The 281,062-nt window shown below is 48.1% G+C and overlaps 2 protein-coding genes and 1 long non-coding RNA gene across 4 annotated transcripts in view; 2 read left to right on the top strand and 1 right to left on the bottom strand.

Annotated features, from left to right (window-relative positions):
• The window catches only part of Tmem242 (transmembrane protein 242), a 21,826-nt gene extending 14,397 nt beyond the window's left edge, over positions 1-7,429 (bottom strand). The window contains exons 1-3 of the mRNA XM_051206131.1: positions 7,299-7,429; positions 6,829-6,929; positions 3,017-3,154 (exon numbers count right to left, since the gene is read on the bottom strand). Coding sequence (XP_051062088.1) covers positions 3,017-3,154; positions 6,829-6,929; positions 7,299-7,383 — 324 coding nt within the window. The 5' untranslated portion in view covers positions 7,384-7,429. The remainder of the gene's footprint in view (positions 1-3,016; positions 3,155-6,828; positions 6,930-7,298) is intronic.
• A 24,630-nt stretch (positions 7,430-32,059) lies between these two features.
• On the top strand, positions 32,060-35,385 carry LOC127237747 (uncharacterized). Of its 2 annotated transcripts, none has more exons than XR_007835869.1 (3): positions 32,060-32,173; positions 32,341-32,423; positions 33,201-35,385. It is a non-coding gene; the product is annotated as an uncharacterized LOC127237747 (long non-coding RNA). The 2 variants fall into 2 exon arrangements; XR_007835870.1 differs by having other exon boundaries at positions 33,150-35,385.
• Positions 35,386-39,183: 3,798 nt separating this feature from the next.
• Positions 39,184-243,620, top strand: Zdhhc14 (zinc finger DHHC-type palmitoyltransferase 14). Its single transcript, XM_051206135.1, has 9 exons — positions 39,184-40,040; positions 162,177-162,337; positions 193,120-193,278; positions 213,487-213,624; positions 216,824-216,872; positions 221,880-221,982; positions 223,465-223,574; positions 229,518-229,620; positions 242,575-243,620. Exons 1-9 carry the CDS (start codon positions 39,796-39,798, stop codon positions 242,974-242,976), a joined length of 1,470 nt encoding a protein of 489 aa, XP_051062092.1. The 5' UTR covers positions 39,184-39,795; the 3' UTR covers positions 242,977-243,620.
• The last annotated feature ends 37,442 nt before the right edge of the window (positions 243,621-281,062 follow it).

Raw genomic sequence — 281,062 nt, 5'->3', positions numbered from 1 at the left:
CGAGGATGGCTGAACAAGGCACAGATCTGCGAGTATAGCAGAATGTCATTGTATTGCTACGTTTTTGTTTGTTTCGAATTGTGAAGTGTAGTATTTGGTTTTATTCTAGGTCCCTGAGCTATTTGGCGTCAGGTATGGGTTTCTTCTTATGGAGTGAGCCATATGCCAACTCACATATCGGTTGATTACCCTCACAAGCTTTGTTGTCACCACTACCCTAGCGTATCCTGCAGGCAGATCAGCAGTGGAGATCAAGTTTGTGGCTAGGTTGGTGTTTCCGTTTCTCCTTTGGTAGCGTGCAGAGTACGCTGTACCTCAGATGCCGGCATGTAGGTAGGGCGAAGGCTCTGTGCAGGCACCAGCTCAACGTCTCTGTACTCAACGAGCTGGGCGGACGTGTTCAGCGGTGGGGCCTTGTAGGGATGACCCTTCCGATCCCCAGCTCTGCGCTCACCCTGCTGGTGCCCACGGCAACTGTCAGCACGGCATGGCCAATGCAAACCATGGGTGGCTGTCACTTCCACAGGAGCAGAAGTGTCCCCGCACAGACCTCATGCCGGTCGGTTGGGAAGTCTCCTGAGGCCCTGGGCAGCTTTGCTTTGTTTTTGGTACAAAGTAATAAAAATAAAACCTGCATTTGGGTAGTATGAATGTAGACATCCTGTGCAGATTTTTACATAATATCGACACAACCGTAATATTTCTAAGAATATTAGAAAAATATTTACTCATAGTCTATTATTTGTTCACATATTTGTCAGTCTGGAGTTTTTCAGATGGCTGTCCTCTCTTGTAACAGATGTAAATGTTCACTTGCCCCTAAGCATGCTGCTGCTTCAGCCAGTGGCTTGAGATGTCTCCTCGTCTGAGAGAGAGGCCAGTCCTGCGAGAGACTGACGTCCGCCTCGGAAAGCTTGGTGAGCTATCAGGGACCCTGTGGATCGGAGCAGTCAAATCTACTGTCCCTTCCCCTGCGCCTCCTTTATTTCCCCTCTTAGCGGTGGAGGTAAACCTGGAAAACCTGAGTTCCAAGCTAGAGTCTGCTGGCAGAAGGCTATGTGATGCTAGGCAACAGACAACCCCATTGATTCCCAATACTAGCATCTTCTAGATGGCTGTGTCTACATAGTCTAATGTTGAAGTGGCGGAAAATGGAGCACAGGCCATCAACCACCGACAATTCCCAGTTTCCTGACTTTTCTAAGCAGTCCCCTGTGAGTCTGCTGTGAGAAATGCTGAAAGGTAAGGGCGTCAGGGCGACTGCAGTAAAGGCGGGAGGCTAGTGCGACCTGCCATGTCTCCCAGGGTACCGTGAGCAGGGTGCAATGCTCATCTCTAGTTAATGTGACAAACACTCCATGCGTAGAAGGCTGCTCCGGCAAGTCCCACCAATTCCAACATTTCCATCACCACATACACGCGATCAACCCCCCCCCCCCCACCAGTTTAGAAAACAAAAGCACTAAACTTTCCTGCTCGCTCACTCTTTAGGCAGGGTTTCCTCATTCGATTCACAGTAAAACTCAAGGCTTGTCTAGACAAACCGCTTCCAGGTCCTCCCTGCTGTTCCCTTCAGAACCCATTCCACAGAGGCTGTCCACCCCAGTGTGCCTGATGAGGACCACACGCTAAGCTCAGTGAAAAGTCGATGCTCCTCGCGAGAATCTTCCCAAGCACGGAACACGGCGATTTCTCTCTGAAAGGTTTCTCACTGCAGGGTACCACTCGGGGATCCCCAGTCCATGCTGCTCACGGTCTCACCTGAAAACCCCATCCCCAGGCTCTCCCTCCTCAGGTCTCTTTCTTGCTCTTACTAGCCTAGTCCAGCTGCAATCGAGGCTTGTAATTCTACCCACATACGGTGAGTCTCAAATTCACATCTCTGCTGGAACCTCTTCTTGATTCCAAAGTCACCCGTTGACTCTGTGGGGTGGTCTGAGTAAGAGTGGCCCCCAGAGGCTCATATGTGTGAATGCTTGGCCACCAAGGAGTAGAACTCTTTGACAATATTACAAGGATTAGGAGGCGTGGCCATGTTAGAGGAAATGTGTCACTGGGGGCGGGCTCTGAGGTTTCAAAAGCCCAAGCCAGGCCAGTCCCGCCCCTCCTTGCCCCCGCCCCTCCTTGCCCCCGCCCATGGATCCGGATGTAGCTGTCAGCTTCTGCTCTATCACCTGCCTGCAGGCTGCTGTACTCCCCACCAAGATGACAATGCACTCAGCCTCTGGAACTGTAAGCAGGTCCCCAGTTAAATGCTGTCCTTCACAGGCGTTGCCTTGGTCATGGCGTCTCTCCACAGCAACAGAACAGCGACTAAGACAGCATGCCTACCTAACAGACGGTTCCAGCTCACAAGCCCCACACTGAGCCCGATTCTACCCGACACCTGCTCCAGCCACACGGACCCCTTCTGTTTTCCAGTTGCTCAATCCAATGCTTGGAGAAATCCCTGGACCTCGCATGCCATCACACACAGCAACCCCCTGCTGACTCTGATTGTGAGAACGCTCTTTCCATCACCAGTGCCGCCGATGCCACCTACCGCTAACCACTGTGTCCTCCGGTCCGTGTGCACGGCCCGCTGCAGAGCTTCCCATTGATCATTTAAGAAAATGGGAAAGAAGAAAAGCAGTCATTCCTCGAGTATAACTTCTAGTTCAGGGCGCCCATTTGACACGAGCGCACACGCACTTAAGACTTTTCTCTGAAGCATGCGTATGACTAAGATGTTTACGTATACAGATGCCAAACAGTATAGAAAGTCATTTTGAATCACTAACTTTATTAAATAGGTAACACCAATTTATACGGAATGAACATTAGCTCTGAATCAGTCATTAATTGTATTTGAAAAGCTTAAGTTATAGCAACAGGAAGTTGCCTACATATTGGCAAGAATTTTGTCATGTTCCGTGTCACTACAACAGAAGACGGAGACCAAATCACATGCAAATCTGAAAACCAGGAAGTTGGACAACAACAATGTCAACAGCCAGTCACAAGGCTGGTTACTTACACTGTGAACTCCCAGAGCTTTCCAGACTGCGAAGCTGATCATGCCGACCCCGCACCAGGCATAGAGAGATCCCCAGCCCAGGGCTCGCAGAGCGAGGGAAGACCCACTCTCTGGTAAGGCAGCCGTGGCCATAGTGCCCTGCAACGAACACAGAAAGCTTGGGTAAAATACTGAGGAAATGTTCTGGAAGTGTTGGGAGCAGATTACAGTCCTCCTGAGTAACAGCCTGACTGACCTGGGAGGCCAGCCCAGCCCAAGGCCAAATGGCAGGCAGCTCTGCTACCTCTGTAAATGTGTACATTCTCTGACTGATGGAGGCTTGAGTGTGGGGGCACTGTGGTCGTTTATCCTTCCGGAAAAGCCTGGAACATACTATCAAGATTCCCATGTGTCTCTCTGTCCATCTGCCCCCCCCCCCTCCATGCCTTCTCTCGGTATCTCTTTGTGGAGTGTGTGCATTGACAGATAAAAGGGAAATACTTTTTTTGTAACTTTAGTTTGCACTTTGCACTTTCCCCTTAAACATATATTCTTTTTCAACTTTTCAGCTTCCTAGTGTAAGACCAGTTATTCCAAAAATAAAGCACCAAGGGAATGATTATCCCCCTGCAATAGAAAAGGCGTAGGCAGTCCCCAGATGAAAGGTTGGTCATTTGAAAGCCCTTTTGGGTTGCAATTTGATTCTGTTTCCAGGGGAGCACAGCTTATTTTAATACGTGTGCTGCTAAACACGGCACATTTGTCCCTTAGCGTGACAAAGAGGGAGTGCCATGTTGTGCCAATTGCTTAACCCACGCATGTCTCAGTGTCCCGCTGTTGAGTGGGAACAGCATCCAGCGTGTCGGTGGGCTGGGCTGTGTGTTTAATGAGTGTGGCCCTTGGAAGAGCGGCTAACACACAGTGAGCATTCAGGACTAGGGACTGGTACTGGGAATGGGAGAGAAGACCTCCAGTGGTGACTACAGGCCACGGCCTGTGCGACTTTCTCAGATGGGTGCTCAGTATGAGCTCAGCAACCATATGCTGTCAGGCAATCATCTCAGTGGGGACTTGCTAATTTCAATGTTTCCCCTTGTGGGAAACACTGTGCTGTGCAGTGTTTCTGAAGTTCCTTTATACATGGGTCCCAAAGATGTTCAAGTATGTGGGCCTTATCAATACCTGCTATATTAGAAATTAAAGCAGAAATTTGTACTTTATTCATTTAAAATGCCAAATCCATATATTGCTATAAATCCATTTTTATATTAAAAGAACTATCTTTCCAAGCCAAAAATAAAAAAAAGAAAAGAAAAGAAAGAAAAAGCACAGAGGATGGATGTTATCTTTTAAATGTCCAGCCTGAAAAAGTGGCTTTTCATATCTATAATCGATCTTTTATATATGAATAAAACTCTGGCACCACACAGGTGTGTGGTTAGAAAAAGAAGTATTTGATTAGCTTTTCTTCTTTGTAATATACCAGCACTGAACAAAAATAAATAAATAAATAAATAAATAAAAAGCCTTCTGAAGGATGGTTGCCACAGGGAATCCTATTAGTGGAAAATTTGCCGTTTGTAACATTCAAATCACTAGGTAACTGTGCACTTTGAACAGGCACCATTCCATGTAGAGCAACTCTTCCACGCAGAGCGACTATTCAGAAGGTACTAGCTTACTAAATCATACAGATCTCTCAACCGCTGATCTCGTGTTAAACGGTGTTTTCAAATCAGCACTGAAACCATAAAACCTCATCAGCAAAACTGTTAATATTGAGAAGCCGTCAAGTTCATGACGGCAGTTACGAGTCTTAACGTGTTTTCACTTGAAAACTTACAAGCAGTGGCAACCAAGATTGACAGCTGCTCTCCCCAAGAGCCGGCCTTACTTTGTGTGTTTAAGGAAACGCCCCACGTCTGAGGAACCTGCAGCCTGGCAGATGTTCCCTCACAGAAAGCTACTCCAGGGGACGGCTGCTGCTTCAGCTTGTAAGGAGGTTGCTTGTTCTCATTCCACTGTGAAGCACGGGTGCTTCAGCCACCGCTCCCACTGATCATACGGATCTTAAGAGTCAGGCATATGCAAGCCTCATCAGCAACGACAGTTACCCAATGCTGGGTCCTTTGAATTCTGTGGAAAGGACTGGTGAATCGCAACGAAGGACACAATGGTTCCAAGGACGGTTTTGTGCCATCGCTGCCGTGTACGCCTAAGTCCGTAGCGTCCACTTTAGTACTTTCTCCACTGCTCTGTGCAGTGTGTCTCCAAACATGACCATCGGGATTCTGTGGGCCACAGTGTAACACTGTGTTAGACCACAAGCGGCACAAGTGATGATCCAGCCCCAGAACAAAACAAAGCGCCAAGCGTCAACGCGTAGGAAAAGGACAATCCCTAGCCCTCATCGGGTTCTTGAGTAGATCCCTGACCCAAGGGTTAACATGGTAACTGTGGTTTGGAAATCAAACACAGCTCACTGATAAACACCAATATCGGTTGGGTCTTAATGCCATCCGCCACAAGATACATTTCTTCTCTAAACATATTGTAAGATATAGGGAGGAAATGACCCACAAGAGCCACCGAAATGACCTTAGTAGTTCCATAAGGCTTTAGAGTATTGAGAGGGGATTGGAAGGCAATTAAGATACAGTGTCTTGTCATTACAGCAGCCATAAAAGCGTAAATATGGTTACTACAGGTAAGTGGGCAGAGAACTGCTGTATGATTTTTTCATATAACACTCTTTTATAGCACACATCAAACTAATTACATAGTTATTCATGTGAATATCTAATTTTATCTCTTACAGCAGACACAAGTTCCTGAGGGACAGCCATGCTATTGATACCCTTTCCACTTCAGTAGTAGAGTGCCTGAAACATAAAAGATCCCAAGTAAACATTGCTGAAATGACCAGGTAATGAATGAATCAGCCATATGGATGGGAGGGGAAAAGAGTAAACATTATAAGCAACTGCATGTAGCTCTCAGAACCTTCACACAGCCCCCCCCCCCCACGCCAGGGAAAGAAGGCACTAGACATCACACAGCAAACGCACACTCCTGCTAACAGAACACAGATCCTGTCTCAAGTGGGTTACAGCTATTCATCCAATGCTCTCTGAGCAACTATGTGCCAAGGATTTCATAGTGACAGAGGCTGAGCGATGTCTGGTCCTTGTGTTAAAAAATAAAAACAAAAACAAAGTTTTCACTCATCTTAAAGAATGTTAACATTTTAACATCTAGGAGATAGACACACTTCTTGCAGCCAGCATCAATGGTTTAAGTGACAGTGGTTTTCTCTCTAAGTGGAGTCTCTTGTTATCAATAATAAGTTACTAAGTCATGCTCCGAGGAGGAAAGGCAATGGATAAGTTTCCAAAGCTTTGTTCTGTTAATTTTAAGAAACCACAGGAAAAATGTCAAGACTGACTGACAACTAGTATACTTCTTAACTCCATGGGGTTTTGTGGGTGTATTTTTAAAAACAATGCGAAAGGTCACTATTTTTTCCTATGTAAAAAAAACTGTCCTCTGTTAAAAAACAATAGCACTCTTTCACTATTCACTTGTGGGACCTTGACGGTACAGCTGGCCTCTCCAGACTTAGTTTCTTATTCTATCACAGAAAGCTTATGGTAGGGAGGTGAGGAGGATCTAGGAGGAATTGAGGGGGTAGGAAACATAATCAAAATACATTGCATTTTTAAAAATGAAGTTTTTAAAGTTTTAAATAAAAAATAAAACGAATTCTGCAAAAAAAAAAAAAAAAAAAAAAAAAAAAAAAAGCAATGTTATGAATAGATTTTGTAGTCACAAACCTTACTGAACCATTCCGGGCTTTTCTTTTTAGCTAATGATAATGTTGTAAGAAATCCGGCTAGCATTCCCGCTGCTGCTGCAGAACCAAGGAAAATTCCACCTGTCAAGAATTGGAAGAAGGTATTAAAAGTAAAGTTTTAAGCGGAAAAAAAAAAAAAAAAAAAAGATGTTCACAAGTACGTTCATGATTGCATTCAAAATCCGAAACATCAAGGTCAAGTGGCTCTTGGGAAAAGCCGGGTGACCTCGCCATCTCGGGTTCCCGAGCACATTCTTTGAAGATAGCACCGCGGAGTTGCAGTAGTGGCGACCAGAAAGGGCAGGATGAGTAAATACAGCACGGACTGGAAACTAGAGAGACTCCACCTGGTGACTGACGCACGGGCCCAAGGCTGGATTCAGGGGGAAACTCAACAGGAGGGCGGGACGAGCTCGAGAACACCCCCATCCCAGCGCAGGGCAACCATACCTTTAACCAGGAAGAGCCGATCGTCCTGGGACCCCGGGGCCTCTAGAGGAGAAGGTTCCCCGGGACCAGAACCCGCGGCCTCCATGTTTAAAGCCTCCTCTGCCGTGTCCGTTTCCAAACAGGTCCGAGTGGAAGCGCACGGGAGAGAGAAGAAAGGTTCCGCAGAAGCGTTCCCTGTGCACCCGAAGACGGGTCCGGGTCGCCGCGGACTCCGCGAGCTGCTCTGCGTCCCCGGCCAGAGCGGAGGGCGGCGTCCCTGGGAGGATCGCTCGCCCTCTGCAAGGTGACGCTTTGCTGGACTTGAGGAACTCTTTTGTGTCCTTGAAGGTCGCAAATGGGACCGGGAGCCAGGTTTCCGCCCGGCGCGGACCCTGGAGCTCATTTTACCACTCAGCCGTGCGCTATAGCCACGGGTTCACGGCACGCTTCCAAAGGGCAAGCCCCGGCGTCTCCCGCGTTTCTTTCCGAGGGGTTCGGAGTGGTTGTTAAGTTGTTAAGCCCGGTCCTGGAGGAGAACCGGCCTGCCCGCCCCGAGGCACGCGCCTTCCGGACGATCCCACTGGCCGCCAGCAGAGGGCGCGCAGGGCTAGCTAAATGACCGAACGCACCAGCCCAGACAGCGAGGTGCAGAGGTGTGTGGGCTCTACGGCTTGTTAGCACTGGCTCCAAGGCTGCACTCGGGGGTTGCTGCGAGCCTTAGCACCCTGCAGGCAGGCCTGATCCTTACAGTCTGGGAGGGCGATGGATTGAGTCACCTTTGAGGGAAGGCCAGTGGGAAGTAGCAAGTGTTTTCAGCCTCTCAAAGAGACAGGAGACTCGGGACATCATCTCTTTAAATGAAGCCAGCCCACTTGCTGCTGTCTTTTTTTCTACTCGAGGGCGTGGGCTCCTTGAGGGTGGGGGTGGGGATCTATACTTATTTTATATTCCCCTGCTCTCAGCCTATTACCTGGTCTTGTATACGTAACAGATGCGCGTCGGAAGAGTGAGCAAATGAGTGCGTTGGGTTTTGTGGCAGTTAAATGCAGCTCAGACCTGCGTTCAGATCCTAAAGCACTTCCCATCTGTGAGAGCTTGGTGGTACAGTTTCTCATTACCTCATTTCCCTTTTTGGTTAAATATGGAAACAGTACCTCATAGGGTTTCTGTGAAAATTAAATGAAGGCGTGTGTGTGTATGTATGTGTGTGTATTGTGCATTCCTCTCAACCACCTGGAAAGCTGCTACAAGTGGATCGTGATTTCAAATCTAGCCTAGGTAACAAAACAAGATCCAATTCCATGTATTTTGTTTTGTTTTGTTTTGTTTTTGAGGTGGTAATGTGTGTGGTAGAGTCAGCATAGCATCTGGTATAGATAATAAATATTCTAATTGCAATCACCATTGATTCCAGGAATTTCTTCAACATTAACCCGTGAAACTTTGCTCAATTTCTCCCACTGGAGATTCTGTCTCTCAAAGTCTGGGGGTAGCATGCGATTCTGATGCTGGGCTGGGTTGGGGACCGCTGCTGTGTTTCTGTGTGAATGGAATCACATAGAGAGTGCTTGGCCTTTGGGTTCCTTTGAAGCCCAGTTTCAGAGTTAAGGGCAGGTAAATGCTGTGCTAACTTGTTCAAACACGCGTGGGCTTATCCTTCTTTCCTGTCTTATAAGAGTGACTGTCCCTGCTAGCGAACCCGGTGCTAAATGTATGCCCTTGCTGTACCTTCGTGAATCTCTGGTCAGAGGCGGCTGACCCTTTGAACTGTGGGGCCTCCTGGTGTGCCCAACAGATCCAGCTTTGGTTAATCCAGAGGGACCGTGGGATTGCAACCCTTGCTTCTTCCTGTCCTCGATCCTTTCAAGACAGCATGCAGGTGAGTCCCAGAGCAGCCTGGTCTACACAGCAAGTTCCAGGCTAGCCAGGACTATACAGAAAGATAATAAAAGAGGGAGTGATCTTGTTGCGTTACCTGCTCTCAGCATGAGGTGGATGAGAAAGGACCTTTGCCCATAACTGTGTTTCTTGTTCATTTGCAACATGAATGATTATGGGAAAGAATCCACCTTACCTGGGCCAACAGATCATGCCCAGAGCCTTCAAAACTGAGCAAAAATGAACTCTTTCTCCTTATATGTGAATTACCTCAGGTGTTTGGTTGTGGCCATGGAAAACTGTCTAACAAAGTGCCGCACTGGACATAGTGTTTCAAACCATGTTTCATTTAATCCTCTCTGTAAACCCGGAAAGGGTAGCACACTCAAGTGCACGCAGATCTTGAGGGGGCACAGCTGGATTTTCGAAGCAGGTTCTTAAGGATGAACAGGTGCTCTTCACCTGCGTGAAGCCCTGTAGGGCTTGGTGATCACCGGCTGCGGCCCCATCTCAGAGCATCTGAGTCAGTTAAGGCCTAATATCGCGCATGTCTACAAATGGAAGTCCCATGTGAGTCTCTCTCTCCCCCCCCCCTCTCTCTCTCCCTCTCTCTCTCTCTCTCTCTCTCTCTCTCTCTCTCTCTCTCTCTCTGTGTGTGTGTGTGTGTGTGTCCCATGAAAGCACAATGAATTTTAAGGATTGAATTACTGTTTACTATAAGGATTTGAAGGGAGAAGGTTGTGGAACATTACTTTAACTACGTAAAGGTGTGTTACATTTGTTTCTGCTGCATTTGTTTAACAGTGCAAAGATGCGTTGCCTCGCCTGCCTAAGGCACCTGATTGATCTAATAAAAAGTTTAATGGCTCAGCTAAGCAAGTGAGGACTAGGCAGGGCTGTGGGCAGGGAGAATAAGTAGTGGAGGGGGAATCTAGATGGTTAGGAGAGAGAGAGACTGAGAGATACAGAGAGAGAGAGAGAGAGAGAGAGAGAGAGAGAGAGAGAGAAGGATGACAGAGAGGGAAATGCCTAGGGCTACCCAGCCAGGCAGCTGCCAGCTAGCCAGACACGGAGTAGGACAGACAGAATGGAAAAAAGGTAAAAAGCCCCAAGGCAAAATGTAAATGAAGAAAACCAGGTTAAATTAAGTTATGAGTTATTAGGACAAGCATAAGATAAGGCTGAGCATTCATAATTGGTAATAAGTCTCCATGTCTTGAGCTGGTTGGCCTGTGACCTGCCACAGGAGACCACATTTCAATCTAGGGGACTTGCGGAGTCCTGTGCCCCAGAGCCTGCCTCATTGTGTGAGTGACTCCGGTCTGGCTTTATAATGGCGCTGGCACTGTGGCTGGCTCTGTGACAGCTTTCCAGAGCCTCACAGGTCCTTGGAGATCAAGGACAGGAATTCCTGGCTCTGAGACGGGGACTGCATTCCAAGCATCCCAGTGAGAACCCTGAAAAGAAACATTTCTTGAAGATAGTGTTGTCCAAGGTCGTCTGTGTCCCCAGTGTGCTCCATCGGAGACTTCATGTGCAAGCCGATGGGCTGGCTTCATGAACTTTTAAATTTTATTTTTGTTTTCATTTGATGTCTGTATCTGTGTGAGTTTATGGTGTGTGTGTGTGTGTGTGTGTGTGTGTGTGTGTGTAAGGAGGCCGGAAGAAGGTGTGGGGTCTCTTGGAGCTACAGTCACAGGTGGTTGTGAGGTACCTTGCTACCTCGCTTGGGTGCTGAGACTAAACCGGTGCTTTGAAAAGCAGCAACTGCCCTTAACCCCTGAGCCGCTCCAGCCCCTGCCCCCTATGAGCAGCATTCACAGTTCCTGCTTTAAGCAACATCCCATTTGGACTTGTTCCTGTGGGAAAACAAAGAGGCAAGCTCCTAAAGGTGATTTGCAAGCCTCCAGAGCAGTCGCTTGTCAGACAGGAGGCTTTCTCTCCATACAGCAAGACAACACGTCCTCAAGGGGGTTGCAGAGGCGAGACAGGGCCTTTTTTTTTAATATCTTTAAAAAATATTTATTTATTATGTGTATAGTCTTCTGCCAGCATATATATGCATGTACACCAAAAGAGAACACCAGATTTCACTATAGATGGTGGTGCGCCACCACGTGGTTGCTGGGAACTGAACCCAGAACCTCTGGAAGAGCAGCCAGTGCTCTTAACCTCTGAGCCGTCTCTCCAAACTCAAAGGGCTTTGGTGTGCCCTGAAATGCCAACTGTTAACCTCAAGGGATGCCCAGTACCCTTTGAGAAACATGCAGTGAGATGCCGTGCACGAGGAGAATGCTGGGAAAGCGAGTTTATCCAGCAGAGACGTTCTTGTTACTGTGGTATCTGACTGGGTCAGCTAAAAGTCCACACCAGCGGCGAATCTTTAAGCTATTTGTTTGGAGTTTCGGTCGTTCTGTATTTGAAGTCTGGCGCAGGATTATTTTTAAGATCCAGTAAGGGCCAAAACTCTCAACAGTTTTGCCTAATTAAGGGAGAAAGACCTGCGGGATTCGGGTCACTAACGTCGTTGCCTTCGAGAGAAAGGGGAGGTGAGCTTTCTATCTGTAATACCCAACTTCCTACCATAAACAAGTAAAACACCGACCACAGCAACATGTACTTTTTAGAATGTTCTACCTTGTATGAAAGACACATTTTCTGGTTTAAATACAGGTCTCCAGGACGGCTCATCAAACGGGATCCTGGTGACAACATTCTTGGGAAGCAAGGAGCTGGAGGCATTATGCCACGAGGGGAGAGCCAGGGGCCGCCTGGTAAGCCCTGTGGTACTTAACCTCCCTCCATTCACGCTCCTTGGATTCTTTCCAGTATCGGCACCAGCTCCCCAGGGCACCAGCACAATCGCTATGGCACAATAGCAACAGTAAATACAGCCGTAATTCCCCATGGAGTGAGTGAGCTGAAGCGGGGTGGGGGGTGGGGTGGGGGGGGAGACGGGGTGGGCCATGACTCGTTATTCACGTCCGATATCTTTACCTTTCCAAATCCCATTCTGTAACTGTCATGTCTGTCTCCATCACGACCAGTGAAAGTTGCCATTGCAGAGTCTTCCTTTCCGTTTTTCGCTCCTGGCTCTTTCTGTGAGATCAGTTGAGTTGTAGTGAAAAATCCCTCCCAACAACTATTACATTTCATAATTCACCACTCGCCACGTATTTGCCCACAAGTGAGTGATACATACCACCTCCTTTGGCTGCTTTCCTTTGTCTTGTGAGGACCTGTTGTATAGGACTACCTTCCAAGTCAGCTGCCACCATCAACAGAAGTTCTACTCCACCTGATCTCAAAAGATCAGCACAGCTGGACTTGTGGACCATTTTCATCCCCTTATGGGGGGGGGAGGGGAGGCCATAGACTCCTCACCTGAGTAGCCAGGTTCCCCTCCCAGCCAGCTGTTTGTAACTCCGCCCTAGCTAGATGTGGACTTGGGGGAGGAGCTAGAGGATGATGATGGGGAAAGATGAGGGGAGGGGTCCCATCAATCATCCCTGGGGAAGCCATCATCCTTGCTGGGTGTAGACCTTCCAGTGTGGCTATTTTAAGGTAATCTATGTATGCTCCTGCCTGTAACCAGTTACCCATCTCTTTGTAATAAGCCTGCCCAGTAAACTCATTGGTCCCTAGGATGAACTCTGGTGCAGTCAGACATATGTGCTGTTAAAAATCTAAGATATCAAGCACTTGTGTCCACTAAGTGGTTATTAGGTATATTTTTATTTATATTAATGGTTATGTCCTACCATGATATATTAGAGATTATAAACTACATAAGATACCTGGAATTCTAGCACTTGAGATGTAGGAGGCAGGAAGATCAGGAGTTCAAAGTCATCTTTGGCTACACCTTGAGTTCAAAGCCAGCTTGGACTCCATAAGACCTTGTGTCAAAACAGAGCAAAACAAGCTTCAGTCTCATGTATGACAAATGACTACACTGTTGACATTGAAGTTGTTTTTCCTACTCACAGCATGCATTTCCCAAGCATCCTGTATGGTCTTAGGTTCTGAGTTTACTCTGGTGAACCGCAGAAGCAGGACTGTGCTGGTTGGACCTCACGGAGCCAGGCTTTAGCTTTCTAAGTATTAGGACTTCTTAGAAGTGCCTTTGCCATTGATACTTGTTTAACGGAGAGTCTTGTACTCTGGGCCTCCGTAAGAGGTCTGTCTGTTCCTGGGTTACCAGATCTGCGGCGCTTTAACGCTGAATATCAACTAGCACTCGTGGGGCTGTGGAAGTCCAGGAGATGGGTGTCCGTGTGTCCCGAACCTGGGCTGTGCGTGCCTAGAACGTAGAGGGTATAGACGAGAAGAGGTTGGTTCCCAGACGTGCGTGTAGCTGCTGAGATATGTATCAAACACCCAGAAGCAAGTAAGCTTGTCCTGGGGATAAAGTGCTAGAGGGTGAAGGCAATAGAGGCTGTCAATCAAAGTGCTCTCCTTGTGAGATGAAATGGGGTTTCTAAATAGGTAATGTGGTGATTTGAAAGGAAACGGCCCCCAAAGGGAGTGGCACTATTAGAGGGTGTGGCCTTGTTGGAGTGGGTGTTACCTTGTTGGAGAGGGTGTGGCCTTGTTGGAGAGGGTGTGGCCTTGTTGGAGTGGGTGTTGCCTTGTTGGAGAGGGTGTGGCCTTGTTGGAGTGGGTGTGGCCTTGTTGGAAGCAGGCTCTGAGGGTTTGCAGATGCTCAAGCCATGCCCAGTGAGACAGTGCACTTCCTGGAGCCTTCTGCTCAAGATGTAGCCAGCACCATGTCCGCCCGAATGCCGCCATGCTCCCCACCATAATAATGGACTGAACCTCTGAACTTGCAGCTACCTCAATGAAATGTTTTCCTTTATGAGAGTTGCCATGGTCATGGTATCTCTTGACAGCAACAGAAACCCTAAGACAGACGATGTGATGCCACAGGTTCCGCTGCAATGGAGAGAGCTCAGAACCCAAGCAGGACCACTGACATCACATTGATTCTTAGGTAGCAGGTCCCAAACCTAGGCAGAGCTGTTGACCTAGAGACGGCAACTCTAGGCTTTTGCAAGAGTTAAGATAATTGCAAGACACAAATACAGCTAAAATAGCAAAGCAACCACAAAGAGCGTGGAGGGAATAGGGACAGAATCGAACACACTGACACTGGGCGCAAAGGGAAGCCGCACGGGAAGCTCATGCTGAGGAAGGTCAGGATGAAGGCTGGATCCGCCGGACACGAGTGGAGGATACAGGAAACGGAGAGGACAGACAGGGCCCCTTGCTCGGGGGCCTGAGTAGGGACATTCGTGGGCCTGAAATCCGGCTGGCATTCTGTTCACCAAGCCCTGTGCTCTGGAGCTGGGCTGCACGTGGAGAACGGATACCTCTTCCGGTTCATAAGACAGTAACTCTTGGACCACTATTGGCTTTGGGGCAGTGCTAAATGTGTATTCTATGGCTAGAAGCCAATTATAAAGTTGAAGTATATCATTGTTTCTTATACCGCAAGTAGTGTTCTCTCTCTCTCTCTCTCTCTCTCTCTCTCTCTCTCTCTCTCTCTCTCTCTCTCTCTCTCTCGTCCACAGTGTCCATGCTAGAGGCTTAGAAGTAAACACTGAGTTAAAGAATCTACTCACTAGGTTCTAGTGGTTTGTATACAATGTCTCTTCTCAAAATATTTGAATTTTTATTATTTGAGTGAGGGACTTAGTGTAGCTTTTGGTCAGTTTTTTTTTTTTTTTTTTTCAATAACTCTGGCTCACCCATAGACCTCTCCACATCACGAGAGAGAGGTATCTGCAGTTACTCCCCACGGGGGCTGGGTGCTTTCAGTCTAGCAATGCTTTGCTGAATTTGGGCTCCTTTGATTTATTCTTGCTTGTGGAGTGATACCCCCTGAGAATACGATGATACAGCCTCCCAGAATATTTCTGTCCACAGTAAATTACACGCCAGCTAGACACTGGTGTTTTATTTAGGTCAACTGTGCAGGGCCCAATGCCCTTTACAGAAACATTTGAAGCATTTGATGGATTCATTGCCGAGTGCACTATAAATAAATGAAATGCAACCTCAAATTCCAGACAGTGAAAATGATGTGTGAGGGGCTACATCAGAGTCAGCTCTGTGAACAATGACCCTTTCAAGGTGAAAAAAAAAAAAGAAAAAAGAAAAAAAAAAAACCTGGATTGGTTGTTGGGAATCCAAGGTCAACTCCACAGCCCTGCTGGGGACAGAGCTCAGCCTGTCTCCATGTCTCTTAGTATATGCTCCATTTTCTTCCTCTATAATTTGGGGGAAATCACATCGCTGACAACTCTCTCCAAGTATCTGTTGGGGTCATGCCAGTTCCCAAAGCTGCCGTGTGTTACCTGGAAACACACAAGCCCTCACCCACCTCCCTCTCCGCCTCACAATATTTCATAACGAAATAAGTTTGACAAACAAAACCAAACAGATTTCTTACCCAGGCCGTCTCAGAACCTTCAAGAGGAGGGCATAGGAAGCTACAGTTCTCTCTACAATTAGACATAGGAGCCTTTGTTCAGGGGCATCTCATGGGCTCATGTACCCTTGTATGCACTTCCAGAAAATAATAAAACAAAAACAAAAACAAAAAAAACTAGTTGGTGGCTAGGATTCTTCGAAGTCCCCAAGCTCCATGTCAGATTTCTCTTTTAATAGAGAGAGACAGAGAGAGAAAGAGAGCTCACTTCCCTCCATCTTGTAGCTCCTGTCACATCTAATATTCAGAGATGTCGCCATTCTGCAATTTTTTTTCCGGGCCATAAAGGTAGCAGGAATAGCAAAGGCCAGATCTCATGACGGGGATAGAAAATATCCTTCTAGCTTAAAACAAAAACACTGTCTCTTTCTCTCCCATATCAAGTCCCTGAGCTTTTAGTTTAGAGCCACTCAGGTTCTAAGAGAAGATGAAGTTTCATAGGGGGATGGGCAGGCAAAACAATCTACTCCATCCCAGTCAGTTAGGAACAAAAACGCAGTCCCCAAAGCACATCCTAAATAGCGGCCTGGAGAAGCCGAAATAGACTGAGGCACGGTAGAGTTAGACGTCCTATTTCAAGCTGCTGCATGTTTTTCCTTGTTTGGCTGCCTCTTCCGCAGTTGCCTGACGATGGTAATGAGAACGACCTTGTACCCTGCAGCTGGTCATCTCAAATCCGGGGAAGACTGGGCCCCAGTTCCTTTCATCGCAAGTGTAGCCGCAGGCCCACCATGCTTTGGGAGTACCTCCTCCCTTGTACCTCTCCTGAATTCATCAGGCATTCTGCTGTGATGGGAGCAATGCACCATGGGAAACCCAGCCACACCCGTGGCTTCGGAGAAAAACAATCAGAGGCAGCCTCGGTTACTGAGGTCCTCGGGTCTCATCACATGAGACCCACTTGCCCTGGACAAAGCAAGTTGGTAAGAGTCACCCAGACCTAGGAACTTCATCCCAATGGCAACTGTGTGCTTTGGGGAATCCATGACATCGATAATGTTGCCTCTTGGCTTTGCCTTCTGTCCTGCAGGTCTATCTGCTCGTCTCTCTAAGTGCGTCTGCAATTACCCCATGTGGGCGTCTGCTCACATCTGCTTTCTCTGCGGGGGTGGCCTGATAGGAGCGGCCCCCATAGACTCACAATACGCGCCCCATAAGGAGTGGCACTAGGAGGAGGTGTGGCCTCGTTGGAGGAAGTGTGTCACTGTGGGGGCGGGCTTTGAGGTCTCATATGCTCAAGCTGTACTTACCGTGGCTCACAGCCTCCTTCTGCTGCCTTGGATCAAGATGTAGAACTCTCAGCTCGTTCTCCAGCACCCTGTCTGCCTGCATGTTGCCATGTTTCCCTCCATGGACCAAACCACTGAAACTATAGGCCAGCCCCAATTAAATGTTCTAATTTTTAAGATTCGCCAAGGTCATGGTGTCTCTTGATAGCAACAAAACCATGACTAAGACATTTGACTTTTAAAGTTGCTATCTGTCTTTTCCAGGAATCTCACTGGCTCTCGTGGAATCTTTGCTAGATCGGGGAGACAAACCCTTCCTCATGTAAACCATTCCGCGCAATTGTATCCTTGCGCGCCTACACTCAGGGGAAGTGGGCAGCTAGCATACCAGCCATGGTGCCTCTTCCCTCATCACACATCCCGTGGAAGCCGAGGTCCTCACAGTGCCGTTGAATGGTTGGCTCTCGTTTCTCATATTACTTCTCGTTAGTCTGGATGCCTCTGCTCCACACTCCCCCTCCCCCCGAAAGTCCCCAGAGTCAAATCTTCTAAGTCTTTACTTGGCCCTGTACACCCTGCTCTACTCCCGGCATGGCACCCAGGATGGACCATGTGATGGACCGGTTTGGCAATACCCACGTGCAGTGCACTGCAGTGTGAGCCTGTTCTTCATGTAGTAGACCTTCCTTGCCAACTTCCTTAGCATTATTAATAAGGCTGCCTCCGGAGCTAGAAAGCACCTGAGTTCGAAGGTGACACTTGGGGCTGGTACCACAGTCTCTCTCCCCAGTCGTGGCCATTCCAACATGCTGATGGGCAACTGGCGCCTAGCAAACTGACACTGGGTCAGAACTGTAGGTAACCAAGTGGATTCAGGTGTCTTCGATAGCAAGGCACACAGGGGATTTCAAAGCGGCGGAGGAAATTTGAAAAATGAATCGGTCAGTCGGTAGAGAAATTTTTGATTTGTATCTTATGGGACAAAGAAACCATTTAATAAAGGGAAGTGTGTGCATGTGCGTGCGCATTTTGGAATGCACCCTTGACTGGGGAACTTTCTAAGCACGAGGAGAAATAAATGAATAGAGACTAATTTGGTTATATGCAAACCTGGAAAGATCTCTCTGCAGATAGACTTGGAGCCTTTAGCTCCACTCCTACAAGGCCTTTGTGTTGGGAGTGTGGCAAGTTCTGGCCACGGGACACAGCAGGGGTCATCTGGTGTCTCTCCTTCTGTGTTGCTGGGTCACAGACATGATAGCTAACACTGTAGCAGCCATGTGTTGCCTCTAAGCTAACAATCAGGAGATGCCAAGAGAGGGCAGGGCTGGGAGCCTTCATGTTGTCCACTGTTGTTTGGCAGTAGCCTCTGCTTTGGCTATTTGTTATGTGAGATAATAAATCCCTCATTTCAGATAGTAGAATTGGGCTTTCTGTTGCTTGGCATCAGATTCCTTCCCCTCTGATTCCAAACTTGAGGGAAAACACAAATAACATTATAAAAAAAAAAAAAAGCAGAAAAAAATGCTTGCAATGTTCATCGCAAAAATTTCCTGTAAATACAAAAACTTCTATAAATAACAAGATAGAGACAGTCTAACCCTAAAAGAACAGAGAGTAGGAATAGGAACATTAAAAAAATAAGTAACTCAATAAGTTCAGTAACACCCTCTCAGCTTTACTAGTAATTGGAAAAAATACAAGTTAAAGCAACGTTTCAATGGCTTTGCCACCAGCAAACACTGCAAACCCTGGGAAAACCATATTATCTCCCGGAAAGCAATCTGGACAGATGTATTGAAAGTTTGGTAATGGCCACCCCCTTTTTTCAGAACATGGTCCATGTGAAGAGAATTCTGGGTGCTTGTGAGAAAACTCCAAGTAAAGACAAGAGTTCTGGGACCTCAGTTTCCAGAATACAGAATTGTTCTTGGAATGTGTTTTTGTCTCCCCCCCCCCCCGCCCCCAGGTGTAGCTGATACTAGTTTACTTCAGATGATTGATCGGAACTGGCTATTGTTATTGGTTTACATGCCCTGTTGCCGCGTGGGATTTGTCCTTGTGATTGTACTCTGCTCTCTCTCTCTCTCTCTCTCTCTCTCTCTCTCTCTCTCTCTCTCTCTCTCTCTCTCGCTTGTTCTACTTGGGTAAATAAGATTTCTCTTCCCTTTGACCAGTACCTCCTCCAGCCATCTCCGCCCCTGCTCCTGGTCCCCAGAAAGCACTCTCCTCTCTGACTTCAGCTTCCACACATGGGGCCAGTTGGTATTTGTCCTTTTGTGTTTTTATCTTTTGAGGCAAGGTCTCTTCGTGTAACCTTGGCTGGGCCTGGAACTCGCTATGTAGAGTGGAATTAAGGCCTGCGCCTGGCAGCCTTTGTCTTCCTGTGTCTGACTTGTTTTATATGTCACCCAGGGATAGCCAAGTGCTCTGAAGAACTGAATTTCCATCACTTCCAAGGCCAAACAGTGCCCTATTGTGCATATATGCCGCTTTAAAGAACCATTTGTCTTTTGATGGATGTTTAGGTTCATTTTGTGTGTTAGCTATTACTTTTTAGGGCCACGACGAGAGTGAAAGTTCAGATGTCTTTCAACATCTCTTCATTTTCTTTACGTATATTCTTAGCAGCAAGTTTTTATTTTTTCTGAGAAACCTTCATGATGTTTTCCGGTGGCTGTGTTAGCATTAGAATGACCTGGGACAAATGCAGGCTCAGAACTAGAGTCTCACTAAAAATCAGCTGCCTGGCCAATGCTTTGCCTTCTTATAGAAGACAACCCAGGTTGCTGGAGGGTGATGAAGTTGTCCCCTCCAGGCGTGGATAGTATTTCCAGCTCTATAAGAGTTTGGAATTAGAGGCAGGGCTGAGGAAATTTTAAATGTTCATACTTTTATATAAAGTTCAAGAAGACTATTGTGTGGGGCTGGTGAGATGGCTCAGTGGTTAAGAGCACTGACTGCTTTTCCAGAGGACCTGGGTTCAATTCCCAGCACCGACATAACAGCTCACAATTGTCCGTAACTGCAGCTCCAGGGAGTCTGACACCCGTGGCGAAACACGAATGCACATATAAAAAACAAGTAAATTTTTTAAAAAAGACACTTGCAGTTACTGAGACACCCTGAGTGTCCCTGGGTTCTGTAATGAAAGGACTGGGCACAGAACAAGGGCAGGGTCAGGGAGATGGCTCAGCCGGATAAGTGCTTGCCATGTAAGTGTGGGTACCTGACTCCCGTCCTTGGCATCTGTGTAAAAAGCTGGACTCTGGGCCGTGCACCTGGCTGTCATCCCAGTGCTGGGAAGGCACAGACTGGGCGACATGATGGTGGTGGTGATACAAAGACATGTATGTGCAAGGGCTCGTTAGCCAGCCACCCTAGCTAAGTCAGTGAGCTCTGGGTTAGTGAGAGGCTCTGACTCAAAATATAAGGTGGAGGGACTGAGGGAGGCACCACACACACACACACACACACACACACACTTTCACACACACACACTCACACACACACACAAACACACACATACTCTTACACACACATACAAACATATACATCATGCGCAGAGTATTACCAGACACACACACACACACTCTTACACACACAGATATACACATCACACACAGAGTATTACCACACACACTCACACACACACTCACACACACACACACAGAGTGAGAGAGAGAACAAAGCTCACCTTACGATTCTACTTAAAAGGTGTAATTAAGTAATTGATTTTAAATTGTGTAAGATTTGATGGGGATTATAAACACCATTGGAATGTTTAAATGAATGGAGAGTCAGTATTATTTATAGATTCAGTTTATTGGATCTATTACTGTTGAGTCAGAGCTTGAAATGATGTTGCTCCTTTAGGATAGACATTTGCAGTGCTCCAAAGGAAAATGGGTTGTATGAAATTTATAACTGTAGCTTAACATTGACGAGGGGGTTTTAACTAGCAACAACATAAATGGGGATGCCTGCTCAACCCGATATCACCAGCCATTGATGAAAGAAACCTGAAATTAGTTATTCTTGCTTCACTTACAGTTATGATTCAAACTTACTAAAGGAGTCACCTCGGGTTTTAAATACACCACGCTCTAGGCCTCGGTTGTTGGATGGTGGTCAAATGCTTGCCTAACATGTATTAACTCTTCTGTTTGGTCCCCAACACTGCAGAAGTATCACGAAAAAAAAATTAAATAAATAAAAATAAAATTTGGTAGCATGCTTGCTTGGCATGGGGTTCATCCCCAGCTGGCACAGACAGGGCACTATGGAACACATCTGTAACCAAGTTCTGGAGAGCTTAAGACAGGAAGATCTCAGAAGTTAGAGGCCATCCTGGTCTTTACATAGAAGTATGAACATTTAGGACTTCCCCAGCCCCACCTCTAATTCTAAACTCTCACAGAGCTAGAAATACTGTCCATCCCTGGAGGGAGCCACTTTGTTACCCTCCAACAACCTGGGTTGTCTTCTCCAAGAAGTAAAGGGAGTGCAAAGACAGTCTAACGTACTCCAGTCCCTGTCAATCAAAATCACTGTGCATTTCCTCCTCTACACATTCCTTCAGCCTGTCCCCAAGAGGGCACTGTTCTTTCTTTCTTAGATTAGCTGTGGGGAGCCACTCTTCAAAAAAAGCTGAGGACAGGCTGTGGGAAGTCACTGCCTCATCCCTGAAGACACTTAAAGTCTTGGTTTTGCATCTGGGTGCTGTTTGCAACAAGAAATACACACACACACACACACACACACACACACATACACACGGAGGGGGTAATCTCCTCAGCCACAGGGGTTGGCAGAAAGCTGACCACAATTGACAGGGTCTGAAATGCATCTCCAATGTCTCCTGCTCTGCAATTTTGTTCACTTCAACGCCTGGTCCTAGAGGAGACTACCTATTGCTGCACAGACACCGTTACCATTTCTTGTCAACATCACACAAAAAGCCTGTAAGAACTATGGCTGTCATCTAAAGGGCTGAGTATCATTCAGTTTTTAATATTGTATCAGTTGGAAGCCTAATGGGATGTCAGAGTAGACACAGTTATCTGACTGGAGTAATTAGAAATGGCAAGACATATTTAAGCCAAGGGGTTAAACATCCCCTGAAGAGAATTGGGATGGTAACAGTGGTGTGCTGGATATCACTCCGTCATCAAAGACTCCTCAGCTACACATACCCTGAACACAAAAATCTCACACAGCATGTCTAAAGGATCCACCAGACACAGGAGACAAGCAGTGTCCACTTGCTGGGGAGAGACATCGTGATCACAGCAACTCTTAGAAAGGAAAACATTTCACTGGGGCTGGCTTACAGTTCAGAGGCTCAGTCCATCACCTTCATGGTGAGACGACATGGTGGGCTGCAGGCAGATGTGGTGCTGGAGAGGAAGCTGAGAGTCCTACACTTGCGGGCAACAGGAAGTGGTCTGTCTCACCTGGTGTGGCTTGAGCATATGAGGCCTCAAAGTCCACCCCCACAGTGACACACTTCCTCCAACAAGGCCACACCTACTCAACGAGCCACTCCCAATGAGCTTATGGGGGCCAGTTACATTCAAACCATCACCCGCAGGGAGAACCTGCAGGCATTTAAAAATGTACCTGGCACTGGCCTACTCTCCCCATGCCAGCTGGTGACAGAGCAAGGACTAGGACCCCAAATTGTCAACTCTCCAGTGCCCTCTGGTCTAGGGTACTGATTTCAGTTCATGTGACAGAAGGGAAATTAAGGAACATAGATTCCAAATAAACAGGGCTGGGGCTGAGTAAAAAGGTACTTCTCCTTAAGGTTGGCTCAATGTGGCCTATGTCAGTTATATAAACAAGAAAGAGGTAATACCCAAGGCATACATGCATGAAGAGTTTTCACACACACACACACACACACACACACACACACACACACACACACACACATAGAGCACCCATATCTTTTATAAGGACTATGCTGTTATGATTGACATGAGACACACACAGACCCAATTAAGTTTCAAAAGCAATGTAAGGATTCCCCAGTCATTTGCTTAATTTGTTAAAAACTATCAACAAGACTGTTCTTTTAAACTGTAATTGACCTCCAGCTACTTTCCCTCATAAATGGGTTTTCTCACAAGACTTCCTTGTGATGGATGGAATTGGAAGGTGTCTGAGATCAAGGAAACAGTAGCGTTGAAGACTCAGGAGTGTGCTGGAGCTTCCGGTCAGGCCTCCTGCTTCTGGAGTGACAGAGAAGGAAGGGCCTCACTCCTTGTTGTCACAGCACACACAGAGGCAGGGGTGGTGCCTTTCTGTGTGACCCCCACCCAGGAACGATGATTTGCATGGTTAACCATTGGCTGCTCAGGGAGTTGTCCAGGTGCAGAGGTCATGCCTGGGCTGGTGTTGGATGGAAGGAGTGCCCTGTGGATATGGAATCTACCCTCTACCATCGTCTCAGTCCTCGAAGAACTTTCTTCCTGTGCCATACAGAGAAGTGAAAGCCAGTGTTCTGTGATTCCCTGAGGAAATTGCAGTGGTGTCTATCTGGTTCGCCTCAATGTATTTTCTTTCTCTCGAGGATTTTGACCCCAATGATGACTCTTTGGTTACTAATTTTATTGCTTCACTCAGGGTGTGTGTGTGTGTGTGTGTTTATTCTGCCTTCTGCCTTTATGGTTGTATTTGTTGTGGGACTCTGCCTTCCATGTATGGCTTGACAGTTGCCATCTTGAAATGAGAACGCCTGTGATTTCCACATGAGCAGGAGGGCAATGAGGATCATAGACAGTGCCATCCCTAGGGCTTTATAAGGGTTAAAAGCTGCTTAGCAGTTGGGGAACACTTCTTTGGTGCAGCAGCTTCAAGCAAACTGTCCTGGAGCCAGTAAGTAACCCACTCCCCACTTTCTCCTTACACGAGCCAGACCCGGGGAGGACAATATATTCTGCCGCCCCCTTTACTTGGGGCGAGTAAAAATAGAACGCCCCTACGGTGTGTTTTGGGGAGAGGTAATGTGTATGATAAAATTTTTTTTTGTGTGGTAAATATTGCCAACTCGATGGGACCCGCAGTCATCTAGGAGGCAAGTTGCTGAGCATGCCTGGGAGGGACTGTCTATGTTAGCTTCGTTGCGATGGGAAGACACTCTCTACATGGTTGGTGTCATTCCATGGCATGGGGTCATGGACTGAATAACAAGGAGAAAGCAAGCTCAGCACCAGCAGTCATCACTCTCTGCTTCCTGACTATGGCGTAGTGTGAGCAGCTGCTCTAAGCCCCTGCTACCATGGCTCCCCGATCATGACCCCCGATCATGACCCCCGATCATGACGGACTGTGATTCCGAATAACCTCTGCCTTCCTTATGTTGCGCTTGTCGGGTACATTGTTGCCAGCAGGAAGTGAGTGACTAATACAGTGTGATACAAGTTCCTCCCCATTTGTCATCCTGAAAGAAAAATAACCCCACTGCCAGAAGCCTGCACCATGGCAAGGGGCAGGCGACGTCAGGCGACGTCCTCTATCTGCTTCCTGTAATAAGGCTTTCCCGCCAGGCTTGTCTTCTCAGCTCCTCTGATCTATTTGACATGGACACTTTTGACAATGTAGCCACATATTCCCATCAGGCTCTGAGTGCATTCCTAGCACTGGTCTCTGGGGGGTGGTGGTGGTGGGAACCATTCTTCCTGGCTGCTGAACATCTGGGAGTGAACATCTGGGAGTGTGGCTGTAGCAGCACGAGAGGGCTCTGTAGAGAGGTCAGGGGTTAGCTCTGACAAACCCACTGGCATAAAACATAGGTTCATGTCATTGAAAGCCCGGCGAGAGGAAGAACTCCCATAAATAACCCACTCCTGAGATCTGGCTGTTGCTGCGTCTAAGGAAATGGTTTCCATAGGAAACAATAATACAAATAGTGTTATTTTTAAAGCTGGAAGGAATGACACTTCGGTGTCATCCAGATTTCAAAATAATTTAAAATAGCAGAGGAAATGTTTGGCTATTCGGCTATTCATAGTGTCTCTTGTGATGTCCCTCCTCCTGTGACCAAATGGAGACGAGATGGCCCTCTGCATGTGCTTGGGAGACACAGAGACACTTCCAGCCTCTCCAGGCCACCACCGTGGACTCTGACTCTAACCAGATGTCTCCATTCCTTCTCTGTTGAGCGTTTCCAACCTTGAGCTGTGGAGGTTTCTTTTAGCAGATTGCATTAACAAACTAACACTTGGGCTTTTATTCCCATAGGAAATCATTTGCCTTTAATGAGGAAAATTTCTCTTTGTGGTACATCTTAAATGTCCCTCTCTGTGTGTATGTATACATACATACATGCATATCTATATCTATCTACTTAGCTATCTATCATCTATCTTTGTATACACATACACACACATACGGAGAGGGTGGAGTTGTTTAGGCAGTCTTAGAATGTATCCCAGGCTAGCTCGAAACTATGTTGCTCAGGCTGTCCTCCAACTGATAGCAATCCTATTTCTTCAGACTCAAGAGTCCTGGGATTACAGTCACAGCTCTCTCTCTCTCTCTCTCTCTCTCTCTCTCTCTCTCTCTCTCTCTCTCTCTCTCCAATTACTTTGTTTCAGTTAGAGCTACAGATGCCATAAGAGAAACACTTAGAGGAAGTGGATCATCTTTGGGTACTAGGCAGTAGGAAAATGCCTGGGCAAATGGGCTTGCCCATGGGTGATCAGAGAAGGTGAGAGGCGGAGTCACTGCTAGCAGGTGTGGAATTGACAGCCCTAATCACTCTGTTCTTCTTTAGGGAGTTGTTGTAGTTCGTGCTAAAGTCCTGGGAAGGAAATGGTTTACTTGGCTTATGCTTCCAGGTCACAGTCCATGGCGAAGGGGACTCAGGGTAGGAGCTTAGGCAGGAACTAAGTCAGAAACCATGGAGGAGAATGGTTCACTGGTTCACTCACTGACTCACACTCAAAGACTGGCTTCTTTATTCAGCCTAGCGGATGGTACCTGCCCACAGGTGTCCCTACCTAGCGGATGGTACCTGCCCACATTCATTCTCAATCAAGGCAGTCTTTTGCAGACAAGATCACAGGTCATTCTCATCTGGGAAATCCCTCAAGTGAGGCTCTCTCTTCCGGGGTGACTCTAGGTGGCGTCCAAAAAAAAAAAAAAAAAAAAAAAAAAGACAATAAAAGCTAACCAGGACAAGAGACAGAGGATTTTCAAACCTGATGCAGTTGACAGTACGTGGAGGTGAATTCTACTACTGTCTGCAGCATGAGACAGCCATACTCAGAAGGGTCCTGGGGTGAATTCTGCCGGCCTGAGATAATACCCAACCCCCCAACAGCTTGTCAGCTCCTAGAGCCAGGTTATCCTTGCCAGAGCCACTAACACTTAGGGTTGCTTTATCCTCTGAGAATATCCAGTGCTGAGTACTGTTAAGGTATTTCAGTGAACCGAGGGAAATAAAAGATTATAGGAATAAAAGGATGGGGTACCAGTGATGCTTTGCTCTTCCGGGAAGGTTTGAAAAGAGCTGGGAATGAATAACGAAGGTTGGATGAAAGCTATAGATTTTTATGGGAAAAGGCATTCCCCCCTCCACCCTTTAATATAGAACTTTGAAGCTGTCTCCTTTGAGAAATTTTCCAGTTGGCCCAGACCAGTGTGAACACTGGCCTGGCTTCCCCAGCACCCCGATATTGCCCTTAAGTGGTGTGTGTGATGTCAAGTGAATGGCAGGGCTGCCTCTGCCTCAGCTTCCACGTCGGTGGAAAGATTTGGTTCAGTTATTTGGGTAGGATCAAGAGTGAAAAGGGAGGGTGGAGGAAGAGACAGATGAGCAGGCGAAAGCAGGCACTGCTCTTGCAAAGGACCCCGGTCTGGTTCCCAGAACCCATGGCAGGCAGCTCACAGTGGCCTGGAACTCTAGCTTTAGGTGATCTGATGCCTCTGGGGTCCTCAGGCACTGTACTCATTAACACACACACACACACACACACACACACACACACACACAAATATTTTTAAAAAGAGTAAAAGGAAGAGAGTGATAATCTCTACTTTGAATTATGTAAAGGTTTAACAAAACAAGTCGGCCGGTTAATGGTGGTGCACACCTTTAATCCCAGTGCTCAGGAGGCAGAGGCAGGTGGGTCTCTGTGAGTTCCCAGCCAGCCTGGTCTACAGAGCTACACAGAGAAACCCTGTCTCAAAAACAAACAAGAAAGAAAACAAACACCAAAAAAACGAGTCAAGTGAATGTGGAGGTATATGGGAAAGTATGGTGTGCTTTTTCAGAACTAGCCAGAGAAGGGGAAGAGAAAAACAAGCAGGTCTGGCCCACTTCCCAAGCCTCCTCCCCCACACCCTCCGTTCTGATTAGTTTTCACTGTGTCCTTATCCTAAGGTTGCTGGGCTAGAGGTTAGAGAACCAGACAAGGAAGCAGGTTCTGCAGTGGCCAGATGAGTTTCTTTCTTGTCTCTTTAGAGCAGCCTCTCAACAGCAAATTGTATCAGTAGCTGTCATTGCGAAGGAGCTGCTCAGTGATTTCACTGTCAAGGCCGCGGGTTATGGAAACAGCTTTCCCATTAAGCAGAGACCACCGGCTAATTGACAGATTGAACTAGGATGGGGCCGAGAACGTCTTCGGCAAAGCGCACCAGCGCACGTTGCTAAGGCGCTCCTCCTAGGGTTTCTAGGGCAACCACCATCCCTACAACCTATAAGGCTATTCCTAGCCTGATGAAGACAATGGGCTTCTGTACCTGAAGGTCTCCTATTCTGCTCACTTCCACGGCTTCCCTGCTGCACTTTCTTTCCCTAAACCCCCAACTGCCTGCCTCTCAAACCCCCCCCCCCCCCCGTCCTTCCAGTTCACAGAGGGCGGTGTGACTTTCTGGTGGCCACATGCGACACTCCTGCCAGCTTCCACATGGCCCTTCTCCGCAGCGTTGAGCAGGGTTTAACACCCTGTTCCCTTCAAAGCCTTGCCCTTTCTCTGCTTCCTTAGAGCTCTGCTCTGGCATCTTCTCTCCCTGACTGATGACTTCGTTGGGTTTGCTGGCTTCTGTCCCTTCAATGTCATCGTTGCCCGAGGTTCTGCCCTGAGCGCATTCTATCACTGCTCTTTATATTCATTCCTATCAAGTCCATGTGTTTGCATGTATGTTAAAATCATAGGCCAAGCTGGGTATGATGGTCATTCCTCAAAGGCAGATGGATGTCTGTAAATTCAGGGCAAGCCTGGTCTCTTAAAATAACAACAAAAATATTGAGCCAACCACACTACAGCTATATTTTGAAAGGTTAAAACATGCAGGCACAAAATTGTAAACCTAATGTCAGTCATTTATACATGAACAATTGTGTAAACTGATAAAGAGTATGCCATTCTATGCATATGTAGCAGTCAGCTTTTTATTTCTAACTTTTGATTTATTGAGACAGTGTCTCACCATGTAACTTTCCTGGTCTAGTGCTCCCTAGGTAGACCAGGCTAGCCTCAAACCTGCCTGTGCCTCCTGAGTGCAGAGAAGAGCATCTGGGAAGGCTCACAGTATTCATGAATAACCACTCCATATTTGCTCAAACCTTATGGCTCACTCTATTTATAACAAAACAACTGTTGTATGTCATAGTATGAGTACAGGCCTCCTCTAGACGCACAGAATTAGGCCTGAAAGGACTTCACTGATTTCAAGATCAGACGTGTCAGAAGGAAATTTCCCTTACATTAGTGGTTTGCAGAGGGTGAATTTTTTCGTCTGAGACAACAGTGTTTGAAAACATTTTTACTCTTTTCAAAACAAATTGGGGTATGAAAATAAAGGCATAATCTTTTTTTAATGAAGAAACATTGCTGGGATTTAAAAGCCTTGGATAATAATATAATAAAAATACAGTGATCTTCCCTCTACCCACTATGCATCTTAAAAACAAACAAACCATTACATTCAATTTAAAATTCTAATCCTTTTTTCATCTTCTTCTCCTCCAGCCTTGCAGAAATAGAAAATAGTCAGACTTTTATATTCAGCATCCCTTTAATTTTTTTCAGATTTCAGCATGTGTGTATTTAACCATAAACAATATACCCTGTTATGATTAATATAAAATAGCATAATATATAACCTCCAGAAAAGTCCCTCATTTTATTGAATGTTATTGAAAAATTCTTACACTAAAAATTACTTTGTTTCACTCATATACTGTTATACTACATAAACTAGCCATCATTTTCTTTATGTATAGTCTCCTACAAATGGACATATGAGCTGTTTCTAGATTTGATTTTTCTTTTTGTACTGTTGGAAACATGGTCCAGGTAGCCTTGGGCATGTCTTCCTACACAGAGTATTCTATAATGTTCAGGGGCACCTCAGCTCCACTTCCGCACCAGCCTTTGGCATTGTTTAGCTGTGGTTTTGCCTCCTCACCAAATGTTCGGCAAGGCAGTGGGGAGGAGGTCTGAGGAAATCATTCTTAGTCAGTCCAAGCTGCTGTCATGACATATCATAAACCAAGTGGCTTACGGAACATTTTTCCTCACAGTTCTGGAACCTAGTAGATGCCCAGGACCTAGGAACCAAACTATTTGGTTCCTGGCAAGGGCTGTCTTCCTGGTTCTCAAGCAGTCAACTAGTCATTGCATCTTGCATGTATGGGAGCTCATACAGGAATATAGGTCTAGAAATGGTTATGAACTATGCTTTCTCATATTTCTTGTTATGTTACTAGTCCTATTCATGGGACCCCACCTCATGACATAACTTACTTCCCAAATAACTTCATTATATATGATATCCATTCATTATATATTATAGTCACCAAAAGACTGTTCATTATATTAGGATGAGATCTTCAACATATGAACTTGGAAAGGAAGGACAGAGATGTTCAACTCATAGCTCTTATCCAAAGCCTAAACTGTGCAAATGACGCCCTTTAGTAGACATTTAAAAGCCATGTATTTAATTATAAATTCACACACAACAAAGAATCTTGTTCAGGGGTTGTATTTGGATGCACATTGAATAAAAGTGACAAAGAATTCATTTTCCGTGTTAAATTATACTCAGAAAACTTTGAGTATAAAAAGGATCATATAGATTAAATTTGAATTTGGCAAAAAAAAAAAAAAAAAAAAAAAAGTAAAGCTTGGATAAGTCAGCACTGTTCCCTTCCAATTCCAATTTAACTGCCAACTTTTACTCTGATTTGATGTTAGAGCTATGCTTCAAGGGCTAGTGCTAGCTTCAGATCCTCTAAGCATCCAAACAGGAAGCTGGCACAAGGCCCCTCCCCTCAGGATGATCAAGAAGGGTCTCCTGGAAGGGAAGTGGCCTGAGGAAGCCTACTGATCCATCCACAAGAGGAAAGTCAATGTGGAAGCTTCCTGGTATGGCGCAGTGGAGGATAGATCCACAGGGCAGTTGTAAAGTCTGTCATGTGACCCTACTGCAGGCCAGGAAAGTAACTGCATACAAGCCCCCCACCCCCACCCCATGTAAACAGAAAACAGAATGCAGTATAAGACTCAGCTGCTTTTGGATGTTGTGTAGCAGCGGAGAGCGAGATGAATTTTCTTTGGCGGTTTTCTAGACCTCGGTGCAAGGAAAAGGAACCCTGGCCCCCTCGAGGCATTCAGCGAGCTCCAGAGGACAGCACTCTAGGGCTAAGTTACTGTAGCTTCAGGGTGAGGCAGACATGCTCAGGCAGCTGCAGTCACTTCATCCAAGACAGTCAGCTCAGCCGAGGACAGGCTGGTTTTCATGACAGTCCGGGGCTGGCTGGCCTGTGTTTGGTCCAGTAGTGAGGCAGCATATCAGACAGGGAGCAGCTAGGAGGAAGCAGCTCACCTTGTAGCCTGGAAGCAAAGGGAAAGGGCAAAGGGAAAGGAGGGGCCCCAAGTTCCCAGGATTCCTGTACTCCTTTCAAGGACACACCCACCTGCTATGACTAGCTTTTAATGTATTTATTTTTTCTACCAGGCTCCATCTCTTAAAGATGTATGCCCTCCTCCCCCAGTGCCTCTAGTCAGTGACCAGGTCCTCAGTATATGGGCCTCTGGGGTGAAGGGACCAGCCGCCCCATCCCTACCCCCCACTTTAGCAGCCATGACAGACTGCAGGAAAGACAGGTAGGCCTCTGACTCAGCACATGTCTGACCTTGCTGGGCCTGCCCTAGCCACTAGGAGAGCAGACATCCTCCAGGCAAGGAACCAATCAGAAGTTAGCTGGTGGGACTCGGGGCTTGCTTTCCGGCATAGGCACAACAGTGCATAAGAAGGGCTGTTTGTGGCCTTCGAGGACTGACCCCACGCCACATCCTAAAGATCTCCTAAAGCCCCCCCCCCAAGCCTCCAGGACAGTGTCACCCCCTGGGGGCAAGGTGAGCCCATGGGAAACTTTTCAGGCTCAAACCCAAACACTCAGAAATGTGCAGTTGTCTCTCAGTATTCAGCTTTCAATCAATTCCTCATATTTAGAGACCAAAGGAGAAAGTGAATCGTGTCAACAGGTGAGGACAACATCTGGGAACAGTCAAACACCCAAACACAAACTCCCAGCAAACCCAGAAATAGAAGGCAATTTCCCCAGTTTCACAAAGGGCATCTGTAAACCCTAAAAATAGCACCATATTTAATGATGGAGAAGTCGATGTTTCGCGTCTAACACTGGGAGAAATGCCAGGATGCTGTCCTGTCTGGTTAATGTAGCTGCTGCTCTGGCACCCACGTGTAGGCCCAGCATGAGTTGTTACATCCTGTCAATGCCACCATCTTTGGCTCAGCTCAGACTTCCCCTCCTGTGTGGTTGTTTCTGATACAGTTGCAGATTCTCACTTCCCTAACACAAACCCCAACATATCACAGCTCACAGCTGCTAACTGAGCTCTACCCGCCACCACGTAAACGTTTCCCCTCCGGAGGTGCTTTCTGTAAACTAGCCTGTCCATAACCCTGAAGAATACTCAAAGGGTAAACACGAATAAAGATGTAGTCTCTCTGCCCCCCTTCTCCCCGGCGCCTCCTCTCCTCCAGACTCCCCAGCAGCCTCCTCTAGTGACCTTTACTCTCTCGGGGACCCCTGAGTAATACATGTTTTCTGTTTGGTGAATACCAGTTTCGGTTCCTTGTTCTGGCTCCCTTGCTTGATAACCTCACACTGTTCCCCTTGACGGGGGCCACCTTGCCGGAGGGTCACTGATAACGGCAAAGTCCCGTTCAGGGCTGAGCCTTCATCCATCCGTCTCTTATTCTCAGCATCTCGCACAGTTGTGGAACCCTGCAAGGATAGGCTTCTCCATGTAAGTGTTTGTCTGGAGTACGTACATAAATATTTAAAAAGTAGTTTGATGTTGTGTCCGTTTAGCAAACCGGCAGTAGCAGGGCCCTCCACCTCAGGGCCCAAGATTTCTTATTCACATTTTGACTGGTTTACAGTACAAGGCATGTGTTATCTCTTGTGAATCAGGCCTCCAAGTCAGGCACGGAATGGTTGGTAACTCCAGAGAAGCTCTGCCACCGTCGTACCAACGGACACATCTTGCCTGGCAGGTTGGTATTTATTATAGAACGCCAAGAATTCATTTTTTAAATTCTAGGCTCAAGGAAAATATATTGAGAGTTATGAGAGGGAAAAAAATCTACAAACATAGAAAGCAAAAAGCATAGAACATAGATTACAGTTTTGAATTACAATTGCACATATAAGTTTGAGGAAATGGCTTTTGGTGGTGAAGGAAATATATACATACACACTCATCTTTTTAGAAAAATGGAAATAGAAAACACACATGTCTTTTCTACCAAAAGAAACTAGGATCCCTCTGAGAAATGTCAGACTGCAGAGTTAAGACAGGAGAAGTCTAACATGAGCCCGGACGATGGGGCTGAGTCAAAGAGCAGGAAGCAAGTGCCAAGGTACAGGGGAGTTTAGTTGGAACAACTTCAATATCAAAATAACTATACATGTTGATAAATAATAACCCACTGAATAAAATACACACCTCAGGCCATGCTGGTCCAAGCACACCAGAATGTGCTGACGGTTGATAATGAGACAGAGGATACGTTTCTTTATGAGAAAGTGAGAAAGAAAAAAGGGAGAGAGAAAGGGGGGGGAGGGAGGAAGAGAGGGAAGGGGCAGGAAGAAAGAAGCAAGCAAGGAAGGAAGCAGGCTAGGAAATCACCAGTGTGTGTTCAAATCAGTTACCGTTTTCACTGTTAGAGCTGTTAAAGGAGAACTAGTAACTTCAAATTGGAAAAACCTCCTTATCCCAGTGTTCAAAATGAGCATCGCGGATTACTGGACAAACTGACGTCTTTTGACAGGATACCGAGAAAGACACAGCATCTCTTCATCACAGCTCTATCAGAAGGCTGGAAGTAACATAGCTTATTGGAAAAAGGTATGTTTATGTTATTAAAAAAATCATCAGATCTTTAGAGTGTAAATGGCTATATTACATTCGGAAGTAAACCCAGAAATTAGTCTATATTAGAACAAATTAGAAATGTATTCTTATTGAGGGCAGACATCATATGAACAATAGAAAGTGACAAAAATGAAAAAATTTAAAAGATGTACAATTTCTTTTTCTTAATGACTCATCTATAATGACATATACCCTCATTTTTTCTTTTATATCCCAAGTAGGAATGACCTTCAGATTTTACTGGCTTGCACTTATCAGATGTTTGCAAGGGAACAAACACATGCAGATTTCCCCTTCTGGATGTCAGTGATCAGGCTATTGCTAAGAACCCCGCAGGAACCAGTAGACAGCCCGATAAACACATTACTTTCTTCTTTTTATAATATGCCTAGTGAAAACTAGTAAATTGAAAACAACGAAAGCACAAATAACTTCTCCTGCACACCGGAGAGTTTTGCACGCTAAACCCAAAGGAAACCTCCCAGTCACCGGGCTAAGTGGAGCCCACCTGTAATCCCAGCATGAGGGAGGCAGAACCAGGTGGCTTAGTGTGAGTTCAAGGTCAGCCTGGTCTACACAGTAATTAAAGGCCAGCCAGGGCTACATAGAGAGCCTTTGTCTCTGAGATGATGATGATGATCATAAATCTCACATCGAACCTTTGAGGTAGACAGTATCAGTTACATCGTCCAAGAGAGTTTTGTTCTTGTTGGGTGCCCACAGTCACTTCCCAGAACCCAGAGACAAAATAAAAGTGGTGTAGGTTGTTTCACTAAGTTTAACCCTGAAGTAACAACAGGCATTTTCTCTTTGAGCTTGTCTTGTCATGCAGCCGGGGCTGACAAAGAACTAACCATTCTCTTGCCGCTTCCTCCCACACACCGAGACCCCAACCAGGACCAGCTTCCCAGACCCATTCTTCACACACGAGTCCCAGACCCATTCTTCACACACGAGAGCCGAGACTTCTGAGATCCTCTCTGCATTCTTCCAAGGACCCTCTGACTAAGCCCTGTTTCCAGAAGGGAAACAGAGCTTCTTTGTCTTGCGTGGGCTCTTTGGCCAGCGAGTGGGTGTGGAGTGCGCAGAGCAGGGCTTGAGGGAGCCCAGTTGGAACCCAGCTGCAGTTGGAGCCTCAGAGCCTCGCTGTGTGCACCTGCCGTCTGCCCCGGGGCCTGAAGTCAGAAGAGCCTTCCCTTTACATCAGAGCAGGTGCTGCTGTGGCACGCTTTACAATTCATCAGCAACATCACCTGGGACCTTTGCGGCTCTGCGTGCATCGTTTTTTGTCTTCCCTGGAACAAGCACCTGCATGTGGGGTGCCAGGCTTGGCTGTGTTTGTCCCACACTCCAGATTTACCCAGCTCGGGCAGACAGAGGGTAACACCACACCTTCACATGGGCTCATTCTGAGAACTGGAGGCCCAGAAGGCAGCAGTCCAGCTGGGACGGTACCCGCCCGCGGTTTCAGCCCACAGCAGCCCAGGAATGGCGTTTTTGCCTGCTGCCTGCCACCACTGTCCCGTGTGCCACAGCTGGAGCCTCGTGAGCGCCTGTCCCTGAGTCTGTTTGCGAAGAAATAGCAGGCAAACCCAAATGGATATTGTTTACAAAATGCGTGGCCATTCTCTCTCATGACTCCAAGATGAACAAACGCAAAGAGAGGACGAAGAGTCCTAAGACAAAGGACAAAGTTTGACTCTGGGCTGCTCCTGAGCCGGGAAGTAAACAAGAGAGGATATTATCTAGGTAACCGATGGAAGTGTAATACAAACTGCTCTCTCTCTCTCTCTCTCTCCCCCCCCCCATCTCCTCACGCTTCCGCTTCCAATTGCATGTATACACACATGCACTCACCCAAACACATACACACATGCAAGATAGCAGGCTTGAAATGATTCTATTGTTTTTGTTTTCTGGTTAAATGACCAGTGTACAATGGTGTGCATATGTAAAAGGAATCATGTGGCATGATCTCCATGGCTCTCACTTTATGGTGGTGGGAATTTGAGTCATCGTACATTCTTTCCATTTATGTGTTTCAAAGTGTGGTGTTATTTTATAAACATATTGAAGCAACATTTTTTTGTGTGTGAAAGGACAGAAAATTCTCTTGAAAAATTATCTAATTTTTTAAATTGATTTATATTTTATGTGTGAATCCTCTGCATGTAAACCTGCACACCAGAAGAGGGCATCAGATCCTATTACATGTGGTTGTGAGCCACCATGTGGTTGCTGGGAATTGAACTCACAACCTCTGAGCCCTCTCTAGCCCCTGAAAACACTATCAGAAAACTTCTCATTAAAGTGTCCTGCCTTACCTCGGTTTGTTTCCGTGACATGCTAAGTGTGTTAACTATAAACCCTTTGCATTTTGATACTAAACTTTCCCAGATCCACTGAATATACATACAACTATGAGCGGAGTCTCTGGGTTGGGAAGAATTAGGGTATCTGATTTTCTGCAGAATTCTATTTGGAATGAAATGTTTCACTTTCAAGTTCTCTAGCGTTCTCCCAGGACTTGGCTCTTTACCACCCTGAGTGCACATCTGTGCCAGCGCGGAGAGATGTACACAGGACAAGGTATCAGTCCTTGTGCAGTGAGTAGGGCCATCTTCCACGGTGGCTGCCTCAAGGTGTCTGAAGGCTAACGAGGAGGCTTGTGGGACGCTTTGAGAAGCTCAGATGAGAGAAACCTCCAGTGTTATTTTTAAAACAGTCCTTGCTGAGTTTATCAAGTCAGCCAAGAACAGGAAAGACCACTGGCATCAGAGATACCACCGATGCAAGGAGGGTAGCTGTTGGCTCTGAGCGCCAAAGATGGTGACAGCTTGGGTTTACTTGAGGGGGATGGTAAAACTGTACAGTTAACAGGAAGGCGGTAAGTGCTCTTAACCGCCGAGGCATCTTTCCACCCCCCTAGATATAATTTTAAAACAAACAATTCCTTTCCTTTTATATGGAAATGCCAAATACAAAAGTAAGCACACTTGATGGGTAAGTCTTTGTACACACTTTGGTGGACAGACTCCTAGTGTCCACACCCCTGAGGTCTCCCTTTCACCTTGCAATCTGTGATTTGCTTTCTGGCTAATAGGGCAAGTACATTTGACCCTATCGTATAGAGCCTGCTTGCTGGCAGACTTTCCTTGTTGGCTTAGTGGATTCTGGGAAATGCCAAGGTGATAATGAACTACAGCTAACCTCTAGGAACTGCAGATGCCCTCTGGGAGCTGTGGACAATTTCCAGTGGCCAACCAGCAAGAAGCTGGGGGCTGTCCTACGCATGCACAAAAAAACGAACTCTGCTAGTGACCTCAATGAGCTTGGAAGCTAATTCTTCTGGTGGTCATGAGGACACAGTCTAGTCTCTGCCTTGATGGTGTGGGCAGAAGACTGAATAAACTAGGATACCTGAACCACAGAGGTTGTGAGGTACACATGTGTCACAGGCCCCAAGTTTGTGATAATTTGCAGCATTGGATAACAAAACACACTCGCATCGCCCAATGTCAACACTTTCCAAGAGTTCCCGGAGTTCCTGCTAGCTTCTTGTGTGTGGGAGGTGGATAGGCTGAAGTGTCTAAAGGTACAATCTAGGCTTTTTAATCATTTCACTTGCAGATACTTTTAATATGCATCTCTAAAGGGCAAAGGCTTTTCAACAGTGCCAGAGTCCAAACAAACAAATTCAGTTTAGTAAAGAGTAAGAGTAGGCAAGTACTGTACTCTATTCCCAGTCCCTAGAGAAGGTGATTTCTAAGGCCACCAAGACAACAGATGCTACAAAGTAGGATAGAACAATGGCTTGTTACAAATGCCAGGGTTTTTTTTTTTTTTTTTTTTTTTTTAAATAGCACAGTTAGCAAGCACATAATTGTCTCTGCATATGCTTGTCTGCCATAAATATATCTCAAATAATTGAAGGCTAACTCCAGTTGTCTCTTTAAGATCCTTAGCTGGATGTGGTGGGACATATCTGTAGTCCAGAATGCAAAAGGCAAAGAATCAGAACTGTAGACTAGCCTATGCAACAGTAGCAAGGACTTTTTTCCAAACAAACAAACAAAAGAAGCAACGCACCCATCCACTCACCACCCATCCACTCACTAAACGAAGCAAAAGCCCTATCTATCCCCTAACAATCACATTTGCCTTTTAGCTTCCTGTGATTTTTACTACCATCCTCCCCCATTCCCACCACTTCCCAGCTCAGACACATTCTTTTCCTCCTTTGGGTAGCCAAGCTTATCTCCCTTTGACACTGAGCACTGAGGCGTGCTTTGAGGGGGGGGGGGAAGAAAAAGAAACTGAGCTCTGGGTCCAGTGCCATCTCTATCACTGAACAGCTTTGTTGGGCAAACAGCTTCTTTGAGCTGGATACAACAGTGTGCATCGCAGGGTTGTGGTGAGGATCACCCAGCGAGGCGGGTAGTGCGCAGGTGCCCACCTCTCAACGAGAAAGCACCTTCCCCAAAAGCTGTCTTTGTTGCTCTCCAAATGCTGGACACCAGAACGTCCAGTACCTTGCCTCCCCCGCCCTTCATCGCAGGGGATGCAGGGACTTGTAGTTCTAGTCCACAAGTCACGTTCCCTCTCAGAGCTGGACAGCGGAAAGAAGGAACTACAAATCCCAGCGGGCACCGAAAAGAAAGTAGGGCTCGGAAAATTGAGCATAGCAGCCCGCGTGTCTTTTAGCCCGCGTTATCCTCGTGCACAGCCCCATTAAGCGCTCCCACCGGGCAGAGAAGCCCAGGAGCGCAAAAGCGCGTGGGCGGCTGGGGCTCTCTGGTGCTCGGCTCGAGCCCACTGGTCCACTCGACTGTGAGGCTGGGGTGGAGAAAGAGGGCCAATGCGAGCATCTTCTAGACGTGAGGTCCCTTTACCGAGTGGGGACTCCACAGGGGAAGGAGACAGAAGTAAAACGGAAGCACTGTGAGCGTCAGTTGGGGGGGGGGAGAAGTGGAGGATGAAAGACAGGAGAGGCAGCAAACCACACAAAGCCCGCCACAAAGGGATCTTGATCCGAAAGAGGGACCCAGTTCGTCGCTGTTGGAGCGGACACAGACCGCTCTGCTGACCCCTGCCCTTCGAGGTCCCGGAGCCTGGCCTGCTTCGGCCGCAGCTCATCACTCTGTCATCAGGCACTCCACCCCTCCTCTGGGCATCCCTAGAGTTTCTCCAGCATTTCGGCCACGCGTGGCGCTGGGGAGGAAGAGGACGAGCCGGGAGCAGGCCAGGGAAGGTCACTTCTTCTCGCCGAGGGCACTCAGGTCCCCGGTAGATGCAAGGGCGGTTTTGCGAGCGGTCGCGAGGATGCGCACGTCCCGAGGTGGCAGATGCTGCCGGGAATAATCCGGAGGAGACGCCTGCAGCGGACCGAAGTCCGCGGGGAGCGCATGGCGCTCCAGCACCGAGGGCAACCAGCGGGTCGCTCCTGGGGCGAAGGATGTCATCGGGAGCCAGGCGCCTTCGTCTGGGCGCGCCCAGTCCCGGAGCCCTGCGATCTGACCCGAGGGGACTGGGGCAGGGACCCCGGGGAGCCGGTGCCCCGGCTTCGCTGGCGAAGAGGAGGAGCAGGAGGAGGAGCCCGGCTGTGAGGCGCGGGCGTCGCCTCCCACCCGGCCGCGAGGAGGCGGACCTGCTCCGAGCGCCGCGCGCGCGCCTAGGCTGAGCCTTGCAAACAAGTGTCTGTGGCAGTGTCCCCGCGGCCCTCCGGCGGCCCTCGTCGAGCTAGGGCTGGCTCCTCCGGGCAGAAGGAACCGAGGAAGCCGCGGGCGCCGCCTCCTCCACCCTCGGCCGGGAGCCCCGTGCAAGGGGCGGCGGACTCGGCGCGGCTGCTCCGCTCGCTGACGCGGGGTCGCCGCGCGGGCAGCGCCCCGGCTCTTGCCGAACAGCTCTTGACAGAATAACGCGCGTGGCTGTCCCCACCCCTGGGAGGGGTTGCCGGTGCCGCGAGCTGCCTCCCAGTTTTGCAGCGCTCTCCCCTGGGAGGATCTGCCGCCGGGAAGGAGTGGAAGCCACCTGGCCGAGGCGCACAAGTGGCTCCGGAGGGAGCCGGCGTGGGGTCCGCAGCCTCGTGTCCCCTCTTGGGCGCGGCGATCGGAGCCCAGGCGCAGCCCGGAGCTTGGTGGCAGTGGGGCCAGGCGCACCGCGATTTGGGGCTTCTGCTGAGCGGTCCCCCCGCGCCCCCACGGGGTCCTGCAGCCCGGATCCACCGGCTGGAAGCCACGGGGAACCGCTGCCGCGGGCTGAGGACTAACACCGTCCCTCCGGAAAGCGGGTTCTGCTATGACAGCTGGGCTCCCCAAGGGGTTAACCTGGGTGTCCTCGGCAAAGTTGTCGCCCAGCCGGGAGCCCGTTTAGGGGTCACAGCGCCGCGGCTCGGGGGCCGGCCCGGTGGCCGGCGGCGGCCGTGGCTTGGCGGGACCCGCGCGGCCGGGGGGCTTCTGGGGGTGTGCGCCCCCAGCCGGCTGCCCTCGTGGATGCCTCCCGGCGGCGGCGGGCCCATGAAAGACTGCGAATACAGCCAGATCAGCACCCACAGCTCCTCCCCCATGGAGTCGCCCCACAAGAAGAAGAAAACCGCGGCCCGGAGGAAATGGGAGGTGTTCCCGGGGAGAAACAAGTTCTTCTGCAACGGGAGGATCATGATGGCTCGGCAGACCGGCGTCTTCTACCTGACGCTCGTCCTCATCCTGGTCACCAGCGGACTCTTCTTCGCCTTCGAGTAAGTGGTGGCTTCCAAGATGCCCTGCTCCCCTCGCCTTCCCCCCGCCGGCCTCTACTTTGGTGACTTTCGTTTTCTGGTGTATATTGTTATATAATGCCAGCCCGCGCGCTCTCTCTCTCTCTGTTTTTCCCTGTAAGGTTGGCTGTTCGAATGTCAGCCCCCCCCCCCCAGGATGACCCTGGGAGTAAGGAAGAGGGGAGTGGGGGGACATGTGTAGGCTGTGCCAGATCACAGGCTCCAGAGCCTTGGGTGGAGCCAGGCAGGTGGGTTTCCTCCTCTGAGTTTGGATCCAGCATATCAGTCCAGGTGCAGCCTTCTGGAGAAGGGGTGTGGGGATTTCTGAGATGGGGGCTGACCGAGTTGACTTATTCCCCCCCACACCCGCCCCCGCGCGTAGCTGCTAAGGAAGTGCTAGGCATCTTCTTAAGCCTGGTTTGCAGAACACCGAGGAATCTCAGTTACGTTGACAAGTGTTGATTACCTGCAGTGTCCTGCGTGGTTAATTTCATTCTTCATTCTCCCGTGGTCGCCAGTCTTTTGCCTACCAAGGATGGGGCGTTTACCCTGGTTACTTTCAAAGAAGTTCCCATAGAAAACACCCACAGTAGATCATTCGGGAACAGGTGGGAAGATGCAGGCCTGGAAAGGTGGCTGCTCCTGATTCCAGAAACAGCTTGTTGGGACTTTATCCTGGGGGCGTGAAACATGTGGATCTTCAGGAAAATCAAATTGGGCATAGCAACGATCTTTCTGCCAGCTGAAGGGAGGTCTCCTTTATTAGGAGCCATTAGGTAAGGAGTTTAGCCGTACTCCAAATCAATACCAATCGCTCTGACAGAGTTCAAAATTTGCAGCTTCTACCCGGTCTGTAACATATTACAGCCTCTGTCCAAACTTTCAAAACGAAGTACGTTTATGGGCGCAGATTTTTCTCTCACCTGCCCACATTCCATCCATTATAGGCAAGGCCATGCTGTCCATTCTTGCCTTTTCTTCTGACTAGGGTGATCTAAACCCTGCAGTGTTTGTTTAGTTTTGCCTTTAACAAGTAGTAGGCTCTGATTTTGACAGCTCCCCTCCCCCCACCCCAGTTTTTTTTATTTAGCCCTTGCCGACCTTGCCCTCGGTTTCCGATCGCCCAGGTGCCTCTCAGGTTAACGTTTGTGGGTGTTTGAGACCAAATTGGTGACATCTAATGGGGGGGACCCGTGGGTTGGAGGGAAGGGTCATGAGCTTCATGTGCAATGTCAAGGAGGCATGACCTGTGGTACCCAGCCGGCCATCCTGTTGTCTCTGTTTACTGGACTGGGGGAAGCCAGAGGGAGGGGCCAGAGGCTCCTGAGGCTTTTGTATACCACGTCAGCACCAGCACCCAGGTGGGGGTAATGATGCCACATGTTTAACAGAAGTGCCATCTCCTTTGAGGGAGCTTTAGCTACAGGTGGCTTTAGTTGGAGAGCGCTCACTATGTTTCTGTTGTCACAAAAAAAAAAAAAAAAAAAAAAAAACAGCTTCCAGCGATTGCTATTGGCATTTTAACTCTTGGGTGATTCTAAGAGTGGAAACAATTAGACAACGAACTTCGTGCCCGAAGAGCTTCAGTTGTGAGCGTGCTGAACGCAGGGAGGGGAATACTCGCTTCTGATGCAGGCTCCAAGTCTTCTCTGCGTGGTTAGCCACACACACACACACACACACACACACACACACACACACACACACACGCACGCTCCCAGGGTTGTTATGCCCTTTTATTTTCCTTCTCTAGTATATCTTCTAACCAAACCATCATACATTTGTTTTCATTCCTTCATGTCTTTCTCTGTGTGTCTTTTTCCCAGAGTTCCCCAAAGTCCTCACTTGCAGCTTGCTAAGATCCTCTGCCGGTGTTGTGCTAGCTGAGGACCGACCGTAGGAGTAACCGTGGACCCTGGGAGTTTATTAAATGCCATTTGCAGCATCATTTTTATGTCAGCTCTATGGGAGCCAGGGTGTGTGTGTGTGTGTGTGTGTGTGTGTGTGTGTGTGTGTATGCATGCGCGCGCGTGTAAATGCCTATTCTCCACCTCTAGGGCAGCTTTAACTAGGCGAGCAGACGCCTCAAGAAAGTAAGAGGCCCATCCTGGTGCTGAGCTGCAGTGGAGAAGAATCGTAGGCTTAGGCAATCCTCTGACTGTCATGGTTTGATTAGGCTCTGTCAACTGTATTCTATTGCTTTGTCTTGGGTACCAGCAGCATTGTTTTAAGGCTCAGTCACAGCTAGAGACAGAATGACATCGGATTACTCTAACCAAGTTAACTTGTAGCAACTCAGAAGCCCGTTAGCCACACAGACAGGAAATGTGATCAAGAGGAAATGCCAATATTATTTGTTCCTTCCCATCCTTCTCCTGGTCATTATTTAATGAACTCATACTCCGTGGTTCCTAATTTTGACTGCTTGGTTGCATGTCTCAGTACCTTCCCATATGAACATTATCACTGTGGTAAAATGAGATGGAGAAAGGTATATTTTGGCTCACAGTTTCAGAGGCTCCAGTCTCCGGTTGTCTGGCACATTGCTTTCACACCTAAGGAAAAGAAGGGTAATGTACCGGCAGGACCATGTGCTGGAGGGAGGCCACTTACCTCACAGCAGCTAGAAAGCAGAAAGAGGCAGAAATGGGCCCTTGCTGGACCTCCTTCCTGCGAGGAGGCCTAATGATGCTATCATGTACACCCATCCTTTGCCCTCCCGACTCCCAGCCTGGAACCAATGGATGAGGAAGTTAAGAGAGGTGAACCCACCAGAGCTCAGCAACAGGTAGAGTTGGTGACTTCGGTCCCTGGAGAATGTCAGAGTAGAAATGAGTATTCCCACGGGAGAGATGGGGAAAGTGATCACAGCACTAGCTGCTGAGCACAAATCCAGACCCCCTTAGCCTCTCACCCGCCCTGTTCTCTGCAAAGTGAAGTTTGGTTGGAAGCAGAACTTTTGGAAATGCAGATCCTAAACTTCTCTCCAGCAGCATGACCCTCGATATCTGCCAGTTTTAAAATGAACTTTGTGTTGGTTAGGGTTTTATAGCTATCATCATCATGGTCATCATCATCAGACTGACCCTACCATGGGCCACCCAGGGAAAGGGCACCTCATTGGAGGGGTTGCCCAGATCACGTTGACCTATGGCCTTGACTCTGAAATATTGTATTGATTAATGATCCTCGTGGGAGGGCCCAGCCCACTGTGGGTGGCAACGGCCCTAGGGCAGGTCAGCCTGGGCTATGGGCATTCCTCCATGGCTCCTGTGTCAGTTCCTGCTCTGGAGTCCCTCAGTGATGGAATATAATCTGGAAATGTCAGCTGGAAAAAACCCTTTCCTCCCTAAGGTGCTTTTGCAGTGGTTCTCAACCTGGGGAGGGGGGTCTCAACTCCCTCCCCCAAGACCATTGGAAAACACAGCTATTTATATTATATTTCATGATATTAGCAAATTACAGTTATGAAGTAGCATCTCAAATAATTTTATGTCTGGGGTTCACCACGATATGAGGAACTGTATTAAAGGGTTGTTGTAGCATTAGGAAGGTTGAGAACCATTGAGTTTAGAATGCTTTATCACAGCAACAGGCTCTAAGCTGTCAGGCTGAAAACCAAAGCCAGTTAGCACACCCGGGCTTCCAAAATCTATACAGTGGGCTTTATATTATCTACCTTTAAATGTTAGTGTTAAGGGGGACCATATTCTCAGGATGGTGTCTGGTGGAGAACAATGCTAATTGCATGGCATGAACTGTTAGGTTAAATCTCCCAAGGAAGCTGCGTACCCGTTGAGTCTTCGGGAAGGAAGCTTGTGGGTTAATACGCGAGAGTATTGAGATAGCATTATTAGTCTTGAGAAAATGTGGCACTGTTCAGTCCCTCATGAGAGCAGTGACCTTTATCAAAGTCCCTAGAGCGCGTGTCAGCCGCGTCCTGGATCTCAGCCCTGTGGAGTGGCCGGCCTGCAGGGGTGCTCCAGGGAGTGTCTCGGTCCACACCCGGATTCCATCTCCATTTCTGCAGCTTCAGAACTGTAACCCAGTGAGGAAGGCACCAGAAGCAACCAGCTGTAACACTTTGCTCTTTCCAAGCAGGTCAGGACTGCTTATCTCTTTGGCTGCTTTTATGGAACATATGGAGTGCTGGAGAAACTTGACAGCCTTTCATAGCTGGCATTTAAGAGGGGAGGAAGGGATGCTGACGGCAGGAGGCACCGTCGATAAAGCTCACTGCTCCTTGTAGTTACTAAGGGGGTCCTCAAGGACCGCCTTACCGTCATTCCCACAGCCACAGACCCCGCCAACTCCTTTGTGTCCGAATTATACACGCATGTATACATGCAGCCTATTTTGTCATGGCTAAAAATCTGAAAGTGAAAAAACCCTCGTTTCTAAATAGTGGGGTTTCACAGTCACTTCTCACAGGGGTAGAAAGAGGGACCCCAGTGGGAAGCCAAGGAGCTTCTTCTCGTGTGAGGTGAGTGGATTAGATCCCAGGTACGACCCCGTCTCCTTGTGATAGGTTGCAGGTATCGACGGGCTCCAAATGTGAGAAGTTGGGAACATTCTCCAAATCGCCATTGCTTAAAAGCCCATTGATGTTTGTTTCTAAAGCAGGGTGGGGGCGGCGGGATGGCTCAGCAAGCACAGGTGCTTGCAGTCAAACTTGACAAGCTGTGTTCAGGGTCTGTGACCCACGTGGTTGGAAAGAACTGACTCCTGCAAGTGTCTCTGTCCTCTAAAATGCATGTGTTGGCCTGTGCGCAGGCGCGAGTGCGCGCGCACACACACACACACACACACACACACACAGAATAAACAAATCCTAAAAAGTAGTATTTTTCTTTCTCTCTATTCTTTCTCTGTCCCCTCCTTCCGGAACCCTCTCCTCTTACTTCCTCCGCCCTTTGCTGACTTCTTCATTGTTAATTTAGCTAACGCCCTCTGAAATGAATGAAGAGCCATCGGCAGTGAGCGGAACTGGGGTCATGCTTGCCTTGGCAATGGTACTTGGCTCCATTCTTGGTAAACAAGAGTCACTTCCTGTGATAATGATGTTGTTCTAGATGGAATAATCTTTATTAGCCTGTAAGGTATCGCCCTTGTAACATAGGTCCCTAGTTCGTGCTTAGAAGCTCTCCATCACTGTAACAAAATGCCTGAGATAATTAACACATGAATCGAGAAGGCTTATTTTGGCTTGTGGCCTTAGAGGCTCTGTAGCCCATGGCTTGGTAGACCCATTTCTTTTGGAACTCAAGTAGGGGTTCTCGATGACAATGGTGGAGAACACATAGGGGAAAAAGCTCTCTATGTCTGAAAAGCAAAGGAAAAGAACTGAGACCTATAGTCCCTTCTGAGAAGATGTCCCCGTTATCTAAGGACTTGCCTAGGCCCTCTCTCCTGAGACGGCTCCACCACCTCTCGCCCATGTTAACTCTAGAGACCAAACCTCTAACGTGTGGGCCTTTGGGAAACATTTGGCTTCCAAGCTGTAGCCCAGGCTGTCTTCTGTAAATAATTGTCAGCTCCAGTAAAGCCTCTGTCGTGGGTTAACTCATTATAGAGTGGAGAGCTAGCTCTTAGGACCCTGAGGGACCAACTTCTCTAGCTCCTCCTATGGGACCTGTGTCGTGTTGTCCCTTTCTCTGCAAACATCTACAACATGCCGTATCTTCTTCTGGCTAGATGCTGGTGTGGCGCTGTGTGCTGCAGAATACCAGGGGGCCGATAGAAACGGTGCCAGGACCCTCAGGACCTTACGAGGCAAAGCTCCCTGTCCACGAAGTAATGGGCAAGGGTATTTAGAACTCAGCATTGTTCCCCAGGAATCTTAAGTAACTTCAAATCTTCGTTACAGGCCAGGCATGGTGGTGCCTGCTTTTAATTCTAGCGCTCAGAAGGAGCAGGAGGATCTTTATGAGTTCCAGCCCAGCGAGTTGTACAGAGCGAGTTGCAGGCCAGCTAGGGCTGTTACACAGAGAAACCCTGTCACAAAAAAAAAAAACAAAAACCAACCAAAAACCCCAAAATAAAACTTTATTATAATCTCTTACGTGACTAATGCTCACTTCTTTGTGTGTGTAATCAACACAAGGCCTTTCCATGGGGGTCCTGCTCTGTTCCCTTCAGTGCTAAATGCCCTTCAGTCCCTAGAACACTACCGGTACAATGCCCTCTTGGTAAATGTCTGTTTAGTTAGCTAACCATACGTTGGAAAACAGTTTAAGAACTTCCCCATGCTTTAGCTTTTGTACTTTAGGAGATTATATGAGTGTATAATTTTATTGCAAATATAAAATTATAACTAATTGGTAAATTTATAATTAATAATGGTTTGTAGAACACCTTTAGCTTACCATCTGTGTTTGATATTCTTCTGAATTCACAATCAAGTGGCATCCTTTTTTCAGCTGTGTTCACTGAAGCCAGAGCGTTTTTTGTTTTTTGTTTTTTTAATTGACTTTGGAAGCTAGTCATAGAATTAGGATGTTGATTGGCTCTCTAGTATTTCTTTGTATCTGCCCTTAATGTTGTAGGCAAGCAAAGCGTTCTGGTATCTGTTTATGTATGTATGTGCACACGCACATTCCCACCTAGGGTATTGCACATGCATACAGAAGAACTGGACACCCCTAGAGCTGGAGTTATAGGCAGTTATGAGTTGCCTGATGTGGGTGCTGGGAACCAAACTTGGGTCCTCTGCAAGATTAGAACGCACTCTTAATGGCTGAGCCATCTCTCCAGCCCAAGCCATCTGTTTCCCTGCATTCTTTCTGCACTGACGGGGAAGTGATACTGTGTGTTATGCAGAAAAGATTCTTGTAGTTTCCTAAAATAGGATGGTGATGCTTAATTATTTAATGGACCATATCTGCATATCCTGGAGATTTTTCTTTTCTGCAGTATAATCTTGTACATGATTTATTCATGACAGAGTTATTGTGTCTTAGCAATAGAATTTAAATGAAGGATTTCAAGGAAGTGTGCTATTCTCCTGTAGCTGGGGTTGTTAGCAAATCTAGAAGTGTTCTTATAGATACTTAACATTAGTCGCATCTAGGAATTGGGGGTCTAATAAAATGTCCTTTTGTTCAGTTGTTCAGGTAAGGGCCAGAACCATCTTTTTAAAAAGTAATTTATTTTATTTCATAATTTATTTATTTTATGTGCATTGGCATTTTGCCTGAACATATGTCTATATCCCCTGGAACTGGAGTTACAGATAGTTGTGAGCTGCCATGTGGATGCTGGGAATTGAACCTGGGTCCCCTGGAAGAACAGCCAGTGCTCTTAACTGTTGAGCCGTATCTCCAGTTCCAAGGACAGGGAACCATCTTATGCTCTTATTTAGTTGTTCCTTAAATGCAGATGACTTATCCCATTTCAAATGTTTTGTTAAATTTGAGTCTTATTAAGTGTGCCACAGGCTGGTCTGAAACTGGAAATCCTCCTGCTTCTGCCTCCCAAGTGCTGGGATTATAGGCGTGTGCTGCACACACTAAGCTCTCAAATACATTTTTCAAGACACTTTTTACTTGAGTTCTAATTGCATGTACACATATGTATCTGTGTGTGGGAATGTGCAGGTGCCCTTGGAGGTGGGAATCGGGTGTCGGATCTCTGGTGCAGTGACAGGGTTGTGAGTGTTTGAGGCCTCTGGTAAGGGTGCTGGGAACTGAATTCAGGTCCTCTGAAAGGGCAGTAAGTGCCCTGAACCCCCTGCGGCATCTCTCTAGCCCTTCAAACAGATTTTTAAACATCTCATTCAATTCAATTTTAAAGTTAGTATACAAGGTAATGGATTTCACTGTTGCATTTTTGTATTTTTGTTTTTCTGTACTTTATGAAATAGACGGGCTTTCTCTATCTCCAGTTTTCATCTTTTAAGAACTTGTTCACAGAGAAGATTATGGATAAATATATGCTCAAGTTTTGAAGTAAAATACTATGAAAACAAAACAAAAACATCTAATTCCCACCCTGTTCAAGAACCACATAATACCAGTGCTTTTTATGTTTTTAATTACAAATTTTAATTGACGCATAAAACTTACAGCTACTTATAGATTATCGTGTTATGTTTTGATTCGCCGTGTTAGAATCAGGACAAATGCATCTGTCCCCTCAAACATTAACCATTTCTTTGCTGCTGGAACACTTAACTTACTCATTAATTTTCTGACACGTTACTGTCCTTTCCAGTCGCCTCATGTCCAGGGTCTCCTTTGGCCCAGTCTCGACTCCTTTCCCCAAGGCCATGGGAAGGGAGAGGCTAGTCATTTTTAATACCTGGCCTTTAACATTCCCAGACAGTAGGATACTGTAGCGCCCACACTAGAATCTGCTCCACTAATGGGGCAAAGGCCTAGAGATTGAAATAAGAGACAAGACAACGGGTCATTCGCTCAACAGCAACGTTGGAATGGCGTTTAGTGAGGGGATGGGGTAGGCTTGTATACTGACTCACAGTTTTCAGGCTTAGGTCCTTCCCAGCACATGGATGTTAGCAAAACAGGAAGAGTACCAATAACAACTCCAGGGCAAGATGTTCCAGCCAACAGCTTCAGGCTTGCTCAAGGTGCCTTGGGCATCCCTGCAGGACCATACAGGATGCTTGGTTTTATGTCTCTTCGACCCTCCCTAGAGGCCCCCAATCCTCCCACCCTCGCTTTTCCTCCCTGCCTCTTAAGGTCTCAGGCATGCCAATCGCTACAACCAGGCTATGGCCTCAGCCCACGCTTTTCTTCATCACCACTCTATCAAGCAATGTGTAATTTTCTTTTCTGAAGCGACAGCACTGACTTTGTGTATTTTTAATGTAAGGTAACATCACATTGGATACCATTACTTGTGCAGATGGCGCACAACTTTTTAATTTGAAACCATTTAAAGCTTCCGGAAGAGTTACAAGAATAGTTTAGACTTGGAGACTCTCGAGTGCTGTCACTTGTTGGTGTATTTCTTCTTCCTTCCTTCTCTCTGTTGTAACCCTCTTTCCTATGCTTCTCTTATTGAATTTGCCTTAAAACAGAAGTTACACATTTTAGTGGATATAATGTATTGTGGTGACATGTGTACACATTTGTTTCCTTTTGCATATTTTACTGTGCCGTAGCTCTCCAGCCGGTTGTCTCTTTATAGTTGCCGTATGACACGTGTCTGTGGCTTTCTCTGTATTTATCCTGCTTGGGATTTGCTCGAATTTTCGGGTCTGTGGGTTGATATCTTTCTTTTGATTAGGGGATTTTCCGTTCATTATTTCTTCAGGTATTTCTTTTGTCTTCTCTTCTTCCCTATGAGTCTACTTGTACATCATAGCGTTTTATATTTACATTTTATACAGCACCACACTCTTCCATGTTACTTCTCTGTCCTTCCTCTTCATGTTTTATTTTAAGTAATTCCAACTGATCTGTCTTTAAGCTTGTTGATTATTTCTATTTCTTGCTTTTCCTTGTTTGAACGTCCCCACATTCATTTTGTTTTGGTTTCCAGTCTTGTGCTGAAGAAACTTGCCTGGCAACCCCAGTGTCGGAGTTCTGGGCTGGCTACATCTGTTTTATCTGTGGGTCCTGTCTCTTCCTCTTTGCGTGCATCATACTTTTTGATTACATAGTAGCCGTTCTGTGCAAAGGAATTAAAGAAATTGGAGTCATTTACAAAATCTTAATATCCTTAATGTGTGGGTTGAGTCGGCCTTATTCAAGTTTAATATCCCTTATCTAAAGTGCTTGGGATCAGGGATCTTAGTTTTTTCTCTAATCTTGCAGGTTTTACATACACATAACCTGAAGGTAACTTTATAGAACCATTTTAGAAAGCTTAGATTTGACTTGGACACTTCCCATGAAATCGGCTGTGGAATTTCCATTGGAGGAATTGTGTTGGTAACTGGAGAGTTTTGGGATTTTTCATGCATTCAAAATTTTGGGCTTTTGTATTAGGCTTGCTCAGTTGAAATGGTTGTGAGTTTGGGTAAAGCTTCAGTTAGATTCATTGTCACTGGCTTTTAAAGGCTTGAGGGTCACATCAGGCTTTCCCCTCCAGCCTTGTATATAGTCCGAGTCCTGGCCAAACAATTTCTTCATATTTTCTAGTCTAGCACCAGTTCAGAGAGCTATGGGAGGTTTGCCTCAGCCTCTTGGCTTGACTGACAGCCTTTTGGTTTTGCTTTAGATCCTGCCCCCAGCCTTCTGGGCCTCAGGCCATCTCCTCCGCTTGCTGCTCTGGTCCAGCTTTGGGAGGTCTATCTACAGCCATGGCCTGTTTAAGCACCGGAGACTGCCAGACTCCATTTTTAGGCTCCGATCCTTCCGTGACTTAATTTGAGATGGGTCCCAGGAGTCTCTCAACAGTCCTGCCCTCCCCTAGCCATAGGTGTGTCCCTGCTCTGTATTGGGTGAAGACCAATGGGATAGAGTTGACAGGCTGTGCACACTTCCTCTGAGGCTGAGGCTCTTTGGAGTTCTTACCCATATGACAATCCAGATGTGGCCATTGATGCCAGTTTAAGATTTAGCCAGTTTCTCCTCACTCCTGTCCATGGTACAACCGGCCTTCCTTCTGCTTCTCAAGGACAGAGGCAGCTGTTGGCCTTTTTCTCTAGGAAAGGGCTCTGGGCATTTAGACTTATTTGCATCGTCAGTTTCCTGACAGATTTCAAAATCTACGCTTTTGGTGCTTTCACAACTTTCAGCCTGTGAGGATTTCAAGCTCAATATTGTATTTCTCGCATTCCTTGGTGCATTGTTTCACATATATAAAAAAATTCCCATTACTGCTGTGACGGTTGATCTAAGTAAACACACTCTGATTATTCTTCATATTCCTTTTCCTTCTTCTTTCTTTGATTCTGATTCTTAGACATTGCTGACATTTTCTTGGATAGAGCACACCAGACTGCCACGCCATAGGTTTTTAATCGTAAGATGTGCCCTGTCCATGCCTATAACATCCAGACTGAAATGCTTCCGTCTGAATCACTGAACATGAGTTTATCGTGGGCTCAGTGGTCTTACCTTATGATAAAGGAAAAAATACCCAAAGGTTAAGTCTTGTCAATTGATCATTGATCAAAATAGCCTATAATTATCACGAAGGTGTATAGAAATGCTTATGATAGACAAGTGGCTTTATTGTGAATCTTCACTTTAATGCTGCTTCTCCATGGCCCCTTCCTCGGAATACTTTGGCTTTTGAAGATCTCCGGTGTTGTACTTCCCTTCTGAACAGCCCACAGCATAGCAGGCCATCTCCCAGTGCTGATGAATGCAGGAGCCATAAACTCCACAGCACTCATTTCCTGATGCTCCCCTGATGCTCCAAAGGAGATGCACCATCCCTTCCTCTGCCCCAAGGGACCCAGAATGGAGAGCAGGAGAACAGTTCTGCCTCTATGCATGGTTCCTTGCCCAGAGCCACGTTCCTCCAGTCTGTAGGGTTTTATTAAAAAACAAACAAACAAACAAACAAACAAAAACCAGTTTAAGCACATCTAAACACTCAATTTAAAACAAATTTATGTATAATCATTTCCATGTATCTCCAAACTAGATATTTTAAACCAATGACTTCAAAGTCCCTGGAATTTAGGGTTGCTGCTGAGCACGGTGGAAATGTGGCGTGGGTTCTGGGTGGCTGATAGGGGAGGGTGTGGCTCACTGCCCCGGGGCTGATGTGCTTGGCCCTGATACAGCTTTATCAGCGGAAGGATGGTGGTATAAGCCCCCATCTGGGAAAGCCTTGAGTCATGTGAGCCCGCTATTTTGAGGTGGCTTTCCCATAGTCCCCAAGAATTCAGGGCAACAGTTTATTTTCACACAAAACGCCAGAGTCCATTAAAGGAATGAGTTCTGTTGCCTGAGATAGAATTTCCCCTCCTTGTGCTGGCTGTGGAATTAAGCTCCCGAATTGTTTCCTGGGTAGGGTGCGGTGCCCTCTTCAGTTTCCACACTCTTTGGAATTTTCCCTTCCTGAGCATCTAGGATGTGCGTCTCCTCACCGTTAGTCATTTCTTTGCGTGTTACGTCTGTTCTCTTGCCCTCACACGAACCTCGCTCCATCCTCCTCTGCCTTCCTCGCTTTCTCAGGCGACTTTGCATCCTCGAGGTGGTGGTTCCGTTTTTTATTTTCAAATATGGCTTCCAGGTCTCTTTCCATCCCTCTGCTGTGGCTTCTTACCCAGCAGATGCCAGTCGCCGAGACGGAGAAACCCGTCGATGTCAGAGCTTCTCCGTTGCACTGGAAGCTGCTCTTCTCAGGGAGATCGCCTCCTTCTCCTCAGAACTGTGGCCTGGACCTGGTGCTGCTCCTCACCCTCTCTCCTGTGCCCTTCCTCATCATCTCCAACAACCTTTTTCCTTAATGTGTCTGGATCAGCAGTTCTCAACACGGGCGTCGTGACCCCTTTGTGGGTTTGTATATCAGATACCCCGCATGTCAGATGTTTACATTACGATTCATAACAGAAGTAAAGCAACAGTTACGAAGTAGGAACAAAATATTCAGGGTTGGGGGTCGCCACAACATGAGGAACTGTATTAAGGGTCCCCTCAGCATTAGGAGGTCGAGAACCACTGCCCTCCACCGTGTTTATTCTTCCTGTCTCTGAACTTCCAATGTACTGACTTTCAAGCATTTCCTTGATGCTCTTCCTATCCCAGCATGGATCCAAACCCCTCCTCTTGAATCTCGGTCGCTGGTGTGAAGAGTGACATATGGCTGAAAGTATCCTGTGTGATTTCCAAGGCTAGGTTAGGGAGCACAAGAAAACTTCTGCCTGGTTCTTTCATGCATTCTCTCTCTCTCTCTCTCTCTCTCTCTCTCTCTCTCTCTCTCTCTCTCTCTCTCTCTCTCTCTCTCTCTGCCTGGCTCTTAGGAGCATGTGCCATCGGAACTCTCTTCCGCCATGGAAGAAGGTCTGACCACCTAGAGGCCTCCTTAGCCCAGGGCTTGTACAGAGTGTAGACCACACCGATTGGGGGGGGGCCTGGCCGAGTGAGCGAGGCGTCCCTTGGTTATAATTCTGCTCTACCCACTGGATGATTCCCTGAAGTCCCCATCCTGGTCCTTGTCTTTCATCTACTGGAAGCAGGGCTGATCCCTGCTGAGTTCTGCCGAAGCTGCAGCTCTATGAAGAGAATAAAGTTGTCATTGTTTTACGTAGCTATGTTTAGGGCAGTTTAGTATACAGCCTTAGTCACTGGGAAGCCATGGCCAGACGTTCTCAAGTGAGATGTTGGGGCTGTCTGGCACGTGTCAGGCGGGGTTTTTAGCCATTAATATGTGACTCCAATAATAATAATAATAATAATAATAATAATACCTCTTAAATGTCAGTACTGTAACTTGCAGCTAGGTATTGGGCCAACTTTTCTTATTTGCTCCCATTTCAATGTCCGTGCGTCAGTCAGTAGGAGGGAAGGGTCACCAGCAATAAGCTGATGGCCAATCCTGGTTTCTTCCATGGAGACGTGGTCCTGGTGGGAAAGCCCCTTCAGTGTTAGTGGTCTTGGCTGCCTTGCTTCTTTCCCTCTCTAGCTCTACCCTTTACTTGTCCCATCTTCTAACCCTCTACGCTCCCTGCCATTGGGCACTTGGAAACCTAGTGTGGGAAGCTGAATCCCTGTAAACCTGTTTCTACCTGCTATTCAAGGCCTTTCCAGTACTCTAAGAATTTTTTAAGTGTGGAAGGTGAGCAGCCCTGTTACCCCAGGTCTGTGTTTGGAGTAGGTCAGATGTAACCATCAACGTGGTGTGGCAGGAGGTCCAGTTTCTCTTGGATCACTGGGAACCCAGGGACCAGGTCTACCTGCCTCTGCAGTTTGTGACACAAGCTGTGATGCTCTCATATGCTACAGAGTCACATTTCTCCCACAAGTGTGGATGACTCCCCTGTTAACGAGCCCCAGTGATTTGACCTTTTGAGTGGACCTCAGATTCATATAATCAAAGCGATTTGTCATCTTGAATGGTTCTATTTTAGGGTCCTTTAATGCCATGAATTTCCCATACAGGCTTGATGGTAGATAAGAGCATATTTTGAACATATTAGTCAAAGTCCAGTTAGAATTCAGCAGCTATATATGGTCTATTTATCCTCCTAAGCAGGGAGAAGAATTCTCTTCTCCGATTACATCACACGTATGAGCTTCATTTAAATTTCCCTGCTCCACAGAGGTCTCCAAACACAGATGTAAATGGTGAAATGGTGACAGCCAGCCGCCCTGTGTAGGAGATGCTCTGTGCCTGTGTGTGTGTTCTGAGCCCATTAGCTGTAAGTGAATCTTCCAAGAGAGGTGCTACTATCTTTTTTTTTTTTTTAGGTAAAACTACTGAATGTTCAAGAAGCCCATTTCTCTCCATACTAAAGTTATTAGTCAGGATTAACATGTTTTAAAGTTACATTTATTAATTTATTTCTCTCTCTCTCTCTCTGTGAGATAGATAGATAGCTAGCTAGATAGGTAGGTAGGTAGATAGATGACAACTTTTAGAAATTGGTCCTCTCCTTCCACCATATTGGACTTGGTGATCAAAATCATGTCACCAGGCTTGGTGGCAAACAAATCCCCCTGGTGGATCATCTTTCTGGCCAGTGGTTTTATACGATATTCTTATTGACTTCAAAAAGAAAAAAAAAAATAGAGCCTGGGAGGAAAGCTTGCCTAGCATGTGTAAGGCCCTGGGTTTAATTCCCAGCATGGGGGGATAGTATTACACGTTAAAGGTCAGCTTTATTGAGTTAGGAAACTATTAACACTCTGAAGTAGCAGCCCAGCGCATTGCCCACTAACCAGGTTCCCCTGCCTCTTGGCAGTGGATGCATGTACTGTAAGGAGTGGGCCCATGAAGATCCTGTTGTGCCCTTGAATGTGATGCTGAGATTCCTACTCATCCTATGTGAACCATCAGGTTGCGGACATTGCCCGGGTTTGTATCTACCTGAGTCAAGCATGGACAGTTAGGCTGTGGGGAAAAAGAAAAATCAGAAGCTGCTACCAATATCTCCAGTATGATTTTTTCCCCCTTTACTGCCACGAGAAACGACTACAGATTTAGTGACTGGAAATAACCCTGACCTGTGATTCTACAGTCTGTAGGTCAGCACTGCTATTGGTCTAGTCTGGCACCAAGATGTCAACAGAGATGCTTCCTTCTCTGGAAGCTGTGGGGATAATTTTTGCCCTTTTCTACTTATAGAACTTGTTGACCCCCTTCTTCTTCAAAATCAGCATATGTCACCTCTCTGTGCCTTTGTTCTGTAATCACATGCCCTTGCTCTCATGGGAATGGCCCTCCTCTTTTAGGCACAAGTGGGGTTTCCCTGTCCCCCATCACCCAGGATGCACAGGTTCCAAAAGTAGGATGTGAAGATTTCTGGGGGCCTACGCCTCTACTTCCTACACAGCAGGACAATTGTTCCTCTGTGTAACTGGGCTGGAAGCTCTGAGTGTCTTACACAACCTCTGGCCATCTGATGCTGTCTTCCTAGCATGTGGCTTGCTCTGAGGGAGGGCAGGCCACGGTGGTGGGAACTGCTCTGTCACAGTCAGTCCCCTGAGAAGGGCTCAGCAGAGAGATGGCTGAGGCCAGCATTCTCGGATGCGGGTGGCATCATTGCTTCAGTCCCAAGAGCGGTGTGGGGCAGTGGGATGTCACAGATGCTCAGTTCCCAGGCCTCGGGGAGACAGACCCAGCTGCATAGGAAAGAGAACCACATAGCAAGCGGACTCAGACAGCCACAAGCGGGTTCCGTCTGCATGGTCCAGGCAGACTCGGGCAACGGCTTGATCTGGTAGAGCTTTGTAACAGGTCAGTATGTCAGTTTAAAGCAGGGTGCCCAGGTGGGAGACGGAGGTTCCAAAAGAATGCCTGTCCCCAGGGGGCCAAGAGGGGCCCAGGAATGCCAGGCCAGGGTGCATTTCTGGAAGATGAAGAACATGGCCTCAAATGCCGAGACGGTGGCCAGCCCCTGGCCACCTGACATGGTGTCAGGTGAACTGTTCCTGAGGGTAGGTAGACTTTAACGGTGCTCCATCTCCTCGGGTCTCACCAAAGGCTTGCCGGGCCAAGCCACATCTGTGGAGATGGTACCGGAACCTGATGTAGGACTTAGCTTCCTGCTGAGCGCATGACAGACCTGTTTGCTCTCAAGGAAGATTCTTTAATATTTTCTTGTTTTCCCTTCTCATCTGAGACAGAACAGTGGGGGTTAATTACCCGTGTTTGAGAGGACACTTGAAGGGCATTCTTCTGCGTCAAGGAAGATGGTGACGATGTTTTATGAGAGCGGGGGCAAAGGGAAGTATTTAGTATTTATTTTAGAGCTGATATTGCCATGCTCATTTGCTTTCAAGTTTTTGACTGGAAGAAGGGATTTTATAGTTAGGAGTCCTCTAAGAGTTGATTGCTCTCCGTAAATATGCTGAGCAGCCCTAAGGCAGAGGGAAGACTCTGGTGGCAAATATGTGTGTGTGTGTGTGTGTGTGTGTGTGTGTGTGTGTGTGTATCTCAGAGTAGACATTGGATGAATGGCTTGGTTGGTGTCTGTAGTAATTAGGTGAATTTAGCCTCCTCCAAAAAAAAAAAAAAAAAAATCAGACCTCTCCTGATTGATAGCACTTAGTCTGACAGATGATGTTATCCCTCTAAATGTTATCCCTCCTTCCCATTCCTTTTTTGCCAAGTGTTTTCTTTTTGTCTATTTCTAAAATCTTTTCATCTCTCTCTGCATGGTGTTTTTCTTTCCTTCCTTAGGGTTTCTCGGTCTCACGAGTCAGGAAACAGTTACCGTGTGCCATTACGTGTAGACCCTGTCAATGCCAGGTGCATGGTGGGGGGTTATTACCTGTGTTGAAGGGAGCTTTTCCAGAGTGCGTGGAGAAACGCCATGCCACAGAGAGTGGCATGTCTGAGCCCTTTCTTCACATAAGCTTTGCTCCCTCATAATTTGTGCCTTCAATCTCGTAGGGGTTTCCTTTCAAGGCACAAAAGCAGTTGTGATTGTCTTATATCACACTCCAGAAGGCTAATGGGCCTGTGAGGAAGAGAGGTGTGGAAGACGTTCTTGTGGGTTTCTACCAGTAGAGTAGGGCTCCCTTGCCAGGACTAACCCATATGGCAGCTCCTTTGCACACATATTCCTTTCCATATCATGTGGACACCATACACGCATGCACACACACATACACACACATACACACGCATGCACGCACTCTGAGAACCTCTCTCCATAGACAGGCTACAGGGAGGCCATGTCTGATGCTACACACCAGTCTGCTGCTTTCAGGGCTGGGATGGGCTACCAACACCTGCCAGCCAAGTGGCTTTGATAGAAAGAGGGATAGTGTCTGGGTTAAGCAGAATTTTGCTCAGCGCCATTTGGGTTGTCACCATCATGGGTGGATTAAAGCCTTTCAAAGCCACAAACACTGAGACATCTAAGTAGTTGACTCCTTATCCACCATCATGTATAGTTTAATACTAAAGTTAGCTATAAAGCAGGGACTTAAGTTTTTTGTTGCCAAGACCTAAACACATTTGCGAATGCTGAGATCTCTGTCATCTTGAGGTCTCTTTACTCACCTCTGAGGTCCATCTTGGGGTGACTTGGTGGAGGTCCATCCTGGGGTGACTTGGTGGAGGTCCATCCTGGGGTGACTTGGTGGAGGTCCATCCTGGGGTGACTTGGTGGAGGTCCATCCTGGGGTGACTTGGTGGAGGTCCATCCTGGGGTGACTTGGTGGAGGTCCATCCTGGGGTGACTTGGTGGAGGTCCATCCTGGGGTGACTTGGTGGAGGTCCATCCTGGGGTAACTTGGTAGATTATCAGTCTCAGCTTTGTTGGGACGGAGCAAGCTCAGCTCAGTTCTACAGACCCCTGCCACTCTCCTTGCCGGGACTTTTTGTGCCGGGGTGAGGCGAGGAGTGTGGGTGCTGTCGCCCACAGAGGTGCTTCTGCCCAGAAAGTGGCCATGCCGAGGTTTGGATGGCTTCTTGGCACCCTCCTTCTCAAATTGCCTTTGAACGCTTCGAGATGATTCATCCCAGACACACACAGGGGCGTGAACATTCCCGGGAACCACCGCCTCTACTCTGACTGCAGGCCGAGGCCGTTAGTCTGTTTTACTCCGTTCTTTTATTCTGGGATGTCCCACTCAGGTGATGTTCTTTGACCTGGTAACTTGATTTCACAGCCCCCTCCCTGCTGCCTCTGAAGCCAAGTTCTCCCACACCCTGTGTCTAGCTCTACTGAATGCTCTGCCCAGCACGCCTGCCGGCCCCCAGCTGGGAGTCTACGACAAGTAGACTCACCCTTGCCAGTCACACTCAAGGGCACATGGCTGAAGAAGGTTCCTGACTCTGCCAGTCACAGCCTGGCCATGCTTCCCACCTTCTTTCGGTGGCTCTGGTTCTTAACCACAAGTAGCAGGTGGCTGTGTACACTCTGGCCTTTGAGCTTGAGTCCACACTAACTCACACATTTGCTCTCCTGTGGGTCCGGTCTGTGGGTGTCACTCACAGTAGGCCCTGAACCCATGTTTATTGAACCACGTTATGCCCCAAGAGGAAGCATCAACTGAAAGTTGCCTTTAAACCCCAGAAATAACCATTTCCAGGTTTCCATGCAGGTGGCCTTGCTGAATGCTGAAGGCTCTACATAAGAAGCACTGAAATGCATGTCAGCATTCACCTAGCTTTTGACAGAGAGTTCAGAGGTAAACATACACATTAGTGTTTTGTATAATAGACTTCTCAGAACCTTTCCGAAGTAGGATCTGTCATCCTCTCTTGGTAAATGGTACCCCAGAACTGTTCCAGCTCTCCTCAGGAATCATTTCTTTCACTGTAGATCCTATAAAGATAGCACTGGCAAAGAAAAAAAAAAAACCCAAATAAGTAGTTTCATCTTACAAGTGAAGACACGGAGACCTCGGGCTTAGATGAGTGGCGGCAGACAGACAACACAGGACACAGTACAGCTGCCTGGAGGGAGAGGCAGGTGAGATTTGTACCTGGCCTGGATTTTATCACCACTCCATCACTTTTCACGGTATGGAAGAGGACGGCTGGAGACTGAGGGTTCCGTCCTGACAATGCAGCTTGTCACCGTCACGGGCCTCTCTTGACAGCTTCCTGCGTTAAGCTCATCTTCCTTGGGGAATGTGGCGGGCGTTGAAGACCCTGAAGGTGTCAGGCCAGTCCAGTGTATATACAGTCGCTTTCTGAACCAGGCTCGCTTCCTGGCACAGCACTGACCTTTTCCCCTGGGGTTTTCTACTTGGATCACAGGTTTTCTCCAGCTCTCTTTAACGCTCCCAGCCGAGAAAAAAGGAAAAAGGTAAATGAAATGTTCAAGAATTGCACTTGGATGGGGGGGAGGAATTTCTGCTATATCCCAAAATATCATTAAATGATTATTACATTTAGTGTGTTTGTGTGTGTGTGAGAGAGAGAGAGAGAAAGAGATAGATAGAGATAGATAGATAGAGAGAGAGAGAGAGAGAGAGAGAGAGAGAGAGGTCAGAGGACAACCAGCAGCAATTGTGTCCTCTCCTTCTGCCACATGGGTCCGGGGATTGAACTCAGCTTGTCAGCCTGGCAGCAAGTACCTTGGCCAGCTCAGCCATCTCGCTGGTCCCCAAACTATCATTTTTGCACGTTGTAAGGAAAGTACCCAGTCCACTGGGTTACAAACCAAAGTATACATCTTATGTCATGTAGTTGGCTTGCAATGGAATGGTCACTGGTGTCCATTACTAGTCTCCACATCTCCAGCTCCCGGTGTCTACTGCTATTTTTGTTCACCACACTGTTGTGTCTTCCCCCAGGATAAAAACCGTTTGTTGCCAACCATACCTTTTGGCCTGAGAATTCTGCCGGTCGCCACGTTGTTTTTCTATAGGAAAACAGGGATTGGATTTCAAACAGCCAACCCATAGATGAACTTCGGGGGCTGTCTGCTCAGACGAAGCTGCCTGAGTCTGTGGAGCTGATTAGCAGAACAGAGCTCATTAGCTTAGCTCAGGTTAGCAGTCTGAGCTCATTAGCTAATGTGACACTTTAACATGTGCTCTCTGGCAGCACAGTGACTGAGCGAGAGGCGGGCAGGAAGGTGGAGGCCTCAGACTTCCCTCTGGGCAATTGCTCTCTTCAGCCTTGGCTTCTGCTCAGCAGACGGCAAGTACCACACACAACTAGATAGACAGGTGGAAGCAGACAGAAGCCACACAACCAGACCTTCTCAGTGTGACCTGTCCACAAACGCCAGACACCGGCTAAGGGCTACTGTCCTGTGCCATCCGCACACAGCCCAATGCTGGGTACTGTCTGTGACTGCCAGGCACTGGCTAAAGGCTTCGATTTTACTCTCTTTTCATACAATCCAAGACTAGGTCACTATCCACTATTGGTTCCATTTCACATATGAGAAAGCAGATTCAGTCATATGTCATGAAAGTCTGATGTGCATAAACATTAATACTTGTCCAGAGGGGCAGAATGAGTACTCTCTAAAATTAAAAACATCAAGCTAAAACCAGTGCATGTCTTCCTATACTATTTTGTAGAACCATGGTTAAAGACTGTTTTGGGGCTGTCAAGATTGCTCGTAAGGGCATTTGACACCAAGGCTGATGGCCTGAGTCTAGTCTCTGGAACTCATATAGTGAAAAAGAACACTAAGTCCCTAAGTTTGTCCTCTGACTTCCACCTCTCTCTCTCTCTCTCTCTCTCTCTCTCTCTCTCTCTCTCTCTCACACACACACACACACACACAGAGCCACTCACAAAGACACAGAGACACACAGAGAAACCCACACATACACACACACACATGCATATACACAGATACACAGACAGACTGACACACTCACAGACACACACAGAGACACAGACACACATAGACAAACCCACACACACAGACAACCCCCCCACACACACATACACCATGCATACACTTCATGCTTTATGAGTGGAGATGACTTAATTGATAAACTATTTCTGTCACAAGCATGGGACCTGAGTTCAGATCTCATGTAGAAAACACTGTCGTAACAAAGCCAGACCTGTTTACACACATCTGTAATCTAGTACTGGGGTGGCAGAGGCAGGCAGATGCCCAGGGGCATGAGGGGGCAGCCAGACTAGCTGAACCAGCAAGCTCCAGGCTCAGTGAGAGGTCAAGGTAGAGAGCAACTTCAGAAGACCCTTGACGTCTGGCCTACATGTGTATGTGCACACACCTGCGAGCACACAGAGCTTGGGCGGAGTCATTATGCATTATTGACATTTTAGAAACAAAGATACGTGAGCGAGTTAGAACCCCAGGTGATACAAACACAGGTGGGCCAGCCTAGTCGAAGGTTTCAGACGTGGCAGTATTCAAACTTGATAGGAAAACTCGTATGTGTGGGGGAGACGAGATGGGACTTCTCCTTTGAAATGGCTGTGGGTGCTTTGGTGACACGCCCTTAGAGGACAGGTGCCAGTAGGTCCTTGTCTGATGGGATGGGCTCTCTTGCTGTCCTGTCCCTGCCGTCCTGTTGATTCCAAGTTGAACGGGATGGAATGCCAGCTTAGAAGTAAATAGACTCGGGTGGGTGGTATCCTGGAGTGGGGGAGGAAACCCACCCCTCTGAAAGCAGCCAGGAAGCAGGTGCTCTTGTACATACTGCTGTTTTTATAAGAAATACAAAACCATCCTCACGTTCTTAGATGGCAGCCAGAGCTCTAGCCATTACATCAAGTTCTGGGTACCAGGATGGGCAAGGATAGGGGTGCGGGGGACTCCTGAGATGCTGTTAGAGCATGCGACCCATTTGTTGGGCCTTAGTCTCCAGTCCCCAGGAATCGTCTGCAAGTGCGGCTGAGTCTTTGTTCCGGGCTTCTCTTTGCCCCACAGAACCTGTTATTGCTGAAGACCAGGAAAACATCCCAGAGGATGAGTTATCATTGGTCCAGAGGGCCATGGGCATGTTGAAAGCTCATGCAGAGAAGCAGTCGGGCATCTGAGATCAGGCTGGGGAGGTGACAGCGTGTTAGGTGTTCTGGTGGGTCCTGCCTTCCAGAGGCCGAAGCAGGACAAATGACTGACATCAGTGGCCTGTTCCGTTAGCTGTCCCCCCCCCCCCCCGACTACAGAAGCAATGTAGGTACACCGCCGCTCCCTTAAATTCAGTACTCCGGAAACGCCCACCGGGTCCTGCCATAAATGAAACACTTGAGTAGACTGTGAGACACAGAGCACAGCCATGTCAGGCAGCTGCCTCCACAGGACTGACAGTCCGGGGGAGGCTACAGTGATTGGATCAAAGAATAACCTTGCCTTCCTTTTTCGTTTTCTTCACTGCATCCCGTGGAAGTGTTCTTGGGTATCCTCCCCTTGCTCCGAGGTCACGTGACATGCCATCGCCCACCTCCCTTGCTCCTCAGGCAGAGGCCCTCAAGCAGCCTGTTGTTGGTAGACAGAGGCTGACAGATTGCTAGTCAGGGTCTGTGACCTGGACTGGCTGGGCGCAGTGGCATTTATTTTCCCTGCCCCCCCCATCCTAGGTTTACCAAGCTGCAGTCAAAATATATATCACTTTCGTTTTGTCACCACCTTCCACTGAAGGTGGGGAAAATAAAGGCCAGGTCATGCTCCTGTTGTGTGACACGGGAGTGTCATGCCTAGAAACACTGGCCAGGTTTGTCGTCATGTATTTCATTTGAAAAGATAGTTCTGACTGAAATAATGGAGTAATTTGTATATAACAGCACACAGACCTTCAGTTAGAAATGTGTGTGTGAGTGCGCGTGTGCATGTGTGTATGTGTGCGTGCATGCATATGTGTGTGCATGCATACATATGTGTGTGCGTGTGCGTGTGTGTGCACGCATGCATACAAGTGTGTGTGCACCTGTGCATGTTTGCGTGTGTGTGTGTGTGCATGTGTGTGTGTGTGTGTGCGTGCGTGCACGTGCCTACATGGGTGTGTCTTGGCGCAGGGGATAGGTGGCTAGGAGACAATTAGGAGGCACCTTCGAAAGAGCTGGCTAGAGCAGCTTTGTATGGAAGTTGAGTCTGAGGAAGCGGGTCCCTTGGAAGCCTTTGGGATGTGACAGATGAGGGAATGTGATGCTTGCTTTTCACAAGATTCCATCTTTAACACCGCAGTCCTCCTCCCTTGGATGGAGGAAGTGATATCACTGAGAGAATAAAGGGCAGGGTGTTGAGACAGTGATGGAAATGTTGCTTATTAAAAGCCTTGAAAGCTTCTTGAGAAAGAAAAGCCCGCCTCTAAAGGTTGCGTACTGTAAGATGTCATTTATGTAACGGTCTCAGGATAGCACTAAGGAGATAGATAGAGAACAACCGCATGGCTCCCCGGGGCTAGGGGAGGGCAGGTGTGGATTGTGTCGGTGGGACGGTCTCATGTCTTGAATAATCTCTACGTATGGTTAGAGAATCATCCGTTTATAATGGAGGGAGAGGGAAGGGGGGGGGGATGCGTGCATCCTGGAATGGTACCCTGGAGAGGGCTGCAGTCTCTGGTGAGCTTCACCAGAGATGTCACCATTGAGGGAAGTGACCTGACAGCTACTGTCTTCGATGGAAAATAAGAGAAGGTCAAGGAAAATACTCTGGGAAAAGAAGAGAATGGCGAGGGGGTAGTGTTTTTTTTGAAGCCCGTGTTTATTGCAGTATGCAAACTTAAAAAGAATTTTCCAGCGGCTTCTGATATGCCACCAATTTAGACCGCACAGCCACTGGCGGCTGTTAGTGAGAGAGAGAGGGGTGGCTGGGACACTCAGGCTTGGACTGAAAATGCTTTAATAGATGGCTGGGTGATCAATGCATTAGCCCGGGGTAGTCAGTGCCTTCGGGATGCAAGCGGAAGCGATAAAGCTATTTGTTAGGGATTGAAGGTGAGAGACTAAAGTGCACCCAACAGGTGTGTGTGCTTAACGTTTCGTCCCCACTCAATGGCCCTGTTTTGGGAAGGTTGCACAGTCTTTTGGATGCAAGACCTATTTGAAGGATTCTAGCTTGGCCCTGCCCTTTGAGTCTACACCTGCCTTCTCCATACAGAGTTCCGGGTCTCTCTCTCCTCCTCTCTCTCCTCTCTCTCCTTCTCTCTCTCTCTCTCTGCTTCTGGTCTTGTGCTTCATTCTCATTCTATCTCTCTACCTCTCTCTCTCTCTCCTATCATCTGCTTCCTGCTCTCTCTCTGCTTCCTGATCTCCTGCTCACTTCCTCCTCTCTTCTTTTGGTCTCCTGCTTCCTGTTCTCTCTCTCTCCCTCCCTCTCTCTCCCTCCCTCCCTCTCTCTAACTCTTCCCCTCTCTGCTTCCTACTCTCTGCTTCCTGTTCTCTCTCTCCCTCCCTCTCTCTAACTCTCCCCCCTCTCTGCTTCCTGGTCTCCTATTCACTTCCTCCTCTCTCTCTTCTTCCTGGTCTCCTGCTTCCTGCTCTCTCTCTCTCTCTCTCTCTCTCTCTCTCTCTCTCTCTCTCTCTGCTTCCTGGTCAGCAGAGATGTAATGAGAATCAGCCATGTAGTCTTGGTGTAATAAACTCAGCCACACTCTTCCCACCACAGTGGAGAAAATCAAAGCCACGAGCCGAAACGAACCATTCCTTCGGAAGCAGGCGCTGGGAAACAGCAGTAAGAAAGGTTGGCTACTAGCCCGCTGAAATGGCCCGTATACAGTAGAGTGAAGGAAGTAAAGGAGTCCCTGGTTCTCCCAGAACTCACAGCACGTAGTGTAAGAGCTAACTCGTGACACTGTGGAGCTCTAGGGACGGATGTGCAGAGGACATGAGTCAGCCCCAAAGGTGGAAGGGGAGAGTGTGGGAGAGAACAAAGCCTAAAGAATTCACGTTTTTAAAAAAGCCCCAGAGGTTTGATCTGTAACAGCTTCAGTTTAACATCCGGGAGAGACCGTGGAGTTAGCTGTTGGGAATTGTCACAGAGGTTAACTGCCACTGCTGAGGTGTCAGGAGTTGAGGATACCTTGGGCTGTTCAGGGAAGACGGGAATGTAATTGCTGTTTCTAGGGGAGCTCCATATGCCCGAAATCGTACCCAGGATGAAGTGCACACTCTACGAGACTGTGGGCTTGTGCAGCCCTTCTGGGAGGAAAGGGATAGCCAATAAATAACCTGTTAGGTCAAAACTTCATCTTTACAACTGCCAACGACCAGGAGACAGTGCTGTAAAATACAGGTCCGCTCACGGGCATCTCTGTGTGAGAGAGACCGCACGTGGACAGCACGTCCTCGCTCTCTGTTTGGTGGCCTGTGGGCAGACTCCTGTGATGTCGTTGTCTTAGACAATTTGCTGTAGAACGGGGCGGTTTCGTAGTCTTGAAATGACCTGAACTAGCACATGACATTCTTTCTGATTGATGCCCTTCCCTGTTAGGGATCTCTTTTAAGTCGGGAGGCAGCCAAGCCAGTTCTCACATTCAGAGACTTCGTGGGAAGGGCGTGTGGGCGCAAAAGAGCTTTCTACACCGAAATGTCTTTCTCCATCTAAAATGTGTCTCCATGGAGCCTTGAAACCCTCCTCGACCCACAAATTATCCTTTCCCTTCTCTAGAATGTCTATCTGTGCCTGTGCTCAGAGTTGCATCAGCAGTGGGCCCGCGGGTGACGAATTTCCTGTCTGTTAATTGCGACTGTATTCTCTCTTCCCCAGAAAAGCAAAGGCACACTGGCTCCGTGGGTTGGTAGCACAGAAGCCACTCGAATGTTCCTCTCTGTCCTTGCTTTTCATAGATGTTAATGCATCACTCAGGTCACAGACAACGGTGTCATGCTCATAGTGACTCCCTATCAGGTAATTGGGAATTTGTGTATCCAGTGGCTCTGCACAGGTAATTGGGAATTTGTGTATCCAGTGAGTGGCTCTGCAGGAAATTCATGTGGGCATGCATGACATTAAATAAAGACCATAAAGAGCAGCAAGACATTCTATGAATATCTGGATCATTCCAGAATGATCTATGAATAATGCTTCTGCTTCTCCTCCTCCTTCTTCCTTCTTTTTCTGAGACAGGATTTCTCTGTGTAACAGCTCTGGCTGTCCTGGCACTTGCTCTGTAGACCAGGCTGGTCTCGAACCCACAGAGATCTGCCTGCCCAGTACTGGGATTAAAGGCATGTGCCACCACAGCCCAGCTCTATGAATGCTTTTATTTATTAATTTCACAAGTGCACATCTGCAATTTCCGTACTGGGCATTAGAAGTTAACTGGTAACAAACCACACAAGGTCCGTGAACTCATATGAAGTAGAGCTGGGAGAATTAGTTTGGATCTTCAGAGGAGCAAGTGCTGAGGAATTGTGCATACCTGCATTTTTGGCTTCAGTGGTGTCCTGAAAAAGGAGAGGATGATGGGAGCTGGCAGCCCTGGGAAAGCCTTTAGAGCATCTTGGTGCTGCCTGGTGCAGGTGAGAGGAAGAGGAAGGCTGCTTAGAAGCAGCCACCTGCATCATCATTGGCTGGGACCACCCTTGGGAAGTACGGCCTCTCACAAACACCCATAAAGGGACTTCCCAGCATGGCAGGTGGGGCCACATCCATTCTAGAATAGGAGGGCCAGGAAGACCGCCTCAAGCTGCCTCAGCGTGGGTAGGCAAAGATGCTGGCTTCCAGATGCCACGAAAAGTGTGAAGTGATGGGCTCTGTGACAGCAAGTCGTTGCATCTTGTCAGGGGTAGTGTATCTAGCCAGCTGCCGGTGACCCCCAGAAAGGCACCCACACTGGAGTGGGAGTCAGAGGGTAGGGCTGCCTTCTGGGAAGGTGTAGCCCATTTGAGGAGCAGGAGCTCCATGCTCTTCTGTTAGCCGGGCATTTGGGGAGGGCACAGGAACCCATGAAGACAGCCTTGAGATGACAATTCTGTCTTCGGTGTAGGCGTCTGGTGGGAGGAGCAAGAGTGGCCGGGGAAGCAATAGGAAGGCTGTGAGGATATGGGAGAACTAGGGGTACTGCACTTAGTACACGAGGACACGAGGCGGGTGGTTGGAGGAGAGATCCTGGTTTGCAGCATGGGATGGATGGATGGATGGATGGATGGATGGATGGGGAGGGGCAGACAGAGGGGAGAGGGAGAAAGCGGAGGGCCCTGCTGAGTTTGAGGGAGGTGCACATGCCTTTCCCGGGGAGCATCTGCATATTACACACAGTGACTCCACCTGAAGAAAAATGTCTGTCTGGGAAAGCGACGATGGGGATACACGGAGGCTCAGCAGGGGCGGGTGACGAGGATGAAGGAGATGTTGAGAGTGGCAGCAGAGGAGGAGGAACAAGATGCACGCGAAGGGGAAGAAGAGGAAAGGCGGCGGCGGCGGAGGATGCACAGGAGGGGAAGGCGGAGAGGAAGGAGGGGAGGAGGGTGATTGGATTGTGCCAGGCGCAGGTAAGGCAAGTATCTTTGAAGAGGGATGGGCGGCCAGTGCGAGCTGTTGGGTGGCCCTGATGGTTGGGGGACACCAGATTGGAGTGGGCTGGGGAATGGTGGGAAGCAGGAAGCAACCAACTTCAAATTTGGCCATGAAGGGAAGGCGGGGTGGGGTGGGGCATTGTCTAGGAGAGGTTCTTAGCTGGAAGTGTTTGTGTTGTTTGGTTTGCGTTGTTTTCTGTCGTCTTTTGGTCGGGCCATGCTGCTGCTTCCCCTGGGATGGACCTGACTATTGTTGTGGTTACCTGCTCGCGACCCCCATGAGACTGGGCTTGTTAGCAAGAGTACCTTACCTATAGCTCATGAGGTCCTCATGGGGCCCTTCTTTTCTGGAGGTTATGGAAGAGGTTATCAGGAGCATTCACTGGTGCGCTTTTCGATGAGTTACCCACGTCGTGTACCCACGTAGTGCACCCACGCCGTGGGTGGGGACTCTCTGGTGGCATCTCTGCCTGTAGTTGTCCAGAGACTTCTTGGTGGTGCCATGCCTGAGTTAGCCATGCTCTGTAAGCATCTCTGGTGAATTCCCTGGCATATAAAGGCGGACTTGGATGCAGACCTTTATTTGACCTGATGGTCAATCTTGGATTGATCTCTGGGATGATTAACGTGTGTGTGTGTGTGTGTGTGTGTGTGTGTGTGTGTGTGTGTGTGTGGTGCGCGCGCGTGTGCACTCACCCATACATGTATGCATGTACTTGTGCTCATGACTGCATATGGAGGCCAGAGATTGACTTTAGGTGTTGTTCCTCAGGAGCCAGCTTCTTTTTTGAGACAGGGTATCTGACCGAACTGGAGCTTGCCACATAAGTCAGGCTGGCATGCCTGCAAACAAGCCCCAGAGATCCTCTCGTCTCTGCCTTCCTGGCTCTGGGATTACAAGCAAGCACCAGCCAGCATACCTTGCCCTTTAAGACATGGGTTCAGGGGATTGAACTCGGGTCTCAGGTTTTGCTGTAAGCACTTTACTGACTAACCAAACTACCTCCCGCAGCCCTAGGCTTCTCTCAACACATCTCCATGCCGAGCAGAGGTTGCAATAAACTAACAGGGATCAACCATTCTATGGCGAGCAGAGTTTGCAATAAACTAACAGGGACCAACCATTCCAAAAGGAAGAGTCAGCTGACCCGACAGGGCAGAGTTCTCTGAGAGGACAGAAGTAGGCTAGGCCCAGAGTGTGAGGCAAGGGTGGCCTTGAGAAGAGGGCCCTTCACCATGCTTCTCCAGGGAAGGGGATTTGGACAAAAGTATCCTCTATACAAGCCAGTTGCTAAAGTTGAAGGCATATCCTTTGACAGTGGCCAGAAGGTCACTTTGAAATTGACACTCCTCATTGGTCTCCTTGACCTGGGTCACACATTTCGATTTTCAGCATGGATGGGGACGGCATTCCCTGTTGGCACCAATGCATCCCTCCAAGCACGGATCAAGCATCCTGTGCATCTGGGGCCCTTCTTTTAGTAGATAGGGTTTCCTCAAGCAGTTGGCCTCAGTGACAGGGAACACCAGCAAGCCCTGTTGTTGTGTTTTGTATGTTTGTAGTTAACTGTACTTTTATCTAAACACAAGCACAGCGCAGTGGCATTTCAGATGGAAAATGCTAGAACAGGGAACACGCATGGATTTTCACCCAGGCCTCTACCCACTAGCTTAGTGGGGGGAGTGGAGCCTGAGGTGTGAGAGTCACTGTTGGGTTTTGAATAAATATGTGAGTGGGGATGGGTTAGAGAGATGGCTCAGTATTTGCTGTTTTCCTAGAGGACCCAAGTTCTGTTCCCGATACCCACATTAGGCAGTTAATAGTTGAGTGTAACTCTAGTTCCAAGGGATCCAAGGTGTTCCTTTGGCCTTCTAGATTACACACAGGTGAATCTAGGGGCTGGGGAATTGCTCAGTGGTTAAGGTACTTGTGCATGCGTGAGGACTAAAGCTTGGATCATCAGAACCCAGATAAATTTGGGTTGGGGTGCCCCCCCTTAGTCCCAATCTGGAGCAAGGTGGCCAGTGAAAGTATCCATATCAGTGTGCTCTGGGTTTGATTGAGAGATCCTGCCTCAATCAATAAGGTGAAAGATCGATGATGGAGGATGTTTCTGACCATCCACACACATGCAAACATATGTATACACGCCTGTACCCAAGTGTGTATGCACGCATGGGGGAGGATAAATCTGGGGCTTCCACTGTGAATGGAAGGCTGTGCGCGTAGAGTGCTCTTGGTGCCTCATTCTATTGGTAAAGAATTTCTACTGGGTACTGAGCGGGGGTCTCCTCTAGTTGTCCTGACTAGACTTCATGACAAAAAGTAACTTCTTCTAGTTCCCCTGCTCTGTCTATTGAGTCCCAAGAATTGAAGACCTGAGAAGTTAACATCACATAACTTAGGGTTCTACTTCTTGCTCTTTTTCCCAAAGTCAGAGAAGGTTCTAGAAATCGTGTGGTCAATTGGGACGTCAGGCTTTGTGCATGGGATTTAGACTTTGTTTTGTTTCTCTGAGAAAGAAATCCCAAGCAGCTTTAGCTACCAGGTAGTTTCCAGCCTGAGACATGGTAAGTTTGCTGAAAGAGACTGAGTCCCCATGCTAGCCGTGGCATCCGCTGGCTGTGTGTCTGTAGCCAGTCCCCTTTGCGTCCCCCCGGGAGTGATATTTTTTTCTTTTAATCTTTAAAAGTTCTAATGCTCTTTAAGCTTTCCTCTGGCACCAGTGATCTGAGTTAGCTAGAGAAGTAGGCTGGCATCCCTAATTATGAAAATCACAGTACTTTTCTCCCCTTCCCGCCTACAAGAGAAAAGCCAGAAGGGATGCCTGCATTGGCTCATGTCACTGGAAGAAAGGAACTTGTGGAGGTGGCTGGAGGTTGATGTTCCCAGGAGGACAGTGTATGTTGGAAGCTGAACATCTGGAATTGGGGTGGGGGGAGAGGTCTGTGCTTACAGCTTGAGATTTTTATCCAGGCCAAGACATCTCAAGCTGTGTATGTGTTCTGGGTCAACCCATCAGGGCATTGATGAGTGCCTGGAGCTACTTTAGTCTCTATGATGCAGAGAGCACTTAGCATCCAAAGATCCAGGTGACTGACAGCCCCAGGAAACTCCTTCCCCACCCCAGACTTCTTTCTGCTGTTAAGGTCTTATTTGGGTAGATTCTGAACCCGCTAGCTCATGTCCTTAACCTTTTGTTTTGCTCCCTACCGAATCTCGTCAGTACCTGATTCAATTTTCAATTCTTTCATTCTTCCTATCTGGCTGGATCATACACTTCGTAGATATTAAGTGGCAGGCAGATTCTTCCACACATCTTTTATGCTTTTGTCTGGCTCTGCAGTCACAACCCCCATTTTATGACCCTTCTGAGGTTTCATGGGCTTTTAATGAAGCAGATCCCATGCAGAGGATAATCAGAGGATCCCAGCAGAGAAATTTGGGTGCTATTAGACCCTGCTGATTCATGCAATAATTATTCTTACCTCCTTCAGCTTTTCAATCAATACTTCACCAATAAACCAATTAATTCCTGTTTTATTTTCTTCGAAGTGACTAATAATTGTCTTAACAATTTACTAAATTTATTATTATTAGTTTATCAGTGGGTTTTGACAGAGATGGGAGGTTGATCATTCTCGGAGGTAGGCAGGATAGGGTGAATGCTGTTTAAAGAACAATCAGATGCCTCCATTCTATTGCTCATATTCTGTAAGGTTGGTTAAGAGGGGAGTATTGGGGCTTATATAGAAGATGTGGGACAGTCTTCAGGTGGAAAAAATGTTGCAGAGAAACGCTTGTAAGAAATAAGATGATATCCCCCTCCCCTGACCCTGCCAAGTGCTTTAGAAGGATGGACTAAAAGTAAAGGGAAGATAACCCAAAGGCAGGGATAATTTTCTAACCCCATAAATATCAAATAGCATATTTGTGCACACAGCCTTTCCCCGCCAGGCAGTGGTGCAGCCCTGACTGCCAGTGAATTTACTGTCAGTGAGACACACAGCTATTGGTCCATGTCTGGAGCTGCACGCTTGCTAAAACATAACAGTGTAGTTATTTTTTTCTTTTTTAAGCACATTTTTTTTTCAACCATTCCAATTTTAACCCCCTCTTTAGCATTTCCTAGGAAGTCTCTCTTTCAATGTATTTCTTCCCTTTCAATATATTTGGACACACATTCTGAATAACTTCTCTATCTTTTGAATTTTATTTGACACAGCCAGGAACATTGACTCCAGGAAGTTTCACTCTGAACCGTGTGTTAACAAGATGTCTCTTTCTCTTGCGTCACTCAGCATTAGAAAGAGGAGTCGGGTTGCTGCCTTGACATTGAGTCTGATTAGGCCTCGAAGGCAGTCACGTTTGAAATACCGGGGAGCACTTTGCCTGCCTCTTCTCAGCCATGGGGAAGAAATTCTCCCAGAGATATCGATGTAGAGTTTCAGAGACTGTTCCTTGTTCCCTATACATTTACAGTTGCATTTTAGTGGGAGTCTGAGCACAGTGTGAAGGGGAAGGGAGGGATCCTTTTAAGATTCTCCCACTAGTGCTACGGAAATGGGTTTCCTCCAGGAATAGAAAATAAAACAGGATTTTGGCTATCAAACCAGTAAAAGAAAAAAAGAAATTGAATGGCGTTGGGGAGATTTGCTTATTCTGAACCCACGAGGAATTGAGTTTGGCTCCTTCAAATCCATGCAAAAAGTCAGGTGAGCTGGTATATCCCTGGGGCTTGTTGGCCAGACAGCACAGCCAATTAGTGAACTCCAAGAGAACAGTCTAAATAAATAAATAAATAAGTGTGCAGGGAGACTGAGAGGGACCCTGGACATTGGCATCTGTTACGAGGGGAGAAAGGCTTGCAGCCAAGCTCAGTGTAAATCCAGCGTCTGGGGACCCATAGGGTAGAAGGACTAAGCCAGCTCGACCTTCATATGTTCACTGTATGTTCACTGTGGTGCACGTGTGCAAACACACACAAAATACATACACACACACACACACACAGAGAGAGAGAGAGAGAGAGAGAGAGAGAGAGAGAGAGAGAGAGAGAGAGATGTAAAAGGAAGGAGCTTTGGGAAACTTTTTGTTTTTTTGAGACAGGGTTTCTCTGTGAAAAGGTCCTGGCTGTCCTGGAACTCACTCTGTAGACCAGGCTGGCCTCAAACTCACAGAGATCCACCTGGTCTGCCTCCCAAGTGCTGGGATTAAAGGCATGCACCACCACCTCCTGGCTCTGAAAAAAAAAAAAAACTTTTAAAGGAATGTCATTTTGTTCTCGTTACAGATTTCTACAAATTAATATGCAGTGTTTATTGACTTGCACGTGCTAGCTTGCTTCATTATCTCACTGAGCTCTGTGCTCAGGAGTTTCATAGTAGACTCAGGTTTTTCAAAAGTTATTTTAGTATATCCTATACAAATATGTCCAGCTTTAGCTCTTCCCTTCCCAGTTTTACAGATCTCATTTGTTTTCTTGCTCAAGTGTGTTGGCCACTTCCTCAAAGGCTGATGAGGGGGACTTTTGTCCCATTCTGGACAATGAAATTCTTAAAGCTGAGTTTCAGGATGAGGTAGGTGGCCGTGTGCTATCACGTGGGAGAAACTAGCCCTCAAGACTTTATTAATCATGCAGGTTTCTGAGAAAGAACTTTTTTTTTTTAAAAAAAAAAAAAGGTAGGCTTGGGGCTTGCAGTGGGCTCAGTGTTTAACAGCACTGGTTACTCTTGCAGAGGACCAGGGTTCAATTCCCACATGTAACCCTGGCTGCAGGCGACTGATGCCCTGTTCTGGCCTAGGTGGGTATTGCATGCAGGTGGTACACAGACCCACATTCAGGCAAAACACCCATACACATAAAATAAAAACAGATAGATCAATCCCCACAAAACGTTTAAAAAGAGGCAGAATCGTTCACTTGTTTTCTTCCCAAGCTCTGAGGAGTGGACCGGACTTCTCATCTGCGTCCATGGGCTTGGTACCTGCTGGCCCTCCTGGCCCTCCCCAGCCTCGTTTGTCCCGTGGCTCCAGACAGTTGTCTTCTTTGTGGCATTTGAAGCATGCCATGTCCCTCTCGTCCTGGAGAGGAGAGGCCAGGGAGCCTGCCCATCTCACCCTGCGGAGCCTCTGACTGGCCAGCAAATGGGCAAAGCAGGGGAGTGTTTTTCTAAATCACTGATCTGGTGTCAGTTCTTGAAGGGCGAAGCTTTAATGTATGTCACTAGGTAGGATGACAAGGAATTGAGATCGAAAATTCCCGTTTTTTAAAAAAAAAAAGACTCTGCAAACAAGGCTCCTTCTGTAAAAGGGTACCGGGACTCCCCGGCTTCTTTTTACAGTGGCGTCCTCTGCTGCGGGTGGCTGGCCTGTGACACCCGTGGACGAACACCCTAGAGGCACATTCAGGATGAGCTCTCCTCCCTGGCACAGCCTCGCTGGGGTCTCATTCCCGATCTTTTACATATTCAGCCAGGTGATTGATTAATCGGGCCAGTTATTTGATGCCCTGCTCACATGCTCTGCTGCCTCTTGCTGTACAAAGCGTGGTCTCCGTGGAGGCCTCTCGTTGGTTCTTCATGCTCTGTTTTTCCTCACTGCTCTGAGCCCTCTGCTACGGAGTCAGTCGAGTGACATTTTTAGACATATACCTGGTCGACAGGAACAGCCACTCACGATTTCCACACCCTGAATGTTTCGTTCCTTCCTTCAAGGGCGGTGCGCTCATGTTGTAAAGGACGTGGGTAGTGGTCATCTCTGCGAAGCCTGGAATCTTGAGCCTGAGTCAGCTGACCATAGATGGGTAGTGCGAAGGATCTATATCAGTTACTTTGCTCATTGGTGCAATTAAGGGAGGAAAGGTTGTGTTTTGGAGTAAGGTTTGAGGTAAGGGTACAGTGTATCATGGTGACACCCTGTGGCTACGGGAGTGGCTCTCAGCTTTGAGGTCAGGAGTGTGAGGTTGCTCATTCATTTCTGGGCGAATTGGGAAGCAGGCAGAGGACAGGAAGTGGTATAATAAACCCCACACTATTCCCTCCTCCAATCAGCCATTTCCTCCAATTAGGTGGCCCCCATCTCCTAAAGATTCCTCGTCATTGCCAAACAGCATCACCAGCTGGGGACCAAATGTTCATACACAAGAGGCACGGAGAACATTTTATACCCAAACCACAACTGGTGTGGAGAGGAAGGGTCTGGAATCCACAAAGGCCTGGCATACATTTTAGATCCTGACTGGAGCTGAGGAATGGCCATCCTCCCCAAAGGCAGGTATTGAAGCTTCTGGGTCAGAGTTTTCCCAGCTGAATCCATTACTAGGTCATAAAACCAGTTCACGTTGTTCTCGTTTAGAAGAAAGCATAGAATAGAACAGGGTAGGGTTGTTAGTTAGAACCAAGGATAGCACAGGAAGCAAAATAAGTCTTTGTGCTATTCAGGGTTGCTTAGAGAAACAGAGCTGATAGAATGCATCCCTGTCTCTATCTGTCATCTGTCTATCTGTCTGTCTATGTATCTATCTATCTGTCTATCTATCTATCTATTTCTATCTGTCATCTATCTATCTCTGTCATCTATCTACTTATCTACTACCTATCATCTATCTATCTACCTATCTTCTATCTCTCTATCTCTATCATCTATCTCTATCTACCTACCTATCTATCATCTATCTCTGTCTATCTACCTATCTACTCTCTCCCTCTCTCTGTCTCTACCTGTGCCCAGTCCAATAATACTCCACACAAATAAAAAATACTGGCGGGTCACTAATGATCAGCAATCTTACAGTAAGACAAATGCAGTAGGCAGATCTGTAGTCTCCAGAGATGTCCATATCCTACTGTCTAGAAGCTAGCAGAGGGGTGTGTATGTATATGTATGCGTATGTGTGTATGTATGTCTCCTCCATCATGGGGTCTTGGTGCTGGTTCTGGTCTTAGAGCTGTGAGCAGAAGACAGGAATCATTCCTGGCATGAGATCCTCCGGAGCCTGCCTGTCTTACAGAGAAGAGAAGCCAATGTTCACACACACACACACACACACACACACACACACACACACACAATACCATGCTCGCACATGGACAAAGAGAGAGAGAGAGAGAGACAGACAGACAGACACACACACACACACACACACACACACAGAGAGAGAGAGAGAGAGAGAGAGAGACAGAGGCAGAGAGATACAGATATTATGGGATTTATTAGAGTGGTTTGCAAACTGCGGTCCAGCTAGTCCAACAATGGTTTACCTCTTAATGGAAAGTCCAAGAATCCAGTCCTTGTTGAGTCCACACAGCTGGATGTCTTGGCTGGTCTTCAGTATACCCCATAATCCCCCCCCAAAAAAAAAACAAATCTCTAATGCCAGTGAAGGGATGGACTTGCCAGCGAGACTGGGGACAGGCAGACAAAGAGCAAGAGCTTCCTCCCTGTCCTTTACACAGGCCGCCACCACACGGTGTGGCCCAGATTTAAGGCGGGTCTTCCCACTTCAAAAGATTGGCATTGAAGATGTGTCTACTCAAATGATCCTATCAAGGAAAAGTCCTCACAGGCATACCCTGCAGCTTGGGTTTTAGTTAATTCTACATGTAGTCAAGTTGTTGGCAGCCAGGAGTAGCCGTTAGAGTCCCCTTTGGTAAAGCACTGGTCCAGTGTGAAGGTTGTGTTCAGTTTCATGCGTATGTGTCATAGGCCCTGATGTAAAAAATGCGCTCACTGCTATGAACATCACACTCTGGATGTATAGCCTTTAGCTAATGCGCTTTTGGGGTTGATGACTAAGTTTTGTTTTGCTTGACTCTAGAAGTATGTTGCACACATTAGGTCCTCAACAGTTATTTGTGGGAAAATAAGCAAGAATGAAGAAGGGAGGGAGAGGGAGTGGACGAGGAAGGAAGGAAGGAAGCAGGAAGGCAGGGAGAGAAGGGGGGAAGAAGGGAGGGTTGGGGGAGGAAGCTGTGTCTGTCTATGTGGAGCTGAGGCGCTGGATGTGGACTATTCCCTAGTACCATCAGCGGGTCTCAGAAACTCTCTTTTCCGAGCGATCTGAAGTTCAGTCAGATCTCGAAAACGATAAGGGGCTGTTTGACCAAGTCCCTCTTGCTGGAGATGGAGAGGGCTTATGTAATCCATGCTCCAGAGGTTTCCATTGGGTGGCGAGGTGTGTTAGCATCGTGTTCCCACTGTAACAATCTCCCACACCTCACACACCAGTGGCTCAGAGCTACAGGTTTATCACCAGTGCATTTTTGGGTGTTTAGAAACACGTGTTGCGTTTCAGGGGCCAACGTCAGGGTGTGGACCGGGCTGTGTCCCTTCTGCTAATGTTAGGGAGCATTCTCTTTCCTCATTCATTCTGGCTGCTGGAGGTACCGCCAGTCCTGGCCGTGCCTCTCCCCTCTGGCTTGGGCTAGCACTATGGGGTGGAATTGTTCTCACGCTGCCTTGCTGGCTATCTCTTTAACCCCCTTTCTGCTTCAGGGCCCTTATAGATTAGACAGGACTCATTAGATGGCCTCCCCATCTTAATGTTAGCTAAAGGGCAGTCTTCTGTCCACCCGTGACCTTAATTCCCCTCCGCCGGCCTCGGGGCAGGAGGATGCAAACATCTCTGAAGCACAGTTCTCCTCCCTATGTTTGGCTCACGCAAGGGTTCCTCATCACTAGTGACCCGCCAGGCTTTTATATGTGTGTTGGAGTATTGTTGGGCTGGGCACGTATGGTGTGAGCATCTCCTGGTGTGATCAGGAAGTAACTGGACAGTTGTCCCAGGAGAGACCTTGGCCTGCTACTCATGTGGCTGGGTTGGCCACACAGGTAAGTTGTGACCTGTTCTTATCGGTTATTCCCCCCGCCCAGGGTGATCTTCATGTTGCTCTCTGCCTGATAAAGTTGTATGGAGGTGGAGGTTTCCTGTCCCTCAGCTGCTCTCAAATAATCACCCGGTGGCTTAATATTACCTATAAATGCTAGGCTGATAGCTCAGGCTTGTTACTAGCTAACTTGTACGTTTAAATTAACCCGTATTTCTATTTATGCTTTCCTCATGGTTCATGGCGTGTTACCTCATTCTCTACACATCCTGCTTGCTCAGGGGTGGTTGGCTGGCATCTCTATGACCCCTCCCTTCCTCATCCTATCCTTCTCAATTTGGCTCTCCTGCCTAACTGTATCCTGTCCAGCAATTGGCCAGGCGGCTTGTTTATTAAACCAGTCATGGTGACCTATATTCACACAGTGTAAAGGGATGCCCACAGCAGTTGTCTATTACTGGCAACTGCCTTTGCCTGGCTCACCTACCGCATCGCCTATGACCCACAGGGTGACAGGAACCTCAGTGGGGGAAAGTCCTGCCTGAGCTCCTAGGTCAAGCTGTCCAGCTCGTTACTATAGTGACGTAACAGCCTCTGGAAGCAAATAGCATTACCTTGCCTGGCCACGGTGAAACAGACTCAAGGAGGCTCGTAATTCAGCCACACAGATTACGTGCTTAGGTCAGGAAGTGCCACACAGTTCAGTGCCGGCCTCCTACCACTGAACATGACTTGGTACCATCATCCTCTGCATAGCAAGCACATTAGTCCCTATGCCCTACATCCAGTGCAAGGAGATGTGTCATTCTTGGAAAGAGCAAAGGAGCTGTTCTGTGCTTGCCACTTCTGTTTTATTTTCTGAAGTTTGATGATCCCAGCTTGGTGGACACAATGGGCCAAGCACCTGCATGTTCCTGCCTGCCTATTGTTGAGCTCTTAGCTCTAGAGCAGTGGTTCTCAACCTTCCTAATGCCGTGTGTTACCCCTTAACACAGTTCCTCATATTGTGGTGACCACCACCCTAATCATAACATTATTTTTCCTCGCTACTTCATAACCGTAATTTCGAAATATCTGATATGTAAGGTATCTGATATGCGACTCCTGAAAAAGGGTCATTCAACCCCCAGGCTGAGAACCACTGTCTTAGAGACCCTGAGTATGATGGTATTGGTATTGATGATAGACAAAAATAGGCAGCCTGGAATTTTTCTTCTTTTTCTAATTCTACTTTAATCAGTAAAAGCACGAATTCACTAGGATATTTTCAAGCATGTAAGGTACTTTGATCATATTTATCCTCTTTACTGCCTACACCTCCCCTTCATTACATTAATTTTCTTTTTCCTCCGAGGCCCTTGGCAATGCTCAGCCAGTAATACTCTGATAACAAGAAGGAGAGTCAGCTTTGTTGAAGGCGTTGGGAAGAAGCAGTGTTTAGCAGCAGTCTGTGTACTCTCTGTGAAATGTATAGAAGATGCAAGGCTTCCTATGTCGCACAGACTTGATTCTTTTTAATACATGGAAAACGCTTCCGGGGAAAGAGAGACATGAATCCCATCTTACTCATCACATCTCTCTGTACTTGACAGAATGGGTGCTTGACGAGCGCACTCAATGAATAATCATCTTATTCATTCCTTTATTAGCAAAATGGCATCTGAGTCAGAGACTAGGTAGGACCAGAAGGAACAGGGTAGAGTTTACTGTCCCTAACAAGTATTCGTTCCGTAATTTTGAAGGGACATTACTAGTTGCAAACAAGTTGTATAGCCATGGAGGAGTACTTAAGACTTTTCTGAGCAATTGATTTTTTTGGTCTGCTAGCTCACAGTAGGAAGTATTAAAAAAAAAAAAAACTTTTCCATTATAATTTAAAGTTTGACTTCCTTTATGAGAGAATTTGAGTGCTTAGAGGCAGAACTGTTTAATAATACTATTGATCTAAATTTGAGCTATTTTGCTGTGATTTTTATGAACGACAAAATGACTCCCGTGACACACACTGCCGCCGCCACCTGCTTCAATGGTGATGATGTCTAACAGGTCACATGCTAGCCAAGTGCGCTCTGAGAAAGCCAGCTGGTCCTCATCTCTGGACAGTTCTGCACACTGTTGACATTTAAACACGTGCAGTTGGGGGACCAGTTTTATGTTTTGGAATCCAGATGGCTGTTCCAGGAGGAGCACTGTCCCTGCTGATGAAGTGGGAAGTCAGGTTTCTGCCCATGTCCAGATCTGCAGCGCAGGAGGCTCTGCTGCCCTCAGCAGGGGCTCAGGGCCTTCCCTTGCAAGGGCAGTCAGTGTGCCTTTGACTAACAAAGGTTTTAAGTGGCCTCTGGTCGTTTTCTTCAAAGACCCTGTCATGTGCCTTAGCAGATGGCAGAAGTTTGCATTTGGGCTTGAAGTTTAATGCATCAGCACATCGCTGGCATGACAACTCTGTTTCCGGAGTTGTATCTGGGTGATGAGGATTTGTAATAGAATTAGGTTGGCCCTTCTCACTAACTATTTTAATTCTGGATTCTCTTTAACAGCCGTGTTTGGGAATGAGTGAGTGTCCCAAGCAGGCTCTCCTCCTCTGCTTCAGGCATTGAGCTGGTTTCTCTTAGGATCTTAATCTTTTGAGAAGTAACTAATGGGTTCTCTTTCCAGAAAGCCCTCTGCAAGGTTGCCTGCATGCAGCCCTTGGGCTGACTCACCAGGCTTGTATAGACCTCGAAGGTGTTCATCTTAGGGATCCTTACTCTCCTGGGCACTTTCTTGTTACTAATAAAGATGATGTTCTACATCAGGGTGAAATATAGTTGGTTGAAGGCTACTGTGGTGGTGAGTGACATCAACTTGGCAGAGCTGACGTCACCTAAGAGGCCAGCCTGCAGGCACACCTGTGAGGTATTATCTTGACTAAAGTGGAGGGGCTCACCCTAAGGGTGGGCAGCGCCATTCCCTAGGCTAGGGTCCTTGGCTGTGTAAGGAGGAGGAAGCTACGTGGACATTTTCTGCTGCCACCTGTGGATGTAAGTGACCAACTGCCTCAGGCTCCCATTGTCGGGACTTTCCTATCATGATGGATTGTACCCTTGGACTGTGAGCCCCTTTTAAGTTGCTCTTATAAGAGTATTTTGTCATAGCTACAGGAAAAATCACTGAGGTAGCCACTAACTATTGTATACTGCCTTAGTGGCTGACTGACTCTGGGATAATATATCTATATATTTAAGACAGGGAAAACTAGTCCAATGCATGATTCATTCTTCCCTGCATGGAATTATGGGACTGTAAGTTGTATTTTTACCTAAGAAGGGGAAGGTCAGTTGGTTAATTTTATAACTTTAATATCTCTGTGAAATGGTAGGGTTAAAAATCCACCATCCATATCTACTTCCTTTTTATTTTATAACTCAGTTTGTTTTCTAAAAACAACACGAAGCTAGTTTGAGCAAAGATTAAGCTAGTGATAAGTCCTGAGCAACCATGTAATGGTTGTTGCAGTTAAACTATACATAGCCGAACATGTGAAACCCTAACCATGTTTTCAGAGCATGTGGCAATGGCATTATGAGTAGCATGTAGTTTTAATTAACCTGATTGCTCAATGTGACTAAATCTCCCTGCCCCCAATACATAAGAAAGTAGGAAAAAAAAATGGAAGACACTGCTTACCCAGGGAAAACATATTTGGTGACTGAATGCCAAGGGGTCACCCTGTGGGATTTCCTGGGCATGAAGAAAGGACTCATCAGAGATAAGCATGCCTTTGTGGAATGTTCCCATGGATCCTAGAAATAGGATTGTTTTGGGAAAAAAAGTGGACCAATTATTTTTATTTCATCAGGCAGTAAGGAAATCTAGGCAAGGTCACAAGTGAAGACAGCTCTAGAGATCAGGGTCTGGACTTGGAGTTGGTTTCACAAGTGTAGGAAACTGGTGAGCACAAATGTCCCCGTAGACAAATCTCTGGATTTTTTTTCCTTCCTTGAGCTGACGTTAGGAAATTATCTTCTCAACTACCTCAAAGTATAGCACCATGTTGAAATCCCCATGGGAATCTGCAAATGTGAAGATCACCATAGCAACATCTATATTAAACTTTATATCCTAGCATTGTTAGAAAAGGATGCTTGTGTGTTCCTAAGACTTTCTCAGTAAACAAACAGTATGCTCCCTTCTACTCTCCCACACAGTATTTTGCCCCTCTGTATCAGCCATTGTTTCTGAAATGTAAAACTCTGCATGACCTGTTATAAGCAGCCGACACATTGGCGCTGGTGTTGCGATGCTCGAATGCTATTTCCAGTAGTGGTGGGAGCTAGGACAATGGACTTTCTGGGCATCTTTTCTGGCAGAGGATAGCTGGGAGAGTGTTGGATAAATAGATTTGATAAATGATGAACTCGGCATGTTGTCCATTGTGAGTGAGTCCATATAGAATTGAGCATTCATGTTGTTAGCCACTCTCCTGCCTATGGAACCACGTTGCCTCCAAAGACCTTTATCGTTGTGAAGATCACAGAATGGCTTTTGTTCCTGAGAACATTCTGTCATGTAGGTTTGGTTTTTCAAAGAGGACCCATATACCTATCTCATTTCCTGTTAAATATTATTCTCTTTCCTCATTCACAGGTAATCTTAGGACATCCCCCCCCACCCTAAAAAATGACAACTACAATTGCAGAGTGATAAAAATATTTTTAAGGATTTTTGTTTTGTACAAGAAATCAGGCAAGGTAATGTAAAGTTGCAGTTCTAGAACTTGGGAAGGAGAGGGGGGTAGGAAGATTGCTTCAAAGGCCAGCCTGGTCTACAAAGTAAGTTATAGGCCAGACAGAGCTACATAGAGAGATACTGTCTCAACAACCAACCAAGGAAACAAACAAAAATAGAACAAGCATTGTTTGGAGGTATGGGGGGGGGTTTAGGCTTGAGGAATCCCCCAGAAGAAAAGTCCTCGTAGGTCATAATGGTTTAACTTCCTTTGGGATGGGCTGGGTTGAGGCAAACCACTTATATATAGGCATCGAAAGAAACAAGGACCTAACTGGAAAACTTCCAGGGGGAGGGGTACCAAGCTTCACCCACAGAAAAATTCCTCATTGTCTCATGCCTAGGGGAGCAGGTGTAGAGAAAACAGCAGCTTTTCCCAATGGTTCCCAGCAACCATTCCTAAAAACAAAGTGTTTGTGCCTGAATAATAAGATAATTAAAATTAAAAGCACAGCATCAACCAGAGCCCTGTGGGAAGGGAAGAAGACAACTTAGAATCACAGGATTTTCCAAGGGTCTTAAAAATGTACTGTGTGTGTGTGTGTGTGTGTGTGTGTGTGTGTGTGTGTGTGTGTGTGTTAGGGTTTTCATTACTGTGAAGAGACACCATGACCACAGCAGCTCTTATAAGAGGAAACATTTAATTGGGCTGGCTTACAGTTTCAGACGATCAGTCCATTATCATCATGGTGGGACATGGCAATGTGCAGGCAGACGTGGTGCAGGGGAAGGAGCTGAGAGACCTACATCTTGCTCTGTGGGCTGTGTCACTAGCCCGAGCTTGAGCATGCGAGACCTCTAAGCCCACCTCCGCTGTGACACCCCTACTCCAACAAGACCACACTTCCTAATAGTGTCTCTCCCTGTGGATCAGACATTTAAACACTTGAGTCTATTGGGGAGGGGGAGGATACTTCTATCCAGACTACCACTCTGTGTGTGTGTCTCTGTGTGGGGGGGAGTATGGGAATTGCAATGCCCACAGAGGCCAGAAGAGGGTGTTGGATCCCTGGAACTTGAGTTACAGGTTGTTATGAGCTGTCAGATGTAGGTGCTGGGAACTGAACCAGGTCCTCTTCCTTTCCAGCAAATAAGTGGGTCTTTTTAGTCTTCAGAGAGGCAGGGTGAGTAGTGGTTAAGGTTACATGGACCTCAGTGCCAGAATTTCTGTACAAAGTACCTTTACCTATCTGTGCTTCTCTTGGTTAAACTTCAAAGTGGGCTAATGACATAAATATTGAAGGATTAGATGAGAACACAAATGACCCTGCACAATATGTAAATGTTACTTTGTTTGTTTGTTTTTTTTAACCTTACTGTGACTATCAAGGGAATCCTATTATTCTACCAAGAACCCCTCTTACTTGGAGAAGGTATATTTTAAGATAATTTGGCAGTAGGACTCAGGACCTTCTCCTAAGGAAAACTTGTTGCCATGTGGATTTATTGGGGTCTGAGAAGCATCATGCACCCCCAAGGGTTCTCGAAGAGCCTTCAGTCCCCTAAATAGACAGACAAGTATCTCAGTAAAATGTTTGCAAATCCTAGTTTGCTTCTTGGAGGTATTCTTTGTCTTCCTTCTTCTGTGCATTGGTGGTGGAATCAAAGCCTTCAAGCGTGTTGGGTAAGAGAATTCTACTGCTGAGCTATACTCCCAAACTTCTGGTCTCACTAGTTGTCCCAGATTGAACTTGGATTTAATCCTGAGTCCAGAAAGGCCTTGTTCTTGTTTTTCTCCTGCCTCAGCTTCTCAAGTCACTGGGACTACAGACTAGTCCCAGCTTGAGGGATGTTTTCTTACACTTTAATTAAAGCTGCCCGCCTGTGTTAGTAAGACGGACAGGGTGACTTCTGCCCTCTGTGACTTGCTTTCTGGGTCACTACCCAAGAGCTAGTCGTAGATTCTATCACTGTATCAGTTTCACAGTTCCCCAAAGGTCATGTGACTCAGGGCAAGTTAAATAACTTCCCTCTGGGAGCCTATCTGTGAAATGGAGCAGATAATAGTTAATCTCGTAAAACGTGGGGCATTTTTAAAAAAGATAAACTTAGGTAAGAACTTTGGCCTCTGAGGAAACTGTGTGAAGGTTACATGGGACTTTCTTAATCTAGTTTTACATCTTTGTGTGAGTCTTCTATTGTTTAAAAGGGAACAACAGCAACAACAAACACGCAACGAACTTAGAACTGCTCCTACTTCTCAAAAGCTAAGTGGTCTGTCGAACAGTGTGCACACTGCCCGACAAGTACTTATGTGTGGTTACCTGTTTCACTCAGAACATCCCCACAAGAGAGGTGCATCACGCATGGTGCCCTATCACACACAGAGAGGACCCTCATCAAAGGGTATGGGAGTAGCGTATGTTGGGTTACCCTGGAAGTATATAGCAAAACTGGTGGTCTGCTGAGATGCACTTTACTATGAGTTTCTTTCTATTGAGAACTCAAAAAACCAAACGAGAAGTTGCCTAGGGTGAACCCTCACAGTAGACCATAGGCTCAGTGTGCACAGGGTCCAGGGTTTGACCCCAAGCACCCTCTAAAAGGTGCCAAGAAATACCAACAAATGCTGAGTTTTCCTGGGGTGTTCAGCCCTGTTTGTCAGAGGCAACAGGCACCTCAATATTTTGGCAAATGCTGATTCTTGAAGCTAGTGTTAGACAGAACCCTCACCTGTGTAGGAAGAATGAATCTCATCCTAGGGTTGATGGAAGGCCAGGCCCAGCCACCAGGCTGCTTGCTCTGTGAGGTGGCTAGGCCGGTTGTTACTGTCCCTGCTCTGCAGTTCTGGTATGTCTTTCAGAGCTGTCCCACATCGTCACGGCGACGTCCTGAAGACTGAATATCGCACCACATTCCGTTTCCAAAGTCAGGGGTTGTTGGCATCGACGGTACTCATCACACACGGCTCTACATTAGAAAGCAAATGACGGCCACCATCCCCATCGCGGTGGCCTCCTCAGGGGTCCCTCTTCTACCTTCTATCCCCTCCCTCACCCTTTCCTGTGCTGGGCAAGTCATGCCATCCCACTTCTCAGTCTCAGAACCACCAGGGCCCTCACAACTGCTAGGAGGCACTGACAACTGCCCGCCTCATGTGGCCAGGCAGCCAGTTCCCATTTCACCCCTGCGCATCTGCTCCCACTACCTCCAGCTTCTGGCCATCCCCTACCTCCAGCTTCCTGGCCATCCCCTTGACCACCTCCACCTCCCACTTGGTCTAGGCACCTCTGCTCACTCTTCCGGGACTCCTGTTCCTCTAAGTAGACACCTTGCTTGTTCTGGGACGTCATCCAGGGGTTTTTGTCAAATGTCACTTTCTCTGCAGAGACCTCCATGATTGGCCTGTCTAAAGTAGAATTCCTCCTATCATCACATCCTCATTCGTATTTTACGTTTACCCTTTGATCTCATCGTTATATAAAGTAACACGCGCCTTATTTATCTCCCTTACTAGTTTCCTAGCTAGGCTGTATCCTTAAAGGCAAAACCAGTAAGCATTGCTATTTTATCTCGTAAATCTTCCGAAACGGACCTAAGCGTGGTGATGCTCAGTCGATACTTGGTAAATGAGTGAGTGGCTCATGGTATCATTCACAATTAGTATGAACTCCTTGAGGAGCACATCATACATGATGGGTGACACACATTCATCTGAGTGTGTCTCCTCTGGAGCCTGTCCCCAAACAATCGCCATGCAGTGCATCCTCAGTAGACACCCAGGATTCTCAACCTGCCATCAGCATGGAGAATCTCCTGTCTGGGGAGCTGAACTGCTTGTTGGGAAGGCATGAAAATGGAGGAAACTATTAACGGGAATACTGGGGTCTTTTCTCCCTCTGGGGTCTTGAGCCTTTTTTGAGTTGCCAAGGGAACCGACTTGTGGCCCAGATTTCCCTCTTTGTTGACTGTGATTGCTCTGCATCTGCACATGTGTCACTAGGGATAACTGGGAAGAAGGGACCTGCACACCCTCCAGGAGGTAGAGGGCAGATGGGGCAGGCAGGTACAGCAGCCCTTTGCCTGGGGCACGACGGCCACTCAGGACTTTCTGGGCAAGTAGGTCCTCTCCGCTTTGTCCTGCAACTTCAGACCAGGACCTGAGAGAATTCCTCAGCCGGAAACTGCTTCCGGGAAAACACCAGATACTTTTCTTATTTTCAGATTTCTGTAAATCTGGCCATTTGTTCTCAGTTGCTGTAACCTCACCGCTCTCTACATCTGCAAGTGTTAGATTGGCAGATGCATTGTGTGGGAGTGAGGAAGGGAAGTTTCCCATGTTAATTTCTCTCTGATGAGCTCATGTGCAAATCTAGGTACAGGCTTTTGTACAAAAAAGAAAAGGAGAAAAAAAATCTATTAGTGTGTGTGTGTGTGTGTGTGTAAGTACATGCAGTAAAGGCTATGCATTTCACGGACACTTGTAATGGATTTGTTTATCTTCTTCCTGTGTAGCTTATTAGCATTGCTATTTTATCTACTAAATCTTCCGAAATATAATAGAGATCACTCTGTTCAATAGCAAACGTGTCTCAATTGCTGACTCTTCCATGTCCCACTGTGGATGGAGGCAGCAAGGCATGTTGGGTGGTAATGCCAGTGCACCAGAGCCTTTCCAGTGACCTTCCACAGTGCACCAGTAAGGAAGATCAGACCCACCCGGAGGGTCTTGTAACTTGGCCAACTTGAGGAGCATGGCATGGCTGTCAGCTTCACTTACGTTAGACACAAGTCAATAAGTTCACTGGCTCAGACCAGTGTAAGTTCACATCATCTTGCTACGAGGGCCGGCTCTTTAGCTCTGGGACATCGCCTGACTTTACTTATCACCAGGATGGGAGGCTGTGGGAGCAGCGTTGGATCTGAGGTCCTTGGGGCAGGGAAAGGAAGCCCGACACCAGAGAGGGGTGCTCTGGGGGGGCTGCAGATGTACCGTTGTCTGCCTCTGTCGGTGGAAGGCAGCCTTTGGCCACTGTGGATAGTGAACTACAGCGGAACGGCAGAGGGCATAGTGTGCGCGTGTGTTGTCGGAGTTGGTAGGAATAAGTCTGATTGTGTGTCTGTCTGTCTGTGCTGGTATCAGCACCTTTGACTGAGGCAAGGTGTTCTTGAATGTTTTTCACCTGTGACCCATTTTCCTCTAAGAAAGATTTGACACCCTAAGTATGTGGGTATATAAAACAGGTACACAAATCAAACGTCTACTGGTAATAAATCATAAAGAAATTATTCTAAACCAGTTCCTTGGTCTGTGTGTGGTTCCACTGTTGAACATGGAGGCAGATTTGCAAGCTAATGAGATGGTCAAGATTGCTCATTTTTATATAAAGGGTTACCTTTTTTTGTTTTTGTTTTTTTTTTGGGGGGGGTTTTTTTTGTTTGTTTGTTTTTTGTTTTGTTTTTTTGTTTTTCGAGACAGGGTTTCTCTGTATTGCTTTGGAGCCTGTCCTGGAATTAGCTCTGTAACTCATTGATATCCACCTGCCTCTGCCTCCCAAGTGTTGGGATTAAAGGCGTGCACCACCAGTGCCTGGCTCTAAAGGGTTAACTCTTAGCTGACTATATGACACTGCAGGAAAAACAGAAACATTAGAGTTTTTCAGAGTTGATCAATACTTTGAATTTGTGACCGGCGAGGCTTAGACCATCGTTTTGTACAGGTGTAACTACCATGAGTGGCAGATGTGTTTAGAGGCATTTCAGGAATGGCTGGGAAGTCTGCCTGGTCCCAAGCTAAAATTCATTATTGACTTGAAAAACGGAGCTCAACTCAATAACTCAAAACAGTAATTTGAAAAAAAGAAAAAAAAAAAAAAAGCATTCTAACACGATATAATCCAGACTAATTCGACACTTAACATTTGGGAATTGATGGTGAGGAAACGTGAAAAAACTGTTTCTCTTAAGCCACCATGTTTTTATAGGAGCAGAAAGCCTTGTGTTCACTGGAGAGGCTGCAGTCTATAACGCAGTAGCCAGAGCGTTTGCTCATGCTGTGTAGCGTGAAGGCGTGCTCAGAGAAAAGTGCTCGCTCGCGCTGAGGGTTCAGAGCCAACACTGCTGCGGAGCTTTGGCTGCTACAGGCACCTCCCGTTTATTACTTGATTTTGAGTCAGTTTTTGGCTTTTGCATCTCCAGAAACCTCAGCACTGTGGCCGAATGGCTCACGACATTTGGTCTATGGGGGTCATAGTTCTCAGTTCAAGAAACTGATTTAGGTTTTTTTGTAATTTATTAGCTACATTTATTTATTCCTTCAATAATTCTCTGTATGTGTGTGGGGGGGGGGATAGGTGCGTGAGTACATAGCCCACACACATACGGAGGTCAGAGGGCAAGTTACAGGAGTCAATTGTCTCCTTCCAGTATGGAGATGCTGGGGATCACACACAAGACTTGGCAGCAAGCTTCTTTGCCTGCGTAGCCATCTCACTGGCCTGATTTAGGTAATTCTTTTCTTTTAATCTTGGTTTTATCAATATGCTTCATCTGACATCACAGTTCCTATGCCCTAATCTAGTCTCCTTTTAGCAAACAGCTTTATGATCTGTAGGGAACAGCCAAGGATGGGTCCTCCCCACCTTTTATGGGAAACCCTGAGCACGGGCTCACTGGAGACGCAGAGGGCAGGTGTGACAGTCAGGACCATCTGGGGGCTGCATTTCACACCTACACAGAGGCAATAACCTACACAGAGGCAATAAAGCTACAGCACATTTCTTTTTAACCTCAGACACAGTTTGCAGAGCTATCTGGGGCAGGTCTTGTTTAAAATTGTAAATAGCTTTATTTGTTCCTTCTTAGTGGAAACTATATCCAGAATTAAAAAAAAAAAAAAAAAAGGAACGATCAGACAAAATGTCCCTTGCATCCCTGTCTCCCACCATCCTTCAACACCATCCATGGGGTCGCTTCAGTCTCTTGCATGTCTGTTCTCCAGAAGTCCTTTTGTGCACACACGCAAAACAGTTCTTTTATAGGGAAACCTCCTATAAGAAGTCGTTTTGTTATTGTTTGTTTGCTTTGTTTTGTTTTTCAAGACAGGGTTTCTCTGTGGCTTTGGAGGCTGTCATGGCACTAGCTCTGTAGACCAGGCCGGTCTCGAACTCACAGAGATCCGCCTGCCTCTACCTTCCGAGTGCTGGGATCAAAGGTGTGTGCCACCAATGCCCAGCAATGAAAACCTTCTATAAAACAACCCATTCTGGTCCAAATTAATTGTGCTGCAAACTGTATCTTGCCTCTTCCAACACACATTGTACTCCGTTGATGAAGACACGCATGGTTGGTTACTCTGGACGAGGCCTGTCCTTGGAGTAGTGACTTTGGTGGCTGAAGTCTCAGAGGTAGACTGTCCTGGAGTACATGTGTGTTCTCCCTGGTGCTCAAAGCACCTATGTTCCCAAGCCCTTTGCTCCTCATGCACCCGTTTGCTGGTGGCAGAGTAAATATTGCCGTGAACCAAAGGGGAACAGTTGTTCTCAGCAACATCATTTCCTTGGCGCTTTGCCCAGCGCTGTGTGATCCTGGTCCGGAAAATCCTTTCCCAAAGGACACCAGACAATATGCTTTTTGTTGCCCCTGTCAAAACGGACCCTGAAACCCCAGCAGATGCCACATTCCTTCTCTTCCACTTAGCAGGTGCCTTCTTGGGCGGCCTTCCTCCCACAGGTGGCATGGCATGCCTGTGGGCTTTTTTCTTTAACAGTTTAGAGTCTTTCTCAAGGAAAGTATGTCCCAACAGTTGGTCAAAGAAGAGCCGCGGGCAAAGGAAGAGTTATCTTCTCTGCTGCTAGCTTGGAGCTAGCCTATGTAACCCTGTGTGCCTAGGGACCCCAGGTTGAGAATCCGCAGCTGGTGTGTGTGGGTTGGGGGGACAGCCTCGCAGTGCCCAGCCTACTCCTGTTCTGAAACCCTTCCCCCTATTGGGCTGTGGTCCCTTGTGCCTTGACATTCATTTGCATAAGGTGCAAAGAAACCAGGTTACCAGCTTTTGTTCAGTCTGGGAACAGGAGTCGGGACAGCAGCATGACTCTTATGTTGACCAGAGCGGCCACCGTCAGTGCAGAGAGACGCAATAGACACCCACTCTCCAGATGAGCCGTCAAGGTTTCCAACCGAGAAACGGTGAGACAGATCGGCCTGTGTGGCTGTTGGTGGCTGCTGTTGATGTGAAGTCCGCCCAGGACTTAGTCACAGCGTTTGCGAGCTCCAGTTCTGACTCCTGCTGGCTGGGTGACTTTGGGTAGTGTCAACACCCTGGGTCTCAGTTTTCGTCCTTTGCAGAATGGCGGTGGCTGTGAGGCTTAGTCTTGACTCTCCGCTGTACAGGGTCTCTGGGCATGTCTGTGAAGAGGGTCTTCAGGTTGGAGTAGCTGAGTTGGGAAGATCCCGAATGTGGGTGGCACCTTTGCTTGGGTTGTGGTCTCGGATGTGAGAAAAAAGGAGAGAGCAAGGTTGAGCGGCAGTGTGTTCACCGCCCATCACTTCCTGACTGTCTTAGTGACTTCGCTACTGCCGTGACAAAGCACCATGACCGAGGCAACTCAGTATAAAAGGAAGCATTTACTTTGGTGGCTTATTATTTCAGAGGTTTGGAGTCCATGGTAGCAGAGTGAAGGGAAACCCAAGAGCTTACCCCTTGATACACAACCACAAGGCAGTGTGTGTGTGTGTGTGTGTGTACATGTGCACGCACATGTGTTATATGAACATGTTCCTGCCAGTGTGTGCACATGCGTGCATGTATGAACATGTGGAAGCCAGAGGCCGACACTGGGTATCACCCTTGATCACCCTCCACCCTATTTTGGCGAAGGGTCTCTCACTGACCCTGGAGATCGTTGATTGGGCTACTCTGGTTGGACAGTGAGTTCCAGGGATCTACCTGTGTCCCCCTTCCCTCCACCCACTGCTGGGGTTACAGACATTCTTTGCTCTGCTCAGGTTTTGTGTAGGCGAAGTGGATCTGATCTCAGGCCCTTGGGCTTGTGTGGGGCACATTTTACTGACTGATGTTTTTCTTGACCTTTGTGTTCCTTTTTGAACGCCTAGACACACTGTATCATCTCCTAGTAACCTGCCAGGTTAGAACCATATATTGACATATATGGGCACATGTATGTACATAACTAAGTGCATTTATAAGCCCATGTTGTGTGCAGGCAATGCTGTTTCCCGCTACCCAGGATCTCCCATTACTAAATGTCTTTCAGTGAAGTGAGGAGCCCAAGGGGTGAAGTGGATAAAACTCAGCCTTCTTAAAGACCATGCTCTGGCTACCCAACATGCCCAAACTCCTCTTCTAGGTAGCCGTGACTAACCTTAATTATAAAAGTACAGGCCTTTGAATACCGTATTGCTTGGGTGTGTGCACCCCTAGCAGTAAGCATAAACTGTGGGGGGGGGGAGGCTATATGGGGCGTGGGTGGGGAGATCAGCTTGAACTGTCACCATGTAAATAACGAAGGCAGTGTGGGCAGGAGGAAAAGGAAGTCTGGGCTGAGGTGGGTGGGTGGTGCCAGGACTCGAGGAATCCGAGGTTAGAATGTGACCTTCTGGGCAGTTGTTACAGAATTTTGTCAACGAAAAGAAAAAGCCAGGTGGTTTCATTTTCTCTTCATCACTTGCCACTGTTACATGCGTAGGCATATGGTGTGTGGGCCTTTTTGGCACACCTGACCTAAGTGACACAAATTTTAAGGGCTTAAAGTGTATGTGTATATGTAGACACCACACACACACACACACACGCACGCACGCACGCACGCACACACACGCACACACACACACACAGACACACACACGCGCGCGCGCACACACACACACACACACACACACACACACACACACACACGCACGCACAGCAAAGTTTGGTTCCACCATGGACTTTATGTCTCTGGCTAGTAATTGGCTGCCAATTCTCAGGTATTATGAAGTAGAGGGAGTACCGCATCGTCAATCGTCCGGGTCCACATTCATCTCAGACCAGCCATCGGAATTTCCTCATCTCTACTGAGTTTGCTTTGCCTGCATGTGCCAGCTCCTCCTTCCTCGGTGTCCACCATCTGTTGCTGCCTGAACATTGTTATGGACCCCAAGCATGGGGGACAATCTTGAGTCCTACTGAGAGTCCAGCTGTGTGCTGAGAAATAATGAGAAACAAATGGGGGAATTTAATGACATTCTGGATTTTGTGACTTCAACCATAGTTGCTGAGGTGGACAGTCTCACAGAATGTCTTCCAGTTGTTTCTGAACTCATTAACATGGTAAAATAATGAAAATGTGTTCTAGTAGTCCTTATTGACTCTTAAAAGGAGACACTACTATCTTGACACACACCCCCACCCTTACTGTGGTAGAGATAGGCAAGACCTCCAATCCCATCAGCTTTGTTTATTTATAATTTATTATTATTTTATGTTCATCGGTGTTTTACCTGCATGCATGTCTGTGTGAGGGTGCTAGGTACCCTGGAACTGGGGTTACAGAGAGTTGTGAGCTGCCATGTGGGTGCTGGGAACTGAACCAGGGTCCTCTGGAAGAGCAGCCATGGCTCTTAACCCCTGGGCCATCTCTCCAGCCCTACCCGTCTGTTTCATAATAGAGAAAAGTGATGCTCAGAGAAGTACAGTGGCTTGACCAAGGCCCTGCAAAGCAAAGGGCCAGGACAAGAAAGTGACCTTACACATGGCTTGTATTTCCTGACACTCTAGCCATAATCAGTCACAAACGTCTCTGATTGATTGCTAGAACTTCAGGTTAAAAGAAGATGCGTTTTGCTGGGATGTGAGGTCAGGTTGGTAAAGAGATGACAGAGCTAATAAGAATCCTTGGCTCATGAAAAAGTTTGGTCCATGAAATGCATTCATTTCCTACCAATCATAGGCTTGCCTGAGTCTAAGACAAAAGAAGAGAATGTAGGCTTGTAGCACGAATAGCGTGCACTTTTTATTTCAGAGATCACTTGAAATCAGATCGATGGAGGTCGAATTTCCACCCAACAGAATTATCCCTTGTTTTTCAATCTTTAATTTTTTATTTATTTCTATATTTGCTTATTTATTTAGAGACAGGGACTCATGTATCCTAGACTGGCCCTGAACTCACTGTGTAGCAGAGGATGACCTTAAACTTCTGGCCCTCTTGTCTCTGTCAGTGGAGTGCTGGGATCGAAGGTGTATGGTACCATTCCTAGTTTAAATATAGCCCTGGAAACCAAGCCCAAATCCCTGTGCAGGCAAGGGTGAGCATTCTACCAAGGAGGGGCACCCCTGCCCCAGAATTCTGCTCCTAAACTGCGTGCTTGTGACTGGCCGAGTGTGACAGTTGTAGGAACTGATGGGAACTCTCTCCCCAGGAGTAACGGGGATGTCTTCTCTTCTGGTCTCACCTCTTGCACACTTTGAAGTCAGTTCCTTCCCTTCCCCTGGCTCCCAGCGATTGCCAGCCGGCTGTCGGTGTCATTCTGGGCTTTTCTGGAATTCTGTGCGGATGGAACTATACTGCACAGTCTATTGTATCCCTTTGATTTCACTGCCTTGCGTTCACGCTCCTTGTCAGTTTTGTTGTTTCAGTGTTTGGGGATGGGAACAAGTCTCCCTCTGGATGGGATCAGACAGCACTCACTTCCCTCATTCAAAGGGTTAGGAACCCCAGCAAGCTCCTGTCCCATTAGAGGGCTGTGCTAGGCACCGGAAGGGATTAGGTAAGCTATCAATTTACAGTATTTCTCGAGACAAACTAATTTGTAGATTTTTGTCCATAGGAGACTTGGTCCTACCTTATAGTGCTTGGTACATACATGGTACCAACTTGGGTAAATATTTATGAATACTGCAAACATGATTTTGAAGAGTAATGGCTTGGAATCCATGACATACTGAGCTAAGACCTAACAAGAATGTGTAGGGCTGCAGAGGTGGCTTGGTGGTTAAGAGCATTTATTGCTCTTGTCAAGGATTTGAGTTTGGTTCCCAGCACCTATTGGAGGTTTCCCACAGCACCTGTAACTCCACCTCCAAGGAATCTGGTGCCCTCTTCTGGGTTCCAGTGAAACTGCGCTAAGGTCTGCTTGAGATCATGTGTGCTTGAGATCACTCACTCTCTCTCACACACACACAGACACACACACACAAATAAAGATAAATCATTTTTTAAAAAAGAAAAGATTCACTAAATTGTTTCACATTCTTAGTAAATTCCTCAGCAGTCAGTAGCCTTTTCCTTTACTGCTTTTTTGGAATGTTTTCTTTGTATCCTGAAGGGTCTAGAACTCACCTGGCTGTGAATGGACCATTTTGATTTCCTTCAAAAATAAGTGATAACATTTCAGCATTTTTCCTTACATTTTTAAGATGGTAAATACTCATGAGGCGAGACAGACCGGCAGAGAGGAACAGACTGCAAACAGTTCTGTCTCCTTTATTCTACCTATGGGCTCTTGAGTCAGATCTTCCCAAGCCTATACCTGTAACTGACATTTTCTTTCCCCTTAATTTTAATTCGGAACATGTTTATTTTAAAACATTTCAGTGGTTTTGTTTGTTTGTTTGTTGTTTTCAAATTTCTCCCCGGTGTAGGAGAACGTTGACATGAAAAATCTGGTCCTATGCTGTAGATGCTGTTGTGTCCTTTGCAGACAGGATTTGACTTCATCTCTGGTTTAGGTGAGATGTTTAGACAATGAGCTACGATGTGAATACCATGCTTTTGACTCCAAAGAAACCAACTCATGTTAGAAGTGCTCTTGATGGCCACTGACCCTCCCTCCATGCATCTCCCTTAGATAAATTTAGCCCAAATCAATGTCAGAAATAGTAACAAGTTTTTGAGGTGTGTGAAGTGGAAAATAGAAGAATAATGACCTTTTTTCCTCAGGTTGTGGGATGTTCTCCCAGACCAAGGCAGGTGAAATCTGTATCTTATGGTTGACATTGCAAGCACGGTCATCCCATGACCTTGACTATGGGGAGTTAGCCCCAATTCCAAGCACGAGGTACACAGTAGGCCCTTTGTTGAATGAATGTTGGTGTAATTAGTGTTTACTCACTAAGTGTAATATGCCAATAAATGAATGTATGAAAATATAAACAATTGCGGGGTGTAATAGAAAGGAATTATCTAAGAACACTTGGCTTGGGTAATTCAGATTAATCTCTTTAGGGCCATAGAAGGAATCGTGCAGAAATAAGAAACAAACATCTTCATTCTTGGACTTTCTGGAGGGCTTGTTCTTTGAATAGTAATTATTGAAGATAACGTATGCTTTTGAGGGAAAAAAGGGTCTGCTGAGGTCATGAGGAATGAGAGAATGGGCATGGAGGCTGGCAGACGGTGCTTGCGTGCCTGGGTCCTGTGTGCTCTGATGAATTTGCAGGAGGTAAGATTGGCCCTGTCGGTGCTGGATCAATTGATTTTGTATAGTATTGATAGCTTGCCATTGAATTCCGAGACCAAAATGATGGACACTAATAGCTCCTCCCTCTACCCAAACTTGACCCTGAGACAGAGTTATACTCTTCGACTGAAGTTGTGGCAGTAGTCCCAAGCATTTAGGACTTTTCTTTGAATAGATGGCACCTGAGAGGTCCTGAGTGTGTCCATGTGCCGTTTAATCACCGGTGTTAGGAACCGTCCCTCGGGAAACTCAAGGTCACCCTTCTACAAGCTGTAATCTGTCTCCTCATGCAAACTCTTTGATCCTCAGGCAATCATGTCTGAGAGATAGAACTCTCTCTCTCTCTCCCTCACTCTCTCTCTCTGCATATACAGCCTACAAGAGCCCACATCCCTGAAGGAAAGCTGACTGTCCCCCAGAGCCATCGGCCACCAACAGTTCCTCCGCTGCAGGTGGGGGCTCACTTGCCCATTCCTCATCTATCCCGGAGGTTTAGCCGGCTTGATCTTGTTCGGGTCTTGTGTAGATAGCCAGAGGAGCGACTGATGTTTAAGTACAGCTACATGCCTTGTACAACCTTGTAACTTTGGGCTGCATTTAGGTAGACTTGCTGTACCTTAATTCCCCGTGGTGTCAAGGAAATTTGGACGAAGATTTTATGACCTAATTTGAAAGCAAAGATGCTTGGCAAGTCTCCCATGAAGACCATAGAAAGCGTGGAATGTTCTTTCTAACAACGATCCTTTGTTTTCTTCCCTTCCTTCCTGCTGCTGCTTCACTTTGTACGTGGCAGGCTCTCCTTCCCTGCAAGAGATGGTCTTATTTAGACTCGCAGTGGCTACCATTGATCCTGGTACCTGCGGGCTCTTCAGAGAGGGATCCCAAAGGGATCCCTTCTTTTCATGTGCTCTCTTTTAGATTCAAAAGATGCCCTGTCTATGCGTCCCTCATTTATTTTTAAGTGCTATGAAGCCTGAATGGTGGGTTACCAACATGCAGGATCAAGCTTGCAATTCCTATAAGCTGGTACCTGCTCTTCTTCTTGCTCATCTGAAGCTACCGAGTCTGTCAACCATCAAGGGGCTTGAATTCTCAGGCTCGTTTCACTTGATGTTGAAGATCTCCTCTCTCTCTCTCTCTCTCTCTCTCTCTCTCTCTCTCTCTCTGTATGTATGTATGCATGCATGTATGTACACACACACACACACACACACACACACACGCATCTCTCTGAGTGTGTGTCTGTGGATATGTGGGTCACATGGAGGTCAGAGGGTATCAGATATTGTTCCTCAGTATTGTCCACATCTGTTTCCTTTTGAGACTGTGTATTTTGCAAAGCTGCTGGCTGTAGCTTGCCTACATTCTCAAGATGGCCTCACAGTCAAATATAGCCACTCTAGCTCCAGCCACTGTACGGTCACATTGGCCCCGCAGCACTGAAAAAGAACAAAGCAGCAATGTAAAAACGGATGACCCAAGTCCTCTCTGTGCACTGCCCGCTCAACTTTCCCGGAAACATTCTTGTTCTTTGCTGCTTTTGAATGTATTTTGCTCTCACTTCCGGGAGTAATTCTCTGCTATTTCTCTCCAGACTTTGTAGACGCCTGTTTTGCTCTTTAATTTTGGAAGACTATTAGCTGCAAAAATATATCCATAAAAGAAAGAAAAATGCTGTGGCGGATGAGCGATTTCGCAAAAGCCTCCAAATGCATCTTCAGGTGTAAACTAACACAATTAGAAGAGCAGAGGTAACATTCTTCCTGTCACTTGGGAAGCTGAGCACTTTCCTTTTTTCCCCATACTTGCACCGTGTGGCAGCACCTGCCAGCCCATGGGTACTTAAAACTTTTTATTTACCTATTTTATATCAATGAGCGCTCTGTCTGGGTGTACATCTGTGCACCGTGTACATGCTTAGTGTCTGCTGAGGTGAGGACAAGGCTTTGGATCCCCCTGGAGCCGGAGTTAGAGGTGGCTGTGAGCTGCATGTGGGTGCTGGGAATTGAACCTGGGACCTGTGGATGAGCAGTCAGTGCTCTTAACCACTGAGCCATCTCTCCAGCCCCCACTTCCTTTTGTTAATGCTGTAGTTGATGCTGGTATAATGTCCCATGCTCTCTTGGCCACAACACAGGTATAATATATTGATTACAGTTGGACCAGACAGTATTCCTCCTGTGGCTGCCTTTGGTGTCTATGGAAATGGGGTTGTTGGTTACTTGGGCCTGAAAATAACCACAGTTTTTGTCTCACCACTAATTTTGTGTGAGGTGTGTGCGTGTGAGTGTGAGTGTAAGTGTGTGTACATGGGCACATGGAAGCTAGAGATTGACCTCAGGTGTTTCCTCTGCTGAGCTTCACATTATTTTTTGAGATGGAGTGTTTCAGTGAATCTGGAAATCACTAACTGACTAGAGTAGTCAAAAGTCTGCTCTTCACTGTCTGAAGTGGGTCTAGCTGAGGCCGTGTCTTCAGGAGCCGGAGCAACCAGCTGTAGTCTTTATATAGTTGTCTCGGGCATCTGTGAAGCCCCTGGACATCTCCGGACCATTGCCATTTTCTTCATAAGGGAAAGAGAATGTGATTTTTCTTACAACCAACTGGGAATGCAAGTAGCTATGATTAAAAAGAAAATGACTATGGGACACAGCATCCCCCTCAATTGAAGCCCTCAGTTTTTGAGAGGAAATTAGGGAAACATGTTGGCGCTTTATGCCTGTGAATTGCACACTCCTGTACTTATCCCAGTGTTAAATGACATCCTTCCATTCAGCTGTCACACACTGGCCACACCCCCTTGATCTTGCTGGTGGGGAAGGTGGAGAATTAACAGTAGGCTTCAGAGAAGGGGAGAAGGGAATGGGAGCTTTGCTTTGCTGGCAAAGGCTTTAGCTTCATTGGAGTGAAATTGTGTTTTCGGACAGCTGCTGCTGTTAGGAGACCACATCCCTCGATTTTCTCTTTAAAGCATCCCTATTGCCAGAGATGGCTTCTCCTGGGCCCTTTCTCTCTTGATCAAGTTGGTTTGCCTTAATGATGCAGGTGCCAATCTCATGGTTGTGGTCCAGCTGGCCCTGTCCTGGGCCAGGCTTTTAGGTCAATCCGTTCCTTGCCACCAGGCCCTTAACTGTGGTTAGTCACCTTCTATGTGCGGTCATGGGTTCTGTAAAACTAGGAGGAAGTTCACCGTGCCCAGAGCTGTGAGTTGCACAGAGTGACGTAAGAATTTACCTGGCAGAACTTTGTGATCTGTCAAGGCTAAAACAAAGGCAGAATGTTCTCCTTGCTCCCCGTGGCAATTCGCACTCCTTGGTAGTCGAGGGGTAAGTGGAGAAAAGAACCAAAAATTACAGAGGTTTCTGTTAATCACCTTTCACTCGGAAATTTGCCACGGCTCAAGAATTGTTTGGAGAATCCCATTAGCGGAATGGTTCATGTTCCCCTCTGCCTTAAATCACTGTGAAGTCCAGCCGTCATGAGTGACTCATAATGCACACTGATGACAAGAATAGGGCTTGTACTTGGTCGATGCCAGAGCTGGCTACAAATTAGGACTCAATGGCCAGGTGTTTAGGGACCCAGAGCCGTGCTGGAGATCTGGGGTGGGATCTGTTTGTGTAGGATTAGCCAATGTCACCTGGGGATGTAATTTTCCTGGAAGTGGAATGTCCGACTGGAATTTGTGCAAAGAATTCTAGAGAAGTATCCTATGATACTTTAAAATAGACGGATGTAGGCAGGAGAGATGACTTAGCAGTTTAGATAATTTTCTGTCCTACGGAGGACCCAGATTCTGTTCTCCAACTTACATACAGCCACCTGTAGCTCCAGTTCCAGAGGATCAGATGCCCTCTCTGGCCTTCATGGGTACTGTGCACATGTGATGCACATACATACAGGCAGGCACTTACATGTGCCACGCGAAAGTAACATGAATGCTGAAGGCTCGGCTGTCCTTTCTTCTTCCTGTCTTTAATTGTAAGCAAGAACACATGGGTGCTGAGTAACAATTTCACAATATTCCCCAGAATCTTCCTGTCATTCAGACACTCTGTCACCGCTTATTTTATAACCCTGAAGTTACAGACGAGGGACTGTGCTGTCAGCTGCTGGTAGGCAGTGTGAACCTCAGGAGTTACTGCTCTTGGCATTCTGACCACTTCAGGGTTCCACTCATAGGGGCCGCCTCGATTCTGTGTTCTTGCTGCGGAAGGAAATCTGGCTCTCGCTAGTGGGTAATGAACTGCATCCAGCCTGACCCTGCGGTCTCTTACAACTTCTTACAGGTTGAGCAGCTGTTGTCTTAAGTGACCGGTGCCAGGGTGGTCCCTGGGCTCCGTGACACCGAAGGGAAGTTCCTACTGTAGTTTAAGCAGATGCAGCACAACCGTGGGGAATCCTGTTTTTTGTAAACAGGGTCTTGTTTAACGGGACAGCTGTGTCAACTTTAGTTGTGCAAACATTTGCTTTCCAGAGATAAGAGGAAGGGGATTTGAGCGGAAACAAGCTGGGGTACAAGAAGGCAGGACTCACTAAAATTTTAACCCATCCTCGTTCTACTTAGTCCTGTAGCTCTCAGGCAGAAACGGTTAAGCTTTTTTTAGTGCAGGGCAGCTGCACTAAATGCTAGGTGCGTTTTAGGACACTAAATGTTTAAGCATGCTGTTTTTTCTTTCCCTCTTCTGTGGAGCTGGACCTTCTTTCTCTCTCAGGGACAAAGCAGACAAAGCAGAAGCCCCACCCCCAAGTGTGATGGTCAGTTTAGTGTCTGGTGCAAGTAGGCTTTGAAGGAGAGACGAGGAAACCGTGATTCAGCTTCATGCCCCACCCCATGCCCATCCCATACACCCTGGGGTGACGCTTCTCTTTCTGAATCAGTGGATGTAAGAATCTGGTGATTGGCATTTATCTGTTTTCAAGTTAGAGCAGTGCTGAGGGTAGGCAGGAGGGATGGCTATTCAGGGGCAATTTGGCATGATTGTAAGCATCGTCTTTTTCCTCCTTCATAGTTCCCATGGTAATATTTTTTTTCCCACTCAGCTTAGCATTGATCTTGTGGGTTCTAATTAGACTCTAATAGTCCCCAGGAACATAGAGTGCTATGATTCGTTAGCACTGAATAGATTTAATGTCCGCTGATGGTTAAATAGCGGAAAACCAACCCTATTGGTATCTGCCACTGCTTGATACAATGACAAGAACATCATGAAAAAGGGTTAATAATACGTTATTTGGGTTTCCTCCTTCCTCAGAAGTGTTCCATCAAGACTCCTGGGGGTCTCCTCAGTAAACTGTTCTTTTTAAGAATTCGCAAAGGGAGACAGACTCCCTGGGACCCTAGACTGAGGGCCTTGGCCCTGGACAGGAGAGCTTGTAAGGATGTTGCAAAGAGGCCAGACTCCATCCCCGTCCATAAAGAATGCTGTGCACCTCAGCATGCTGTTGCTTGTGTGCGTCAGGATGGGTTTCTAAGTGTCCATGAATCCTCGGGTTGCCTTATGACTAGACAAACAGAGATACAACCACAGGCCTTTCTGCTCTCCCCATTTTGAGACAGACCGTTGGTATGTCTGCTGGCCTCGTACTTGTGCTAATTCTCCTGCCTCAGACCCTTCTGCATTTGACAGGAGCATTGGGCAATGCACACACAGTAGCTGTGGTTATCCATGAGACACCTGCCCAATATTAGGCCCATCAGCATTTCCTCATGGAACCCGGAGGATGCATGAGGCCCCACCTCCCTGAGGGAACTTTTGACAGTTAATGGTGACTGAGGAAAGGAGTATTATTTTCTAAAGTGATGTAGTCAATGAAAGGTTGCCCTTACAAGCAACCCTCATTAAAATCCGGGACATGGACACACACACACACACACACACACACACACACAGAGGCAGGAGAGATAGGTGGAAGTTGGAAAGCAACGTGGGCTTCAGCATTAGAGGAAGGAGGAATGAAATAGTTTAATGGGGGGGGGTGAAAAGGACTAATTTATTATACACACACGACTACATAATCTTTTAAAGTCATTCTGGATATTATGTGTCTATTTCTTAGAGTGCTGTTAATGCTTGAATTCTAGCAATAAGGTTTAAAGGAGCTTGATGCCTGCAGAATAAAGCAATAAGCTCACCAAAGAAGGAAGGAGCCCTTTGGACATCATCTAACCCAGCATCCCACTCCAGACAGAGCACCTTCTGTGGAAAGGCTTCCTGAAACCTTGGAATGTATATCCTGGGACGTCCATAATTCCTGGCTGTGCATTTGAGTTGCACAGAGGCAGAAAATGCCGTAACAGGGCTTGGGGCTGCAGTGTGGTCCTAGAATGATATAAGGCCTTGCTTTGCAGCCCCAGCACAGAGCAAACACAAAGCCAATCTCCCGCATGTGCTCATGAGGGGGAATGTGCTAGAAAAACAGAAGTTCTGGGGAGACTAGTGGAGGTGTCCACCTCGGCGGGGAGTGCTGGTGTCGGACTTTTCCCCATATGTGTTCTGTCCAGTTAGTGCAGGTCTATAACAATGGGAGGCTCTGGAAACCCCCTTCTGGTTAGAGGCTGTATCCACACGACACAGAGAACTCCTTTCCTGGCAGATGGGCACACGGTCGGACGGGTTCTCTGACCAGTTAAAGCATCCACACAATCGATGTTAGGGACTCTGATGTCATCGCTATGTGCTCTCGGTTTTGGAATGTGAAGTGATATGAGCATGCCTGGAGCTTGGGAAATTCCCAGGGGGTATGGCCCCAAACACTTTGCTGGAACCATTAAGTCCCACTTTCCAGCCGGGAGCCAGAGAAGGAAGTGTCAGCTCTTTGTGGGCAAAGTCTTGATTACACTTGATGTAAATTTCTGCTCCCTATTGTGAATAATGACTGATACTAAAAACAGCTCTAAAGGAGACATCAGGTTACAACTGGAGCAGGACAAAGGAAGCAGGGGCAGAGGCTGTGGGCCTTGGGGTTTCGTGTTCCTCGATGCATTGTATGTGCAGTTTATTACCAGCGTGCCCCACTGCTAGAATGGTTTCAAGGCATTTTAATAGGTTGAACGCACGCACACACACACACACACACACACACACACACACACGCATGCACACCCCCCCCCAACACCAACAAAACAAGAACAAGGTCTGAGGAAGAAGACGGCTTAGCCAATGGCTACCATGGAGCCTGGGTCCCTGAGCTCACCAAGTATAGCAGTAATCCCAGCACTGGGGAGACAGAGCTTGGACAGAAGATTCCTGGGACTTGGTGACAAACCAGTCTAGCCGAATTGGCAAGCTCCATGTTCAGGGAGAGGTTCTGTTTCAAAAATTAAAATGGAGTACAATATTGACCTCTGACCTCCACCAACACGTGCATACACACATGTATACACGCACGGGAAAAGGACCAAGCTCCTGGGTCCTGATCCCCAGCTCCTAGTTATTTTTTAATAGCAGTGGTATTTTAGGTTAGTGTCTAATAGACTCCTCTTCTCTACTCTTAAGACAACATCCTCTTTCTGGGTAGAAAATAAAAAACAGGAGGGTGTCTGTTGCTCCCGGGGAATCTGTCGATGGGGAGGCGGAGGTAAAGACCAGAGATGCAGAACCTGTCAGTGGTGGTTACAGAAGCAAGCATGAGATGTGTCACTGAGTGGCATCTGGTTCCAGCCTGCAGGGGGCACCTGGGATTGCATCTTCTGGGCGCACTGGCCTCAGCACCGTGGTCTAGGCCTCCAGAAGTAGACATTTGTAGCTTGCAGCGGTCCTCCATGAGGCTTGACATGTTGAGTCGGCCATGAGTTTGGGACCATTCATGCTTCAGGATAACCGAAGCCATGTTGGGTCAGGTCTGGCCCACCATGTGACAGAGCAAGCCAAGGAGGGCCTTGTGGGGGCATCGGGCAGCTTCATTTTCCTTGGCGCAACTCATCGCTAATCCCCATCTTCAAAGCGTCCCCGAGCATATTTATAGCTGCAGCCTCCTCGGTGCCCTCTGCGATAAGTATCAGGAATTTTCCACTGCTCTGTAAAGTAAGAACTTCCTCAAATGCGTCCCGAGTCTGCCTCCATCTGCTTCTGCCCTGGTCTCCCTGGCTGGTGGCCCTCAGAGCAGGTGGGCATGCCCACGCTTTCTTTTCTGAATGTGTTTTCAATCGGATTCCCCGGTGGTCTCCAACGCATTGATGACCACTCCTGCCTTATTCTAGGTTAGATCCAGTGAGAATTTCGGTAGCAGGATTCCCGTCAAGACATTAGCTTGTGTGATGTGCTGAGCCAGCAGGAAAATCCCTTTATCTCTCTGCTGTTGTAGACCTGACTTGGGCCACATTTGGAGGGAACCAGAGCACAATGCCTGGGTTTCAGACATTACTTACCTGGTTCAGATTGGGGGATTTTCAGACATTACTCACCTGGTGCAGACTGGGGGATTTTTCAGACATTACTCACCTGGTGCAGATTGGGGGATTTCCAGACATTACTCATCAGGTACAGATTGGGGGACTTTTTGTTTTGGTTTGAGAAGGAGGTTCATTCTCTGGGCTCTGAAGACCCCCGAGAGTCTTTCCGGAGGATCTAGCCCATCTTTTCTCTTTTCTTCTCAGAAACAAACTGCTGTTTGGAACTCTCCTTTTCACCATGGTTCTGATTTTATTCCTCACACAGGAAAGGAGAAAACCAGAGGCTGAGTTTGAATTGTCTGTGGTGTCCCAGCCCAGAGGGACCTGTGGTGGCTTCTTCCCAGAGTCACCACCGTAGACTGGGTTTTAGGGACCCATTGTAGAGTGTTGGGTGCCGAGTTGCTAGGATGGATCTGACTGATACTGCTTAGATGTAGCTCTCCACAGCAGTGCTCCTCAACCAACCTCCCTACTGCTATGATCCTACTGCTATGACCCTTTAATACAGTTCCTCATGCTGTGGTGACACCAACCATAACATTATTTCATTGTTACTTCATAACTAATTTTGCTACTATTATGAATCATAATGTAAATACCTGACATACAGGATATCTAATACGGGACCCCTCACCTCCCATGGGTTGAGAACCGCTACTTTAGATCCTTCCATTCTGGCCATCAGTATTAACCATCTCACATGGACTTTCATAGCTCTGTTGTAAGCTGTATAGGTGGAAGAATTTTCCTTGATTTTTTATTTTAAACTTCCTTTCTTTTCCTTATTCTGCTGTGGTTGGAAATCACTGTAGCTAATGGCTTCATAGCTTATTGAGATCAAGAATTGCTGAATTGTTTTGATTAGGTGTTCCATCCCTTAGTTTTGTTCATAGTGGTATTCAGTAAATATTATTGATTTATTTGGTGATTACGCCTACTCTTTAGTTGATTCTTGAGGTTAATTTCAATGGACTATAAGAGAAAGTAGCATTTGTGCAAATATACTGTTTTCCCCTTTCACTGCAACAAAGATGTTTTTATAGTACCATCATCATTTAACGAATCATCTTAAAGCTGAATGGTTATTTCTATTTTTAATTAACTATTTTTTTAATTGTGTGTGTGTGTGTGTGCAGGTGTGCATGGTGGTGTGTGTGTGTGTGTGTGTTGTACAACATGTATTTGAAGGCCACTGCAGGAGTCGGTTCTTACCTTCCACCCTGTGAGTCTCAGGTAATGAACGCAGGTGGCCGGGCTCCTTTATCTGGGGAGCCATCTACTGGCCCTGGTTTCTCGATATAAAACCAGCCTGGATGGCTGCAACCTCAGCTCTCCTGGTGCTTTAATTCCCTTGGTTTTAGTGCAGCAGCTTTTGGGACCATCCTGTGTGATTTCCACCCGATGCTGTCACCGTTGGACTCCTCCACCCATGGCGTAATTCCTCAGGGTGTGAAGGGGCACCTGGAAGCAGCTCTCATGGCTCTCTGCAGCTCGCTTGTGTCCTCCAGCCCCCAGAGTCAGAAAGCTGGTAGCACAGGGTGAAGCTGGGGCGAGCTTTGGAGGAGGCAGAACTGCTTTTACCACATTCCCCAGGTCATGCAAGTCACCAGGGCCAGCCCAGACTCCAGGGGAGAGCAGTTAGATTTTTATCTCACAATGGCCGGAGCCAAGAATTCATAGCCATTGTATCCACCTTTCTGCCTACTAAAACAAATAACATTTTTCGTTTTCTTGTTGAACCAGTGAACAAAAAGTATTTAGAGACACAAAAGCACATTCATTTTTCCCACTGTGCTGTTCAACGTTAGATTATATTGGCTCCAGATTATACTAATTTAGTGTAAATCTGAAAATGCCCGCCTAGGGGCTGCAGAGATGGGTCAGTGGTTGGCAACACTTGCTACTCCTTGGAAAGGACTAAGGTTCGGTTCCCAGCGCGACAGCCTGTAACCATCCACAACTGCAGTCCCAAGGGATCCAGTGTCCTCTTGTTGCTGCTGTATGGTGTACGTCCGTACATTCAGGCAAAATCCTCAAACACATAAAATAAAGACAGGTAGGTCGTTCTAAAAAAGAAAGAAGAAAGAAAAAGTCCTTAAAAGATTCCTGCCTTAAGGGCTTGGTTTCCAGCCATCAGGATCTAAACCTCATCAACGGTTTAATTTATTGATCAGTTCATAGCTCATGGGAGGGGCCTAGTCTGAAGAAGGTAGCGACTACTTAATGCCTAACCTGTAACAACCCTGAGCGCACGCGCGTGCCCCCCCCCCACATAACGACTTTAAAACTACACTATCCGAGGTCCTGACTCAGCGTTTTTCCTAACAGCCGTTTCAGGAATCATATCCTAACAAACAAACTTTGGGGGGAACAGTGAGTGCCACAAAAGTACCCAAGCTCACAAAATCAATAGCCTCTCCCTCAGCAAAACATTTTCTCCAGAAATCGTGGGGGGAGGGGGGGGGAGACGAAAGAAAATAAGACGGACTCCTGGAGGAGCTGGCATGAACCATAGCATCTGGGTCGTTAGGTTTTAGCAAGAGAGGGGAAGGAACAGAATTCTCTCAGGCGCGGTCTCCCATGCCCCGCCATGAGGCTCTCGTTAAGATGGAATGCACAAAGATATTCTCGGCCCGTGGGCACGCTGGCCTCTGTGCCTCCGTCTCTCTCCAGAAGCCTAACTTGGTCATGTTGGGAGAGGTGTGAGAGAAGCTTCCAGTGGCCTGGCAAGCAGCCTGAGAATTTGTTCTGTCCTGGCCTAATCTTCAACCACCACCTGAGTGCCTTCCCATCTTCCTGTGCATGTATAGATGGTGCTAGTTCCCATGGTAACCAACCCAGGCCTCAAGTGCCGCACATCCATGCTCTTGGGACAGCCCAGTGCACACTGTGCCTTAGCATCTGCTCCGTGAGGACGCCAGCCCATTGAAAGAATGTGAACCCATTCCTCGAGGCTGGTCGCTGCCGCATTCCAGGCTGAGGACTGTGGGTAGGTAGCACTTGGTAAGCATTCAGGAAATATTTGTTAACTGAGCAGTAAACGGCAGAGGTCCTGTGTGCTTCTAAGGTGGGGGAAATGGAGTAAGTCACAGAGAAACCAGACAGGAAAACTTCAGATAAAACCAAAGCCCATGAGACCATGAAGATGATTGTCCAAATGGCCATAGGATTCTCACCCCTGCCTGTGGCTTTACATCGGCCTGCTTCCCCTGCTTGAGTCTGGGGACTTCAGAAGGTACACCCCTACCCATGATTTGTAAACAGCGTTTCCACTTATTTTGAGGGAGACGAAACAATGTTTTTACCCTCCCGGCTTCCCCTGTATTCCCAAACTCTCGGTGCTGGGATCAAATACCCAAAAGAAGGGTTTATTTGGCTCGAGGTTTAAAAGGGTACAATCCATCGTGGCAGGGAAGGTATGTTGGGGCTAACAGTGGCAGGGAGGCATGGCCAGGACTACGTACATATAAGTGGTCAGGGAGGCAGAGAGCTAGGGTAGAGGAAGGCTGCCTGTAGCCCGAGGCTCAACCCCAGGGGCCAACTTCCTACATTTGGGTGTTATCTCTTAAACTTTCTACAACCTACCAAAATGGTGCCACCAGCTAGTGATGACCGTTCAAACGTACGAACCTATAAGGGACATTTTGTATTCAAACCGTAACACCATAAACTATAAGGAACACCTTAGTTCATACTGATGATACACCCAGAATTATTTCCCCCAAGTAATTGCCTCTTCCCAAAATACCCTGGGGCCTCCAGCAATAGAAACACACCTCCAGGAAGCTTACTCTGGAAAACACGGCAGAAGGTGCAGAAGCGCTCATCCTCGGTCTCCTTTGTTGCCGCCCTGTTGCTGCGATAAAACATTGACGGAAACAAGCCCGGGAGGAAAGGGTTTATCTTATCTTGGGGGGGGGGGGCAAGGCAGGAACTGGAGCAGAGACCATGGAGGAGAGTTGCTTGCTTGCTTGTTCCCAGCCACTGTGGTCGTGTTTCATCACACTGTGGCAGATGCCCAGGAGAAGTTACCCAAGGGAGGCAGGATCTACTTTGGTTTCGAGGTGTTGGAGGCTGCAGTCCGTGATTTGTCAGCGTCATCCCTGAGGACCAGAGTCAAGGGGGGAATCATCGTAGCAGGAAGCGCTTATGAGGACTCAGCCGTTTTATTTCATGGCGGCCAGGAAAGACCAGGTAGCCTTCAAAGGCTTGCCCTGCACTGTGACCCACTTCCTTTACCGATGGAGTCTCCACACCATCTTCCACAATAGCGCCACCCGCTGAGGACCAAGCCTGCCTTCCACACATGAAACTGTGGGGACATTTTATGTTCAAGTCATAACAGCTGTGATTACATCCGGGGTAAAGGTTATTGAAGAACGGAACCAGGACCATGAAGGGAACCAGGGGCTGTTGATTCTAATGTCCCACAAGTCCTCCCAGAGGAAGCATTTTAGACCAGGCTGTGACACAAAGAAAGATTCTACTGTGGACAGAGCTGGGGTGAGAGGCATCCTCATCAGAGGGCTTGGTTCAGAGTGGAGAAGGACGTAAAATTGCATGAGATTGTCCTGGATGACAGCAGTGTGTGGAGTGCATTTATAACAGGTGTACGATATTCCTCTGCCTCTCTGCTTCCTCCCTGCTCATACCAGCTGGCTTTCTTCTGGCTTCTAGGTGGTTTGGACCAATGCTGCATACCAGAAGTGGGTGGGAGCAGGCGAAGGGAAAGGTCGGAAGTTGGCTCCTCCATCCTCCCTGTGGGCAGCAATTGAGCCACAGATGAAGGTCTATCCTAGGTTCTTGGCCAGAGGCCCTTCCTGCTCCAGCAGTCTGAGATGCTCCAGTTGCCTCTTGTTAGCCTCCAGGACTTAATTTTCTCTGCTGCCTTCCTTCTTTAACCAGCCCCAGGGGCCCCTTAGGCGTCCCAGGTATTCATTTCCATGACTGATCCAAGTGAGGAGGGTCAGGTAGGAGATCAACTCAATGTTTTTCAATAGCTCAGGTGAAAGGTGCTGAGGGGCCAGAAACAAGGTAGGGATGCTGGAGATAGAGCTGAGAAATTCAGTTTCAGGCACATTGCAGGGTTGACTGTGCCTCCTTGGGTGTTGTGGGTGTTGACTGTCTCTCTGGGTGTTGCAAAGTTGACTGTGTCTCTCTGGGTATTGTGAGGTTAACTGTGTCTCTCTGGGTATTGTGAGGTTGACTGTGTCTCTCTGGGTATTGTGAGGTTGACTGTGTCTCTCTGGGTGTTGTGAGGTTGACTGTGTCTCGCTGGGTGTTGTGAGGTTAACTCTGTCTCTCTGGGTGTTGTGAGGTTGACTGTGTCTCTCTGGGTGTTGTGAGGTTGACTGTGTCTCGCTGGGTGTTGTGAGGTTAACTCTGTCTCACTGGGTGTTGTGAGGTTAACTGTGTCTCGCTGGGTGTTGTGAGGTTAACTCTGTCTCTCTGGGTGTTGTGAGGTTGACTGTGTCTCTCTGGGTGTTGTGAGGTTGACTGTGTCTCGCTGGGTCTTGTGAGGTTGACTGTGTCTCTCTGGGTGTTGTGAGTGTTGACTGTGTCTCTCTGGGTGTTGTGAGTGTTGACTGTGTCTCTCTGGGTGTTGTGAGGTTGACTGTGTCTCTCTGGGTGTTGTGAGCTTGGCTATGACTCCCTGGGTACTGACAGTGGCTACCAGTACTGGGGACTTTCTGATTAGCATCACCAGTGAGAAAAGAGACATTTCATTTCCTGACCTGACCTTCCAGCAGGACTGTCTGCTCTTCTGTTGTGGAATCGTGTGTGTGTGTGTGTGTGTGTGTGTGTGTGCATTCCTCACTTGTCACATTTGTCTGTCTCTGAACTCAGTGATACTGATCTTCAAGCACTGGCCACATCTCCATGCTGCTCTGTTATGTTAATGTGTCTTTCAGCACGCCAGCCTTCTAATTGTGCTGTTCAAGCGCTTTGAATTTGTCATTGTCTAAAAAGTAGAGCAGTGAGAGGAATCTTGCTTCTAATCTTGACTGCCAAGATGCCGACCATGCCCTGGTGTTTTACCCCTGCCTCTTTAATTTCACCTCGCAGAATCTGCTCACTTTAAATAATTTTCATTGTTGTAATTGAACTAGCTCAATACATCCGGGTTCATTGCTCATTTGTCAGAGTCCTGGTAAGGGCAAGGACTTTAGCTGTCTTATTTATTGCTTTGCTGCCAGTCCTTAGATTTGTGCCTGGCACCTGCTAGGGCTCAATAAATATTAATTGGCTAAATATATAAATGAGTTGGCCACAAGCATCCTCCTCCAGAGGGCTGACCTATGCCATTTGCTGTAATGCTCATTCCCGTCCCATAGCCTCCCAACAAATGGTACTGGCTGGGGTAGGGGGCACACCATGAATAGATGTCATGAAAACTGATTTAATAATGGCTATCACCATTGCAATCTAATGGCCTCTGAAGCAGCTACTGACTGGAGTATGTTCAGGAAGAGAGGATGCCGTTTCAGAGGACGAATCTCTATAAGCTAATTAAGCAAGACAATTTTGTTGCCATCAGTTTGTAATTGGGTTAGCTCATAACCAGAGACATTCCCATGGATACTGCCTGACATGATGAAGGCTCCCAGGAAAGTGTACTGTCTTCTGAGAGCTGAGGTTTCCTGGGAAATTATATCGTGATATAAACTTGGGCTTTCCAAGTAGCCGGTTGGAGATGTTGACCCCAGAGTGCAGTGATGACGTCTAGCAGGTACTCAAAGCATTGCAGTCCCTGCATTCCATCTGCTGTCCCTCTTCAGACGCTTGCCCTAATGGCCACGCAGGTCAGCAGTCTCTCCACAGCCCTACAGCCCTTCAGCACCATGCTTTAATCGGCCTGAGTTGTTGCTGTTAGTGTGAACGTTTGCTTCACTCCCTTGCCAATTCTGAATTTGATGACACCTAGTGCCCTTGAAAGCAAATCCAGGCGAGAGAAGTCTGTCCCTACGACCCGAGCCTGCACAGCACAGTGTTATTTTAACACATTGTCCCGCTCTCCAGTGTTTCCAGTGTCTCTCCTGCGGGGCTCACCAAATACAGTGTGAGGTTTGCAGAAGCATAGCGAGTCCCAGCCCTTCTGAATCAACTCATCTTTTACAAATGTTTTTTGTTTGTTTTGTTTGTTTGCCCTGCCCAGGCTGTGTGAGCCTTGCAGGCAAGTCCGGTTATTTGCAAGCACTCAGCATGCCAGGAGAGTAGCTGCTCTCCCAGGCAGGGTCTGACTGGGAACCGCCCGCATTGTGTTATTTTTCCATGAGGTTCGTCTCCATAGGACAAATGTTCCTAAATTAATCTGAAAACTGTTTTCAACCTTATCTCTCTTTACCCAGAAGGGGACACCCTCTTTTCTCTGAAGCCACAGTGGGAAATATCAGGACGGATGTGACGTCACAATAGTAATGATTATGACCGGTCTTAGTTGAGACAGAGCAACCCTTCCAACATGTCATAGTCATTTATCGGTTAATTCTTAAGATCGCTGCTGTGGGGGAAATTTCTATTGCTTTTTCCAAAATTACATACAATCAAGAGATTTGAGAAAATTAACCATGGATACAACTCTTTAGTTTATCGTTTAGCTGCCACATAGTTTTATGTGCATGTGTGTGTGTGTGGTGGGCAGTGTGGCATGTATGTGTATGTGTAGTGTGTGTGTGCTCACACATATAGAGACCAGATTTCCCTATTTTAGATGAATTTAAGGTTCACTACTGAGTATTCTCTTCCTGTATTTTTATTTGTAATCTGCCCAAATCTCTCTGTGTACTGAAAAGTGTTTAAGAAGACATGTAAGGATTTTGGAATGTAAACAGAATTTAACCAAAGTGTGGCCAAAGCCTTTCCTTGAAAATCGCTTACTATGCTACAATTCACGACTGAGGAGCTGATGTAAGCGGGAAGGTCTGGCTTCCTAATAAATTAACAGAGATGTTGGATCCGTAGACTCTTGGACCGAAAAGTTCACCTGAGGCCCTAACCCCGTCCAGTTTTGAACTTCTGTAGTGTGGTTGACAGGTTTGTGTGTATGTAATGATGTGGTGGTGGGGTTCTTGGTGTGGAGTACCCTGGCAGGCAAGAGCCATCGGCCTCTGCAATGCCGGCTTCACGCTCAGCAAAGGGTCCTGTCATCTTAGGGAGGTTCCCACAAGGAAGTATAGGACTAGGACAGTTTGGGATATCATTTCCCTCATCCTGAGGGATCTTCCCCTTTATTTAAAAATTTCCTTTCTGAGCCTTACCCAGAATGCTGTTTCTTTACATGTTGGCATTTATTTATGGGGCTGGGTTCTTGTTTTCATTATCATCCCTGACTAGTCCTGAAATGCACGCACCTTCCACATTGATTTTGTGCCTCCAGCAGGCATTCGCAGATCCACGGTGACCGAACTGGGAAAAGCTAAACCGTTTTTTTTAAATACAGTGAAATCCACACCCCTGTCTCCCATCCTCTATTTTTCTGTTTGTTTGTTTTGGAAAGGCAAACAAATCTGTGGGTGTATTTCTCAAGCTGGTACCATAATGGCCTCTTCCCTTTCAGCTCCCAGGAAATGCATCGACTGTGGGTAACCTATATATAGTGTGTTTTGTTCCATGCACTCAAGTGGCTGATCAGCCCAGAGCTCCTGCATGTCTGTCAGCAGAATCTTCTGGGTGAATGTGAAGAGAAGCAAGATTCTCACATATTTGCCTTAATATACGCCTTATCATTAGCTTATCCCAAGCTGGCCCCATGGAGGATGTCCTGCCAATCTTGTAGAGGCATGGGCACATGAGACCACCGGGCAGGGTGTGTCCTGCCCACATCCTCACAGGCAGTCAACGGGTCTCTGGGTGAGAGATCTTCATCTGTAAGGGCAGTGGGTGAGACCGGTGTGAATATTCCTTCCAGCTCAGAAGTGTATGCTAATCCTGCTTCTCTGTGCGTATTCTGATGTTGCAAGTTAGACCAGGGCTCATTTCTGGGTATTGCCATGCTCACCTCTACAGGCATGCAGAGAGTGTCCGGTGATGTGCTAGGAACTGGGGTCCAGAAATGGGAGGTGTCAATCACTCCCCTGAGACAGTCCAGTGGAGAAGCCTGGGGCAAAATAAACCTGTGGGATGGGGTGACATTCTGTATCACATAGCTGTATTCGTGGACCCCACAGAAGCCTGAGAGAAACTCCTTTTAGAGAAGGTCATGCCGGGAAAGGAATCCCGAAAGGGAAATAAGAGCCAACTGGCAAAGAAGTCGGTAAAACAGTGGGTAAAGCCCAGGGAAGAGGGGCATGAAGGGCCAGGAACAGGAAATATGATGGACTGTGGGACTTGGTATCAGGGCAAGGAAGCCCCAGGATGACAGGAAGCTGGCTGGGGCACAGGAGACAGTGGCTGCTACTGACAGCACACTTCTGTCCTGCTGAAAGATTGGTGGATGTGAGCATCGTTTGTCAAATTTACATGTGGAGGATTAAAAAGCTGAAGTGGCCTCCTGAAGGATGCAAAAGGGACCATTTGAAGAGCAACACCAAATCTTCCATTATTGCGTGGGAAATAAGATTCTGGGACGCAATATAGGCTGATGGATGTTTACTTGGGGACAAATCACTTACACCAAAAACAGATGACCGTCACGGGTTTCCGCTCCAAGGATGCCCCCGGATGCTTTCTGTCTCTGACCAGGAAGTAAGAGCTCGAGCTGGGGTCTGGGACCCAAGACCTAGCCCCCACAGGTCATGCCCGCACCTGTCCCCACGCCCCAGTGTGCATGGTCAAGTGTGCGTGGTGAGTACAGCAGGTGCGGGTGGGATGGATATCTCACTACATTCCATCTCTTTCTCTGCCCCTCTAGGAAGGATGGGCCGGGGTACGGAACTCCCCTTAGCCTGGCAGCTGTATGCTAAGCAACCTGAGCTTCATTCTGGAGATGCTGGGATAGGTCTCAGGTGGATTCTTTTAGGCAGGATGGGGCACCACTAGGTAGAGATATGAAAGGGAAAACAGCCACCAGTCAGGGCCATCTGACCAGTTATGCTGGCGTGACACCCTGGGCAGCTTTGGGGTTTCATGGGTCTGGTCCTGTGTCCCTCGTTTAAAAGGGGGATGGGGAAGCTGTGGTCATTATTAAATCTATGCTGTGTATCTTTGGTTAGCATTGTGCCCCGAATCCTGATAACATCCCACAGGGCAAAATAACAAATCCCAAAGGTACAGGTTCTGATTCATCCAGGATCCCTCAGCTAGCAGAGGGAGATTGAGGCTAAGCCCCAGGTTGCAGAGTTAAGCTCTATGTTGACTTCCTTCCAGCAGTTAGGACTCAGTCAGGAGTTGGGTATCAGGGATTTTATTGAAAATACAACTGTTATTATTATTTGATGATGACGGTGGTGTTGGTGGTGCAGGTGTTGGTGGTGCAGGTGTTGGTGGTGCAGGTGTTGGTGGTGCAGGTGTTGGTGGTGCAGGTGTTGGTGGTGCAGGTGTTGGTGGTGCAGGTGGTGCAGGTGGTGGTGCAGGTGTTGGTGGTGCAGGTGGTGCAGGTGTTGGTGGTGCAGGTGGTGCAGGTGTTGGTGGTGCAGGTGTTGGTGGTGCAGGTGGTGGTGCAGGTGGTGGTGCAGGTGGTGGTGCAGGTGTTGGTGGTGCAGGTGTTGGTGGTGCAGGTGTTGGTGGTGCAGGTGGTGGTGGTGCAGGTGGTGGTGCAGGTGTTGGTGGTGCAGGTGGTGCAGGTGTTGGTGGTGCAGGTGGTGGTGCAGGTGTTGGTGGTGCAGGTGTTGGTGTTGCAGGTGGTGCAGGTGGTGGTGGTGCAGGTGGTGCAGGTGTTGGTGGTGCAGGTGTTGGTGGTGCAGGTGGTGTGGGTGTGTGGGGGGGGACAGAGGTCCAAGAGCTAGCCAGGAGCCAGGAGAAGACAGTGGAACCCTGGTTAGCAGCCTCATGACGGGTAGCCAGGGCTTTTCTGTGAGTCATCTCCCACCCCCGCCTCTTCCTCACCACAAGCTGCCCTGCCTGGAGGGCTGTCCACACTGCTGCTGGGAGGGAGAGTCTTTCTTGCGAGTTCTGTCTTCCCAGCTGGGTCCCGTGGGACCTGAGAATCCACAGGAGTCCTTCGTAGGGGACAGGCACAGCCCTTCCCACGTCTCCTCACCTGCATGGCTTCTCTCTCAGACAGAGTGACACTGGCAGCTGGCACTGCCTTCTCCGCTCTGGGGAGGGTGGAGGGGGCGGTTTGGAGATGTGCATGAATCTTCTCCACCCACTGTGGTCAGGCTGCAGGCCTGGGATTCCCCACCAGCAAGCAGGCTTCCTTCTGAACTTGAACTCCAGCAGGAAGGTCGAGGCTTACTATTGTGGGATTCTTGAATCTGAAATCAACTTCCTCAGGGGTCCACTCCCCCACCCCAAATTTGATTTGGTTCTTGAAGAAGGTGCGGACTTGCGTTTGCTTAGCAGGTGCTATCCATCCCATGGGGAGAGCCAGGAAATTGAGTCTGGGGGCTCAAGGTATCTGACCAGCACAGTCTCTCTAGGGGTAGCTTTAGAGCTTCATTTTCAAATCTCAGTTACCAGGTTCTGCTATCCCAGTGTGTAACCCGGCTTCTCAGAAGACAATCACATCTTCTTGGGCCACAAAACAGTATGCCTTGGGCAGACAGAGTGTAGCTTTTCACAGAGTGCATGGGAACCTCTTCCGTAGTCTGAGGGTCTCATGCATCCTGCGGGCTGTACTTGCAAAAGGAGAGGTAATTACAGGAAAGGGGCTGTCTGGCAGCCAGCATAGCATCTCCCTTCCCATGTGTTTATGGTCTGAGCTTCTGCGTGGAGATGCCTTAGCATGGCAGGAGCATCTGCAGCCATCACGCCACGAGTCTGATCTCCATAAATTAATTGATCCAGTTGTGTTTTCTGAGCATAAGAAAGAGTTGCGGCTCTGTTTTTAATGGGTAGACGAGATGACCCGATGCTCTGCTGTGCTTGTTTACTGTCTCCGCTTTATGGTATTTTCTGCAAGCAAATGGGCTTCTGTCAGCAGAACGGTTGTCTGGAATAGGCAATTTGTCTGTAAATGGGGAGTGTGAGCAGCCTGCCTCATCGGGTAATCAACTATTCCCCGTGAATTTGGGGAATCTCATTGGAGTTTTATTCTTCGATTTTCTGACATAGGAATATTTAGAACTGATTTTTTCTTTTAGGTGAAGCCCCCTCCCCTCCATGGAGTCATTTAAATTGTAGTGTTATCCCAATATATAAAACAAGAGTGTGTGTAGCTGCCTTCTGTGGGGAAACTGTAATTGCAAAAAGCTCTGCCAAGGCAAAACCGTAGTGAGAAACGTTGGGTTTTGAAGGTTGCAAAAAAAATGGACAGTTTAATTTTTTTTTCTTTCAGTTGCTTCTATTGAGTGATTTTTAAAGGCCACACTTTTATTCCAACTTCTAAGGTCTTTTGAAGTTTGGGTGTTGGTGGGGGAATCTTTGGTTTTAGCTTTCCCGCGAGTAGCACAGGCAAGCCTCAAACCTGTTACATAATCTAGAACGATCTGGGTCCTCATGCTCAGGCCTCTACTTCCCAAGTGCCGGAATTATTGGCACACACCATTACACGCAGCTGTCTTAGAGTGTCTGGACTTGGGTGTTGGTGGTATAAGGGGATGCGTTTGTCAGAATTCCTTAAGCTCTACCTTTAAGAACGACAACGACGAAACCCCTGTAAATGAATACTATGAAGTGTTTGAAGATCAGGAGGCTGTCAGTCTTCTTAAGGCTGCGTGGAGCACAAGGAGTGTGGGGAGGCAAAACTCCAGACTGACTTGGTTAAAAGGGACAGAGATGCACGGCTTTAGAGCATCCGCCTGGCAGGCTGGACCACCCCTGATGTCACTGCACATAGAGGTTGACTCTTGGCTGTACCGATTCTCCTTTCTGTCATGGCTTTTCATGAGACAAGTGTCGCATTAGCATGTTGAGGATCTGCCACTAGTGTGATTTTTACATGCTAACTAATGTTTTTAGTGTGTGCGCACATGTGTGCATTCTGTGTCTCAAATGGCCTGTAAGCAAGAGGGGCCCAAGTTCCAAGCTCTTCCTGTTGCAGCTCAAAATGCACCAGGACATCCTCTCATCCATAGGGATGCTTCACAAGAGAGGTTTTCATTACTTACACACATCTGTACAGCCTGAAGACACTTCGTGCACTCGTGCTGGGCCTTTAATAAGGAGCAAGACACGCAGCATCCATTCCCTCACGAAGCTCACAGTCCCGTGAGCAGTACAGACCGAGAGCGGGACGGAGGGCTAATGTTTGAGAGTGAGGTGGGGACTGACCTCAGGTAGCTCCGAGACTTGAAGACATTGAGATGTGGTGGCTGGGAGTCCATACAGGGCTAGTGATGAGCCTGCAAGTCCCCTAGGAAGAGCTAGGCGGAAGGTGGAGGAAGGCAAAGCCAGCGAGCCCCAGCTGTCCTAACAGAGAGGCAGGGGGGCTGTGTTTTGCCATCTGCATGGGATGACATGGGGAAGAAAGGGAGAGGTGAGCGATGGCCCCAGGCTTCTAGACAGGGAGGGTATGCTGATTTTTTAATTTAAATATCTTTAATTTAAAAGCTACTTGTGGAGGAAAGGGTTTACTTAAAGGCTCACACACATGTCCACCACGGAAGGAAGTTGGGGCAGGAACTCTAACAAGAGCAGAGGCAGGAGCTGAAGCAGAGGCCATGGAGGGTGCTGCCCACTGGCTTCCTCCCCAAAGCTTTCTCAGTCTGCTTCTTATACAACCCAGGACCTAGCTTAGGGTTGGCACCGCCCACAGTAGGCCGGGCTGTCCCACATCAACCATTAGTCAAGAAAATGCCTTACACATCCGATAGTGGCATCTTCTCAATTAATGTTCTGTCTTCTCAAATGAATCTAGTTTGTGTCGAGGTGACAAAAACTAACCAGTACGCAATGTGACCGTCAACCTTAGAAAGCTGTGCCCTGCCTGGAAAGGCCCCATACATCTGCATGAAGCATCGGCTAGTTCTCACTCCTCATTATCCAGAATAATTTGAAATAAGCATGAGTACGACAGTGAGCCTGAAATCTATCTGGGACACTAAGAGCCCACGGCAGAGTTAGGCGCATCTGATCTCTGGAGCTCCATCTCCTGGGCAAGCTATTTGGAATCGACATTGAAGGAAGTGTCTGCAGACTACTCAGAGAGAAGACATGGAGATGAGATCGGGGGATGAGGAGGCAGAGGGAATGGGCAGAACCACAGAGAGGGTAGAAGTGGTCAGAACGGGAGTGGCAGCTGCTGGCGAATGCCCTGTGGTAGAGGCTCTACAGAAACTTAACCCAAGTCTTAAAATAAGGTTGCCTGTTAAGTACCCTTGTTTTATAGATGAGAAAAAGGAGGATGAGGGATTGGAGGGGAATGACACCACAGGCTCCAGATGTGAGCATGCCCTGAGGGTCCAGCCTGGGCATCATGGCCCCCGTTACATTTCATCCCGAGCCAGAGTAACCCTTATTGCTCCACTCAACGAGCATCCCCATTGTCAGCCTTGTCCTACAGTGCCACCATGCAGAGGGCATATCCAGTAGTGGGATGGGAGTGCTCAAACCACAGCTTGTTTGCTTGAGACAGGGTCTCATGCAGCTCAAGCTAGCTTTGCCCTCTTTCTGTAGGCAGGATAGCCTTGAACTCCTGACCCTCCCACTTGTAGCCTCCCAAGTGCTGGGATTATAGGAGTCGCCACCAGGCCCTGTCACCTTCTTTCCTGGGGGCGGGTGGGGTTTTGTCTTGTGGTGAAGACATTGAGCTGTGGGCATTGTCTGAGTCCTAAGAGTCAAGGGCAGGAACCACATTGACTCTGCTCCCCACAGCCTCTGGCAAAAAGCTTTGCTTATAATGGGTAGTCAGTAAATATTTATGGGTTGATCGATTGGCTATGTTAGTGTTCCTGGAAGTGGAAAGAAAGGAGAGGAGTTAGCAAGCCCGTAGCAGTGAACCTGCAGAGTTGGTTGGTAAACTATGGAGTGCGTTGGTAAACTATGGAGTGTGTTGGTAAACTATGGAGTGTGTTAGTAAACTATGGAGTGCGTTGGTAAACTATGGAGTGTGTTAGTAAACTATGGAGTGCATTGGTAAACTATGGAGTGTGTTAGTAAACTATGGAGTACGTTGGTAAACATCCCCCCCACACACACTTTTTTTAAGTCAACCTCTGGGAATGAACCAAATGTGAGTGTCTAGATTAACATTTACTCAATTAGACTCATGAGTCAGAGGCTCAGATGAGATGCTCTGATGGGCAGGTCCCAGGACCTCCAGCCCCTTTGGGCTCAAGTCTCACAAGGTGCTTTGTTGACAAAAAGGCTTCAGCTGTCATCACCTTGAACAGCTCTAACTCTATAAACTGGCAGCTAAGAGAGGGTTGGCACAGACTGGGCAGACTGGGTGTGATGGTAATGACAGTGCCTGTAGGTGGTAAGCAGCTGGGTAGTTAATCCTCTGGATTAACTGTTTTGATTATTGGATTATCTCTTGGGCTGATTAGCCCCTTCAGAAGTACCCAGAGCTGGCTTTCCTAGAACAGAAGCATCTGCCTGGTGGTTTTTCCCCACAGCTGACTCGCAGGAGCCAGAAATCTCCTCCCTGTGGGACCCCACACTCCCCTCCCCTTTCCCCCCCCTCTCCCCCCCCCGTCACACCAGCACCAGAGTTGATGGCTACCAGCCCGATTGTACTTTATTCTGTGCATTTTGAAAAAGAGATAAGCCCTCCTGCCCCACCTGAGTTGACCTTCAGGAAAGGAACTCCTTCCAATGAGGATCCGTGTGTGTATGTGTGTGTGTGTGTGTGTGTGTGTGTGTGTGTGTGCGCGCGCGCGCGCACGCGTGTGTGTGTGCTGTTTCTCAGCTGCCATCCCCCGTGTTATTGAGACAGGGTCTCTCATCGACCAGAGACTTGGCAATTGCACTGCGCTGTCTATCTTTGCCTACCCGTGATTGGAACCACAAAAATACCCCACAGTTTTAAAATCGATTCTTGGGCATTGAACTCAAGTCTTCATGCTTGCAAGGCAAATACTTTCCCAGTTGCACCATCAGCTGAGCCCCCCGTGTTCTTTAGCCTTCTGCCATCTTGTTTTCCCATTCTTACCCATCTTCCTACTTCCACAGCAGACTCTTCAAGCTTGGCCCAGGCATCCTCTTCGTCAATCTTGACATCAGTCGGATCATGCAATTAGAGCCTGCTACAGTACGTGGTTCTTCTCCTAACGCTGGTCCAGGCTATCTGGGGTTGGCATCCACTCACCACGGTGCCTCTGTAGTGGCGTGAATTCAAGAGGTGTATGTGTCTGTGAGTGGACAGGTGCATGCATGGGAGGGAGAAAACAACCCGGGTCAGTCCTTGCTATCATTTGAGACAGGATTTCTTGTTATTTGCCACTGGATAGGCAGGCTAGCTGGCTCCTGGGCCTCCAGTGGGCACCGGGATTACAAGGCCAGAGGTGCCAGGCTTTACATGGGTTCTGGGAATTCAGACTTGGGTCCTCATGCTTGCTTGGCAAGCTCTTCACACACCAATTTGTCTTCTTAGCCCAACCCTTTCATATTAACACCCCCCATCACCTCCCTGCTGAGAAGCACTGAGGCCGCCTCTCCGTTCATACCCTGCCTCTGTTACGGGGACTTCAGCTGTATTCCTCAGACCCTGGCTTTGACCACTTATCCTGCATGATCCCTTTCCTGGAGGCAGGAGTGAGCGCCAAGTGGGGACCATGTGCTCCCTCCTTTCCTCCGTGTGTCCCCAGGGTCCAACAGAGTGACCAGCACATGGATGGATGAGCAAAGGAGTGGTTAGAAAGATGAACACGCTCGCCCTTGTCACCTGAAGATGGGTGGCTTTCGCCCCTTCCCAGCCACTTGCCCTGGGATAGGGATCGGTACCCTGGGGTTTGTGTTTGCCCATCGGGTGTGGTCTACAAATGTACCTGTGCCCACATTCCTCTCCCTTCACTCCTCTCTTTGTTCCCACTTACGATTTTCTGGAAGACGGAACCAATGGAAATGTTTGCTTTGTCATGTCAACCCCTGGTGTGTGATTGCTCCTCTCACTGGGGACTCTGCTCTCTGTCTGCCTTCTGTGCCCTGTCAAGGTTATGGCCCAAATTAGGCCTCCCAGCTGTGCTTGGGTCTCAAGGCACTCACGATGTGCTCTGTCCTCTGCTGTCCTCCCTGTGTGCAGAGCAGCTGCAAGAGAGGAGGAGGGAGACCAGCACCGCTGGCCTCTTCCCTTCCTTTCTTTTTCTCTCCGGTCTGGTCAGCAGCGCCTCAGGAGAGAGACACCGACAGGCAATGAGGCTCAGCAGAAACTGACCAACCAGCAGCACTGTGACCCTGTGTGGTAAAATCTGCAGAGAGATAAACCTCAGTGACCGCAGGGGCCAGAAAGGGCAGCCAGAGGCCTGGGAGTTCTAGCCTGGAGACTGGGGAGCAGTCGGAGAGGGAAGAAGGGGGGATGAGTTACCCTAGGAGGCTCTGCAGGGCTTCCTAGGGTGACCATCAGCATTCCTCAGTGACATCAGTCTATCCCGACAGCTGCTTGTTTGAAACTTCCTGGGGTGGGGGAGGGGGTGGGGAGGAGATAAACCCAAACACGAAGGATACAGATTTCTAAGAAATGAGTCAACCATATGACAATCCTACCCAACAGCCAAGAGGGGTGACCCAGGAAGGTTTGAACTGTAAGCAAGATTCTGGAGCCCAAGCCAGCCCAGAGGGCATCGCCGCCGTATGGCATGGTTCATGGTCGTCACATAGTTCTGACAGGGAACTTCCCTTCCAACTAAGTGATGCTGACTTATGGGTTGCAAGCCCTTGAAAGTAAGAAGCCGTTTCTGAAAAGCAGCTACCGGGTGTCTACCCATGCCGGGCCCGCCATCATGACTGTTGATGGCAGAGCCTAGGGGAATTCTAACAGCTCCATCCCGAGACTGGTGGAGATTATGGGAGAGTCCTCGGCTGGTATGTCTGCATCTCTCTGCCATCCCCACTATTCTTCTTACTCAGCCCCAGACCTTGGTTCTAATTAGAAGCCCCTAGAAGGTCGTGTCCAGGTATCAAAGGTCTAATCCTGATGAGAGCTGCAGTCAAAGAGCAGGTTTATTGGCTTCAGCAAGGGAAGCTGTCCTCTCGGCTCTGCCTACTGAACAGCCATAGACATTGTGCTTCCTCACTGAGCCTCAGCTGCTCCAGCCGTGAGAAGAATGGGTTGGATTTGATGCCCTAAGATCCCTTTAACGCCCTGTCTCTAAGAGGCTGAGAGCAGCCTTCTGCCAGACTAACCTGCCAGTATTGGCTGCGTAATGGTGGGCCCCACCTAAGACCTATGCATGACATAAGGTAGGAGCCTGCCCATTCTTGAACTTACCCTCCGCCTCTTTCCTAATGTCCTGCCAGCCTTTGACATGGCCCCACAGAGCAGAGGGAATGATATTCTCTGGGTCCAGAGGGCACTGGGTTGCTCTGTTTCTACCTGAAAGATGAGGAGCCTAAGGTTTAGAAAGGGTAGCCAGAATAAGGACTAGACGCCAGGTTCCTTCAAAATCCTCATAAGACACTGAGGATTTTTATAAGGGTCATGATTGACTTTCTTTATAGATTGTGGCCCTTTGGAGAGCACCAATTCTCATTTTTTTTTTTTTTTTTTTTTTTGCCTTAATGCAGTTCACTTTGTTTCATTAAGGGAGTTTCAATGGAGATAAAAAATTTAAGAATCTAATAAATACAAAAAGAGAAAATGTTAAATCTCATTTTATAGGCTTTATGGTTTCCAATCCATTTCATTTCCTGAATGCATAATCTCAGATCCATTTCATATCCTGGATACATATCCTGCATTTAAGTAATGCCAGGGACATCCAAACCAAGTGTCAAGTAATGAGATGTTTGTTGGAAACTCAAAATCCTCTCCTGTCTCATTGGCCACAAAAGAAATCTGTGTTTTCCTTAGTTTCCCTAGAAATAATGCAAATTAGGATTAGCAGATCAGCTTTTTTTTTTTTTTTTTAATCTCATTACTTTGTGTGTGGTGTATACATGTGTACACATTCATGTTTGCTCGAGTGTGAATGTGTTTGTAGAGCAGGAGTAGACATCAGGTGTTTCTCCCGAGCTCCCTCCGCCTTAACTGAGGTGAGAGATAGACTCTGTCACTAAACCGGCACCCCAGCAACTCCGCTAGACTCACTGACCAGTGAGCTGCAGGGACTCCACCCCCATCCCAATACTGGGTCTACAGAGATGTCCTAGCAAGTCAGGCTTTTCCATGGATGTTTGGGTTCTGAATGCAGGTCCTCGTGCTTGAGTGACAAGCACATTGTTTTCTGCCTAGCCATCTCCCAGTCTTCTCATCTTTTCTTTATGCTGTTTTATGCTGTCATACAGGACCAGGGGCAGTGTCTCTTTAGAATTGCTTCTCTCTCCTTTGGAGATGGATATAGGGAAAGTATACCCCCAAGGAGATAAACGGTTTTCTCCACCAAGCACAGAAGCAATGCTAACTTGTATATTCTGTAGCATTTAAACGAGCTCTAATTTTGTTGTCCCAGATAACTATGAGAGGTTTTTTTTTTTTTTTTAAGAGATCTAAAATTGGATAGAATACAAGCTTCCCACATTTCCTGTTTTTATTCATTTAACAAACATTTTTTTGATGTACATGCCCTGGGCAAGCCCTACAAGCAATAAAAATGTTAACTAGGTCTATTTCTGTCCCCACGTTCCTTGTAACCAAAAAGGCAGGTCATATGTACTTGAACAGCTAGGATCCCAGTCAGGGGAGGTGGCTTCCTGGAGGAACAGAATGTTCTCCATAGCGTCAGCAGGGGGACGAACCCACAGAGGGGACGAGGGGAGGCAGAATTGAATGATGCTCGGAAGAGGTCTATCAGGAAAGACAGTGGGGGAAAGAGTAGCCTTCAGAAGTGTGGGGAATGCCGAGAAGTCTGGGGGTGATTGGTAATCCAGACTATGAAGTTTAATATTAGAAAACAGACTAGAGTACTGCCCCTGGGCATGGAATGCAACGGGAGGGCTAAGATCAAGGGAATGTCGAGCCAGTACAGGGCTTTTGTGAGATATGTGTGAAACGAGGTATGTGTGAGCCATGTCCCGTTCGTGAGGTTTTTGTTGTTGTTGCCAGGGTCATCCCCAAGAAGCCAGAGAAGTCCATGGGACTCCAGGTAGAACCAGCTGTAGGGTGGCTGGGGTGAAAGAGCATGTGCTGAGCAGAGACGGGATGACGGATGGAAATGTGGAATGTAAAGGACAGGATGCTGAGTAGCAGGTCTCTAATGTGTGACGAAGTCATAGTAGGCGCCACTGTGAGGGGTAAGATGAGCAGTGTTCAGAGTCAAGGATGTAGACAGCACCTGTGTGCTTGTTAAGCCACTCTCCTCCCAGGACAGGGATGGTCTTTGTCACCTTTGACCCATTGGCTCTTAGGATAGGGACTCCAGACCTCTCCTTTAGCTTCACCTACGATGTCCACAGTATGGGATGCAGGCAGCCCAAGCTCCTGTCTCATGGACCAGATAAGGCATCACCACCTAGCATGCTCTCCCTCCCCCACCTACCATCCCCCTCCCTCCCTACCTACCATCCCCCTCCCTCCCTCACCTACCATCCCCCTCCCTCCCTCACCTACCATCCCCCTCCCTCCCTCACCTACCATCCCCCTCCCTCCCCTACCTACCATCCCCCTCCCTCCCCCACCTACCACCCCCTCCCTCCCTCACCTACCACCCCCTCCCTCCCTCCCTCCCTCACCTACCATCCCCCTCCCTCCCTCACCTACCACCCCCTCCCTCCCCTACCTACCATCCCGCTCCCTCCCTCACCTACCATCCCCTCCCTCCCTCACCTACCATCCCCCTCCCTCCCTACCTACCATCCCCCTCCCTCCCTCACCTACCATCCCCCTCCCTCCCCTACCTACCATCCCCTTCCCTCCCCCACTTACCACCCCCTCCCTCCCTCACCTACCACCCCCCTCCCTCCCTCACCTACCACCCCCTCCCTCCCTCACCTACCATCCCCCTCCCTCCCTCCTTCACCTACCATCTCCTTCCTTCCTTCTTTCTTCTAGCACACTCCTCCTGATTGGCTTCTGGGTTGCTGAACTAAATAAGCTCTTCTGGAAAAATAGCATCCTATAATTTTAAAGCTGTGTTTCCATGGGAGTGGGGATCAAAGGAGATTTCACTGCAAAACATAGACAAAAGGAAAGCCTGAATTCTTGTATTCATCACGAGCCAGGTTTTCAAAAAAAAACGTTTGTTCATGACAAGCTAACCTTTTACATTTTCTCATTCTAAATCTCAAAACCCAATTGGAACGAATACAAAATGGTTGAATTAGCGATAATCATCTTTGTAGGTGTGTTTTCAGTGAGCTGACATTTTGTATGTAGCTTCTGGGGTGGACTCCAGTAACAGCTTGTGCTGGTTTTTTTTTTTTTTTTTTTTTTTTAATTTTTCAAAAGAGAGGTTACAGGGTCCTTAGAAATGCTTTGTTTAGGGTGAGCCCTAAAAGTTCACATTAGTTTTTCATATATTCCAGGGCCAATCCCCAGCTGTAGGGTTAACCCTTTACTGTTAAGAGTGGTACATGGATACCTGATAAACATTTGAAATATCTTCATATATCCGTTTTAAAAACAAGCCACACTTGCCAGAGTTGTTTGCCAGACTTGTACGAATTCAGCAAATAAAACAGCCACCATTGTTAGGAAGTCAAGGTGAGGCTGACTTCTAGCTCCTCCATGCTGATGATCTCTTCCAGTCAAGGATGAAGGTGTGAGATGCTATTTTGATGATCGCCCTTCAGCCAAGCGGCTTGCAGAGGGAACCAGCGCCTCACCTTTCATGGCTGGGGCTATGTGTTCTCTATCAAGCACACTCCCCTCTCCTCCATTTGTTCTTGGGGCCAAGAATCACAGCCCAGAAGCCGACAAACCACGGAGCTATCAGCTTTATCTTCCTAGCATGGTTCCAAGTTCAGCACAGACACCTCTGCGCTTCATCGTAACTGAGTCTCGCTTTTGGGGGCTCAGGCCCTGGACACAGGGATTCCACTGGAGGCTGGTCCGTTTCCACACTGGAGAGAAAACCACCTTGTTAGTTACGCCTCTCGTTACTGTGATAGGACACCCAACCGAAGCAACACAGGGAGTAAAGGGGTTGTTTGGGCTTGCGGTGTGAGGTACAGCCCGTCATGGCAGGAAAGCCATGGCAACAGGAGCTTAGGAGGCTGTTCACATTGTGTCCTCAGGAAGCAGAGAGACACGAGCTCAGCTCACTTTCTCCCTCCTCCAAACCCTGTCCAGGGCCTGAGCCTGTGGAATGGTGCCTCCCACTTTAGGGTAAATCTTTCAGTTAACCTAATCTAGGAATTCTTACCCAGACATGCCCAGAGGTCCATCGCCTGTGACTCCAGGCCAAATTGACCACACTGACCAGTGACCAATACTCTTTCCCAAGTGATGACTTTTGGCCCTCCAAAAAATTGACCTCCAGGGCCTTAGAATGTGACCTCATTTGAAGATAGTCACCTTACTGATGCCTTAAGTTAACATGAATGCGTCTGGGTGGGCCTTAGTCAGATGTAACAGGGACAGACATGGAGAGGAAAGATGGTATGAGGAGACATGTAGAGAACATGACCATGTGAGTACCGTGACATAAGCCAACCCCAAGTGTTGCGGTATATCCCAGATGCTACAAGAAGCAAGCAAGCATCATTTCGCGCCTTCAGAGTGTGACCATGGCAACCCTTAACTTGGGTTCCCAGCCTTCACGTCCCCTAGACAATACAGTTTCACCATTTTCAGTGACTCGGTTTGTGGTCCTTGGCCATGGCAGCCGTGGGAATCCGGTAGCTGCACCGGCTTGCATGACCTTCAAAAGGCTGCTACATATATATGGTCACAGAAACCAGACTCAGCCAGCCCTTTACCACTTCCTCCTGAGCTTCCTGTCTGCCCTCCCTGTGGGGATATAGTAGCGACTGACAACCTTGTGTGGGGCAGACATGTTCTGTGTCACAAAGCAAAGATCCGGCCTGCCCGAGCAGAAGTAGGGGTGGAGAGTCACCGATGGGCGCTTCAGGCCCCACCCAGCCATGATAGCCAGCCTCTCTGGCACATTGCCAGGGCGAATTTGGGCGTGGACAACGAAGCCTGTGGAAAACGCGTGATGCCAGCAGAAGCAGGGATGTCTGTGTGGTGTGTGGGTTACACTGAGCCAGTGCCTGCTCTCATCTCAACACCAGCTTGTGGGGCTCCGAAGACTCTGTATCCCCATGGCCCGCCCCTAGTCATACAGCAGCGAGCAGGATTAGAATCCAATTTCCGTGACTCAATGCTGCCAGCCCTGTTAACGGTTTGCAGTAATTACCGCATGGCCAGCATTGGGGCACATGTTTTCTCTCTTCTCATAACCCGTAACCTAATCAGAGACAAAAGTGATGTCCCGACGTTGCTTGACAAACACAGTAGAGGCAGAAGGCAGAGGGGCCTTCTCTAATCCCTCCATCCAGGAATCACTGCCCCCTTTTAAAACCTGTAGTTCAGGACAGTACCTAGCTCACTCTGAACTTGCTATGTGAAAGCACTCAGAGGACGTTCAGATGAGAACTGAGAGAGGCGTCGGCCCGGAGCGGTGACAGTTGGGTGCACCCCTGCGGTGGGTGAGCACACATACAGTGTGCTGAGCATGGCCCCAGCATTGGTGGCTGAAGAGGGTGTTGTGGAAGGGCGCTGGCAGGCAGAGGTGGAAAGTGTGCACTTAGGAGGGAGACTATTGATCTAATTGGTCAGTCTGACTGCCTGTCACAGGGAGGTTTGTGCATCCTCCAACTCAGAATTCGGGGTCAAATGCGAGTCAGAGTTACTCAAGCGACTGGGTGCAGGAAGGTTAAGTGCCACTGCAGATAGTATTTGCACAACTCACTGCTTTTTATCTGGGAAAGTGTTTAAGGCATGCTGTCTCTGGGCCTCTTAGAACAATTTTTGGGACCCGTGCAAGCACTGTGTTCAGCCTCACCACCCTCCTCTATTTCTTACGGGGCACAAAAATTGAGGTTAAAAAAAAAAAACGAAACAAAAAAACAAAAATTCAGGTGAAGAACTATTGCTGTTAAATAAGGATCAGGATAAACAAATAGGCCGAATAGATGTTTATTCAGGGAGAAATAACTTACAACCTAGACAGATGAACACCAACAAGTTCCACTGGATGCTCTCCTGTCCGAGTCCCGCCAGCAAGAGAGCTTTCCCGGCTCTTCCTCTGACCTCCTTCCACAGGTCACTTCCGCCCATGGCTCCACCCCCAATGGGCGTGGTCAGTGCCACAGAAGGACTATCTCACTACAAAGAACAGCACAAAAATCTCTGCTAATTTAAAGGGGGATTTAGTGATGGATGGAAGCTGCCTGTGGCTGTCATCTGTGTTGCTTTTGCACGGAATCCGGGGACTGTTCTGCGGGAGTAACTGCAGGTGTGGACCCCACGTGTGTCATACTAGCTAGCTAGATCCATTTGGTTTCTTTATACCTTTGGTAAAGGAGAATTGTGATCAACACTGTTCTTGCCTGTGGTTGGATGATATCCAATGGAGTGTCTTCTGCTAACGTGAAGGAAACACAGTGAACTATGCAGGTTAAAAAAAAAAAAAAAAAAAAAAGACACAGTCACCTGTCATATAATTCTGGAGTTCAGAAGTCTGGGATCGAGGCTCCAGGTTCCAGGCTTCAGTGGGTCTTGTCTGTGGTGGTTACTACCGGTTTGCCTATGACCATATTATTGCCATTTGGCCAAGAAGGAAAATTCTTACCTCTTCCTCTGCTTGCAAAGACACTAATTCCACTGTGAGTGGTCCACTCTCATGGCATCGTCCAAAAGGCTGCTCCTCCTAAGACCATTCATTGGAGTTAGACTTCCAGTACATCTACCTGGAGGTGCAACACACATTCAGTTCATAGCAAGCAGCATATAGTCTGAGATCAGAAATCCTTTCCCAAGGATTTCTTTATAAGGTTTGCTCCCAGGGAGAGCAAAGCATCATGACAGGGTTCTGTGTCCCATCATACACTGGTGCTTGGGGTCTGAATCGTCCTCAGATCCAGCCGGCCACCTGCCAAGTAAAAGAATCTAGACTGTTCATTTGAAGACTTTTGCATCCCTATACCTGTAGCTCATGGGAGAACAGGAGACCCCCCTTCGTCCCTTCAGGAAGTCGTTCAACAAATATTTAATGAGGGTTGGGTGTTATTCTGGGGTGTTATTCTAAATCTATTAAGGGGCAGTTCCTGAGCCAAAGTCCCTGTCTGCAGGCGGCTATTATTCTAGAATATCGGACAGCAAGCAAGTTCATAGACACGTGTGTAACATAACATCAGATCATTGTGGGTGACCAAAGAAAAGGAGGGTGGCGGATAAGTCATGAGGTAAAAAGGTCAGGCGAGAGGTAAAGGGAAGGCCTTTTGAGGAGATGACTCTGAGAAGAAATTAGAGAAGTGAGGGATTGGCTTCTTACCCGAGGGAGAGACAAAAGCTCATGAAAAGGCCTGTGTTGCAAATGAGCTTAACATCTTCGGGAATAGTAAGAGCACCATCTCTGGCATATCCAGCAAAGTGGGGAGTGGATGGGAAATGCCCCCAGAGTTGGGGTGGCGGGTCAGCAAGGGCCCTGCCCACTCTAGTAAGGACATTCCATTTGTTCCGATTATACTAGGAAGTCATTTTTCAAAGGTCATTTTGTCTGGGTGTGCGGAGTTCGATGGAGGAGCAGACAGACACAAGGAGACACAGACATGTTTGCGAGACTCTAGTCACAGGGTGAACTCGATCTTGGCTTGGGCTAGTGATGAGACAGAGAAGCCCTTGCAAACAGGTTTAATTTGCTGGTGGCTATTTTGTGGAGTGTAGCTGTGTCTTTGTCTCTTATTCCGTTAGTGACACATGGGAGCCACAGACACAAGCCCACCCCCCACCCATCGCCCATGACTGTGGAACCCACCCTCTGCAGAGATGAAAAAAATAACGGGCGCTTGAAGTGTCTTCCCTCCTTTCCTGAATCGCTTCAGTATTAACTACTGTGCATTTCCAGGAAGGGGCGGATAAAGAACTTTCTTACTTTTCTACCTTTTAAAACCCTGTCCTTAGCAACCCTTCAAAATGCCAATCGGATTGCTCCTTGTTTAGAGACTCAGTAAACTGCAGTTTCCAGGAAGAGGACTCATTGCGAGGTCATTATCTATGGCATCAGGAGAACCACATTTAGTGTGATGTCTTCTGTGGGGCTGTTGTCCTTGACACCATCATCGCTGGAAAAGAGCCAACCATGGAAACTCAGGTTTTTCCGTCCTCTGTGCTCACACTACATACTCCAACTTACTCTCTTGCAGAAGCCATGCGGTGTTGGCTAGACTCCTTTTGGACTTCCTGTTTGCTTGCCTGTCTACCTGTTTCTCTTCCTCCACATCTGTTCACTGACATTTTCCTCAGCAAAATTAATAATAATAATAATAATTGACATGCTTTGTGTGATTTCTAAAGTTTGCAAAGACAGCAGTGCTCTTTATTGCTTGGGCTGGTTTTGAAAATTAAAATGTACGCGCTTTAAATAATGAGATTGGAGCAGGTAGATATCGGTCACTCTTGCTCTTCTTCAAAAGGAAGAAAAGGGACTCCAGGAATCTGTTCTATTCAGATTCAGTTGCATCTTTGGATTTTGTTGTTGTTGTTGTTGTTGTTCTCAAAGATTACATTTCTAGGCTATGATTAGGCACATGATATTTCAAAGCACCGGGATTTGAGCCTTGTATGAAACTGCATGGGCTCTTTGTGTGTTTGGACACAGTTGTTAACGGAGGGTGTTCACATTGAGAGAGCCTCCACCCACCAGCTGCTCCCATCCCCAAAGTCAATATTGTTCGACTTTTGGAAAGCGCAGGCTGGACCAGCTCCGGGTGCAGATTCCCTCATACAAGATCTTCAGCTGAGTATGTCACTGGCCTGTGTGGGTGGTGGCTTTGTCTGTGGCAGGAGTCAGCAGTTAGATTGCCATTCTTTCTGTATGAGTGGCTTGAAAAGCCCACCATGATACCAAGCCTTTGCTTGACCCTCCAGATCCCAGGTACTATCCCTTCTGCCTGAACCCTACTTCATATTACTCAGCCAGACTCTGACACGATGCTCAAAAGGCGGTTGGGTTTCCCTTATACGTGTGTACCTTTTGCTGTTGGTCAGCTCCCTACAAGGGTTTAGAATGCTATCCATGGATCAGGGTTTTGTTATGCTTGTATAAGGATGCTTTTGGTTGAGAGAAAAGAAAGCCAGATTTACATGGGTATGGGACAAAGGAATTTATTGTTTGGGATATAGAGTTACCCAGAGAAAGGGAGGTTTGATGTTTGTTCACTTCTCAGTTCTGTAATGTGATCAAGGGTCGGTCTGTCTGTCTGTCTGCTCTGCCTCACATAGACGACTGAATTGGATCTATATACTTTCTTTTCATCCCTACATAGGGAAGATCCTTACTCCTCATTGCAACTTCTGATGATAAAGAAGGATTAGGATGCTAAGGAAGTAGTCTTCTCTCTATCGATTGAGACAGACTTGGTTACTTGGATACCGTCTACATCCTAAGCCAGCTGTGGGCAGGGCAGCCTGAATCCCCTTATCCTACGGCCTTTTGAGTGCAACTCAACTCCAGAGCCGCAGGCTGCTGTCCAGTGGGGAAGGGGTAGGAGTTGATTGCAGAATCAATAGCAACGTCATCAACACCGAGTCAAGAGGGAACTCCGAGTCACCTGACGTTTCCTGGTGCATTTTCCATCCCCCTAAACGAGGTTTCCAGGGCTGCCAAACAGTTTTGATAGGCAGCACTATGAAGTCAAATGCCTAAAATTGTTAGGAGCCAGGTGGCAGACAATCTAAAAACACGCAAACATGCTCGTCCTCATTAGCAACAGGGAAAGTGTAAATTAGCTCATGATGACACACTATCCCATTCCCACTACACTGGCAAAAATGAAGACGTCTGTGTTACCGAGTCCCAGCAGTGACTGGTAGGGAAGCAGTCTCTCAAACCACGAGAGTGGGATTTGCTGCCCTCTCTTTGATAAATGAACTTGTTTTATAAAGTGGAATGTCATTATGTCCTTTGTTTGACTCAACGATTCTATTTTTAGGTGTATGCTAGAAGCATTTTTGCCATTTAATTCAGGGGACCCGTTTAGAATGTTCACACCAGCACTGCTCACACAGATCTCTCTCTCTCTCTGTCACTCTCTCTCTCTCTCTGTCTCTGTCTCTCTCTCTCTCTCTCTCTCTCTCTCTCACACACACACACACACACACACACACACACACGAGAACAAATAAATGCAAATGTGACTGATTGTACCGGTGACAAGCAAGCAGAAAATGTTCACTCTTGCAAAAGGAGCCTTTGCCTAAAAAAATTAATTAATATTCTCTGAGGGAACCAGGCAGTATAATCTAGTCAGGCTTTGAAATTTTGTGAGGGCAGCATCATAAATCATTAAAATCTTGGTGTTACTGAGAGTCACAGACAGACTCACCTATGGGTAGGAAAAACAGGAATTTGCAATATATATGCATGTCTGTGGATGGATAAGCCTGTCTGCACGAAGGTGCCTGCAGAGACCAGAAGAGGGTGGATGTTCCCTGGGAGCCGAACATGCAACCTTCACAGGTCATCATTCCAGTCCCCAAAGCAGGGATTTTTTTCTTTAAGTTAACTTTTTAAAATTCAAGTGGGATTGCATGAGCCTTCATCAGTGTGTAAAAGTATAAGCCCTCAGTTTCTGTAGTGACCAGGGTAGATGTTTGCCTGTAGCACATTTTTGGCAAATGATGTGAAAGAATTCACAAACCAAACCTCAGACTCCTTAACTAGAGGTGTGGCTAGGTGTACCAGGTGGTGAGGCACTAATTGAATGAAGTTTATACACAAGATCTAGTCCTGTTTGCCTCGCAAACACAACAGATGAGTTCTAGTGTAAATAGCACACATGTTTGGGAATCTCTACTTCTCATTAAGTTATCAGTTTTTGGCATGGACTCTTCTTGGTAGGAAAACACATGCTTGTTGGCCTTCCCCACACTTAGCCTGTGATGCAATCTCTTAATGGTTAAGTATTGAAAGCGTTTCTGGTTGAGGACATGGCTTCTGGTGTCATCTGTCTGACGTTTGTGCCCAACCAGAAGTGACCACAGAAGATCTTTGTGATTATATCCCTCATTGGTAAGATGAAAGGTTTGATTGGGTTCCTTCCAATGTCTTTCAGATCCACCCAGTGACTGGGATTATGAGACCCCATTTTTTAGGGAGCCAGATGCTAGGAGCAAACCGTGTTGTAGCCCAGCAAACCTTAGACACCTCTGGCTCACACTCTGTTATCTGTACCTGAGATGCTGCAAACCTCTTAGTCCTTGCTGGGCATTCATTTTATACCACCTTTCTTATTGTGGCGCCTCTTCCTGAACACGTGACTGACAGCCCACTTAGCCAGGATGAGTGGTGCTTCCCGGACTCTGAGTTCATTTACTTCTGCTGTTGTACATTAGCCCATACAATATGAATAATGCGTGAAGAAGCCGGTTAACCCCAGGAGTTTTACCATGCTGAGGAAAGAAACTTTTAGTTGGGTCCCTAGGGAAATGCTAGTATGAGCTTTCATTTATATTGCAATGAAAACACCCCCAGGATGTTGGGAAGGGGCCGTTCTGAGACTTCAGGAAACATCCTAATATCTTGGTGATAAAGTAATCAGAGGCACTAATAAATGCCATCTAGTATGGTAGACACATCACATCCTTTTTATTTTATTTATCAGCTAAGTGAAAGGCACTGGATGCCAAAGCCTGATGACCTGAGTTCAGTCCCCAGGATTCACACTCGGGAGAGGAGAGAACCAATTCCTGCAAGTTGTCCTCTGACCTCCTCATGGGTTTTATGGCAAGTGTGCACGCACACACACACACACACACACACACACACACACATACACATGCACACACATACACACACACATACACACACACATACATACACACATACACACACAGCAATAAAAACGTAAAATATGTCACATAAACAGTTTTAAGGTCCAAAATGTTCAAAAAGATTTACAGTCCAAATTACTCTGTCCTTTACCCCGCATACAATCCATCTTACTCACTTTCTAGCCCTATGTTCACCTGTGTTCATCCATGACAGACACAATCTCTTTACTTCCTATTCTCTCCACTAATTCAGAAATAGTTACCCCTTCAATCAAATCCCTACTCATTTAGAAGCATGTTTAACATGGATATGTTGCCAACATCTCTGTCAGATAGATTTTATTTATTTATTTATTTATTGGTTTATTGGTTTTTTGAGACAGGGTTTCTTTGTGGGTTTGGAACCTGTCCTGGCACTTGCTCTGTAGACCAGGCTGGCCTCAAACTCGCAGAGATCCACCTGCCTCTGCCTCCCGAGTGCTGGATTAAAGGTGTGTGCCACCACCACCTGGCCTTACACTATTTCTTATTAAAAAGTCTTGTATTTCCTGATTATGTTTTTATTTCAGCTTTTCTACATACACAGACACATATACACAGGATTATGCTACAACTGAGCCCTTTGCTCTACTGGGAGCCTCCTGCCTCACTTTTAACTGGCCCCAAACACTGCTGGGACCCTGAAGCCTCGTATGCTACCCTAAGATTTCTTTCTCTTTGCTTGCTTCTGGCTGGATCACCTCGATTCTACGGCATGTGACGTTTCCTTCCCTGTTTCTGGTGACACACACCCCATGGTATCTTTAGGAAGGGCTACCCTTTGAGATTTTAAGTATCTAAATATTCATATTATTCAGAAACCCATTCAAACAAAACTACCAAGATATAATTTTGTTGTCTTTTCAATTCCAGTTTTGGTATTCAGTAGTTTTGAGTCGTGCACAGTCAAAAACAAAAACAAAAAAATAATAACTGCCTGAATCTAACCTTTTTCTCATTCTGTTTTTGTTTCTTTCAAATCTCTTGGACGTTGTTCTTTATTTTTCAATTTATTCTTTATCATGCTCCGTTCCCTACTGTTCATATTTCACTGCCGTCCTCACCTTTCCTGATTCTCCCTTACAAATGCCTACGAGGAATATTCTAGACTCCCACTCCCAACTACTTCTTAAAGCTGCCCAGTGAATTTATCCAGCCTGGGAAAACCACCTTTGACCACATTTTATTAAACCCATCCTCCCTGAGCACATGGTTCTAGAACTTTCTTCTCTTGGCTTCCTTGCTGCCTCCTTGCTCAGTTGCCTGTGCGGGCTTTATTTCCCCCATTGTTTCTTTTGAAGACTGCAAAGGGGGGAGCGAACACGGGAGGGGGGGAAGTGCAGTGAGGCAGTGGGAGGGCCAGACAGGGCCCCCAGGACCTCGGCCTGCTTGTCCGAGGCTTCAGCTACCACACCTGGGCTGCGGGTTCTTTTCTATGCAATAGCTAATTTCATTCCCCCTTTCTCCTTTGTTGGTATTAAAAACAAATAGGCTCTTTCTGTATCATAATTCGTCTCTGTGGCTTGGTCACTGCAGCCCCAGCCAGGGCATCCTGCCTCTAATGCAGATGTCCCTCTCGCAAGAGATCCGTTTCCTGGTTCCATTGTCTGTGAAGCACAGCAAATGGTTCCCACAGAGTGGCGTGTGGGGCGGGGTAAGCAGCGGTTTCAGTGAGAGCTGGAGAAAACAGCCCGTGCTATTGTACTTTCCCTTTCCCGGCATATTTAATTTCCGCGTTTGCTCGGGGCCCCTGCTCGGCGCCTTTGTGTGCTGGGTGTTTCTGGGGGATGCTGGGTGCCTGTTTAGTGCAGCTCTCGGCACAGTGTCATAAGTAAGTGGGCTCTTGGTGGTACTAAGGGGTTGGTCCTACCTGCGACAGCTGGGCGAGGTACTGGCTGTGGTCGGCAGACACGATCTGGATGGGGCAACGGTGACCTAGCAATAAAAGCAGAAATAAATGCCCCGTGTTGGAGAAGGTAACTTCCGCCGTTATCCCAGGCGCCTTCTGTGTCATTTCACTCTGGTTCACTCCTCCAAGGGTCCATCATTTCTCAGTTGAGAAAGGAAGACGACACCCAAGAGTGAGGGGTGGAGAGGGAACCTGTGCAAGCTCAGGGGTTAAGCCGGTGGTTCTAGAACTCAGGTTGACATTTACTGGCCACTGTGACTGTATCGGGAGGTGAGACGCTGTGGAGAGGTGGCTAGGTCACAGCCGCCTCTGCATTTATTCGCGGGCCAGTGCCTTCATCAGAGAACAGAGATTGCAGTTCTGGGATTGGCTTCCGCATAGGAGTAAGTCAGCTCTCCCTGAAGGTCCTCACCGGATGCTCAGGGGGCACACCCCATGCTTTAGCCTTCCCAGCCTCCAGGGTTGTGAGAAACAGATTTGTGTCTACAGCTCCCAGCCTCAGGTTTACTGTTGCAGCAGCCAAAAAAACAGACTGAGATTCTAGTCCTGCTGATCTAGACACCACATCCACACCCCCACCCCTGGCTGCTGATCTAACACCCCACCAGCTCCAGCTGCTGATCTAGGCGCCACGCTCTGGCTGTTCTGGTGGACCCCTTGCTCAGCTGACCTGCCTACCTGCCTGAGAAACCCATTGTGTAACTCACGGCTGCATGGCTCTCCTACAATTGTCACCTCCAGTCTGCCAGTCCTTCGGATTTCTGAGACCCATCCTTCAAAGATGGAGCCACCTCCTGTGCCGGGAAGACACGGTCCGTGGCTCACAGCACACATAAACCAAACACGGCGTGCTTTCTTTTAGGAAGGAGAACAATAATATGTTGTTAAAAAAAAAAAAAAAAAACCTAAGTAAATTTGTTGGGTCAAAATGTGGCCATTGTTTGATATCTAATTTGTATACCCGTCAGAGATTTAGTATTATACTATACTGCGTAGTTTGGGATTTGGTATGCTTGTTTTGAGATAGGGTCCCATGTATCCCTGGCTGGCCTCAAACTTGTTCATACTCGGTGTTGACTTTGAGCTTCTGATCCTCTGCCCCCATCTCCCGGGTGCAGAGATAGCAGGTGGATGGAATGTAGCGCCAATCTCCCGGGTGCAGAGATTGCAGGTGGATGGAGGGTAACACCACACCTGTTTTGTTTTGTCATCCCTTGACACATCCCTTGCCTGGTCAGTATTGCATTATCAATGGCAAAAAAAAGTTAAAAATAACAACAAACAAACAAACAAACATAAGTGACTGAAAACCCCAGTATTTGAGAACAGGCCTCTTCTGAAGACATGCCCCTTACTTACCCCACCCACTCTGTGGCATTGAAAGAGACTCAGAAGCCTGTTGGGAAATATTATTTTAAGCTGTGTGGCTTTTGTTTGTGCCGCATTTATTTCACTGTGAAGCTGTGATTCTCTGCCTGTCTAAAACACCTGGTGGTCCTAATAAAGAGCTGAACGGCCAATAGGGAGGCAGGAGCGAGGATGGGTGGGGCTGGCGGGCAGAGAGGATAAATAGGAGAATGGAGGAAGCAGGAAAAAGGAGAGGCAGATGCTAGGTACCAGGCAGCCAGGCAGCCACGGAGTAAGAAAGATAAAATCCCAGAGGGCAAATGTAGACGGGATAAATTAAAGTTAAGGAAAGCTGTCAAGAAACTAGCCAAGCTAAGGATGGGCATTCCTAACTAAGGATAAGCCTCTGTATGTGTGTGTGATTTATTGGGGAGCTGGGTGGTGGGCCCCTCAAAAAGCCAAAAGAGTAAAACACCACACAACAGAAGCCATCTGCTCCCAGCTTCTCGTTTTATGGATGAACACATCCTGGCCCAGGAGAGAAAGGTGACTTGGCCACGCCCCCTTTGGTGGTCATCAGACCCTGGGTCCGGGGTAACCCACTGTGCTGCCATAGCCGTCACTGGTTATTCTGACTCCACCCCCCCCCCAGAACTGATGTCAGTAGACACAAAATGGGTTCAGTTTTACTAGCAAGTGGGAAAGATCTAGATTTATGTTGCTTTTGACCAAATCTCCATGATTAGGATTTACCAATAAAGACTTCGGAGCCAGATGCTGGGGTGAAAATCTGCTTGATCAAAGAGGCAGAGAGAGAGAGCACCCAGCTGGCCTTCCTCCACCGTCATTCTAGAAAGAGACTTCTCTTATGCCATCTCAAACGTCCTCCCTTCTACTTCCTGTGCATATCTCTATCCTTCCTCCCGACTCCCTCTTATTCTCTGTGGTTTGGCTTTTTTTTTTTTTTTCTCCTTTCAACTGGTGGCTTGCTCCACCTCTTGACCAATGACTGACTTTATTTAATCCTATTTACAATATCCCAGCAGAAAGCTCTTGGATTAAAGGTGTGTATTAGGGCTGAGCCACACCACAGCTAGCAACAGGGTTTTGTTTTTTTTTTTCCCCAGCAAATAAGGCAATCTCAGGGTTCACAGAGTGATCAAAAATCCTGCAACAAGGGTATGAAGGAAAGATGGCTGGGGTATGACATAGTGAAGGTAAGCAGTCTAAAGGGACTCTAGGGACACTCACACACACTCACACACACATACAAACACTCACACACACACACACACACACACACACACACACAAACACCACACACCAAAGCACTGTGCATTTAAACAAACAACCGCCAAGTTTATGCATGATGGACCATTGGTGCAACTCCCATCTGATGACCCAGCTCGGCAAGACTGCCATGCCTTGAAGAACACTGACCTTTCCTTTCTTTCCAAAAGCAAAACCTGGGTGCCCCCTGAGGCTGCCAAGGCAGGGGCGGAAGGCTCTGATGTCCAGAGGACAAACCACATCCTACAAGACTGTCATGATGGTGGAGCACTCAGAGCGCACTAGTGAGACAGAATGGGTTTCAGGGTCCGCAAGCCAGCACTTCAGCTCAAATAGTACCATGCTCATTCATGGGCAGTGGGATAAGGGAATATGAAGGGTCACAGCTAGTGTCATACAGATCAAAGAAATTCCTGGTGTCACGGTCGGACTTTGTAATCTGGCTCTCTGAGCCCCTGAGCATCAGTGGCCTTTACCTTGGGTAAGCCCTGCTAGGTGGTGCCATCCTAGGAGTGCATTCCACGGGTATGAGGTTCTAGAACCTGCCACTCGTGGGAGTATCTTCCCTCTGTGGCATCTCCACAGTTGTGTGAGGTGCTGAGACTCCATTCTGTCAGATGCCTTAGGAAACGTTCATATCAGCTGTCCCACGGGGGTCTAAGGTGTCAAAGAAGGCCAGTATTTTTTAGTGTGGCTATTTTATAGTGGCCTGGAAACTCTTTTTTTTACCCCCTCCTCCCCAACTTTATGGTATGTCCTGTGCTAACAAAATTGAGCCTGTGGCTGGAAAGTTGCTTGGTGAAGGGGATTGAAAATAGAGGGAGGGAGAAGACTCCGAGTGACCCGGTCTTCCCACCATTGAGAATCATCCTGCAGCTGTGCGAATCTCTACAGCTGGGTGTAAACACAGCCCAATACCTCCTTCCTAACCCCTTTTCCTTCCCGCTGGCTTTGGAGCAGAGCACGGTATAACCAGGGATCCCCCTAACTCATGTCAAGTCATGTGACGGCCAGGGAGCAGGCCAAGGGTCTTTGTTCCCAGCTCTCAGGCAGCATCTCGCACTTCTGACCCTGTCTGTTAGCTCCAATAGCACGTAGCTGTATTTCAGTAAATATTTGGGCTGGTGTTTAATGTACATAGAAGTATACAGATTAGAAGGAAACAGCTTGATAAATGTTTGCCAAGTTAACCAACTTTGTGGGACTAATGTCACCCACCCGGTACCCTGAGCAAGAACCGGAATATTCTTAGCATCCTCTCAAGCGTAACCCTGCCTTGTGACTTTATAGGTGGAATATTTCCTATCTGGGAACTTTAAATGAAACGCACAATGACTTCTTTTGAAGAGACTTTATTTATTTGTGTGGGGGGGGGAGGGGTTCATGCATATGAGTGCGGGTGTTTATGGAGGACTGAAGCATCAGATCCCCCCAGAGCTGGAGTGACAGGAGGTTGTGTGCATGTGCTGGGAACCAGACTTGGGTGCTCTGGCAAGGCAGGCTGCTTCTAAGCACGGTGCCATCTCTCCGTTTCAGTGTCATTTGTCTTGCTCATTATTGCCATGGTCTGATAGTTGAGTGTATTAACATGTAATTTGTCAATGTAGTCTACTGTTCACGGTCGCCTGTGTTGTTCTCAGTTTGTAGTTGTAGTGACAGTTGTCCTGTGGGCATCTTATGAGTGTCACTATGGGAATGTGAGCTGCTTCTCCCAACATAATTTCACCTCAAAGCTCTGGGCACATTTGTGTCACCCTCACGGGCGGGTTACAAATCCTTATGCCCCTGGTGAATGCACTTTGTGTCTTGTTGTAATGCCATTTGCGCCCCTGGCTAATTTTCTGCTAGATTGCAGAGCCTGGGAGTCTCTCTGGTGGGTAGTAGTAAATCATCTGTCATTGTTAACAGAGTGAGGGAATGAAACCCAAAATACTAGGTTGCAATGGAAAATGAAAACTAAGGGGGATGGGAGAAGACTCAGTGGGTGACACATGGGGACCGGAGTTTGACTCCTTAGGATCCACATACAGCCAGGCACCGTCGTGCAGAGCTGTAATCCCAACGCGTCTATACGGAGATGGGAGACAACATCTCCTGAAGCTAGCAGGCCAGTTAGCCTGGTGTACGCCGGGGGATCAAAGGACAAGACCCCTGCTTCCAATACAGTGCAAGGCAAGGACTGACACCTGAGGCTGGCCTCTGGCCTCCACCTGCACACTCTGGCAGTGAGGCCATCCCTGTATCCCGTCGTGTTCAAACAAAACAATTGTGCAAACACAGAGAGAGGTGATGGAAAGTCAAGTGAGAAGTAAAACAAGGCCAGAGGATTGCGGGGCTGTGAGTGGGGACCCCTAACCCCCTGGAGGGTATGCCAATCACTCTGCATAAAGGAAAGCACAAGTTAATAAGTATCAAAGCCACCGTAGGTGCTGATGTCATCGCCCGGGTGACCCATGTTCTTGTTGGCCTTTCCCATCTGTACAACTTGGACACTAACCCATGGCAGTGTCCCCCCCTCCCCTTTCCAGGTAGGACAGAAGCCAGGGCTTTTTCCATTTTGCTTTGTTTGTATTTCATCTCTAGCAACACGCTTGAGGTGTGCAGAGAGGGCGGAAGGCTCAGTACCAAGGCGTGAGCAGGGCATGGAGGGGTTGTTTCATACCAAGGTTGTGCCTGAGTCACAACACTCCCAGCTCAGACGGTGCAGTACTCATGGCCCCTGCTACCTCAGTCCTGTCTCATCCCGCCCTCGGACCATGGTGGAGACCATGTGCTCCCCTACATTGGAGAGTTAGTGTCCTAGCAGGAGTGGTTGTTTTCAGACGATGTGATGGGCTACCGAGGCCCTCTGGAGAGCCAGCTGCTCTACAGTATCACCCAAGCCGTAGTGTGAGTTGAAAAGCTTCTGTGGAAGTCGCTTCAAGCAGCACTCCTGATACCGGAAGTGGTCTGCCAGGCTTAAACCCACTCAGAGAGTGGTCAGGGTAGCACCACGCCCATTATCCCAAGGCTGCCTGTCACCTCAGCGCCTGCCACACTCAGAAACTTTTGGCTTTCCTTCTGTATCTCTACCATAATGCTGTCACCCAAAGAGGATACCTGTGCTGCCTGTGCTGTGAGTGGGCGTCACCACCTGTGCTGTTTTTAGCAAACCTCCAAGTGTCAACCACAGCTTGTGCTAGAAAGGCAGCAGAGTTGTGGCTCCTTGTGAAGACACGCATGCATCTGTTTCCCGGGATGCATGTGTGTGCACAGCCTGCATGCATATGTGAGTGTGAGCGTGCAAGGATCTGATTGCACGAGCTGCCGTGGTGACCCTGCTTACTGGCTCCTTAAGACACAGCAAGCCGCTAGCAGCTTTGTTTTACTTTTCTGGAGTTTGAATTTGCAGCTCTGCTCCCTTCCTGGGAGGCCTGGCAGAACAAAGACCACCCACCTGCCTCTGTTGGCTGTGAGTTTTGTCTACACAGAAGCCCTGAGGATAGCTGTGTTTCAGGGTCTTGGCTCCTCCAAGACTTTCCTCAAGCCAGAATGGCTCTGCCGCTAATTGTTACATTTAAAGGATTTGAGCAAGTGGTCTGGGACAGGCCTCCTCTTGCCAGCTAGGGACAAGGTCTCAGAAGAGCCTTGTGTGGCCACTAAGCTCTCAGGGATCATATGTTCTTCCGGGTTGTGTTCTGCAACAACCTGAAATGATACATTGTTGCTGAATGGGACAAGGGGGAGCTGGGTGCGCCTGCTTGTGTGTGTGTGTGTGTGTGTGTGTGTGTGTGTGTGTGTGTGTCTGTGTGTCTGTGTGTGTGTGTCTGTCTGTGTAAATAAACTGTATAATGAAAGGCAAGCAAAGCTCGTTAAGTATGAGTTGTAAATTACGGAAGACATAAAAGCACTGTCTTGTGTTATGGGGAGTCTGCTCTTGTTTTCCAGCGGCATCAAACCAGTCCAGCAGCTGGTCCAGCTCAGCAACTCTCTTCTCATCTCCTCTTTCTGAACCACCTGTCCATCTTCTTCCAGTCTCACCTCAATCTTCTTTAACCACCCAGATTCCAGCTTTGCATCTCCTTCCTGGCTTTAGGCCAGAGCTGCCTGGCCTTTGTGGGGGTCCCCTGCCCCCACACCCCCCTATTGGGTTCGGTGTTCATTTTCCTGGTTAATTCCGGTCCCATTCTTGTGGAAAGCACAGAAGCGTGGTTTTAAGATGCACCCTTTACAAGGGGACACGGCACAAGAGTAGTAGCTGCAAGCTCATAAAGCCAGAGAGAGATCTCATGGTGGTGACTGACAACAGAGGGGGCTTGAGGCTCTCCTGAGGTCACTCCTGACATCCTCTGTACCCATGCATCAGGCTCCTTTTGCAGATCCCAGTGATGGGCTGGTCCACTCCTGTCGATGTTTCGGGATATGCAGGGAGCAGGGAGTGGTTCTTCCAAAGTTCAAGTTCTGTTTTTCACGTTGCAGATTTCAGAGCCTCTTACTAAAGCTAATCATGTGGCTTCACTTCAAACTAAAGCAAACAGCCAAACCAAGTTTGGTAGTCATTTTTTCTTATTTATTTTTGCTACAAAGCGACCAACTTGCAGGAGTCTTTCTGGGCTTTAATGCACATCCTTTTCAGTAGTTCATGGCCTAGGGAAATAGATGTTTCTCTAAGGGTGGTCAGTAGGGATATAGGGAACCACCTCTTCATAGTTGCCCCAAGAGATGAAGTCATGGGAGAAGTGAGGTCCTCTGTGGGTCTAGAAATATCCATGCCTTTACATGGATTCTGGAAGCAACTTTGTTATTTTCTTATACTATTCCTGGGGAGATAGAAACAAATGTCTGCTCACCTCAGATAGAGATTCAACAGACAAACCAAATTATGTATACTCGAAATGCCCAGCTTGGTGAACCAAAGAATTTTTGGGGGGTTACTTACAGGAACACAGGTGAGGGGTTCCTTCCAGAAGAAATGACTCAGAGACAGCCACATCACCAAAGCCCATGCCAGCATGCTTGACTGTTCACAACCGTTGGAACTCTGGAGCTCACTGTACAACGTACAGGAAGCTCAGACAGTCTCTTGCAAACAACTCGGTTGATCTCTGCCTCTTCCAGGCTGCTCAGCTGGTGCTTGCCCGGGAGTATCTCTCAGCAGCTCACTGGCTCGATACTCTCAAGGAAAGAGGAGCTTGGAGGCATCTATCTGAACAACTTCAGGGGCTTCGTGAAGCCATTGAGTTGCTTACTTCCTAAGCCTTCAGGAGACACCCTTCCAGACAGAATATATCATCTTGGGGGGAAACTACTACATAACAAATTTAAATGGCTCCACTGAAGGTTTACAGCTATCAATAATGGGGTGACCAGCAGCATCGAGGACCTGGGAGCTGGGAGACCTTCAGTGTTCCCTGTAAAGGGATTCAACCAGCTTACCTGAGGACAAACGGCTAACCACCTGTTCCCTGGCCCAAGGGACTCGGAGAAACAAGAAAAGCAGCAATTCTGATGAAGTACAGAGAGTAAATGAGGCCCTTGGGACACTGCTGGCACCCCACAGGAGCCTGACATTGTCACACAAGGATTTCTTAGAACAAGCGGCACTTCAGCCCAGAAGGGATGAGAAGGACACCATAGACCAGGGAATGATTCCCAGTCGTAATTGTGGTGCAGGATCTACCTGCAGGCTGCATTGGGCCCGCAGGTCTCACGCTGTTCTGATCTGGGTCAGTGGCCTGGAGCCGGTCCCTTTCCAACTCTAGCCATGGGGGAAGCTGCTGGAAGGCTCAGCTGTCATCCCCCATGACCCTGCTACTGTGGGCTTCTGGCTGTTCATGTTTCCAGGCCCTGCTTCCCCACCACCCCTGCATATGTCCCGCAGGGAGGCATTAATTAGAAAATGCCTGGCTGTCATGCTTTGCACAAGAGACGATTTCTGACAGTTTCATATTATTTAAAATTTAAATATTTTAAAACTAGTCCCCCCCCCCAAGGTTCTGGGAAGGTAAATGCAGCCTTCAAAATTATAAATCTAAAATCCTTTGCTTGTTTGCAGAAAGTCTTAGAAATGTGTCATAATATACGTATAATAGCAGTGTTTTATGATAGCTAACATCTCCTGGAGTTGTAAGATTTCTGGTGTGTTTCCCAGTGTTAGCTACGGCACCTGCCTCTTAATGAATACATAAGTAGCATTTCCATAAATTATCCTCATTCATAAAGGACTTTTAAATCAAAAGCGGCAGTAAATATTCAAGCAACAACACAATGTCTGGGTATTCTGAGACCCTGAAACAAACCGTTGGGTGCAGATTGCTGAGTCAAAGCAGAGCCGTTACAGTGATACACAACACTGTGTGTGTGTGGGGGGGGGGGTGCCAGTGCCAAGGCTGTGAGCATTTACTTTCTGACTTCTTTGAATTATAGGATTCTTGATATTTTTTTAATTTAAATCTAGAGAGATTTGGACGTTTGCACATCAAATGATGCTTTTAGCAAGTTTACACTCCAATGCTTTGAAATACACAGAAATTTAAATCCGTGTAAACGGTCCCTGTGATCTACGTTTACCGACCTGTAAGTGACTTGAGGGGACAGATGGCTTGTACAGTTGGAGCAAGGGGCAGGGAGCCAGGGAGGCAAAGACTCCCACACAGTGAGTGGGTCCCTTTCTTGTTTTGTGGTTTGGAATCAGGCACTACAACTCAGATTGAAGTTAAGGTCGCCCAGCATAGAACTGCCAAGTAACTCCAAACTCAGAGCATTCCAGAAGCAGCCCTGACTGAGGGGTGCTTGCAGTTTCACTGAAATTGGGCTTTAGAGAAGGTAGCTTCAAGTTTAGTCCATCTGGGCTGCTGTAACTAGATAGCACAATACAGGTAGCTTGGAAGCAGCAGGCACTTCCATCTTACAGCCCTGCTGAGTCTGAGATTGTGGAGCATAATGGGTCTGGAGTCTGCCCAGTTCAGAGATGGCATCTTCCCACTGTGTCCTCCCACAGTGGAAGGAGGAGCCAGCTCCTTGGAGACTCTTGGATGCGGTCCTAGCCCGGTTCACCTGCAGAGACCTCTCCCGCTGATGCATTCGTGTTGGTGGTTAGTTGTGAATGCAAGCATATTGGGTGGCGCACGGACATTAAGCCCATAGCCGCTTCTCAGACTTTGCTGTGGTGTTTCCTGGAGATGTGAAACTCGGGAGTGAGGAGGAGAGGAAAGGAAGGTTACTGTGCTGGTCTCTGGTTGAACTTGGCCTCCAGCCATGCCTTTCCTCAGAGGACTCAAAGAGCAGCGATGGTTCCTAGAGGGAACAGATCAGGTGTCTGGAGTCATAGATCAGCTTGCTCTGAAAAACAAGGCCATGAAATAAAAGGGAAACATTTGAGATGGTTGCATCATCCAGGTTAGCCTAAAAGTCTCTATGTCCCAAGCAAGCCTCATCCGAGGAACCCGCACATCTCGGTGCGTTGGTGTGAGGCCTTTATACATCCATTTGACGATCTGTGATTCCATTTCATCGGCCGGACTGAGAAATTAGTCACTGACGGATTTGACAGCATGTCTCCTCTGTTTTCGTACAAGCTCTACTATTAAGAGTTGGGGAAGGATAATCTTGCTTATCGTGTTTATTGGCTCTCCCCACTCCTCACATTTGTGATGGCACAGAAGTAATTAATAGCTATGTGTGATGGTGCATGCCTGCAATCCCAGCCCTTGGGAGACCAAGGAAGGAAGGAAGGGATTTTACGTTGGAAGTCAGCGTGGGCTATGTGTGTTGAGACACTTTGACAAAAACAAAACAGAGCTAGCGGGGGGGGGGGGGGGGGGACAGAGGGGGGAGAGAGATGGAGGGAGGATGAGAGAAGAAATGACCAATATAGGAAATGCAGGCTTAAGAAAGGAAATAACCATTTAATATTTGTTAGTTTATGTTGTAATTTTTAATTTAATATTTATACGTGCAGGCAAATGTGTTTGGATCCAATCCACCCCCCATTCCTTCTCCTTCAATCCCTTCCTCAGCAGTTTAATTTTTGGTGGCATGAATTTCAAAGAATTTGTGCCTTCTCTAGCCTCCTAAGAGGCTTACCCAAACAAACCATTTTAAATACTAGATTATGAATTTAGAAGTAATGTAGAAGTTGTCTATGGTTTTAAAAGCCTACTTCCTTTACGAGCTCCTTACAGATCCACTCCCTTCTCTTCCTGATCCCTCTTCCTTGCCCCTCTCCTGGCCCTTATGGCTGACCAGACTTCCAGGACAGTAGCTCTGTTCTCTGGACCCTCCCTCCCGTTTGACAGGAGCAGGGGGAACCTGTCACTCTCTGCTGCCTGGGGAACAATTGTCAGTGCAAATCAACACATGCTATTTTGATTTGCTGTTCTGTTTCCTTTCTTGGTACCAAGGCCTTTTCCTGCCCCCTGGGTACGGTTTGCCTGCTCTGGTTTACTGTGTGTAGAAATGTGCTGTGAATTCCAAAATGGGCTTTCTCGGTCCATCCATGTTCTTTTTGTGCATCATCCTAAGTGTGCCATGGGAGCTTGGGGATGGGGGAGACCTCAGACATGGCCTCTCCAGCTGCTTCATGAACCCCACTGTGGAGACCCCCGCATCAGGTGAGCAGCATCGGATGGCTGGTGGAATCCAGTGCTAGATTCCCTGAGTACAGGTGGCAAGGAGGAGGCCTAGGAGATGCTAAGGGGACGGGATGGTTTTCTTGCGGTACTCACTTTAGTAACTTCCCTTAGATCCTCGGTTTTGTCGGCAGAGCTTTAGTAGGCAGATCTTTGTGGTTCCCAGGTTTTCATCTCCTCCACGCCATGTGGCTGTGCAAAGGCATGTCTTCTCTCCACACAGTTCTTCCGTAGATTTCTATGTTTACATATATGGACAAGTCAGATCATCTTGGCCATTGACTCTGTAAAGAAACAAAACAAAGCATGACACCATTGCCATAAACACAGCCATTTAAATGGTTTCAGGTAATCAGAGGCAGAGCTCAAAATAATTATGGGCAAAGATTCCCTAATTCTCTGCATGCAGAACAAGCCGTGCCTCCTCCTGGGCTGGTCAGGTAAAATAATAAATGGAAAGGGTGTCCCCCATTCATTCACGTCTCTGTGACTCCATCATCGCTACAGGGAGGACATTCCATTTCACTTAGTTTGTATCCGATGGATGCATGCGTGTAAGCAAGTGCCTGCTGTGTAACAAATGATCCTGGAACTTAGTGGCTCACAAAATGTGTTTCTTATCATTTCTGGGTCAGAAATATGTGTGCTCTGAATTAGGGTCTCCCGTAGAGCTGCAGTCAAATATGCCTGAGCCGCACACTACCAAGGCTGGGTGGGGAAAGATCTGTGTGTAAACTCATTCATGAGGCTCTCGGCAAGAAGTCACACTTGCAGTAACCTGTCGCATGAGCCTCTGCATAAGGCAGCTCATGTCATGACAGCTGACTTCCCTTAAAAGGCCAAGTGGGGGGGGGGTGAAAGAAAGTGCATAGGTTGGAAGTTTTGGTCAACCATGTTAACATCCCTTCTGAGGGAATACCCTGTCATCATCATTAGGAGCAAACCATCAGGCTTATCCTCACTCAAGGTGATTTTGAAGAGCCAGAGGCAGAAACCACTGAGATATTCCACAGGCCCCCTACCAGGGCGTGTGCTACGGTCCCAGTGTACCCCAACCCCCACGTAGCATCTCTTGTAAACAGTCCCCTGTGCAGCAGCATTGGGAAGAGAGGCCTCACCAGAGTGGGTATGGATTAGTGGCCGTTATAAAAGGCCTCGAGGCTTTGAGTTTGACATTCTCTCCCTCCCTCCCTCTATCTTTTGGCTCCTTCCTTCTTCCACGGCACAACGTTCCAGGAAACCTCTTGCCAGGTGCACCCCTGGGTCTTGAACTTTCCAATCATGGGTAAATGGTCCTACCCTTAATGAACTACCTTAGCTCCGCCAGGCATGGTGGTGTTCCAGCACTCAGGAGACTGGAGCAGGAGGCTCCTAAGTTCAAGGCCAGTCTGCAACTCTTCTAAAAAAACGGTCGATTCCCAGGTATTCTGTCATAGCAATACAAAAGTAAGATAGCCTGTCATGACTTTCCCAATAGTCTTGATTTAAAAAGGTTCATGGGCATCAGGAGCTGTTGGTGGCCTCGAGGGAGCAGAGGACTCATACAGAGCCCTTTACACGGTTCAGATTGGTTCCTATCCACCCTTCTACACTCTCTCATACAAACTTTCCTGGACTGGCCTCATTCACCCGTTCTTCTAGTAGATGTCGATCGCTTCCTGCCTTTTTCTCTTCAGCTTTGGAGCTAAGCTTCTTCCCAACCCCGTGGCCTCTGAATCAAACGCAGGACTTACATAAGCTTTTACTTTCAACGGTGGGGGCTGACTAATGCAAACAAGAGATCACAGTGATTATGGGAAGCCATCAAAAGCCCACCCAAGCGTAAGACTGACTCCCTAAGAGGAAGGAAGTCTGTCTTACAAGGTCTGGTGTGTACCCATGACTTTGCTAGGATCTTCCTGATGGCCAGACTCATCAGTTCTCAAACCAGAACTAAGGTAGAGCCAGCACGGACTGGGATTTGCATTATCTTCTCTGGCCCATGACAAGACAGGACTCGTAAAAGCAAAAACAGCCTCTACCGAGTTACACACTGAGCGACAGTTAGGGTAAGAAGCCAGTCTGTCTCGTTCCAGTGTCCAAGGCCATCCCATAATACCATGTGGACTTCCAGCTTGCTCTGTGGACCCAGTCTCTGTCCTCTGGTTTGACAGTGACTCAGGTTCTTAAATGTCAGTCTTCTTGGTTCTTGAAACTTTGGGGAAAGGCTGAGGATAGGATGGGACGCTTCTTCGAGCATCTTCTTCCCATCCTCCCATGGTGCCTTGAGTTGTGGTTCTCTGTCACATAGGAATCACTTCAGGATTCAGGAATCTGGCCCAGCCTTTAACCCACGTGCCATGAGGGGGCTCTTCTCTCTCTCTCTCTCTCTCTCTCCCTCTCTCTCTCTCTCTCTTCTCTCTCTCAGCCCCAGTGTTTACACTAGTCTCAAAATGGTCCTACCCTCTTTCCAGACTCAGGGACTGTCAAGCCAGAAGGGCAGAGTCGATGACCGCAGTGTTAACCATGATGCCCCAGAGCCCTCCAGTCGGGAAGATGTTGACTTGTACTCACTGGCCATCGTCTCAGTTACTTTTCTTTTACTGCGACCAAACACCTGGCAAAAGCACCTTCAGAAAGGATTCATCTTGGCTCACCATTGAGGTAGAGTCCGTGGTGATGAGAGAGTTCCAGCAGCAAGAGCTCGGAGCAGATGGTCCCCTTGCATCTGTCGGGAAGAAGGGGGCAATGAGGGCTGGTCCTCAGCACAGTCTGCTCTCTACACAGTCCAGCATCATCTCAGCACAGGGAATGCCACACACATTGGGCGGGTCTTCCTGCCCCGCGTAACCCAATTAAGACAACCCTGTACCATAGCAATGTTCAACGGTCATCTCCCAAGTGATTCCACATCGTATGAAGTTGACAACTGAGATTAGTTGATGGTGGTGCATGCCCTTAGTCCCAGCACGGAAGGCAGAGGCAGGCAGATCTCTGTGAATTTGAGACCAGCCTGGTTTACAGAGTGAGTTCCAGGACAGCCAAGGCTGGTACATGGAGAACCCCGTCGAGAGGGGGGAATGTGTGTGTGTGTGTGTGTGTGTGTGTGTGTGAGAGAGAGAGAGAGAGAGAGAGAGAGAGAGAGAGAGAGAGAGAGAGAGCGGGAAAGCGTGCAGGTGCATGAATGCAACTTCACAGCAGAGTGGCACATGCCCAAGATTAATGGGGACTTAGCAGTAGGAGAGGCTTCCTGTGTGATCTCTCCTACACCGTCTCATTCTGCAGTGTCCCAGTCACTTTTCCAGTGTTTCCTGCAACAGTTTTTAATTCGCTGAACTTTTCAGGGTCAGGGTGACACTCTCTTGAAGCCACCCATCAGGATGGCCAGGCCAGTCTCCAGTGCCCGAATCCCTCTCCAGGAGCTCTAGTTAAAGATGCTGCGAAACCCTCTCCCCTAGAATGAGTGTTTGTTATTTTTTCCCTTTGCCCCACCCCCATTTAAAAATTAACCAATTCATAATTTCAACTCAGCAGGCCTCAGGATTCCTCCTATTCTTTTGGATAGCTGTTGGGGGAGGAGTAATTCTTCCTTGGTGCTGTGACCTTAGCAGGCTGCCTATGCTCCAGTGGGTGGCCACAAACATATGCCAGTACTAATTCAACTTGGTGGACTGTTTTTAAAAAAGGAAAAGAGGACATAAAGTTGGAAGGGAGATGTTCTGTGTGTGTTGGGGGGTGGTAGAGCATGAAGGGAATTGGAGGGGAAATAGAAGTAGATTAAGATCGTATATTTTATAAATGAAATTTTCAGAGAGTGATTTTTTTTTCAAAGAAAGATCTCAGAAGTATTGACTTAAAGAGAATATTCACAGAAGGAAATGGTATGCAAATTTAGCAGATGCAATGGCCCTGGGAGACCCAGTTAATTGAAAACTAAGTGGTGGTGGTGAAGGCATTAATTTGGTATTTCCGGATCACTCCTCATGAGTTCAAAGACTTCAAGAAAGGATAAGGCATTGCACTTGGCAGTGTTAAGTTAAAACACTCAGATTCCCAGGGTCCCCCGGAGCCGACCACCTGGGTCATCTGGGGTACTTCAGGCCATACCCGATAGGAGTGAACACACACACACACACACACACACAGAGAGAGAGAGAGAGAGAGAGAGAGAGAGAGAGAGAGACAGACAGACAGACAGACAGACAGACAGAACACACCATAATGCCTTTTTATTTATATGTTGTTTATTGTCTTATAAATTATGGAGCCTCCACTGTTGAATACATCGTTTTGTAAACTGGTGGTTGAAATGGCTGCTTTATCTAACTCCCACACACCTGTGATGAAGGTGTGAATCATGATCTAATTCCTCATCAATCTCAGGGAACTGCTGTAAAAAGGGAAGGAAGTATACACTTGGTCCTTCCTCCCCCCCCCTTAGTCAGAAAGGGGTCCCTTCCCCCCACCAGACAAATGGCTTAAATGTGTCACTTGAGTCAGAGATCTTTGGGGAGAGGACAGAGCCACCAGCAGAAGCTGTGTGTGCATAGCTTCTCTCATGGCTGCTTTGGCTGATACCCTTAGTGTTGTAATGCCACTCAGCATCCACAGTAGGGGCTGTGGGTGTCACATGGACTCAGCACATTCCACTAAGTTTAATTTAGCTGAGGTGGCAGAGTGCCTGTCTGGTAGCAAGAGTGTGAGACACTGAGTACACATTGACTCACAGTTGTCGTGAGCCTGGATCTGGGATCTATCCTCACCCGGATAAATTCCAATTCTGGTTATGGACTTGCCTTCCTAGAGTATAATGTTTGTACTAGAATTACTGTCTGTACAGAATGTCTTGTCCACCATCACTTCACAGCCAGAGAATTGTGACACTGGGCCTACATTCATAGAATTCTCTGGTCTTATCATGCTTCCCACCACCCTGAAGCAGCTAGTCTGATAGAATGGTAGAATGATGTAAGGAGTAAGGTTTTTTTCCTCCCGCCGCTGGTCTGGTCCGGCTGCCGCGCCAGCCCCAAATAACACACCAAGACTCTGTATTTGATATAATGCTGTTGGCCAGTTACTTGTTTCTTATTGGCTAGCTCTGTCTTAAATATTAACTCATTTCTACTAATCTCCATGTGGTCTCATCTTACCAGAGAGAGAAGGCCGGCAGTTCTGTTCTCTCTCGTCTCTCCATCTTGGCTCCTTACTACTTCCTCTTTCCTCCTTGTCTCCTAGTCCCGCCTGTCTTGCTTTCCTATTGGCCAACAGTGCTTTATTCATTAACCAGTATGAGAAACATATTTACAGAATGACATCTCCCATCAGAATGACCCATTGAAGACACAGCTATTAGAGCCAATTGGGGAATACTTGAGTCCTATTCCTTCAGAGAACACTTACTAATACTGACTTAGTGTGCTTTGCTTGAAAGAAAATGGGCCCAAAGGGAATAGCAGTCATGGGAGGTGTGGCCTTGTTGAAGTAGGTGTGACCTTGTTGGAGGAAGTGTGTTACTGTGGGGGCGGGCTTTGAGGTCTCTTTTGCTCAAGCATCCCTCAGTGTGACATTCAGCTCACTTCCTGTTGCCTTCTGCTCAAGATGTAGCCAGCACCATGCCTGCCTGCTTGCCACCATGCTCCCTGCCATGATGATGGTGGACTGAACCTCTGAAAATGTAAGCAGCTACCCCAGTTAAGTGTTTTCTTTGTAAGAGTTGCTGTGGTCATGGTGTCTCTTCGCAGCAATAGAAACCCTAAGTCAGAAGTTGGTACTTTGACTTTGGACTTTGGAATTTGGACTTTGGGTTGGGAAAGCAGTAAAATGCTTTAAGCACTGCTTAATGGGTCATACTAGAAGGAGTATGGATGACAGTGATGATTTCAGGTTTCAGAGGAGAAGAATTTTAGTAAGTTGCCTAGAAATCATTCTTGGTGAAGAATATTTTGGTGAAGAATGTGGCTGCTTTTTGCCCTTGCTTGAAGAGTCTGCTAAGGGGAAGAGTTTTAGATTGATTCCACTGGCAGAGGAAATCTCAACACAGCCTAGTATAGACCCTGTTGCGTGGTTATTAGTGGGTGTGAAGGCACAAACCTTTGATCCCAGCACCTGGGAGGCAGAGGCTGGCAGATCTCTGAATGTGAAGTCAGCCTGGTCTACAGAGCAAGATCCAGGAAAATCAAGCTTAGGCGGTGACAGAAGGAAATCATGGAAAACAGTAATCTGGTGAAGATGTAATTGAAGAAGGGAGCCATGTTCCAGCCCCAGGAAGTATCAGGACTTGGCAGCTTCAGCCATGCAGTTCTGGCTTCAGAGTTAAGGATAGAAGAAGAAACAGGTTATGGAATTTGCCCCTGTGACTAAGGAGCTGATGAGGCCAGGCATGTGTCAGGGGTGTCCCTGAATGGGACCCAGAGAGCTCATTGTGTGAAGCTGTGACGGTGATGCCTGGATTGCCTCAGAGACCCCAAGATGTTAGAGATGCCTGAGCTGTGGGATACCTGCTGAGGAGAGCTGCTAACAGGAAGTGGAGCCAGCCCAAGAGAAAGAAGTGTGTCGCAGTCAACAAGGCTGACAGGAGTTGGTGATGCGAAGGCTATTTCAACATCAGACATGGAAATGCAGTTTGGGTTTGCCCGGCTGGTTTTCAGTCTTGCTTTGGGCCAGAATTTCTCACTCTGCTCCCTTCCTTATGTTTTGGGATGGTAATGTATATCCTGTGCCATTATATGTTGGAACTTTGTAACCTGACTTTTTATTTTGATTTTATAGGGGGTTACAGTTAAGAGATTCCATGAATATTAGATGAGCTTTGAATTTTGGACTTCTAAACATTGTTGAGACTATGATGCACTCTGGGGACTTTTGAAGTTGGACTAAATGTATTTTGCATTATGATATCGTTGCATTTGCATTATTTAAATTGTTACAAGTTTATGGAGTGTAATGTGGTAATTCGAATGGAACTGGGCCTCCATAATCTCACAGGGAGGGGCACTATAAGGCGGTGTGGCTTTATTGTAGAAGGTATGGCCTTGTTGGGGGGAGTGCGTCCCTGAGGGGCTGGGATTTGAGGTCTCATATGCTCAAGCCACGCCCAGTGAGTCGGTCCACTTCTTGTTGCCTTCTGAGCAAGACGTAGCCAGCACCACATATGCTGCCACACTCCCTGCCGTGATGATAACGCACTGGGCCTCTGAAACTGTACGCAAGTGAACCCAGTTATAAGAGTTGCCATGGCCATGGTGTAGACACCCTAACTAAGACACCTAGCACCTTTCCGTCCTCTTGTGGTGTGAGCCACCCGAGCACGAGGAACATGCATGGGTCTCAGTCTCACTGGCACCGAGTCCAGCTTGTTGGCAGGAAGTACATGTGTGGCGAATGGGCAGGAAGAGATGAATGAAGCACTGAGTGGCACTTTGAACTGCTTAGGTAGAGACCTGGCGAGCATGGTAGGACACAGGCAGAGGACAGGGATCCCATGTTGCTCGGAAGAAACTTCATTTGGTTGGGAAGCTGTGTTTGACACTTTAACCCACCAGGGCAAGCAATGGAAGTCCTAGCGTGAGACTCCTGAGAGCTGAGGGTTGGACGTCAGTGTCTGTGTGGGAGGAGGAATCAGGCCACATGAGCAACAGCTACATCCTACATAGTATCAGCAGCACCACATAGGGCCCAGCCACATCCCAGCACAGCGGGGACCTGCTGTCCTTGGTGTGTCTTATTAGCTTTGTGCTGGGGCCATTGTTCTTCTCAAAGGGTTTTCTGGAACATACAGTAGTTAAACTAATTTGTACTGGACTGGAAATGTCCCAGAGTTGAACAGTTTGCTCCCCAATGATGCTCATCAATAAAACCGTCAGCATTCACTCCGATTCAACCCCATTACATTGCCAGTGCTGGGAGACTTGAGTAGCATAGCTTCTTACCCCTTCTGTCTGGAGGCCTCCTTCCTACCTTGCCATCCCTGAATCCCCAACTCAGCTCCCTGCAAAAGTTGGGGAAATAGAGTCTGGGTCTAGTGTGTTCATATCCTCAACTACCTCCCCCTCCTCCGTCCCTTCCTCCTTCCATCCATCTGTTCCTCCCTTCCTCCTCCTCTCTCTGCCTTCTCCCCCTTCCTTCCTACCAGGAAATAAGGGTGCCAGGCATAGTTGTCCATGTCTCTAACAGTAAAGTATTACAGCGCCTGTCCAGTTTAATGCAGAGACCAACAAGGCCAGCAAAGTATAATAATAGAAACAACAACTTCTAGTCACTTCCTGTAAGAAAGAGCATATAGGTTAGATGGGAGATGACTTTGGTTTTGGTTGCTCAGAAAGATGGTCCTCCACATCACAAAATACAGGGAAGTCTAAGCAGGTTAGTGCAGCTCTCTCACAAAAGTCCTCAGGCCTTGGAGGTTCTGACCCAAATGAGACTATGCATTTTTGTTTTTTAATATAGTAGTTTTGTTTATTCTTTGGCTATTCCATACATACGTATGATGTATTTTTATCATATTCATCATCACAAGCATTTTCTTTATCGATGGTTGAGTTCTTTAAAGGCCTGGGAATATTTTAATATTTCAAGAATTTTATTTTACCCAACCAGCATTTATGCAGCTTATTTTTTAATAATGTTTGTCCTCTACAGAAATAATCTGTGCTTCAGTTAGGCACAAAAATCACACTTAGGCCTTGGAGAATGTAGAATTGCTTTAGGGCATATTCTCCCCTTTAGGGTTAAGAATGTGTGTTTGAAACATCTTGACCCTATCTTGACCCCTTCATAAATATTTATTGAAGAGTTACTACAATGCTAGCCTGGACTCTGGGCCCGGGGCTTACATACATCTATGAACCAAGCAGAGGAAATTCCACATTGCCCTAAGTGCTTTCTGGGAGGGATCTGATAATAAGAAAGCCGGGACAGATGGCATGTCATTCAGAGACAAGCATTATGGGGAAAAGAAATCCTGAGAGGGGCCAGGGTACAAGGATGTGCTGACCAGGATAGAGCTGTGATTTTACAGTTTTGTGCAGCGGCATAGTTGGAGAAGGTGCTATTGAAGGTTGTGCTTGAGCAAAGGCTTGGAGGAGGCCATGGTTATCTGGGAAAAGGGGAAGCATACAGAAATGGATACCTCGAGAAAAGGCAGGTCTGCCGTGCCTTAAAAATCCAAAGGAGTAATAAAGAACAGTGGATAAGGGACTGGAGTTGAGGATGCAGCCAAGGGATGGCAGGAGTCAGCTGGTTTGCTGGCCTCTAGGAGCCCTTGCATTCAGTTCGGAGCAGCGCCACCTCAAGGCAGCCCTGCTGGGCAGAACATACAGGCAGGAAGACTCAGACCCTGATGCCACAGGGCAGCCAGATTGAGAAGGGTCAGACTCCAAGTATAAGATGGTGTGAGACTACCCTGATTCCAAATGTACACACAACAGTGGTGCATGACTTTTACACGGTTGCCTCAATAAATGTAAAATAGCTCTTTCAGTCAGTAGGAAGTAAAACTCCCAAGCCATGGCCGATTTTCCCTTGAGCCAAAATGGAAGTGGGGGCGATGTGCTTTTACCTGTCAGAGAGAGCTGGAAGTGACCGAGCATAGAATTTAGTCTAGAGCAAGAAAAACATCCCAAAGGTCTGCCTCGGCCATGGGAAGGTCTCTCTGGAACACAGCACCAGGCTATCACCATACTGCCAATTCCTTCTGCTGACCGGGCGCCTTGAGGGCAAAGCAGTGTGCCCAGCCGGCTCAGCACTTTGGTAATACTGGTGAGTCTGTGTAGCCCACTATACAGATGCAGAGTTCACTACCACGCTTCTCTCTGGCTTTGAGCTCTCCTAACTATCTGTGTTTGCATTTTCCTCCCTTGTTCCCTGGGTCCACTTATTTAAACGTCCTCCTTCTGCATCTAGAATAGTCAGTCTAACTCGTGAAAATGGACTGTCACAGAACCTGCGTCTCAGGGAAACGTTGGGAACTTTACAGAACTATCTACTGGGGATCTGGGGAGATGGCTCGGTTGGTAAAAGTGCTCATTTCACCTGAGTTCAAATACCCACATAAAAGCCAGCCATTCTATACATGTTTTTAACCCTAGCATTAGGTGTATAGTGGAAAACAAGAGGACCTCTGTGGTTCACTGGCCAGCCAGTCCAGCCAATCAGTGAGCTTCAAATTCATTGGAAGACACAAACCTACATGCACACAGAGAAATAACACCACACACACACACACACACACACACACACACACACACCTATTTGTTTCTAAAACAGTTTGGATGTTAGTTCTGAATCCACTTTTCTCTATTTGTCTCCAGTAATGTGCCTAGTTTTGCCTGATGGTGGTAAATGCATATCTCTAAGTGCTATGATTAAACAGCAGACCGCAAAACAAACCCTGCTTATGTTCCTGCCTGTGAGGGGGAAAATACATTTGTTTCACGGTGACTCATATGAAAAAGAAAAAAGATCATTTTTATTGCATCCCTTGCAACCTCCATCCCTATCTTGAAGCTGCTCTGCTATTTTTTAGACACGTGAGTCATTGGTTCGTATTATTGTTATTTCATGATTGTTTGCCTTATTAGATAACTACTTATTATTGAAATGCATCATGATCAAAGAGCTGATATTTGAAAGAATAAGTTACTCTGTGATTTTTAAACATGGAAGCTGACTTGAGGTTAGAAGCAGTGAAGTAAGGCCACTTTCTCTCCCTGCGTGATAAACACACACACACACACTTTTCCATACTCAAAGGGCAGTTGTTCTTATGCCAGTGTTTTTGTTTTTTTTTTTTCTACACAGAATGAAACAGAAATATCAAATGAAGTCCATTTCTTGTTAGTTAGGAGTTAGAAGCTCTTACGAGTAGGGACTTTCTGTGTGTGTATCTGAAGACAAGATATTAAGAGGTGGATTGTTTTGATATGGAAATTATTCTTTGTCACATGGTTGTAATATTTCTGCTGTACCTTGTTAACATCTTGTTTTGTTTTGTTTCTCTTAAGCAAGGTTAATCTCTCAAAGACTTATAGGGGAAAAAGGGACCTTGCTGTTCAGTAATGAAATCCAGGTCTCATGTTTGAAATGTTTAAGAAACTAAATTTTTTTGTTCAAGGAATTATCTATATGTCAAATGCAATCCCTATTGAGTCAACCTCTAACAAAAATCTAAGAATCAACGATTCCATGATGTTAGTAGCCAGTGGCAAAGATAATTTCACACCTTGCTGTAAAGAGAATCATTTTATCTCTATGGGTATGATGTATACATATATGTATATGAGTACTATATAGAATAATTTTATCTGTGTGTGTATAAGATGTGTGTACATGAATGCTGGCATGTTCGTGCTATCCACGGTGTGGACGTGAAGGTCAAAGGACAATCTCAAGTACTGGTTCTCACTTTCTACTTTGTTGGGGACAAGGTCCATTATCCTATGCCAGAATAGGTTTACGGGTGGGGCTCCTTCTGTCTCTACCATCCACCTCACCTTGGGATTACTGGGATTAGAGATATGTGTTACTGCTACATTTAATTTGGGGAAATCCAACCTCAGGTCCTCACATACTGGAACTATCTCCCCAGCCCCTGGCTTTGTACTTTTAATCATAAAAATCTTCTGATTTCATGGTCTCAGATACCATGACACACAAGAGATGGTTCCAATTTTCATGTGTAAACATCAAAACACACACAAATATTTTCCCTGGATATTTATTAAGATTGCTATTAGAACTGAAAAAGAGCTTTATAATACTTTGGCAGTGCTACAGCCTTCTACCTATTCCTGATGGTGTTTCCTTCCCCACAGTGTACACAGTGACACTTTATACACAACGATTTAATCATTGTATGCAGAGTAAGACAGCACGTGCTGCTGTCCATGACGGGAGGGGCATGCTGTGAGGGCATCTCATCGTTTTTAGCATTTGTTTTGTCTGGTGCCAAATTAGCTAATTTCTATGTTAAAGGAAACAATGCATGCTTTTAGAGTCTTTTTCCCCTCCTCCTGTCACTTCCCAATTGAACTTTATGATGACGACGATGTCCATCTCCTGTTTGCTGTCCTGCCCTGGCCTGTAGGTAGATCACAATTCCGGAGACAGAAATAGGCTTCCATTTGGTGTTTGTGTCTCTGGCAGCTGTATCATCATCATCTTGTATGAAATCCAGGACCTCGGGGGCGGAGTCTTCGCATCGCAGATGGTGTTCAGTGCGGAAGCTTAGGGCACTGCTGCTCAGAATGTGATGGAGCCGTTTGTTTCCAAGCAGTCTGAGCCTGGACTGAGAATCTCTGTGCTGCTCATAGCTCTTTGGCTGTTGAACCAGTACTGCCAGTGGCTGCAGGGTTGGCAAGCTGCCCACCCTGGCTCCTTCCTCATGGCAGTCTACATTCACAGTCACAATCAAAGGCAGAATCTGCTACGGCTGATCATTACCAGAAAGACTATAGATGCTCTCTACTTCCTCCAAACGTCAGCTTGAAGTTGTCTCTCTGGCACAGATGCCATTGTCTAGAGGTGCAGGTCCTGCAGCATTGATAAAGGAGCTTCAGGAACTTCCCAAGGGAACTGAGCACTGCCCTTGGTCACACAGACTCTGATGCAAAAGGACAGTTTTCACCAAGCACTCACTGCTATTTTGTAGCACTGTACTGACACAAAGTTTTGCTTTGCTCTGTTTCTGCAGTGGAGTTGGTGGGCGTGGTCACAAAAGCACTGGAAATGCTCTGGTGTTGTGTCTGTCTAGTCAGGTTAGAGACGAGTCCATATGGCCAGCAAGGACTCAGTCCCTGACCACTCTGGGACCACCCTACCACCTTCTTAAAGTTGTGGGGAGTTTCTGGGCTTCTTCATGGCAGAAGATTCTGAAAGGCCTGTACTCCTTCAGCAAAGGGGTTCCTGTCATGTGGCCCTTGAGAGCAATCTTAGCAATACCCTCTGGGCATCCCACCAGAGAGAGACATGTACACAGCAGAGTGCTCCTGCCCAGATGGGAGCCACACCCCCATCCACTTCCCACATCTGAGCAAGGCTCACCTCCTTCTTGTCTGGCTTCTGTTCTTTACTGGAACAGTAGGTCAAGACTTCTGCTTCTGAAGACAAGCTAGGAGCACCTCTCCCCCTCTCCCTCCCCCTCCCCGTCCCCTTCCCTCAACTCCATCCTGGACACTGCGATCCTGGTGCCATGTGTCTTCTTCCACACCCATGACAACAATTAACGTAGCCACAAGAGACCAATGATAGCCATGGCAGACCTCACCCTTCACTAAGTTCCAGGCTAACTCTTTGCTGTATGTCCCATCACCACGTCTGTGGTGCCAAGACACCATGACAGAATGCTTGGACCTACCCAGCCCCACCACACCAAAATATGAGGCCAAGGGTCAGGTGTCAGGTCCCAGCACAAACTTTCGTTTGCCAAAGTCGTTCCTCTTCTGTTCCCACAGTCCCTGCGGCACACGCTCCTCTGTCCACCGGCAGTAAACAGGATTTCACACAATTAAGGGTGGCTAGCGGTAAACAGCTGTTGGTCCAGCTACTTGGAAAGCTGCAACAGGAGGATGACTTGAACCCAGGGTGGAGAGTCCAGATTGGGGAACCAAGGAAGACCCCATCTCTTAAAAACAAACAGAACAAAAATAGCATGCGGGGAAAGCTCAGGATTGGTGGCTCCCAGTGCTTTCTGGGAAAGTCGGTGCTTTCTGAGAAAGCCTGGGATTGGTGGGTCCCGTGCTTTCTGGGAAAGCCTGGGATTGGTGGGTCCTGGTGCTTTCTGGGAAAGCCTGGGATTGGTGGGTCCTGGTGCTTTCTGGGAAAGCCTGGGATTGGTGGGTCCTGGTGCTTTCTGGGAAAGCCTGGGATTAGTGTGGCTCAGCCAGTGATTACCTTCTCCTGCTCTTGAGAAACTCCGCTGCAAGTCCTTTTCTATGCCTTATCACCCTCCTTTGGACAAATTGCCCCCACAGTGTTGACAAATGATTCCTTGGTGTTTGCAAGTGAATGCTTTGCTGGCAGAAAGTTCCTGGGTGATCTGACCCAGGTGGGTCAAATCGAGGTGTCTCTGTATTGACATCATCATCTGTAGTTCCAGAGATGGTTGGGGGCTTTGGGCTGACAAGTGTTTGCAATGCAAAGGGCTTGTGTGTATTTATTTGTTCAAGCTGCAGACATTTTAGATCGATTGTATAAGCAGAATTATTTTCTGTTCTGCCAACATTTCTCTTGTGGAGCTTGGATTGTCAGATTGTCATGGTCAGTACATAGGGGGAGGGTTGTCACAAAGAACACTGAAGACTGCAGATTACCCCCCCCCTGTTTTTTGTTTTGTTTTGTTGTTGTTGTTGTTGTTTTGGTTTGGTTTTGTTTTTTTTTTTTTTTTTTGGTTTTGGGTTTTTGGTTTTTGGTTTTCGAGAAAGGGTTTCTCTGTATAGCCCTGGCTGTCCTGGATCTCATTCTATAGACCAGACTGGCCTTGACTTCATAGAGATCCGCCTGCTTCTGCCCTGCTTCTGCCCTGCTTCTGTAGGCATTAAAGGTGTCCATCATCGTGCCCAGCCTACATTTTCTGTTTTAAAATTTAAATTCATCTTTTGTGTGGGAGTATGTCTGTGTGAGCATTGGTATGCACATTACATCTCACAAGTTGGGGTTAGAGAATGGCTTGGGCTTTTGCCCCTCACTGTCTGCCTTATTTGAGATGAGGGCCTCTTTATTTGTTCAGGATGGAATACGCCAGGGTAGCTGACTACTAGGCTTCTGAGAAGACCGCTGCCTCGGGCTCCCTTCTCTCCATTGGATCTCTGGGATTACAGACATGAGGTTTTCTATGGATTCTGGTGATCTGAGCTCAAGTTCTGGAAGTTGCTGGACAAGCACCCTACACTGAGCCACATTCCCCAGCCCAGCTGAGTTGTAATAGAAATCTGTCTCGCTCATCTACGTAAACTTTTGCTTCTTGGGAGGTCGGAACTATGACCGTGGATCCTAACATTGCAATCCTTTCTTATCTCTCTCTCTCTCTTTCTCTGCAACCTGCTGGCAGCTGTCCATACCTCGCTGTGAACATCACCCCCGCCATCCCCGTGGTCGGCGGAATCTTGTTCTTCTTTGTGATGGGGACCCTGCTTCGGACCAGCTTCAGTGACCCGGGTGTCCTCCCTCGAGCCACTCCTGATGAAGCCGCAGATCTGGAAAGGCAAATAGGTAACGCTGAAGCTCTGCTTTAGCCTGTGGTCACTCCCCACCAGTGCTGGCCCCAAAGTGGGGGGACAGGCTGGGGGGTTCGTGCAGAGGGCAGGGTGCTGGCTGGCATGAAAAGTGACCGGGAAGGAAGGAAGGAGACCGGTAAGAGATGACCCGAGTAGAAGGTTGGGATGTGAAGTGGTCGAGATAAGACTGGGGATGCTGCAGAGCTGAGGCAGGGGCAGTGGCAGCAAGCAAGAAGGCCCCCCAGTGAGCAAGGGTTCCCGATGTTTCTCGAAAACTCAAGCATCCAATCCTGCGCTGGTCCAGAACCTCAGAGGTTGAGGCTGTTTCTCTCCTATGCTCCCCCCCCCACCCCCCACCCCATGGCAGCTTCCCTAATTCCCATGACAAAAGACAAGTATATTGGTACTTTTCACGGTGTTGCAACAAAATATCTGGCAAAGGGATTTAAAAGAGGAGCTTGTATTGGCTCGCTGATTGAGGGTACATCCCTCATGGTAGGGAAAGTATGGCGGCAGGAGCCAGAGGCAGCTGGTTATATTGTATCTGCTATCAGGAAATGAATACCGGTGTCCAACTCACATCCCCCTATCCACTCAGTGCTAATCCCCAGCCCACACAACAGCACCATGCAGTGATAACGTGGGTTTCCACCACAATTAGTCTACCCTAGAAGCTTCCTTATAGAGCAGTGGTTCTTGACCCTTTGGGATTAAATGACCCTTTCACAGGGGTCGCCTAAGACCATTGGGAAGCACAGATATTTATATTATGATTCATAACAGCAGTAAAATTTCAGTTCTGAAGTAGCAATGAAAATAATCTCATGCTTGGGGGTCACCATGACACGAGGAAACTGTATTAAAAGGCGGCAGCGTTAGGAAGGTTGAGAACCACTGTCATAGACAGGCTGGTCTAGATCCTGGTCAGGTTGATGATCAATATTAAAACACCATACAAGGCAAAGTTACATCTTAGACTGTCTGGCTTATTCGGACTAGGCCCCAGGATTTCTTCCGTTTACACACCACTGCAGTATGTACCGGCGGCGTGTGCTAAAATGAATAGCTTTATTTTAAGTAAAGCCTGAAGCTAAAGTTTACAGCAGTCTAGTTTGAAAGACTTAAACAGACCCTAAGGTCTGTCACAACAAACTTTAAAAGTTTGAACCTTGTCTTGATATGTTAAGTGCTGTCAACGGTGTGCCTTGTGGATGGGTAGCTTTGCTGTGCCCCGCCAGTAAGTCTGATAGAAGAGGCAGCTGGGACTCAAAGTGAACGTACAGAAGAGGCCCGAGAAAGCCACCCAGCGGGAATTTCTCTCCTGGTTCCCTTTGCAGCCTCTGCCCAAGCCGCAGAGATACCCCTTTGCTATGGCTGCCCAGGTGCAGGTGTAGCCAGGGCTAGAAATGCTCTTACGTGCCCCACGGACAAAGCAGAGCTGTGTCCTTGTCTCAGCCTCTGCCCCTCCCTTCGCCCCCGCGATGTGAAGGAGGGCATCGGTGGAGACTGGGATGCCACCCGCTGTCCTGCTTCTTTCTGAGTCTGAGAAGAAAGGGGTAGCAGTGGGGAGAGCATCCCCTCTCTGGCCGCTGAGTCTTGGGACAGACACACTGAAAACCATCTGTGCTCTAGCACTTCGGTCATGTGTAAGCATGGTAGTGGCTATCATGGGACTTTCCTCGCAGCTAAGTGACTGTGAAGATAAAGCTATTCTTGCTCTCTTTTAGAAATGAGGGGAGTGTGTCCCCCGCAAAGAGGGGCTTCAGTAAGAGGTAGTAGGGAGCTGGACCCAGGCCTCTGAGTTCCTGCCCTCGTCCCCTCTCATTCCTTGTTTCCCTAAGGAGGGGAGAAGCTAGGGCCAAGTCTCTTCAGGAGAAGGCTGCCTTTGGAGTCTGGGCCGCCGCCGCAGTCAGCATGCCTCTGGAAAATCCTCTGCCTCATGCGAACTCTGAAAAGTTGACACGGTGTGTGCTGTGACCCTCCCGGCCACTGCAGGAGCCTCTGCCAGAGCACTGGCTTGAGAGCTAGGTGTCATGCCTTGCTTGCGTGTTTGTGCAGCAACAGGGGAATTTGTAAAGTTTAGAGAGGAAACCAATAAAATAGAAGAAAGGGAAACCCCGGCGGGGGGGGGGGGGCAATGAGGCTAGAAGTTAGTCCTTTGAAAAGATCAAAATTGGCACGTCTTTGCGATTTACTGATGAGAGAGACAGACCAAGAGGAGCCGTTGAGATCAGTAGTTAGTAGGCCTATGAAGAGCTGGTGAGTGCCCGAAAGGGCTCAGCACCATGGGTCATTAGAGACATGTGAATCAAAACCACACTTAGTGAACATAACCCCCACCCCAGGGTGACCCTGAGGAAATGACCAATCCAGGCAAACATTAGCAAGGTGGTGGTGGTGGTGCCTGTTTTGAAAAACAGTGCCTCAAAAATCTTGAAAAAGCCTAACAGGGTTACCACATGATCCAGCCATCCCACTCTGAAGCATATAGCCACGAAAAACAGGAGTATCCATGTCCTCATAAAGATTTGCTGTACCTGGGAACCAACACCCGAGCAGAACTCACAGGCCCACCAAAGGGTGAATTGATGATTGTCAGGTTGTTCATCTGCACAGCAGAATCCCGTTACCAACTTTAAAAGGCCATGTATGTTACATGGATGAACCAAGAACATGACAGCAAGTGAAACATGACACAAGATGACATATTGTGGGACTCTGTGTACTTTGTAACGGCTCGAAGACAAATCTATAGAAACAGAAAGCAGAACGGTGAACCCCTGGGCCACAGGTGAGATGGCGGGTTAATTATAGCTGACATGAGGTGGAAGGCTGATGTGACAAAACTTGGGGTGACTTGGATGATGGTAATGAGTGCACAGTGCAGTAAGTTCACTAGGAATTATTGGGTTGTGCACGTCAGTGGGTCACCATTGTAGTAAGTGAACTGCAGTTCAGTAATGTAAGTTTTTAAGCGGGGGGAGTAAGGGAACGAGAGAATACAGAGCTGGTAGAAGAAACCACGGGGATGTGGGTTTGCACTCTGGCTTACTCATTCTCTAGCTGCACAACTTTAGATGAGCCCCCCCCCCCGTGTTTTGTCTATGCATTGGGAGGCAATAATAGCTTTGTAATCATGAGATCCTTGCCTGGACCCTGGCACTCAGTAAACGATGTTACATTTACCTGTTTTATTTTGTTTTGATTTTTAAGTTCGCCTCTTTTTCCCGCACGGTTGTATCTTTACCTTCTGCAAACACGAGAGTTCTCATCAAAGGCTATCCAAAGTGTGACGAAAATGGAAGACAGGGCTGGGCACCCGTATCTTCCCCAAGCCTGAGGGGGGGGGGGTTCGGGCACACAGTTTTATCCTTCATAACTCATTCTTGCTTGGTTTTGATGAAATCTTAATATTTGTTTTGTGCTATCAGGCTGGAGAGAGAAAATGAAAATTTAGGTTTAAAAGCATTTTTATTATCAAGGTTGTTAATTCTAATTATTTGTTTATGGCGTGTTTGTGGAAAAGCCTGCTAACAGCCCCATGAGTTGATTGAGGCTTTGCCAAGGATTTGAACGGCCATACCCCACCCCCACCCCCCTGGCTTCTGCAGAGATGTGAGTGCTGGGTCTTCAGAGCCTGTTCTTCAGAGGCTCTTAAAAATGCCACAAGGTTCCTTCTTCTTGCAAATGTTCCCAATAACTTAGGTTGCAAAACAAAAGACATGAAGAAGCATCAGTGGTCATGCAGAGGTCACTTCTGACTTTCCTCGGAAACCCCAGAGCTTCAGTTCATCTGAGAACCATCAGATACCGAGAGACTGGTTTGGGATTAGAAAACAAACAGCTGACACACTATCCTACAAACCTCAGGGCTAAAGTGATTCATTTCAACCAGGGACGGGCCTTCTGGTGGGGGAGCACAGACCCAGCTTCGCCCTACACTCCCTGGAGACATCTGCCCACCCTCTCCACGGTCGCAACTCTGCCAAGACCAGGCCCATTGTGGCAGGCAGTCGGTGATAGCTGCCCCGTGAAGCTGGCCTGTTGTCTCCCAAAGCAAGGTGAAGAAATTCTTCCCAGGGCACAGTAACCCAAATATTGAGTGTGAGGTCAAGCCATTTCCGAATGGCGGTGGGGTCGGATCTAAGGAAACTGGCGGGCTTTAATACATTCCCAGGGCTGGGTATATAGCTCAGTGGTAGAGTACTTAGCCAGGATATAGGATGTTCTGGGTGTGAGGAGGAGGAGGGGGGTTGGAGAGACGATCCATTGAGGGGACTCACTGTCTACCTAGGCCACCGTTGTATTCGCACGCCCAAGTCTAGTCTCCATCCCCATCTCCCTCCCTCTGCCATCATTCTTTCTCCTCTTTCCAACTCTCCTCCCCTCATTTGACCAAACCATCCATCAAGTTTTATTTCCATAGGTGAAAATGTTAGCAAATACAACACTACCCTGAAACAGGAAGCCCCTGTGGGCCAGCAGCCCAGCCGGGGTAAGTCACCCCCAAGACTTTCCCAGGACCACTGAAAAGGCAGTTTGGCTTGGTGGACTTCTTCTCCAGTGACATTGCTAGTCTGTGTTTAAGAACAGAAACATTTTCTCTGGAATTTAGTGACACTAATGGATTTTGTTAAAGAAAATAATTTCTGAGCTAGGGATGTTGCCCAGTGATAAGATGCTCTCTATCAGTGTCCAAGGCTCTGGATTCAGTCTCCAGTTCTGGGGCAGGACGTTTCTGGGAGTAATATTTGCCAGTTAAAGACTTTAGCCAGTTTTCTCTTATTACCATTGAGCTGTTTCTAATGCTTTCCATTTTCATTTTTTTTTATTACTTTTACTAAAGTTATTTTATTGTAGTAATTTCTTTTCTTACATAAAATTTGAAACTAGCTTTATATTATGAAGGCGCTTTAATACTATGAAATTGTAAATTTTCTTTCAGAATTATTCTTTTTTTTTAAAGTGGTGTGTGTGTGTTTGTGTGTGTGTGTGTGTGTGTGTGTGTGTGTGTGTATGTGTGTGTACCTCCCTCAATCATCCTTTACCTCAGTTTTTGAATCAAGGCCTCTCACCGAACCCGAAATTTGCTAATTTGGCAGGGCTGGATGGCCAGCAAGCACCAGGAATCAATCTGTTTCTGCTTTCCCTGCACCAGAGCTGCAGGCATCCATTACCACGTGCCACTGTAGGCCACCATGCATCACCGCCACCCATACTGCCCACCTCCCCACCCCCATCTCCCCTTTTTTGTTTGTTTGTTTGTTTGTTTGTTTGCTTTTAGGAAGTCAGTTTACTAACACAGCGCTGACGGAACACTTTTATGACTGACCTGTGTGTGTCCCCTGAGAGTAGAGGTCCTCACTCAGCCGATGTCTGCCAGCTTTATGGCCAGGCTTGGCATTTTACATGGCTGTTAGGGACCTGAACTCAAGGCCTCGTATGATTATGTGGTAGATGCTTCACCCATTGAGCTACAACCCCAGTCCCAGAACTGCTGCTTCTATAGAGACAAACTTTATTGGTAATTTAATATTTATTAACTGGGGCTTGCGGCGGCGGGGGGGGGGGGGGTTGTGGTTGGAGTTCTTTCAGTCACTCCTAGTTTCCCATTGGACTGCCTGGGTCTGTTGATAATATCTACTGAGAAATCGGCCTGAAACACGCTTGCTTCATTTACATATTTACTTACTTAATGACGACTCCGTTGGCTGTGGTTGATCTGCCATGTGCTGGCGCTCTGCGTACTGTGTACCAGTTATTCATACTGTTGGAGAGACACCAGCTGATAGGCTCCAGATGGCAGGGGCCATGGACAACTATTTTGATGATCCTTCACAGATTCTTAGAAGGCAACTTTTTTTTTTTTTTTTGCTATCCCCTCAGATCTTCCTAATGACCTCCCAAGTCCCCACAATTCACCCTTCCTGTAGTTTCTGTCTACAGTAATCATTTCGGCATCCCCCAAACATTTGACAGGTCCCCAGAGCTCTGTCCAGAGTCAAGTCACACCTCTCTGAGGTTCCATCTGTCTTCCTCGTTCTGTCTGACCTGCTGCTCTCTGCCAGGGCCTTGGAGATGCCAGCTGGAAAACTTCTGGACTGCCTCTTCTATGCATCTGCTCAAGCACTTATGTGGGACCAGCACCCGAAACATTCTTTGTGCGTGCCCTGTGTCTTTGTGCAGGTGGCTTGCAAGACGACATTCTGCTGCCCCTTCCCTTGCCTGCCTCTCTTGTGTAGGCGTCATACTGGACTTTCCCACATAACATCTCAGCTCATGCAGCAGCCACCCTATCGTTTCCAGGTGACACTAACATCCCTACTTTATGTGTGAGGAAAAGAAACTGACTTGAGCTGTGAGGCCAGTGCAGGTTTGTAAGGTGTTATTCCCTACACACTTAGCTGCTTTCAGGTCCTGCCTCCATCTTGAATCATGGAGCTAGGGCTTAGGTGGGACATATCTGGGTTTGCTCAGGCAGGTAGGTAGGACTTCCCTTCCGCTGGGTTGTCCCCACGGACTGGCAGCATGGCCTGGCTTTACTGTCTCCTGAACTGACATTCTTCATCCTAGCCACAGCTCAGACACAGGTGGTGGGTTGGCATTTCAGAGATTCTAGTCCTGTGCTGAGGGGAGAGAGGATGAAGTGTAGTGGGAGACTCCAGACAATCCTGTTGCCCTCAGAGCTAAGGATCCTGGCTGTGCTGTGTGGTGTGGCTGTCACTGCTGTTGTACACGTGTGTATGGTGCTTAAGCCAGGCAGCGCCAGGGGACTCATACCTGAAATAATTTCTGGGAGAGACAAAAGCTGTTGAAGAAAACGGCATGCTAGGCAGGAGGGAAGAGGGGGAAATTAGACTCCTTGCTTTGGGGAAAATTGTAGAATGAGCTAGTGTGTACAGATGCCAGGCAGCCACTCTCCCACATGAATGCAGGGTGGAGGCTCAGAGGCTCAAAATCCTCGATCGTCTCTCAGTAGATCCCAGCCTAGGAGAGCTGGAAACCAGATGTCACAGCCCAACACAATGGTATTTGGGGTAAATGCCACGGATTTGATGAGTCTAGCTCTAGGGGAAAGAAGGCGCTAGAAGTTGCTCTACCGCAGATTTGCAAGGATGTGTGGTTCCCATCCAGGGCGTGTGTGGAAGCTTGCATCATTTCTTCTTCCCGTAGACAGTTCAGTCACATGGGGCAGAAGCACGGGCTGGAGTTGAACTCCGTCTCTGGTGTTTGCTCACTCTGGAGGCTGTTCCGTGTGATGAGTGCTCAGAGTGGGGACTTCTGCTGGTTTCTGTAGGAAAACCATCTGGCAGCCCATGTTTTTAATGGGTCCTTGTTATGCAGTTGTCTCCATCCTCCAGATAACTCTGTGTGTGTGTGTGTGTGTGTATGTGTGTGTGTGTGTGTGTGTGTGTGTGTGAGAGAGAGAGAGAGAGAGAGAGAGAGAGAGAGAGAGAAGGCAAGGTGCCTTTCCCTCCAGGGGAACAAGAGCAAGAGGCAAGGGGCTCTGCGTAAATAAATGAGATCACAGACTTGTTCTCCCATGGAACTGAAGAGTCCAGACTCCTCGGTCTACATAAATATTCCAATAGTCATGGTATCCTTATCCTGAATCAGTATTTGTCCCTCTCCTCCCCCTCCCCTCCCTCTCTCTCTGCCCTCCCCTCCCCTTTCCCTCTCTCCCCTCCTGTCCTCCCTCCCCCTTCCCCTCCCCCTCTTCTCCTCTCTCTCTTTCCCTCCCCCACCCACTCCCCTCTCCCTTCCCTACTGTGAACCCAGGCCCTCACACATGCTAGCCCAATGCTGCGACCCTGAGCTACATTCCTAGCTCTCTTTTTACTTTTTTGAGACATGGTCTCAGCAAAGTTACCCAGGCTGGCTTTGAACTCACTCTGTGGTCTAGGCTGGCCTTGTACTTTCGGTTTTCCTGCTCCAGTCTCCTTAGTAGATGAGATGGCAAGCCTGGACCACCATTCCTAGATCTGCACCTCTCTCTCTCTCTCTCTGTCTCTCTCTCTCTCTCTGTCTCTCTCTGTCTCTCTCTGTCTCTCTCTGTCTCTCTCTGTCTCTCTCTGTCTCTCTCTGTCTCTCTATCTCTCAATAGAGGTTGAGATTCACTTGCACACAGGCACCTACCTGTATATAAATGGCATTCTTTAGGGTGAATTGTTCAGCTTCTCTGTGAAAGCAATATTAGTTCGTACTGGCTATGGGGAAGGCTCTCTTTGTCTTACTAAACCAAACTCACTGTCTTGACAGGTAGTGTGAAGTCAGCCAGCCCAGTGTGGTCATACAGCGATGCTGACATGCTTTGTCAAACAACACGTGTGTGCTGTAAACCTACCCAGTTCTCATCCACAGAACCAGAAAACAGGGAGAGGATAATAAAATAGTCAGGGTGGGGAATGTTCATGGACAGAGGGAGACATGATTCGAGCAGAGAAAGAAGGCGACTATGTAGTATGGAAGGGACAGAGGGGACCACACATGACTTAAGAGCATCTTCAGCAATTGGCCTGGAGTATGCAAGTGAAAGTACCACCTGCCAGCCAGGGATGCTGAGAAGGCTGAGGATTCCAGACTTCCCTGCGGTGACAGTACAGGGGTTCTATTCAACTCTGGGCTCCCAGTTGTAGATGACACGGTGTGTGTGTGTGTGTGTGTGTGTGTGTGTGTGTGTGTGTGTGTGCGCGCGCGCGCACACATCTGTTTGTCTGCCTGTCTGGAGAAGATGGGTCCAGCATGGTAGAGAAAAGCACTAAATACTTGTCATACAGAAGCAGAGGCGTCCACCAGAAAAGCGTGGGCACTGCCCCCATGCAGTGAGTGGCCAGATACTAGGAAGGGGGTTTTCTGGGTACCTGCACACTGGGAAGGGGTTTTCTGGATAGCAGGATTCCTGCTAAATAGGAAACAGTGCAGAAAAGAACACAGAATCCAGCTGATAGGACCTAGTTGAGAAGAGTGTTGAAAAGAGCTGGCTAAAATTTGGACAAGAGCCCTTGTCACCACAGAGGCCCTAATGCCATTCAACTGCTCAGATACTCTGGAGTCATACCTACCAACAACCCTGCGTCCATGAGGCATCACCTGTGGGGTCTACGTCAGCTCTGCTGCCCTCACCGAGTCTGCCACACCTGCTTCCGCAGCGACGCCCATCCTCTCTTCTCTGACGTCACGCACTGGAGGGGAGGGCCGATGCCATTTAGGTGGGGTCCCGACTTACAGATGAAGCGTTTGGCTTTTTTATAGGTGAGTCCTGAGGTTAAGCATTGCCCCTGGGCACGTGAGTGCTGGTGTCCAACGTGTGATCCACAGTTAGATGTGAGCATCCCGAGAATCGCTCACAGGCAAGAGGCCACCTACAGAGAGAGGGGACCCTGGGCTTGAAGGTGGTAAGACCTGGGAACACAGTTCGCCATCCTGCAAGGGCTAAGGAAAAAGATTCCTCAGTTTTCATTTATCCGGATTAGTTTCCAAAGCACCCGTGACCAACGGAAGTGGAGAGTGTTAAAAGCTATAGGTGACCGGTCTCTAGGAGGAAACCCAAGCAGGTACGTGCCAAGTTACGTGCTATCAAAATCTAGAGTGTATACTTTCCCTTGTTGGTGAGCGTGTGCGTGCGTGTGCGCATGCGTTCGTGAACAAGCTAGAGGTCAACCTTGAGTGTTGTTCCTCAGGACCTACTCGCTTTATTTTTAGAGAGAGGCTCTCTCTTTTGGCCTGGAGTTTGCCTCCTCAGCTCGCCAGCCATCAAAGCCTAGGGGTCTGGCTGTCTCTGCCTCCACTGCACCGGGATTACAAGTAAGAAGAACTGTGTCAGCTTGTTTACACGGGAGCAGTGGCTCACACTCGAGCCCTAGTGTGTGCGCACACACTAATTTAATTCTATTGACCAATTTAACTTATTGACGGAAATATCTCCAGCCCTAGTGTCTCAGTCAGGGTTTCGGTTGCTGTGAAGAGACGCCATGACCATGGCAACTCTCATAAAGGAAAACACTTAAATATGTCTGGCTTACGGTTTCCCGAGTTTTAGCCCATTGTCTTTATGGCAGGAAGCGTGGGGGCGTGCAGGCAGACAGGGTACTGCAGCAGGAGCTGAGAATTTATGTCTTGATCCACAGTCAGCAGGAGGTGAACTGTGCTAGGATTAAAGGCGTGCACCACCATGCCCAAGCCACATCTCTGACTTCCCTGTCTTCTTTCGGATTACTTGAAGGGAACCCTGGGAGGGATGTTCTTGTGGGGGTTTTATCTTTGAGGGTGATCAGAAAGTGCTGCCACTGCCCGTCTTTCAGGGCTCCGTGTTCCTGGGTGTGAAGCTAGACTCTAGTACTTATCTCTGGGTCAGGCAGGGGGAGAGGTCTTGCTCACCCACCAGGTGGTGCTTAGGTGCGGTACTCAGGCTTGTCACCCCCCCCCACCTAATGTGTCCTTCCATTTCCCCCCCCCCAAGTCGGGTTTTATATCAAGACTCAAATCTGGCTTGAAGGGTTGAGTTGTCAGGTGCAGACAGACACTGGTTTACAGGAAGCTTCGTGAGAGCGGATGTTTCTGCAGCCCCCATGTCACTTGCCATGGTGTCCCTCCAACTTGAAGACATCTGCAGCATCCCTACTGCGGCTAACTGGGCACCTCAGTTACAGGGGATGGCCGCCAATGGGGCCCCTTGGTTCATTAGCTTCAGGCTCAGCAGGCTGCGGGAGGAAGAATGGTTTCAGCTTCAACGTTGGTTTTCTTCATTCATGCATGCATTCATTCATTCATTCATTCATTCATTGAACCTTTGTTTGTTGAAGCTTGCTGGGGAGTAGACACCTTGCTAATAGCGCATTGTACTCTTGCCAGGCTGTATTTCTTCTGATACCAAGTTGTAAATAGTGGGACTGTTTGATGTATCTAAGCAAACTCAGCATTGTCGTTCATTGATCTGGTTAAATGCCATTTGATTAGGCCAGTGTTCTAGAAGCTGTGCAGAAGACAGAATCACCTAGAGGGCTTGCTAAACGTTGATCACGGGCCAGGGTGATGTCTCCGTTGGTAAAGTGCTTAACTTGCAGCCATGAGCATCCAATTGCAATCCTCCAGAACCTGTTCATAAAAATCTGGACATCTGGGGCCAAAAGAGATGGCTTAGCAATTGGGAACACTACCTACTTTGCAGGAGACTCAGGTTCACTGCCCAGAAACAAGGTGGTGGCTCGCAACGTATGTAACTCAGTTCTTGGTGATCTGATGCCTTCTTCAGGCCTGCACAGGTACTGTGTGCATGTGGTACATACATATACACATACCATATGTGCACACAAGCACTCGCATACCTGCCCCCCCCCTGCAGATAGGCATTATGGGGAATGCTTGTAATCTCAGAACGAGGAGACAGAGACAACTGGCTCCATAGGGCTCACTGGCCCACCTGCCCAGGCTGCTGGGTAAATACCACCCCCCCACCCCCCCCACCCCCATCTAAAACATTAAAGTGAACGGCACCGAGAAAAGACAGCTGAGATTGTCTTCCTGCTCCACACATGGTGGTGGAGCTGTCAGGGAGCTGTCTGCTCTCTAGCAAGTCCCAGGCTTCAGAGCCTCCAGGCTGATGTGCTCTCCCTTGTGGGTGGTCTACACATCCACAGGCGGCCACGCTTCCCTGCGGAATTAACAGCCTCACCATTCCCACCTCAAGGATCACCTTCCCTTGGTCTGTTTTATTCCATACCATGTTTCTTATGAACAAGACATCCCTCGAGAATGGGAAGGGAAGGAATGACTACATGGCCGCTTGGCTGGCTGCCTGGAGAGGGCCAGCCTTGATGTGTATGGGCTCACAAACCCCTCCGTGATCCACGCCAGTCAACAGCCTGGTCCTCTGTGCTCCACCCACGCCCACACCAGCTGCAAGCACAGCGGGGTCCTGCACTGTGACACAACCAGCAGCGGCCTGTGGTGGGCGTGAGCATGGTGACTTCCTCGTGTCTGCTGGGTTGTCATTGTCTTAGGAGAGACTTCTGACAGAGCAGGCGGCAGCCACAGGGCTGACTCTCAGGGCCCTGGCTCCACAGAAAGGTGCAGGTCTTAGAAAGGGACATAGAGATTAAATTGGTGGCGAATGACCTGCATATGTAAAGAAGGCTGGGTGTGGGCAGGAGGCCTCTGGCTCCTGATCCCTCTTTGAGTGGCGCCCCGTCTGCCCTGTGGCTGGACACTCTTAGGTTAAGACCCGTAATGAGACCTCAGAGTGGATGCAGAACACTTCTCGTTTATGTGGCCTTCAAAAATCTCGTTGAGAAATCGGTTACCACCATTTCTCCAGTTTAAGCCTGGCTCTGTCCTTTGGTAAATAAAATAATTGGGGCTGGAAAGATGCCTCGGAAGTTAAGAACACTTGCTGCTCCTCCAGAGGACCTGGGTTCAATTCCCAGCCTCGGCATGGTGGGTCACAACTCTCTGCTGTCTGTAGCTCATGCTCCAGGGGATCTGACTCCCTCTTCTGGGCTCTGTAGGCACTGAGCATATGTGCTTCACAGACACACATGCAGGCAAAAGCTCCTATGCACATAAGTAATTAAAAGTTTAATAAAAGAATCAAAAGAACTGTAGCTGGGTAGAATATGGGAGAGTTGCACGCACCCGAGAAAGCACAGATATCCTTAAAGGTGGCAGGTGCCACTGGGCTCAGTTGACCGCACCAGCGTGAGGACTGCAGTTTGATCCCTAGGACCCATATAAAAAGCTGGGTACAGGATGCCTCCTTATAACCTCAGCCCTAGGAAGCCAGAGACAGGAGGATTCCTCGGGCATACTGACCAGCCAGCCTAGCCAACTGGTGAGCTCTAGAGTCAGCAAAAGACACTATTCCCCCAAAGGAGGGGTTGAAGAAGACACTCTGCCAGTCTCTGGCTTCCAAACCCTTGTGTACACACAAACATATATGAATACAAACCCACATGCACAGATATGCTTATATACATACACACATGCATACACATATACAGCCATCCATCCATGCACACACACACACACACACACACACACACACACACACACACACGCACGCATGCCAACAAGACAAAGACTGCTTGCTGGCAGCTTCTGTACTGTTGCCAAGTAATTCTTCATGAGGAGGCCAGTCCTAGAAATTTGACAATATAATCATCTTACAGTGTTGCTGCATGTCCCCTAGTAGGGAAATCACACTGGGAGTTGAAGGCCTTAGTGGTAATGTCAACTGTGTTGACATTTCCATGAGCCTCAGAGAAGATCAAGGGAGATTAAACAGAAAGATATCTAGAAAAAAACAACTCTAAACTAGCTTTCGGGTGACATGAAGCATGTGTCTTTCCCCAGGAAACGAATAGTAATGGGGAGACTTTATTTCAGAATATGAAAGTCCAGACAGGAGTCCCGTGGCTGCTGATGGAGGTGTAGGGAGAGAAAGGCAATAATGCATAAATCTGAGGAGTGTATGTCAGGGTATAGCTGCCCAAGGCAGACATCAGCAGTCAAGACGGCAGGACAGGGAAGGAAATGGCTAACATTTATGTAGTACTCAATGCCCCTGACAACCTATGGGTAACCTGTAAAATTATTCTCATTTTATACAGATGGAGAGATGGAGGCTCAGAAGGGACGTGTAACGTCTAAAAGTCTCCTGGCTGGGAAATGGAACAGCTCATATACATGCACACGCGCACGTGCACGCACACACACACACACACACACTATGCCTGGCTGCTCAGTTTTCTCTTGGCCCCTATACTGACTTGGGGCTTTAGGGTGATGGGGCTCTGTAAAAACCAGAGAGCGGGAATAGGTCTGGAAGTGCAAGGTTTGAAGGGAATGAGTATCCTAGTCTGTGATCAGGTCAGGATTTCAGTCCAACCTCACAGGAGAGCCACCCCAAAGGCCGAGACGTCATCGTGGAAAAGCTAGAGATGAGGGGTCCATATTGAGGGCTCAGCTCAGGTGTCTCTGAGGCTGAAACTGGGGCGGAGGTAGAAGATGTAAGGCAGCCAGGGCACGTCTGGGCACAGGGTAAGACAAGCTTCTCCTACCGAGCAATGACCCAGGTGACTCTACTACTCCGGACCAGGGTCTGGATAGGTTGCCTCCACCCTAGAGTCCTCTTCTCAAAAGACACTGCCACAGCAGGATACTGAGACACCAGGGACTAGCCTGGCCTTGCTTCTGGTACCCAAGAGGGAGATTTCTAAGTGAGGATGAAGCCAGCAGGAAAGGGGACAGAGTGGAGCCCACCAAGCAGAAAGGAGGCCTCAGAAGAGTCCTGGCAAGTCAGGCAGGGCCAGTCAATGTGCCTTGGAGACTGATGGGGTTGTCTGGTCTGACGGTTGCTGAAGGATGAGTGACCTGTGCTCTGCGAGGGTGTTCATCTCCAAAGGCTACTCCAGTACAGGTGCCTGCGTATGGACAGCCATTGGGCAGCCAGGGCTGGAGGGGGTTTTCACAGTTGACGGGGCCAAGGAAGACAGTGTGTCCAGAGTGGTTGGTGTTAGGACTGAGGATGAGAGAAAACTAAATGCTGTTTTAGGGGCAGAGCATCATTTCTTCTCATATGCAAACTTAGTTCTAGAAGGGTTTGTGGCATTCTTCCTATGGGTGTGTGATTCATGCCTGTGTCTTCCTAATGTCATCCCATGACACAGAGCTAAATGGGCAATCTCTGGGCTCTGAAGGCAAACAGGCTAAAAAGTACTAGTGTGAGGTTTCGTGCCGGGCAAACCCACACAGTGTTGGTACCACCTTCTCCTATCAGCCCAACCAATCATGTGTAAATACTGATCTTTGTGAATTTCCAGTGAGTGCTGTCCATAATATAATGTGAGCTACAATTGCTGGCCATACATGTAATACTAAAATTTTCCAATAGCATCTCGATTGTAGTAAAAAATAGACAGGTGAAGTCAATTTTAATAACATATTTTCGTATATTTTTGGTTGTGAGCCTAGCCTTTAACAGCTGAGCCATCTCTTTGGCCCATAAAATATTTTCTTTAACCCTCTTATTCGGTGTATTTTCTTGTAATAGCCTAATCCTCTCATGTAAAATGTAATCAATGTTTATATTGTTGAAATACTTTGCATTCCCGTTTGTTCCAAATCTTGGAAATCTCAGATTAACCGTATACTGGACAATATACTTCATACTGGCTGCATTCGAGTGCTTAAGAGCTGTGTGTGGCCTTGGTCTGGGATCCCAGGGGGGAAAGTTGGTAATTGCCAGCCACAGGTCTCCGTGAGAGACCGGGTCTCTCAAAACAAGATGGACAGCACCTGAAGAAAAATACTCGAGGTTGATGGCTGGCCCCTACCCAGTGCTTACATACATGTGCCTGCATGCATGCACGCACAGAAGGGGGTTGGAGGGAGAGAAGGAGAGAGAAAAAAGGAGACATACAGAGAGACACCGTGAGGTTGCTCAGTGTAGAACCCTGACCCTGCTAGTATGAAGAGCCGAGGCATAGAGGACAGAAAACATCTGGAAACCTGGCCTGCAGGCCTGGCTAGCATCACCGGTCTCAGGCACCTGGATTTCCCTAACCAATAAGAGAAAAATTTACTCACAGCATACAGAAGGACATCCCCCATCAAACGCTCACCGCTCACCACTCTCCCAGCTGTGGCAAACCCCAGTTTTGCTCAAAAGGCTTTCTTTCCTCCCGGGATAACGAGGCCCATGGTCCTACTTGATTCTCACAGCATTCCGGGAGTGAGGTACTAATGTGAGGAAAACTGTGAAAACAGCCAAGGGCTGATGCGAGCAGGACATATGGGCATCGTGCTGGCCACAGCGTCTGTTTGCAAACCCACGAGAGCATAAGGAACGGGGAACTGAGCACACATGTATGTGTTGGTAAGAATCTCAGCCCGCAGGAAATGGAAGTCGAAGTGTGGCCAGCACTTAGCTGCACACCACGGGAAGGAATTAGGGGGCCCAGCTGTGGACCATGGCTATGTGAACTGCCACCAGCCACAGGCTTCCTTTGTGGAAGACCCCTCAGAGCACGTGACTGGTGTGGGTCCCACAGATGCCCTTGGAGCTGATGTTCACTCTGCTGCCTTCATAGCAGAGTTGGAGGCAGCAAGAGGATCCAGAGGCTGTGCTGAGTTTTATCACTTACCCACGAGCTGCTGAGTAGGACCAGGCTGGGGTGAGGATGCCACCCTTAATCCGTATGAGAATCTCCCGGGAGGCCAGGAGTTTTTCGTGCTATCTTCTTTCTCTCCTGTCCATGTGGGATGGTTGGCTTTGATTGTCACGTTGAGTAGATTAAGAAACATCTATGGATTAGTGAGGCACACCTCCGTGTGCGTCTGTGATTGTGTTTCTGGGAAAAACTAGACCTGGAGGCCTTTGACTTCATCAATGTTTTAGTCCTTCGAGAGGTCCTTAATAGGGTGGCATTATGGGATATCATAAAAGTAGGAGGTGGAACCACATTGCAGGGCCCAGAACTGATCATGTGTCCTGGGAGCTGTGTCTGCCACAGCCTCTTCCTGTCTTCCTTTTCTCTCTGCCTGTTTTGTTGGAAACATTGAAAACAAAAAACCAGAAAAGCCACCAGTGAGTCTCACGTACCCCCTCAAATGCTTGAAAGCAAGCGCCTAAGTCTCCCGTCCATCAAGAGGCAACTGGGTCACGTGTCCCTGCCACTGTGGTATTCTGCCCAAGTCTTCAGAGCCAGGCAACCGCCAGTGAACCCTCCGAGGCCATGAACTCAAATCACAGTGATTTCCCTCCAGTTGGCTGTGTCAGAAATTCCAGTCCCGACGACAATAAGGAACACACCATACACTTCATTTCCCATAAACTACACACATCCACGAGGAAACGCCATCCCCTGAAGGCCCCCAACTGACAGGTGGATGTGCCGCCAAGTACAGGTGTGCCTGTGTGAACCCTGCCATGCCAGCACTTGGCTAAACCTGGGCAGCATACCTGCCAGTACAGCTGCCTGAGGGTTGTCAAGACAGATACACACATGGCCGACTCGGTCGGGGGTCCTGGGTTTTGCTGTGAGTTACTGAGGTGAACTGGGAAGCTGACGCCTGTATACTGCCTCCCCAGAGTCCCAGGAACAGGCTATCTTGAAGGCCTGTAGAGACAGTGAGAATCAGGAGTGTTTGTGCCATCGATAACAAAATAATTTCAGCCCTTCAACTCAAAGATCTGTCTGCAGGGAGAAGCCAGGAGGGGCAGTTGGCGGGTGTCCAATGGTGGGGTGGCCAGGGGTGGGAGGGCTCAGTCAGACCTGGCAGCTGAGGACTGGGAAGGGTGGAGAATGAGGCCTGGAGCCCATCTGCGACATGAGAGTAGGACCTTTGCCACGAAGGAGCAGGGTAAAACTTGATGCTTCAAGTGACTCCATGTTGTTGGGCAGAAGCTCCTTGCTGGCCCATGGTTCTGTCCCTGGGACAGGGTTAGAAGCCAGGGTGGCCAGAACTAACTGTTGGGATCGCCATGCAATCCCTCCAGGCAAATGTGGGTTAGGGTCTCTCACAAGAGGGGCCTCCCCCAGAGGGCGCCACATTCCGCTTTCTGACCACTATAGGCTTGTAGCCAGATCACAATGCAGAAATGCATTCAGCCCAACTTCAGACATCACAGTCTCCAGCTAACCTGTGGCTACCTGTACTTTTTAGTACATAGGAACTGGTAGCCATATCGAACTAAGTTCTAGAACTACAACCCTTTTCTGCCCAATATGGTAGACCTTTAACTGGGTGGGTTGGCCGTTCCTGAACGTTGTTGTTGGGACCTGGAAGGAATGAAGAGGAAATTGGTGAAGGTTCTAACTACATGTGAAAATCTACACTGCACTCCTTGGCAGTGAGCCGTTCGTTCTAACCCTCCACCCCCCCCCACCCCCCACCCCACCCCCGCTTACCCTGTGATTTCACAATGTGGATAGGGTCATTTACGAGAGAACCCGTGAGTGGCGATAAAGGCAAGTAAAGAAATAAACAAATGCAAATAAAACGCAGTGTTGCCAATCTCATAACCGCATTTAGATGCATCTGACTTTGTCTGATTTCCCACTCGAGGACTCACCAGAGCCGCTGACGGCTGTCGTGGACCAGCAGCGATTTGTTTATGGGGCCTGGGGCGAAATAGCGGTCAAGGCAAGGCTATTTTGTCTACTTTCATTTTCATCCGTTTAGCAGAGGTGTTATTGAGATTATTGGCCCAGTGTGGGTCTGGATTTAGGCTGAGCAGGCGTGTGTTGGAGGTTGTCTTCTTGGTCCTTCAACGCATCCACATCTGTTAGTGAGAAAAGAGCAGAAACATACGTTGTGATTAGTTTTCCATCACTATAATTAAAGACATGAGGCAATTAACTTACTGGGGGGGAGGAAAGGTTCATTTTTGTTCACCACCACCATTTTAAGATGAGGTGGAACCGTCATTTGGGGCTTCAGGTAAGGCCCTTGATGGCAGCCATGGTCGCCTGTGTGAAAAATGGGCACTCACATCGGAAGTCAGAGTTCAGAGAGAGCTAGATCAGCTGGGATCCCACAATCTCCTTGTGACTGAAGGTCCTGAAAAGAAGCAACTCAAAGAAGAATCTGTTCTGGCTCGCAGTTTAAGTTAGAGTTTGAGGGGGTGTATTCCACCACTGTAGGGAATTCATGGCAGGATGTGGGGGACTAGTCACATCGCCTCTGTGTCAGGAAGCAGAGAGTGAACAGGGGTAGAGCTGAGCTATAAAACCTCAAGGTCCCACCCCCATGACTCACTCTCCAGGGCAGGTGTCACCACCTGGAGGGTGCGCCCTCAGTGACCTAAAGACTGACTCCAGTCCCCCTCTCCTAAGAAGTCACAGCAACTCCCAAGAGTGCACCCTAGGGACCCAGCCTTTGACACATTTAGTCATGCAAACCACAACAGAGAACGTAGGCAGGTCACTCAGTGTTGTCCAAATTGAGCCACATGCGTTAAAGAGTTCACAGAAAAGCCGTGGTCAGTGGAATCATAAAACTGGGTACCAGGAAAGCCTGGTACAGAACCCTATACCTAAAGATGAGAGCCTTCTGTGTGTCTCTCCTCTTGCACAGGCCTTAGTAGCCTGCGAGGTTCAGTCACTCAATGGGCACAGAACTTGAACAGTATGACTCTGTGTCCTGACTGCCATGGGATAATCCTTCTATATGCTATGAATATGCATTACTCTCATTGGTTAATAATAATAATAATAATAATAATAATAATAATAATAAAGCTGATTGGCCTATTGCAAGGCAGAATAAGACTAGGTGGGAAAGGCAAACTGAAGATACTGGGGGGAAGAAAGGTGGATCAGAGAGAGGCCAGCCAGCCGCGCCGGGGAAAACAAGATGCTAAAGGATGAGTAAAGTCATGAGCCAAGTGTCAATACACAGGTCAATAGAAATGGGTTACTTTAAATGTAAGAGCCAGTTAGTAATAAGCCTGAGCTACTGGCAGAGCATTTGTAATTTATACTTAGCCTCTGAGTCAGTTATTTGGGAACTGGCGGGCTGGAAAGAAACGCCCAACTACACGTGACACTCAGGAAAGTGCTCCTTGGTGACGGTGCAAAACCTCATGCTGTGAAATCTACATGTCATCTTGGCAGATCGAAGAATGCAATTCCAGTATCATAAGGTGGCCTTCTTAGAGGCAAATGTACTGTCGGGTTGATGTATACATGTTAAATGACCTGGGTTTCCGACTTACCTTGTAAGTCACAGTGTGCCTAGGAGACAGTTTGGTGTGGCCCAGCCATGGGCGAAGTGAGCTTCTCTTCTGGGCTTCAGGGATGACGTGACATTCTGAAAAATTACCTTACACTCAGACTTCTAAGAAGGCTCAGAGGACATCTTCCAGAAATGATCAATGAAATCTCTGAACTTGTAATTAATGTTCTCGGAGCAGCAGGGACTCATCCGTGCCATCTCCATTTGTGACTGTCAGTTTGTGTCTGTCAAAGCATGGAAGCATCCTCAGTCCCTTGCGAATGTTTTATGCTCCAACTAAAACTCAGGCTCAAAAGTAACATTTTTTTTTTTTTTGCTCTTTATGACGCAATGTATTTTACTTATGGAAACTGTGATAAACATAAATAAAGTGAAAATACATTTTAATCTAATAATCTAGAATTTAATCTAATAATACTTTAAATTCTAAGTCAGAGATGCCCATCGTTAATATTTTGACACATACTGGTTTTTCTTTGAATAACATACTTTACACAAATATCTGGTCACATTGTTATTACTATTTTGAAAATGGATTCCTGCTGATATACTATTTGCCATCCTACATCATCTTCAATGGGTGTATAATAGTTTACTGTATAATCAGATCATAGTTTATTTGCCCTCATCACAACTCTACAGATACTCCCAACTTTTAATAATAAACGACAGTGTTGTCATTAATGTTCATGACATTTTCCTTACATCAAATATTTCTGAACCAAGTGATGTATATATCTAAAGATTTATTTATTTTATGCGTGTGTTTTGCCTGCATGTACGTACATACGTGTACCACATGTGCATAGTGCTAACAGAGGCCAGAAGAGGGTATTGGATCCCTTATAAATGGGGTTACAGATAGTTGTGAGCCACAGTGTGGGTGCTGAGAGCCTAACCCAAAGACACACACACACACGCACGCACACACACACACACACACGCGCGCGCGCGCGCACACACACACACACACACACACACACACACACACGAGCGTGCGCGCACGCGCACGCACGAGAGCAGAACTGCTCTTAATTGCTGAGCCGTCTCTGAAGCCCCAGATTTTTGTCGTTAAGGTTTTGATCGGCAGCTTCTTGTCCCTGCGAGGACTGTGTTAGTTTGTAAAGGACTGTGTTAGTTGGTATTCTTACCAGAAGCAGGTGTCTCTTGGCACCAGTAACCCCCACCACTAAGAAAGTAACCTTTGAATTCACTTGTTTGGATGAGCTGCTCATTCTCACTTTCTTTGCGTGAGTTGCCTGTTCATGTTTTTCCTCACCTTCCTCTCAGGATATCTGTCTTTCTTGCTCATTTGCAAGTGTTCCTTAAGGACATTGTGATTCCTGTAAAAAAAAAAATACTTTTCTACTTCATCGTTTTTATTTTATGGAAGCTTTTAACATATATTTTTAAGTTTTATACAAAAAAAAAATCTGTTTTCTTTATGTGGGTTATCTTCTCTATATCCTTAACACTGGAGCCAGGAAGGTGGCCAGCAGGAGGAACACTTGCTGCCTAGGTTGGTGGTGTGAGTTTGTGAGTTCAATCCCCAGGGTCCACAGAGTGCAGGAAGAGGACTAATCCAGGTTGTCCTCAGGCCTCTCTACACACACTGTGGCACAAGTGTGTTAATGCACACACACTCACACGTATAGACGAATAAATGCAATACAATATTTTTAGATAACCTCAAATCTATACTTTTAGTTCATGTTTTTCTTTTTATATCTGGATCTTTGCTATATATCTGAGATGTGTGACTCCGACTTTAGAGTTTTTTCCTCTCTCTTTAGGACTTGTTGTTTGTTTTGGTTTTTGTTTGTTTTGTTTATTAGAAAGGGGAGGGAGAGGGAGGAAAGAGAAAAGAGGCAAAGAGACAGAGAGACAGAGAGAGGACAGAGAAGAGGGAGACAGGAAAAGTCCTGTCCGCCCCAGGGGAAGAGCGGGAAAAGAGAGAGAGGGGGGAGGGAGGGAGGGAGAGAGAGAGAGGGAGAGAAAGAGAGAGGGAGAGAGAGGAGAGCAGAGCCAGAAAGAGCAGGGTTAGCTGTTTGTCACAGATCCCTCTGCTGATTATCTGTATTTTGCTTGCTAATTTGATCTGTTTTCTCAGTGATAGATCTTAAGAGAATCTGTGACTGTTTAGTAAGTATTGGTTTTTGTTTCACTCTTGCATTCATCCCTGGGTGTCTTATTGCTCCTCATTATTTCTCCTTGCAAATCTCCTCAGCCATTTTTTTTTTCATGTGAAGTGTGGCATTATTTTATTGTCTGTCAGCTCTTCTCAAATCATACTGGAGTGTTAGGTGGCGATGAAATGGATGTACAAGCTAATTTAGGGAAAGTAGGCACACCTCAAGCAAACAACTCTCCAGGCTATTGGATGCCTCTTTGGGTTTTCCTTTCCGTTTCTTTTACTTGGTTTTTAAGACAGGGTTTCTCTGTGTAGTCCTGGCTGTCCTGGAACTGGCTTTGAGACACAGGCTGGCCTCGAACTTGCAGAGATCCACCTGCCTCTGCCTGCTGAGTGCTGAGTGCTGAGATTAAAGGTGTGCACCACCACCCAACTCTTCCTGGGTTTTTCAAATTCTTTTCAAAGACTCAATATTGTTTTATAGTTTGCTTCATCTGGGACCTTCCTATCATTATTTGCCGTGTATTTATTCCTAATGGTTTAGAGGGATTTATGCTGCACATGGAGCAGTACTCTCTTTACAATTTTTAACTAGTTATACTGATAATACGTGAATGCTTTTAAGCAGAGGCAGGTAGATTACTGAGAGTTCGAGGCTAGCCTGGTCTATAGAGTGAGTTCCAGGACAGCCAGGGTTGTTAGACCGGGAAACCCTGCCTCGAAACACACACACACACACACACACACACACACACACACACACACACACACACATACAGAGAGAGAGCGCAGATGTAGATCTGTATATAGGGTATATATAAATGTGTGTGTGTGTATATATGTGTGTGTGTGTGTGTGTATGTGTGTGTACATATATATATAGAGAGAGAGAGAGCAGATGTAGATATGTATATAGGGTATATATAAATGTGTATGTGTATATATATGTGTGTGTGTGCATACATACATACATATATATATATATATATATATATATATAGAGAGAGAGAGATTTATCCCAGTTACACCATTGAAGGTTTCCATTTTAAACAACATATACTGATGAGAGAGAGAAAAGGAAAGAGTGTAACCTCCCAGGTGGACACTTTTATTCTTTAAAGTGAAACACATCTGTAAATAGCAGCCCTTGCTTCCGTGATACCCTTGGATCCCTTTCCCTCAGCACTACAGATGGAATCTTACAGTAATACGCCCCAAGTGAGAAGAAGCCAGTTCTCACGCCCAGGACCTCACTGATGCCCTCAACCATCGCCCCTCGAGTTTATAGAAGCGTGAGAGAGGTTTCCTGGTGACACTTTGCTCTCTTCTGCTTGTCTCACAATAATGCAAACACTGGCAAGCCGGGCTGATCTCTGTCCGTGTAGAGGAGCCAGTGGTCTCTGACGGCGCATGCAAATGTCTGGAGGTTTGGCCTTCAGAAGTGACTTTTCATTTACACAGCACAGCAGTTTTGTGTGCGTGTGTGCAGAGAAATCTGACTTTTGGGAATTAAACTCTGCAAGGACAAAGGAACTTCTCTTTCTGTTATACTCAAGGACAAGGCTTTGCATCCGACTGGAAAAGAGTGCCCCCAAAATAAGATCATCATTAATTTTCATTTGTTAGTAGGGCATATTGGATTAGCCTGGCTAGTTAAAGCTAAAGGGGTCATGGCTACTAAGCATTTTCTTTTTCTTCCCGTCTTTAGCGGCACTAATTAATGATTATATGCATATGCATATATACAACATATATTATCCTCAGGGACCTGAGCAGCCTTGGAGAAACAAGTCTTTGATAGCTGTGGACATGTAGCATCAGGCGGTGTGAGGCCTTTCCATAACAATGGGAATTCACACTTACCTGAGTAACATAGTTCCTTTTCTGTTGCTGTGATAACAGCCATGACTGAGGCAATTCACAGGGGGGGGGGGGAAGTATATTTGGCTTACAGTTTCAGAGGGTGAGACCATGGCTAGCATGGTGGGAAGCATGGTGGCGGGGGTGGGCGGCTGGCGGGCCGGCGGGCTGGCGGGCATGGTGCTGGAGCAGTAGCTGTAAACGGCTACCTTGAGACACAGCCAGGAAAGGGAAAGAACTAACTGGGAATGACATGGGCTTTGATGCACCTCCCAGGGAGCCATCCTTGCTAATCATTTCTAAACAGTTCCATCAAGTGGGAAACAAGTATTTAAACATCATGAGCCTATTGAGGCCAGGCTCATTTAAAACACCGCCCACTAAGACCTATTCTCTCCACTAGATTAAAAAAAATCACACTGATAGCTTCTGTGTTTCTGTTTCCTGAAACTTATGATTCCTTCCAGTATTATTGTTAGAAATATTTCCATTTACAGTCACAGAATCCATTGAGAACATTGGTATTTCCCACTCTATGGGAATGCCAGAAATAACACAGGCCGCCATCCCATCAACTTCACAATAGCACATGTCCACATTCAATGGGTCTCTCTCCTTGAATGGGTCGATGTAATAAGTAGGATCTCTTCTGAAAATTGGTGTTATTCTAGATCTCAGCTGTTGTCTTTCATGATGCTTTTTTCAAATCGTGTCCCCAGGAAGACGGTACAAAGGACTAACTTATCGGGCCCGTCCCAGTCAGCCAGGTATTTCTCCCCCAACTGTGTTAGAAATATTGAGGGTTATTTGTAAAAGTTTCTTTGACGATATCTTAAACAAAAAAAGTTTGAAAGCCAGACTTTGGCTGTTTTGGGAGGGGGCGCAGCCTTTCCATAACTGTTTGTCCCAGCTCTTCACGAAGTGTTGACATCTTTGAAAACGGCATGTTCCTCTCTGTCACCATTCTTGGTCAGCCTCTTCATCAACTGTATGAGCCGGGGACACTTAGAGAAGTCCCATTCTTAGCTTCTACCTCCCAGATGAGTATGTGTGGAAGTAAAGTCCCTCTCCCTCTCTCCCTCCCTCTCTCCCTCCCTCTCTCCCTCCCTCTCTCCCTCCCTCTCTCCCTCCCTCTCTCCCTCTCTCGCTCCCTCTCCCTCTCTCCCTCCCTCTCTCCCTCCCTCTCTCCCTCTCTCCCTCCCTCTCTCCCTCCTCTCTCCCTCTCCCTCTCTCCCTCTCTCCCTCCCTCCCTCCTCTCTCCCTCCCTCTCTCCCTCCCTCCCTCCTCCCTCCCTCCCTCTCCCTCTCCCTCCTTCCCTCCCTCTCTCTCTCTCCCTCTCTCCCTCCCTCTCCCTCTCTCTCCCTCCTTCCCTCCCTCCTTCCCTCCCTCTCTCTCTCCCTCCCTCCCTCCCTCCCCCTCTCCCTCCCTCCCTCTCTCCCTTCTTCCTTCCCTCCCTCCCTCTCTCTCCCTTTTTCTCTCTCTCCCTCCATCCCTCCCTCCCTCTGTATTATTTCCATGCAAGTAAACTTTTGTGCATGGTATTTGTCAGAAAACCTAAAAAATAAGAGCACAAGGACTTCATCAGGCTTATTTAACCTATTGTCTGGCCTGCCAGCAAGTTTATCCCACTTACTGATGGATGTGACACCAATAGCAGTGATTTCCAAACTTTCACAAGTACCCCAATCACCTGGGGATCTTTGAAAATGCAGGGCCTGGATAAGGTGACTCAGAGTGGGGTAGGCTCCAAACTGATTCCTTGCAAACAAGCTTTTTGATAATGCCAAGCCCGCTGGTTCACGGACCATGCTTAGAGTAGCTTCTCTGCCTCCATGCTCTTGATATATTGTGGGCTGTCATATTTGGCCTGTGCATTGTGGGGGCCTTTTAACAGTATGCCTGGCCTCTGTGCTAGTTGCCAAGAGTGCTCCCTCCTACTTGTGACAACACATTTCCCTGTGGGCAGACTCACCCCTGGATGAAAAATCATCGTACCCTGAATGATCCTGACCATGGGCCAAGTGTGAGATCTAGTCTGCAGTATGATTCGTTTGTGTAATTGAGTCATCACAACCCCGTTCTCTGAATTATCTGCCCTCCCTAGAGTACATGCCACAAAGGGCGGGGACTTGTCCTGTGTGCTCCTCTGTCCACAGCCCCAGAAGGCTGTTGGGTGTCTAGTGGACCTCTATTGGATATTTAGGTTTGTTAAATCCATGTCTGTGCTGTGGCAGTGAACAGCTATTCTCGACTCTGCAGTAGAGTCTGAAGTCCCGTTTGCCCCGAGTGCCCTATCGTCACGCTGACTTAAACTCCTGTTAGCGAAGGCTCCCACAACTCTAGCAGATGCCCTGTCAGCTGGCTAATGGTCTGTGAAACTTCAGCACACCAGGGAATGTCAGTCCTCCAGATGAAGCCTTCATCTGGAGAATCTTTAGCCACATCTTCAAAGGTGACATTTTCTCCTGTAGTTTAAGACAGCAGAGTTCAGTTACCTAGAGCAGTTTGGGTTGGGAATCAGCACTCTGAGGTCAAATGTTAGCACCCTGTCCCCTCAGGAAGAAGCAATGGCTTCCCTTTCCAAGGTGGGCCTTAAACAAGCAGGCAAATGTGGTGATATTTTGCTTATGATCTAACAAATAAAGCTTGCCTGAAGATCAGAGTGCAAAACTAGCCACACTAGTTAGCCACAGAGGCCAGGCACTGGTGGCACACACCTTTAATCTCAGCACTCTGGAGACAGAGGCAGGTGGGTGATCTCTGTGAGTTCAAGGCCACCCTGAGCTACACAAAATTGAACCAGTCTAAAATAGAAACAGCTCACACAAAGGTGATCCCAGCACTTGGGATCACATGCCTTTAATCCCAGCACTGAGGTTTGGTGGAGACAGACGCAGTCTAGATAGTCTAAGGAGCAGTCTGAGGAGCGATGCAGTCTAAGCAGTCTGAGGATGCAGGCTTTGGTTGGGCACTGGTAGAGGTAAGAACTCTAGTGGCTGGCTGCTTTACTTCTCTGATCTTCAGCATTAACCCCAATATCTGTCTCTGAGTTTTTCTTAAGACCTATTAGAACTCATGCTACAGACAGATATTAAAGAACAGTTTCCAGAGGTGTCTGGCTAGACCCGGCTTTCTCTTTCACTGAGATACCTCCTTCGCTATTGCTTTCCCATTCCTGAGCATGCATGGCCAACCTCTCCTTCCCACCCCAGGGACCTTAGTTCTTTGCCCATGGGTTTGATTGCAAGGCTGCTGTCAGACACAGGCACACAAGTACACATCATTACCACCTCTCTGCCAACAGCTCCAACCATTAAGAGAGGGGCCTTTATGAATGTAAAAGCCATTTCAGGCTTTTCTGTTTTCCTTCAGAAGACTTGTGTAAAATGCCCCTGAGAAGTATAGTTCTTGAAAGCTTACAAAGCCGCTAACCTTTTTACCCCCCAAATTCTAGTGTTCTGCAGCCACTAGCTATTGTAGACTTGATTGTTCTTTCCCAAGAGCTGTATTTAAGCCACAAAGAGCAGCTCTGAGAAACAGAAGCACAGTTGCATGCACGTGCATGCGTGCATGCACACACACACACACATGCACACAGAGTCCCGCACAGGGTAACTGGGGATTAGACCAGAACGCTCAGCTCCACCCTGTGTGTCACACTTTGGGACTGCAGGCCTTGATAAGCTCAAGCTTTGTGACCGGCTGCCAGCTTCAGTCTGAACTCTGAAGAAAAACTTGAGTGTGTAAGTTAGTATGTGAAGTCCCAAGTGGCAAGGGTTCCACTGAGAAGTCCAGCAGAGCTCAGTTGGCTGTGTAAATAGATGGATGAAGCACGGTGAGAGCCCATGGGTGTAGAGCAGCGCCTCTACTTGCCAGCCCTTTTAACAAGAGACGCCCCAACTGGACCTGAAAGATGAGATTATCTGCATCCTAGCGCAGGGACCAGCTATGCAGCGGCTGTCTCCTCGGGAAAGCCCAGAAGAGTGGCAAGGTTTGGGGTGAGGACTCCAGCTAAGGCTGCCATGGGAAGAGAAGCCTGGGGGCTCTGAGCACTCTGTGGACATTTAGAAGGCTACCTCTGGGTCCTTGGGGGCTATGAATCTGATCCAAAGGCACAAGAAGACCAGACAGGAGGCTCGGTGTCTCTGCCTCGGCAGTCAGCCACAGGAGACCTCCTAAGCTGCAATGTCCCACCCAGGGCCTGTGCAGCAAGGTCAGCCCTTTGAAACTACTGTCCTGATGGTTTTTGTTGTTGTTGCTGTTTTCTTCGTTTTTCCTTTTACAGGTCCCCTGATTCTCCCATCAGTTAAAGGCATATTTGGGTCCTGAATTGAGTCTTCTGCTACGTCAGTTTATTATCATCATCATCATTATCAGTCTTCAATTATCTATCCAAGGGGTTTTAGGGTTTGGGCTAACTGCTTACACTATGTTTACTCTGTCTGTTGAATCCTAGTTTTCAGCTCAGCTTGTATCAGGTTTCATCTTCCTAAGAGGAGTGTTTTGGAGGTCTAAGATCAGTAGGGTCTACTGAGGAGCACTCACAAAGACTGGCCTTGTCAAGCTGTTGCTAGGCAGGGCTAAATCGTCTACATGTTGCTGATGCTGGGAGCTTTGCCATCTCTACACTTTGCAGTATTCTCTTCGGGGATGCAGCTTCAAAAATTAACACAGATATTTGATTGAGTTTCTTAGTAACTGATCTGTCAGTTTGCAAGTTTACATCCAGTCCATGTCAGCAGCTGCCATAAAACTGCCAAATTCTTTTAGGCCTCAAAGCCACCCAGTTGGCATTCACAGAGACTGTCCCTCGTCACTGATGCTCTTTGCAGCTGTCCTTTGTGATGCTCAGGGCAGCCACAGTCACACATTCTCTGCCTTCTCCATCCTCCAGCTCTGACTCCTCTTCCTGGTGGCATGCACACCAGATGCTGCTGGCTTTAGTATCACTTGAAGGGGAGTATCACCAGGGTAGCATGTCGGGGGAGGGTACCAAGAGAGTATCCAGGTTGGCAAGGCAACTAGTGGCCCCAGAGTAGGCTGCACAGCTGCTTAATGGTTCTAAGCAAGAGGTCTGGTCCCAGGAAGAGGTTTAGTTGGCATGACCCCTCATCTAAGTGAAGCTGTGCTCACCACGGACCCACGTTCTGAGGCTTAAAGTGCAGGGGTCACCGGGGAATCTGGGCAAAATGCAGATGCCTATGCCATGCTTTGGATGAGCTGAGAGACCGCCTCTCCAATGGGCTGTTGTATAAAATAGATGCTGTGGACCCCACACTGTTGGTTGACAGCTGTGGATACTGATTGGGGGGAGCCTTTTAAATCTCCATGACTGACTCTGCAGTGAAATCAGAATTCTGAGGTCAAGTCCAGGATACCAGTAGTTTCCGAACTCTCCAGACAACTCCTGCATAGCTTGTTTGTGTGGCGGGCCTGTGTCGATGATGCCCCAAATGCCTGCCACGTCAGGACGCTGCAGAAGTATTGTGTGTGTGATAGTGGGTGTGAACTAAAAGAGTACCTACCTTCGATTCACCAGCTCCAGAGATCCCTGGAACCACTCCAGAGTCTTAGCAGAAGCCCTCAAAGGGTTCTTGCTATTCTCTTTGGCTCTGGATCTCCACTACACAGCTGGCTGTCCCAGATTCTTCTTGGCAGGCCTAGAAGAGCTGTGGGGAGTCAATAAGTGGATAAAGCCGGGCTCCCAAAACTGCTGTGTATGAAACCAAGAGAGAAGGTGTGGTGTGTGCCGGGGTGGTGTAGCCAGCTGTCCAGCGAATCTCATGTGGGACCACAGAGAAGAATCAGGCTTCGAGATAAAAGGAAACTTTAAAAAACAGACTTAGGGGCCAGCTCTGTGGATAAAGGTGCTTGCTGCCAAGTCTGATAGCCTGAGTTCTAACCCTGGAAGCCGTATAGTAGAAGGAAAGACCTGACTCCCTTGACTTCTACACACACACACATACACACACACATACATACACACACACACACACACACAGAGAGAGAGAGAGAGAGAGAGAGAGAGAGAGATATGTTTAATAAGGATCAGGAGAAACAAATAGGCTGAGTAGATGTTTATTCAGGGAGAAATAACTTACAACATAGACAGATGAACACCAGCATGTTCCTGGTCCCAAGGATGCCTCCGGATGCCCTCCTGTCCCCTTGCTGCAAGCAAGAGAGCTCTCAGAGCCCCCTCCTCAGCCTTAGTTCCCCCAGGTCACGTCCAGCCCTGTCTCTTCCCCCCATGGACGTGGTCTATGCCACAGGTGTGGGCAAGGTGAATATCTCACTACACACACACACACACACACACACTATTACTCCCCCTCCCTCACACACAGATAAATAACTGTAAATTTTTTTGGGGGGGGGGAGAGATATAGTATGTTTTCTTTAACATTTTTAAACTGGCTCTAAAAATAGTAAGTGATGCCATAAATTATACAAGAGATTTTTTTTAAAAAAATATGCATTTAAGAATTTTTCATGGAAATAGATGTTCTAGGGATGGATAGTCCTCTCCTGCCATCCCAGTCTGGTACTTTAGAGGCCAGTGCATAGCAGGGAGATGTCGCAGCTGGATTTGAAGGGCTCAGTCCAAGAGGGAAGATGAAAGGTATGACTGAGTTGATTGAGATGATTCTGGGTGCTGTAACCATGCCAACACCATTCTAAGGTCAAGACCAAGGTTAGCGAGCCGGTAGCCAGACAGGAGAAGGCCCCCTCTGCAGTCATGTGGGTACCTCCCACGTTGTCTCCTATCCATGCTCTGAAGATGAGGGAGTGGGCATGACCCCATCCCTCTGTTAGGCAGGACCAGATACCCTCTCAGGCCTTTGACCAGAGCCCCATCCTATGGTCTCTGGCCTGCAAGAACAGGTTCAGCCAGTTTCCACCAACAACACTTGCACAGGATAACACAGGGCAGTGAAGTGTGCCCGCTGCCCCAGGAATATTGACCACAGCTAGACCTGAGTCAGGTGACAGGGACCACGGAGCGGAAATGGTATTCTGAAGGTGTGTGTCGTTTTTCCTTCTTTCCACAGATATCGCCAATGGCACCAGTTCAGGGGGGTACCGCCCACCTCCCAGAACCAAAGAAGTCATCATCAATGGCCAGACTGTGAAACTAAAGTACTGTTTTACCTGCAAGATTTTCCGTCCCCCTCGGGCCTCCCACTGCAGCCTGTGTGATAACTGCGTAGGTGAGTAGGACCCGGGTGGTGCATGAGTAGCAGTTCCCTGCTAGGATGCTAAGACGGAGAGGACCTGTCTTTAACACGCCTACTAAAGGCTTGGCAGTGGCTACTGTGCCGGTACGGTACGTGCATTTGCCTGTCTCCACGCAACACATTCACCAAGCCCGTATTCACCACTCTGTTTCACGGTAGGGATGTTTGGTTTCGGCGGGGGGGTTAGAGGGGTTGTTTTTGTTTTTAATCTTGCCAAGCGCTGGACCTTCTATCCCAGCACATGAAACTTTGTTCCCCCTGGATGCCGGATGAGCAGACATTTGAAATGAAGCCATTGCAGCTCTGAGTCCCTCCATTGCAGCCCTGGGTCCCTCCTCCCTTGCAGCCCTGGGTCCCTCCTCCCTTGCAGCCCTGGGTCCCTCCTCCCTTGCAGCCCTGGGTCCCTCCTCCCTTGCAGCCCTGGGTCCCTCCGTTGCCTGACAGCTGGCCATACACATAAAGCGTATGGTTTGTGCATTTCCCTCCCCCATGCTCAGAGCTGCTTTGAGGGATGAGGAAGGCTTTGGATCTGAAGAAGAGAAAGAGGTAGAAACAGCCAACTTCCATGTGGGGCCAGATGGGGGAGGGGAGATGCCAGCTCAGAAGTCCCTGGTTGTGATTAGCCTTTACCCAACAAGGCTACTTACCCAACAATTGACTTGAGGCTCAGACTCTAGTTTGTAGCCAGGCTTCCTGTCTCTTTAGACTAAGAGCTGGTCACTGTCACTATCGACCATCTTCATCGTAGGCACAGCTAAGAGAAGAGGGTGACAATAAAGACAGGGTACAGCTTGGCCACACTTCAGAAGACTGTGGTTCCTCAATCTTGTGGCCTGCCTCCACGGAGGTGAGGGTGGAAACATTGTCCCCCCTACCTGAAAGGAGACAGGCACCCTCCGGACAACGTCTCCCTTAGAACACATTATCGATTTCCAGCACTCTCTTTCAATCTCAGAATCTGTAGTCTCAATTCTTCCTGAGAAAAATTAAATTTTACAAGGTAACTCCCACTGTGCCAAGAAATCTTATTAATCTGAAATTCACTTTACCCTAACTTTAATAATCTGTAGTTTGATACAAGGGTCATGTTTTCCCTGTCTGTTTTCCTTGTCTTGGTTCTTATTGGTTTGTGATCCCCTGTGGAGAAGCCTGGAATTTTCTTTTGTCCTTCCCATGTAGTAAGGCGCCTGTCCTTAGGGTCACGACTGTGCCATAGGATGGGGACCAGGCTCCAAATGCTCCCTGTGTGACTTAGACAAGCTACTTAAATTGTGCCTCGGTTTCCTCTGTATTGTGATGGCTGAAAGATGACACAAACAGAAAGGCTCAGAGCAGTCAGGGCAGTGCCAGGCTGTGAGCAAGTGTTAGCTGCTGCTGCTGTTACTGTTACTGCTGCTGCTGTTACTGTTACTATTGTTGCTGTTACTGCTGTTGTTGCTATTTCTGCTGCTGATGTTTTTGAGTGGCTTTCTCTAGAGAAATCCTTGATACACTGTCACCCTCTGCAATTATGACAACAGAACTGTACCCTGTCCTCCAGGCAGAGGCACATGGGGCCTCTGTGAGGCCATGTGACAGACTTGGTGAGATTTGGTACCCTACCTTGAGGACTTTTGGGGCCAGACAGCGTGGTGGCTTCAGTGTCATCCAGGGAGCAATCGGTACGGCTGATGAGCAGCCTTGGGGGCCTTTTCTTGGGTTGTCATTTTGTCCCTTGAGTCTGATGCAGGCTTGAATAGTCTGACACTTTAGCATTCCTGTTATTTTTCATGTTCTCTCCTGTGTGTGTGTGTGGGGGGGGCTTACCCTAAGATGTATTTTGACAAATAAGAAATTGTTATCTACAAACCTAAAGCATCTACTTCCTTATCATTTGTGAAAAGTTTTATCTTTTGGTTCCTACTGCCTCATTTTCACCCATTTGTCTCAACCCCGTCTCCTGACTCTAAGCTAGATCCACAGTCGTGCTTCAGAGGAAAGCCTTTCCCAGCTCATAGTGGGTTATGGCTTGAAAATTCCTGTTGGAGTCTTGTCACTTCCTACAAATCATATAGTCACTACCAGTATGGTCCCACATTAAAAATCCTAATAAATTGGATGTAAATCCCTTTGCCAAAATTATGTATGGGTTTTCACAGTTGATGGGCTGTTTTGCCATAGTAAAAGTGTTTGAGACAGTGTCCCCGCTGGTGAACTCGACCAATTGTGAAAGCTAGAGCCAGCAACCCACAATGTACAGGAGGCAAGTGTGGCCCTTTCTGAGGACATGGTCACCATAGCAGCCCAGCAACCCACATTCAAGCGTGGTAATCTTCCATGACAGAGACACCAAAGGGAAAGGGAGAGAGAGGGAGTGGCAGGGTCTGGGATGGGGACAGGAGGAGGAAGCCTGACCTAACGGTACAGAGCTGATGGGGAATGTAAGCTTTGGTCCACAGTCCTGGGCCTGACCTTAACCAAGTCCCTCTCTATGGAGGACAGGTGAGCTGAGTAACATGCAGTTGGTTTAAAATAGAGTTGCTAATTGCTGATTACACTACATACACATCCACACAGGCGTGCATACATGCGCGCACACAGGCACACACACACACACACAGAGTTATCCAAGCCTGCATAGCTTTGGGTTTTTCCAGTTAGCTGTGCAGCACAGGCCTTTGGTATGACTGATGTGCGGGACACAGACCAGACCTCTGCGTTCAGAAAATAAAATAGAAGGCAGAAGTCTCCCACAGAGGAGTGTAATTGCGAGGTTGCTGCTAGTGTATTTTTAGATAGAAGGTTTTTACCGAAACCATTCTCCTTTTTACAGCAAATAAAAAGACAGCGTGCATTGGAAGCCCAGGTCAGATTGCAGCCTTCCGTTCCCTTGTAAGGAGTGGCCTTGGGTCATTACTTCCCAAACACAGTGGATAATTGCCATCTTGCATTAGGAGAGGGAAGGGGGAAGTGCAGATTTCCAGGATACCTCAGGAAATTCTTTTTCTTTGTTAAATACATTTTAAATGAGAGCCAGATCCTAAGAGCTTTGCATTCTTAGTTGAGGGCTGAGGGAAGTACTTGTTGAAGTCCCAGGGTTCATGTAACCACAGAAACGGTAAGCAGAAAACCTAATGACTGGGACCTGGCCTTCATCACACAGACCCAGGATTGGAGAACCCTGGAAGCTGAGAAAATTTTCTCCATACTCCCAACTGTTTCCAACCCCTATATACAAGGTGAGCCTAAAACAGCTTATAAATTTCATCTAAGAATTAAGTGAGGCCATGCCCACTAGAGTACCCTGCTCAGACATGGAATACACAAAGGGGTCAGTAAGTGATGCCACCAACATTCCCACCACAAGTTAAGAGTGCTGCTCCCAGGTGTCTTATTCAAGCAAGATTCAGCACCTAGGAAGATGGCTCAGTCGGGGATGTGTTTGGCCCGCAAGCAGGCAGACTTGAGTTCAGATGCCCAGCACCCATGTACAGAGCCAGGTGCATGTCTCACCCCAGAGTTGGGGAGGCAGAACCAGGCAGATCCTGGAACTCACCGGCCAGCCGATCTACCTGAATGGGTGAGCCCCAGGTTCAATGAGCAAAGTTGTCTGGAAAAAAATGAGATGGGGGTAGTTGAGGAAGAATTGATGTTGACCTGTGGCCTCTATACCTATGAACACACCAACATATATATCCATACGAAGATGTATATACACCATTCTCTCACACACACACACATGCACACACACACACACACACACACAGAGAGAGAGAGAGAGAGAGAGAGAGGAAGAGAGAGAGAGAGAGAGATCATCCTGGCAGCCATAGGCAGTGTCCTTCTTTCCTAGTAGGACCTTTATGATTCTCAGTAATAGGAGAGGGTATGGTAGCATTTCCTCTGTCTCTCTCACATGGTCATTGTCTTTCAGTCTTGTCTCTGTCTCTGGATCTTCCTCCCTCACTTACCAGCACCCTGGATGTCACCATCAGTCGCTTCTGTATACTGGGATAAAGGGTTTGAGGCTGTCTGTTCATCCAGGCAATCTTGGATATATTTTATATTTACCTTTGGCTTTGTTTGTGTTGGGCAGAGCCCGGGATGCACAATCTTGGATATTTTTTATATTTATCTTTGGCTTTGTTTGTGTTGGGCAGAGCCCGGGATGCACAATCTTGGATATTTTTTATATTTACCTTTGGCTTTGTTTGTGTTGGGCAGAGCCCGGGATGCACGCATGCCATGTGTGGAAGTCATAGAACAGCCTGCAGGGGTTGCTTCTCTCTCTGGGTTTGTGGCACAGGGATTGGGCGCAGACCATCGTCTTTGCATCAAACACCTTTGCACGTTGAACCGCCTACCCGCCCCACAAAATCTCTTAAACAACTACTATCCAGGGCCTAGGTCCACTTCTGCTCTCTTAGGAGCTCACATCTCTCAGGTCATTGGGGTGAGGATGATGGGCGGGGCTAAGAAACAAAGCAAAGGATCATGGGAGTCTCTACCTTGCCCTGACTGGCAACCCACATCTGTTCTTTCCTGGGCCCCGTTAGTGTTGGAGAAGCCGACAGCTTTAACCACTGGGTTGTTCTTGGGAACTGGATTTTTAATTTTTATATTATTTTGGGTGTATGGATGTTTCGCCTGCACGTATGCCTGTGTCCCATTTGTGTCCCTGGTACCAGCAAGGGCCAGAAGAGAGCACTGGGGTTACAGATGGTTTCGAGCCACCATGTAGATACTGGGATTCGATCTTTGTCCTCTGGAAGAGGAGCCAGTGCTCTTAGCTGCTGAGCCACCTCTCCAGCCCCTGTGATAGGTGTTCTTAACACAGTCTTAATGTGTAATGGGGAATGCTCCCTTGAAATGCATCACACCCATGGACAAAATCATAAGGTTGATCTCTAACCACGAAGATCAAGATCTAACTTGGCCTAGGTGTAGGGATCTTAGCTACAAGCTAAGAATGACCCTCAGGAGCTGCCTGGGTCCTTGGGCCACTGTTCTCTGAGCTAAAGGACCCCACTGCAGGGGCTGAGAAGACCAAAGAGGAAGCGCACAAAGCCCTCAGGCCGTGCCAGGCCCTGAGGACTCCGGGCACTGCTAGGCTGCTTCATGCCAGGCAAGCCCTGGACCATTGTTTTCTGCTGCCTTTGTCATTTCTGGTCGGCCTGACAAAGTGCCCAGAAGCCCTCTGCAGGGACTGCAGCCTTCACCTACACTACCCAGGGTAGGGCTTTCCCGCCCCTCGCTGGTTAAAGTCCTAGTGCAACCCATCTAGTCCCCCCCCTTCTCTTTTTTATAACCCACTGATTCTGATTAGTGGTACCCGCGTACACGTGTGTGGGCCTCACCCACTGTAGCATTTTCAGACTACAAGGGGCCACACCCCTGGAGAAGACTCACTCCCCTAGCACACATCAACTGTCACTATCTACTCATCCAGGGGTGGGTCCCATGTACCCGTCCTGCATCACGCATTAAGGCTGACTGACTTGATCCAGTACGGGCAGCCACGGCTATTGTGGATTCATGGGTTCAACTGTCTTAGCAATTTCCCAACCCCTGGCTCTTATAATCTCTCCACTCCCTCTTCCTGAACCTTGCCATTCATGTCCCCGGAACCTCGGGGGATAGTGGTTATGACATAGAGGTCCATGGCCTCTTTTTTGCACTTTGGCCAGTTTGTGATGCTCTGTGTTAACCTACTTCCACTGTGCAGGGATGCCCTCTCATGAACCTGAGAGCTGCACTGGTCCATGGGGGGAGAGAGGTGAATTTAGAGGCAGCTTGATACTGTGTCCATTTAGCAAAACAATAGAGTTCATGTGTGCATGCGTGTGCTCAAAAGTGTATACACACACACTTTTTTTTTTAAAGGCATATACCTTGTCAGACATGAAATTTCTTCTAAGGTTTTTGTGGATCCGGCTGTGCTGGTAGACTCGGGCAATGCTGGGCTATGGAGTGGTAGGCAGTTCAGTGATGGACAATTGCTTATGTGCTCTTATTTTGAAAGTTTAACACATACCTATATGTTTCAAAACAGTCCAGCTTGTTGGAATAAGCTGTTTTGTTTTCTAAAAAGGCTGGAAGTATTTGAAATGGGAAGCGTCTATTTTAAGGAGAGGACAAATGTTTATTTTAAAATCCCATTCCAGACCTGCAGGGGTGTAATTAGTGTCTTTTCCGGACAAAGGCATAGAAACGGTGTGTAGTAAAATGAAGCCTCTGCTCTCGGACTGCCCGCCTGCATTTGTGTGCGGCCATTTACTTCACAGGTCGTTCTCTGTGTACTCTTTGTCCATCACAGATGCGTAATGGGATTTCAGACCCCTAGCCCTGCTGTCATTTCGCTACCATCTTGTGTGATGAGCTAGCAATTTGCATTTATTTACAGCCTTGCACTGGGCTGGCTGGGATGCAGTAGATGCTGGCTTCTCCTGGAGTCTTTCAAGTCTCTTAAAGGCTGGTGAGGGAGTTTGAAGCCCTGGCACACTGCCTCCGCCTAGAGCACCAGGCTCACACTCATCCTGGCTCACTAATTCCCAGAGGGCCCCACAAGAGCCCCTGCTGGGAGGCTTGGGTCTTGCTGGAATATCCACTTTCAGAGTCCTGCCCTGAGTCTGGCCTACACTGTTTCCTGAGGGAACCATGGGCAGACTGCCTTCCACATACACACAGTGGCATGAACACACCTTCCACCACCAATAAACATTTTTTTAAAAAGTTTGAAAAGTACCTTAGGTTCATTCTTTTCCCCTTCCCCTTCCAACCAAACACAGACATGCAGCAACAGCTTCTTAAGGGTGAGGGCTGTGCCAGTACCTCACCCAGTGTCCCTGGGACAGTCAGAACCTGGTACCTCCCCCAGTGTCCCTGGGGCGGTCAGAACCTGGTGTCCATGACTTGGAATAAGCCTTCCTTACAAGAGAGGGGGCGTGAAGACCAGTGAAGAATGTGTAGCCATCCCCTACTCTCTCCGGATAAACGGAGCCGTCCTGACCAGTGTCAGTGACAACTCTGTTGCAGCAGTCTCCAGTCCCAGTTGCTCTTGTCTCCTTCCCTTTATGCCTCTCAGAAACACTGGAAAGAACTGGCTGGGGTGGCGCACGCCTTTAATCCCGGCACTAGTGAGTCAGAGTCAGGTACATCTCTGTGAGTTCAGGGTCTACAGAGTGAGTTCCGGGAGAGTCAAGGCTAGAGAAACCCTGTCTCAAAAGAAAGGTGGTGGAGGAGGGAGGAAGATATTTCAAAAAAAGGGAAGCATTCCTAACCACACCGTTAGGAAACTAAAACCTTTCCACAGGTAAATATTCATCGTATTGTCACAATTGAAAGCAATACTTGTTTCCAAGCCCCACACGCTCTTGTGATAGGAACCATCCCACTGCAAGCTGGCAACGTTGCTATAATATTAGAATGTATTCTTGCCTCCTAGGAGTTAAACTCACAACACTTATATAGCAGAGTGGTGTGCCATTTGTCATATGACACAGTAATCTGCTTCTTAAGGACTTTGAAAAACTACTTCCTACCCTACCCAGTTTATGGGTTTATTTTTCACCAAGGAATTGAAACATAATGCATTTCCCCCATCTCTGGTCGGGCTGGCACTTTGCAGCAGGATTGAAACGCCACTAGTATTTGTGCCCCTGGGTCTGGGCACGCTGTACTAGGAGGGGCAGTGAGTACCACGCTAAGGACCCCTTAGGTCTATGAGCACCGCCTGTGAGCACTCCACTCACCCAGTTATGAGCGGTAGACTGACTGCTGTTTGGGTGCCTCGCCCTATGCTAGGTGGACACTGGTGAATGCGGGTCTTGCCGAATGAGCTTAGAGGTAGATGGGCAGACACAGGAAGTAAACGACACATAGGGACACACAGGTCAGCCATGCGCAGGCATATGAGGAAGACAGTCAGTGCACAGGAAGGAACCTCCCTTCTGAGCTCTAAGGGGCCACTTCCAGTTAGCAAGACAAAGGGAAGCAGGTGGGTCACAAGGCTGTACTGGGGAGCTAGGGCGGGCTATGAAGATCTGGGATGGGAACCAACAGTCAGAGACGGGGACCAGAGAGACTCAAGGCACCACAGGCTGGAACAAGGCAGGAAGGTCCCATTTTGTCACGAGGACAAAGGATACCGAGTGACCCTGTCTCAGAGTGTGCTCTCTCTGTGTACACTGCAGAGTGGACTGCATGAAGGATACAGCCAGGAGATGGGACCCTTGGCCAAGATCAAGACAGTGTCTGAGGAATGGGCAGATATGGCTGGATTCCAGAAATTTACCCAAAGAGGAACTACCAAGGCACAGTGTTCCCGAGGCACAAAGGCGATTGTCCCCTCTGGCTCCCAGATTTTTAACAGTTCCCACATGTTAGGACGTAATACATTAACCCCCATGTGTTGATTTAGAAGTATCCCGGGGTAGTTATGAATGCAGCATCACAGTGTCAAAAGGCTGGGCACTTTTAAAGAAAGGGGAGGTTTGCAATATTTTGACTGCGTCATAACTGTTGACCCGAGTCCGTTAAACACAGCTTTCCGTCCAGAACGTGGTCTGTGGCAGCTTCACAGATGTGAGGACCCAGACTCGGTGAGATAAGCATTGCAGCACTAGAGTGGTGTGTGATACACGTTAGCGCCTCTGAAGTCGGACACACGGAGGGCGAAGAGGGCAAAGTGTGGGATGGAGAGGAGGGAGAAAAAGCAAGCAGGCATAGGAGGCGCAGGTAGTGAGAGGTGACATGTGTGTGAAGTCAGAAACCTGGAGAGCAGAGACCTTGGGAAATCCCCAAAGCAGCAGTGGGAGGAAGAGGAATCACTGTGGGCAGTCGGGGTAGGGCTCTTTCCATGTGAGAAGGAGGCTCGCCCAGAGCTGGTGAGGATTTGCTGTGCCCGAGAGGGGATACCCGTCGCCAACATGGTAGCCTTGCCTTTTGCTCGGTTGTGTGCGGTTTGCAAGGTGTCATGGCATCATAAATGGCATTGACGGGTGTTTGGTGAGTGAGGCATACTTCTTAATTGTCCTAAATAAAAAGTGTGATAGGTGTGGTAGCAGAAAACCTCACTAAGCAGCGTCTCCCCCTTTTCTGAGGCCACAGAAGGGAACAGAGGCAGACACGTATGATGTTCAGAGCCTATGGAGAAGGCAAGACCTTCACAAACACCCAGGGGTAGCATCCGAGTACTGCTTTAGCTAGTATGAGTAGAACGAAGATCTTGAGATGCCATGGCTCCATCGTGGGACCTCAGAGGAGACTCTAGATGAGCCTGAGGTCTCTTCTGCAGGGGGATGGATCCTCACAGCGCTTCACAGAGATGGCTTGCAAACACTCCCAGAGGTCCCTCACATGGCACCATCATGACTCCAGCAATGGCCCCATCCACCTTTGCCCCATAGAGAGATAGGTTGCATGGACCTTGCCTAGGACCAGGGTCAGGGATCTGGGCCTTGAGTGGGAACAAACTCCCCCATGAAGTTTTAATGAGCCTTGTTGCTGAAGGTCTTGTTTCAGGTGTCCGTCACCCTAGGTCTCTGGGCAGGTCCTGGGGTCAGGGATGTACAAGGAGCTGGACAGCAAGTGAGAAGAGGCAGGGCTGAGCTTGCCCACACTACAAAGGTGGAGACACTCACTGGAGACTCTAATCTTAGACCCAAGGGTTCAACATTTGTTGGGGTACCAAGAGTAGAGTTGTCCCTTTGGGGATGCCTGTACCCAGAACGTAGACCCAGAGTGTCAGTTTGTTCATTTACAACAAGAGGCCATGACAAAGGGGACCAGAGTTCTCCCCCATGCAGAGCCAGCACCAACTGTAAGTGTCCAGTGGGAAACGCAACCATCCATGGAACAAGAATTGCCTTTTCAGCCCTGTAGGACGTTCTAGATGCATCTGCCGTATTTTCTCATATAAGGTTTGGACCATGTGTCCAAGCACTTTCAAAACATGCTTTCTTTTTAAGTTTTTGTTAATGTGTATATGGGTGCCTGCTTCTCTGTATATGCACCACATGCATGCAGGTGCCCCTGGGGACCAGAAGAGGGCGCCAGATCCACTGAAGCTGGAACTACAGGCAGTTGTGAGCTGCCTAATGTGGGTGCTGGGACCTGAACCCTAGTCCTCTGCAAATGCTCCAAAGTCACTTCATTAGAGGACTCTAATGATTAAACATGATACATTTTCTTTAAATTTACCTTGTATTTTGTCTTCTATAGTCAGTGTGTTTGTTTGTTTGTTCATTGAAGTCATTTTAGGCAAAAGAACAAGGCTGCCCACCTATTTAAAAAAATTTTTTTGAAAGTATGTGTCACACCAACAGGAGTGTCTAAACCACAGAATTTGAGGAGCTTTAGTTCATCCTATCTGGGGTTAATGTCCATGCACAATCCAAAGAGGCTGCTTGCTATGCAAGGCTTGTGACTGCAGCTGGGTCTCAGCCAATAGAGGGGTGACCTCTGGCCAAGCACTTGCCTGCTTTCTCTGGAATTGTCCAAATGCAGTCAGCTTTAAAAATACTTTTCTTCAGCACCCAGAAAAAGCCACAGTAATTACTCCACCGAGGTCTGTTTCTGTTGGCCAGACCTCTCTCTCTCTCTCTCTCTCTCTCTCTCTCTCTCTCTCTCTCTCTCTCTCTCCCTCCCTCCCTCCCTCCCCCTCCTTTTCTGCTGCTTTCTTGGACTTGCCCTGTCCTTTCTTATTTATATACAGTCTGTGGCTGTCTGTCTCTTTGGAATGTATGCTCAGCTCTATGCTCAAATCTCTCTTCCAAGATCCAGAGTTGGTAGATGTAACTGATACCAGACATTTCCACTTGGGAAGTCACCAACATCCTGCATCAGTCTTCCTTGGTGACACCACGTCAGTGTTTCTTGTGCCTAAGAAAGTCCCGTTGGATACCTCCTTGACCAGTACCCAGATCCTGGGCATTCACTCACCAGGTAGACCCCAACTGCATCTCTCTCTCTCTCTCTCTCTCTCTCTCTCTCTCTCTCTCTCACACACACACACACACACACACACACACACACCCTGTCACAGCAGCCACAGGAATCTCCTAGAGAACCCACAACCCCAATCCCTGCTCCCCCCATGGGCAGCCTCTGCTGCTTCTCCCACGTCCAGCCTCTGTCTGACCCTAGGGTAACCATCTTCAGCAGAATTTGACTGCTGGTAAAACAGAACCAGATCCCTCACCTGCCTGAAGACCCATGAGCCCTATGACCATCCCACAGGCCCCGTGCCCCAGTTGGGCGTGCACCATGCTTCTCGGTGCCTCAAGGCCCCAGCTCTCAGCCCCTGGCTCCTTCCTCAGCTTCACCCTTTCACGTGGGTGCCTGGGGGGAGCCTCCCAATCCCGCCTCCTGTAGCCTCTTTCCATACTCTTCCTAAGTGTTAAAGCCCTGGGCCATCAAGTCTCCAGGGTGGGGCTTCTCCAGTAGCAACACTTGTGGACAGCACTGACCCAAAGGGGAGCGGCCGGGATGAACCCAAGATCCCTCTTAGGAATCTGTTGTTGCTTCTGTTGTAGTCTCCTCTTTGGAGAACAAGGAATCGTGTTAAAACTCCATTGCTCTTCTGGCTCTGTGTTGCGCTCAGCGCTCTCAGCTGGAAGGGGACAAGGTTTCCTTTACCTGGCCTAAATGAAATGAAACCCATGACTCCACCCTCACACCTCCGAGAAGGGTGCTGAGCTTCAGGACTAGGAAGATAGCTCAGTGGGCGAGTTTCTTGCCACATAGACGTGGGGTCATGGGGATCTGAGTTCAGCCCCCCTAGGAAACATGTTATTCAGAATAAGAAAGGTTAGTGTGGTGGCACATACCTGTGGCACATACCTGTGATCTCCCAGTGCTTAGGCAGGGAGAACCCTGGGGCTCACAGGCTTGCCAGCTGCATGTGGCAAATTGGCAAGGGGGGAACCCTGTCTCGGAAAGTAAGATGGTGAGCAACTGAAGAAACCCCAAGCTGACTTCCGGCCCCCAAACACGTGAACACACATGCACACATGTACATGCACACACACATACATGTGCATACACATACATACATACACAAACATGTATACACACATGCGTTTTGTGCACAAACACACTCGTACAACGTACATATGCACATACCTGTGCACACACATACATGCACACACACACACATGCATACATGTGCACAAACATACTGGCACAATGCACACACACAAATACCTATACACACACATACGTGCACACACACACACACTCCTCTGCAGACCCTCAAGGTATATGTTTGGGGTTTTTTTTGTTTTGTTTTGGTTTGGTTTTGGTTTTGGTTTTGGTTTTTCAAGACAGGGTTTCTCTGTGGCTTTGGAGCCTTTCCTGGAACTCGCTCTGTAGACCAGGCTGGCCTTGAACTCACAGAGATCCACCTGCCTCTGCCTCCCAAGTGCTGGGGTTAAAGGCGTGCGCCACCAATGCCCAGCTGTATATATGCTTTGGAATGTTAAATCTGATCAGTATTCCTGCCATCATTCTTGCAGGATGGAAATGACATCATGAAAACTACTCCAGGCTTGCGCCTGCCACAGAACTTAGCATACATGTATTTCCTCAGCAAATAGGACTGGGCCTTTCCTGTGCCCTAAAGCAGTAACTTTCATCCCTGAGTTTTCCTGTGACTCGCAGTAAGAAATGCCTGTTTCCGGTGGGATTCCAGGGCCGGGGAGCCCTGGTCCCGGTTCAGAAGTGAAGTCTTGGGAAGTAGTACTTACCCTGTGGGATGTCTGGTGTGACCTCTTGTGTTCTTTTTCGGTGCTGGTCATGGCCTACTAACTTACTGACCTCTTCCACTAGTTGACTCTGATCTTTTGACTAAAAGAACCTAGGGTTAAAGGGCAAGCAAAACCACTTCCCTTCTAAGTGAGCAGCTGAGTTATGCCAGGAGAGCCACAGCTGGATCTCTATAGCTGTGTCTCTAAGGCCCTGAGGGTAGCATATTAGCATGTCATATTAGAGAGCAGCCACTCTGTAAAAGGCACCTGCTGGCCTGCCTTCTTACAGAAATACAGTTTCAAATTAGTGGTTGAAATAAGTCATCGCCATCTCTGTGATCTACACTCCTAGACCTGTAGCTCTCCCCTCCCTCCCCCCTCTCGCTGTCCAGGGACAGCGTCAAGAAATGGTGGGTCACTTTATGTAGGGGGCAGGTTGGTATAGGCCGGCAGTTTGTCATCGGATTTTCAAAGCATTGGGAAATGAAAAAAAAAAAAAAAAACAGTTAAGAATCATGGCCCTAGGGGTTAAAACACTTTACAACCCTGTAAAAACAGAGTGGAGGAGAGGCGGGGTGGCTTGGCATTGCTGAGCCTTCCTCTCTGGTCCCACCCTTCTTCCTTCTCTTGATCCCATCATGCTTTCATCCTGTTGGCCTCACCCAGGCTGTAACAATGTCAGCAGCCTGAAGTCTCCCCACCCCCAGCCAGGGAGTCTGTGACTGGCGGCTGCCAGAGGACTGCGGTGAATTCAGGCTGAGCAAGGGGGACTCTGCTTTCTCCTCCTGCCTCAGGCTGCCCTGTGGACCCTGCTGCAGGCTGCTGTTAGGTCCAACTCCTGCCCTCAGACTCCGCACTATGCCTTGATCTTACAGATCCTCCACGACCCTTCAGAAAAGCCAGCTGAACCTCTCTACGTGCTCATCGGCCCCAGCTCCTAAAGAAAGTCTCATTTCCAGGCCATTAAGCCATGATTGGCTTCAGAGATGTGTGACTTGTCCACTCATGCAGTCCAAGGTGGATGCCATGACCTTCTGGAAACATCTCAAAGTTCTTAACTGCTTTTTATAAGCCGTCCCATGGGTCCATCCCACAGTGGACCCCAGAAACCACTCAATTTCCCTTGACCATGAGAGAGGGGGAGGGATGGGGGTGGGGAGACAGAGAGACCCAGCTTCCTGTTTCTGCTGGGAGCCTTGGCTTAGAGAATCAATTAGGCTTACCTGCCTAGACCACAGTCACTCAGTGGGGTGTTTGTGTGCTTCCTGTGACTGGCAGGAAACAAAAGCAATACCCTGTGTTGACAGTCTGAGATGCCTACACAGACCCCAGTCTGCCTGACGGACCACCTTATATGTACTTTGTGTTTCCTGGCTGCTTTTAGAGCCACCAATTAGTTCTGGCCTTGACCTAGTCTCCCAGAGCTTCAGATTTTGTAAATTCTTTATTTATAGTTTCTCTGCTGAGGCCAGCCAGCGTTCCCACATTTCTTACAGCAGTCACAGTTGACTGCAGCTCTTAAAATGGAATCCTGTTATGAGAGCTGGAAAGAACTCTGGGTGACATTACTCAACAGGCAAAGAGCCAAGCCCCAAATTCAGGGCGCTAACTTAGGGACCCGTGTCCTTTCAACAGAACACCATTGTTTGATAACAGCAGAGACCACACACATTGGGACCTCCACTGGGAGCGTCCAGGGACATTATGACAAGCGTTTACTGCCTAACCGCAGATATGGCAGATTTTGAGAATTGTCGTCGTTGTTATAAGCAGTGGCCCATTTCAGAAAAGTGAGGTAAGAGAAAAGGCCACGTGCAGTTCAGACGTAGGTGTCCCTGCTGTGGTTCTGAGATGAAGAGAAAGTGAGGGTTAGGGATCCTCCTTTGGAAACCTGGCCTTCAGAATTCTCAGCAACACAGAGACAAAACGGGGCGCCAGTGGGAAGTCAGCTAGGTGCCTTTACCAAGAATCACCCAGGAAACACTAGCCAAGAAGCTAATGGGACCTCGTTTGCGTTGGAAGGTCCCCCGGCAACAGTGTAGAGGACACACTGAAGGGCGTCTCCGGGAAGAGGTGACAGTGATTCATAAAAGAAGGGATAAAGACACATGGGCTGTGGTGACCTTCAGAAACAGGGAGAGGAGGCTAGAAAAGACTAGAAATGCAATTAGCAGTTCCTGTTTACTGCTCGGATATGAGAAATAATCAGGCACAGAGAAAAAAGAAAAAAAGAGTATGTTCCCTCCAGTGGGCAACCCATGGCGGTATAGGCTATGAGATCGGTTCATGAGGAATAAAGAAAGAACAGAGAAGGTGGTGTAGAGACTAGCACTTAGCCCCCGCCGGATGGGAAGTATCTGGGCCGTTGGGTAAGCATCAGCCAGTCTAGAAGGTGGCTCACAGTAAGTCTACCCTTGGGGTATTGACCTGCATTTCAATATAGGGAGGATTGGAGTCGGAGCTAGAGGTCTGCAGACTTTAAAAGGCTTGGCCAAGTGGTGACTAGTCCATCTGTGTCTCTACAGAAGTCTTTATCAGTCAAGGAAGGGGACATGTGGTGATCGTCCTCGTCTGAAATGCAGTGATCTGTGAAGTTCTGATGTTCCCGGGATCTTTGGTGATTTAGGTTTAGGACAATGACTAGGGACTTCTGGATGCCTTTGGTGGGTGTTGTGAGGAGCAGGACTAAGCTGGGTCCCTGGCATGTGTATAAATACGGTGGATTTGATGGTGTGTGCTTATAATCCCAGAGTTAAGGTTGTAGAGGCAGGAGAATCTCCAGAACTTGCTGACCAGCCAGTCTAACCTATTCGGTGAGCTCCAGACCACTGAGAGAGACACCCTGTCTTAAAAGAAGGTGGATAGCATCCCTAGGATGAAACCCAAGGATGTTCTCCAGCCCCCACATCCATGTAAACATACACACACACACACACACACACACACACACACATGTGCATGCACACATCCACACACACACAAAAAAACAATAAATAACACAACTCACGCTAAGTGCTTTGCACAATGCCTGGGTCCTGGCAAGGTGGGAGCCAAGACGGAGGGAGCCAAACCCATAGGAAAGCAAGAAGAGTCTCACAGTTTAGAGTGTGCTTTTCCAAACCTTTCCCAGCCTGGAGTGCTGCTAATAGTTAGACTCAGTGTTCGAACCAGGCACTAAGCTTCATTATCAGCCCGTCCTGCCTAAGTGCTGTGTAACCCATAAGGTCATGTAATGATGCATGTCGCTGTATTTTATCATCTGTCCTAAAACACAAACAAAAAAATACCTCACAGGGGAAATTCTTCTGATTTCAGAGGTAAAGGGGCCTGAGGTTTAAAGAAAAGCAATTTTCCACTTCGAATCTTTAAAAACATTGAACTTAATTGGGATGCAATTAACATTTAGATTAGTAGAAGTCTCAAACCTCCGCTGTGGCTCTCAGCTCTCTGGTGTCACAGAATTCCCAAGTCCCTCTAGGGGACTCAGGCTGCTTGTTCCTGTGGCCACGGAAAGAGAATTCTGCCTGGATGTTGGCGCACGCCTTTGATCCCAGCACTCGGGGAGGTGGATCTCTGTGAGTTCAAGGCCAGCCTGGTCTACATAAGCACATTTCAGGCCAGCCAGGGTGACATAATGAGAACTTGTTTCCAAAACAAAGAAGTGGAGGGGTGAGGAGAAAGAAAGAAAAAGCTGAATTCTGGCCCCAGGTCACCCACAGGGAGGGACCCAAGCCACATCAATGCTGTACTGAATCCCACTTTGAAACCTAACTCCTGAGCAGTTTCCAGTTTTTGCCATTTTTTCCCCAGATTCATTCTTTTCTCTGGCATCCTTCAAACACAACTTTTACAGCCTTTTTCTTTGTTTGACTCAGTGGCCTCCCAGTTCCTGTCCAGTTTCCCTAACGTGTCCCTGTTCCTAAGGTCTCCTTCCTATTTGACATCTCCCAGGTGTTCTTGTAATCAGGGCCCCAGAGCAGCTGGACCGCTGGTACCCAGGCTGCTCGCCTTTCTCGGGGCTTCCTGGGCTGTGGAATGCTGAACAGGAGAGCTGGCAGAGGTGTGTTGTCCAATGTTAGGCAGTAATGCTTTTAACTAGAACTATGTATGTGGCTGGAAGCTTCCTGCCATCATTAATCAATTACGGCTGCAGGGTAGGAGCCTATTTCCTTTTCCGGTGTCTCCCTAAGACACCACTGGGAGCTTGCTTGGGAACTGAGGCAGGTGACTTGGTCCCCTGCATCTGCTGGGTCTCACTGGGGTCACCACAGGAGAGCCTTTGCTCACAGATTCGCCCCCAGCAGTTAATCCATGACACCAGCTGCCCCCTGCCTGTTCAGAGAATTATCCAGCCCCCCCCCAACTCTCTGAGCATTGCCACGTGCCAAGGCCCCTCATATTTCCCTGTGGTTGACGTGCCCAGTCCCTTTCACCACCCTTGTTCAGGACCATCAGCTGCCCACCAGGACATTCTAAGCCTGCGACAGGCACTGAAGGTCATTTTTTTCCCTGTAAATGCATAGAAATGATTAGAAAAGCCTCCACCCTGCTGCCAGGAATCATGGGGGATTAGGAAGGTGGGAACGAGCCAGCAGACCACTGCTATCGGAGGTATGGCCAGGGCCCCCCAGCCAGCTAGCATCAATTTAGAGAATGTTCTTGGGTTTTTAACCACATCACCTGTGGAAGTCCTGCTTGCATACAGGCATATCCGCTCCTCTAGTAAATTCCTGTTAGTTCCGACAGTTGAGAACAAATAAAAACTAACATGGTCCCAAATGAAAATGGGCCAGAGCCCACGGGACCTGCTCCTGGATTGGATGTGCATGGCTTTCTGAGCTGGGTAGCTGGCTAGATAGTCGTCTAGAGAGGCTCACATTTGATAGAGAATAACAGGAAGTCTTCAGGGAGAAGGCGTACCTGAGATACCAGCCAGGTCTAGCGGGCATCTATTGCCGACGGTGGGAAGTGGCCATTTTTTGCACTAACGCATACAGTTGGCTCTTGAGCCTTCAGGCGAAAGATTTGGGATGCACAGGTCATGAGCCATGGAAGGGGAGAAGAGGTGTTGTGAGCACAGGATTGGGGTAATAGAGGCCCTTGATACCACGGAGGAGCCTGTGGGAGCTTCTCACCCAGTAACCACCGTGAACTCATGCAGAAGACGTGAGAAGCAGTCGGTGGCGAACAGCTCAGTGAGCCTGCAGTTTTAGTTGCATTTTGTCAGCCAAGAGTTTTCAGCAAGACACCATCTCTAAGGGAAATAGCCTCCAGGCCAGGCTTTGGCAGAGCCAGGTGCCAAGCCCCACCCTGAAAGAACTCGATTCCCAGAGTCCTCCTGGAACCCCTAAGACTCGCTGGTTTTCCTTGTGGAGAGAGTTCCACAGCATGGCTTGGCTGGATTTAAAGATTTCCCAGCTAAAAATGAAAAGGCCTACCCCGAGGAAATGGGCCACACGGAGTGAAATCTTGTCCTTCCCGGGTGCAAATGACCCCTGTGCACAGTGCACGTGGCTTTTGCTGAGAGCCACGCCCCTGAACCGCACAGGATCTCCACACAGGATCCGCAAAGCCAGGTGCACTCCTGAAGGTGGATGCTGGCCGGACGTGTGCTTCTCTGCTCCTGGCTTATCTCTCTCTCCCATTTTCCGCGCTCAGCTGTCAAGCAGAAAAGTTGATGCTTGGAATAATAGCTTTATAGTCTTGGGGGGAAATCTGGCCGATTCAGATATTTCTCCCTCCTTGGGCATTCTTCATCGTTGTAACCCTGCCGTTCTATACACGGTAGACCGGTGTCTTGGGAAGATGGTGTTTGCTTGTTTAATTTTTTGAGGACTTTGCTTCTAGGGTCACGGAAAAATTGGCAGGTACAAGAGTTCCCATCTACCTGCCATGCCCTATGCACAGCCTTCCATTATCCACATCCCTACCAGTGTGAGCATGTTTGTTAGGACTGACGCTCCTGTGTTGACATACCGTCAGCTTGCATCAGCGATTAGCCGTCCTGCAGTGTTGAATAAATAGCCAGCGACATAATGGGTATCTATTATTATCGAGCAGGCTTTCATGGCCCTAAAGATTCCCGCACTTTGCCTGTGTAGCCCACCCTCCCTCAACCACAGCGAGGCAGTGTTGACCAACAGTGTGTGCCAATGTGAGCTTGTAGGGCCGCACCAATAGCAATCACCTTCTTGCGTGTCTGTGACTTATGGTCCATTGGCTCTGTCACCAGGCCACTGTGCTGCTGTTCCCTCTTCAGGCTGACTTCTTGCTCATGCTACATGCAGGCCAGTGTCCCTTCCGTTTCCTAGACTGCCACCCTCACCTAGCTGTCCTTGGAGGGGGTTGGATCCATGACTAATTGTCCACGAAACTTACCACCTTGGCCACCCCTGTGATATTTTACTTACAGAGACACAGTTGGCAGCACCTTGCCTTTGTGTCTTGTGAAGCAGAGATAAAATATGGAAATGAGGCGGGCTGTAAGCTGAGGAAAGAGCCTGACTATGAAGCACTGAGCATCTCCCAGCGCACGGCAGGTGGCCTGATGTGAGAGTGGGTTGTTAGGGTGACACAGAACAGCCCGTCTGCTTAGAAGATTAGCTGAATAGTAGGAGACGCACTTTGCCATTACTGTGAGAGGAAGAATACATGGCAGACTTTGTGTGAATGTCCCTAAAGGAGAAGCCTGAGGCATACAGCCCCCAAACCCAGCTTGCTGCCCTTATGAAGGACCAAAGGCCTGACCTCAGGGCTAATCACTCTGATGCTGAACTGGTTACCTCTGCACGCTGTCTCTCATCTCTCCTCATTTTGCTTGTCTGTGAGAAAGTATAGTGACATCATTTTCTTCATAGGGATATATTAGTCTATGTGACAAGCTTATGATAAGTGATTGTAACTGGGATGGGAGAAAAAAAAAAACTGTCCTTCTGTCCTGCCCTAGGCCCATTATGACTCTCTCTGTAACCATTCCCTATATCAGGAGATCACCCAGTGACGTACCCAGCCCCAACTCAGCCCAGTCCTTGTCATCAGATGATGCTGGCGCCGCCGTTTAAGGGGAAATTGTCCTGTGGGCCCAAAGGTTTCTTTGGAGGAAGAATTGAGTCTTTATTTCTGAGTTCGAGAACATGTTTGAGAACGTGTTCTACTTACTGTTCCTTTAAGTAACCCATTTGAGAGGAATTCACATCTGGTGTTTGAAAACACCTGTGTTCTTTCTGTTGGAAGCATCGTTACCTTCCTGGAATGTCTCAACGTTAATAAACACCTCTCTGAGCAGTCCATTTGGAAATACATAATGTGATATTGTTTCTGTTACATTATGAGAGTGTTGTGGGTGGGAGGGAGGGAGGGAGAGAGGGAGGGAGAGGCTCCCTCATGTAAACAGATATTTTATTAACTGAATTCCACTTTTTTTTTTTTTTTTTTTTTTTTTTTCTGCCTCTCGTTTCAGAACGGTTTGACCACCACTGTCCCTGGGTAGGCAACTGTGTGGGAAAAAGAAACTACAGATTTTTTTATATGTTTATTTTATCCCTGTCTTTTCTGACAGTCTTTATATTTGCATTCGTTATCACCCACGTCATTCTTCGTAAGTATGCTGCTGGAAATCAGATTACGTATGTAAACGTTTGCTCGACTTTGGCTTTTCTGAGTTGATTTCGACTTATAATTTTTTTTTTTTATCATTTCTGGCTTTTCTCTTCTTCCTCTCTCCCCTCCCCCTCCTCACTTCCAGCCTGCCCACTCTGTTTTCCACTTTTCCCTCTTTCCTTAACCCCATCCCTCCAACGGCGGCATGTTCCAGGTTGCACCTGGACCAGGTTCCGTTTATACAGACAGGACTTTCCCCTTGATATGGGTGTTCTCTCCAACCTCAGTGATGTCTACTGGGGATCCCCGGAAGGCTCATCCCTCCATTTTGCGCAAGGAACAACGATCATAATGACAACCGTTGACTAGCTGAGTCTGTTTTCTTTATCTCCTGGCCCATGGTTTAAAAATATACATCCCTGAAGGAAGAATGTGGCTAGGGACAGATACCGGTTTTTCTCATACACTTTCCATGAGATACTCCATTCTCTGCAAGAATACGAACAAACAACCTCTCACATATAAAGAATTCAACTTTTTTATAAAAAAAAAAAGTTAGACTTGAGTGTAAATATTTTTCATGTATTTGCATAAGAAATCAGCGGTTTTTTTTCTCTCTCTCTCTCTCTCTTTCATTCGCCATTCTGAAGTTCATGCTGGGTTTCTTTTGTCTCTTAGTCATTCACTTTCCCACAACAGGGGATGCTGAGAAGGAAGTTAATTGGCTTTGGACTGCAAACCTAAGCCTTTAAACTTTCATTAGAGTGTCTCTACCCCCATTAAGGAGCATCTTTGCCTTTCATCCATTCCTGAAGTGTAGGCGCCCATTAGCAAGCATGCAGCCTCACTCTGGTGTTTCTGGAAGCAGCTGAACAGAGAGGCTTTCTTTTCTTCCCTTGCCAGCATGGAACTCATGAATGGGGCAGGCTAAGGCCCTGTAGGCCCCATCACCCACTCCTTCTGTTCCAGTGGCGTCCACGTACGGACTGGGGAAGTAGGGGTACAGAATGACCCCCATTGGTCTCTGCGCATCAGTCCGGGGCAGCCATTACATCAACTACCCAAACTCACGCTGTTCTAGACCTAAGTCATTTCTGACTGGGACGCTTTTGTCCCAGCTGCCTGAAGTTAGTGACTGTGAGAGAAGAGTAGTCCTCATCAGGGTCCTCGTCCATGCCAGCTGGAGCTGTTGCTGAGGTGGCTTTGTAGAGACCCCGTTTCTCAGCATTTTCTGAATCCCAAAATGGTAACAGCGGAGCCAGGAGCCAGTCTGTGGGCTCCCGTGAAGGTGGCGAAGGGAGGGAAAGCCACACGTGTTTTGGTTGTTTCTGGAGGAAGCAACTGTTCCCATGGTCAGAGGAAAGCCCTTGCAAATAAATAAACCACACACCAAAATTTAACCAGACCCATGGGTACAGCACAATGAGTTTCCACATGGCTCAGATTGGCATGACTTAAACATCTCTCGTCCTTCAGGAAAAGTCTAAATGCTGTCATTTCACACTATCAGATTTTATCCCTAGCCTCAGCCCTCGACAGTCATGGTTACAAACGCCAGGAAAGGCATCTACACACACTTGTGCAGTTCATCCCACCGTCACGCTCATTGTCCCCAAAAACTCAGTCATACAGGGCCACTTGTCTTTATGCACCGGCATGGCCTCTCTCTCTCTCTCTCTCTCTCTCTCTCTCTCTCTCTCTATCTCTCTATCTCTCTATCTCTCTATCTATCTATCTGTCTCCTCTCTCTCTCTCTCACACACACACACATACATACACACACATACACACACACACACATACACACACATACACACACACACAGAGTGAAGTCTGCTGCCGCCTTCCCAGACTTAGAATGATGCTTTACACCCCCCCCTCCCCGCTTCACCAATGTAGAAGCTCCATTTACTCTGGTTCCTACACAGTGGGGTCTGTTTCTGTTTCAGTCTCCCTTTGTTTTGAGGTTGCCTTTGCTGGCAGCCTGCAGCTTGTCACTCACTGGCACCCCGCTGGATTCAGGGAGATGCAAGAAGCTTTAAGCATTAGCAATCAATGCAGTCCCTCTTGAGCCACCCTCCCCCACCACCCAGCAATCCTCATGCCTCCAAGGTGGACAGGAGGCCCCCAGAGTTCCTGGAGGAGAAATATGAGGCATAGTGAAGTTCCTTCTTCGCCTTTGCAAAGCGGGACACCGGTTGACAGTCACACAGAGAGACCTGGGACACTCCCACTCACTAACCCTACCCCACAGCTAAACTAGTTAAACAGCTTAGAAGCAACGGTCAACAGCTTAACATTTCACATTCTGTGACACACGGTTGTGTCCCCTGAAGCACAATGGCTTCAGTCAAGACAGAAGGACCCAGAATCATCTCCCAAGATAGCACTGCCAAGACTTCCTCCTCAGAGGTGGGGGGGGCTGGAGAGATTGTTCGGTGGTTAAGTATGCTTTCTGTGCTTCCAAAGGACCCAGCTGGTTCCTAGCAACACACTGAGCAGATCACAACTACCACAACTACCTGTAACTCTAGTTCCAAAGAATCCAACTCCCTCTCCTCACCTCCACAGGCACCCATACATGTGTCATAGACACACGCACACACATACATACATGCACACACACACACATGAATAAAAATAAATCTTTAAAATTGGCTTAGATCATGATGGAAATATATAAGACAGAATCCCTGTTCTCATCAGATGTCACTGAACTCAAACCCCTCAGTGTTTTCTTGCAGGACAAGGACATCACCTTCACCCAAAAAGGGCCATTAAATGAACTTTAGCTTTACTTACTCTGCGTACAAGGGAGATTGATGGTTCCTAACACCTCCACTGCCAAGTGTTAACCGATGTGGGCAAAACAGAAGAGATTATGTAGGACTCTGTTTTCCCATTAAAATGAGGGGAACAAAAGAGCAATCAAAGCTGTAATTTATGGGAAAATATACAGACACGCGTCTGCTTTCGTTGAAAGGAGAAATGTCCTGCAGATGTCGGTCCTCATTGTGAATCTGCCATCTTCTTGAACGGCTTCAGTGGAATCATGATCTCTGATCAGTAAACTGGATGCCCCTACACCAAATACGAATGTTCAGTTGATGTTTAGACGTCTGTTACTCTTATGTAGATGCGAGCATTGAGCATGGGGGTGAACATCTGGATACTAAATGTTGGCTTCCTTCCCACAGGGTCACAGCAAACGGGGTTCCTCAACGCCCTTAAGGACAGTCCGGCGAGATATCCTTTCCCGTGGCTCAGTGGGTACCTCTCTTGTGGGTTCAGCATTCCACCAACCCCTACATTCTTATCTCTTTATGCCTCTGGCTGTCCTTCTCATAAACCACATTCTTACTCATTTTGCAAGGCATCAGGAGTCCCACAGGATATTCACTTGTGTGATAAGTGGCTTCTGAACATCGAGTCTCCAAACTCACCACAGCCCTGACATAGGTCATGCTTAGGTGGGGCATGGGACAGCGTGGTGGGAAGATGCCACATTGCAGTGGGATTTGTGGCCTACGGGTGGGTGAGGACAAGGAGCGGGAAGCATTGATGATCCTGAGGACATGTGTCACTCTACCCATCTCTGCGACAAAGCAGTTCATCCTTGGCTGTGTGGTTGAGGTTCCTCTCATCCCGGTGGAACAGGAAACAAAACCAGGACCAGAAGCAGGGTGTGGCCATGTCCCTCAAGTCTGTCCCCGCTGGCCTGTGCCTGCCGTTTAAGCCTCAGGTTCCCAGAATTCTCCAGCTTCCCCAGACAGTGCTGCCAGCTGGAAGCCAAGCTGTAGGGGACATTTCACATCAAAGCATGACAGAAGATTAAGCCAGGGATGCTATGGGATGTAGGGTCGCAGGAGACAAGGGGGATACTAGAGAAACAGAGAGTTCTGAGATGAAGAGGCCCTCCAGATCTCTCTCTGTGTGTGTCTCTCTCTCTCTTTCTCTCTCTCTCTTTCTCTCTCTCTCTCTCTCTCTCTCTCTCTCTCTCTCTCTCACACACACACACACACACACACACACACACCGGCTATCTCCCCATTGTAACTTCAGTCAAACAGAAGGAGGGAAGCATCTGGAAACTGCACCTCACAGGCAATACCACCAGTCAGGACGACTACATGGCAGCGTAGCGACGCTTCCTCCCAGACTCTCGTTCTCAAAGGCAGAGACCGTCAGGAGCATGTGCAGGGGAGACCAGGGTGCCCTAGGCATCCTTGAGGAAGTCCCCAGAGAGGGGACCCTGCCATTCACAAACACGTCAGTGTAGCATGGCATTAATGTCCCATTAAAAGGATTACAGTCACTTTTAATCATGACTTATTGTTCAGTGCTCCCAAAATGCAGAGGCTCTCCTGTGGTTGGTAAATCAAACAGTAATTGATTTCGGCATTTGCGAAGGCTTTCCCCCTAGAAAGCCTCTTTATCTCTCCAATTTGCATTCATTTCGGTGCTCACCCGCCTGAGAGGCACCCACAGACTAATGGGCACTGGTCTATTTTAATAGAATTTGCTAGAATGTTGGCAGAAAAAAGGGTACCACGTGACATACTGGGAAAGCAATGAAGGCAGCCTAGGCTTTGGCTACGCTGTCCATGCTGATAGATATACTGACGTCCAAAGGACTACAAGAAAATAGACATCCTTAGTGCTGTGTATAGCCACACTTGTGCCAGGAAAACCAGGGACATCCCTGGTGGCACCTAAGCAAGAGCCACACTCTCCCTACACCAGCCTGCTCCACGCAGGAAGAGACCAGTGCCTTCCCGCCATCCCCACCCAGCCAATGGAGAAGGTTGAAGTTCTAAAGTAATTCCAAAAGAAATGTAACAGGAAGAAAGGGTTTCCGTGACCCTCCGTTGTGTGGGACTCCTCGTCAGTTTCTGTCTGACCTTCCAGGAGGTCCTCATGAAGGTGGATTGCACACTTGTATGTGGCTAAGGGGTTGCTTGTATCTTGCAAGGACCCTACCCTTTGAATTGTTCCACAGTTTGATTTTTGTTTCAAAATATTACCCGGTGACAAATCTACCTCATTCCTTTTAAACAACTTTCTGAACTCCAAGTATAGCCAGGTGTACTTGGGGTGAATATTTATATCTCTTCCTTCATTTTCTCTTCCAAAGGTGAGGGCATAAAATGCAGTACGGTGGAACGTACCTATAATCCCAACTTGGGACACTGAGTTTAAGGATGGCACCTTTTGCTGGGCGGCCTTGGCAGGCTGCACACAGAGGAGAGAGGAGACAGGGGTCTGGTAATTGACAGGAACATGGTGTTTACCTAAAGGGTCCCCCAAAGCATCTCCGGAATGCCGTGGGTCCATGAACACCTGCCTTAGAATCGAACATCTGTTCCACCATTGACTGAATTTTGCTCCATCCCCGTCCAGAGCCATGTCTGGACACACCCTGTCCCCTCGCTGCCCCTCACTCTGATGGCTGGAAGTGTCTCCCCACCCCTTAGCCAGTGGCTGCTCTGTCCCAGAGTCCCTCACGCTTCTTGCACACTCATTACCTACATGGCCTTTAGAGGCCATCTGTCAGATTCCGACCCTTCAAAGCTCCAGTCACGCGTTTGGTTGGGACGCTGCTCACTCCCACCGTGAATCTGGAACCTCCTCCACACAGGGGCGAGGAAGGCATGAAAGCAGGGATGGAGTCAGATGGAGCTGTGAAGGGGACCTCAGCCACTTCCCCCTTTCACAGCTTCAGGCATTCCTGCAAATTGCCACCGACATGGGTGGTTGACAGCGCAGCTGTGTTTTCCTGCCTCTAGGTAGAGCCATCCATAGAGGAAGGAGCCGTTCCTTCGAGGTACACCTGCTTCAGGATGGGCTGCCAGGCAGATACAGCCACCGGCCACCTCTGGGGCCTCTGTGTCTTCAGTGGCAGTCACCCCTGCATGGTCTCTCTAACCAGGACGATGGGCTTTGCACCTGAGGTCCCACCAAGAGGTGACCCAGGACGTTGGAAATGACAGAAAGGAAAGGGACCATGCAGAGCTCCTATTTAGGTGGTGCCTTCCTGGCCATGCGGAAATCCTGGTTAATAAGTGACTTGGGCTCTGGGCCTCAGCTTCCTGCATGATTAGGGAGTTAGGGATTAGGGAAAACCAGAGCAGCCTTCTGTGTCTCCATGGTGCGGAGGCGCTTCGGGGAAGGTTTCTTTTGAATTACTGAGATTATAAGAAAAATTACTTGTCTGTCCCCCTGTGTGAGAAAAGACCAGGAACCCCAAGATGATGAAGACATAGTTCGATGCTCTCCCACTGGTTATGATTATTCCAAGCCTGAAATGTCCTCAGCCATTTTACCTGGCTCTCACCCAAATCTTGGCATTGTTTCTCTCCTTGCTAACCTCTCCCACTTCAAGAAGAGCCTGTTGCTTGTCCGTGGAGCTGGTGAGCTGCAGGCCCATGAGAGAACCTGTCTCAAAAGAAATTGTAAAAGTAGATGGCACAGAAAAATTCCCAAGGTTGGACTCTGACTTCTAAAGGCCCATAGGTGTACACACAGAAACTCACCACACACACACACACCACACACATACCATTTTTTGTTTCTGTAAACCTCTACAGTTCCTCATCCACCAATCACACTGCCTCCTAATGGAAGCAGCTAGGAATTGCAGGTCACATTACAGATGTAGTAGCCAGAAGCCCAGGGCCCACCCACCTGCTGCAACTTGACCCTCCTTTTTTACTTGGAGGTTTTTATGGTTCATGTTCGAGCCTTCCTTCTATCTTGATGTCCCCGTCATTCTGTCTGGCTTGTAAACGCCTGGTGATGCACAGGTGTTCTTGAGATTGATGTTGGACTTCCATCCTTTTTCTCTTTTCTCCCCTGGACCACATCCTTTTCCCCAGCTCCTGGGTGACATCATCTCATCGTCTCTGACCTTTTCCCTTAGCTGCCTAAAGTTCTAAGTAGCGCCACCACCTCTGGCTCAGCCTCATCTCCCCAAATTGGCTTCTTCCCTGGTTACTCAATCTTGGCCCCTGGACTCCTCCTCTGCTTTGAAGCCAGTGTGGGACATGAAGTCTTCCTGGGCCCCCTCCCAGCCCTGATAGGGAGTCAGAGGAAGATGAAGCTCCACTGTAGGGAGCAGAGGGCTGCTGCAGCTCTGGCTAGGGGTTTCTTCCTTGTGTTTCTCTTGTTCTCTCCACCCTCCCAACCACCTGCTTCTCCACAAGGAGACCACTGTGTCACGCACAGAACTGTTCACCTTTCCTCATTTGCGGTGAGACTCCATGCCCAGCAACAGCATCCAGCATCATACGGAGGCCCTGGGTAAGGTGTTCAAAGTGAGTTATTTTCAACCTGGAAACACCAGTGGTGACACAGAACGGCCTGGTCTGTGTCCCTCCACCCTTGGAGGCATAAGGAAAGCACAAGGTTTCTTTACTTTCCCCTAGTCTGTAATTCCTTGCTAGGAGGAAGCAAGGTGTATATTTAAACCCCAGACCCGCCCCGGGATGAATCGGTTTTTCCTGAGAAACATCTGTATCTTTTTAAATTGGCTCCTATAAACATTTGTGGGATGGGAGAAATCTCTCGTCCTTTCAGATTACTGCATTCTTGGCTGATCAGTGCCGTCTGGTGAACAAGGCCATGCTGTTCCTCCTTTGGTGATGGCACGTCCCATGAAGTGCCTGGCTTTCTCTGCCATCACCGTAGCATAATACCCTGTGCCAGGGATTGGCTGTGGAGCTGAGCAGGGGTCTCTAGGGAATGCCCCAGCCCAATTCCACACCTCGGGTCACCCTCCAGTTCATAGGCATGAGCGCTTCTACAAGCTAAGACCGGATACTCCACAGAAGCGAGCAGTTCTCAATGTCACAAGCCCACCATGGGAGGGAGATGCTTCTTGGGAGACAGGCCTCAGCATTGGGAAGCTAAAACCAGGGCGGCATTTACTATTTAGTCATTTCGTCGAAGGTATGAGCCACTGCGAGCTTCCATCCACCCTTGGTTGCATTACAAGTCAGAGAAGGTAAAGGTCTGCTCCCAGGGAGTCCGGCAGCCATCACAGAGCTGTGGATGCCCCTGTGCATTGGGGGAGGAAGTATCTGTGTGGTCACTGGCCTGAAGGAGGGAGGCTTCCAGTTAGAGGCCGGGAAGGGATGGGGGCTAGAACTGAACCCAGAACCCGCCTATGGGGTTTCAGCCCTTCACCGGGCATGCAGCGTCTCTGGTAGCCATGAGAATCCCCTGTGTTTCTGTTGGCCTCCTTGACCCACCCACTGTGCTGGAGGCTGTGGTATGCTTCTTTTCCGTCTGGTCCATCGTTGGCCTCTCAGGTTTCCACACGTACTTGATCAGCTCCAACCAGACAACAAATGAAGACGTAAGTTCCTGGCCGTAACACTTGGGTATCTGCATGGTTAGCCTTGGAGGGGGAAGAGGAAGTGAGAAATGGGGGGGGGGTCACCTTTCCCCTTACATCCCACTCCAGCTCTGAGAGCCCTGGGGACAGAGGGTGAAGTGGATGCCCCGTCTGGGTCCCGAGTGTATGTATGTGTGGTGCATCTCTGCACCCTCCTACATTTTACCGTGACATCAGTCCCATCCTAAGATGAAGCCAAGTGACACCCGGTTCTGACCTCCAGAAGGCCCTTCAAGTCCTCTTAAATTGTTTTGGAGTCAGCTTGTCACACTTCCCCAGCCAAAGACAGACCATGGCAGGCTGACACACCTTGGGACCTAACTTTCATCCTTAATTATCTCTGGCTTCTGGAGGAAATTTCCCCGACTCAGAGTTGAACTTTTGAGTCCTGGAGCATCTGCCTATGCGTGGCGAGGGTGTGTAGGGGTTGGGGGGAAGGGGGGGGGCAGGAAATATCATGTTGGAAATTCCTTCTCAGCATGTGTAGCTCTCACTCGCTCTGCATACTGGGGTCTGTGCATGTTAAATGTTTCAGAACACATCCAGTTTCCTTAAACAATGGCCGGGGAAAGCAAATGATAAAATAGACGAGATAAAACTGCTAAAACAGCACATTCAATTTGGTAACTGAGTATCAGGATCTGCAAAGCAGACAATTTTAACAAGAGGCTGCCTTCTCTGTGTAAACTGGCAGTTAAGGAAGCCATGCGAAGCTGTTTCAGTTAACATTCATTTCATCACAGCCTAGCGCTGGGCAGGCCGGGGATGTGGCTCAGAGGATCAGAGCATTTGTTCTGTAATCAAGAGGATGGAATCCCATTCCCGGGTCCCCACATGGCCACACATTCCTGTAACCCCAGCACCGGGAGGCAGAGACCAGCACCGCCTGTGAGCTTACAGGCTAGCCCGCCTAGCTGAAGCCTCTGTCTAAGGCAATAGCATCTCTGGAGAGCAGTAGGGGAACCCACCTGTCATCTTGCTCTGACCTCCATATGCAAGGCTCACACCCTTACATACTCATGTTCATGTAACACACCTACACCACACAGCACGCAATGAACAGTAAATAAGTAAGACAAGAGGGTACAAGGTATAAATATGAAAAACAAGAGTTCCCACTGGTTTCCTTTAGAGGAACGTTTAGTAGCACAGTATACTCTTAAATGAGGACTTTCAGTCCCAGAGATTGTTACCCTCGCTAATCTAAGCTTCTGTTTGAGGGTATTCCTAAGTTTTGTATAAATGCTTGTTTCCCACAAAACGAAATGTCTCTCTTTCTCCCAGTAAAGACTGTACTGCAAGCATCGGAACCAGCGTCTGGCATGTGCTAGGCAGGTGTTGTCCCACTGAGCTATACTTGAAAGGCATTCCTGGGTCCAGTTTGACCTAAATGTTGGCATCGGTACTCCAGGCACTGTGTTATTGATGTCCCTTCTCTTTCAGATCAAAGGGTCTTGGTCCAATAAGAGAGGTAAAGAAAATTACAACCCCTACAGCTATGGAAACATCTTCACAAACTGCTGTGTCGCCCTGTGTGGCCCCATCTCCCCCAGGTAAGAGAGCGCAGTACAGACCTCAGGAAAGCTGATGTCTTCTCTGCGGTAATGCAGCGCAATGCAGCTTAGAGACAGCTGCCTGGCCCCCACCTGCTGGAGCCGACCACACCCACAGGCCACCCCCAGCTCCGCTCTCTCCTGTGCGGAGCCGCTTAGACACACCCAGGGACGCCGCCGCCGCAGCCTGGCTCCATTTGCTCATACTCCACTTCTTTCTGGTCTTGAGCTGATTTGTGTCTGATCGCGAAGAAGTTTCCTACATTTCACAATAGGAAAGTGGACGTTCTGAACTCCTGGGCCGGCCTGGGACCTAGCATAATTAGGGAGCCAGAGCTGAGAGAGTGTAGTGTGGGAAGCAACTCGAGACAAAATGGGAATAAATGCTAAAGGCTGAGGTACAGGCACGGTGCTCACACAGCCCCAAGGGAGAGCTAGGGGAATCGGAGTAGGTGGTATGGTAGGGTGACGCTAAAGACAGTTATTACTTATGGTAACAGCTGGGACTCTCTCTCTCTCTCTCTCTCTGTGTGTGTGTGTGTGTGTGTGTGTGTGTGTGTGTGTGTGCGCACACACACACACACACACACATATTTGCCTCCTAAGTGCTTTGTATGTACCAACTTTTGAAATGCTCATTCCATGCCTATGGAATGGTTAGATACCATTGTCTTCTGTTTTAGGATTAGTGAACGGAGGCACATAGTCTAAATAATATGCCCAAGAGACACAGCCAGCAAATGCTGGCTACTCAAGCCCTCTGACATTGGAATTAGTGCCTGTACAACAAGTTCAAAATGCAGCAAACATTTGATTATGTGTGAGTGACACCAGAATAGAATGTTTCTTGAGAAACCAGTATTCCTCTACAAATACCGAGTGAGCAGGTGGTGTCCATGGTGAGTATCTGAGTACGTTCCTAATTTATTTGTACTTCCTCTGCTGTCTGGTCTCAAGTGTGTGAAAGAAAGTAAAACCACCAAGGTGGCTGCATAGCCTCTGTGTGTGCAGATCTCACCCATGTGTACTTGTGGGATGCACACTCCATGCTACCGTCAGCCCCAGCAAACCCTCGTTAGAGAATAAGCTGACATGTGGCAAAGGCCATCCGACCCGAGACAGTGTTTCTCTGTGGTTGTAGAGGCTGTCCTGAAATTAGTAGACCAGGCTGGTCTTGAACTCACAGAGATCTGCCTGCCTCTGCCTCCGAAGTGCTGGGATTAAAAGCCTGTGCCACAACTACTCAGCTTGCTTTCAAGCTGTGTAGCACTGGCTGGCCTGGAACTTGCTTTGTAGACCAGACTGGCCTTGAACTCAGAGATCCCTGTGTCTCCACCCCCCCACCCCCCAGGACTGGGATTAAAGGTATACGCCCCCACCTGGCTCCCCATCTACTCTTTGGGGATTCATCATCTGAGGGAATAGACAGACACGAACAGGCAAAGCCCAGAGAAGGGGATTGTCTGGAGACAAGTGCCAGGCCTTTTCCGTAGGTACCAGCCGGTCTGGAAGAGTTTCAGTTCCCCCTGGACTGCCTTCTCAGGGTCCTTAGGTCAGGAAATACCGCGGAGAGCTACCAACGGCTCACCATCTTAGATCGTCTTTCTGGGAGTCTATGAGTATGGTGCTGAGTCACAAGGTAGGCCATGGAGAGGTCTTGGAGGAGCGTAAGAACAGAGACAGGGACTACTGTTCCCCTGACCAGAATGCACACTGTAGCCCGGGCAGGCAGCAGACAACCCCTGCATCCCATCCACCTCTCTCCCCGTTCCTGGTCCTGGATTTGCACATGGCCCTGCCTGTATATTTACAGACCAAAACTTATCATGACCAAAATGGCCTCCATCAGAACTGTATTGACTAGGTGTGTGTGCTGGCTGGTTTTATGTCAGTTTGACTCAAGCTAGAGTCATTGGAGAGGAGGAAGCCTCAAATTCCACCATAAGGTCTGACTGTAGGCAAAGCTGTAGGAAATGTTCCTAATTAGTGATTGATGGAGGAGGGCCCCGCCCATTGTGGGTAGTGCCTTCTCTAGTCAAATGGTCCTGGGTTCTGTAAGAAAGAAGGCTGAGCAAGCCGGTGAGCAGCACTATGCCATGGCCCCTACTGCAGCTCCTGCCTCCAGGTCCCTACCCTGGGTGAGTTCCTGTCCTGACTTTTCTTTGAGAACCAACAGTGTGTGAGCCGATCAAAGCCTTCCCTCCTCACGTTTCTTTGGTCATGATGTGTCATCATAGCAACGGCAACCCTATCTAAAACAAGTTGGTACCGGGTATATTGCTGTGATAGACCTGGCCTTGTTTCCGAGATGACTGTGAAAAGGCTGTTGGAAGTTTACATGAGAAAAGCCACTGAGTGTTCAATGCTTGGTGAGCTCTTCTGCAGGAGCTTGTAAGATCCGAACGTTGAGGGTAATTCAGATGTTGGAGGCCTGGCCTGTGAAGCTTAAAGACTCTGTCAGCGTCATTTGTTATTATGAAGGAAGATCCTGTGGTTCCGGTTAGCTGGGGCTGAAGAACCAGCTGTGATTAACAAGAGGCCAGGACTTCTGAAATGAACCCTGTGCTTTGCTGGGATACTCCATGCTGGTCTGCTGGAGCTGAGACAGTGGTAGTGCTTAAGAAGACACCAGCAGCCGGGTGGCGGTGGCACACACCTTTAATCCCAGCACTCGGGAGGCAGGCAGAGGATCTCTATGAGTAACAAGGCCAGCCTGGTCTACAGAGAGAGTTCCAGGACAGCCAAGGCTACACAAGAGAAACAAACCCTGTCGTGAAAAGAGACAGAGAGAGCAGCATCACTGAGGTGAAATCATCTGGGAAGGGTTTCCTCGGGGTCAGCACACAGACGCTGTTCCAGAGACAGCCAAGGTTGCACTTGGTGCTGGCAGCTGAACTTGGTATAAGAGTCACTGATATTGAAGGCACGAAGATGTCATGGAGAGCAGCTGAGGCTTGGCACCATGAGAGGCAGGAGAGGCCACTGGTGAAGGTGCATCTCGGTGGCGGTTGAAGGTCCAGGATAAAAGGTGTCCGGCAGAGAAGAGAGCCTAAGCAAGGCAAGTGGTGGAAAAGCCAAAACAATGTTTTGGCAATGCCAGCTCCACAGGATGACCACCAAAAACAGCAGCAGGGGAGTGGAGGCAGCCGGAGCCCAGAAGACAGCTGTGTGTGCTGCAGAGGGCGGGGCTGGAGAAGACACCCAAGCCCCTTGGAGTGGCCCGGAAGATCGTGGGTGAATCCCAGACATTGGACACTGAGTTACTTACACTGTTGGCGTTTGGCTTCGCTAGTTCAGTTTGCGACTGCTCCCTGCCTGGCTCTTCCCTCTTGAAGTGAGAAGGTATTTAATTGAATTTTTATTTTTCCCGGAGCCCACAACTGGAAGACTTTAAACTTTTCAAAACAGATTTTGGATTTTTAAGGAGACCTTCTAGAGACTGAAGTTTGAATGTGTTTGATTTCGCATGGCACGTGGGGCTTTTAAAGTTACGTTTTTATACTGTGATGTTAATATTAGCATGTCATCTCGGGGATGAATGACAAAGGAGAAGTTCTAATTGAAAAGTGATGTCTATATGTCAAGGTCACAAGGAGTCAGTTGTGCTGGCTAGTTTTATGACAGCTTGATACAAGCTGGAGTCATTGGAGAGGAGGGAGCCCCACCTGGCAAAATGCCTCCGTAAGATCTGCTGTAGGCAAGCCTGTAGAGCATTTTCTTAATTAGTGATCAGTGGGGGATGGTACCATCCCTGGGCTGGTGGGCTTGTGTTCTTAAAAGCAGGCTGAGCAAGCCGTGGGGGGGGGGGGGTAAGGGGGGGAATAAACTCGGAAGCAGCCTCTGCATCAGCTCCTGCCTCCAGGTCCCTGCCCTGCTTGAGTTCCTGCCCTAATTTCATCTGGTGATGCACTGTGATGTGGAAGTGTGAACTGACCAAACCCTTCCCTTCGCAAGTCTCTTTGGTTGTAGTTTCATCACAGCAATAGTAACCCTAACTAAGCCAGTGTTTGGGCTGGAGTTGGGCCATGGTCTCTAAGATCCAAGTCCCTTTGGAAGGGACACTTCTCAAGAGTGGCCCTCCCTCCCCCCAGGGAGCTGCTTGACTTGCTTGCTGAAAGGTAAGCTTAGATCTGCTGGTGGAAGTGTTTACTTAAGCAAGTAGTGAGTCCTGATTTAGACAGCCCCAGTGCCATGACGATGGGACCAGAGTACGGAGCTTGGCAGAGGGTGTCGGGATCGAAACACTTAACAGACTACCACGAGAAGAGAAGAGGAAGGTGCTGCCGTTTGTTACAGGCTTATATGCCCAAGCCAGGGGATGGGCTAAGCATAGGAGGAAGTCATGCACCACCCACACCTGGGGTCAAGGCACGGGCACTGCACACCGGAAAGTTATGAGAACAACCGTGTTTGATCAACCTTGAGAGCGCGGGAGTTCTACGGCTGGGTGGGGAGAAAGAGAGCTGTAAGGGACAAGTGCTTAAATTTCCCAACACCCCAGTCTGAAAACAGTCTGGGGGTCCTCAGAGAGGAAAGAGGGGCCGTGTGTAGGATGAGCAGAGAGAAGCAAACGGATGCTCTAGATTGGTGACAGGGACTACAGCTGTATTCAGGCCATTTGAGTGGAGAGCCCCTGGTTAGAGGTTATCTTCAGTTTCTGAGACTGGCATACTGAGCTGTTTCATTTTACTTGTTGGGGACCCAGGATGCTGCCTGGGGTGACCTCTACCCCATTGCACCCCACTCTCTTGAATCAACTCGACAGACTCTGGTGAGTCCATATGGAAAGGGCTGGGCTCCTGTCTGTTTTAAGGAGCTCCCCAGGGTCAGCCCCAGACCAGTGAAGATGACGTTCATGTATGTTCTTCCCTCCTGGCCTTTCCTGCCTTCTCTTCCCTTTCCCAAGAAGGGGGCAGTCTATGATGAAAGGGGTAGTCTGTGGTGAAGGGGGTAGTCTGGCTAGTCGAGAGAAACCAAGACTGATTATGTGCAGGAGGAGGGGTTAAAGGAGAGCGAGAGAAAGAGGAGATGGGTGTGAGGTGTCTTAGTCGGGGTGTCTATTGCTGTGAAGAAGCACCATGACCATGGCAACTATTACAAAGCAAAAACATTTAATTGGGCTGGTTTCAGAGGATCAGTCCATTATCATCATAGTGGGGCATGGCAGCGTGCAGGCAGACAGGGTGCTGGAGTTGAGAATCCTACATCTTGATGGGCAGGTAATAGGAAGTGAACTGAGACACTGGGTGTAGCTTGAGCATATGATACCTCAAAGCCCACCCCCACAGTGACACACTTCCTCCAACAAGGCCACACCTACTCCAACCAAGTCACACCTCCAATAGTGCAGCTTCCTATGAGCTTATAGGGGCAGTGACATTCAAGCTCCCACATGGGGTATGAGAGTCCCTGTCTCAGTTTGGGTTTCTATTGCTGTGACGAAACGCCGTGGCCAAAAGCAACTTAGGGAGGAAAGGGTTTATTTCATCTTACAGCTTATAATCGTCATCCAGGGTTCATGCACTGTTGCAACTACCCTGATACAGGTAGAGCCGCTCTCCAAGTAGAGAGGTATACCTGTTACTACAGACCCAACCAAGGGTACTTCATGATAGGGAAGTCAAGAGGAGAGGAGCTTGATGCAGCTCGGTCACATTGTATCTGCAGGAAAACAAACAATGAATGCTTATGTTAGTTCACTTTCGCCCTTGTATACAATCCAGGATCCTAGCCTAGGGAATGGTGCCACTTCAATTTATCTGATCAAGATAATCTCCCACAGAAGTGCCCATAGGCTCTTCTCCCAGGCAAGTCTAGATCTCATCAAATTGTCACTTGAAATTACCCATTGTAGAGGGACCCCAGACCTAGATATGTAAGTCATATTGCTATCATCATCGAACTTTTCCTCACCCTCTCTCTACTGTGTTTGTTCTTCCACAGCCTAATCGACAGAAGAGGATACATCCAGCCCGACACACCACAGCCAGCAGCGCCATCCAACGGGATCACTATGTATGGGGCCACGCAATCACAGAGTGACATGGTAGGAACTGCCTGAATCAGGGCCATCATTCCCTGTGAAGCCTTCTCGTCTACTGGCATGCCCTCTAACCTAATAACACACGTCTGAGAAAAAAAATGCCTTAGTAGGAGGGACATCCATGTGACTGACATGCTAGCATGGGGGAATCAAGTGGCAGTGTTCAGGGAGGGACATTACCATCTAGTCTGCCTAGCTTGTTACTACACACACACACACACACTCACACACACACTCACACACACTCACACACACATACACACACACTCACACACACTCACACACATACTCACACATACACACTCTCACACACACATACACACACTCACACATACACACTCTCACACACACACTCACACACTCACACACACACATACTCACACACATACACATACTCACATACACACTCACACACATTCACACACACACATACACACACTCACTCACTCACACTTACACACACTCACATACTCACATGCACACACTCACACACACTCACACACTCACACATACACACACTCACACACACTCACATACACACACTCACACACTCTCACATACACACACTCACACACTCACACACACTCTCACACACACTCACACACACTCACACTCACACACACACTCTCACACACACACTCTCACACACTCTCACACACACACTGTATGTTTGCTCCAATAGTATTCGGTACATTGAAGGAGGCCCTTGCCACAAAATCAGAGATCAGATAAAGGACAGGATCTACCTTCCTGACAGGGCTGGACCTGTTTGCTCATCTCCATTTCCTGTGATGTGCATTTTGCAGTGTGATGCTCCTATAGTGATGCACCCTGCTTCTCTGAGTGGGCAGTGGGCAGCACACCCACACCTCTGTACTTCCACCCTGCATCATAGGCCAGCCTGCAACTCTGCCATCCTCAGACCCAGGGCTCCATTATTCACAATGTAAACCAAACTGGCTGCATGCCTCTCCAGAGCATGCACGCCCCTCCAGAGCATGCACGCCTCTCCAGAGCATGCACGCCTCTCCAGAGCATGCACGCCTCTCCAGAGCATGCACGCCTCTCCAGAGCATGCACGCCCCTCCAGAGCATGCACGCCCCTCCAGAGCATGCACGCCTCTCCACAGCATGCACGCCTCTCCAGAGGATGCACGCCTCTCCAGAGGATGCACGCCTCTCCAGAGCATGCACGCCTCTCCAGAGCATGCACGCCTCTCCACAGCATGCACGCCTCTCCAGAGCATGCACGCCTCTCCAGAGCATGCACGCCTCTCCAGAGCATGCACGCCTCTCCAGAGCATGGACGCCTCTCCAGAGCATGCACGCCTCTCCAGAGCATGCACGCCTCTCCAGAGCATGCACGCCTCTCCAGAGGATGCACACAGCACTGTAGGGCAGGAGGTTGGGGGAGAGTAGCAGATGTCCTACCATAGGCATCTGCAGCCATAGCACATTAACCCTGACCCTCAGAGCCTGAGCTTCTCGAGGTGTTTAGAAGCCAATGGCTTCTCCATTTGCCTAAAGAAGCTCCCAGCCTGTTCCACACCCACCCTGCTGTTTGCCACATGTATGGCTGAGTCTCCTACATGGGGTGACATGAATGTCACACAGAGGATCTGGCTTGGGGACAGACTTGGAGAAACCTCGCTGCTGAGCATAGAGAGCTGCGAGGTGGAGGTTGGTGGCAGACGTGTCTAAGACCTGGAGCTAGAAAATGGTCCCGTCCCCTGGTCACCCATGTCTCCAGCCTCTGCAGAAGGGTGCTTGAACTCATTGTTTGCTAGCGGTGGTGTCTTGGCTGTATGTGTTGCTGCTCTAGCTAATAGCGTCTCCTTTGAAAGCGATTTGGACACAGCACGTTCTTTGTTAGTCTTCATGAACGTGCACACATGAGCACACAAGGAACCCTCCTCTCCCACAGTTCGCAGAGGGAAGTAAGAACACAGAGTAGGATGTGTGCTCACAAAAGGGAGGATATTGAATTTATTAGGTGACAGATATCCAAGGCACTTAACAACCTCATTGAATCCTATACCAACAGTGGAAAATTACCACTCATGGTTTTTGTTGTTGTTGTTGTTTGTTTTGAGCTATAAGGAGAGTATACCAGAGTTCCCACCAGTGTCTGCTGATTGCTTCTCTGGCTGTTCACATGCTGATATATGTACATATCCCCACTCACCCATCCAGCACCTCCCCCAAGGTTCCCTGCTGTGTGCTGAGTGCTGGACTCCAGAGATAGAAGGGTTAGAGTGTTTAGTCCCCACCACATGCACACAAGGTGTTGGCGGTCAGCACAGCAAGGAAGGGAGTCCATGAAATCAGCATTAGAAGCCTTCATCGGGTGGCAGTGTCCCTATGAAATCCCCTAGTGTCCACCCCAGATTGCTCTGCAGGGTCCCAGATTTAAAAGCCAAACTAAGGCCATCTTGATCAAAGGTGCTGTAAGCCACCCTGGACTCTAGTGGCACACAGATTGGCTGCTTTTCCATTGCATTGATCAAAATGCCTGAGAGAAGAAATTGAGGGAGGAAATACTTGGGCTCACGATGCAAATGGTTCAGCTGACAGTTGTTTGGCCCCTTGTGCTTGGGCCACACGTGAGTGATGGCGGCCAAAGTGTGCGGTAGATTCTAATGGTGGCAGGGGCGTGTGCAGGATGTGTTCTTCACTTGTGAGAGAACAGAAAGGGGAGGAGAGAGTGAACATGTAGGAAGAAGATGCCCTCTTTGGTCAAACACACAAGTGACCTACTTTCTCCTAAAAGTTTCAGAGTCTCTCACCGCTGGCCACACCTCATGAGCCTGGGGTGGGGGGAGGTATTTCACAGTCAAACCATGACTGTGTGGTCAATCCCTGGGCACCTCAGTCTGTCCTGGGAACTCTGCAGAGGTATCTCTTCCACATGGGGGTGCTGGAGAGTCGGCCAGCAGCAAGCTCTGGGAGTCCAGGGTGACTGCAAAGACCAAACTGCCACCACTTACCAGATAACTGAGCCTGACAAGTTCCATAGCCTTTCCCTGACTGACTCCATGTTTTCATCCATAAAGTGAGAACATTAGTGTTGTCATCTGGTCGGGCTGCTATGAAGATAAAGTGGTTAATGGATGGCATTTAAATCTTGCCCGACACAGGGCAAGTACAATGTTGTAAAGCATTTGATCATAGTATTCCCTCCCTGAAGGTCATGGGCAGCAAGATCTGCAGCAAATATAGTCTTTTGGTTGGTTGTTTTGGTTTTGGTTTTTCGACACAGGGTGTCTCTGTGTATCTCTGGCTGTCTGGCTGTCGCTCTGTAGACCAGGCTGGCCTCGAACTCCCAGAGATCAGCCTGCCTCTGCCTCCCAAGTGCTGGGATTAAAAGCATGTGCCACCACTGCCCTGTGTAATTGTAGTCTTTTGAACAGCTGGACAAGAGAGGATGTGACTGATAGTGTAAGAACTGGGTCCCTACCTGTTAGCCCCCTGACCGTTTGGAGCTCATACTGCTCCTCTGGTCCTCACTGTTCCTCTTCTGCAAGATAGGAAGGAGCTGGGATCTCCTGTGTCTAAAGTCCCTTCCAGCTCTGACCAATTGTGCATTACAGCCCCAATACACAGGATAACCCCACCTAGAAGAGGGTGAACCATGAGACTCTGTTCTTTCTCGCCCAACCCATCATGCCCTACAGTTCCCAAACTGAGCATGTCCCGAACTGAGATGTCAGCTGGAGGCATGCTGACATCTGTCTACATCGTCATACTTCCTGGGTCCCACTGTGTGTTGCTCTGCTCATTTGCCTCGTGTCTCTTACCCATTTCCGGGGTAAATCCCACTTGGTCACGATACGCAATTACTGTTTTATGTTGCTTGATTCTCTTTGCATGAGAGATATGGTTTGGAGTTTCCTTTTCCTGTAAAACTCTCAGTGTTGGTATCAGAGTGATTCTGGCCTTATTCTACAATGACTTCAGAAAGGGTGGCCTCCGGTCTTTTGCTGAGTAAGTTGTGAAAACGGATGCCATCTTTTCTTCGATGTGGGAGAATGCACCAGAGCCTCCTCTAGCTTTGACTTTTCCTTCACAGACAGTTATTTGCTCTGTGTTTAGGAGTCCGTTCCGAGTTGCTGTTTCTTGGTCAGTGCCAGTCTTGGGTGACTTTGTGGAGATGTGTGCATCTCGTCCATTACTGTTGATCTGTATCTGTCCTACCTCAGTACTAATCTATTCTGAAAACAGATGGAAGATGAGATAATGGAGGACCGGGGTGTTAAAACAAGTAGGAAATTGCAGTAATTTGTAAATGTGGAAGGAAAGAGGAATAGATAGAATTTGGTGCAATTAAAGCACGCAGCGGAGGGCCAGCCAGATGGCTCAGTGGGTAAAGTTGCTTTCCATCCAAGGACACAGCCTGATGACCCTTGTGGGACCCCAGAACACACATAAAGCCACCAGGACAAAACTACGTCTGCCAAGTTTTCCTCTGACCTCCACACATATGCTGTGCTATGCACACACCCATACCCACACACAATAATAAAATAATATACTTTATGTCATTTTTAAAGCACATGGGATAATTCCCTGAAGGGCAAGTTGGGATTTTTTTTTTCTGTTTTGGAGAATAGTCTTTGTTTTAATCTCTGTGTATGTGAGAATGTGTGCTTATGTTTGTGTGTGTTCACGTATGTGAGCACAGGTGCACACACTCGGCAGCACTCATGTAGACGTCAGAAGACAACTTCAACTCTGGGCTGCTGACTTCTGCCTCTTTTGAGATGGTGTCTGTTAGTATTAGAGGTTGTGTATGCCAGGTCATCTGGCCCATGATCTCCCAATGACTGTCCTGCCCCTGACTTCATCTTGAGCCTGCACTTGGATATGTACCGCCACACCCCACCTTATGTTGGCCCTGAGGATCCAAACTTAGGTCCTGACATTTGGATGGGAAGCGCTTTACCCACCCAAGGAACTGCACTAGGGGTCACAGATCTTTTACTGCTTGCTTGGCTCTCTGAGCAGCATCAGGGCCAAATGTACACCTGGAGTTGTCAATGTATGGTAAAATTAGCGATGGTATTTTAAAAGTGCCAACACAATTACTTCTTTGGGGCTATTAGAACATTCCTTTCCTTTGACTTCCTAGACTGCCTATAACACACATCCCAACTGCAGCCAACATACACACACACACACACACACACACACACACACACACACACACACAAAACCCAACAAGACCAGCAAGGTGTGACCAACACACCTTAACAGCTCCCAAGGTGTCTGCCGTCTATTGCAGCCTAAGATAGCAAACATCTCCCTCCCTGCTCCTTGGAAACGGGAGCAGCTGGCCTAGGTGTTTGCCAAGAGATCCATCACCTTCCTTTTTATGTATTTATTTTACAGCGTTAGCACTCACAGTCATGCAAATCCATTAATGTGGAGTTAGAGTCATGAAGTGAACTGAGTCACAGGCCATGAGGGAAGCCCAGGCAGGAAGGGAATCGGAAATCGTGGAGGGATGCTGCTGACTGTCTTGCTGAGCCTGTCTCCTCATAGCACCCAGGACCACCTGCCCAGGAGCAGCCCCACCCACACAGACTTGCCTACAGGCCAACCTGAGGAGGGCATTTTCTCAGTTGAAGTTCCGTCTACCCAAATGATCCTGGCTGTGTCAGAAAAGTAGCCAGCACACCATCCAAGCACGTAGAACACATCTTCATAGTTTTCCGTGTCCTGCGCTATAAGTTCCAGGCCAATCGGGTTGAGGCTTGAGGACAGCTGTGTGACAAAACTGGCTGTGACCTGAGCTCTCACACGCTCCCCTCTTTCTATTCATGCCTACCTACGCCATGTGTGTTTACCATTTCCATAGCACGGCAGCTGTGGCCTGTCATGTCTGTGCCAGGCCTGTTGCACAATGACCCCAGGAGATTGGCACTAATGTTGCCTCCGTTTCACAGATTAAGAAATCTGGGGCGTACAGAGTTGAGGGAAGGTAGCTTAAGGAAAACATAATTTGACTAGGTTCCATGCCGTGTTGCATCCTGGTGAAGAAACGTGGGAAATGGGTGTGTATCTGAGTTTCTCCTAGTCTTCCAGTTCCTACAGCCTGTCACCCTCATGTTCCCTGCCCTGTGAAAGCCTACTATGGAGAGAGATGTGTCATCCAGTCATTCATACCCTAAGGAGAATGAAAGTCAAATTCCAGGGATATATGAATTTCAGTGAATTAATACTTAGATTAAAAGGCATATCAGACTAGGCATGGTGGCTCGTGCCTCTGATTTCATCACTCGGTATATGGAAGCAGGAGGATTAGACGTTCGAGGTCATTGTCAACTACATAGCAAGTTAGCTAGCTTGGGCTACCTGAGACCCTGTCTGAACTGGGAGGAGTAGAAAGATGGCTCCGTGGATAAGAGCAGTTGTTGTGCAAGTCGAGGAACTGAGTTCTGATCCCAGTACAGGCGTGGCGTACACATGCCCCTGTCACATGCTAAGGACTGCTAAGGCTTGCGGGCCACCAGCCTACGTCCAGTTTCAGTGGCAGACCCTGTCCCAAAGGAATGAGGCAAGCAATGGCAGAGCAGGACACCCAGTGTCCTCCGCTGGCTCCAGCACCAGCACACGCACCCACACACAAGGACATACGCTGTACTGACACACATAGATGCGAACATACATACACACGTGCAGAACATTTCCGATTTTAGGAATAATAGTGTGACAGCGGTAGCAAGTGTGTGTTTTAGTGCTGTTTTCGGCACCCCAGCCTCAGTATCTATGAAAGCCTAATCGTTGGTGTCAGTAGCGCTGGTTCAGAGAGAGAGAGAGAAGGAACGAGGCTAAGGCCGGTTAGTGTGTGTCGGTAACGGCCGCGTGTCCCTTTACTCCATTCTGTGCGTTTATTTACATCTCATTTAATCTTCTCAAAGGTGAGGTGTTAATGAGACCAGGTGGGAGCATGCTGACTGTCCCATTGAGGAGACAAACCCCTCAATATTAAGTATGTGACACAGCTAACTGGGGGGCTGAGCTGAGGCTTTGTCCTCGGCAGTCTGACTCCACGAGAAGCGTTCTTCCTAACCCTCTGTCCCGGCACCTCTACTTGGAGGTGTTTTATGGAGGGGCTCGTCTTTCATGTTAAGGTAGTCACACCCCGTACACTCCCCCCCCCCCAGAACATGATCCATTTGTCACAGTCACAAAGCCAGGCTGTGCCTGAATGTGTGACCTGTCTACAGCCTCCTCCAGCATAAACAATACACCCATATGTGATGGTTAGCTGATGTCACCTCAACTGTGTCTAGGGAGTAAGCCTCCAGGCCCCTGTGTGGTTGTATAGGGATTATGTAGACTGAGTTAGCCCCTGGACACAACTCTGAGGGGTTATGTTGATAACTGAAGAAGACCCATGCAAAAGGACAGCATCGTTCTCCAGGCTTGGGTCCTGGGCTGCATGGAAAGGCAGAGGCTAGCCTAGCATGATCAGTACTCTCTCTCTCTGTGCTCCCTGATGTGATCATACTGCCTACACTGGCATAAAGGACCATCCAACTGAAAGATGAAGTGAAAAACCTTCCTTCCCTCAGTTGCTTTTACCAGGTACTTTGTCTTAACAACCAAAACAATAACCATCTCAGTTTCTGCTCTGTTGCAAACGACAAGTGTTAGTATATGAATTAACACTTTCTCGCTACATCTCTACATGCTCCCAATCCAAACTGTTTGAAACACTTCGGGCTGGTGTAGTGGCGCTTCCCGCATGGGCACATATCGGGTGAACCACTAAGCTGGTCCAAAGTGGCCACCATGATGATGCTTGGGGTCTGTCTTTAATAAATAACGCGTCTGCATTAGTCCTCCAGGGCTTTCAAGTATACACGTGTGAGACCATTCAATATCACCCAAGGGGGCAGGTTCCTGTGGCCCTGAGCCTGTTTCTGAAAATTCTCTGGGTTTCTTTGGCTGGGTCATTTCTTCTGCTCTTTCTTGACCACTGCTAAGCTCCTCCGGGGAAGTCGGTCACTGCGCTGATTTCCCTCAACACTGCCACATTGTCCCCTGTTGATACTTTCTTGAACAGCGGGCATTTCTGATGGTCTGCTTCAGCTTTTGTGATCTTCTTTTGAAGAATGACCATTCCCATTTTAGCCATCAGTTCAATTGCTGGTTTTTTTATGGGTTTGTATTATGGTTGGTTAGCACAGGACCAGGGAAAGTCTACAGGGCTTCTCAGACCCCTCAAACTCCTGTTTGCTAGGGAGAACTTGTTGGAGTTTGGTTTTCAGCTTTGCTAGCATTAGGATTACCTTACCTTATGACGCTGTTCTTTCGTTTGTTGTTGTTCCAAGACAGTGTTTCTCACTGTAGCCCTGGCTGTCTTAGAACTTGTTTTATAGACCAGGCTGGCCTTGAACTCACAGACATCTGCCTGCTTCTACCACCCAAGTTCTGGGATTAAACATGTACACCATCATACCTGTCTAGGACACAGTTCTTGTTCTTATTAAGGTATCACCTTGTTGGTGTCTTAGCTGGATGCTTGGGATAATGATGATGGAGGGTGTTGATGAGGCCAAGGCATCATGAGATGCTCATCTCAACCTGCAGCATCCCTATTCAACTCTTGACCTCATTGTAGCTGTTGACTTGCAGGTCCTGATACAGAGCACGGCCCTGTGCTGAGTTATGGGAGACTCCTTGTATCCCATCCCTGCCCAGCATCCTCCAATGTCCTAACCCTCAGAGCCAGCCACTGGCATCCTCATCCCTGACCTCTATGTTTTCCATCTAGCAGGGCTGCCGTGCTATGGTCAAATGCTAGCCCTTGGGAAATATTTGTTGGTCATAGAACTTAGCCTGTGAGTGTTCTCTTGCTCAGGATGTAGTCCACTCTCACCGCTTGCCACGCGAACCGTCTGTCACTCTGGTCATTTATATACAGTATGTACCTGTCACTTGTCATTCCTGGAGGTATAAGTCTGGTCTCTGTGAGTAAAGGACTTGAGGCACCAAATGCTCCCACATACCCAGAGACATGTTTTCACGGCTTACTCTCCCATTAATAATTGCTGGGTTTGACATGAGGGGTGGTCTCCGTATTGGCTACTCTCCTGTTGCTGGGATGGAGTACCATGACGGAGTACCATGACCAAAGGCAACCCTACAGAAGGAAGGGGTAAGAGGCCATAGGCCCTCAAAGGCCGCCCCCCCTGGAGCGTGTACCTCCTCCAGCAAAGCTCCACCCGCTAAAGGCTCCACAGCCGCCCCAAACATTGCCACCAGCCAGCCAGAGACCGAGCGTTCTGGGGGAGCTTTTCACATCCAAATCTCCACAACCCCTGCGACCAGAACCCATCCCCAGTGCCTGTGACCTTGACCGGCAAACATCTGAGGAAGGTGAAGGATGGAGAGAGAGGGATCTTCAATCCAGTTGGTCCCCAGTTGATTTTAGAAAAAGCATCCCCATCAAGAAAGCACTTCCTCTGTCACGGCGGCACGTGCCTTGACTCTCTTTGGTATCTTCAGACTGGAGCATTGAACGCTCACCTAGTGTGTAGCATGGGAACATCTGAAACCGTAAATGATTTCTTTACCGTGTAAACATGGACGCACTGCCTTTGAGCTGTGACTCAGTGCCAAAGACCCAGGGCTCCAGACGCATACACAGCCAGCTTCCCCTCTGTCCCCATATCAGTTAATCTAAAAAGTCCAGTAATCTCACGTGATATAACCAGTGTTTGACTAATAGGCCCTTTTAAAAGATAATTATTTTGAAAATGAAAATATTAGGGTTTTTTCCCCCATATACTGCCGGTGAGATGAACTGTCACCATCAAAAATCTGGGCACTTTTTCCTCTTAAGATTATATAACATGTTAGAGAAATTCAAATATACCTTGGATGCAGAGCCACCAATTTCAGAGACAAACACACAAGCGGTGGTAGCGCCCTCTAGTGCCGGAAAGTAAAAAGCACTCAAATGAAAAGCTAGTCAGGGGTTAGAGGGGGAGCTGTGGGGGGGAAGGGGGGGGGGAGAGAGAGCATAGGGTTAGAGAGAAGGGGAGAGAGGAGAAGAAAAAGAAAACAAATGAAAGGAGAAGGAAATATATCAAAGGAAAAACATAGCAGGAAAATATTAGAATACGTAGGGACAGTGGTTAAAGCCACTTGCAGCCAAGCCCGGGTTTGAACCCTTGTGCCTCATACAGGGTGGAGGGGAGCATCGACTCCTAAACATTATCCTCTGACCTCCACTCACATGCGCTCTCTCTCTCTCTCTCTCTCTCTCTCTCTCTCTCTCTCTCTCTCTCACACACACACACACACATATACACACCAATAAATAAACTTAGAAAAAAAACTTTTTTAATCAGCAAGAGGAAATAGAAATTAGAAGCAAAGGAAAAGGATGTGAGAATATTTTTTTATTGGACATCTCCATAGCAACCCTGAAAGCACTGTTTTCCAAACCTATAATATTCTCAAATTGGATTCGCAACCATGACAGTTCATCCAACCATCATCATTAGAATTTGGACACTTCGATAAATATAGAAAAATTCTGACCTGAAGAAAGTGTGTGTGTGTGTGTGTGTGTGTGTGTGTGTGTATGTGTGTGTGCGTGTAATACAACTCCGCATAGTCCTGATTGATCTGATTTAATTTGTGGAAGGAGATGTTCACTGCAGACACTATTTATAGTACGGAAATTGCAAATTCCAGGGTACAGAGTCTTTGTGCAAACCTGATGAGGTCCCTCCCTGTACCTTGTTCTAATCAATACAACCGTGATACAGGCAATAACTCTGCAGGCAGACCTGGGTCCTGTGTGGCCCCAGAAGGGGCTGACTCTCTAGACAGAAGTCCATGTGAATGAGTCAGACAGGAGCAGTCAGAGAAGACTGGCAACTATGCCGCTTCATCCTTTAAGACATTTAAACAATGTGTGGGGGCTGGTGAGATGTCTCAGCAGTTAAGAACACTGCTCTTCCAGAAGTCCTAGGTTCAATTCCCAACACCCACCTGGCAGCTCACAACTGTCTGTAACTTCAAGATCTGACACCCTTACACAGATGCACATGCAGGCAAAACACCAATGCATGTACATTAAAACAAACAAAAAATGTGTGTGTAGAAGTCAGGGTTAAAACAGACACGTGGAAAGATTGCAGAAGTGTGTGTTTGCCCATGCCCATATGTTTGCAGGTGTGAGTGTAGGGTACAGTGGATCATATTCAGGCCCTCGTGTTTGCACAGCAAACATTTCACCAGCTGAGCCTCTCCACAGCCCAGATGGCACCAAATGTCACCATGATCCTAATAAAACATTTTCAACAGAGTTCCAGCCAGTGACACTAACAGTACGTTTGCGCTGTGTGTGTGTGTGTGTGTGTGTGTGTGTGTGTGTTAAGCAAGCCATGAGTCTACCTGGTAAAATGCCGAAGGGGACACAGGTATGAGGGCCTCCGAGAAAAAGAAAACTCACAAGCAAGGAAGCCGTGTGAGGGAGGGGCCGGGAGGGGCTGGGAGGGGCCGGGAGCCTGGGCTGTCTGGCTTCATAGTGCCCCTCCTCTAGTTCACAGAGTGACGCTTGTAACTTTGCAGCCCCGCCTCCTTGTTTCTTTGAGATTCCATTGGCTAGGATGAGACGAGACTCCCCGTCCCCAAGGCTGGCCCCGCCCAGAGCTCCTCTTTGAGTTCTGCTCTATCCCTGAAGCCAGGGGGCTTTCCAAGTCATGTACCTTCCAACTCCTTGGAGCCTTAGAAAGGCTCCAAGGGAACTTGAGAAAGGCCTGCTCCGGGAAGGGTGCGCACACAGCTGGGAACGAAAGAGAGATTTGCAAGCTCAGGCAGTTGCTCTAACTGCCACCACTAAGTTTGTGTTTTCTGGGTTGCCGGTGATGAGTGGCACATCTGGTTGTGCCTATTGGCAGTAACAGGGCATTAGTGTGTGGTTCCAATCAGGGAGTACTGAGCCAGTAAAGCCAATATTTACCAAACATCACATGCGGTGGTGGTTGGTTTGCAGTCAAGAGACCCGAGCCTCAAACACTAGATCCTTCCAATTAGGAGGTCTTGAGTAAGCCCCACCCCACCCCCCAGGCCTTGTGCGCCTTATTCCTTCCTGTTCTAAGAGAAAAATCCAGTATGCTTGTTCCCCAGACATCAGCTTAGTAGTTTGACCCGAGATCCACACTGGTTCCTCCTGCTTGCCATGGTGAAGCTGCCTTCTGATATGGGAGCAGGATGTGCTTTAGGGCTCCCATGTTCTATGTAGTGTCCATCTTCTGGCTGTTCTTAAGCTTCTACACACTACAAAGCCAGGGGTCCCACACGCCAGAAATGTGCTTCACTGCTGTGTCACATCAGCCACCCGTAATCCCAGCACACAGGAGGTAGAAATGGGTACCTGGAGGGAGCTGGCCAAGGCAGACTAACCAAATTGGTAAATTCTGAGTTCAAGTGAGAGAACCTGCCTCAGTCTGTAAGCTACGGGGAAGGGACCTGATTTCAGCCTGCACACACACACACACACACACACACACACACACACACACACACATCACATCACATATAAATACATACACAAAAAACAAAAGGTCTCGATCAACACAAAACAGTGTTCTCTACTGCTGAGGGTGTGGAAATCCTGTGACTCTTTTCTGGGATTTTTTTTTTTTTAGCATCCTTTAAGTGTGGGATGAAGGCCATGCGTATCATAGCTTATAGCTGACATTCCACCCTGGGGGCCCACCAGTGGGTGCCTGCTCCTCCGAGCACTTTATTCAGCTACTCAAGTTTGTGTGTGTCATGTGCCGGGATTTCTCCAGATGTCTGCTCCTTGCCTCCGCCTTACTGACAAGTCACTAACGGTTTCTCTTCTCCCACACCCACCCTCCCCTGTCTCGCCCTCTCCTTCCCTGCCTCCTCTCCACCTTCTCTTTGCTGGCTCCCGCTGCTCTCCAGTGCGACCAAGACCAATGCATTCAGAGCACCAAATTCGTTTTGCAGGCAGCAGCCACCCCTCTGCTTCAGAGCGAGCCGAGCCTCACCAGTGACGAGCTGCATATGCCTGGGAAGCCAGGCTTGGGCACCCCGTGTGCTAGCTTGACACTGGGTCAGCCCACGCCACCCTCCTCCATGCCCAATCTTGCCACCGAGGCCACGCTCTCGGACATTATGCCCCTGAAGGATGAGCACGGGGCCCACCAGTTTCTGACCCCAGACGAGGCACCCTCACCACCAAGGATGCTTGGGGCAGGCAGCCCCCTGACACACAGCCGTACCATGCACATGCTGGGCCTGGCCAGCCAGGACTCTCTGCACGAAGACTCCGTGCGGGGCTTGGTAAAACTCAGCTCCGTGTGACCTGCATGGCCAGCCCTGGGACCACAGATGACAAACAAAAAGAAAACAATGGACACAGCCAAGTGAACATTTTGTTTGGAGTCTGCCCGTTGGGCCCGGGGAGGGAGGATCCTCCTCCTCCGGAGGGACCTGGAATTGGAAGAAGCTGCGTGGATGCAGCACCCCCTGTCGGCTGCTCTTGGGACAGACGCGAGGATGATTTTCAACATTGGTGGCCAGACTGAGATTCACTTAATGTGACGCTACTAATTGAAATCGACCCGCCGTTCCATTTGATCACTAAGACAAAACAAAACAAAAATCCTAAAGGGAAAAGCCGAGCAGACATGGGTTTGCATGCCACACATGTGTCACAGTGGTGGTATTCCAGAAGGTGTTCCCCTTCCTTTCGTTCTTTTTAATCCTGTGAAACCACTCAGAGCGACAGACTGAGCCCATGGGCGGGTGATGCCATCCTGCGTGGACTTAGCTGTATGCGGATGGACGCCCCCTTCTGCAGAGGGCTGCTGGGGTCCGTGCCGCGGACGGATATTTAACCTTCTGTCAGCGCTTAGATGGGGTGTTGTATGTACCACCGTTTGGCAATCCTCGCCTGCTGTGTAATGAACTTCCTGTGGACAGCCAATAAAATGACTCCTCTGCTATTTTTTTTTTTTTTTTGATCTGTATACAGTTGTCCTTAACTACTATTATAAGCAAATAGTCATCTGTTTGTTTGTTTGTTTGTTTACATTATCTCTGGTAAGGAATAATTCAGCACAGCCAAAATTCAGATCTTTGGATTGTGGGATTATAGGGTTACCTCTTAGATGGGAGCTGAGCTTGCCAATAGTCCCCAGCCCTTGACACCCACCCCTTACTGGTCTGTTTTCAAAACAGGCTTATCAGGGTTTGCGCTGCACTTAAAACCACCCACATAGCTGCTGTGTGTGGCAGATGAAGGGAAGGGTATCCAGGGGAAGGGCTGTGGTCTGGTCATCTTCTCTGCTCCGTGTGATGCTGGGTGTTACAGAACCTCACAGGCACACTCACGATCCTCATGAAGTGACACTGGCTCCGTGCTGGACCTGAGGTCACATAGATCGTGCTCTAAGATCACTAAACACAAGTGAGATGGCAATAAGGTGGCTGCTTCACTCCATCTGTCATCCGGAGGGGAGCAGCATCAAAAGGGAAGCCAGACTGTCCGGAAGCAGCTCCGAGAAGCTCGGCACCACCCACTCGCCAGCCCTCTTCTCCAGTTCCACATCCAAAGCCGAATCCACAGAGCCTTGTGAGCATCTGAAAGCAAGGTGCGTGTCTCATTAATGCAAGAAAGTGGGGAGGGTTTTAATCAGGATGAAAACTGGTCATTCTGAGAACAGCTGTAGATGCCTTCTCTGTGATCTTTGTGTCGCCTTCACTATTGATCCCCGTGGCTGGCGGTATAGAAATTGGAGGTGAATCGTATGTAGCCAGGTTTTGTTGTGTAACCTCCTAGACCCCCTGATTATTTGTAATTTAGGACAGAACTTTTCTTAACACGGTGTTCCATCTATGAACAGTGACTCTGCACTAAGTCCCTTCTACACCTTCTCAACCACCCCTGCCCCCTGCCTGCCACCGAGAACAGTGATCTTGGCTCAGCCTCACCCTAGAATCAAGTGTGGTTGGTTTTTCTGTTTCTATTGCGCGCGTGCGGGCGCGGGAAGGGGGGGTGTCTTTAGAGTCACGCCATTCCTGACACCCGTTATAGACCTGTGGCCAATTTCCTGTGGCCAGTCCGTCTTTCAACAGCATCATTTTAAAAATTCCCAAAAGCAATGCTATCGTGACAGATGAGTCACTAGATACAGCTGGCCCTCTGTCTCCTCCTCTTCATATATGGACTCGATCAACCCTGAATTGAAAATACTTGGGGCAGGGCATCTATAGTGAATTGTGTGGACGTCTTCCCTTGTCATAGCCCCGAATTACTATTCTGTAGCACTACACTGTGTTAGATTTAAATCACCTAGGGATGATCCAGTATCTCCAGAATGCTGTGTGTGTGTGCGTGAGTTATATGCAAACACTTCAATTTTCCATATGAGACCCAAGCATCCATAGATTGGGGTTGTGTGGGAATCTAGACCCGATCCCATAAGGAAACTGAAAAACAAATACAGTTACCCTGTTCTAACCCCACCCTCTCTATATAGATGACATTATCATCTAGAGGTTTGGGGAGCTTGGAGAAGATGAATCAAGACTCTCCAGGGTCAAGGGAGAGGTTAACTTGATCAAGACAATTCACTAAAACGATTGAAATTGTAATGCCCATGGCCTTTTCCTCTATTGCTTGAGAGTAAGTGCCTGGGCTCTGGGGGGGCTCCCTCTTCAGTGATGGGATGGGAGAGCATCATCCAGGGAGGTGAGTGGTCTGCATTTCCCATCACCTGGGTCCATCTAGTGTGGCTGAGTAGACCTTGGCATTTCTAAATGCTTCTAGAGAGTTGGCAATCGATTGAATGCTAGCTAGAAAGAATAAGATGAATATTTTACTATGCTATTAAGGCTTGGGCCATTAACACGCATGGGGGTGGGGGTTAAATTTCACCTGCTTTCCATTGTCCCAGGAATGCTCCAGAGACCATAGGCTGCTCAAGCACTTGAAGGTTGGATTGAGCCAGAGTGCCCTGGTCCATACTACTTCCTCTGAGCAGACAGGATGACATGCCATTCTGTGCCAGGAGCAATGAGCTCTGGATGTGATTAATCAGCTATATGCCATCTCCTGCCCCAAGCTAGCAAAGTGCTGCATATCTGTACCCAGCAAGTCTCTAAGAATGACCCCCATCTCTGAGTATTTGCCTGTGTCATCCGGGGTCACTGATGGGTTCAGATGAGGTATAAGGACATGCACGGGTACCCCATGCAACCCCATTCTCCCAGCCATGTTCCGCCAACACCTGAGTGGGTTAGCCTCACTGGGCCTGGACCATCTCTAGGCCAACAGCAAGAAATGAATGTACCACAGTTGCAATAAGTGTCCTGGGTGCAGGACTGGGACACAGCTCCAGGAGTAGCTGGGATGGAACCTTTCAAAGGCTTTAGGGGGCCTCTCCAACCCAGACTTACACATGATCCAGTTCAGCGCTGAGCCTACCCACCATCCTCTTTGGGCCGGGAACACCTACTTCCCAGCCATGGCTTCAGGTTGGGGTTCATTTGCAGGTGTCAGGGGTCGATCTGGATATGATGTCTGAGCTTTCCCAAGTGAGTTACTTTGTGTCCGTTCACACCAGGACGCCCTTCAGCATATACTGAGTTGTTCCAGTAAGAGGAGACTAAAGAGAAATAATCTTGTATCTATTTTCTAGTTAATTCCTCAAAACTATTTTGAAGCTGGGCCTAAATTAAGTCAGCATTTATGTCTTTGCATTAAATGTTTCGGTTGTGGGAACTTGACCATGTTCTTATCCAAAAGGAAGAGAACTCTGAATAAACTTTAATTCCCCATAACCTCCTTCACCTCTCCTGGAGGTCTGTCTATACTGCACCAACTACTGTTTGCCATGCTAGCTCGTATAATTCTCTTGATTTTCCCCCCCTCAAATCTAGCTCTCCCTCCCTCGGCCTCTCCTTTTCTTATTACTTCCCTCGCCCACTCGTTCTATGTAGAAACCCTCCCCCTTCTCAAATGCCTCCCCCTCTCCCCACTTCCCTTCGCCCCCCCCCCTTCCTGTCTCTCCTATTTCTTCCTCCTCTCTGTAAGTTTTCACTGACATAGTAAAAGATGTTTTCTCTCAAATAACCATCACATACAAATACTTTGAAATCCTCTATTGCCGTAGGAAGGGGCTCTGACGATGTGGCCCAGTGAATTTTCAAAAATAACTGCTTGGCGCATTCCTTCATCCAGCCATTAAAAATAACCGAACGATGGAAGATCAGATTGTGTTTGCGGCCACAAAACCAAATAAATGGCTTCACCGGGAATGTGTGTGTGTGTGTGTGTGTGTGTGTGTGTGTGTGTGTGTGTGTACACGTACACATGCGCGTGCACCATCTGATAAGAGGGTGTCTTTCCTAAACCCTTGAGGCTCAGCTTTTTCATTTAGAAACAGCTGGAGAGCAATGCAGAAATCCAGCCCTACCCCCAGTCACTCATTGATGTTCACTCCTCTATATCTTCATCCTCCACCCCCCCCCAACAAAAGCAGGTAGGGATTATGTTTTGCTACTGGTTAAAACAATATATGCATGTATGTATGTATGTATGTATGACCACATAGTAGTGACTTGGAAAATAAGCTCTCCTCTCGGCTCTGCAAAAGAGACGGGCCATGAAGGATCCGCGTGATGTCAGCAGTGCCGTACAGCCTCCTCCTGTTTCCATTCTGCACTTCTTAAAAGCGGCTTTCATTTTAATGGTCATTTCACGGTCCCAAGATAGAGCCTGTGGTTCCAGCACCAAAGCCACGTTCCAGGAAGAGCTAAGGGAAGCAGCCTGCTCTCTGATAGAACACTCCCAGGGGACCCTGGTTTCTCCATGATCGGTGGGAACTCACGTGACCACTCCCAGCCGAGCAAGATACCGGGGCGTAGGTTTTTGCTGAACTCACTGCTACCCCAAATCTTGGGATTCTGTGGGCAAGGAAAAGGGGGAGCTGGGTGCTCGGGGGGTCACCTTGCCCCACATTTAGTGGGGAGCTTCCAGTTTGCCAGTCGTCTTCTCTGATAGCAGGCTCTGCATCTGTGCCCCGATGCCTCTCTCCCTTGAGAACTCCTGCTTGCTAGGGTAAGCTTGACCCGCACCCCCTTCTCTCGCACACACGCTGGAACCCAATATGCAGAGGTTGTTTTTAGCCTATTTTGAGAAATCTCATTGGCAAGCCTATCTGCCCGTGGCATCTGTGTTCTCTGATTGCCATCTAGTCTGTGGACTGAAATTGAATTTGTTAGGTCAGCCTGGCAGCTGATCTACGACAACACACTCTGGAGATAAGGAGAGTAGATGGATTCAGAGGCCACCAAAGGTTGTTCTAACCCCATCTTCATTGAAACGCCACATGGGGTTCCTCATGGACCCACATAATAAGCTCAGATCAGCAAGACCCTATCCATGGATGTCCCCTCCCTCACGACAGGTAAGGGCAGCGAGACCTAGTCCTAGAGCCTAGGAGGTGACAGTGAACGTGAGGAGCCTCTTGGTGACGCACATCACCAACTCAGGTCCATGCCATGCTGGTTTGTGCCTCTGGGTCTGTCTCCTCTTCCCAAGGATACTCTCCGTCCCATACTACACAAGCTGTCAGTCAGGCAGCCTGTGAAGGGAGCCAGGTCCCCTCTGGGCGTGTCAGCCCAGCTGGGATTTGGTACTCCCTCCTGTCCACAGGACTCTGCATCTTCAGAAACAGGAGTGAGTTCCCTGCTGCCTGGGCTGTTGTGTTTGTGTCATGCCTTGTGAAAGATGAGGGCTGGTATTCACTGACTCCCCGACGTGACATGTGTGACTGGTCGTCTTCTCGGGACTTTATTTCAGTCCCCATCGCCTGCCGTGAAGGAGCTGATTCTTTGAGAGATGGGTAAAGAGCTGTGCTTTTTCTAAAAGAGGAACCAGTGGAATTTTTCCCCCTTTCATTTCCTTTACAAACAAACAAACTAGAATCCACATCCTTTCCTAGAAGCCATGGTAACTAGTGGAACTACAATAAATAGTGATGTATATAAATTCCAGTGAGTTCAGGGGCCCGGAGTGGCCTGGCTGTCACTGGGATGCTGAGATACTCTGCAGCCGGGAACCAGGAAGTAAGAAAGTAGTCCACCAGGCTGGGACAAGGTCATGAAGTCACTGCAGGGCCAGGATGCTCACCAGTGAGATTCAGGCAGAGCCCAAGGACGGGGGAAGATTGAGGGTTACAGGTCCATCACAGGCATGCCCCCTCCTTGACACAGACCGTGGCGGTTGGCAGGGAGCACTCCCATGAGTATGTGGGAGTTTTAAGATTAGTGGGTTTTCACCCGCTGAGACACCTGATCATGTAAAGAGTGATCGGTTATAAGCAGGTCGACAATCTGAAGAACCCAGGCAACTCCCGCAAGCCTGATGCTCATGGTTCTTGGCTCACTCCAGCCCCTTCAGAAGACACACAGAGGTCTTGCCCAACATTCCTCCAAGGTCATCTCCAGTTTCCCACCTAGGTGTCCTTACTGGGTCAGGATGACGACTTAGTGATCCAGACTAGAGTCCTCCTGCAGATGGAATGAATAACACTGGGAGGGTTAGAATAGAGGCATGGATTGCCTGTGTGAGAATGAAATGGGTTGGAATATAAAAATATTTTCTAACCAAGCTCTAAAACAAACTTTGAAAAAAATACTGATTTAATCTGCCCACCCTAACTCCTGTGACAAAAAGGAACCCTGGGAACCAGCGGATCCACCGATAACGTCAGAAGACTTGTTTTGGCTCACGGTTTCCAAGGCACGGACTGTGGTCACTTGGTTCCGTCGCTTTCAGACCTTAGTTAAGCAGAGCAGAACATGATAGCACCGTGTCTGGTGGGACAAGGCTGCCGACCTCAGGTGATGAAGCAAAAAAAAAAGAGGAGTCAGAGCCCGTACACTTCAGGGACACACCCCGTGACCCGGCTTCCCTCCCCTGCACCACACCCTTCCAAGTTCTGCCACTTCCTAACACCACCAGGCCAGTGAACAAGGCACATGGTAGCCTTTAGGGATCGCTTCAGATCCAAACGACAAGAAGACAGCAGAGGAGCTTTGGAACCCATAGATATAGTGGGCACAGAGCCAAAGCCAGGGATTGCCCAACCTTCGTCGAGCAAAAGCAGTTTCTCCTTTCTAAGAAATATCACATGAGTCTATTTTGATTTTGTGTGTATGGGTGTTTTGCCTGCATGTATGTCTCCGTACCGTGTGTGCGCCCAGTGTTCTCGCAGGCCAGAAGAGGGCGTTGGATCCCCTGAAACTGAAGTTACACATGATTATGAGTTACCACACGAGTGTTAGGAACCAACCCCAGGTCCTTTGCAAGGCCATCAAATGCCCCTAACCACTAAACCATGGCTAAAAGAAACTACTAGAAAAACAAAAATAGGCATTCAAAAGAAAAGCCATAATACTCCATGATGAGATCACTCAATGTGTAATACTCCCATCTAATTGCCGCACGAAGTTTCCAGATGTGTGTATCAGTGTCTTTACTTACCTCATCCTAGCACAGAAATTGTTCACAGCTGGTACTGGTCCACCCAAGACACTTTAGTACCTCTGTGTCCACTCAAAGATCACCCTCACCAAACAGGACTGGCTTCTGCCCTTAGCTCTGGGAAGAAATCTCTAAGCTCTGGAAAGTTCTATCTAATAAGACTATCTTACCCGAGAGCATTGAGCCATTTGGTGTCAGCTCCTCTCAAGAGGGAATAAAGGTCAAGCAAGAATGGCTACCATGTCTACACAACAGTCCACCAGTCAGAACCGTGGACTAGAGAATGGGTGAGCTCCCCACCTAGAGGTACTCACCATTGCCCCTGGGATGGATGGGTATAGCCCCGCTGGAAGAGAGCAGAAAGGTCAGGGCTGTTCTTTCTGGGATCTGTACCCCCACCCCAACCCTGCCTCTGTTGACTTACCTGGATCCTTCACTTCAGGTAATCTGTGAATTGAGGAGCTTTCTGAGCTCTGCAAGTCTTTCTAGAAAGTACTCTAGCTGGTAACAGAGTCAAGCGTGGTTTTTGTACTTTGTCCAAGCAGACAGTGGCTCCTGGGCTGTGTTCTGAGGGATCTTAGAATCTCCCCAAACCTACCATCTCCACCACTGGTCTCAACCTGTGGGTTGCGGCCCCTTCCGGGTGGCGTGCCAGATCTCCTGTATATCAGATATTTACATTATGGGTCACAAGAGTTATAAATTTGCAGAAGCAACAAGTGTAACTTTATGGACGGGGTCAGCACAACATGAGGGACCGTGTTCAAGGGTCACAGCATTAGGGAGGTTGAGAACCACAGTTCTAAGCCGTGGGACAGACACAAAGTGCCTCTCTGCCCTATGCATGTGTTACCTGAAAGTGATGGGAGCTGTAGACATTCTGGTTTTAGCACTTAAAAAAAAAAAAGAACTGATGTTTACTGGGGCCGTGAATATCGGTGGTTAAAGTGCTTGTTATGCAATCATTAAGACGTGGATTCAGACCACCAGTACTGGGGGGTTAGGGGGGCGCCGAGACAGACGGGCAGATCACTAGGGCTCAGTGGCCAACCAGTGTAGACAAAATGGGGGAATGCCAGGTTCAATGAGAGAGAGAAAGAGAGAGAGACAGACAGTCTCAAAGCGTAAGCTGGAGAAATGATTGAAGAAAACATCCAACGTCAACCTCTGACTTACATATACACGTGCACAGGCCAGTACATCTGCACGCCCACATACACACCATACACACAGACGGGCAGAGAGGAGGGGAGTGGGAGAGAGAGAGAGAGAAAGAGAACGTCCTATTTAATTTAATCTTGCTCAGCAAGAAACTGAGCAAGTTGTAGGAAGACAGAGAAGAGCTGGCGGGGGGGGGGGGGGAATCTTTGTAAACGCAAGGCTAATCCTCTCTAAGACACAGACGACAATAGTGCTAAATCAAAAAGAAAAGCAAGCGCGTTGGACATACTGCGGTTTTCTTTAAACGCTGTTGAATGTGATTGTGTATAAATGCAGGAGACTAGGAGGCTTTGAAGAGGAAAGGGATTTGTGTGCTCCAAATTTTCCAGAGGAAGTGAGTAAAGTCCTTAGTTAAAGAACACATCGTTTTTAAAAAGAAATGGGGAGGTGGTCCTAGTTCTGGCATTTTAAGAGTGATTCCCTCCCTGAAGGCCCTTTCTCAGAACATAGTCATACAGGGGAGGTGCTTCAGCATACAGACACCCAGGGGGATACAACTCAGCCCCAAGGGACACTGCATTTCTCGTGCAAACACCTGGCAGCCACCAACTAGGGGGCAGGTTGTGTGTCTCCTTCCAGTGGAGTCTGGCTCCCCTCTGAGGCCCACCCACCTGGACCCAGCTTACCACCAGGAAGAAGTATGGCTTCCTAAGTAACTTTCTGAATTTTCCTGGGTAGTCTTTCTTCTTTCCGGCTTCCAGAAACATATGAGTTTGCCGGCAGCAAAGTCTTTGGCATTGAGGGATCTGGACAAGTGTTAAGAATGTGGGCATTGAATGCAAGGCTGTTTTGAGTACATGTCATCTTCGCGACTTTAAAAAGGGCCAGCCTCACCTTCACCATCTTTAACATGACATCAGCGACTCAAGGCATGACAGAGATAATAAGATTGACCGTATGATGCTCTGCCCCTGAAGGTCCCCAAATGTTAGGCACGTGTTGGGTTGTTAGTTGTCCCACTAGACTACAAGTGAACACTAGGGGACAGCTGAAGCCATCTCTCATCCAGCCGAGTCCTTAGATGAACCTCTGCCTTGCCTTGGAGTCCCCAGAGCACGCATGCCCACACACCAGTATGTGATCTTCTGTTGCCAGCATTCAGGAAGTTAGAGGCGGTCAGAAGAGCTGTGTTCCTTCCTCCAGAGCCTGTGGCTATTGGGTGGAACTGACCTAACTGGTCAGGTCTGCTAGGGCAGGAACAGAAACGCTGTTGCATGCTGATCCTGTTGCTGCCCTGTGTAGCTGGTATTGGCCACTTCCTCTCTGAGTGGCAGCTGCCGCCGCTCCTCCTCCTCTTCTGCTTTGACTTGTTCTTTTTGAGAATCTCATATGTGTCTTTATCATATTCAATATCATCCCCCACCTCTTCCCAGATCCTCCCCATCTTCATACCCACCCAACTTCATGTTCTCTCCTCTGCCCTCTCTTAAAAGAAACAAAAACAAAACATGGAGTCCAATTTGTGTTGACTGATTGACTACCCTGGAGTCAATACAGAAAATGCCACTCCATTGAAGAAAAGTGGCTTTCCCTCGCCCAGCACAATCAAATGCCAGTGTGTGTGTGTGTGTGTGTGTGTGTGTGTGTGTGTGTGTTTGATCATGTGCCCATTTTGCCTTCTTTAAAACAACAGTGACACCCTTTGTTCCCACAGGCGGCTATGGAGTAGACCCTAACTTCAGGTAGTTGTTCCCTAACCTCTGGGGAGATGGCTGGATGATCAGTTCTGGTTTCTGTAATCCTGGTCCAGACTCGGAGAACAGGAACCACAGCGGGGTGACAGGCAAGTGTGGGCAGATGTTAGTAACTACCTAGAAAGATGGGCTCAGAAGGACCTGAGGTCACCCCAGAAAGACCTCTGTGTGCCATTCTTGATGTTTGAGACACCACAAACGCCAGAGACTTGACTCAGTTCAGCAGGCCATGAAGAAGCTTTCATTTAGGACCCAACTGTGCAGCCCAGGGCAAAGAAAGCAAGTGCTCACACTTCATCTTGATGTGTCTGGGTTGTGGAAGGAGGCCGCAGCAGTGAGTGTGTGAATGCTTTCTCTTCTTGATGCTTGCCCCTCACCCACTGTGCCAGTGGAGGTATTTTTCCAAATTAAGTGTCCTTCTAAACTCCAAAGTATTGACTGACATAAAGAGTATTAGTTTTATCTGACTGTTTTTATTCTCCTTTACAAAGGTTTTGTATCAATGACCTCTAAGCAAACAAACAAAGGAAACAAAGAGTCTAAAAGCTAGGGGTCTGGTTGAGTCTGGCCAGCTCTTCTGAGTACTTGCCATGTGATGCCTGCAAGGGAAGCTCAAATTACATCAAATTTATGAGCAACTTGATGGCCCGAAAACCACGGGATGAAGAAATCTTGCATGATCATTTTGTTTTCCAAGCTGAGTTTCCCAAACGGATGATGAGAGCAACTCTCGTGACCAGATGTGTGAGCCTGGGAACAGAGCTACCCCGACCACTGCTCTCAGGGAGACGCTGCTGCTGTAGGCAGGACGAGAGAGAGTCTGAGTTTATCCAGAAAAATAGTTCCTCCAAGACACCCGAGTAGCCAGCCATCTCCTTGAAGAAAAAAAAAAAAGTTCAGGATGCTGGGGTCCCTCCCTAGTCCAAGCTGGATGGATGGCCCCCTTCCGGTACTATCTCTGCAATGGTGTGGGTCACCCTGGGATTTGCTGTTTAATGAGGCAGAGACTCCTTCCTTCATTGTTTCTGTCCGGGTCACAGGTAGAAAGCCCCTGCCCCTTTAATCCAGACCTCAGGAATTAGTGGGAGAAGGCGCAAGGAACTAAAATTTAAAGCTAACATTTGTGAGGGTTACCAAGTGTGAAACATTTGCTCGGAGACAAAGGCTGCCCTTTCTCATTTGTAACTCCAAAAGCGCTACATCAAATGAATGTGATCCAAGTATGCTATTCATATATGGAAATATCACAGGGAAATCTAATATAGCATACCATTAATGTATGCTAATACAAAAGAACTCTATGTTCACTGTATGGCGGCAAGCACTCCAGCTCAAAACTGTTATTATTGGCTTGCAGCCACAAAGCTGGAGTGTCAGGCCTAGGCCCCTGTTCAAGTTCCTTCTGCACTGATAAGAGACAAGCTACAAGAGTGTGATGAACTGGACAGTAAGAGAAGTGGCCATGACCTTGTACCAAGGAAGAGGGAAAGCTTTTAGGTGGCACATTTGCTTTGAAAAATATTCATGCTAACATGGTTTGCTAGAGAGTTTTATCCCAGCCCCCCAACATCTCCTTAATGCATTACATTCTAAACCCAATGCCCTGGAAAATATTGAGTAGACAGGACAAAATCCATTAGGCTCATTGATTTATGGCTTTTCAGCATTTTGAAGGAGCAGCTCTCTTGAAATTGGTTGCACACGACAGTGCCTTTTAGAAATGTCTGGTATCGCCAGTAGATGATTTATGCCGTGATCCCCTAATTGCTTCTTTTTGCAAAGAGAGGGAAAACATTAGTATAAAGCAAGTGCAATGCCCAGTGTCTTCTCGACCCCTTGCTCAGCAGTCTTGTGGCCTAGCCCCATGAGCCCATGAGCTCCGCACCTGCTAGGCCTCCTCCTACTGACTGGCCTTCGATGGCTGTGGCATCTGGTTTGAGGTCATCCACGGGGCTGTCAACAGAGTCCAGCCACAGCTGTACACACAGCCTCTGGGCTTAAGTGGGAGCCAGCTAGTGTCACTTCTCATTGCTCATCTGGTGACAGCTTGGGCAGGCCTGTCTCTGGTTCTCATGTACACCGGACTCTGCCTTTCCTCCTGAGATGGGAAAGTAGAAACACCCGCCTCCTACTCCATGCACTTCCTCAGAACTGTTATGTTCTCCTTCCCCAGAAGCCTCCAGAGGAAAGCAAACTCGTGATTTACTTATGTTTATTTTGTGTTTTGCCTGCATGTGTGTTTGTGTGAGCGTGTTGAATCCCCTGGAACTTGAATTCCAGATAGTTGCAAGCTGCCATGCAGGTGCTGGGAATTAAACCCAGGTCCCCTGGAAGAGTAGGCAGTGCTCCTAACTGCTGAGCCATCTCTCCAGCCCCAAGAAAGCAAATTTGTAATGATGGCCTTGCCTCCCAGCTCCTAGCAGGTGCCTTCACATACAATAGGCACCTTGTAAATGTTTTTTTAAGACATTAGATCTCACACAAGTCACTAAGCCTGGATGGGGCCTGTTTCAACAAAGAGCTTCAATCCACAGATGTAAGGTCACAAGGACCAGCATGGAACTGGTTGTTGTTCTGGCTTCAGGAGCTACTTGAGAAGCTCCCCCAACCCCTAACACACTTTCTTTTTATAGTTCCAGATAATAATTCTTAGAATGGTGATCTCTGGAGCCGTAGCAGTTGGCCAAAAATAAGTGTTTCTGGTTGTGAAGGGTTACAGCGGAAGAGAGTTGACCTTAGGCCCTTTTGCCATTGCCCCAGGAGCCAAAGGCTGTAGATGTATCTGACCATGAGGCCTGGGGGTAAAATCATAGTGGGCCAGGTGCAGAAACTTCCAGAGAAAGTCCCTGACCACAAAAGTCTGCTATCTGAAATGTATAATGGAGAATCCATGCTGATAATGAGTTCTTCTTCTCTTCCACCACATGGTCTCAGCAACAGCAGACCCCGGGCATCTTGCTACCCCGGGATGGGTAACTTTGTGGCACTTGTGAGATTGGCCTTGTTTCTCCTTCCCCGAGGTGTTTCCACTTGGTGCAGCCCACAGGCTTTGCAAGATGTGGACTGTCTCCCTGCAGGGCCCTCCCTAGTGTACTTCCTAGGTATGGAGTCTGTCAGTTCCTGACCACGGTCTGGATTGGAGTTATCGAAGCTCGGGGTCAGCCACAGCTGTGACCCATCTGGGCTAAGAGATGCACAGACAGAGACTCTCTGGGAGGCTGTTTCTGCCTCCAGAAGGATGCTGCTGGGTCCCCCGGGAGGAAGCGTGCAAAGACATCTCTGGAGATTTATCAGCCACCCCAAAGCTGCCTTTGTCCAGGTCCCTCGGAAGTAGAGTCAGGAACCCTGAGGGCAGGAGGTCTGACTGTTCTGTGACAGTAACTAGAATGATGCATGACACACCGTCCAATCCCAGCCACTCTAGAGAGTCAAAGGGTGCTGCGGACAATTGACGATGGTTCCAGGCAGGCCAGAATGACCTTCAGTGATAGGAACCACAGTTTTCTTTCTCTGAATGAGTCATCTTCGACTGGAGGGAAAAGGAAAGTCAGAGTCATTAGAAGGAATAGTACGTCCTGACTCAGGCCCTTCTGGGACAACCTCTCCAAGCTGGGGTCAAAGGGATTATTTTTAAACCCTGGGCCCAGCACTCCCCACTCTGACTGAAGCATTACAATGCTCTTGCTTTCTCTTAGGACCAAGTCTCAGCATCCTGTGCTTGGCTCCAGAGTTTCCCCAGCCTCTGCTCAGTCTGTGTTCTGCTCTTCCCTGCCCCCTCCCTCCCCAGTTACTCATCTCCTCTGCCCACTCTTCCCCCTGTGACCCCCCAGCCCCCACTCTTCCCCCTGTGACCCCCCAGCCTCCACCCTGCCCCCTGTGACCCCCCCAGCCTCCACCCTGCCCCCTGTGACCCCCAGGCCCAACCCTGCCCCCGTGACCCCCAGCCTCCACCCTGCCCCCTGTGACCCCCCAGCCTCCACCCTGCCCCCTGTGACCCCCCCAGCCTTCACCCTGCCCCCCATGACCCCCAGCTCCAGCCTAACTCCTGTGACCCCAGCCTCTTCCCTGCCCCCTGTGACCCCCAGCCTCTACCCTGCCCCCTGTGACCCCAGCCTCTACCCTGCCTCCTGTGACCCCAGCCTCTACCCTGCCCCCTGTGACCCCCCAGCCTTCACCCTGCCCCCTGTGACCCCAGCCTCTACCCTGCCCCCTGTGACCCCCAGCCTCCACCCTGCCCCCTGTGACCCCCAGGCTCCACCCTGCCCCCTGTGACCCCCCAGGCCCAACCCTGCCACCCCCCCCCAACCTCTACCCTGACGTGATCCTTTGCCATTGAAACTCCTAGATACAGTTCCTCCCTGACCTTCATCTCTTGGTTCCTAGGTGTGAGGACACTTGAGTAGGAATATGTCTGTTGTCCTTTTAGCCATAGTGAGTGCATGCAATGTGAGCAAGAGTTACTGTACATTTTATTAAAAGGATACTGCAGAATCCACATTTTTAAGGCCCTAGAGCTCAGTTGGTCACCGAAAATGCACTAAGTCTCAACTTCAGTCTCCAAGGTTTCATAAACCAGGTATGGTGGTACAGGCCTGGAATCCCAGCTCTTGGGAAGCAGGAGGATCAGAAATTCAAGGTCCTAGCCAAGCATGGAAGCAAATACCTTTGATCCTAGCGCTCAGGAGACAGAGGCATGTGGATCTCTGTGTTCAAGTCCAGCCTGATCTACAGAATGAGTTCCAGAATAGCCAGGGCTACATAGAGAAAAAAAAAGCAGGGGGAGGGGGGTGAAGGAAGGAAGGAAGGAAGGAAGGAAGGAAGGAAGGAAGGAAGGACGGAAGGGAAGATTGATTCAAGGTAATGAGTTCAGCGAGTTCAAAACCAGCCACTTCGGCTACTTGAAACTCTTATCTGTATTTTTAAATTATAGAATAAGGCTGCGGTAGAAATCCCCAAAGACCCATCTTCCAGGTTCCCAGCATGCCCTGCTCCGGTAGGTAGAGCCTTTCCAGTTTCTAGGACAGGCCAGTTTTCCCTCCTTTACCACACGACAACAGTGTTTTGTACAGGTTCCTGAAGGACATGCAGTGTCAGAGACAGCCAGCCAGGGGAAGAGGGTCTGCCAGGTCCCTTCCAGCATGGCATCTGATGGGACAACAGCCACTCTTGCCTCAAAAGGAAAGTTCAGTGGTATTTTCATCTTAAACCCTAAGCTGCCGGGGGTAATTTCCTCTCTGTGCTACCCAGAGGTCAGCTCTGCTTCTCCAGTAATTACCTTTTCCTCTTTTTGGCTGGCATCCACCGAGTTGAAATCACTTCTTTTGTTAGCTTGGTCTGCTAACCAGCTTCCTACCCACAATTCCTGTCCTCGTAAGTGCTCCAGACAAAAGCTGAACACAAACCCTTGCTCTAGCTTGCCTGTGTGTCTGTGGTCGCCAACAATGCTAAGCCTGCAATTATTTTTGCTTCGGATTCACTCTTTGCTCCAGGTTCATTTAGCCGGGGGGGGGGGGGGGGGGGTGGATCCCTGTCAGCCCCTGGCATGGCTATTTTGCCCCATTAGGTAACAACTCAGCCCGGGTTCTCTTTGCCTTTAGCCGCCAAGTGAGGCAGACAGGGAACAAAGAGCTAAACCCTCCGATGAGGGATGAAACTCAGGTTGCGCTGCAAGCGATGGCTGCTCACCTGCTCGGGGTCGGTTTGAAGTTTGGACATGTGATAAGGTGACTGACTACAATGAGCCCCTTGGATGAGAAGTCATACCCACCCAATTCCCACAAAATTCGGGGCTTGAGAAATGTTCACTTGTAGCAGGTTATGAGCTACATGAGCTACACAATCTGTCGCCCCCATCTCCACGCTCCCCATTAGTAACTAACTTGCAGAAGACCACTGAATTCCTCCAGCTCAGCCTAGGGCCTGACTTCTGGCTCCCATCTTATCTGTTTTCTCCACCCTACTTTATATGTATTTTGGTACTTTCAGCTACCCTCAAAACTCTTTGTTGGGGGCACGGATGATAAAACTTATTTCTGATAGTCAAAGTTTCCTTAATCTTACGAGAGCAGATTCTCTCAAGAGAGTACTTCAAAATCCACGTTTTAAAACAATAATAGCAATCCCAAAGCCTGACAGTGGATTCGCGCTACGAGCTGATCTGTTGAGGTTAGCACTGCTGCAGCAAATTCAATTTCTCATCATTTAACTTCTCCCAGTTCTCAGTTCTTCCTTCCTGAATTCAATCTGTCATTCAGGTCCCAGCTCCGGGGAACTTTTTCCCCAGGGACCAAGAAAGCCGGCCTCGTTGAGATAGCTGGCAGGTTTCTCAATTTACCTCTGCGTGGATGTTTGATGTGACACTTCTGCTCACCATTCAGGAAGTGAACAAGGACATCTCGGCCTTGGGAATTTTCCCATCCCCCAGTGGGCATCCCCCTCCACCGGAAATGGTTTTAGTCACACTTCCGACACCAAATGTGTGAGCTTTCGCCTCCCGCCAACAGATTCCTACCTCTTCAGCTCTTCTTGATTCAACTAAACTAAACTAGTAGCTACCGGGAGTTATTAGCACAGACCCCTCAGCTTAGGGAAGACTGAAGGACCACCCTCACTTCTGACTCCAGGCCTCCTGTGTTCAGTGGTTTGCTAGACCACTTTACAGAATTCCGGGAAGGGTTCTACTGATGATTGCCCGTTTATGATAAAGCAGCAGGAGCAACTCCATGAAAGAGATACAGGGGGCAAGCTATGGAGGAGGGACACAGACCTTCTGTGCACTTTCTGAGCATGCCTCTGTGAGTATACCAACATGACAACTCCCCGGCTGTCTTCTAGACGTTTCTATGGAGGGTCCATGTAGGCACAGCTGATTGAATCGTGGCCAGTGGTGATTAACTCAACATCCAGTCCCTCTCCCCTTCCCAAAGATCCAGAGATGAGCTGAAAGTGCAATCTCTTGTCAAGTGGTCTCTTTGGGGATCAGCGATGTCCAGGGGGGGACCCTCAGCCATGAATCATTCCATTGACATATCCAAAGTCCTCCTGCCATGCACAGAATGTCAAGGTTTCTAGGAGCTCTACATGTGGAGCCTGAGACAAAGACACAAATGATAATGCCTTCCCCAGCTCATCACAGCTCGGTGGGCACAGCCTTTCCTTAAGCAGAGCTGCCTCCAGCTGATCCACAAGGTGCCAACACTCATTACTTCCCACCACCTGTCAGCAGGGTTGTCCCTGCTCTGGGGTGGCAATGGATTGTCACACCACAGGAGCCAAGGAGGATGGGCGTAGTTAGTCAGAAACTGCTGTAGCAAATCTCTGATCTGACCCCGTGCTGTGGGTGGACATCTCCACGGGCTCAAGAATCATTACTCCATCGCCCATCATGTGCAAGGCATCTTATACACAGTACAGGGTAATGTTTAGTTGCTAGAAAAGTAATCTCCGTGGCTCACAGAAAAAGTCATCAGTGTCCACTCAGCAAAACATGAGCGTCTTTGATACCTCCCCCCCCCCCCAGGACTCACATTTTCTTTCTTCCCTTCCTTAATTGCTTACTGTTAATTATTTATTATGTATTTAGTCGTTCATTCATTTTTAAAGATGAAATCTCCAAATGTAACTCGGGTTGGCCTGGGATTCACCAAGTAGTTTAGATTTGATTGACACTCATGGTAATCCTTCTGCCTCAGCTCTCCTGCTATATATGTGTGAGCCATGATACCTGACTTGAACACCCTCGTGTGTGTGTGTGTGAGTGTGTGAGTGTGTGTGTGAGAGTGTGTGAGTGTGTGTGCACGCGCGTGTGTGAGTGTGTGTGTGTGTGAGAGTGTGTGAGTTGTGTGAGAGAGTGTGTGAGTGTGTGTGTGCGCATGCGTGTGTGTGAGAGTGTGAGTGTGTGAGTGTGTGTGCGCGCGCATGTGAGTGTGTGTGTGCGTGTGTGAGAGCGTGTGAGTGAGTGTGTGTGTGAGTTTGTGTGTGCGCGTGCGCGCGCGCGCGCGTGTGTGTGTGTGTGTGTGTGTGTGTGTCTCAGTCTCCTTCCTTCCTTTTTCTATCTTTTTTTTTTCTTAATCAAGAAATCGCTTAATCAAGCGATTGCACCTCTCCTGGAGCTAGAACTCTGGTTTCCCTGAGCAATAAGGCGTGTCCCACCCTCAAGGAAGAGCTTCTCCAGAGAAGACAGACAATGGCGGCAGTACCACCCTTACACCTGTCAGGACAGCCAGTATTGAAAAGGCAAAAGTAAACTCAGGGGAAAACAGAGGACCTGACCACTGGTGCTGGGGTCTAAATCGGCACAGTCATGGAAAACAAGTGAGCAGAAGTTGACCGACCTTACCTGTGGTGGCTAACAGGTCAGTGGAGGTGGTGGCTGGTTTATGCTGGTCTCCGTGGGGTGTCTGGGTGTCTGCTGCTCACTCTTTGGCTAAATAAAATGCTGTCTGGGCTGGAGAGGGGCCTCGACACCTGAGAGTATATACCACTCTTTGAGAGGACCAGAGTTAGTTTCCCAGTTCCCACTTCAGGTGGCTCATCCCGTATTTCCAGAAGGCTCGACAACCTTGTCTGGACTGCCTCCACTTCTTAAGTCTCTGTTCCCTTTATTTCCTTCGTGTTGCTGCAATAAAGTATATGGCTAAGATCAGAGTCAGTGTGGGAGGGTTCTGCCCAGGACAGAGATGCAGGCATGAGAAGCGTTTGTGAGTACTGGGTAACCCACACTGGGTCTCCTCATTTTAAAGATAAACTAACTGGGTAGCGGGTAGGTTGACTTTCCCAAGATCACTGAAGTTGAAGGAGACAGGGCTGGACCCAAGCAACCTGACTGGAGACTGTGTTAACAGCTATGCTGAAAATTGCTGAGATAGCTTGCCTCACAAGCCTGAGGGCCTGGTGGAGCCCCGGTATCCACACTAAAAAACTGTGACACTGGCCCTGTAGCTGGGAGCCAGTCATGTGGCTCAGAGTCCTGTGGACCCTTGGAGCTCAGTCCAGAGAGCACCTTCTTCCTTGATTTCTGTCATCAGTTCTCTACAGAGTCTCTGCCACACCCATTAGATGCTGAGTCAGTGCACTTCAATGGCCCGGCATTCAGGGTCCTCTGAGAGGGTGTGGGGCAAGGTGTAAGTGGGCATGAGCCTTTAAAGGAGTCAGACGGGAGATCCTGGCTCTCCTGCCCCCTGTGTGGCCTTGCAAATGACACTCAGGCTTAAAAACAGGGATGCCATTCTCTACTTACACTTAATTTGTTTCCTTAATCAGACTCATAGCACAAAGGACTCTTAATGATCCCTGGACTCGGGTGTTGTTCTGAGTCATCTGCAGATATCCAAATAGGGTCGCCCAGGCCTGATCGCAGAGAGCCTACATCGCTGGGCATCGGCCAGGCGTCCCTGATGGCAGATGGCTGACACACAAAGCATGGGCAGTGGAGTCAAGTGCCACCGCCATGCTACTGCCAGGAGAGATTGGGGAGTGGCGTATATCTCATACAACGGGACGATTCATCGTTGCTTTCCATCGATAGTCATCTGCATTCTGTTAGAAACATTTAAGTCCGAAGTCTAAGGTTTTCCAAGGGCTGCTGGGAGACCGGTTTCTTCTCCTTGCATAGACCAACCAACCAGGTACAAGACTTGCCCATTAGGGCAAGGCCTGCCCCAAAGATGAAAGGCGTCCTACCTCAGTCCTTGCAACCAAAACAAGGCGACTGTTGTAACCAAAGCATCCCGTTTAGGGCAGAGAACCTCTTCCCAAGCCGTGGCCTGGATTATTAAAGCGTTGGCCCACCTGGCTCCATTGTTCCGTCCTTCCAAATGACCTCATGTCCTAGGAAAAGTGGGTCTTCCAGGAGAGCAATTAGTGGACCTCTGTCTTCCCCTCCCCCTACACCTCTGTCATCCTCTCTTCCTACACTCCCCCTGTACCTGAGGCTCTGGTGATAGCCTCTAGGCATTGTAACACTATTTATTTCCTATCTCAGTCTCCAGCAGTCATAAGGCTGAAATACTGTCTGTTATTGCAAAACTGGAGTAGAAAACACATCGCAGAAGCTGTGGCTTGGATTGAAAAAGCAGAAAAGGGACTGGGCACTGCATGCAGCCTGTGCGAGCTCAGAAGGGCTGTGGGGAGTGCTCCTGGCATGAACAATGGCGTAGGGTTCGCCCGGAGGAAAGCCATTGCCACTTGAGAGTATGGTTAAGACATAGGCTCAGGAGACAAAGCTGCTTGTGGCCAGCACCAGGCTCATCCTGCCTGCCTGAGACAGACTCTGCTGCAGCCGGCCGGGTTCATGCAGAGGTGTGGTCAGATGAGAGCGGTTAGCTGTTCTTTTTCAAGAGGGCAAACCAAGGGCAAAGCAAAATGTCATGAGATGGGATGGGGTGGGGTGGGGGTCCAGGAGGATCTTAGGCTAAAAGGCCAGTTGATCCCACACCTGTCCAGTTGTCAGAATCACTGATGTCTGGATAAGAAACAAATTCCCAATACCACCCTGCCTCCCTTCCCCAGCAGCGTGCAGAGGGACCTGGCTGTCCCTGCATGCGTGTGTGTGCACATGTGTGCATGTGTGTGTGCGTGTGTGTGTGTGTGTGTGTGTGTGTGTGTGTGTGTGTGTGTGTGTATGGCAGCACTCACCCAGTACTTGGAACATGCCAGTTGTGATGATTGATTAGTTAATTAATCTTGACTGTCAACTTGATGGATTTTGAATCTCCATGGAAACACACCTCTGGGTGTGTCTATGAGGGTGTTCCCAGAGTAGTTTAACTGAAGAGGAGAACCTAGCTTAAATGTGAGCATTTTTATCCCACAGCTTGGGATCAGTGTTTCCTTGGCTTAAGATTAATAGTCATCCTTTGGAAGAAGATGTGGACCTCTGCAGTCTTTACAAAGTTTAAAAAAAAAAAAAAAAAAAAAGGATGTAATTCACAGAGAAGTCACCATTACCTGGAGTTTTGTAAACATTAAATTGAGCAGTGGAGAGAGTGAACTTGTATTCTACTCTTGTTTGTGTTAACTGAGGATTTATTAGTATTTTTTGGGGTTTAGCTAACTGTTTCTGGCCTCCATTATTTGGGGGCACCGGGGCACAGTAATAGCCTGCCTGCACAGACGCTGTGGAGTGAGATGTTCTCAGAGGTGACCAGATTGAGGTTGATTCCCGAAGCCTACAGTCTGTGCAAAAGCTGGGCTTCAGATGGGAGACAATGAGGACCTCCTAGTGTGTGTGTGTGGGGGGGGGGGGGAAATAAGGACAGCAGAGAAAGTACCACAGAGTGATTCAGCTTCCTGCGCTTGCTGTTGATGCGAACCTGCAAGATTACTTTGCAGGGGTCTGAGATAGCTGTGTGTGCGTGTTACGATTAATGCGTATGTACAGGGGTGTACACATGCATGCACGTGTGCATGTGTGTGTGATCCAATGCGTGTGCGTGCACACTTATGTGGAGGTCTGAGGTCAGTGCTGAGATCTTCCTTGGTTATTGTTTTTTGGTTGGTTGGTTTGTTTGTTTGTTTGAGGCAGGGTCTCTCACTGAGGCTAGAGGCTCTGCAATTTAGCTAGAATGACTGGGTAGAAAACACAGTAGGGATCTTCCGTGTCTGCCTGCCTGTTGCTGTGATTGTGGGCAGAGGCTGTCCCCGCTTTTTCCTGAGGCTCTGAGATCTGAGCTCAGATAGTTGTGCTTATGCAGAGAAAACTTTGCTGACTGAGCCCTCTCCACTAGCACTTCCCGAAGTCAATTTTAACAGTTTCAACAGTCCCTAATGTTGGTTTTATGGAGACTGATTTTATGGAGATTTTTCTAAGGTCTTAGCCTGTCATTTCAAAGTGCTCCTCAAAATTATCTGCCTTAATTATACGTTTAAAGATTTACGTTTAAAAATTAACAAGATTAAATTTATGACTAAATCTCTTAAAGACTGAGCCGAACAAATGGTCAGGAGAACTAAGTCATGCGTTAAATATAAAACCACTAATATAAGGCCTGAAACATGGTGAGTGATCAGGTACAATGACAGCAGCTATTTTTCTTACACAACCCTGATTGCTCCTGGGGGCCCTAAGGAGTTGAGTGGTTGAGCCAGAGCCAGACCACCCACCTTCTGACTTCAAGCCAGTGCCTGTGCACATGGCACCCTGTTTCCATGAACTCATAATGATTCCGGTGGCTTGTGTCTCTCCTTAACTATATCAGTGCAATTTCCAGGTGCGATCACCGATATAGTTTTAAGGCTCAGCTCACAGGACGTGTAATAAAATACATGAGAATTTTTTTTTTTCACTTGGTTGAGAATTCTTCAGTTAGGTGAGAGCAAGCAAGACTCAATAGAAAGCCTGACCAAGTTACTTTTTCCAGCGGGTACCAAACTCAACTGACTCCCCATAGAGCCCTTCCTCCTGCCACCCTGACTCCTCGCTTGGTCACGGACGCACCTCCATGCTCCTGGAAACACAGGAAGGCCCAGAGCTGCCCACATAAGCACCTCACTCCCCGTGGTCCTGATTGGGTTACCAATAGGAGTGACCGTAGCATTTCCTGGCTCAAACTTAGCCTTTGTGACCTCCAGGAGAGTAATGACCTTGGCAATGAGCCAAGTGGCGGGGTAGACCTAAAAGGGAACGTGTTTTAGTGTCGAGCAGAGCCATATCCATTGCCTAGTTTCACTGTTGTGCCAGCTGTGTGATTTGGACAAGCTACGAGCCACCCTGTGCCCTGCTCAGAGCTACCCCGTGGCCCTGCTCAGAGCCACCCTGTGCCCCTGTTCACATCGCCTACAAACCAAAAAGCAAGTGATCCTTCTGCCCAGGATCTGGCGTGTGAGGGAAATATGCTAAGAGAGCCTAAGAGGAGCAGAACGGGAATCATGTGTGTCGAGAGCCAGGTGTAGAGCGGGTGCCCCATGAGTCACAGCGGCCAGGAATCAGTTAACACTGCACTCTGGCCACATCAGAGGTCTGTACTTTCCTGCATTTTCTTCCCTCCGGTCTACACGTAATTATCTTCTTTACAGGTGCAAACCCCCTTTCCCTCGTAGAAAGTGATCCTCTTGCTCCCGCTAAGATTTGCTGAGCCAAGAAAAGATGACTCAAGCCTATAGAGCCCTGATTGATTTTTGAGCCAGGAAAAGTTGACTTGGAAAGTCTGGCATTAATAGACTTCAGCCTTAAGTTTCACTTTCCTGAGCCAGGAGAGGAAAAAAACAAACAAACAAACAAACAAACAAAAAAACCATTTTATGTATCTTTCTTCTTTTGTGAAGACAGTACTGTAAAAGACTCACTTTAAAGGCAAGATGGGCAGGCGACGTGTCTTGAATGTGAAATGTCCCCAAAGCTCGTGTGTGTGAACACTTGGTTGCTGGGGAAGGAAGGATCTTGAGAGTTCTATATCCCAGCTGCCGGTTATTGACCACACACACAATGAAACTAGTCCCTCATGCTTCTGCCCCCATGCCCCCCGACTTCATGTGTCCCCTCAAACTGTAAACCAAGATAAACCCCTCCTTCTGCCTCAACCTCCCTCCTCTGTGGCTGTAATCGTGTCTGTACCAGACCCATTCTGTATTTTAGAGTAGTTATCAAATAATGGTCCCGAATTTCTGCTTCCAGGAGGTAGATATCGTATCTCTTTAAATATTAGGTGTCAGGGGCCATGTGTCTACCCAGTAGAACGATCTGTTGTCGGAAAGTATTCTTCCTGCCAGCGAAGAGCAACAGATACCTAATGTGTGGTAAATAAGAATCTGGGAAACGATAGACTGATGGATGTTTATTCGGAGAGAAATCACTTATACCAGAGACAGATGACCGCCAGCAGGTTCCCTTCCCAAGGATGCCTTTGGATGCTCTCTGTCTCCAACCAGGAAGTAAGAGAGTGAGCTGGGGTCTGAACTCCAGAACTAGTCCCCCCCACCCAGGACACACCTGCAGCTGTCCCCGCGCCCCAGTGGGCGTGGTCAGTGCAACAGGTGCAGGGGAGGGATATCTCACTACAGATACCCTCTCCCAGCATTAGCCCAGGGAGAGGCTGGAGGATGGCGGGAATAGGGAGGCGCCCTGCTGGAAAGAGAGGAGGGTTTTAACTTGAGGCACAAAGCAAGTAGCAGACACCTCTACAGCTTTTTGGAAGTAGCCAGTTCTGACTATTAAGTAATGAAAGACATGTTTGGTGCTTGAACTCTGAGCGAGTGTATTCTAAAAGAATAGTAATGCTCAACTCAGAGCACCAGAAGAAACTGGACAAAACATACATACGGCTGCCACACGCATTTTCACTGGGCTGACTCTTCCTCGCCAAATCACACCTTATAGAAATTGTTTGTGTTTTTAACACAAGACTGGTCTTTTTTCTTACTGGGAATTTCATACATGTATATAACCTATGTTAATGTCAGAGTCAACTCCCACACCCCTGTTCACGCTCTAGAGGCTATGTGACCTGGGAGGATGGAGCCTGTGAATGAATCGAGCTGAAGTGGCATGCAGTAGCCCTCTCTATCCAGAGCATCAGACTACAGTGGCAGACTTCCTCCAGCAAGGCCACACCTCCTAACAGTGCCACTTCATATGAGACAGTCGAACTGTCTCACGTCCTGACCACAGTTTCACCTCCCTCCTCTCAGCCCCCCCACTTCCCTTTTGCCCACCCACATCCACTCCTCCTCCGTCTGTTCAGAAAAGGGCGGGCCTCCCATGGATATCACCCAAGCATGGTACACGAATATGCAGTATTCAGACTAGGTGAGGCAACTCGATATGAGGAAAGCGATGGCAGTGGCAGCCCCTGCTCCCACAGGAAGACCAAGCTACAAAACAATATATCTGTGCCGAGGGCCTGTATCAGTCCCATGCAGGCTCCCTGGTTGATGGCTCAGTCCCTGTGAGCCGCCATGAGCCCAGGTTAGCCAACTTGAAGTTCTGTTCGTGATCAGTGCAGATACCTTCTCGGCAGCCCCCCAAAGTCCCTCCAGTGCATCTCTGGCCAGACACGAGCCCTGTTCTTATCCCTACATCCACCATGCCCCCCCCCCCCCCCCGTCATTGCTCAGAGTAATTAACACTCTGTGGTGAGAGGAAGTATGAGAATCGCAACAAAGACAGAGGCTGGATAACAGTGAGGAGATCAGGGTGGCCGTACGGAACCCCAAAACAGGTCTGTGTTTATTTGACACCTCTCGTTTTGAGACAACGAAGTGCTTTCTTGACACCGAGGCTACGCATACGGTACGAAATGAGCGTACATCCAGGGTGAGCAGAGCTCAGCCTTGTGCCTATGGGCTCTGAATTCCTAAGTAAGGGTTGCTCCACACCCCCCCCCCATCACTCTTCTGGCACGGCGTCAAATGCTGGACTCGGAACATGAGTAGGAGGAGAAAGAGGGTGGATAGCCATCCAAGCAGACTGGCGTACTGCTGGAGAAACATCTGAAACAGAAAGGGCAGAGACATGACTACAGTGACCCCTGCCAAGTTCCCAACCAGGCTCCCAACAACTCCCCGCCATATCTAACAGGAAACATCCCCTACTGGCCCAACAGCTCTCCAGTTACAACTTCCAGGAAACTATTTCAGGAGGCGAGAGCATTTCCAGCAGGAGCAACAGTCCCAGGGAAAGGAAGTGCTGCCCTGCCCCGGAAGTCCTGTCAGGGAAGCTGTTGTCTGGAGCACATGGTCCTGGCATCCTGAAGGAAATGAACCCACCAGCTGTGGCATACTGGCAGCGGCTGCTCAGGAGATGAGGTCAGAGGGTCACCTCACATCATTGTGAACCTCAGATTCCAAACTAGAGGACTTTAAATCTGGTTAAAGTAACTGTTTGGAAGAAAAAATGTGTGGGCAGTGCTATCATTATCCTCAGAACTGCCGAGAGGCCCAGAGAGGGTCTCGCCACTGCTCTGAGTGTCACAAGGTAGTCCTGCCATGGAAAGCGACCCACTGAGTTTCTGCCCCCTGCTTACTGATGGGACGGCTTTGCCCACACATCCATCAGCTGCTGATATGTAGGGAGCAGGTGTGGCAGCTCTTCTGATTTAGGGTACAAGTACAATTGTCACTCTGCCTTGCTTTTGTGAGGAGCAAAGGGTCTCTCTCTGATCTGCCTAAAACTAAAGAACAGCTGGTTCAGCCTCGCTCAAGGTTTCTAGTTGTAGTATTAAAAATGGTGTCTGTGCCCATCCCGGTATTCTTGCTACCCCAAAAGGACTCTCCAAAACATTCAAAGTAACTTATTTCCCCTGGCCAGCGAGTGATTAGATATGAAGTTGACATGATCCCTAGCTTTGATCTCTGAGGTGTGGGATGAAGCCTACTGGGAGCTTCTGGAAAGGAGCAGGGTGAGGAGCAGAGAGACAGACAGACAGACAGAGATTTTCCCTCAGCCATCTCTTTCCTGGTGGCCCCTCTAGTCCCTGAGTGTCAATCCTTGCTTCTGGTAGAGAGGAGACTGTGTTTGGGACACAAGAGCCTCCCAGACCTTGTGAATGCTTCTCTTCAAATGTGGACGTGATAAAGGCTATCAGTAGACTGGCAAAGCTTTGCAATTGGACTTCTTAGTGCCCTCTAGGGTTAAAGGACAAAAAGACCCCCTTCCCTACTATTTGGTTTAACTCACAGAGATTATAATGTGGCCATCACTAGTTTGAGCTGGAATGTGAGAGCTCTAAAAGCAGTTGTCACAAAGGTACTGTTTTGCATTTTGAAAAGAAACTACTACCTCAGAGGTTTGGAACTTTTGTTCCTAGGAAACTAAATGCTCTTAATCCTAAAGTCACCTTTCATCAATATGTGGATACTGGTTGTAAGACAGATATTGACGATTAGCCTTAGTGGTTTTGGGGAAGTGTCTTCCTGTGCAAGCATGAGGATCTGAGTTCAAATCCCCAGCACCCATGTGAGTTCAAAAGCCCAGCAGGACTGCTCATGCCGGTAATGGGAATAGAGAGCAGCAGAGCTTAGGCAGCTACCACAGCCCAAAGAAGGAGCTTCCAGGGGCCTCTGGCTCTGTGAAAGAGGAAAATGCCTTTGCCTTCCTCTGGCCTCCATGCACACACACCTGCATCACACACACAGCAAACCACCCTAGGAGATCTCTTCAGTCATCAAAACCTCAGGCTGTGATCTCTGGTGACATGGGAGAGGCAGGAGAAAAGAGCTCAATCTCTAGCCAGGCAGTGGTGGCACAGGCCTTTGATGCCAGCACTTGGGAGGCAGAGGCAGACAGACCTCTGAATTAAGAGGCCAGCCTGGTCTTCAGAGTGAGTTCCAGGACAGCCAGGGCTACACAGAGAAACCCTGTCTTGAAAAACAAAACAAATCAAAAACAAAGAAGAAAAAAAAGAAGAAAGAAAGAAAAGAAAGAAAGAAAAGCTTAGTCAGCAAGTCACACTCAACAGATTTTTTTTTCCTGTGAAACTAAACTTTGTTTCAAATATGACCTTTGAAATGAGACATAGTATCAGCTGACAGAGAAGACTGTCCCCAACAGTCACAGACGATAACAGTGAATGTGTGCCAAGACAAGTTAGGTTCTGCCTTATAAAGCCATCCTCGCTGGTATTTACCTTAGAAGTCATGTGTCTCTGTTCTCCATCTATCACAGAGTTCCACGTAAATACAATTTCCTCCATTCACTGCAATCCAGGCTGTCATGTCAAGGCAGCAATTTTGTCAACGCACAAATCCAGTCCTTCTAATTGTCAGTACTGGGCTTATGCTTTTCCAGGGTTCTCAAGATCTCTTAGTCCTTAGACGTGGACTTTGAGGACTGGAGTCACTGCTGTGCTCTGATAATCTTCTGGAAATGCTGGCAAGGCGCTACTTACTCTAGTTAGCAAACCAGTGTGGTTCTTTGGAAACTATGCCTGAGAGTCTCTGAGCTGGATCCCTAGGGGGCAACATAGCCAAACACATTGGAAGGATCTACGTTTAGCCAGCAGAGGGCGACAGTCATGGGGACAGACTATTTCCTCTGCGACATGTATGAAGTTGTACCAATAAGCCAACAGAGGCCAGGCTGAGAACCCTGAGCGATAGATATTCAAGCTAAGTTTGATGGTTATTCCCTTGTATTTCAGCATAATGGATTTGTGCTACACTATCTCACATGTGGCTACATCAAACTGTAGGTCATTAATACATTTACAAACAACCTCCACACCCAGGTAAAAATACTTGCAATATACTACTTAGAATTCGCTGTTTCCCCCCAAAAAAGTAACAGTTATAAGAATGAACACTGATGTAGGAAGTCTAGAAAAATGAGGTCCCTTAAACGGCCACCGTTACGGTTTAATCTCTATGTGCTGGAGACTCCGTAGCCACTTGCTCTCATCCCAGCTTCACCCTCGTCCCAGGGAGCAGCTACACGATGGAATACTGGGCCCAAGTCACACTATGTGAGAGAGCTTAGAGCAGGAGCCTGGAGCAAAACTACTACGGCTCAGCGTGCTTTCCTGTACAACTCAGGATACCAGCCCAGAGCTGGCGCCACCACAATTGGTTGCTCCCCCACCCCCACCATCAATCATTAATCAAGAAAAGGCACCGCAGACTTGCTTACAGGACAGTCTAATGAAGGTTCCCTCTTACCTGATGCCCCTAGCTTATGCCAAGCTCATGCGCGCGCACACACACACACACGCACACGCGCACACGTGCACACACACACACACACTAACCCCTCTGCTGTCTTGGTTTCTACCTACACAACCATCCTGGCAAAATAGCCCTGTTTAGTCAAGGGGTGAATGGGGTTTTGGCGGTGTGGGGCGGAAGGATTCTGGGTCTAAAGAATAGCGTTGGCAATGGAGTGCTGAAGCAGAAAGGTCCCTGTGGCCAAAGCACCGGTCTGAGGAATGCTGGTGACAAAGAGGCCTTTAAGAAGCAGACATGTCAAGAAGCACAGGCAACATCAGAAATGTGACATCAGAAGCCATGTCCAGCGGTGTGGAGAACGGATTCAAACTCTGCAGGTCTGCAGATAAGAGAGCGCACTGTGGGGGGGGGGGGATGAGGGGTCCTCTTGTGGAGCCTCCTAACTTCCCGCTGTCCCAGGAGATAAACTGCAGACCAGAAGCCTCTGGAGACAGGAAGTATCCAAGTTATTTGAGGTGGAGAACAGGGCAGCTTTATTGACTGAGCAGTCACCAATGAATGGGAGAGGCATGTATGAGGAATGACTCAAGGATTCTAGCCTGTGTCGCCAAGTAGATGATGACATCATGTGCCCTCAATGAGCTTCACGGGGGGAATCTCCAGCTTATTAGTGTGCTGTGCTGTTGGCACACAGATGCTGAGCGTCTATGAGCCAGCATGAGCATTGCCAGGATAATGATTAAGAGTAAGTTGGGAGTGGCCGCTGTGAGGCAGGGAGCCGCACGCCCACAGCTGGAATTCCAAGGTAAGATCAGCCCTGGAAGTGTGCATTTGTGACACATTGTCCTTCAGAGGAGGGAGAACAGAAAACCAGAAGGGGTCATGACCACATCCTGAGAAACTCCACAGGTAAGGGGCCAATAGAAGAGCAGGAATCTTTGAGAGCTTTGAAAACCTGGCAAAGACAAAACGCAACAGTAGAGTCATAGAGTATCAATGGGGAGCATCCCTGGGAAACCAAATAGAATAAGGACGGAAACTTAGCCATCCGACTTATGAAAAGAAGGCAGTGGTCACACGGCTCTCTGGCAGGGTTCCTGAAATCCATGAACGAAGATCACCTGGACTCTGGGAACCATGGGGCTGAGAAAGAGGCCCGGCTGTTGTGCTGGAAATGACCCAGATGGGCCCCAGAAGACCCAGTGCTAACGGCTCAGCCAGTCTGAAGGCTGTGATAGCGTAGCCGTTGTTACAAGTTAAATGATACAAACTCACAAACGGAATGAGTTATGCTAAAAAGAAGGGCGGTGACTTCCTATTGCGGATGCTGCCCAGGTTGTATACATACATTCTGTCTGTGTATAGGAACTGCTGTGCATCTCTTCCCAACACGCTCCTTAACACACAGGAGGGGGCTCAGTGCTGGCTTTGGTGACAGTGCTCATTCCGTGAGAGTCGGCAGACATACACCTCAAAGCCCCTTCTTTCCACACAGCCGGCTGTTAGTGCCAGGGTACCGCTGAAACTGAGCCATGGAGCGACACCTGGCCCTTCTCCCCCATGGGAAGAGAGACCGACCCACAGTATCACTGCTCACAATCGGCCTGTTAACCTTTAACCCGGCCATTAACCAGCTTGGTCATGGGTGGGCAGAGCAGAGATGGTCCCCCACCTCAGGGGTGCTGGTTAATGGCTCTAGGGAACTAGAGCTCTAGGTAAGGCCAGCCAGTGAAGACACAAAGGGCTTTGTGTAGGGGGAGATAGGTTCCAGCGTCCTGGCTTGACACTGAGTGCTAGGCCCGGAAGAAACGCAGAGTTGGAGTAAAAGTCTAGCTGGTAGCTGGCCGCCTGCACTGTGCTTGCATAGGTACAGAAAGCAGCGGCAGATGGACCTGAGGCCCACTCTCGGGTGAGGAGGGATCCCCAGTGAATCCCGGCGACCCCTTCGCATTGCCTCTCAGCCCGGCCTCACAAGTCTGTCAGGGACTATGGAGAACCAGGATGGGGAAGGCGGTGTCTGACGGCCAAGCAGTGAAGTTTACTAAAGAAGGGGGAGAGGGAGGAGGAGAGTAGGGGGAGGAGAAACCAATAATTTTTTTTTAACTCATTGAACAACATGAACCACTGATGTACGAGTCACTTGCTACACCTGAAGGCCCACAAGGGAAAAACGGACAGGGAGAATTGAGCACATGGTCTAGAGGGAATTAAATAATAAGAAACCATCCAAGGGTGTAGTGATGTATTATTTATGATTTATTGAAGCTTGCCTGAGGGTACACAAAGCAAAGCCAGCCACACTAGTTAGCTACAGAAGCCAGGCGGTGGAGGTACACACCTTTAATCTCACCACTTGGGAGGGAGAGGAAGACGGATCTCTGTTAGTTCAAGGCCCCACTGAGCTCCATGAAATATATCCAGTCCTAAAGAGAAACAGCTCACTCAAAGATGATCTTGGCACTTGGGATCACACACATTTCATCCCAGGACTCACGAGAGGGATTTAAGACAGGAACAGGGTCTCAGAGAGGCATTCATTCTCCAGCCACAGTGAGGAGAACATAGCAGTCTTAGTGAATCTGAGGAGCTGTGAAGTTGGAGCCGTCTGAGGTTCACCCCTTTGGTCTGAGCATAGGTAGAGGTCAGAGCTAGTGGCCTGCTACTTTGCTACTCTGACCTTCAGCTGGAAGCTTGATCCCCAATATCTGTCTCTGGGTCTTTTATTTTTCATGCTACACAAGTGGGCTGGGTTCTGGTACTACTTCCCTCTCTAGTTCTAAGTGATAGCTGCAGCACCCCCAGCCCACCACTGGATACAACCCAGATGTGCAGCCCGGGCCAGTTCTAGGTAACCAGTTGACTGTACCGGGAGAGCTGACGTGCACGTTATTCTTTAGTTCCTTTTTGTGGTGCTAGTTTCAGAGAACTTATTTTTGGAGTACTGGGGACATGTGTCACTTTTCCAGTCAGGGAACGCCATGTATCAAGACACTGAGTGCTCTCTGTTGCCAGTTCCGAGTTGCCACTTTCCTATTGCCTAGCACTGCGCTACACAGCAGGAGATAGTTAAACAGGAAAGGGGCTTTTGAAAGGGAGTTGGGTGTAAGGTATGGGAGGGTTGTCTGAAAGCAGGTTTCCAGGCATGGGAACAGCAGCCTAAAGAGTGACTTGGAGCCTTTGATTCTCTGTGTAAAATGGAGCCAATCCCACCTGACCAGTACCCCGGGGCTGTCATCCGCACCCAGCAGAAGCAGGTGATCAGCTGATACACCTGTGAGATCTGGTAGACATGGCCCTTGGGATTGAAGGGTGAACAGCCCCAAGAGAGACTCTTCACCCACGGGAAGAGCTTTGGAGCTGGAATTTCTGTTTCCACGGCAAGTGACTGTGTCTTAGGAAAGACAGAAGACAGCAGAGCGAGAGCTAGATGTTGGGAAACTGAATGAACAAAGGAGCAAAGGACAAAAAGCATTGAGAATGTTGGTCAACGACACAGCTCTCGCCTCAAGGGATAAGAGATCATTTATCTGGAGCAAACATGAGTGCCATGGTTCCGGGAACACAGACTTAGGTTACCCCAAGTTCCCAGTTCCAACATGGAAGCAGTTTCATGAAAGCTTACAGTCACAGAACTAAGGTCAAGGTACTCTTAAGATACGTTGGTGGAAACATAAAGTGGGCAGTTGCAGAATGGAAGGGGGTGGCGTCGTAGCTATAGGCCTCAAATGCTATCTGGTGTCTTTTGGTTGGTGGAGAATTAGAGGTTTGTTAAGTTATTACATTCCAAGGTTTTCATTCCAAAGGTTCTTATAGTAGTAGTTAGGTGGGGAAATGGGAAAAGGAAATGACTATTTAGTGATCTAGAGATACCCGAAGATGAATTATAATTAGGGTCTGGATCTGCAACATTCCAAACTGTCCAGTCATAAGTTTTTTTTTTTTTTTTTTTTTTGTTTTGTTTTTTATCAGTTTTTGCAGACACAGCTCCTTTCCAGGGATTCTGCTTCACAAGCTCAGGGCACAGGTGGGCTCTACAGCTATTTGAGCCCAGACTCCTGTGCTGGGCTGGGAAGGAGGTAAGGACAGGGCGGAAGCAGCCGTAGGAATGGTGCCCATGCCCACTTACAAGTTGACGGGTATGATTTGTACCCAGAAGCCTCTTTCTTCTCAATGGCTTTGCTACAGTTTTGAAGACTGGGCATCCCTTCTCTCAAGGAGGGTAGCAGAAGTCCTCAGAGCCGATGAGGAATGTCCCGGGGAAACAGAAAAGAAAGCAAAGCAAACACATTGGCCTCTTTCCAATTCACTACTGTGTAAGGAGGGAAAATAACGTATTCTACAAGCCTTGCACGTTTCTAGTGAGAGGGATCCCAGTCACTGAAGACTATGTTAACTAGTGTGTCAGCTTCGTAGGCATGGGCAGCTTGTCCAGGGAATGAGAAATTCTCGGAGAGCTGTTGCATCATCGGTGGAAAGCAGTAGATATGCAGAAAAGTAGCCCGGCAAGGTGACAGCCTCTTTTATCTCTCGGGGTGGCAAATTTGGGAAAAGTGAGTTCTTGGCAGAGAAAGGCAGCTAGTACCCTGTCATTAATGTTGGTTCCTCTGCTGCCACTCAAGGCCCTGTAAGGTCCAAAGTTGTCTTCAGTGTCAACCTTTGTCCTCCCTAACGGGAGGGGGCAGGGCAGAGAGCTCAGTGGCGGTGTCTCGCCTCCTCTTAGTCATTGAGCGAGGACCTGAGTATGCCGAGGAAGCCTGTCCAGGGAGGTATGCTCTATCCTCCCCTCCCACTCCACACACAGACTGTACACTCTGGGGGGTAAAACAAGCCCTACTCCCTGAAAGATGATGGGAAGTCATGTTAGCAAAGCCCCCCCAGGAAACCCAGCCCTAGGGAGACAAACACAAGCGCCTCAAACCCATGGAAATGAGTATGGTCTGAGTGTGGATGTTGACGGAGCTGACCTTCAGCTAAAACCAGTGAATTCAGAAAGCACCAACCACAGCTTCCTCATCCCAGATGACTGCAGCCTGAAACTGCTCTCCTGCAGCGACCACCCACAGACATCAGCTAGCCAATGTCTTCATAGATACTGGATATAATCATCACATTGAGTTTCAGGGCCACTGCTGGCATGACATCTCCATCCAAGCGCATGGCCATTGGGCCCCAGCTTTACATTCATTCCTCACGACATTCTGTTCTTCATTCTCCATCGTCCCAGTCAGATCAAGTCCAAAGCCATAGGGTGGTGGCAGGAAGCCCTTCCCAAAGCAGGGTGATGGTGGTGGCATAGGGACAACATTGATTGACAAGTCATCACCTTTCCCAGGCATGGTCCATCTCCTGCCTCCTGAATACTCAATGATTGTGGGGGGGGGTGGAGCTCCTTTGACATGAAGTAAGAAGGAAGGGGTTTGAGACAGCCTCCATGTGTTCCCAGGCCAGGCCAGCCCATAATAAAGACATTTTCTGGATAGATCTCCAGACCTTCTCCATGCAGTTTAGATAGGCACAGGTAGAGACAGATCACTATGAGAGGCCCCACTCCCTCAATTATCACAGGCAAGGGAACAGCCAGTCAGATCTATTGGAACAGCCAGCAAGGGGTGCACACGGCCTGGGGTAGGCCGGGCAGGAAACCATGAATCTATTGACTCTGACTCACTTTTCCTACCTAGAAATAGCAGGTGAGCATCTCTGATGGACAAACCCCATTCTTCTCCCTGGCTCACCCCTGCCTGTGAACCTCCCTGATTCCACCCGCCCCTCAAACCGCCAGGACCCCTGGGCATGACTGATGCCCATAGACTTGAAAGTCTGTCTAAGTCACAATTCCTCAAAACACTAAGGTGTGGAGTGTGAAACTTTGTGGGTTAAGAAACATGACCAGGTCTCTCTATGCTCGCTGGCAAATCCAGAACTCCCCTCTAGCGTGGTCCACAAGCTGCTCAGCCTCCCTCCCCCCACTTATTCTGCGAACGCTGTATTTACGGAGCCCACCAGAATCTTGGCAGGCAGGATTTCTAAGGCAGACAAGGCAGGAAAGCAGAGGTCAGTGCTCACGGGAGAGGATGACATCCTGAAATGTCAATGTCACTGCGGAAAGCTCCAAGCCCACGGAATGCAAATTTATATCCACTTTGTATATGCACCGAATGAAGTTAGTTCTAACTCTGAAATTCAGGGTCTAAAATAGCCTGTTGTGTCATTTCCTATACCTGCACCCTTCTAGATGTTTCCAATCACCGTCCTGCTCATATTCAGGGTTTTTTTTTTTTTTTTTTTTAACCTAGGCATGACTGACAGATATGGAAAAACACAACCTTCACATTGAGTCCACAGGGCTCTTCCTTGATAAAACTGGACAGGTCTGGAGAGGGCCTCCCCAGTGAAGCTTGTGCTTTTCCAGATCTGGGTATGAATCCCAGCACCCACCTCGGATGCTCACCCCTGCCTGAAACCACCACTCCAGAGGATCCAACTGGATCCAATGCCCTCTTCTGGCCTTCGAGGGAAATGGTACACACACATAACACACAGAGAAATTCATAGACACACATAAACACGTAAGTAAAAGTTTAAGGCTTTTTTTTTTTTTTTTTTAAAGCTAAGGAGTAGACATAAGTTGCCAAAGCAGTAACTAGAAAACGGACTTCCTTCTGACCCTCCAATGGCTCTCTGCCCCCAGCCATTTTCAGAAGTCTTTGTTAATATTGTATAGAGGAAGTAGGACTGAAACCACATCGGGGCTAAAAACACTACTGGTTGCTGTATGTGGTTTTTGTAAATCAGTTTTGGTACGTCACATTGTCACCTCAGATGTCTGATAACAAGACCAAGGTTATCCAGGAGGAGGATGTACTGTCATACAGCACCTGCCTGTACCGTCTGATTTTAACTTGAACTATCAATGGATGGTTTGTTGGCTTGGCGGCTCCATCTCAGGAAAAGCACACAATCCTGCCTCTGTAGCAGGAATGAGCCTGGAATGTTGTGACGGGGGGGGGGGGGGTGGTCCTGGCATTCCTTTGTGCTGTATGGAATGAAATAACCAGGTGTCAAAAAAACCTGCAGCCTCCCTCAGCCTTGCAACACGAAGCTGTAAAATGTGCCGGCTGCGCCCAATAGCCTTTGCAAAATATAATTCCAGATCCAGTGCTTTGAGAGTCTCCATGGAAATAATGCAAACTAGCCAAAATAGTAACAGAAGCTGCTGGAAACCTGTTGTCCGCGTGTCGAGTCAGGAGCAAAGCTGGGAGTTAGCAGGCCAGCTAGACAAAGAACGTGTGTGCTCCTCAGCGGCAGCCTCCAACCCTACTCTTCCCCCACAGAGACCTAGATCTGAAATTTAGCTGGCAGATGCGTCCACGATGACACCCCACCCACCTTCAGAACTCTAGAGGCCTTGAGTGCTATTTTTAATTCTTTTCAATCACTTGAATGTAGCTGAGTAATTTTCCAGAAGGAAAGGACTTGGACTACATTGAGTTAGCATACTAAAACAAGAGCCAAAATCGTCACATCTGCCTGTATTCCATCCTGACTCCCTTGCAGAAAAACTCCTGTTTGCTCATAAGGGAGTTTAGGGAAGGGGTAGAACAGTGGCTGGCAATGCCTGTTAGTAGCGTTGGATGCTTCAAACCCCTCAGTAAAAAGCCTTGGGCCCACGGGATGGTTGGGACCACATTTCCCCACTAAATCATGAAAAAAAAAATAATTTTTGTAGAAGCCATGTTTACAGAGCTCTCACAGTCAAGACAGTATTTACAACACACACACATTTTACAGAAGATTTTTAACAAATAATTTTTGTGTGTGTTGTCATTAATTCAGCACTGATTGCAGCATTGTTTGATCTAGAAGTCACTATGGGAGTTCATTCTAACCTGTTTTCAATCCTAACCTCTGAACACACAGCGACAGCTCCTTAGTCATTTGTCCTGCTTACAGTAATTACAAGGGGGTTGGACTGACGTATGTCACCTGCCTCTGTCTATGCACTGTAGACTAGAGTGCTCAAACCTGTCTGATTTGGTCGCCCGGTGGCCTTTCTAGAGATTGAAGTGGGGCAAATAAATATTTCCCATCACTGGACTTGCAATGTGTCAATTTGGGTGCTTCCCACATCCATGCCCTATAGTTCATCGCTTGCACTGATGACCAAATGAAGCTGGGCTGTGGACCCAAAAGACATAATCCCACGGCTCTTAGCCGCCAGTCCAGCTGGTCCAGAAGCCAGGATTCAGCTTGGTCCTGGCTCTGTCGCCTTTCCCCTTGTTTGTTTTGCCCTGGGTGATTTTTGTCTCCTGACTAAAACAGTCCCATTTAGTCCAAGTTTGTGGCTTGGAATCCTATCTGTCCCCGGGGCTTCCACAGGCTTTGTTGACATCCAAGCCTTGCATTGTGGAAGGCAGTGACTCAGAGCTGTCTGCTCAGAGGTTTCCTGTGGCATGGGTGAACTGGCCGTGTTAACGCCAAGGATGTGAGCCCAGCAAGTGCTCTAGCCTTAGTGGACCATTGTCTCCCCCCACTGTAAAAGGAGAGAAATCTCAGTGACCGTGGGATGAAGGGCAAAGAACTCTAGCTATGGGGTAGCCTTGGGATAGAGCCTACTCGGGCACTCCTCAGAGTCTCACCCTCCTCACTGGGCTGCTCTGAAAATAAAGAATGCAGGTAACTGCATCAGGTATGTGTCAGGTACCAAATAGAGACAGCTTTCCTGCTGTTGCCGTTATGGTTCTCCTCCCACCAGCCAGCCTCTCCTTTCCCTAGCAAGCAGGAATGTTCTTTGTTATCTACAGGAGAAACTCAGAAAAGCCCCCGCAAATAAAAGGCAGCTGGGCCGGCTGGCCTTTCTCATGCCCCTCAATGAAGGCAGTTCGCTCTCTGGCATGCAAAGATCCCTTCTCTGACCTGCGTGTGGATCCTTCACGCGCTATAGAGCAGCAGAAAATGCTTTTTCCTCCTTGAAGAGGAAGGGATACAGCGAAGCCAGAGAGGGGATACGGTTGACTCTAGAGACAACTAGACCGCTATGCCAGCCTGGGCCACTTAACACACATACATACATACATACATCACACATGCTACATATACATATACCCCATATACCACACACACACACTTACACATACACCACAAACACACACACACACCACATATACCCCACATCACACACATACACACACCACACCAAACACACATACATACCCCCCTCCACACACACACACCAAACATAGATACCCACCTTTAAATATCTATGTGAGGTGTTCCTATTAGTATGAACCTCCATGTGTCTTTTCCTTAGTGGTTTTCCTGCTGTGTTATCATTTTGAAGAAAGATTAATCATCTTTGCTTAATATTTAGTACGTTATTTGGATG

The sequence above is a fragment of the Phodopus roborovskii genome, unplaced genomic scaffold (genome assembly GCF_943737965.1).
Source record: "Phodopus roborovskii unplaced genomic scaffold, PHOROB, whole genome shotgun sequence".
NCBI classification, from domain to species: Eukaryota; Metazoa; Chordata; class Mammalia; order Rodentia; family Cricetidae; genus Phodopus; species Phodopus roborovskii.
The sequence above is the reverse complement of the archived record's forward strand: the minus strand, read 5'-3'. Positions and strand labels throughout refer to the sequence as shown.

Coding starts and splice junctions, on each gene's coding strand:
- Zdhhc14 (XM_051206135.1), top strand. CDS start 39,796: ATGCCTCCCGGCGGCGGCGGGCCCATGAAAGACTGCGAATACAGCCAG. Junction 223,575..229,517: donor TGTGGCCCCATCTCCCCCAG/GTAAGAGAGCGC, acceptor GTTCTTCCACAG/CCTAATCGACAGAAGAGGAT. Junction 229,621..242,574: donor CGCAATCACAGAGTGACATG/GTAGGAACTGCC, acceptor GCTGCTCTCCAG/TGCGACCAAGACCAATGCAT.